This window comes from Siniperca chuatsi, linkage group LG2, assembly GCF_020085105.1.
Source record: "Siniperca chuatsi isolate FFG_IHB_CAS linkage group LG2, ASM2008510v1, whole genome shotgun sequence".
Lineage (NCBI taxonomy): Eukaryota > Metazoa > Chordata > Actinopteri > Centrarchiformes > Sinipercidae > Siniperca > Siniperca chuatsi.
The window spans coordinates 29,213,289-29,501,646 of NC_058043.1; the positions used below are offsets into that span (position 1 = coordinate 29,213,289).

At 40.8% G+C, this 288,358-nt stretch overlaps 6 protein-coding genes, 3 long non-coding RNA genes and 1 pseudogene across 41 annotated transcripts in view; 5 read left to right on the forward strand and 5 right to left on the reverse strand.

Annotated features, from left to right (window-relative positions):
- Window positions 1-26,286: 26,286 nt before the first annotated feature.
- phactr3b (phosphatase and actin regulator 3b) lies at window positions 26,287-115,603 on the forward strand. Of its 7 annotated transcripts, none has more exons than XM_044182235.1 (13): window positions 26,298-26,554; window positions 55,944-56,102; window positions 56,271-56,345; window positions 56,481-56,621; window positions 59,142-59,372; window positions 59,452-59,659; window positions 62,232-62,422; window positions 68,559-68,712; window positions 110,400-110,455; window positions 112,123-112,184; window positions 112,391-112,531; window positions 114,619-114,695; window positions 115,070-115,603. In XM_044182235.1, exons 1-13 carry the CDS (start codon window positions 26,446-26,448, stop codon window positions 115,083-115,085), a joined length of 1,620 nt encoding a protein of 539 aa, XP_044038170.1. In that variant the 5' UTR covers window positions 26,298-26,445; the 3' UTR covers window positions 115,086-115,603. The 7 variants fall into 7 exon arrangements, with proteins under 7 accessions (XP_044038219.1, XP_044038210.1, XP_044038179.1 ...); XM_044182268.1 differs by lacking the exon at window positions 26,298-26,554 and adding an exon at window positions 39,936-40,223; XM_044182259.1 differs by lacking the exon at window positions 26,298-26,554 and adding an exon at window positions 52,163-52,407.
- Window positions 115,604-119,836: 4,233 nt separating this feature from the next.
- On the forward strand, window positions 119,837-126,756 carry LOC122869467. The gene is made up of 3 exons (XR_006376326.1): window positions 119,837-123,557; window positions 125,650-125,687; window positions 125,826-126,756. It is a non-coding gene; the product is annotated as an uncharacterized LOC122869467 (long non-coding RNA).
- LOC122869402 lies at window positions 124,168-126,311 on the reverse strand. The gene is made up of 2 exons (XM_044182377.1): window positions 125,949-126,311; window positions 124,168-125,370 (listed from the first exon to the last, which is right to left on the reverse strand). The coding sequence occupies exons 1-2, from the start codon at window positions 126,309-126,311 to the stop codon at window positions 124,990-124,992; spliced, it is 744 nt and encodes a 247-aa protein (XP_044038312.1). The 3' UTR covers window positions 124,168-124,989.
- An 848-nt stretch (window positions 126,757-127,604) lies between the features above and the next one.
- LOC122869409 (solute carrier family 41 member 1-like) lies at window positions 127,605-161,481 on the forward strand. Of its 13 annotated transcripts, none has more exons than XM_044182472.1 (8): window positions 127,605-129,293; window positions 130,198-130,275; window positions 130,442-130,555; window positions 131,198-131,332; window positions 131,520-131,650; window positions 132,206-132,299; window positions 157,669-157,817; window positions 157,947-161,481. In XM_044182472.1, exons 4-8 carry the CDS (start codon window positions 131,287-131,289, stop codon window positions 158,229-158,231), a joined length of 705 nt encoding a protein of 234 aa, XP_044038407.1. In that variant the 5' UTR covers window positions 127,605-129,293; window positions 130,198-130,275; window positions 130,442-130,555; window positions 131,198-131,286; the 3' UTR covers window positions 158,232-161,481. The 13 variants fall into 13 exon arrangements, 11 of the variants coding, with proteins under 11 accessions (XP_044038407.1, XP_044038361.1, XP_044038388.1 ...); XM_044182426.1 differs by having other exon boundaries at window positions 127,605-129,124; window positions 129,244-129,293; window positions 130,442-131,332; XM_044182443.1 differs by having other exon boundaries at window positions 128,695-128,753; window positions 129,012-129,124; window positions 129,244-129,293; window positions 130,198-131,332.
- On the reverse strand, window positions 132,986-139,509 carry LOC122869473. The gene is made up of 2 exons (XR_006376328.1): window positions 139,387-139,509; window positions 132,986-134,170 (listed from the first exon to the last, which is right to left on the reverse strand). It is a non-coding gene; the product is annotated as an uncharacterized LOC122869473 (long non-coding RNA).
- Window positions 146,949-156,804, reverse strand: LOC122869459. Of its 3 annotated transcripts, XR_006376325.1 has the most exons (4): window positions 156,499-156,804; window positions 152,577-152,769; window positions 152,327-152,380; window positions 146,949-147,865 (listed from the first exon to the last, which is right to left on the reverse strand). It is a non-coding gene; the product is annotated as an uncharacterized LOC122869459 (long non-coding RNA). The 3 variants fall into 3 exon arrangements; XR_006376323.1 differs by lacking the exon at window positions 152,577-152,769; XR_006376324.1 differs by having other exon boundaries at window positions 152,327-152,769.
- Window positions 161,482-161,819: 338 nt separating the features above from the next.
- Window positions 161,820-207,991, reverse strand: LOC122869361 (carbohydrate sulfotransferase 11-like). 9 transcript variants are annotated; one of them, XM_044182297.1, is made up of 5 exons: window positions 206,423-206,975; window positions 178,024-178,034; window positions 177,857-177,936; window positions 175,979-176,054; window positions 161,820-163,293 (listed from the first exon to the last, which is right to left on the reverse strand). In XM_044182297.1, the coding sequence occupies exons 1-5, from the start codon at window positions 206,514-206,516 to the stop codon at window positions 162,448-162,450; spliced, it is 1,107 nt and encodes a 368-aa protein (XP_044038232.1). In that variant the 5' UTR covers window positions 206,517-206,975; the 3' UTR covers window positions 161,820-162,447. The 9 variants fall into 9 exon arrangements, with proteins under 9 accessions (XP_044038232.1, XP_044038266.1, XP_044038284.1 ...); XM_044182331.1 differs by lacking the exon at window positions 178,024-178,034 and having other exon boundaries at window positions 206,423-206,972; XM_044182349.1 differs by lacking the exon at window positions 175,979-176,054 and having other exon boundaries at window positions 206,423-206,969.
- Window positions 207,992-213,924: 5,933 nt separating this feature from the next.
- LOC122865217 lies at window positions 213,925-224,060 on the forward strand (annotated as a pseudogene).
- Window positions 224,061-239,140: 15,080 nt separating this feature from the next.
- On the reverse strand, window positions 239,141-264,217 carry txnrd3 (thioredoxin reductase 3). Of its 3 annotated transcripts, XR_006380124.1 has the most exons (17): window positions 263,817-264,217; window positions 261,860-261,920; window positions 257,018-257,127; window positions 255,004-255,111; window positions 254,694-254,766; window positions 253,043-253,162; window positions 252,758-252,900; window positions 252,187-252,302; window positions 251,234-251,459; window positions 249,894-249,986; window positions 246,058-246,134; window positions 244,895-245,051; window positions 244,404-244,511; window positions 243,708-243,803; window positions 243,460-243,594; window positions 241,849-241,935; window positions 240,162-240,368 (listed from the first exon to the last, which is right to left on the reverse strand). XR_006380124.1 is itself a non-coding variant. In XM_044216616.1 (16 exons), the coding sequence occupies exons 1-16, from the start codon at window positions 264,187-264,189 to the stop codon at window positions 240,306-240,308; spliced, it is 1,689 nt and encodes a 562-aa protein (XP_044072551.1). In that variant the 5' UTR covers window positions 264,190-264,217; the 3' UTR covers window positions 239,141-240,305. The 3 variants fall into 3 exon arrangements, 2 of the variants coding, with proteins under 2 accessions (XP_044072551.1, XP_044072540.1); XM_044216616.1 differs by lacking the exon at window positions 241,849-241,935 and having other exon boundaries at window positions 239,141-240,368; window positions 264,187-264,217; XM_044216605.1 differs by lacking the exon at window positions 241,849-241,935 and having other exon boundaries at window positions 239,141-240,368.
- A 5,668-nt stretch (window positions 264,218-269,885) lies between these two features.
- bin2b (bridging integrator 2b) overlaps window positions 269,886-288,358 on the forward strand; it is a 37,707-nt gene continuing 19,234 nt past the window's right edge. For 2 of the 3 annotated variants that reach the window (XM_044216632.1, XM_044216654.1), the window contains exons 1-11: window positions 270,046-270,446; window positions 272,292-272,372; window positions 273,612-273,666; window positions 274,098-274,192; window positions 279,100-279,195; window positions 279,329-279,436; window positions 279,527-279,612; window positions 279,951-280,026; window positions 280,199-280,281; window positions 280,511-281,168; window positions 282,962-283,054. In XM_044216632.1, the coding sequence (XP_044072567.1) occupies window positions 270,354-270,446; window positions 272,292-272,372; window positions 273,612-273,666; window positions 274,098-274,192; window positions 279,100-279,195; window positions 279,329-279,436; window positions 279,527-279,612; window positions 279,951-280,026; window positions 280,199-280,281; window positions 280,511-281,168; window positions 282,962-283,054 (1,524 nt within the window). In that variant the 5' untranslated portion in view covers window positions 270,046-270,353. The other variant, XM_044216643.1, reaches the window with a different exon arrangement.

Genomic DNA, 288,358 nt, shown 5'->3' on the forward strand with positions numbered 1-288,358 from the left:
AGGTTGTTGGCCAATAAAAAAACATCTCTGAGAAAACAGTCTGGAGGTTTTCTTTTACCTTTGCTGTCAGCGGTGGTGCCGATGTTTGGAGAGCTGCTTTGGAGGGCTTATTAGAAGATAAATCTGAGTCAGTCATTAGCTTCTGCTCCCAACACCAGGGAAATGATGAGACATACAGCCGAAAATTATATGGATGTAAAAATGAGGGATGTGTTAAATGAAAATGGTTTGAATGCCCATGAACAAAATTTAAAATACAACACTCTGCTGCATAGATACCTAGCTTTGCTCAAACAAGATGAGAAAGAAGACCGTAGTATCACTTTGACACTAGCCAAAGAATCTGGGGAGCAAGAAGATCAGCGAGAAGACAAACAAGTAACGCTGGATGAAAATGCTAGCAAGGTGCTGCAAAACCTGCATTATGAAAAAATTAACCAAGAGCAGATGGGCTCCTTCTGGAGAGTTTGTCCATAAGAGAGAGATTGGAAAAGGCTCACACCTGCTAGACCTGTTTAAAAATCTCTCTGTCATGCATAAAAAATCCAGAGAACCCATGGGATGGATGGGGTTTCTAAATACTTTTTGGGAGCTTAACATCCCCTTAGCCTTGATGAGTAACCCCCGTGCATGTGAGCAATATCATAAACTTTAAAAGGGAGGACTGCGTTGGGACGATGACGATGAAAGGTCACTCCTAGTGTTGAAAAAGGGGGAAAAACAGATACCCTTAGCAACTCATTGGGACGATGAGATGGAAACATAACCCCCGCCGTTAAGATCAGGAAAACGAAAAAAACATACCTTTTATCCTTTGCTTTATTTGACTAAAAAATGAATCAAACAAATTTAACCGTCTCCAGATCCATCTTTCTTTATAAGTTGTAACAATCTTTAAACATTTGTAAAGAAACACAAATCACAAATTTTGATACCATAGCATCATTTTTCATCACATCATCCTGATACAAAGACAGCACATTTTCAAAAGACATACCGCAGGCTCTGTGGTATAAATAATAAACACAATGCTGGCCACACACTGTAGACAGAACGTGTTGAAGCTGATGGTTGTGGTATAAAATAGATTCACAATGGTTTTCTAAAAATTGCAAGATGCTTTTAGGATAATAAGACGGTGTAGTCCCTCATTCGTCCAGGAGTGTTCTATCGTAGAAAAGGTTTCAGTCGTAGTCATCTGGACACTGTTTTCAGAATCAAGACGTTTCGGCTCCCATCCGGAAGTCATTCTCAATTGATGGGTAATGTGAAAAATCCGGGGAGAATCTGAAAGAATAAAAAAAGCTGTCTTTTTTGCCTTTGAGAGTGAGGGCCAACCAGTGCTCTCCTGTTTCGTATGCAGAGTGTGTGTTGATGATAAAAAAGGCTGGAAGTATAAAGGATTGATGCAGTAAAGGTAACTGATCCGCAGTCCGCACTCCGCAAAAGGCATCTCTTAGTAAATGACGTAGTAATCTGTCCAATTGATGATTGTTCATATTGTCTCAGTAATAGTCCACCTGTCATTTGGAATTGATCTCCAAAATAGACTTGTAACAAGCATAAATGATGAGAGAGTTAGTATGGGACAAAGATTCTCTGAATTTCATTTCCAATCTTAAACTTCTGTTGGAAATGCAAGACAATGCGTCAGCATCTTCACAGGTGAGATTAAAAAAGAACAAAGAGTAGCCCCGCTGAAATTCCTCGTGGTCGATGCTTAGAGGTAAATCTTTCAGGTGTCTCCTTGTAGTGGTAAACATATTGTAAAACTCTCTGATGGATAACCCCTGATTAAATTGAGGTTGGAAAGCTTTGGCGGGCACCTGTCTCCTGTCCTGACACAGAGCCATGTATTCAACGTTGTTGTGAATAAAATTGAAGGGTGACAGATCTCTTTTTCCTGTGAAGGCTTCGTGGTTCACCATGGTTATCACTAGATTATTAGGCATCGTTCCCAGGATGAGATTTTCCCGGCTACATAACCCTCTGTTTTGACCATTATTTGGTATGTTAACGTATCGTCGGAATAGTTGAGGAGGGTCTCTATCATCGCTCTGTAAGGGTGAGTTGCACTGGATTGTGAAATCAACCTATCCCCCAGAATAACGTCGCATTGGTTAAAAATTGAATTCAGAGGATAATTGATGAGACCCACTGCTGCGTCAGTGGCTAGGTTTGATCCGTCGGCGTTGGTAATTTTCACACGAAGATGAACAACTATTTAATTGCATCAGACAATGGACTTGTCTCTGTACTTGTCTTGTTAGATCTTAGTGCTGCGTTCAACACCATTGACCATCACATCCTATTAGAGAGACTGGAACATATCATTAAAGGAACCTCACTAAGCTGGTTTAAATCCTATCTATCAAATCGATCTCAGTTTGTACATGTTAACAGTGAGTCCTCTGTGCATGCCAAAGTTAGTCATGGAGTTCCACAAGGATCTGTGCTTGGACCGATTCTATTCACCTTATATATGCTTCCTCTAGGCAGTATTATTAGGAAACATTCCATAAACTTTCATTGCTATGCAGATGATACCCAATTATATCTATCGATAAACTTCAAGCTTGCCTTAAGGACATAAAGACCTGGATGACTTGCAACTTTCTGATATTAAACTCTAACAAAACTGAAGTTATTGTACTTGGCCCTAAACACCTCTGAGACACAGTATCTAAAGATATAGTTACTCTAGATGGCATTGCCCTGGCCTCCAGCAGCACCGTAAGGAACCTCTGAGTTATCTTTGATCAGGATTTATCCTTTAACTCCCACATGAAACAAACTGCAAGGACTGCCTTCTTTCACCTACGTAATATTGCAAAAATCAGGCACATCCTGTCTAAAAATTATGCCGAAAAATTTGTGCAGGCATTTGTTACTTCTAGGCTGGACTACTGCAATTCCTTATTATCCGGCTGCCCGAATAAGTCCCGTAAGACTCTCCAGTTGATCCAGAATGCTGCTGCATGTGTACTGACAAAAACTAGGAAAAGAGATCATATCTCTCCAATATTAGCTTCTCTGCACTGGCTCCCTGTAAAATCCAGAATAGAATTTAAAATCCTTCTCCTCACCTACAAAGCTCTTAATGGTCTGGCACCATCATATCTTAAAGATCTCATATTACCTTATTATCCGACTAGAACACTGCGCTCCCAGGATGCAGGGTTACTTGTGGTTCCTAGAGTCTCCAAAAGTAGAATGGGAGCCAGAGCCTTCAGTTATCAAGCTCCCCTCCTGTGGAATCAGATCCCTGTTTGGGTTCAGGAGGCAGACACCATTTCCACATTTAAGAGTAGGCTTAAGACTTTCCTCCTTGATAAAGCTTATAGTTAGGGCTGGCTTGGGTGAGTCCTGAACCACCCCTTAGTTATGCTGCTATAGGCCTAGACTGCCGGGAGACTTCCCATGATGCACCTCTTTCCTCTCTCCTTCTCTCCCTCTCCATCTGTATGCATTTTTATTCCATTACTGCATGTTACTAACTCAACATCTTCTCTCTCCCGTAGTTTTGTGTTTTCTCATTTCTCTCCTCTCTCCTTCTGTCACTTTCAGCCGGTATTTCTGCTTCCAGAGCTGCAGAGACTGGATCTGTGGTTGTGAGCCATTCCCCGCCCTCCTTCACACTCTCTCTCTCTCTCTCTCTCTCTCTCTCTCTCTCTCAAAGCCTTTCTCTCAAAACCTAACATTGCAGCGGTGGATGGCCGCCCACCATTGAGTCTGGTTCTGTCCGAGGTTTCTGCCCTCTTAAAGGAAGTTTTGCCTTGCCACTGTCGCCAAATGCTTGCTCATGGTGGGATTTGTTGGGTCTCTGTAATTAATATTATAAAGAGTACGGTCTGGACCTGCTCTATAGGAAAAGTGCAATAAGATAACTTCTGTTATGAATTGGCGCTATATAAATAAAATTTAATTGAATCAAAGTATCATTCAGATCCAGATGTATTTTCCCCCATCTCCGGGGATAAATAATTCGATAGGACCTTCATCAGTAATGGCTGACAAAGGCAGGACTTCTCTGTAGAGCTACAGTTGTGTCATGGGTGCTGAAAATAAATCCAACTTGCCCATAGTGCATTCAGCCGATTTGTGATGTAAAAGAGACATATTTGTTTTCTTAAATATGTCTCCGGAGCTCGCAACAGTGTGCTTTCCTTTGGACTTACTTCTTCCTTCTGATTTTTGACCTACACTCTTTTACTCACTGCTCAGGAAATCTCTTCCTCAGTCTTCTGGCTAAAACCATCATACCACCGGATCCTTCTTGAGCCCCGTTGTCCGATTGACCCCCTATTCTACTAACCGCGTGGCTTATCACCTCTGAGACAATGTTTTTTTTGTGTGGCTGTTTTAAGATGAGGCTTAGCAATGGCAAATCCTTTTTCCACCAAAGGCAATACAAAATGAAATATTTTAGAAAAAATCTAACCAATTCCTCTCCTGTACATAACAGGTGCCCTGTAAAAACCAGGGAGAGCGCCCCCTACTTGATTTTCATAATAACTCACAAAACGGTGAGGATCGAGCCTCTGATGCATAATTTTTTTTGTCACAGAGGATTTTTTTGGAAGGTCTAAAAGAATTTACAGGGTTATTTTGATCCGTCTTTATCTCAATCTGAATGTTTTCGATGTGTCGCTTGACCACCGGTAGGTAGCAGGGTGGATTAAAATACTGTGTGGCGATGTCCCCATATATCCCTTGTATAGCGATCGTTCTCAAGAGGAGAGCGTAAGCGTCACCAACCAGTTGATGTTGTACCACATCACTATAACAATACATGTGATAAAATCCTCCCTTTATATCAGCTGGTTAGGTAGCCAACTTTTGATTGAAAACAAGCCATTTTCCCGGCTTAACCCTCAACATATAAACCACAAGGGGATGAACTCGTAGATGATATTGACCTCCTGCCTGAAAATCAAATCTCTTTTGAATGGCGCTAATGTGGTAGTTTAAACCGGTCTGTCTGCCTGTACCTGCCTGTACCTGCCTGCATACCACTTCACCCAATAAATACTGTAGTCATCTGGCTACCTCATCCTCATACCGCTTCCTGATGTTCTGCATTTGGGTCCACATACTTCTACACATCATACGACAGCTAAACCCTATTTTTCTAAGAAAGGCTTTCAGCTCTGTCTTGAGCTGGTCCAGGTTGTGATAATAACCTCCCCTAAACCTCTTTGGGTTTCTTCCTCCATTCAAAATAGGGTTCCACGTTAGAAATTTTATACCAGGTGTGGGGGTATGAAATCTCTGTCAGAGCTACCTCCCACGGGCCTTCTAAATCAATATGCTACACTAAATCAACGTGGTAGCTGGAGCTTGTGTTATTTTTAAATACGTTGAGACTCCCATTGGAGGGTAGGACAACGTAGAATAACATAGAGATTTGGTCCATGTTGTAAGGAATCAGATTTGATGTACCTGTTGTTTTTATAAATTTTTCAGATCGCTTGCCTTGACCCAGCTCTTGAATTTCTCAGGGCAGTTTTTCCAACGCTCCATCATTTATTTTTTACCCCTGACAACACGCTCGTCCAGAATTTCTTCCACTTGAAACGCTTTGTCTTTCCCACCTTGACATTTTACAACTCTGCTTCGTAAAACGTGCCTTGGATAGGTTCTCAATCATAATCTTTCAGTTTGTACACAGGGGGTTGGCGAGGTATGCGTTCGGTTACTGTAAACAATTCATTGGTATAACTCTGTTGATATTTTTTTTAACACTCCTCAGTTTGGTATTCTCACCAAATCGCCCTTCTTAAAATTCATCTTTAATTTGTTTTTGTTGCATATGGGAAATGTACTGTACAGGTTTTCAAACACTCAAGAGACTTTTTCTGATGTCACCTGCATAGGTGTCATTTTTATACTTTTATGATAACTGTTATTGTAGCTGTTAAGCAATTCCTGTAAGACGTCCATGTAGCTACGGCTGTTTTGTAACCTCCACATTTGCATTTTCAGGGTACAGTTAAATCTTTCAATAACAGATGCTTTCAGTTTGCTGGCTGCTGCAAAAGGATTAATTCCTCGTTTCTTCATCAACCCCTCAGAGCTCTTGTCTTTGCTCGCGTCTGTTGGTAACTTTTCAGGGTTCTGGCTTTCTTTTAAAAAAGTGTCATCGATGACCGTTAATAAATAATTGTACCCATCATTGTGTCCAGCCTGCATATCACAAAGGTCTGTGTGGAAATGATTTAGAGGTCATGGTACAAACACTCTATTTCAGACAAAATGTATCCTGGCCGGTTTATGCAGGGTATATGAGTCCTGTTCCAATAAAAAATCTTTGACTCGTTCTACTTTTTTCCCATTTCGTCTGCACGGCTCCACTCCCCCAAAACTACCGAGATGTGATGAATTATAAACCCTATTTTCATGACATGTTTCTCAGCCATGTTTCTAGCAGACCTCTCTAGGGTGACACAAGCTTCTTTAAATGGTTTTATTGAGTCTAAACACACAGCATTTCTCAAAGTACTCAAGATTAACTTAACTTCCATATGGTAAATATCATCGAGCAATGTTCTCAATTCAAGTTTTCTGCAATAATTAACCTCTTTTTTTAATCACTCGATTCCCTTCCAAAAGTCTGCAACATAGTTCATCAGCTCAGTCTTTTTCTCATCTTGTCCGATCAGCGCGTCGTACATCTTCTCCATTTTCTCTCTGATGCGTCTTGTCATTTTGAGGTTATGAAGAAAGGCCTCGGAAGCACCGTAGACCCTGTCTGCAGACATGTGGATATGGCATGCCTAAAGCACCCGTTGAATGGCTCTGATAAAACAATCCGTCCAAAGCTATTTCGTTAACTGATCATAGTGCCGTTAGAAGAAATGATCTGGCATTTCACACAGACATTCGTGTTGTAGCTGACTCGGGTGATCAATTTGACAACCGTAACAGATTTCAGATCTGTATGCAATCAGAACCTTGCTCAACAGGCGAACCACCACGGATCTCACCATGTTCAGAGAGCAGCCCGTCAGGTTCGTCCTCTTTCTTGGGAGAGGGGGGTGGTGAGGCGCTTGGAGCTGAGGATGGTGTAGGAGGAGGTAGAATCCAGTCAGGGATCCCTGGTGGTGAAGGTGGGGGTGTCGTATCGAGGGTAGGGCTCCCGATGTGCAGTGGTGCTGCTGCTTCAGGAACCGTATCAAGCTCCTGCGGCACTGCTGCAGGGTTGTCCTCTGGGATCACATCCATGTTCCTCCACAGGATAGGCTCACAGCAAGGTGGTGGAGAAGGGATCGTTGCATTCCCACCTCCTCTCGGAGCCTGCACCAGCAGCTAGTTTCATGATGCATAGCAAAACAGGTTGGTCGTATCCTAAGAGGGGTAACAAAAGTTTCCCCTCAGGGATCAATAAAGTATTTCTGATTCTGATTCTGAAGAAGGATCTCTGGTGTGGAGATCTTGGCCTCTGATGGTGCTTCTGCAGGGGTCATGATGGTATCCGGGCTCCTGGGTTGCAGGATACAAGGGAGAGACATAGCTTTTCTCAGAGTCGGAGGCGATTCTGTGCTTTCTGGTTGTGGTAGAAGAGGAAGAGACATGCTTTTTCTCAGAGTGTGTGTGTGAGCCTGAAATTGCTGGGGTGCCCGTTTTAAGCGGAATGAATTGAAGCGTGTTGGGGGGAGGCTTCTGGATCCGACTCAAATACAACACCTGTTTCTTAGGTGCGACCCCTGCTGTTGCATTTTGATAACTTGTCACAGGTGTCTGGCTGATCATCTTCAACTGATTCATCTTGTTTGATGTTTCAGACCAGAAATTTTCTGCTTTTATTTATTTATTTGTTTCATGCAAGCTCCTCCTAACCTCCACATACGTACAATTTATTCACATCTCACTCTGCACCAGACAGACAACAGAGAAGGACGTGTCTTTTTTCCTGAGAGATTAGAATTCACAGATGGTAAGTTTGTAAATTGACTGGTTATTTTTTACAGTTGCTTTATTTTTTTAGTTTTAGGTTATTTAAGAAATATAATTACTAATTAATTATATTTACTAATTATTAATTAATTTAATTACATTTTAATTTACTTACATTATTGTGTGTGCGTGGGAAGGAAGGGGATGTGGGGTTATGATATAGCCTAATCCAGTTAGGGAAGAGTCTGAGGTAGTGTACATGGGAGGCAGTTTTCGCCTAGGGCTCCAAAAATGCTAGGGCTGGCCCTGCCACTTAGCATACAGTTGACACACTGCTAACAGTGCTCCAGTATGGTAACTTGGACAGGGTTCCCAAGGGTCCTTAAAATACTTGTGAATTTGGGGGGGGGGGGTCAAGGCCTTGACATAAATAGACATCGGTCATTGAAAGTGCTTGAATATATATATTTTGTGCAAGAATAGAAATTCAAGTTCTTTTGATTTTGTTTTTACTTAAAGTAACATCACACAGCACAATTGAGTGTTCACACATTCAAGCCTCTCTCGCTTTTTAATTGTTGTCTGTGAGCTTCTGTAAAGCCTGCTCTCATTATAAAAATTCTCAGTGTTGTAACAGTAGTTAACCTTAAGCTCAAACTATGCCATGTTGAGTTCTTGAATTTGAGGGAATTGGGCTTGGAAAGTCCTTGAATTTGATGTTTAAGAAGGTGTGGGGACCTTGCTTGGAAGGGACTCACAGTCAGAGTCAAGTTGCACAGGCGTTGTTCACAATAACAATGCTTTACACAGACAAGATGACAGACACACAGCCTGACATTTGTCAGCGTGTTCGTTTATTTTCAAAAGAAAAGTCTGGAGAAAAGCTATTCCTTAATTTGGCAATTATTAAAACATTGGAGGATCGAAACATACCTTGTAAAAGGATCTTTTCTATTCAGAAAACCACAGGCAGCATGCTGTTAATCTGTAGTCATCATCCTAAAAAAGAATGCTCTTTGTAACATTACACAGGGTTTTATAATAGAAATGTGCAACTATCTGGTTTCGTTGCCCACAATTGATACTTTTCCTCTCATGGCCATCACAATACATACTGTCCTCAGTACATGATGTTCTTTCTGATATCCCCTGTTTCTTTGTATAAATGTAAACTGTCAACTTTTCCCTGCAGTCAGCAAGTCTGCAAGACAACACTTTGAATTGTTAAGCCTCATGCCCTGCGTGTTTAACATGGTATTTATATAATAGGCAAGCAATCTTCGTTTAAGTTTTTTATTCTCACAAATCCCTCCTTTTGCACCTTTTAAGGTGTAAACTTAATTAAAATGGTGCAACTACACACTACAACCCCCTTCCCCGTCTACCTGTACCCCCTGTAGCTCTTGTGTTAGTGCGCATGCGCCAGCCCGCATGCTGCCTGTTGCTGTAGCTCCGTCTCGTCGTCTTACTTTTTCCAACTTTTAACTTTACTTTTTTCTTCCAAACTTTTGTAACTTGTGTGTAAGTGTAATTTAAACTACGCTCTTTGCGAAAATGAGGGTAGAAAGTGTTTTTGTACTTTTTTTCGCCGTGGAATTTCTTCTTCTGCTACTCGGTCGGGGCACCGCTGCAGATCAGCTGTTTGGCCGCATTGTTTACACCAGGAACAGCTGATCGCGCTGAAGCCGGGCAGCATGGCGCCCAGGACAACCGATGTCCCCGCTGAGATCTGGAGGAGGACACACCGAGGATGCAGAGGTGGAACGAAGCGGCGAGGGGAAGAGAGGGGTGCAGACAAAAGAGACTTAAGAATAAGAGATTTAAGCCGTGTCTGCCTTCTCTCGTAATGGGCAACGTGGAGATCACTGGCGAATAAAATGGACGAGCTAACGGCGTTAGCCCGAGTCAGACGGAGTTCCGTGAGTGTAGCTTGATGTGCTTCTCAGAGACATGGCTACACCAGGATATCCCGGATCATAACGTTTCCATCGACGGCTTTCAGACTGTTCGGGCCGACAGGGATCACACCGAGCGGTAAGCGGAAAGGCGGCGGGCTTGCTGTTCTAGTTAACAACAGATGGTGTAACCCTGGTCACATTACCATCAAGCAGAGTATCTGTACCCGGACATTGAACTGTTAGCTGTGGGACTCCGGCCATATTATCTGCCACGTGAATTTTCACATGCCATTGTTGTGGCTGTTTACATCCCCCCCTCTGCTAACCCGGCATCGGCGTGCAACGCCATTCACACCGCCATAGCACATCTACAGACTCAACACCCGAGTGCACTCATATTAATCTCGGGTGACTTCAACCATGTCAGTGTTTCAACAACACTGACTAATTTCACCCAGTATGTGAGCTGTCCTACTAGGGAGGAGAGGACACTGGACCTGCTGTATGCCAACGTTAAGGACGCATACAGCTCTTCCCCCCTCCCCCCTCTGGGTAGGTCATACCACAACCTGGTTCATCTTAAACCCTGCTATGTGCCTCTGGTTAAAAGGCAGCCTGTGACCACAAGGACAGTGAGGAGATGGTCAGGGGAGGCCTATGAGACACTGCAGGAATGTTTCGAAGTGACAAATTGGGATGCACTCTGTGAGCCTCATGGAGAGGACATTGACGGGCTCACTGAGTGCATCACTGGCTACATTAACTTCTGTGTGGACTGCAATGTCCCAACTAAGACGGTCCATTGTTACCCAAATAACAAACCGTGGGTAACAAAAGACATCAAGGACATTCTAAATGCCAAGAGGAGGGCCTTTACTGATGGTAATAGGGAGGAGGTGAGGGCAATCCAGGCCGACCTGAAGGTGAAAATCAGGGAGGCCAAAGAGAAGTACAGGAGGAAGCTGGAGCGGAAACTCCAGCAGAACAATATGAGGGAGGTCTGGAGCGGCATGAAGACCATCACTGGCTTCAGACCGACTGGCAGCAGAGGAGTTGAAGGCAGCTTGGACAGGGCCAACGAACTGAATCTGTTCTTTAACAGATTCGACACACCGGCTCCTGGTCATCCCCCCTCTAACTCAGCTGCTATCGGCCCTCAAGCTCCTCTGAGTACTCTGCCCCCTCCCCATCAGGCTAACGGCCCTCTCCAGACCGACGACTCCCCCTCCCCACCTGTAACTTCTGCTGTGTGCCTGACTGCTGACCAGGTGAGAGGACAGCTGATGAGGCTCCACTCGAACAAGGCTGCAGGCCCCGATGGCGTTAGCCCCGGGTGCTAAAAGCCTGTGCCCCCAGCTTTGTGGAGTCCTTCAACACGTCTTTAACCTGAGCCTGAGTCTTCAAAGGGTCCCCATTCTGTGGAAGACATCTTGCCTCGTTCCTGTGCCGAAGACGCCACGCCCCAGTGGCTCCAAGGACTACAGACCGGTGGCACTGACCTCCCACATAATGAAGACCCTGGAGAGACTAGTGCTGGAACAGCTGCGGCCCATGGTCAGACCCCTCCTGGATCCCCTTCAGTTCGCCTACCAGCCCCGACTGGGAGTTGAGGACGCCATCATCTACCTGCTTAACCGCATCCACACCCACCTGGACAGGCCGGCAAGCACGGTGAGGATCATGTTTTTGACTTCTCCAGTGCTTTTAACACCATCCGGCCTGCCCTGCTGGGAGAGAAGCTGGCAGCGATGCAGGTGGACGCCCCCTTGTGTCCTGGATTGTGGACTACCTGACTGGCAGACCACAGCATGTGCGGCTGCAGCACTGTGTGTCAGACAGCGTGGTCAGCAACACTGGGGCCCCTCAGGGGACTGTCCTCTCTCCCTTCCTCTTCACCATCTACACCACAGACTTCAGCTACCACACAGAGTCCTGCCACCTTCAGAAGTTTTCTGATGACTCTGCTGTGGTGGGATGTATCAGCGGTGGTGATGAGTCTGAGTACAGGGCTGTGGTGGGTAACTTTGTTTCATGGTGCGAGCAGAACCATCTGCAGCTCAATGCGACAAAGTCAAAGGAGCTGAGTGTGGATCTACGGAGGGCCAAGGCACCAGTGACCCCGGTTTCCATCCAGGGGGTCAGTGTGGACATTGTGGAGGACTACAAGTACCTGGGAGTACACTTGGATAATAAACTGGACTGGACCAAGAACACTCAGGCTGTTTACAGGAAGGGCCAGAGCCGCCTCTATTTTCTGAGGAGGCTGAGGTCCTTCAACATCTGCCGGACAATGCTGAAGATGTTCTATGAGTCTGTGGTGGCCAGTGCTATCCTGTATGCTGTTGCATGCTGGGGCAGCAGGTTAAAGGTAGCGGACGCAAACAGACTGAACAAACTGATCCGTAAGGCCAGTAACATTGTGGGGTGGAGCTGGACTCTCTGGCGGTGGTGTCAGAGAGGAGGATGCTGGCCAAACTACACGCCATCTTGGACAGTGTCTCCCACCCGCTCCATGACGTGCTGGCTAAACAAAGGAGCACCTTCAGCGGAAGACTCATCCCACCAAAGAGCACCACAGAGCGCCACAGGAAGTCATTCCTGCCTGTGGCCATCAAACTATTTAACTCCTCCCTCTAAGGATTAGTCTGTTTGACCCTAGGTCACTAAACTGGACATTGAGCATTACATCTTAATAATAATTGTGCAATATTCTGTTTACTACTCAAGTGCAATATTAGTTTTCCCTTGTTAGTTTTTCTTATTACTGTTACGGATATACCTCAATTACTCTCGACAGTACATGCACCTCCGCTTTTACTATTATTTATTACATAATTAGTGACATTGTATTTATACTGTACTCACCATCTACCAGTAACCCACTTGGTACTCGACACTTAGTTTATCTTATACTTATACCAACATGTTACTTAATTTATTTCTGACCTGTTTATAGTGTATAATATCGTTTTCTCCTGTGTGCACTGACGTAAAGAAGAGCTACTGGAACAAAGAGTTTCCCTACGGGGATCAATAAAGTATTTCTGATTCTGATTCTGATTCTTCCTCATCTGACTCCAAATCTTTACCTAACAGGGGCATTTGATAAGGCGGAGGGTCTTTCTCTTTGGTAAGGGCAGTGGTAATGAGACGGTTGATCAATGCATGTAAGCAGGGGATGCAGCAACAGCCACAGCACACTAAAATGGCTGCAAAACAAGCAATGGAAACAGTTAGGGACATGAATAGTGCCTTATATTTACCAAAATAATGATCTGCCCAATTACTAAATGGATCGTTGATGCCTGAATTTTCAGCCAACTCTTCAGACAGGGAAGTAAGGCTAGCTAGAGCCTTGGTAATGCTTCCATCAGGAGCAGTGTTGTTGGGAATGAATGTGCAGCAGAAATCCCCAAACATTTTGCAAACCCCACCCTTCTCTGCCAAAAACATATCTAAAGCCATCCTATTCTGCCAGGCCATAAGAGAAGTCGGTCAGAATTGTTCCGCTGTTTCTTTGACAGCATCTCTGGTGTAATTGACAAACCTCTGTTGGTTGTAGTAAATGTAATTTATCCAATCCACATTTTTGTTTATAGTAACATAGAAGAACAAGGACTCAAATCCTGCAGCAATTTGGTTTCTGTTTCCGGATCTTTCACGGTAATTATTAGGGGGTTGCAGTTCATTTTTGCACAGCCACCCAGTTGACTGGCTTTTATTATGGACAATCTATTTTTTAAATCATTGCGCTTGTCTACCCCCTGCATTTAATATCCATAGTCTTTTTCCGCAGTAGTCCATAATGCCTGACTCCAGAGGGAACACCTACATCCACTCTGAGAGTTTTGATACACCAAGCATAAGTATTTGTCTGACCAATGCCACGCAGCATGGTTACCTCCACAGTTGATAATGCTTTAGGCGTCTACTTTTAGTGATGCTGTCACTCCCTCAGTGAATGTAATATTTACTGCTCCCTCAACCCACTGATGTTCTGTCTTATCTAGAACAACATTGAACAACATCTCTTGACTCGATGTACTTGATCAGACAAGGGTGTGGCCCTTGTTGTGTGTACCAGGGATTCAGTGGTGGTTTCATTCATTACTTAATTTCTTAACTGCTGCATTTCCCACCATAACAAGGCTATCGCTATTAAAAGTGAAACACAAATCAGAAAACATATTATTCCTCTTAGGCCACAGAGGCCTGGTTGGCGAAAAGGGTGACACGGTTGACCCCTAGGGTCGGCCATGAAAGTTAGGGCTTCTCAACTCTTTGGGTTATGTTCACTGTTTTATCTTTTAGAGCCCTTACTCATGTTCAGCCAATTCAGTTCTAACTTCTGCTAATGTGCGTGAGGGTGGTGGGGCTGGTACACAATGTGTCAGGTGGTGCCAAATAGCTCCAGCTTTTCTTTTTACCTGGACTGCGTGGGAGGTACACTCAACCACTTCATAAGGTCCTGTCCACCTGGGATCAGTCCACTTTCTCTTACGAACTTTCACTCGTACCCAATCCCCTACCTGTACTGCTGGAGTCTTGGAGATGGTTGCTTCGGGTTCGGCCAGCTGTACCTGTTTACACAAAACTCGGGTCAAGTTAGTCAATGCAGTCATGTATTTGTCATAGTCAATCTGCCAGACATCCAGAGGGGGCATATGACCTCCCTCCCTGGGTGGCCCTGGCATTGGCCTATCTGTCAGCAACTCATGGGGTGTCAAGTGTGTCTTGGCCACTGGGGAGGTTCTCATGGACATAAGTGCCAAAGGCAACGCATCCACCCAACTGAGCTTTGTGCCAAAAGAGATTATAGCAATTTTTCTTTTCAGAGTCTGGTTGGCTCTTTCCACCAAACCTTGTGACGCAGGATGATACACTGCTCCAAATCTTGAAATCAAAAAGTTTGGCTGGAGCCACTATTCTTCCATCATGCTGTGGAGAAGATGAATGCACTTGATCCCAAAAATGCCACTACTCCATGATCAGTGTTCACTTTCAATTCATGGCACATCACTATGTGACTTGTTTTTGTGATCGCTTTTGCCAATGCTGCCAAGTACCTTGTACATCCTGCTTGCCCTGTTTCCATATTATCCAGTTTGGAGCTGTGCTGTACATTAGCACTCTTCTTTCTCCCTCCTTTTCTGGAAAACCGCAGCATTAACTACTCCACCTTTTTCAGAAACATCAAGATGGAAGGGTTTTGTGTAGTCAAGTGATGTCAGAGCAGCAGCTTGTGCCAGTGCTTGTTTCGTGAGGGTGAAAGCATCTTCAGCTGGTTGGGTCCATGACAAGTGGCCAGTGAGGTTGCGATTTTCCACCTGTCTTGCCACATACGCTGGAACATGGTTACGGCTATACCCTGTCAGGCCTAAAAAGGCTAGCATTTGTTGGACTGTGGCTGGTTTTCCATGTGACAGGATGGATGACTTCTGTGAGGCGGTGAGGGTGTGTCTTTCATGAGAGATCTCACGGCCTAGAAACACAACCAAACGCCTGCAAATTTGCACTTTATCTCTTAACTGACTTTGTACCCTTGTTCCACAAGCAAAGTGAGCAAGGAGTGTGAAGCAGTCAGGCAGGCTTCAGCTGTAGGCACAGTCAAGAGAATGTCGTCTACGTACTGTATGACTACTACATCTTGGGGTAGAGCCAAGGGTGCGAGGTGTTGTTTTAGTACAGCGTTGAACAGTCCAGGGCTGTCCCGATATCCTTGTGGTAGTCTGGTGTAAGTATATGTCTGGTCCTTATACGTGAAAGCAAAATATTGTCTTGACTCTTGGTCCAAAGGTAAGCAGAAAAATGCATTGGCCAAGTCCACCACTGTGAAGTACTGGTGCTGTGGACCAATGTTTTGGAGGGCCAAGTATGGGTCAGGAACAGGGAGGGTCTCAGGTACTGTGGCAGCATTTACTGGGAGGAAATCTTGCACCATCCTCCAGCCTTTTCAGTAGACCTGTGAATCCCAAGCTGAGGTTGTCATCTGGGCCGGAAATGGCAGTCGGGGCCTCCTCCTTATGGCCCTCCCCTTCCTCCTCTGGGGTGAATATGGCCTTGTTGTTGTTGCAGAGCTTGGGAACCCCCTCCTCCTCTAGGGCAGTCTCTGGCCCAATGTCCGAGTTGTCCGCATAGGTAGCAGCGCCGGGGTCCTCCCATGTGTCCTCTCCCTCTTCCCCTGGGCCCCCTCCACTGTGGGCCTGGCTGGGGATGTCCTGGTTGGGGATATGGAGGACTGGGGTAGTACTGTGGTTGATCTGCAGGGGGCGCTGGTCCAGCAGACGGCAACTGAGCTTTACAGTTTTTTCTGAATGCTTAAACCCTAACCCCGATTCTTATAGCACAACTTCTAAAACTATTAATACTTATAGCAAAACCACTCACTGAGTTTACAAAAACGATAAGCACAAACACTGCTTTGCACACAGTTTGCAATTTTGTAACACACACTTTGCAAAACTGTAGGTACAATCCACTGCACAGCGCTCTTTTTGCGGAACTGTAAGCACAACTCACTGCTTTACACTCAATTTCCAAATGATTAACACACTCCTAGCAAAACTATACACATGTATGGCTATTATTTACACTATTTTGCCAACTGTCTGGCACACTGTCACATGTGAAAACTGTTTTAGATAATTAGTTCACTTTGCAATCAGCCTAAGCAATATAAATATGCCACAGGTAAGCCGTCCATGTGGAGTACCATGGAGGGAGCAGGAAGAGTGAGAAGAGTGTGAATTAGAGGAGGCCGAGGAAGAGGACGCGGAGGTGAAGAAGTAGGATGAAGAGGAGGAGGAAGAGGAGGAGGAAGAGGATGTGGAGGTGAAGAAGTAGGAGGAAGAGGAGGAAGAAGAGGACGCAGAGGTGAAGAAGTAGGAGGAAGAGGAGGAGGAAGGTGAAGAAGCGAGAGGGAGGGGACGACAAGGACAAGGAGGTGAAGTTAGAGGAAGAGGACAAGGAAGAGCAAGAGGAGGACGAGGAGAGGGAAGAGGAAGGGTAAGAAGAGTAAGAAATAGAATTACTGATGACATCACAGCTACAATAGTAGACCATGTAATCAACCATGGAATGACCCTGAGGGAAGCTGGCCAACGGGTTCAGCCTAACTTGAGCCGCTATACTGTAGCAAACATCATAAGGACATTTCGAAATGAAAATCGGTTAGTACAGTCACTTTGCACTAAGTTTTGTAGCACTGCCATACTCATAATGCGAAACACAACAATACCATACATGTAAAAATATGGAATACTGAAATTGTTACTTTACAGAATTGCAAGACGTCCAGATGCTGGGGGGCAGAGGAAGAATGTTCACTGCAGAACAAGAGACCCATATAGTCAATATGGTGATTGCAGATAATTCCATAAGGCTACGAGAAATTCAGCAGCGCATAATTGAGGATGACACCACCTTCCAAAACATACACAATGTGAGCATTTCTGTATTAAGTCGTGTACTTGCCCGCAACAGAATCCGAATGAAACAAATCTACAGAGTCCCTTTTGAAAGAAACAGTGAACGTGTAAAACAACTGCGATATGACTATGTGCAGGTAAGCTATAGTGTCATTGGTACTGAATCTGGAAGTGCATACTGTAGTACTGTGCATGAGCCTGCTGTGCTGCATTTGTTTTGTATTTTCCAGAGAGTGATGGAGCTAGAGGCAGATGCCATGGGTCATGAGCAGCTTTTTGTGGATGAGGCAGGTTTTAACCTCACTAAAACAAGGAGACGTGGCAGGAACATTATTGGACACCGTGCCATAATCAATGTCCCAGGACAACGTGGTGGTAACATAACTTTGTGTGCAGCTATTAGTCAAAATGGTGTTGTTCACCATCATGCAACCCCAGGCCCATATAACACTGCACACATTATTACATTCCTGGACATCTTACATGACACATGACTCACTAATGTTCAGAGACCAGAGCAGACCAGATATGTCATCATATGGGACAATGTTAGTTTCCATAGGGCTGCTTTGGTCCGCAACTGGTTTACAGATCACCCGCTCTTCACTGTACTCAACCTCCCCCCATACTCTCTATTCTTGAATCCAATTGAAGAGTTCTTCTCTGCCTGGCACTGGAATGTCTATGACCGTCATCCCCATCAACGCATAGTCCTTTTACAAGCAATGGAGGAGGCATGTGGGGATATTGACCAGGCATCATGTCAGGCCTGGATACGGCGTTCCAGAAGATATTTTCCCCGGTGTCTTGGACTAGAGGACATTGCATGTGATGTAGACAAAATTTTGTGGCCGGACCCAGAGAGACGACACGAAAAAAACACTTGTTGTTTTGTTTTGATATGTGTAAATAAACACCAGTACTTGAAGTTTGGATCCCTGTAACTATGACAAAAGTATGACCTCAAACTGACATAGCTTGTGCACAGAGAAAGCAAAAGCCAGATGTGTTTTTTATTCATACCATCAGTGTGTAGTTGGCGCATTGTGTGCTTATTAATGTGATGGCTTGTGTTAACTGTTTGATACGAAAATACCATTTTTACGAAGGTTTGAAGAGTTAAGCAAGGTTTATTAGCTTTTGCAAAAGAGCTAAAATGTTTTGCTGATTTGGTGAAGGGTTTTCTTATTTATGTGTAGAGTTTTGCAAAAATAGCCAATAGTAACAAAAAATGTGCTCAAGTCATTAGAAAAAACTGTAATGGCCTCAGTTACAGCCTTGGTCACTTGCTGTTGCCAATTCCCATCTGCAACAATAGGTGGCCACCATCTGCTTGGTTTTACTTTTGTTCCTGTTAACCTCATCCTCTTTTTCTGCCACTTGGCGGCGTAATAGCCTCTTAGAGAGAGCCTTCAGTTCCTTCTCCTCTTGGACTTTGCAGGCCAGATACTGGCGGTTGTGGTGCTCCAGGTTCTCCACCCATAGTTTGTAAGTCATTTTCTGGAGTCCTACCACACTCACCAAGGCTTTCTGCACCTCTTCCAGCAGCCCCTTCACACACTGCATTTTCCACAGAGCCTGTATAGCATCGCTGGAATCATGTCTGGCTCCCGTATGTTGTCGCACAGTTTGGCTGCTCTCTTCAATTATTCCAGCATTGCTTCTCCAGGGTTCATCTTGATATCTCCTACCCCGTCTATGCTTCTCTCAGTTGGATATTCTTGTCTTAAGGCATCCCACAGTAGGTTCCTGAAGGTGTTGAATGGCCTGTGATCAGAATCCGCAGATCATATTCCTGCCATCTTAAGTAACTTCTTTGCAACCTGTACCCCCTCTGCTCTTCCCAGGAGGGCTCTCATATCCCCAGCACAAAGAGTTTCTCCCATTGTGAGGCTTTCCAATGTTGCAATCCAGTCTTCTCTATGTACGAAAGGGACATAAGCTGGTGCGCCGTAACCGGCCACGCGTAGGAGCATCTGGGTGTAGTTGACCTTGTTTTTTCTGTCTCATAAATCATAGGTGTGTCCATGAGATTTTGGAAGACATCTAGGCTCCTGTGGCATCTCTGTGGGAGTCAAGTGTCCTTCAAATTGGCGTGTAAGCACTCCCGCCACTCTCTGGATTGGAGTCTCCACCCATCCATCAGGATCATGACCCATGGTCCAGAGGAGTTGATTATTCATCTCCCTTCTCTCCTTGTCATGTTCGTCCTTGCTATCAGAGTCCTGCCCCCCCCCCAGTCCTTTTCTCTCCATTGACCCTCCCTTTTTCATCCCTCCATCCCACTGTTTTTCATAGGTCACCTGTGGTTCATCCACCAAGGGAGGGGGGTTCGGTGTCCCTTAGCGGGTGGAGGCTTAACTTCCTTTTTCTGAACCCTGAGTTTTTATTGATGTTCCTCTGGAGGCAGCATGTGATGGTGTGGCTGAAGCGGGCACAGTTAGGTTTGCTCCAGGAGGCTCAGACTTAGAGCTATTGCTCTGATTTAAAGAGAGACCAGCTACAGCTGATGTCAGATCATCCACTCGGTTCATGGAGTGCTCCATGAGCCTAGTCAGTGTTCCTATGGCTCCTGCCGCTTCTTTGTGAAAGGCTTTGGCCATTTCATCGTCTGGTGCTTCGATGTCCAGCTGTCCTCCTTTTACAAGCACCACAGGGGCCTGCACTGGTGGATTGGAGGGTTTCTCAGAGCTGTGAGGTGTATGGTATGGGGGAGGGTCCATTTCCGGTAGGGAGGGGTATAGTTGGCTGGGCGGATCCCCTTTCTCTGGAGGTGCTGATGGGGAAACTGGCAACCCAGTTGCTGTTGCTGAGGCTGTTTCTAACCCCTCCTTTTTTTGCCTTCCCCTGGCTCTTGCCTGCTGCTATCATTATTGCGCAAATGGCTGTGGTGGTCACATCTCTGTCTCTAGCTTTTTTTCAGTCTCCTACATGCCAATCCCCATTTATGGCTTCCTGCTGTCTCCCAATCACAAAGGGCTTCTCTATGACTTGCAGCTGCGGCAGTCACCATGCACATGATCACTTGAGGGGTGGGCAGCTCAGCTTCCTGGTTGCTGGTGAGGAGACCTTATCTCTCCCATTTCTCCCACAACTTTTCCACTGCTTCCTTGTCTTTTTTACCTAGTTTTTCCTCTAGCTTTTATATCACGTGCTTTTAACTGGCCCAAACTCATAGGCGGATCTCCCTTTATGTTTGTACACATACAGCTTCAGGTGTCCTTTTAATATTTTTCAAATAGATCATACAACCCAAACCAATGTAGCTTAATATTAAAACCATAAGCCGCACAATCTACAACTTTCCTGGCGTGGCATGTCTCCCCAGTCACTCATGTCCATGAGAACAACCCAACATTACACTGCTCAATTTCACAAATCCACCAACATTGCGATTCTCAGCACTGCATTTTAAAACACACAGCAATTTTCAATACACGCAACTAGATTTTCTATTAAGATTCACACTATTTCACCATAAAGTCACTTTAAATTTCAAAATGTCTTATTTTGTCTTATTATTACTATTCTGTTTAGTTTTATTTGCTTTTATAGTGATACCACTTCATTCCCAATAGTAATTGTTCACTTTATTCCCAAAACATTCTTTAATTTATTTTTTTAGTGCACCTTTAAGTTTTTTTTTAATTTTTTTTAACCCAGTTGTTTCACATTCATTCCCCTTTTTATGTCTACATTAATGACACATGCACTCAATAATAGTATAATTATACACACAAATCCCCAGATAAGTCATTAATGTCTCTCACTCACTCCTAGGGAGTCTAATCCTAATTTTTTGGTACTTTGTGATAAAACTCACGGGACTCCAACCCTCAGGGACTCTAACCCTGTTTTCTTAAGGACTCTAACCCTATTTTTTGGTACTTTGTGAGTATAACTCATGGGACTCTAACCCTTAGGGACTCTAACCCTATTTTGGCCTTAGCTTTTGATTCTCCAATTCACCAGTCACTTATTGTTTGTTCAATGTAGTTATTTATATTATAAAATTTAGACTGTAATTTCCTTACCTCCTCCTCACTCACTTTTAATTTGGTATTAGTCAATGCACAGAATTTGATTGTTAACAACAGGTTTCTGCTTACCTTTTCTTTTAAGGGCGATGGTGGAGTCCAGAAACACAGAGCCGCTCCTGCCGGAAAAAACCTCAGCAGTGGACGGTGTCGAATTTTCTCCTTTTCTTCCTCAGCAAATCATGTCGGAGTCTCCAAATTTGTCAGCACATTCGTTTATTTGCAAAACAAAAGTCTGGAGAGAAGCTATTCCTTAATTTGGCATTTATTAAAGCATTGGAGGATCAAAAGCATCTTGTACAAGGATCTTTTCTATTCAGAAAACCACAGTCAGCAAGCTGTTAATCTGTAGTCATCATCCAAAAAAGAATGCTATTCTTAACATTACACAGAGTTGCACTTGGTGCACAGGCTGGTCCCATCCTCTTGGCACACGATTCCACCCTTCATGTGGAGACAGTGCCCTAGTGGAGGAATCCTACACTCCCTCTGTTTGTAAGTTGCTAAAGTCTCTGCTTCGTTCCCCACAACTGATACTTTTCCTCCAATGGCATTATAATACATACTGTCCTCAGTACATGATGTTCTTTCTGATATCCCTGTTTCTTTGTATAAATGTAAGCCTGTTTGCAACAGCTAATCAACTTTTCCCTGCATTCAGCAAGTCTGCAGGACAACACTTTGAATTGTTAAGCCTCATGCCCTGCGTGTGTGTGTGTGTATATACAAAAGTTTCAACATGGTATTAATATAATAGGCAAGCAACTGTTTTCAAAGTTTTTGATTCTCACACATATTGGCTTATAAACATATAGGCTATAAGCGTTAAAAGCGGAAGAGGCTCCCTGGAGTCCACTGTCAAAGTAAAGTTTCACTTTTTCAATAATAGCATTTACATTCACTTCAGTAACTGACTAATCCTATCCTGTATAAATGATGATTAGATGTTTAACTTTCCCAGCTGTGGTTATCGCCTCTCTTCAGCTGTAAACAAGTTCTATCATTTTTGATTGTAGGCCTGCATGCTTTAATCAATAAATGTAGACGATTCAGTCCAGTGGGAAAAAGTAATTAAGAAAGTCCCTATTTTCTACCAATTCCAAGCGTACATTACAGTTTTTTACGATTGCTTAAGCACAATTTTGAAAACAGGGCCCGGTTTGTCAAAAAACTACACACAATTAACACAACCCTACACCAAAGTAGCACAACACTTCAGATCATTTGCAAAATGGAACACTTTTTTCAAAACTATACACAACTTTATAAAAACAAAATTTTGTTACCATACGGAACACACGCATTTCATGACTTTAATCTTTTTGAACCAGTTACACACTGCTGTTGCTAACCTAAAACACTTTTAGCAAGTCTAATTCTCAGTGATTAGAGTACTGTAAATGAAGTACACAGAGAAAGTGCAACTATACAATAGTTCACCAAACACTACACAAGACCAATGCTGCAGACTGAGGAAAATATCATTGATTTCTCTCCCTATACCCAAATCAGTCCACATGGAGAATCACAACAAAACATGTCCCAGTTGTCATGCTACTACAGTAGTGTGCATAACACTGTTAGCTCAGCAAACAACAGACAAACGTAAAATACTGTATCCAGTACAGGTTGCAATTACAGTAAATAACAACAACAACAACAAATATAAAAAATCTTCAGAAAAAACTGACAATATTGTACGGAAAATACTACAGTAAACATACTATACATTGTCTCTTCGCCTAGCTGGATCTGGCCAGAGAATTTCATCAACATCACAAGCAATATCCTCATTAGCAAGACAACGCGGGAAGAACCATCTTGAATATCAAATCCATCCTTGCACAGCTGCGGCGTCGACTTGGTCACAGGTGTCCTCCATGGCCTGAATGAGGGGTACCTGAGCCTGGGGCTGGATATTGTAAACCTTCCACCGCCATGCAGAGAAAAACTCTTCGATAGGTTTTAGAGAGTATGGTGGAAGGTATAGTACTGTCAACTGTGGATGGTGTTGAAACCAGTTCTGGACCAAAGTAGAGCGGTGGAATGACGCATTGTCCCAGATGATAGTGTATTGTATCTGGTGCATTTCATTACCTGCTGTCACGATGTGGTGCAATCGGTCTAAGAATGCGAGAATGTGAGGTGTGTTGTAAGGGCCCATTTTGGCATGACGGAGGAGAACCCCATGCTGTGAAATGGCAGCACAAAGGGTGATGTTACCCCCACGTTGCCCTGGGACATTGATTATAGCCCTGTGGCCAATGATTTTTCTGCCTCTCCTTCTTGCTTTTGTGAGGTTGAACCCTGCCTCATCAATATATATGAATTCATGCAGGATTTCCTCAGCATCCATCTGCTCTCTGAAATACAGTGAAAGATAACATTGTATAGTTCAGGATAGGTTTAGTATATTACAGTCAATGTAAAAAAGTAATGTGTGGAGTATGCAACATCACAGTGCTAAAGTGAACAATACAAACCTCCACATACTCATGCTGCAGCAGTTTAACCCTCTCTGAATTCCGCTCAAAAGGCACTCGATAAAGTTGTTTCATTGAACCTGATGTCTTTTCAGGATGCGTGCCAGTGTTGACTGAGAGACCTGATGGACATTATTGAAAATGGCATGGTCATCGATAATGTTTGCTTGTAGTTCTCTGAGCCTGATAGCATTATTGGCCAAAACCATGTTTATTATCTCTCTCTCTTGTTCTTGCGTGAATATCGGCCCCCTTCCTCCTTGTCGTTCCCGACCCTCAATCCTATGTAGAGAATAATACATGTAACTTACTGTACAATGTCACAGGAAGGGGTATCACAAGTGCTGATATGGTGCATACAATAAGCGGGTGATTACTGTAACTGTAGACAGATCTTCTTTTACCTGTTTTTCTGTCAAAGTCCTTATGACAGATGCCACTGTATATCTGCTAAGATTTGGCTGAACTCTCAGTCCAGCCTCCCCCAGCGTCAATCCGTGGTTCACAACATGGTCCACTAGTGTTGCACGAATGTCATTTGATAAGTTTGGTCCTCTTCTTCTTTGTGCACGTTCTCCTCCTGCTTCAGGTCTTGCTTGGCCTCTGCCTCTTCCTCTACCTCCTTCTCCTCCTCTGTGTACTCCTTCTCTCACCCTCACTCTTCTTCGGACTCCTTCCATTTTGGTTGAAGGCAGGTGAACCTACCTGCTGCATTTTTATAGTGCTTAAACCTGATTGGCGTGTCTACAATTTAGCAATCACATGTTTGTGCACTTGATGGCTGTGTTTACATTTTTTTCCACTTGCTAACAAGCATTGTTCAATACTGAAACCACATTTTCAAAACTCTTCACACAGTCTGCATTACCAGCATGAATGTTGGCCAAACAGTTAATCTCACCTACAAAACTCACTCAGACCAACATAACACTGGCAACACTTCTCATTCAGAAAACACACATTTCATTCACAACACACAGACCTAAAAAACACTAACAACAGGGAGCATTACATGATTGATGAACTTTTCTTTTTTAAAGTTTCAGTGATTTTCCACATAAATACTGTAACACAATTTCACTTTATTGAAAGCATCTGTAACACGAATGAATCAGAAATTAATCAAAATTTTATTTTTTATATGAATATAGTACTTGAAAATTATAACCAAAAGGTGAAAAAAGAGGGGAAAAACTCCAGGGCTGCAATGATAATAAAAAAAGAATAAATATAATACATTCTACACATTACTGTAACAACATGTGTAGTTGTTCATTATAGTAAATTACAGTGATGGTTCTAGTCTGCTCTCTCTGTTCTCATCAACATCACATCTGATGTTGTCTCCGGCATCTCGGAAAGTTCCTCCTGGGATGTCTGATCCATCCCTGGCAGCCTTCAGGAGAAATGTCTTCATTGCCTCCAGTATTTTAGTATACTTTCAGTATTTTAGAATAATTACTGCATAAATGCTTGGAATTTGCCATCATTCTGTTTTGAATGTGCTTGTAATCATTTTGAATGCAGTGTGTTAGCATTAGAAAAATGTGCTGAAAATACACAGTATTTTGCATGTTGTGGCGTATGAATGTGAATTCCTGAATTTTGAAAAGTGTGGTCACTGAATGCATTTTGTCTGAAAGCAATGAAAAATGGTTCACAGTTTGGTCTGCATTGACTTCTGTTTCGCTGACTGTGTGAAGAGTTTTGAAAATGTGGTTTCAGTATTGAACAATGCTTGTTAGCAACTGGAAAAAACTGTAACAGATTGGCTCATAGGTTTGTCGCATAGGTTGTCAGTGCTTTGGAATTTCAAGGAAGTGACATCATGATATACTTCTGTGTCTGATGTATACAAATGTGTTTAGTGTTTTGCAAATCACTGTGTGTAATGTTTTGCAAATAGTGTGAAGCTGACAATGTGCTTACAGTTGTGCAAATCTAGCCTTGTGTTTTGCTCCTTGAGTGTAAGGTTTTGCTAATTGTGGGAAAAGTTTAATTCTAGTGTGTAAGCAATGTAAAAAAACTGTAATCCACGCTGCCTTCAGGGGCTGTAGGACATATTGCATTTTGCCTCACATGTGAGCCATCAAAGCGCGAAATTGCGATCCTTGCTTACACCCAGAAACATGAGCCTTACATTTCAGTAAACAGCAGATTCCTTTAGGCCTATGTGTAGATATTTTAGATGTAAGCCATTGTTGGGTCCAGCTTTCTGTACACAGAGTACTTTTAATTTTAGTTTTTGATTTAGCTATTTCTCCTAATACTGTAATCAATACAGTGCAGTGAGTCATTGTCCAGGTATTAGCCTATGTTTGTCACCCTCGGTAGCATCACTGTGATTGCAATTGGTCTAATAAGTTGGTGGGATGTGTCAATAACAACTAAACATTATTCAAAAGTAGGTTTGTGTTACACAGACGTTATGAATCCTCCTTTGCAATACCGGGGCATTTTTTTTAAACCAAAAGAAAACGTCAAGTCGAATTTAGATGTTTAAAGTAGGGGTTTACGAGCAGCACTTGAAAGAGGCGTGATGCTGCGCGCGTTATGGATTTCTCCAGCACTGCTGCTTAACGGGGATCAGGAGCTGCAGCTGCAGCAGTCCAACCACATTAAATCTGCTTCACCACTTGATGCCGGTGACCTTGGCAGACGGTGATTACGCATTTCAGTCCTGCATTGTGCTTTTCTGTTCACCATGGCATCATCGGACGGGCTGGATGAGGGTTGCGTGTTGCAGCGGGGGAGATCTCAGAGTGACCCGAGCAGCATCACCGAGGTTCGCTTGGGTGAAGCGCACAGATCAGGTAAGAGGAGAGGGGGGGGGTTAAACGCATGTTGGACATCTGTCATCTGCTCATTAGTGTGTACTTTTGGCAGGTGGTTGGATAGGAAACACATCACGATGTCGGGGCTCGCCTGCAGCCGATTACATCCGCGGTGAATTTGTATGCAACAAACGTAGGTTGTGTTGTAAACGTGCGTCATTTAGGCTACTATTCCCTACATGTAGGCTACTCACTGCTGTGCTGTGCTGTAGGCCTTATATGTGAAACTGCTCTAATAATAATGTCATTCACAATGACATAATGATTCAGGAAAATTTGTGTCATGCAACATATGAGATATTGTCCAACTGGTGTCATACCAGTCTATGTTGAGTCTTTTTCAACGGTCTATTCACTTTATGTCAATAATAGCAAGCATCTGCCCATATTATAGTGGCAATTATTATCATTTCAGTTTGAGCCACTTGGTTGCCTATTTAGTTTGTCTATTGTTTCCATTTGTTAACATTTCACTGTGCATACATCTCAAATAGAATGGTTACTCACAAATCCACACAGAGTCAGAAGTATATTATGATGACTTTGGCTCTTACACATATGTATGATCACTGGCAGTGGCCACTCACTGCCCGGTTTATCTCTCCATATCATCAAGCTGTGATTGACTGCCCTAAACAAACATAATTTTTGTAGATTACTTGCAGATGATTAGTGCAATGAAAATCAGAATGTCCTCTTTGTATTTTTATGATCCATTTTTTGTATTTGTGAAATAATGTTTTTTGCAGCATGGGAAGATAGAATGTACAACTTTCCATCACACATGGACTGCAGTATGTTGAGCTGAAGCTGATGAGAGTGCTGGTTGTGTATTTGGCTGTTTCCATGGTGATCCAAATGGCAGAAGGCAGCACTTAGCTCTCCAGCTGTGAGCCGACATGGTGTATGTCTGCTCCACTTACTGGTCGTTTTTTTCAATACACTCAGTGATGTACAGCAGCCACCCATTCAAAGTAAAATGCCACTTCAACTGTGAATTGTGTTTATTTGTGAGATGGAATTCACATTTCCACTGGGAATGGCTGGGCAGGCATTCACTGTTGCTCAACAGTGACCAGGCAGCAGTTGTAAAATATAATGTTTTGAAAGGTATCGAACAGTGGTTCGATATGAAAACATAATAAATCACTAATTTCAACTTGCAGGGCCTTGACGTTGCTGTTTGCCAGCCGTCATCGCCCACGTACTGTAGATTCTGGTTTCACGACAGAGTCGCAGCAGAAAAAATTATGAGTTGAATAGAGAAGTTGATACTGTACAGCTGTTGTATCTGTACAAATAAGGGGCTCAGTTACTGAATCATAGTCTGACGTGTGTGGGGGTTGCAGTATAATATATGAGACAGGATTCATGGCTTCATAATATTGCACAGAAACGGCACTACACTTTCATTTTCAAAGTGTGTGATGTTACAGTCTGTTTGAACATCAGACCATTTCACAGGGCCAGCTATCTTTAGATATGAGGGCCACAGCAATACTGCTGAAATGATCTTCAAGTTCTCTTGCCAACAGCAGATATTGTTGTGTGCCCTTGGTTTCAAATCCAGTGCTTGTCACGTTGTTGTGGTTGTTATGGTTACGTAACAGCATTGGTGTATGTGCAACTCTGAGACAACACTGGCAGAATTGTCCTGTGATATAGCGTTCATTACAGTTTTAAACTTCAAATCATATTCACCCAGATCCCCCTAAAACGCCATAGCAAATTTCATCCAAAGCTGATGTTTCCTGTGCAGCTTCATGCAGACAGGGCTTGGGCAATGCAGCAGTGAAAACCCGCCTGCCCTCCCCCACCCCTCCATCCCCTCTGCTTGGTGCTAACCCTTTCGTAGCCCTGGCACCCCCACTGCGGCTTTGATCCTGGCAGTTGAAGAACCATCTCCATTAAAGGGGAGAAAAGAGGGAGTGACAGATCTCTGATGGTGGCATTATCATGGCACCCAGCTGGGCAGTGTCACAGTGAATCAACTGCACTGACTTCTTCTTTCTATCATGATGCTTTGATAATGATATAGGAAGAAAATTAAGTATTTTCTCTACAGCATGTGGCTACAACCAAAACATAAAAATCACTTTTCACTTGTGCTGAGACTGAGTACTCACTTGCTTTCAAATCACATTCTCATGCTGCTCATGTTGATACCATGTAAAGCACACAGAGCACTGAGGACTCTGATTTAACCTGAATACATGTTTTGCAGAACTTATCACCTGACAGCCTGGTTGACAATGCTTTGCTCTATAAGCTAGAGACAGCAGACAGAGAACAAAAAACTGTGCTGTGGATTAAATTTATTTATATGAACTTACGTAGATAGTTTCATTTGGAGCTGGTGATAAGCAGCCACCTTCTTCAGCACATACAGGTTACTTCACTAGCTGTGTTAGAGATGATGCAGAACAGTACGTGCAGCCAAAACATTGTAGCCCAAAGGCTGAACTCATGCTGCATTCAAATTTGGATTTGAAGCAAACCGGATATTCACTAATTTCATCAGGGGCAGGTGCACTTAACGTGCCTGCAAATAGAAATTGGCAGAGTGACTCCAAATTTTCTACTTTTACAGTCTGCTGGCAATACAAGTGTGATTTTGAAAAATGAAGCCGAATGGGTGCATCCACATTAGTTGTTTCATCAAGTAATGACTATATAATATAATAACCATACAAGATATACCCAATTAATGGGTTTGGCTTTCGGTTAACTCATAATTGTAATCAATATCGAAAGTTTAATATGCCATTTTCAGCAAAGTATAATCTTGGATCTGCTTTGAATTTAACTTAAAACTGCAGTAATCAATACAACAAAGAATAAAATCACTACAATGTGTAATGTGAAAGGGGTAGCTCGTAGTGATGAACTCGGAGACAAAAATCATCCAACTCTGTGGTTCCCCTCAGCTCCCCTCAGTGTTTTAGCACCTTTTAGCTTATTATTTTGGTTTTATGGCCCACAACTTCACAGTTTTTATTGAGCCTCGCCACTCATTAGCATTGTTTCCAACCACAGCAAGCACCTGTTTTCAGTGAAAAAGCTCTGATGAACCCACTATGCTACCTGCCCAGCAACAAACAGCAGACAAAGTTAGCAACTAGCTGATGAACATATGTGGAGCATTTAGTTGCTAAAGCGCCAGATACTTTTCTCAGTGGTTGAGACCAAAATAGGAATAAAAGGAGAGTGAATGTTGGACTTAAATTTGCCAGGGAGACAGAAACATGACTCCAAGTCAATGCTAATATTGGTCTGTGTCTGCTGGATGTGTAAATAAGCAGCTGTTTGCTAACAAACAGTGGGGTGGGGTAGCTATGACAGCATTCTCATGTTTTCTTGGTACTTTGTAACCATTTATTTAAGGCCACTTTAAGCATGCTCTGTGAAACACTCAATTTCAGATTTGTGGGCAGATTATTCCTCTGCACTGCTGCACTGTAGAGGAAAGTGTTTTTGCCCATTAGGCTCTTAAATCGAAAAAGATATGAAGTCTGTCAAGCTACCTCTTGTAAAATAGCTATGATTGTCTTTTAGTGGTGAGAATTAATTAATTAAGTACTATGGTACCATATTTTTAACAATTTTGTAAGTGAGCAGCCTCTTAATATAAATGGTTCTTTTTTTCCCCACCATCAACCAGTTAAGATTTTTAAAATGTGCAGGATCAAGATGTGTATGTGGATAGACTTTTAATGTAATCCTTTTCTGTTTATTTTGAGCCTTTTGTAGTTTGTTTTTGAGATGTTGTGATAATCCGGTGTACCAGGAGATGGTAGCATAATCAAAATGACTTTGAACAAGAGCTCCAGCTAGTGTGAAGAATTGAGCTGTCCAGAAAGACAGCTTTTCTGGCTAAAAACTTGAGTTATCATGGTGAGGGCTTTTAAATCCATATTTTTACCTGATCAAAAACTGTCTAAAATACAACCTAGATAATTTATTTCTTTAGCAGTTACATGGGACTTTCCAACTCTGACCTTAAAACCTGGTGACCTTGCTAATTTATTATGATAACATTGTACTCTCCAAGTTAATTGCTAAGATCTGAGAATGTGGCGACATCACTAGAAGTCCAACGGGGTAAGATTAGCTATAAAACAGACAGGTTGCAAGCAAACCTTCAAGTATGTTGAGCTTATTTGGAAGAGAAAACAAAAGGTGAATGGTAAAATTATTACCCAAATTTTCTGGTTCAACTTTGGCCTACCGTACTTACAATGGTTGTGTGCGTGCTCAGTTTTCTTGTTCAGTTTTACATCCAAATAAAGTGGCATAGATAAACTGGTGGCCTGTTGGCTGTTTTACAACTTATATAATCGTCTGACTGCTCTTGTTTTTTGCCCTGTCAGACTTTGTGTCACGGACTAACAGGCAGGAGACACCGAGATGGAAGTGAATGTCTTTATTCAGACGACAGCCAGAAGTGGAGAGTGTGGAGATAGGTAGAGTGGATCTGGGGAAGTCACCGGAGGGAAGCCACAGGAGACTTGAGAGACAAAGGAGGAATGGAGAAGCCACGGAGGACTGGAGAACACATGGGGAACTGGAGAGACACTGTAATAGTCTGGTGCATGGAGTCCTAAACACAAACGAGGTCAGACACTGAGTGTGGAGAGTGGAGTGATTTTATCCTGGGTGTGATTGGGGCTGATTGAGGGCAGGAGTGTAATTAGGAGCAGGTGTGGGTGATTACGGGCTGGTGAGGACATGACAGGCTGTGACAGTACCCCCCCCTCCACGGCCAGCTCCCGAGGGCCGAAACCCCCCTCCCACGACGCGGTGGCCTGCCCCCAGGGAGCACACCGATCTGGGGAGTCGGCCGGAGTCCGGGCACGTCGGGTGGACGATCAGGGGCTTGGAGACGGCTGGAGACCGGAGCGGACTCTGGCGGACGACCAGGGGAGCCGGAGCGGAGCCTGGCGACTCTGGCTGACGGACTTCCAGGCTGGAAGCCGGGGCGAAGGCTGGGACCCTCTGGAAACGGACGGCGGTGGCGGGGCCTCGGAACCGGAGGCAGGCGGGCGGCGGCGGCGGGGCCTCGGAACCGGAGGCAGGCGGGCAAACGGGTTGGAGATGGGCTGACGACCACATGTTTGGCGGGCCAAGCTCCTGGCCGAACAGCACCAAGAACTGGTGTGGAGGACCGCCTCTTCCCATGCCGCCAGGGATCCGAAGGCCACCCGAGACCGCGCAGTCTGAAACTGAGACGGGTGTAGGAGGAAAACCGGGTAGCATTTGGCTAGAAACTCCTCGCAGTCACCCACAGAGCCCGAGAAGATCCTAGGCTGTACCAACTCGCCAGCTGCTAGAGGAGGTGAAGGGAGGCTGAGGAGGTAACGCTTGGCCAGACCACTCAGGTGGAGGAAAGGGTCGTCGGCTGGCTACCATCTTCGCGGTTTTAGGTCCGACCTTCTGTCACGGACTAACAGGCAGGAGACACTGAGATGGAAGTGAATGTCTTTATTCAGACGACAGCCAGAAGTGGAGAGTGTGGAGATAGGTAGAGTGGATCTGGGGAAGTCACCGGAGGGAAGCCACTGGAGACTGGAGAGACAAAGGAGGAATGGAGAAGCCATGGGGGACTGGAGAGACACTGGAATAGTCTGGTGCATGGAGTCCTAAACACAAACGAGGTCAGACACTGAGTGTGGAGAGTGGAGTGGTTTTATCCTGGGTGTGATTGGGGCTGATTGAGGGCAGGAGTGTAATTAGAAGCAGGTGTGGGTGATTACGGGCTGGTGAGGACATGACAGGCTGTGACACTTTGTTGTAGCGATGTCACCATGTTCCAGATGTCAACAATTAATTTGGTGAGTACGGTGTTATCATAATCAATAGTAATGATGGCCAAAACAACAAAACCAAGACTAATTAGTTGTAATTAACTAGAATTTCCCTTTAAATGAAATGAAATATTTAAAATGAATAGCACACAAAATAGATTTGTTTTTAGTGCCCTAATGAGTATATTTATCAAAGGTACTTTGACAAGTGGCATGTAGGCTTCTACAGTACAGTTGTGAAGCTGACTGACATCCTGATGATGTTGGAGTGTTGTGGCCGTAGTTCAGGCCATAGCTTGAACACAGCATCAAACTGTGGGTATCTTTTTTTTTTTATATTAATAACATTAACATTAATAGAAATGATTGAGGTGCCCTGTCAGTCCCTGGTGCCTCTCTAGCCTGCAGGAGTCTCTTCTCTTGTTCCCCTCATCTCCCTATTTGAGCTGCTGCTGTTGTACTAATCTGACATGCTGCTCTAACATGAAAGGCTTTCTCCCTGGACTCCTCCGCTGTCCTCCAACCACCACCACCACTGCCCCACCCCCACCTCTCAGCTACTGATAGGCCTCAGTTTAGTCACTCATTCAGTCAGAGGAGGTAGAGGGGGCCTGATGAGGTGGATTCCTTATATTTGAATCAGGGTGCCTAATCTTTTATTAATCAGGAAGCCTATATATAAGCCAGTTTGCCTCATTCCATATTCTGAGCTGTGATTGAACGGAGAGAATAGTGTACCTGGCAGCTCATGGAACATGTGCTAAATCTCTTCACTGCCACATGAGTCATTTCGCAACAACTGTAGTTAGTTAGATGGGATGAAAAGTGTGCATACTTGGTAACAGAAAAACAATAAAACAATGCCACTTCCATTGTACACAGTTGTCTCTATGGAAAAGTCAGCTGTAAAGCATTTGGTTATGTGCCATGTCACAAAGTTTAGTAAATCAATGGCATATACTGGGAGCTAACTGAAAATGTTTTCTAGTGTTCTCTACAGCCTATTTTTAATACTCATATTTCCCAGGTCTATGAGCCAATGGGAAGAGAGTAGGATCCCCAGGCATCAAGTGCGTGCTAACCAGGTATAATGTTCACAATCTTAGTTAAGCGTGTTAGCAAGTACATGGTAATCCATCCAATAGCAGACATTTCACTAAAAACCAAAAATATGAACCTCATGGTGGCGCTAGAGGAAAAGTCAGGGGATCATCAAAGTCAGTAGACTTCATCTTTGGGGGAAGAAGAGTGTCTTTACAAAATTTCATTGCAATCCATCCATCCATGGATCCAAAATATGCTGTAAGTGAAATTAAAATCCTATCTGTAAGAAAGCCACACAGAAATTTTTGGTAAAATATAACTTTCTCATCAGTATGAAGACTTTTGTAACTAACAAGCATTTTAACATTAGCGAAGTGTGAAAAAACATAGGATCCAACTTAATGCTATCATTAAACGTCAGCTAATGTGCTGTTAAAGATTAGCTTGTTATATATGGTTAGGGTCGCCAACCGTCCCGTAAAATACGGAATCGTCCCGTAAGACCCTCTTGATTTATAAAACATCTAAAATAAGTGAGTTAACTACATGAGTGCCTTTTTACATCAACAGGAAACAAAACTGTAGGATTTATGAATGAATGTTTGGTGAGTGAACAGAAAACACTGCTCTTACCATTTACAATCACCGCTAATTAATGTTCTCTCTCATCCCACACTGCATCATTATGTCGGTTTCTCATAAGCCGGTATAGTACCCTACACTCGGTATAGTACCCTTGAAACCTGTACCTAACCCATAACTTATATAACCCGTAGAAGTGATTAATGCACTTCTGGATAGACCTAAACTGCATTTCTTTGCTTTGTACTTGTACATGTGTAATGACAATAAAGTTGAATCTAATCATCTAATCTAATCTAGATACATGTACCTAAACCCTAGATCTGTTTTGTGTTTCCACCACAGACAGTAGTAGTTGTTACCGGGGCTTCAGGTTTAACCCCATTCACTTTTCCAGCAGTTGGGAAACAACAGACAAGACTTTTCTTGGTCTTCAGAAGCTGCAGCATTTATTAACTGATACAGTGTAACCTATACTGTACATTTACTGCCAGATTGACAACTTATTGCTAACCTTTTCCTCTGCTCTGCTCACATTCACTGTCACTTTTCTGCCAAGTAAGCTCGCTCTCTCTCACTCGCTCAACCACACACTCACTATGCACACACATGTTTCGTGTTCTTTCTTTTCAGTATGTTTATTACAACAAAGAGACAAGCTTTGTTTGAGAAAAGGCTGCAGTCAGCAAGACAAAAGACTGCTGAAAAAACAGGCGAGTTTGGGAAAATCCTACATCAGAGTGCAGACGATGAGACGACTCTGGTTGCTCCGATTCTCTCTGACCAATCATTGGTCTACAGTGTTTTAACTCCACCTTTCTAGTATCGGCTCAGCTCGCTTGGAACCTCAACAGAGGGGGTAACGAAAAAATGGGACGGAATAGAGTGGTTCTATTGGTACCATCCACAACTTTTGCCAATGGAAATGTGAAAATAATCATATAATGTGTAACAAACTGAAGTGAACTGGACTGGACTGCTTGGTGGAAACACAGCTATACAGACCCTCCTGGAGTTCAGGTTTAACTGCTTCTCCACCAGGCTAACATTACCTGCACTTTACCTATGTCATTCAGGTTGGATTTATTTAGGTATTTTAGAATAGTATTTCTTTTGCACCTAACACACTAAAAAAGAAAGTATATTTAGCTAGTTTTTTTTTTTTACCTGAAAAACAGCATTATGTTAAAGCTACTTAAATTCTTGAGTGGAAAAACTGTGAAGATCAGATCTGGTTCAAGGACAGCTAATGGTAGTGGCGTGGGTAGTGGCGAGAATTGTTGAAAGGCATCTTAAACACCTGCGTAGTAGGAATGTGCTAGAAAAATGCTGCAAAGTGGGGTCAAGAGCAGTTGAAAGTGAATCAGTAGGTGAAACTGCCACAAGAGGGCTCTACTTGGCAGCTGGATAGATGTTGCTTAAATGAGCTCAGTTGTCACTGTCACACGGAGTTCAGCACTGCAGTCACCAGACCTCTCACAAAGAAAAGGAACAAATGGTTTGTGCAAGGTCATATGCAGCATGACCTTGCAAATGGACAGTGGAAATGGACAGACACTTTTACTCAGCACTATACTGCAAGGTTTAAAATGAGTTTGAATTAGATTTAGGTGGGGTATGCAATCCTAATCCACACGTGTTTTTTTCAAATTCAGCGAATATCTCCTCAGCTGCTAGCTGTCTGTTTTGTGTGTGTGCTGAAAAAAAATCAGTTTTTTGTCCACGGACTTGGCACTGTAAATAGGAAACAAACAAAGTGGCTCGGACCGAGCCACACAACACTATTCCAGCCATTCCAGCCATGATTTGTGTGTCAGGTAACGTTAAATTACTTGCCCATGGACATTCAGCTTACTTTCTAGTTTGCCAAGATATGCTGTTGTTGTGATGTTTGCTATAGTAGCAGGAGAGGTGTGAGTATTGCTGTCTGGCTGTTAGCTTTGCAGCAGCAACTGTAGGGACAGTTTGCTAACCCTCAACCTTAACGTTAGTTTCAAGTACTTGCTGTGTCGTTGTTCGCTCTATATCGTGGTATTTGTCATGGTAGATTTCTCCAGAATCGCATACCCCACCTTTAAGAGTGAGATGCGCTTTAAATGAATATTCACTTAATTCCAAATCAACCTTCAGACTGTGAGACATGGATGAACACGGTGCAGGCATCATTAGAAGAAGGTTTGAAATCTTTTGAAATTCAATCAGAGGAGGTTAAAATAGAAAACTCCACATCGAAAACCAAACTTTGCTTAACTTCATGCCCCTCTGTGGGTATTTTTAGCACGGATAGCAACGCCTCAGAGTTTTTTTTGGATCGCGTTTCTATTTCAAGGCAAGGCAGTTTTATTTATAAAGCACATTTCATACACAAACGTAGATTCAAGGTTCTGTACAGAGAAGTTAAAAACAACACAATTCAGAAGTTAAAACAACATAATTCAAAAGTTAAAACACCATAATTCAGAAGTTAACAAAACACAATTCAAAGTTAATTATAATAACAGTTTAAAGTTTAGAAATATTTAGGTAAAAGCTGCTTTTCTTTGTTGAGATTTTGCAGTGGACACTACTAGCAGTCCATTTCCCAACGATCTAAGAGGTCTTGCAGGTTTATATTCCTTAAACATATCAGTTATATATTTAGGGCCAGCTCCATGTAATGATTTATAAACAAGTAATAAGACTTTAAAATCAATTATGTGGCTTACCAGTGTAGTGATTTAAGAACCGGTCTGATGTGCGCTGTCCTTTTGGTTTCGGTAAGAACTCTTGCAACTCTTGAATTTTGGATAAGTTGCAGGTGCCTGATGGCCTTTTTAGGAAGACCTATCAGAAGTCCATTGTAGTAATCAATTTTGCTGGATATAAGCATGAAGCCATTTTTCCAGATCTTGCTTTGTCATGAGGTCCCTGACCCTGGCTATGTTTTTAAGGTGATAAACTGCCGATTTTGTTATTGCTTTTACATGACTGTTAAAACTTAGGTCGATGTCAATTAAAGCACAAAGGTACTTAACCTGCTCTTTTGTGTTTAGTGCCTTGTCATTTAGGTGAGCTGCAACCCTGACCCTCTAATCTTTGTTTCCGAATAAAATTTCCTCTGGTTTGTCTTTGTTTAATTGTAAGAAGTTTTGATCCATCCAGGCATTTAATTGCTCAGTGCATTTAGATACTGACTCAGTGGGACCATTGTCATTTGTTGAGAGAGCTAAGTAAATTTGGGTGTCATCAGCATAACTGTGATAAGCAAGGTTTTTGTTCTCAAGGATGTGGCCAATTGGGAGCATGTACAGGTTGAAAAGAAGAGGACCAAGAATTGATCCTTGAGGGACACCACAGGTTAAAGGCATGTATTTTGATTTATGGTTCCCAGTGGTGACAAAATAATTCTGGCCCTCCAAGTATGATTTTAGCCATTTTAAAATTGTTTCAGAAAAACCAACCCAGTGTTCCAATCTATGTAGAAGTATGCTTTGATCAATGGTATCAAAAGCCACACTGAGGTCTAAAGCACTAAAATTGATGTCTTGCCTAAATCAGTGTTAAAACGAATGTCATTTGAAACCTTTAAAAGAGCAGTCTCTGTGCTGTGATTGGCACGAAAGCCTGATTGAAATTCATCAAAATAGTCATTTAAGGTTGAAAATTGCCTATAATAAGTAAGTTTGAGATGGGTCGGAAGTTGCTGTGGGTATTAGTATCTAGGTTGCTTTTTTTAATAAGGGCTTTACAACTGCGGTTTTCATGGCTAAAGTGAAGTGATGCATTCACTATGTTAAGAACATCGGTTTCTATGGAGCTAAAACAGTTTTTAAAAAGTTAGTGGGCAAACTGTCAAGACAAGTGGATGAATTAAGGTGCTGCACTATTTCTGATAAGGTGTCTCTGTTGATGGGGCTGAACTCTGACATCAGGACTGGTTTCCTTGTGGTTGTAGTTGGTACGGTTTTGCTCAGGCTTCAGCTGATCGAAGTCTGATACTATCAATTTTATTTTTGAAAAAGGATGCAAATTCTTCACACTTGTCTGCTGAGAGAAATAAAGAAGCTATTTTTGGAGTGTGATTTGTCACTTTACTGTAGCAAATAGAGTGCCTGCATTATTTTTATTTTTGTTAATGATATTGGAGAAAAAGGACTGTCTTGCTTTGCAGATTGTATTGTTGTAGGAGTGGAGCATGCCTTTGTAAATATCATGGTGTATTTGAGGTTTGGTTTTATGCCATTTGTGTTCAGCTTTTCTGCACTCTTGTTTCATTAGCTTTACATTTGGATCATATCTCCAGGGTGCTTTCTCTTTAGAAGTGATTTTCTTATATTTTACCGCTGCAATGTTGTTTATAATATGCACTATATTGGAATTGAAATTATTTAGCAGAACATCAACAGAGTTGAATGTTTCACTTGAGGTTGTAGATATTGCTTGTCTGAAAAGAGCAGCAGTATGTACCAGCACTTAAGTACCTCTTTTTTTACAGCCATTGTAGAGATTTGAGGATTGGACACAAATCAAAAAATACACAGAAGTGATTTGATAGAGCTAAGTTCTTGACTAGTGAGACCTTTAGGGATGATCAAGTCCAGAGCATGTCCTTGAGAGTGGGTGGGCTCCTTCACATGGTGACACAGGCCAAAAGTATCAAGCAGTGCTTTAAGTTCATTTGCTAAACTGTTTTTTGGGTTATCCACATGGATGTTGAAGTCGCCAGCTATTAATAAAAAATCAAAGTCTGTGTAAATTGCTGATAAGAGTTCGCTCAACTCCTCAATAAAAGAACGTGCTTTGGGGGTCTATAAATAATTACAAGTAAAATGCAAGGTGGACATTTAATGATAGCGCGGAGGTATTCAAATGATATAAAATCACCAAATGACGCTTGCATTGGTATGAGTCTTTAATTAGGGTTGCTATCCCCCCACCTCTTCTGTTCTCCCTGGTGGTGTTAATAAAATCATATTATTTTCGGAGGGTCTGATTCAATAAGAATGCTTGCACTACTGGCTTTGTCCAGCCAGGTTTTGGTTAAAAGCATAAAATCAAAATTATGTGCAGAATTAATATAATTTACTGAAAAAGATTTGTTTGTGATGGATCTAATGTTGAGAAGACCTAGTTTTGCTGTACATGTAGTGGGCGTGACAGGTATGGCTTGGTATGTGACATAATGCAAATTGGAGAAGTTAACAGCTTTGTTTGAATAACCTTTAGTGAGTCTATTGCTAATTACGATAGGTATAGGCCTAGTTGAAGTTTTTGGTCCTTCATTGCCCTTTGGTTCTCTGAGTCTATTTGTTGCACTGAGGGAGTTGTTTGCGCGTGGCTGTAAGAGATTGGCAGCGCCTAGCCACAGGGGGGCCTGGTGAGCGTGACTGTGGGGGTCGTGGCAGGGTCGGTGTAGCAAAGTAGTCGCTCAGCTGGTGAACAGATGTGGCCAGTGATATGTGGTAGTTGTAAGTCAGGACCTGTGAGTGTGAAAAACTGTATAAAACAAGTTGTTGGTTAAAATACGTCCACCCAGGGGGCCAGGGTGGATGCCATCATCTCTATAAAAAGGACAATTCCAAAAAAGATTAAAATTGTCGATTAAAAAAACATGTTGTGCATTGCACAGGTGGTGAAAGCCAGGTGTGGAGGGCAAGAATCCTGCTGAATCGACCAATGTCTCCTTTGAAAGGAGAAATGGGGCTGAAGATAATAATCTTTCTACCACACTTAAGAGTCAAGAAGCTTGAAAAGGATTTCAGACCCAAGTGTGGTCAGACTGGAGATTGGTGATTAGTTTTGAGGTGATGGAGCTGAGGACAAGTGGACAGCAGTGGGGGCAGGGTCGGACGAGCGAGCAGAGGGCAAAGAAGGGGTTCAAGGTTCTGGAGTAAACAGTGGCTTGGAATGACGAGTAGTGGGGTGAGACAATTGTCCTGGTTCAGCTAAACACTCCGGGGTGCCGGAGTGAGAGACAAGCAGAGAGACTGACGTGTTGGAGTGGGGGGTGAAGGAAGACGTTGGTTGGTGGAGTTTTAAGGACTGGTGTTGCCAGTTAGTGGGGGAAAGTCATGGAGATCGAGGATGTTATATCTATTGCTCAGTTGGATTTCATGTGATAAGGGAGCACAGGAGAGACATCTTCCATTCTGCTTAAGGCCGGCAGCAGCAGAGGAAGGAGCTCCAGCTCCTCAATTCTCTGGACAAGATGGATGCAGCTCACACAGTCAGATGGTGAGGTAAGTGAAGCCATTGTCTTTGCAGGAGTAGAAGACGCAGGGGCTCCAACCTGGAGCCGACAGTGTTGTTCTGGTTTTATCAGCTGTAGTAGAAGTGATCCACAGAAAGGGCAGTAAGCAGCAAAACTTACCGACACGGGTCCAATTAGTAGTCCCCAATGAGTTGGTTAGCTAAAAACGCTAAAAACAAGGCTATCCATGCCGGGAAACAAACTTAACTTAAAATCCAAGTGCTTGATGAATAAAACCCTGTCACTTACTAAAACGTATAGAAAAAAACTATCAGGAACTAAAAGCGGTGCGCAGGATATGGCTTTAAAACAGGATAAAATCGAGATAAAGAGTCAATCCACGAGAGCCTAGTCTAGCACAGTGTAGTATTTCCACCTGTACATCAAAGTGTAACATCTGAAAGCAGTGATCAAGGACTTAGCATGGACAGCATGGTGATGATTAATGAGGAGCATTGCAGAAGTGATGTGATTCTAATCTAATACTATAAATGAAAATGTGACTTTGCTGAGATGGTAATAGGTTGTTCCATCAATGAGTTTTACCCTTGAGTCTTTGGTGAAGCATTGATTCTTTTATATTTGCCAGCCAAGACACAGTGGCTAATTCAAAAGCACCAAATTTTTTTTGTGCCAACTCATCTCTCATGCCATTATGCACTATGCAGAGATGTCCCTGGGTCCCACTGACTACAGGGCCCTGGGGAGCAGCACAGAGGCAGGACAAAACATGACAGCACCATCCACCAATGTAATGAAAGGACATAAACACCACTATGTAGGGGACTGCATACTGTAGATACAGGGCTGAAGCAATAATTTTAGAACTACTGAGATCACGAGTCCAAATTCTCCCAACAGAACCCCACTTGAGTCAGTGTTGGTTGGGGTTGAAAATGAAACAAATCTGGAGATGTGGAGTTAGAAAGAAGTGAGCTTACCAGACCTCTGTAGCCTGCTCCTCATCCCTTCTTGAGACTAGTGGTATGAGGCTACATTAGCCGCTACTAGCATAGCACCGACTGAACTGTCGAGTTGCATTGTGGGTAATATAGACTTAAATTGATCATCATGAGTCAGACAGTGTTGTAGGAGTGCAATGCTCAATCTGTGGAGTACTCTTAACTGTTCAATTTTATTTTCTTGCCTTTTCTACACTGCTTGTAATCCTGGTCCTATTTAAATTTATTTATTTTTTTGCCTAAAACAGTTTATGATATTTAGTCTAAAAATATCAGAATCAGAACCCAACATATGTAATGTTTAGGCTGTGATGCACAAGAATATTATGTTGGCACACCTTGGCGATCTGGGTTTTGTGGTGAACAGGGCAAAGAGAACAGGACATCGCCTTTCTGGGGCTGACATTGAATTCACACTAACTCTACACGGCCCGCCTGTCAGCCGGAGAGAGTGGACACATTCAGGTCCACTCTGGCAAATTTGTCATAGGGAAACAGGTCATGTACAGTCTGAGTCTCAGGCTGTTGGGACTGATGGCATCAGCGCTGTTGGTGATGAGGCTGGGTAGGCTGTGCATGAGAGAATTCCAGCATTGGGTGGCTTCTCTCAGACTGGACCTTATACACACTACAGACCGTGCAGGGTTATGGTGTCTGTGCCATGCGCTCTTGCGCTTCGCCCTTGGAAACAGCTGTCTTTTCTGATAGTAGGTGTGTGTATGGGCATGATATCGACCAGGAAAGTAGTGACAACAGCCACCAGCCTATTGGGCTGGAGGCTTTGAGGGCAGAGTGGGGTTTGGAGCACACATCTCCATCACGCCCATATAAACTATTTGGAGCTATTAGCAGTGTTTCTAACACTAAAACATTTTCTGCCGTTTCTCCGGGGGCATCATTTCATGTGCTGGTGAGGACGGACAATACGATAAATATGGCCTATATCAGCCACCAGAGAGGTCTGCGCTCCCAACAATTGCACACTCTGGCACACAAACTGATATTGTGGAGCGATGCTCATCTCTTCTGTGTGAGAGTGACGCACGTTCCCGGAATTCAGAATTCACATGCAGACCTCTTATCCAGGGGGAATCCACTTTATGCAGAATGGAAACTGCACCCGGCTGTAGTGGATCAGATTTGGACATGGTTTGGCTGCGCAGCGGTGGACCTGTTTGCATCTGTGGAAAACTGACCACTGTGTTTCTGCCTGCACGACCAGAGCACACTGCTGGGAGAGGATGCATTCATGCGGGAGTGGCCTCACGTTCTGCTATATGTGTTTCTCCCACTGGCTTGCGGGAGAATCGTCTGTCCCTGATTTTATTCGCTCCTTACTTCCCATCCATGCCCATGGCCCCTGCCGTTGTGCAGGGACCTCCTGTCTCACGCGCTCCGGCAGATATTTCACCCCCACCCAGTGCGGCTCGCCCTGTGGCCCTGGCCTGTGAGTGGTTTAATTTGAGACATGCTGCTATCACAGAGGGTCGTTAATACCATTCAGAATGCCAGAGCATCATCCACCAGGTCTCTTTATGACGGTAAGTAAGTTAATTGTAAGTGGAAGGTATTTGAGGAATGGTGTGCTAGGGCACAGGAAATTCCCTTTCAGTGTTCAGTCTTTTCTGCTGGACCTAATTGATAAAAAAAGGCATTTTCTACTGTAAAGGTTTACAGGTTTAAAGGATTTTTTTACTTTGTAGCTCATTTACCCTTGAATATTTAATGTGAAATACTCAAGATTTGAAGCCAAGTATACAAGGGCTTAAAAGAGAAGCATTGAAAAACAGAAATAAAGGAATGGTTATGATTTTGAGTTTGAAACTGACATCCTGAGAAACCGTGGAAATTTCCAAGTAGCCAGCCAGCTGCTACGATGGTGCCTCAAAATTAATTGATGTGATACATTTTGTTAGCTTTGGAGTGATTTGGCCATCTGCATGAAACAAGTGAATTGTCTGATATCAAAGGATGTAATTAACATAAAAGGAATAATGTAGTAATGTGCTAATTCTGTTTCAAGGCGGTTTTCCCTTTCAGAGAACAGAGAAAAAAATTAATAAAGATAGATAGTCTTTGTCTCCAGACTTGATTGAATGGCAGCACAAACAGAAATGGTGAACTGTACTACCCCCTACCCCGCTACACACAAACAAACAAACACGCACACACAGTCTCCCCTCCCCCATCAACTAAACAATCTGGGCTGTCTAAACAACAAGGATGTCACACATACAGTAGGACTTAAATTGCTACTCTGGTATATTCAAGTTCTCAACAATACAGACAAAATGAAAAAGAGAGTGGTGGTGAAGTCATGGCGAAAGAGATAAATGGCTTGTGGCTTTACTTTACTACTTTGCATGTTATCCACAGCCAACTTACTGTTTTCTCTCACAACAGAGCTTTGCTGTTATGCTCTATTGTGCTCTCTATGTCCATGATTTGTACTTTGATCAACACTGCCTTTATGGTAGTAACAGTGCATGCTCCTGAGGGGGATGTGCACATGCCATAATATGCTTTATTTTAAGAAAGAAAAACTGTGTGTATCAGAGGCAGAGATCTACCCAGCAACTGGGCTAGGCATGTTGGGGGGAACTACTTGACTGACTTAAGCTGTCAGCCATTTACACATAATGTATCTTTTATGAATGTTTCATGTGCTGACCTAATTCCTTTCAGAGCCAAGTAAAAGCAATATGTTGCACATGAGAACACACCAGAGCATCCAGCTGATCCTTCTGACATCCTGATCCCACAAAAAGGGGATAGCAAGGTCCAGACAAATGGAAACAGAGCTGTGATGCCACTTGGATGCCCTGGAAAGGCAAGAATAGAGGCTCTAGACCACCACAGCTGAATTATTTTCAGTAATTTGTTTTTACAAAATCTACACTGCATCCCACAGAGATAGGAAATAGAAACAGCGTAGTGAGAGCTTTATCACAAAAAGATACTTTCTCTCTGTGGCAGATGTAATTAAAGCAAACGCTAAAGCCCAGAGTAGTCAGAGTGATCAGTCTTCACTCTGACAGACTTGAATCTCTCCGCAGTGTAAAAGAAGGAAGAGGAGGAGGGGTGGGGGCAGCAGCTGCAAAAATCTGTCTGCTGAAACTGGTTGCTGGATTTAAATCCCTAAAAAGTATAAATGAAAGCTACTAATCAGCACTGAACTGCTGTTCTGATGTGACTCGAGCTAAATCAAAAAAATACAATTGCAATTATAAAGTATGGCTGTCTAGATGGAGCAAAAAATTCCTCCAAAACACAGACAGGGCCAGTTATCGCTTATGAATAGATTGGTTATTCTCTAGTTTCTTTCTAACTTGCCTCACTTGTAATTACTAGAGCTATCCCCTGCTTTGTTTTATGAGCTAAGTGTGTTACTGTTGTCGATAAATCAATTAGTCAATCGAAAGAAAATAAGAGACTCTCCTCATAAAATGATACCATTTGTTCAATAATACTGTACAATCTATGTTTACGTTTACCTGATAAGGACCTCTGGCCGCCATGTGAATTATGACTCTATATGGTGAGGAACCAAGGCGGTAGCAAGTAGCAAAACCTCGCAGGGAGGATGCTGGGGTGGCGGATAGGTCAACAAAGCATTAGGGCTAATTATAGCATGCTAACACCCTAAACTAAGATGGTGAACATAGCAAACATTATACCAGCTTAACATCAGCATTTTCATTGAGAGCATGTTAGCATTTAGCTCAAAGCACCACTGTGCCTAAGTACAGCCTCAAAGAACCACTAGCATGACTGTATACTTTTAGTCTTCTTTTTAACCAAAACCTTGTTCTTTTCCATAACATAAGTAACTTTTTAACCAAAACCTTCTTCTTTTCCAAAACATTAGTAACTTTTGCGGCTCTGGTTCGAGCCCGCAGCCCTTTGTTGCATGTCCATCCCCTCTCTATTTCTCTCTCTCTGTGTCCCTCCCTCACAGATTTCCTGTCTCTCTTGAGCTGTTCCTATCAAATAAAGGCATAAAAAAACCAAAAATAACCCCCTTTAAAAAAAACCCAATTTTTTTTATGATTGTAAACTGAATATGTTTGGTTTTGTACCGTTGGTCAGACAAAACAAGCAATCTGAAGATGTCACCATGGGCTCTGGGAAATTGTGATGGGCATTTTTCACGATTTTCTGACATTCCATAAACTAAAAGATACATTGATTAATCCCAGAAAATTGACAAAAGTACCCTCCTGCTAAGCCCAGGCAGCACCAAGTCTGACCTGAAAAACCTGGCCTCCTTCCAACCTTGAAACATCCCCAACAGAGGAATTCCAGAGACTATTTTGTTTGCAGCTCACACACTCTATGCAATCAAAGCTGTGTCTTCCCCACTGCTACAGTTCCCTTATCTGTCACTGTGATACTGCATTGGCTTGTAGGCTACACAGGCTGTGGCTGTACCTGATGAATGATTCAGCAGATTAAAAGGGGAACAGTAGTGGAGTGGAGCAGCAGGGTTTTATGAAGGTACAATTTATGTTTTTAAACTGGCAGCACCGTCACAATGCAATGCCTGTTTAGGAGTTAAATGTCAAAACACATCATGAAAACGCAGTCAGTCTCCCACTTACTGCCTGTGGAGTAGCCTTACACAACATCCTGGACTATAGTCTGTGGATCCCAGCTTTAATGTTCATTTTAATGTAACCAGTTACACATTGGGCTGTTGTGTCTTGGGGCAATGTCTTTTTGGCATTTTGTTTATTGATATAACACAACAGACATTCAACTTATTCATACCTACTGTCTTTGATGATGTAATATTTGCTGCATATGACATATGGGTTTTTAGAGTGCCACCCTAGAGTTCAAGAGAAAAAGACCATCACAAAGCAGAAACATGCAGCGCAAGATCTCAGATTGTTTGTGTGGTCCTGTCACATTCAGATTTTATTATATTGCTCAAGGTCTAGAGGTGACTCAATCATTATATAATTCTAATATTAGGTAATAATACCTTTTACATACTACCTCAGTAAACACTTATAGGTTTATTATGGATTATTGATGTCTGTAGTTCAGACATCATTATCCAGCTATCTACGGTTCAACTTTACTCCCAGGACAGCTGGTAAAAAACAAAAAGACAATGAAAGCAATAACATCATACCAACATGGAAAATTAATCTGACATCACAGACAGTAAAGCAACATGGATTACATCACAACATGATGTGGCGGCAAAAGGTAAACAAACAGGGATGACAAGCAAATAAGTGAATGAACAATTTAAAAACCTGGACACAACATGATGAAACAGAAGACATATCTTGCAAGCAAGCTGAAGTACATAGAACAAACACAATCATTGTGTGTATGTGTGTGTGTTTACTTGACAAGGGAACATAAAGAGAAGAAGGTGATGTTTTGTACTTTTATACTCACATATTCCTGATCTTTAAATATTACTTTATGCTTACATGGTTTTTCTTTCAAAAAGAAAGTTGGTTGGCATAAACATAATAATGTGTGTGCCAGCTGATATTTCAAATTTTAGATGCTCAGTATTTCAGAACGTTATAATTACAAGGAGTGCTTTCTTTGGTTTGTGATAGATTTTACATAAGCAGTATTACATTTGCACTATCTCTCCGTTCTTATATTTAATGCATAGGACTGCAATTTAAACCACTATTGCAGAACTACTGAGTTATAATATGTCTAATATTAATGAATCATCTTTTGTCAGCTCTGAACATTATGTTAGGCTATCAATAACTGTCCTCTGATTCATTTACTTTGTGGCTAATCTAAGAAACACAGAGGTTCACTCAACCATCACTGGAATGCGACTGCTTTGTGACTGAGGTTTGTCATCAATAATAAAGTGCTTCGGTGCAAATAGTTCCACAAATGGACCCTCCACAGCTGCAGGTTTGAGGTTTTATACTGCTGATGTAGAGCATGTTTCTCCATTTTCCGTCATCTCCCTTGTGACCGCACAACACTTAACCCCCCCATTTTTCAAGTATATCTTAACACAAAACTCACAAGCCCATATGTACAATACAGTAATAGATTCTAATGTTCAGCTGACGCTAATATATAATAAGATGGTTATACCCACTGCCAGGGTCCGAAATTAAGACCCGCCAAACGCCAAGTGTAGGTAGATTTTCTGTTTGGTGAGTAAATCTCAGAAGGCTATCCGCCACACTGGCGGGTAAATGTTTCTAACAAAATAGTCATGTAATAACAAACTATGCTGAGAGTCTCTACCGCGTTTTGGTGTCATTTATGGGCGCACTGCTTCTGTCCTCTGCTGTCTGTTTCGGAGTTTGACACACACGCACACTACAATGTGTTTTACGCGTGTAAACTGTGCAACGAGTGTCTCGAGCGCTCCTAGTTTTGCAGCACTGTTTATCATACAGGGCATCAGATACACCGCTAAACTATCACTTCCCGACGGTTTGCTGCTGCAACCCGGTATCATGCCAAAGTGGGTAATACACCTAGCCGGTCCACCATGACCAACTTAAGGCATAAATTAACTCTAAAATAACTAAAATAAACTATTCTCCTCCTGGACACCACCTCTCACGCTGTTCAAGCCAGGGGACAGGGAACACGAGGAATAGGATTCAATCGAAGACAGCAGAGGCAGAGCTGGAGCAGGACACATGAACCAAGATGAACTGACAAGGAACAATGGAATCACAGAGACTAAATACACAAGTGCTGGAAGACAATTATACACATGTGAAACTAATCAGGGCGGGGATCAAAACTGCAATCAAAACTGGCGGGAAAAACAAACAGGCAGTTAATCTACACAACACATCAAAGCATGGACTATGTGACTCTAAGACAGTTTCTTTCTATGGGTCATAAGTACACTTAACTCCAATAAGCCCTGAATGCCCTGTTTCTTCCTGTATTGTTGAGTGGTGTAAGGAACAGTTTCACTGGATGTCTGCATCTGAGTTGATGGTGGCATAGCTGAAGGTAATGGGATGTTGAAGAACATCATCTGTGAGGTTCCAGCTGCAGCCATGACCTGTGAGGGTCCAGGCACTGTATGACGCTGCACAGACTGTAAAATGAAGGAGTGAGAGACAGGTGGTGCCGGTGCAATGACAGGAAGTGCTTGACATGGTGGTGGAGCCTGGGAGATGGCCTGAGGCCCCTTGAGCTTCGCCTCCCCAGCAGTGTTTGGTGGCAGGATGAAAAGGTGAGATTCAGCCAAATTGCCAGAATACAGAGTGAGTTGGTCCTTTCTGCATAGCCGCAGGAAGCTTCTCAGGTCCTGCCATGGGTGCGCCTGAAGCTGGGATACCCTGATTCAGAATGTGTTGTTCCTGTGACTTGCAACGCCTGCTGAAACTGGGAAAACATAAAATAACCAATATTAATAAACATCTTTTTAAACAATAATACACGAGGGTGTGATCAATTGCTATTTGATCATGACTATGATGCAGCAGCATGACACAGCTGTGATCAAATAGCAATTAATCACACCCTCTTGTGTATTATTGCTTAATTAAATGTTTATGCTTGTAAATACGTGCCACCATTGTGAAGCGTGACCCTCCATCACAGAATGATTTTGTTTGTTTTTGTTTAAATTACTGTTGTGTGTCTTATGCAATGTATGTTTTGGAACCCAGGAAGATAAGCTGGTCGTCAAGGGGATCCTTTAATAAACTTAACAAATAAAGCTGGAGACAGTATTTCAGCCAGTTTCAGTTATTTAAACATTTTTTTAGACATTCAAGACCATGTGTTTGCTTAATTTAAAATACCTTTTGGTGCTCTCCACACCTGGTGCCCCAATCTTCTTAGTGAAAAAGCACACTAGTAGTAGCAGTGGGTGTTCGTTCTGTGTCGAAGGTGGGGACAGTGACGTCCTGAAACTCCTCAAGTTCAGCATAACCTTCATCTACTTCTATACCAACATCAGTGGTCTCTGACTCTTCAGTGGCCAACTTGTAGTCCTGCAGAACCTCAGAACTGGTTGGCTGGTAAAGGTATTCCACTCCAATAAGCTCATCTTTAAAATATAAAAACATTGACAAACAATTAGATAATATACCAGGACATTATATAATAACGCAGTGGTAAAATGGTATTTATAAAAACAACAAATATAATAGTTATCTACAAGTGTATTTGCTTGGCCCAACATAAGGGATGATCTTCTTGCCTAGAACCTCCTCTGCGAGTATTGACAGCATAACTGAGAAGATGATTGTAGGAATGTGGCTGCTCCTCATCAGTTATTGCTGCCACAGCCTGGTCCTCATTCCACCTTGCAAGTCCATCCAAAAGATACACCTGGAAGAAGGTGTCACTTAATTCAGGAATGAAAAAAAAATGTAAAAAATTGTCTGAGACCATACAAATATGAGCTATAAATACATGAACAGCTGTTCTTACACTTAATTCAATCTCACAATTATTAATTTTATTTATAATTAAATCTAATCATATTTTAATATTTTAATTAAGTCACTTAACTATTGAGATGAGAAAAAGGATTCACATATTTACCTGGGATGAATCAGTTCAGATGCAGGTGAAATGAGTCAGGCAATGTGCAACTTCTGGCACAGGTAGGTTGGCAGACGGTGCCAGTGCATCAGCCACTGGTGCTTGGGGACAGGAGGCATGGCAGGTGCAGGTTCAAATGTCACAGGCAGGATCAGGCTTGATGTCAAAGCACTGGCAATTCCCTTGCAATTTGTCAGGTACTGGACTGTCATATAATAGTATTATATAGAGTACGGTCTAGTCCTGCTCTATAGGAAAAGTGTAATGAGATAACTTCTGTTATGAATTGGCGCTATATAAATAAATAAATAAATTGAATTGGGTAGGGGGAGAAAGCTGGGTGGGGGCAGCGTGCTGCAGCATACTGCTATTCCTTCATGGCAATGGCAATTCTGCCAGAAGGAAAGAGCTCAATATACTCCCTGAAACACCCCTTGTTATGGGCATGGTCTTGGGAGTCTTTGCTGCCTCCTGTGGGGTCCCTCTTCATAGCTGCCACCAGGTAAGCAGCATACCCCAGGACATTTTCAGCCACCCACCTGAATGTCTGCCCGCGAAACACACCAAACTGGATTCCAGCAGGTGTTTCCCCATTTGTTGGATCTCTATGGTGCTTAATTAAAGCTTGTCCATCACCCCCTCTGGGGACATGGGTCGCATCCACAGCTTTCTTTGTTGGCCTCCTTCACCTTTGTTGCTTCAATTGTGTCTGTGAGGTTTAGACTGCCAGCAGCCCGTCTCCTGAAGCGAGGTTCCATCTAGATTAAAAAATGAAGATATAAAGGAAACAGAGAAACAGACAAAACAATTGGTAACACATTACTTAAGGCAGCTGTGTATATTATATTACTACCAGTTATATTCAGTCATGAACACCTTGTAATGTTGATTTTATATTATTCTCTGTCTCTGTATATAATTTTTGTACAGAACATTTGTTTTTGAATAGCATAAAGGGAACTACAATCAAAATCTTGTTATACATCCCTGTGTTGTAAATAAATAAAAAAATGATAAATAAATCTATTTTGTATCTTGTAAGTATATTTTAAGCTCAAAATCTCGGATAACATCCCAGAATCATCCTATTGTCATAGTTTGGAGGTTTTGTCCTGTTTCCTGTTTTATTTTGTAATGTTCTTCTCGCGTGTCTTGTGGTTTTATGCCCTGTCTTTGTTTGCTTTCCCTCCAGTTTAGATTGTTGGCCCCGCCTTGATTAATTGCACCTGTGTCTCGTTGTCTCCCCTACCTAAGTATATTTATGTTGTTTCCTTTGTTCAGTGTCAGTTCATTGTCATGATCATTTGCATCAGCAGTGGTATGTGGTCTGCATGTCAGGTGTCCCAGCCTTGTTTCCTATGCTTCTTTTGAGTCTCTTGGATTTATTTCCGCATTTGCTTGGACCTCGCCTGGACTTTTGTATTTCGTTTATTGCCTGTTCCTTGTCTTATTTGTTTGCTTGTCTTGGACTGCCTTCCCAATTTGGACTTCTGCCTGCCTGACTATCCATGTAAGCCTTTCCCATAATAAATTAATGAATTGCATCTGCTCTGCCTCTTGTCTGCATTTGGGTCCTGTTCCTTGTGTTCCCTGCTCCCTTGCGTGACATCCACTACGACACCTAGAGTCAAAAGTAGAGCATTATAAGGGAGTGATATGTGCTATCACAAGTATTATACCATTAAACACAGCGTATGTCCCACCTGGGACAAAGAGGATTTTTCAAGAAAGTAGGGGGTAGTGGATGAGGGGAAGGGGACCTGGACTGGAGCAGTCGCCCCACCATCTTTTACAACGTTATTTTAGTCCAATAGTGGAAGAAATACTCAGAACTTAAGTAAAAGTTGCACTACCACACTGTAGAAATACTCTGTTACAAATTTTTACTTAAATAAAACTAACAAAAGTGAAAGTACTTATTATGCAGAATTGTCTACTTCAGAATAATGTACATTATATTATTGGATTATAATTAGTGATGCATTAATGTGTAAGCATCACTTTAGTTTTGCAACTGGTAAAGGTAGAGCTAATTCTAACTACTTGTATGATATGATATTCTGCTGGGAAGGTTAATCTATAAAAATACATAATTTATTTTTTGATTAGATTTTGTATTAATCTGAATCTGCAGAGTAACTAGTAACTAAAGCTAAATGTACAAGTACCTCTAAATTGTACTAAAGTACAGTACTTGAGTAAATGTACTTATTACTTTACACCACTGTTTTAGTCTTTAGTTTAGTTATTTATTCATTCATTTACAATAAATATGTAACAGCATGATGAGCTAAATTAAAATGAAATATAGTAGTATAGTTACACTGCAGAACTATGTTTTGCAGTGGGGGGATGAGTGCGTGCCAGTATATTTGACCTCCTCCTGCCGTCCAGAGGGGCGGGGTTCACATGGCACAACAACACTAGCAGCTAACCGCAGATGTAACCCAGTCACTCACACTTTGTTTCCGCTCACTCGGACCGCTCCCATCCCCGTTACACTAGCATTTTACACATTTTTTAACGAGGTACTGCTACTTAGAGTATTTCCATTCGTCAGTTTATTTCCTAAAACACACCGCGGTCATCAGTCTCCAGTCAGTTTGAGCCCGTCGGCTCTTTTGGGAACATATGATGTGAATACCTAGAGCTGGAGGAAGACTGGATAGCTGCGTATTCTATGACGTGAGTGATATTCGGAAGCATTTATATTTCGCTCAATACTACACTGATTTAGAGTCAATTTTAGGCGAAGCATCCCATATATTTACCCTAAACATAATATTGTCAAAGTAATGTGCCTATTGGGACTTGTAGTGTTTGACTTTATCACCATATGGTAGTAATATTTCCACCCATGATATCACTATAATATTCCCACAAGCGAGTTTGTAGTGAAGAGTACTTGAATAATATTTCTTCTTAGTGTGGATATCACTGTGATAAACCTATAATATTCCCTTGGGGACTTTTATCATGGATATTGTATAATTTCCTTAAAACATGACTTTTTCCTAGGGATTTAAACTTGTTTTTATGTTATTCCAAAAACACTCAGGAGCAATAAACTCATGTCAACAAGTTATAGGAAATGAGTGAGTGATGGGGATATTGTGACATTTCAAGTGCTCTTCTGCAGGCTCATTATCTGCAGTAGCAGACCTTTGCTTTAGGCTACAGTACACTGTACAGTATCTGACTTTGTCGATTCATTTTCTTTTTCCTGCTTGAAAAGATGATTATTTTCCCTGCAGTTGCAGAAAATACATGTTAATGTTCACTCAACCCTAACACCTAACCATGTGAATTATTTCAACATAACTTGCAAATTAAAAATACAATTTATTTAACATTATGCATCATTACATACTGTGCAGTGATTGGCTGCAGCTTTCAGATTTGGGAACAGCCTTCTCATCTACCCAGCAACTCCCTATTCCTCATGCCCTGGTGATTTTCTACCTCCAATGGCCTTTTCTGCAGCATCCAGCATGGTAACCATGGCAACGGCAGCCTGACCCTGGGTCTGCTGCTACAGTTACTACAGGCTTGACCTGAATTCCTCACCGCATCTAAGGCAGGCACACATAACTTGGGCGACTGACCTGCTTGTCGGCGTTAGCGATCAAGCAGCTTTGGGTGTCAGTGAAAGCCAAGGTGCCAATACGCTGTTCATGGATCAATAAACTCAGTTATGATTGGCCTTGTTAGCGGAGTCTGTATGTTTGTAATGTTATCTCTTGTGCATCAGTCACAGGTCTTTTCAATTGCATTTGTAAATGCAGTGTTAATGATTGGTGAAAATCAGCTGCAGCCTCTGTAGACAGATGAAACAGTTGGAACAGAGTCTCTAGCTTGCTAGCTTCTGTGTCGAGTTTTTCAAGCAGAATTGCCAAAAATGCTCTGGTTTTACCTTCTCCAGTGTGAAGATTGGCTTTTGTTTGTCTTATGTGCTAGTAAATTGTCTTTGGGTTTTAGGCTATGGGTTGGACAAAAAAGGACATTTGAAAACGTCAGTTTGGTCTTTAAGTATAACAGGCATTTTTCACTATTCAATATATTTTATAGACTAAATGCTTAATCGATTAATCGTGAAAATAATTGTCAAATTAATTGATAATTAAAATAATTGTTAGTTGCAGCCCTAATGAAAAGCCTACTTGTGAACATTTTGATGTTGAACAGTTGCTGACACTTGTACTGTATCTGTGTTGGAAGTCTATGTAAATACAATATAGCACCTACTTGAATGTTTAGATGACTGGCTCAGATCCCTGGCTGCTACCTGCATCACTTTGTAGAATTGGATAATATTTTTCTGATACCAGTTAGATTTTGACTTTGTTTTTAATGTCACATTGTCAATATGTTGCACTTTTGCTTGGGTTGCTGTTCAGTTGGCCACCTACCACATGCCGGCACCATCACCATCATCACATCTCTGCCAAACCCATCCTCACCTGTAGTATATCTCAGTATAAATCACAACACACTTCCTTTTGTCTTCTTATTATGTGGGTCAGTAACAAGTGTATCTAATTTGTTTCATAAGGGATATAAATGAGCAGATGTTGTGGATTTAGACACTGCTGACAGAAACTAAAAGTGTTCATGGAGCGATCCCTGCACAGCCCACGGCTCAGCTGTAGGCTCCCTGAGGTGTCAGCTTGTTGTCGGAGCCAGACTGTGTAGGAGTGCCTATTTCTGTCGTATCTCCAAGGAACTCTCTCTCTCTCTCTCTCTCTCTCTCTCTCTCTCGCTCTCTGTGCCACTGGATGCAGAAGCCAGCTCAGTCGGCCTCCGTGGTTCTTTTGCCTGTCTGTCCATTTTGATTTTGACCCACCCTTACAGCTTAACCTGCAGACTTAGGAGTGGTTTGAGAAGTCAGAGTACCAGTTAAGAGGAATAGCCATTTATTGACAGTCTTTGTCTGGAGAAAAATCAAACCTTCTGCATAGGATCAGTTGAGTAATTGTCAAGTCATTTTTCAAGCAACAATGCCAAACATTCTCTGGTCCCAGCTTCTCAAATGTGAAGATTTTTTTGTTGTGAATATGTTTGAGTTTTAGACAAAACAAGCAATTTGAATATGTCACCCTCAGCTCTGGGAAACTGTGATGGGCAATTTGTCATTATTGCCTGACAATTTGTGTGGGAGATGCATCTCTAATTACACCTGATGTAATTTATTGTTGAAGCTTTCAGTCACATAGACCTTAGTCACTGCATGAAACATACTGTACCAACAAAGGTCTTTAATTAATGATTATTATTATTTTATTTATCAATTAATCTGGTGGTTATTATTTTGATTAACTGATTAATGCATCAATGACAGAAAGAAGATTCCCCGAATCCAAGCTGGCATCTTCATATTGCTTTTTTTGTCTGACCAGTAATCTAAAACCCAACCAGTTTACAATGTTATGAAAGAGGGAAAAGCAGGGAACCTGCTAGAATCAGAGACTGTTTAGCAGTCCTTTTATAAAGGAATTTAACAACTGTAACAAATTTTCGACTGCACATTATCTTTATATATTATACACATATTATCAAGCATTATGTGAAAAAGCTAAAACCTTAACTACAAGACACCTTCCCCACAAAAATAGGCCTTCCAAAACACTGGAATAAACTCTCAGTACCCAAAAATATTGACAAATACAGGACAAAAGACAGCAAAATAAACAATAGGGACATGGAGACGATGCTCTGAAAAATACCTGTATGGTACTGTATGATGTACTTCACCAAGATAAGTACGCAGCCTAAAATAGTGTCAAATCAGTGGGGACTGCAGGCTGCAGATGTCTGCACTGACCTTAGAAAAGGCAGTTGCTGAAGCAGATTTTATTTCTTCTCTGTCTGTCAACAAGTCTTTTAAAAGTGTTCTATTCTCTGTGTGTTTGGGGCCAGGAAGGTCTGGCTGTCCTGAAACTATGTGAGTCACACACAAACAATGCAATTCTGTCTTCTCCCCACTGCTCGCTTCTCCTCAGAAATTTGTCCGGAATCAATATGGCATTTACAGCCAGTGACCCACGTTTGCTACTCTCACATGATAGTGGGGTATCAGTAGTTCAGCCAATTGTGTTAGAAGTGATTTAAGAAATTACGTTACCATGTCAGAGCACTGATGGATGTTGCTAACGCCTCTGTTCAGGATTGATTTTGTTGCCTGCAGCCTATGTTAAGGCAGCTCTGTTTTTTTTGTGTTGTAGATGTGATGGACCAGCAGAGGGCGCTGCATTCGGGTTGTTTGGTCTCAGGGGTTCGTACGCCTCCCGTCCGCCGCAACAGCAAGCTGGCCAGCCTAGGACGCATCTTCAAGCCTTGGAAATGGAGGAAAAAGAAAAATGAGAAGCTGAAGCCCTCAGCAAGTGAGTGTGACGTAAGACTCCTGCTTCTTTCAGATGCAGTAAACGCAGGCTGGTTTGGGAATCACTCAGGGAATAGGAACATGCAGGCTATATTTTCAAATAGACCAGGCTGCTTCACATGTTTTGCATGCAATCAGTGGATCAGTTTCATAAATGTGTGTTGTTTAGTGGTGGAGATGAAGGCAGCTGTACGACAGAAGAGAGATGACCTCGTCAGGAGGAACCCCAGGGAGACTGAGACAGGTGCAAATGAGAGATGAACACACACACAGACACACAGACACTGATCAGCCTGGAGTCATGTGTCTGAGTTCACTTGTTCAGCCCAACTGCTATGCAGACTCATTCCTGTCCTCTTCCACTGTGCACTGTATGCAGAGTCAGATCTTGCTTGTGGGGGAAACAGTGAAGATCCAGACACTCCAACTCACTTTGATGGTGAGGACAGAGATGAGGAGCCTGTGGCACCCCTGGCCAGCTCCAGTGAAGACCTGGGCAGCGATTTAGAAGCCTCAACAGGTACAGTACTGTGGTCTAAGACAAAACATTAATAAAATATAGAAGTACACCAAGCACAGCACTTACACATGCTGACAGTACAAAGAAGTAGAAAATGGTCATTTTTAAACTTAAAGCTGCTCTAAATTAATATTTATATATAAACAATGGATCAAATTACTCTGTGTAATGTGAAAGGTGGAAAGGCTCAAAGTGACTAACCTCAAGAGAATTATCATGTGACTCTGCAGTTCTTCTCAGCTCTATGGAGAATTTTAGCATATTTCATCTTATTGTTTTGGTTTTATGGCCCACAACTGAACTGTTTTGGTTCATTCTCAGAGCTCTCATCAATCTTGTTTCCAGCAAGGGTCCGTTCAACACTACTTGCAGCTTTAATTATTATTAGAGCCCGAGCATAAAAGTGCAAGGAACCTGTTGTTTTTCTAGAGATAATTATTATTATTGTTATTCTGCCCCTTTGAATGCATTTTTGGGAAAAAATTGCTTTGATCTTCATGAGATTTGGGTGGATCATTGCTCTCATAAAGATTAATTTCACTTTCTTTTGAGAGAGTTTTCCCAACAGGAAGTCAGCCATTTTGGATTTCCTGTGTCAATTTTAATTTTTCAAACACATGTTTGAGGCCTTTAGGATGCAGATAAAGTATTGAAACTTTGTGCCCAGACTTGAACTGGTAAATACTTCAATTTGAGTTCACTTTTGGGCTTGGAGCCATACCCTAAACCCAACAGGAAGTCAGCCATTTTGAATTTAACATGCCATTTTTCGCCATTTACAGGCTCCGTACTTTAACAAACTCCTCCTAGAGAATTTATCCGATCAATTTCAACAAGGTTTTTAGGTTTCCTCTAACGGCGCTGCTGTGGCAATGCGGAAAAGTTTGGCAATTTTTTGTGATTTTTTTTTTTTTTTTTTTTTTTTTTTTTTTAAATTTATGTTGAACTGCTCCTAGAGATTTAATCCGATCAAATTTGGGCAGTGTAATCTAAAGACCATTCTGATGCTAAATTGCGAAGCTTTTTATGTTTTCTCAAGCAATGTTGCCGTGGCGATGGGGCAAATTCTGGGTTCCAAAATTAGTAGCAGTACTACCTGGTTCCAAAATTAGTAACAGTGCTACCTGGTTCCAAAATTAGTAGCAGTGCTACCTGGTTCCAAAATTAGTAGCAGTGCTACCTGGTTGCACACTTAGTAACAGTGCCACCTTGTTCCAGAATTAGTAACAGTGCTACCTCGTTCCAAAATTAATAACTGTGCTACCTCAGCTCCACATAGTCAGATCTTTTTTAAATTTTACATGTTTGATAAGAGTCCCAGCCTGGAGATATTTACATGACAATATTCAGACAGTCATAGCACCACCTACTGGCAACAGGAAATTACAGGCCCTATAGTTAAAAATTACTCATTGTAGGTACCAGATCCAACTCAAAGTTGATGATGCTTAATATTGAAGATTGTGAGTTTTCATCAAAAGCCATTGACATGATGGTTCATTATTCCCCATGAAATAGGAAGTTTTTGTAACTTGAGTGTACATTGTCCGATCTGCCCAACTGCGGCTGGAGGCAAGGGTCCGTTCAACACTGCTTGCAGCTTTAATTATTTTTGTTATTATTAATGCTGGATCTAGACCGATAAATGGGCCAGACTTTTATATGCGCTGATATTAGCTCATTGCAGATATATCGTTTCTGTGTATATGTCAGCTGATAATTAACAAGAAATTTCAGTAGAAAAAATTAGGTTTGATGTCATTTAGAAACAATGTAACCAATATATAGTTTGTTCAACAGAGAGCACTGACAAGTTGATTTTTACACTGTAAATGTCCGACTCAGTATGTATCTTGATCACAATTTTAAAAAAGCAAACAAAAAAAATCAAAGGGATCCATATCAAGATTGTTGATGTTATGTGCTTACGTAATAATATATGATCTCTATCTATAATTGACTAATTAACTATAACATCCTCTCACATTTAGTGTGGGGTGAATAGTGAGTGAATAAATAATTTTGGACGCAGCCTTGTCAGTAAACTGTAAACTCTTCTTCTGTCTAGTGGTGGCAGAGGTAATGAAGAGGTTTAGACATTGTTGTTAAGTCCAGATTTCTCTTTTTTGTGTAGAATACCTGTCTGTGACCATATCTAGTGCTAGTTTTGTTATTTGTACCATTTTATTTATCCTGTTTTTTGTATGTACACACACACACCCCCCCCCCAAGGAAACAAACAAAGGAACACATTTTTTAAAAAGGAAAATGCTAAAAAAATAAGTAAAATAAAAATCTGAAGGAAAGCAACAATGTATTTAAATAAAAAATATTAGTAATGAAATGGGTATTTCTGATGGATTAAAATGGCTAAATTTACTTGAAAATCTTTCCTGATGCAGCTATAATGGTGGCAGCTTCAGTTTGAAACATCATGTCTCTGTTTGGCCACTTGGTGGTGGCAGAGACTTCTGAAATATACCAAACCTTTGCATTACCATTGCTGATGTGTCATTTCAGTACAAGATTTGACTGAAGATTCAAAGACAGTGGGAGATCCCAGTCAGAGTGAAGATGGAGGAGACGAAAGCGCCTCAATAAGCGACCCCAGTGACGAGCAGTCGATGGGGAAGTTGGAGGCTGTTGAAGCTAAACAGGAGCTGACAACAGCCCAGCCTCAGAGAGGAGCCAGCACCTCTCCTCTGCCCAACCTGCCAGTCAAACTGCTCACCAGACTGGGCAGTCTAGACAGTGAGTTTAACAGGAGATCCGTGATGTAAAGCTCCACTGGTTCGCAGCAGTGTCTCACTTTGATGATTTTCCTTTCCAGGTGGTCCTCCAGTGCCAGTTAAGAAATCCCCAGCCACCTTACCTAGGAACTTCACACTTCCCAAAGACCCTCATGGCTCCCTGTTAAGAGGCAGGATCTCCACACCTACTGGGTCCCCACATCTCGGGGCACTACATTCACAGCTGCCCCCTAGCTGCATCATTGAGGAACTAAACAATGCCTTGGCCACCAAACATAGACAGGACAGGTCAGATTGGTGCAAGATATACAGCATTTCTAATACTTGCACTTGAAATATTAAATTGCCTGTGTTTGTATAGTTTCTATTTTGTAGGTGTTATCACATGATTTATATGATACTTTTGCAGACATTTTAATTTTTTTTTTACAAAATGAAAAACAAATCCATTAAATGAATGGTATTAGCACCATTAGACTATTAAAAAAGGTCCTGTTCACAGAATATAATCCAATGACCCACATTTGTGCATATCACACACAGTCTTATTTACAGATGTCCAAACTATGGACAAAAATATGGATAATATAGATCAAAAACAAAATATCCTCCTCAAACACACGTGCAGCACACGTTTGTAAATAAGACTGCTGATGAGGGCTGCAAATACCAATTATTTTCATTATTGATAAATCTGTCTTGTCTGTTTTTTCTATGAATCGATTTAATTGTCCTATAAAATGTCAAATAATAGTAAAGAATGCCTGTCACAAGTTCTAAGAGCCCAAAATGACATTTTCGGATGGCTTGTTTTGTACAACTAACTAAAACCCAAAGAAATTCAGTTTAAAATGATAAAACACTGAAAAGCAACAAATCTTCACATTTGAGAGGCATGAACTCATGAATATTTAGCATTTTTGCAGCGACTAATCAATTAATTTATTAATTGTTTCAATCTGATCAATTCTACCTTTATATTTATTTATTTTTGTCCAAGACAGTGTATAGTTTTAGTTTGTGAATTTTCAAAATATATAAGTTTGAAACATCTATTTTCCATCATGAAAAATTCTAAATAGAATCCAAGTAATTCACATTTGTTCAATCCCACCTTAAATTTGCATTGGATATGCATATGTTAAAGGAGCACCTTTAAAATCAAAATCAAGGTTAGTGCTATTAATGCCATTGTTCTCTGGCCTATAACAATAATATGTTGTCCCTTTTGTCAACATTGTAATCCTACAGGTTGTATTCACTTGTATTTGCAACATGATTATGTATTGGCAATGTGTATTGGTTGAATCAAGTTTACTAAAACAAAAAAACAATTGTAATACGACTGTTCATGCAGAAGTTGTATTGCTGTTGAGGACCAAAGAGAAGTCTAGTGTTAAGGGAGTTGGACCATGACCTGTATTTATCAAACTTAAACTACCCAAGACTTATACTTAAGAATGTGCTAAAGAGCCAGCTTAAAAAAAAAAAAAAAAACACACTTATCACTCCACTTTAGTACTTACAGCAAAGTATAAGAGTAACCTTAAAGAGCAACTCTGAAGTGATCACATGATTAGAGATACTCAGAGCAGGAATAGCTCTGAGTCCTTGTGCCTGATAATAGTATCAGGCACAAGGACTAACTGACATCCGTCTTTTTAAAACAGTCTTAAAAGTTCATTTTATTTGTGTGAAATCCTTCCAATAATTCCATTCAACATCATTAAAAACTATTTTTATAATAAATAAATTAAGATTAATAAATGAGATGAAATAATAGGAAATTGGCTGAAATTGAAACCAAAAAAAAAAAAAAAAACCCAAACTGGAGCAATAAAGAAATCCTGCTGTTCTGCTGAAATTCTGTCCACAATAAACTGGACTTGTTGGACTTAAATCACTGTTATTTTGGGGGACAGTTATCTTTTCAACAAGTTGTATGTTCCATGATTATAATGGATGATGTGCAATGGTTTGCCTCTGCAGAACACATTACAATCATGAAACGCAACTTTGAGGGTATTATCGTGCTCATACCATGGCCACTTGCCAACAAAATGCTGTATGTACGGAGGCCGACAAGGGCAAACACACTGTAACTAAAGAACACATGCAAATAGACAAAACACAAGCAAATTATATGTGGTTGTGTTGTGTGTTTTTGCAACGTGTTTCTGTATTTTGCAGCTTGTTTTCTAAATGCTGTGCATGTGTTGTCAAATTCATGAAGATGTTTTTTAAATTTGCTTGTGTTTTGTCTGTTTGCATGTGTTTTCTTAAGTTGCAGTGCGTTTGCCCTTGTCGGCCACTGTACATATGTAATCAAATTCAAATAAGAGTTGTTAATTTACAACTAATACAACTAATTTTGATCACGCTTTTCTGTTCTAAACATCATAAAATACAGTTCCTGAGCCTCAGAATTTCTGTTTGGCGACATCAAGGTAATTCACAATTTACTAATTTATGTTATTGAACACTAGGTCCTCTTTTGAGTCCTCTCTTCTGACTATTAGTTAAATTGGACATCCAAATTCACACAATATCAAACACATTTGAAATTAAATTTGCATGGTTCTCACTGAGAAGATTTTTATCCAATTTTTTGCTTGTTTTTGGTGGTGGTAACACCAATAACCCTAGATCAAAGCTCTTAAGCTAGGCCTAACTATTGCTGTCTTTACCTACATTTAATACTGGTGTATTAATTTAGAACTGCAAACAAACAGGTACATCATAGTATACTGTCTGGTTACTTAAAGTTAATCCATACCTTCAGACCAGTCAGTACTGAGTTTTCTCAGTGGCCATGGTATAATAAAGTTGTAATCGACAGGCTTGTCTTGTGTGATCTCAGTTTCCATATGAAGGAGGCACACTCATCTCTGAAACGCCGGCTGGATGGCCGTCTGTCTCACACATCCAGCACAGAGAGGGAGCCTGCCAGGGAGTTGGAGAGCAAGAAAGAGTCTGATGAGAACAAAGAGAACTGGCGTCTGGACGAATACTTGAGTGACCAGGACAACTGGAATGAGTCTCTGATCTCTGGTAGGTCTGCCTCTTAATGTACAAACTCAACAAAATCTGGGCACCCTGTCAGTGGATAATGCAGGAGCATAATCTCTGCTGATATGTTTACAGTGAGAGCATGACAGGGAGTTTTACAGCGATGACGATTAGCAGACTTACTGGTGTTTCAGCGGCCTGTCAACATCTGTTCTGGTGGCCTAATTCTTGGCCATTCATGTGGGTCATTGGTGCACGCCGCCTGTGGTTAACATGTTTGTGACTGTCTGAAAAAAAATATTAAAAAGGGTAGACTGTGAAGTTATGATGGATGTGACAGACATGAACGTCACCAGCACGAGGTAATCCAAATATGTGATGACTGCAGAGGCAGTAATGCAAAAGTATAGTGGAGGAGATGGCAGAGGAGAAAAGAGTAGATATTAGTAAATATTTTTTAGTTTTGCTATGCTAACAAGGCTAATTTAACTCCTTTTAGTGACCTTCTAGCTTAGGCTGAAAACATCTCATCAGTTGCTAGCAAGGCCTTTATCACAAATCACCTGATGTGATTGTAAACAAAACTGGCTTTTAACACCAAAGTTTGACATTTAAAGAAAATTCCACATATTGAGAGTTTGTGTGCTAAAATGCAGTAGTGCATGTTGCGTACAGACTGACGGGAGGCACCAAGATGGAGAAAACAAGGTTTACTGCACGAAACAGCAGTGAGGCAAAATAGCAGGCAAATGAATAGACACACTGGAGTGTGGATACCGTCCTTGATGGGCTGTAGTTGCGGATCTGGAGCTGGAGAATCTCACACCAGCGTACTGGTGTAGCAGATCTGAGAAACGGGGAGTATTGAAAACAAGGATAGCGTTTTAGTAATTCTGGAGTTCAACGACATCTAGTTTGTCTGGAGTTTTAATCCACGTATCAACGAGACCAGACACTGACTGATGTGAGTGTGGAGTCTTTATACTGCTGGGGAGGTGATGAGTTTCAGGTGTGGGATTGAGACCAGCTGTGTAATTAGAACTCAGGTGAAGGCGTGCGTCGTGACTGGGTGAGAGTGGAGCCTGGCGTATCCGTGACAGTGCACCAGTAAGGTGGAGAAAAATTAAGGTTTCAAAACTTCCAAAAAGCTTTGCAAGTGTGTTATGAGATTAAAAAAATGCATTTAAAATGTTTGTTAAGCCTTAAGAATACACACAATGCATTTTGAGATACAGTAGATGTTGAATGTAAACTACCACACAAAAAACTACACAGTGTCCCTTAATCTTGTATGTATAAACATATATTTAATTTATAACTTTATTTAAAAAATGTAATAAACTTTATATCCGAAAAAAGAAGAACATACAATAAGCCATATACAGTGCCTATTAATAACAATCAACCCCTTGGACTTCTTCATGTTTAATGATGACAGGTTTTATAGATTTTCAGTTGCACTTAATGTTAATTATGCTTTTTTGACACTGATTAACAGTATATAATGTCAAAGTTAAAACAAATCTCTACAAATTTACCTAAATTAATTGCACATATAACACAAAATTGTCAATTGCATAAGTATTCACTCCCTCGACTATGACACCCAAATTATCACTGGTGCAGCCAATTATTCGTAGTTGCATAGTTAGTTAAATAGAGATCACCTGTGTGTAATCAAGTACTAGTATACTGATTTGAGGTTAAATACAATTGTATCTAAATCTAACAGCAGATTAGTCCGTTTTGTGGTAAAAAAAACCTGCATCATGAAGATTAAGGAACATCCCAACCTATCCTTGAAAGGTACCAATTTGGGAAGGATGCAAGGACATTTCCAAAGCAACAAATATCCCTCATAGTGTAGTTAGTTCAATCATAATAAAATGGAAAAAATATGCAGCCGTAAATCTGCAAAATCAGGTTTTTTCCCCCCAATCTGTATTCCCATTAAAATGTTTCTTGAAACGATCTCGTCGTATGCCCGATTTCTGAACCCAAATGCAGAACACATGGAACAGGGCGGGGTATAGTTGGAACAGTTTTTATTGTGCAGATAGTTATAGGTGTACAAAGAATCCGGTGTGGTTCGTGGTCGCCCCGAGGACTCGACCGTACCGGGTCGAGGGAGAGACTGGCGACATTCCAGACGGAGACAAGGTGAGCTGGCTCTGGACTGGCGAGCGTAGTGGGAAGGGCTGGGCCGGCCAGGCGGTGGACCCGTGGAGCCTGGAGTTCGATCCTGGTAGACGGCAGGCTCTGGAGGCGAAGTTGGCCGGATGGCGAAGGTGATGTGGCAGTTGGCGTGGTAACAGATATCCAGAAAACCCAAGGACAGACTGAGGCTGCGATCACCGGCAGAGCGCGAGTCTGTGGCAGAGACAAAAACGGAGTTACCACCAAGGCAAAAACATGAATAAATCTACACTTATCTTAAGTGGAGTTGGGGCCGTTACGAGGTGTGCGTACACATGTACGGAGACGATCTGGCACTGGTAGTGTGGAAGAGCCCGGTAGTTAAGCGGTGGAGACTGATGATGATGGAAATCAGGTGTGCCGGTGATCAGCAGCAGACAGGAGATTGGGCAGACAGGAGATCAGGAAGCCAGACCAGAACACGGACACACACACACACACACACACACACACACACACACACATGTGCACACACAACAATGGACAGGGGACAGCCAGGAGGCACAACGAAGGGCAAATACACTAGAGTACACGAGGATTAGGGGGCATAGTGGCTAACTATGACATTTCAATGTATTTTAACATAGAGGCACAGCACTCTCCTGGAATATGTAATGATTTTATAGGTTTATGTTATGACCACCCATTTCAATTATTTCATCTTTGTTTCTAAATATATAAATTAATCATGTTTTGTCCGTCAGTTTGGTATGGCAGACTAAATACTATAATTCCCATGAGCCTCTGCCACTATGTAGAAGAAGCCAGTCATCAGTTTCGTCATTGAATTTGTGAAAACAACACGGTCCAATAGTTACTAAATTCATCCAAAATTGACCCAGAATCCAAAAGAAAACTGATTTAAGCTGCTTCCACCTGCCATTATCGGCTCATGTAACAGAATTTTAAGCTTGGTGATTGGATGTTTCTGGCCAGAATGCACTGTGGGAGTCCAAGTTAACTTTTCCCAAGACAAATGTATGTACACAAGCTTGTATCTTTGACTTTTTATCAAAGAACCAGATATTTTCTCACGCAGTTGTTAATCTTTTGTACTGATGATTCCACCAGCAGAGTTTCATGCCAAACCAAGCCATAGAAGTGCTCAAACTGTGAGTCCCATAACACTGTTTCTGGGAAAAAATGGATGGGTTTTTTTCTTCCGGAACCAACCTTCCACTTGGCAACTCTATAAATGAGCGGCAGGGTTCTGAGATGGGAGACACAACTGTTGCAGATTGGCACACAAGAAAGCCACTGACATCTGAAAACATATGTGCCATTAAGGCTAGTGTCTGCCAGAAGGATAAATATAGGAATAAATGGTAAATGGACTGCTTTCCTAGTTTACCGACCACTCAGAGTGCTTTACAACACATGCCAACAATCACCCATTCACACACACATTCATATACTGATGGCAGAGGCTGCCATGCAAGGTGCCAACCTGCTCATCAGGAGCAGTTAGGGGTTCAGTGTCTTGCTCAAGGACACTTCATACAACGATTTCTTCATCTAAGCCATCAACCTGTCTCTTAGACTCCATCCCAACTAGGCTGCTTACAGAAGTTTTACCCTTAGCTCTTCTTTGCTTGATATGATCAATCTGTCTTCATTTATAGGCTATGTACCACAGTATTTTAAAATAACTGTAATTAAACCTCTTCTTAAAAAGCCCACTCTTGATCCAGGTGTTTATGCCAACTAGAGACCTATATCTAACCTTCCCTTTCTCTCTAAGATCCTTGAGAAAGCAGTTGCCAATCAGTTGTGTGACTTTCTACACAACAATAGTTTATTTGAGGATTTTCAGTCAGGATTTAGAGTGCATCATAGCACAAAGACAGCACTGGTGAAAATTACAAATGACCTTCTAATTGCATCAGACAATGGACTTGTCTCTGTACTTGTCTTGTTAGATCTTAGTGCTGCGTTCGACACCACTGACCATCACATCCTATTACAGCGACTGGAATTGCCATTAAAGGAACCACACTAAGCTGGTTTAAATCCTATCTATCAGATCGATTACAGTTTGTACACGTAAATGATGAATCCTCCAAGCATGCCAAAGTTAGTTCCGCAAGGTTCTGTGCCTGGACCAATTCTGTTCACCTCATAAATGCTTCCTTTAGGCAGTATTATTAGGAAACACATAACTTTCATTGTAATGCGGATGAAACCCAATTATATTTATTGATCAAGCTAGAAACTAATCAGTTAGCTAAACTTCAAGCAAGCAAGAACATAAAAACCTGGATGACCTGCAATTTTCTGATGTTAAACTCAAAACTGAAGTTATTGTACTTGGCCCCAAATACCTCCGAGACACATTATCTAAAGATATAGTTGCTCTAGATGGCATTGCCCTGGCCTCCAACACCACCGCAAGGAACCTCAGCGTTATCTTTGATCAGGATTTATCCCACATGAAACAAACTTCAAGTACTGCCTTCTTTCAACTACGTAACATTGCTAAAATCAGGCACATCCTTTCTCAGAATTATGCTGAAAAACTAGTCCATGCATTTGTTACTTCTAGGTTGGATTATTGCAATTTCTTATTATCAGGCTGCCCAAGTCCCTTAAGACTCTCCAGTTGATCCAGAATGATGTGACATGTGTACTGACACGAAATAGGAAAAGAGATCATATTTCTCAATATTAGCTTCTCTGCACTGGCTCCCTGTAAAATCCAGAATAGAATTTAAAATCCTTCTCCTCACCTACAAAGCTCTTAATGGTCAGGCACCATTGTATCTTAAATAGGTCATAGTACCTTATTTTCCCATTAGAACACTATGCTCCTAGAATGCAGGGTTACTTGTGGTTCCTAGAGTCTCCAAAATTAGAATGGGAGCCAGAGTCTTCAGCTATCCAGCTTCTCTCTTCTCTCTCTCGCCAGTTTGGGTTCGGGAGGCACACGTCTCCACATTTAAGAATAAGCTTAAGACTTTCCTCTTTGATAAAGCTTATAGTTAGGGCTGGCTCAGGTGAGTCCTGAACCACCCCTTAGTCATGCTGTTCTAGGCCTAGACTGCCGGGAGACTTCCCATGATGTACCTCTCTCCTCCTCTCCCTCTCCATCTGTCTGCATTCTTATCCCATTAATGCATGTTACTAACTCGACATCTTCTCTCCCCTCGTAGCTCTCCTCTCTCCTTCTGTTGGTTTCAGCAGGTACTTCGGCCTCCGGAGCTGTAGAGTCAGGATCTATGATTGCTGACCACCTACTACCCCCATGTTCCTGCGCGACAACCACTACTACAATTATTATTATTAGTCTTTACTGTTATTATCATTATTATTCCTATCATTATTATTACTATTATTATTTTATTAATATTAATATTACCACTACCATTACATTGTGCTACTGTATGCTCTCTTACCTCCTGCTCCCTCTCTCTCTCTCTCAACCCAACCGGCAGCGGCAGATGGCCGCCCACCCTGAGTCTGGTTCTGCTCGAGGTTTCTGCCTCTTAATTGGCAGTTTTTCCTTGCCACTGTTGCCAAGTGCTTGCTCATGGTGGGAATTGTTGGGTCTCTGTAAATAATATTATAAAGAGTACGATCTAGACCTGCTCTATAGGTCAAATGAAATTAGATAACTTCTGTTATGAATTGGTGCTATATATAAATAAAATTCAATTGAACTTTGACACTCTCTCTGGAGGAGCTGTGGATTGAACCAGGAACCTTCCGATTACTAGACGACCATTGGTGGACATTTTTATACTGATAAATGACATTAATACACAACTGATGTGATGTTGTAAACTACAAATATAACACTAAGTGCATACTTTAACATCTTGAAATAGGTATGTAGACATGTATTTAATTAATAAGGTGTTAAGTCTGAGAAAGCCCAAAAGAACTCTGTGTGGTGATTAGCGTCAGTTCAGCAGGTTTAGCTGGTAAACTATGTTTGGCAGCTGAAAAACCATTATTGACCTTAATTTGTGCTGAACAACAACAGGGACCCTCCCACGCAGGATGAGGAAGGAGCTGCTGGCTGTGAAGCTTCGGAACCGGCCCAGCAAGCAGGAGCTGGAGGACCGCAACATCTTCCCCGTCCGCAGCGACCAGGAGCGGCAGGAAATCCGGCAGCAAATAGAGATGAAGCTGGCCAAGTGAGTCGCTCTGTGTGGACACAGATCAGCCCCCCACCCCCACCCCCCCACCCCATGTATGTCTGTTTCATCACTCAACATCACAGTTGTGTACACTTTGGCTGTTTGTCGGTTTCCCTTCCACCATCCCCTAACAAATGCTCGGTCCTTGTCCATGTCACAATGGATTTCACTGTAGATGGTCACTGCAAAGCTGCAAGAAGTTTGGAATCTTAACTTATAAATATATTTTTATGTGCACTTTACTGATCATTTTATACAGATTTTAGCAGCAAAGACAGTTTTTTGACAGACAACCATCCAGCTAGTGCTTCTGTTTCATTTCTGGTTAAAGCATGGGTTTCAGTGTGTTCACAGTTTTTGGTTTTGGTCTTTGTACAGTCACAATGGTACTAAATCTGGCTCACTGTGAGGAAGGGCTGAATTTGGTAGGGCTGTACCCGAATCGGGATTATCAGAGTCGGCACTTCAAGCCGTTAGTTCTTCAGTACACCTCAACAATTATAAGAAATATATTATTTAGTTATATATTATTAGTTATGGTACAGTTCAACGCACCTTTAGAGCAGCCCCCCACTCTAAACTGTACTATAACAGCATACATGAGTCATGTTTTACCTGCAACACTCGCTTTTTAATGCCTCTGTTCTTCATCTGTGATGTGAAAACATCACTTTTCGACACAGTCAAAGAAATAAAAAGTGTGCGTCCTGGTCATAGTTCAGTAATAAAATTCTAGCACTCCACGGAACCACTCTACTACAAGCTGGCAGCTGAACTTTTATTTAATTTAATTTTTTTTACAGCTTGGGGGCAGCGCAACAAGCCTCAAACACATGTTTGAGGCTTGCTGCCTATTTAAGCATGCAGCAGACAGGAAGCAACATTAGCATTTAGAGTCTTGTTTCTGCTGACCCAATTTAAGTCCTTATATCTGCCTTTTTAGCTGCTAAATGCTCCACTATGTTTACCAGCTAGCCTCTAACTTTGTCTGTCAGCCCCTGGTGCTGAGCATGTAGTGTACAGTTAGTTTATTATATTTTTTTAACTGAAAAATGCTGACTGCTGCGGCTGGAAACAGGCGTTGATAAGAGTGGTTTGTGAGAGTGAACTTAAATATTAAAGCTGTAGCCATAAAACCAAAACAATGAGCTGAAAGATGCTAAAATGAGCTGAGGTGAACTGCAGAGTTGGTGATAATTATCTGTGGGTTTAGCAACCTCTTTCACATTACACATAGTCATTTGATCCATTGTTAATATAAAAATATTGATTAGAGAGCTTTAAAGTAGTCCTTTATACTTTTAGAAGTTCATTTGATTTTCCTTTCTCCCCTTTAAAACTCCCATCTACACAGAACGTATATCACTTTGACACCATAATATCATGCATATTGTTCATTTACATCATACAGATTTATGTTGTTGTCTCATGCACATGCATGAGGACACACATACATTTGCATGTGGATGACGCAATGCACATTCATGCCAATGGTGTCACACTATTCCACTGATCTATAGGTGGAGGTAATGTGCCAAGATATGCTGCAATGTGCCAACAAAGACAGGAAATAAGAAGACTGCAAGCTAGTAAACATGGATGTAAACAAAGCAGGTTTCAAACTTTTAAGAAAAATCAGCTTTGCTAATGTTTTATGAGGAAGGAAATGGATTCAACACGTTTGTTAGACCTCAAGGATACACACAGCGCGTTTTGGTGAGAAACACAGAATGTAACCATAACTTTTGTTTGTTTACAAGTAAACTGCAGGGCACCTTCAATCGTACTTTTATGAAGTTGTTCAGTTTTAGTTGAGACTTGAAGAGGTGTTGATTCAGGCTGTATTCTGTGGTGCCATTGAAATGTATTGCATTATATTGATGCAGATTAAATATTAGCACACCTGTTAATCACAGTACAGTGCATTGCAGTAAGCAGTCAAAGTTATGGTAAGTCATGTGAGGATAAGAAAACGGGAACAAAGCATCTGTTGGTCAATGCTTAGTATGTTCATATTTTATTGTGGCCCTTTGAGGGACTCACATGCACTAGCATGCACGCACAGCCGAACTGGCTACCAAAACAAAGAACAGAGAAGCTCGGATGACAACCTACTTGAAGGGAGTGAGTCATTCTCTGCTCAGGACACCAGTACTCCACTATATCTTTACATAGCAAATAGTTGTTTGCTGCTATATTAATGTTTAAAATCTTGTATACAGAACATTTAAACCCTCCATGCATGACATGTAGCTTTCAGTCTCTACTAATTAATGGTAAAGTGCAGAAAATGAATGAATCAGTTTGGCGTAAATAGTCACAACAATTATTATTATTATTATTTTTAATTGTTGTTCCTCTCCTTTCCTTGTATGTAGACTTTCTTGGTCAAGCGGTCGGATTTTCTGATAGGCAGAGGAGGAATGCAACACAGAACATAATCGTATTTGTTGTGTTGTGTAAAAGGCCATAGGCTTTTATTATGGTGACTTTAATAGGATTAACAGTCAAATAGGCTTATGCAGTGCTCAGAGTAGGAAGAGGAGGGTTCACTCTCTCTGAAAAAGCAGTCACAACACCAAATGTATTTTTGGACATATAGTAACTATATACTAAAGCAATATTGCTGCCTTCTGATGTATGTCGAGTGTGGTTGCCTGACTGTAAAACAGCAGCTATCTTGAAAGCTAATGACCATTTGACTTTCTGGACTCAGAGTTGAAGCTGCTTTTGTTTACACTATTCCCTATGTAAACTATTGTATTATTACTACTATTGTAACACATTTTTGTTGTTTTTCATACCTTTGTTTAAAAAGGCAGATGTGATAATAGCCTATAAGCTAAATTTTTTAAACTTTATTCAGGTAAGTCCCATTGAGTTTGAGATCTAATTTTCAAGAGAGACCCGAGTACATAAGTGTATCAATAAAAAATAAAACAAACAATTTAAAATGAGAACGAAATAGTAAATACAGATATAATAATACAATGATCAGTCAAAATAAATTGAAATTAAAAACAGTCACAGCTAAAATCAGTCAGGGTTTTGACTAAATTTCTGAATTGACCCATTGGAACCAGAGTATCAAGCAAATTCTTAGCTCCACTGGGAAGCCAAATCAACAGTCCTTATCCCGGGCAATGACCTCCTCTTTCCATCGCAAGATCTTGAAAGAGGCTGTGCTCAGACCTTTTTTGCTTTTTACTTGTGGAAAGTCTGTTTTTATCTCTGGTCCTATTACAACACTGGGAGCAGGACGCTTTAGCAGACTCTTCAGCCTTGGCTCCAGTCTGCTTGCAGTGCTCACAAAATTGGTTTTATTGACAATTTTAATCTGTTTTGGGATCGTTTCTCCCTTTTCAGGACTGATGGAGTCCACCCCAACATGCTGGGTAGCCGAATGTTTGCAGCCAACTTGCTGCACGCCATACAGTCATCTCCACGTGACTGACTGTTTACTGTCCACGCACACACACCCCGATACCCCGTTTCCTCTACAATGCCACCTCAGAGTGCCGTTTCCCATGAGAACTCCCCCTACTGGCTCTACCTTCTTCAGCTGTTAGTCTCCCCATTCAGACTATTGTGACAGACAGGTTATCCCACCCAAATGGCTGTTTCAAAGCTGCAAACATAAACAATCTCTCTCTTACATAAAACAATGTGTCCCTGTTTCCTCATCACCTGCCACCATGTGTAATCTGGCTCTTCTAAATGTCAAGTCTCTCTCAAATAAGTCTTTCATTTTGAATGATTTTGTCTCTTTTAAACTTCTATTACCTGTTTCGTACTCCCATACAATAAACCCTTCCACAGCTAGCAATTTCTCTGACGCTTATATAGCCCCTTCCCTATCCTGCTACATTGAGACCCGCTCCACCTGCCTGAGCACAGAGGAGTTCATCACCTGGCTCAACTCAATCTGTTTAGACATCTTGGACTCTGTTGCCCCACTCGAATTCAGAAAACCTAAAACTAAAACTCAAATTATCAGATTATTTCCAGAAATTCCCACTCTCCCAAAGAACTATTTGACACAATCAACACAGTCCTTAACCCTGCTGCAACTGCCTGCTCTGTGCCAACCAGCCACGTGTAAACTTCTTCACGAGTAAAATTGACAACATCTGATCTGCAATTTCACCTCCTCCCTACAACCCCTCCGTCCTCCTTCCTTGCTCCACTGTCCTAAGTAAGTTTGAGCCTGTGTCTCTTGCTCATATTAACAGTAATATAATAACAATAATTGACAGTCTCACACACGAAGCTGACTACTTTCCCCCTGGACATTGTTCCTACGTGCCTTTTGAAGGAAGTGTTTTGACACTGTTTAGTCTAGCTAACGGTTCTGTTCCCTCTTGTTTTAAACATGAGGTAGTACATCCCATCATTAAAAAGCCTAACTTTGATGCAACTGTTCTAAACAATTTCTGGCCTATTTCCAAGTTGCTATTTTTTATTTTTTTTTATTTATTTATTTTTTTTATTGAAGGAGTAAAACAACATACATTAATACAATCAAAGATACATTTGACTTCCTTCTATTTCAAATATAACAACAACACCCCCTCCCCACCTACCCAAACCTATCCCTTGCCTAGACAGCTTAGCTACAACAAAACAGCATAATGTCTGACATCTTTTCAAGGCATGGACCCATGCATACCACTACATAGTGATGATAATATTATTACAATAATAGTATTGCAGTGTGAATAGATAAAAGAAAAAATAATGATAATAATATTAATAATTGTTTTAGCCATTCTGTGAGACAAATTACACTGAGGACAAAACATCAAATACAGCATCACAAAAAAAAAAGGTAAAGAGAAAGATACATATATGGAGAGTAAAAAATTAACAACTGGGTAATTCTTTCAAATTTTTAAAGTATGACAAAATGGGTTCCCATTTTGAGTAAAACATGTCCACCGATCCCCTTAATGTAAATTTAATCTTCTCTAATTTTAAAAAGGACATAACATCTTCTAGCCAATCTGTCACAGAAGGAGAGGTAGGGGATTTCGAACATAACAAAATTCTTATAAATAAAGCCAATAAAGAGGTGTAGGCAATAATGTCCCTCTGGGATGCAGTTAAAGAAATTATCATAGTGTCACTGGGGGTTCCAAAAATACCTATTGAAGGACAAGGCTGCAATATCACCCCAAGGGCATCACTAATAGTTTTAAACACCAATGCCCAGTAATTATTTAGAGAGGAGCAAGACCAAAACGAATGCGTCAGACTGGCTGGGGAAAAAGAGCACTTATCACAGGCTGCATCTACTCCAGGATATATTCCAGCTAACCATGCCTCGCTCAGGTGAACCCTGTGCAGCACTTTGAATTGTATGAGCCCTAACCTAACTTAAGATGATGATGAGTGGACCTTTTTAAGCGCCTCCCTCCAGAAAGTTTCAGATAGCTCAATGCCCAGTTCATCTTCCCATCTGGATTTAATTTTATCCAGATTGTACTCTTTCAAAGACATGAGCTGGGAGTATAAAAGTGAAATCAATCCTTTATTATAAAAATTGAGAGTAAGATTATCTAAAGGTGAGGTAGGAGGAAGGTCAGGGAAGGATGGGAATTTATTTTTAACAAAATTGCGAATCTGAATATATCTAAAAAAGTGGTTTTGTGGGAGATCATACAATCTGCAGAGGTTCTCAAAACTGTTGAATAAACCTTCAGTATATAGATCTTTGATGCATTTCAACCCGGAAACTACCCATTGTCTAAATGATGAGTCCAGTGTGGAGGGAGGGAATAAATGATTTTTGTAAATAGGACCCAAAACCGATGCAGATGTAAATTTATAGTGACAACGAAAATGATTAAAGATCTTCAGAGTAGAAAGTACAACAGGATTGGATGTGAATCGAGAAGCTTTCAAAGGCAAGGAAGAATACACTAAAGCTGGAAGAGAAGAAGAGTGACATGTATGTGCATCAATTAAACACCAATTTGTTTCTGAGCATTGAAGCCAAAATAATATCTTCTGAATATTTGATGCCCAGTAATAATTAGTAAAACTTGGGAGACCTAAACCACCAACATCACGGGTCCTTTGAAGAACGTGTTTGTTAACCCTGGGGATCTTATTTTCCCAAATGAAAGAGGATATGGATTGGTTGATTAAATGGAAAAAAGATTTTGGCAAAAAAACTGGTAGGGACTGAAACAAATAAAGGAACTTGTCATTTTCACTGAATGTATTCTTCCAGCTAAAGTAAGGGGAAGACTATGCCATCTTTCCAACTCTGCCTTTACTTCTTTTAACTGAGCTTTATAATTGGCTTCAAACAAAGAAGAAAAGGAGCGTGTCATATGAATTCCAAGGTATTTAAACCCATCAAGAGAAAAACGGAAGGGTAATGATTCTTGTTGAATTTGTAAGGCAAAATTATTAATGGGGAAACATTCACTTTTTTGGAAATTTTATTTGTATCCAGAAAAGTTACCAAACCGACTTAATAATGATATAATTAGAGGACAACTAGATATGGGGTCACTGATGTAAAGCAAAAGATCATCGGTGTATAAAGACACACGATGTTCAATACCCCCTCGCTTAATTCCCCTGAACGCTGTTGATGTTTTCAGAGCTATTGAAAGAGGCTCAATCACAATGGCAAAAAGGAGTGGGGACAGTGGGCATCCCTGACGAGTCCCACGTGTTAATGGAAAAAGTCTGATCGGGAATAATTGGTCGAATGGAAGCTGAAGGGGACTTATATATTAATTTAAACCAAGACATAAAAATATTACCAAAACCAAACTTTTTTAAGACTGCAAACAAATATGGCCATTCAATTCGATCAAACGCCTTCTCCGCATCCAAGGAAATAACTACCTCTGGGTGCGGAGAAGGATCAGAAAGATACATTATGTTAGCAAGTCTACGAATATTAGAAAAGGATTGGCGACCTTTAATAAATCCCGTTTGATCGTCTGAAATTATTGAGGGAAGGGCACGTTCTAAACGAAATGCTAACACTTTAGCTAATATTTTAATGTCTGTATTTAAAAGAGATATGGGGCGATATGATTCACACTGGGTAGGATCTTTATATTTTTTAAGGAGGAGTGAAATGGATGCTTGCGAAAAAGTTGGAGGCAAAGAGCCTGCCTCCAACGATTCCTTAAAAACATGCAGAAGAATTGGCGCAAGTTTCTCCCTAAATTTCTTATAAAAATCTATAGGATACCCATCAAGACCCGGAGACTTCCCACTCTTCATTGCCATAATGGCCCTACTAATTTCTTCGATCTCGAGGTCATGCTCTAAATCTACCACCTTATCTGATTCCAGGGTGGGAATATCTAAATTATCTAAGAAATTTTCCATATCTGTTGAATCTGAAGGGAATTCGGAAGTATATAATGAGGAGTAAAAGGTTTTAAAAGTTTTGTTTATTTCTTCTAGGTTGCTAGTTAAAGTTTGATTAGAGTCCTTTATCTGGGAAATAAGACGGGAAGCAGCCTGACGTTTCAGCTGGTGAGCCAAGAGCCGACTTGATTTGTCTCCATACTCATATTAAAGACCACGTGTCCTCACTATTAATTGCTCTGCATGAGTAGTGGATAAAAAATTAAACTTTGTCTGCAAGTCCACTCTTTTTTTACGCAATTCGGCTGTCTAAATCTAAAATGGATTGCGAGAGTGCTTGCAGTTCCTTCTTACGTTCTTTATTAGCATACAATGTATAAGATAATATTTGGCCCCTCAAGTAAGCTTTCAAAGTCTCCCAAAGTAAGGAGTAAGACACTGTATCCGTTTTATTGAATTCCAGAAACGTGTCTATATTAGTTGAAACAAAGTTACAGAATTTATCATTAGATAGTAGTAATGAATTAAATGACCAGAGTGGGCGTTCTCTGATGTTCAAAGGGAAATGCAGGTCCAGCACCACAGGTGCATGATTGGAAACAACTATAGCTGAGTAGTCAACTTTCTTAACCATTGATATAAACAAGTTGTCAATAAAAAAAATAGTCTAGTCTAGAAAAGGAGTGATGGACATGGGAATAAAAGGAGAATTGCCTTGTCATTGGGTTTAAGGGTCTGATCCTTCCAGCCTTTCAGGGATGCCCACCACTCTCATATTAGACCTCCGTGAGTGATTCTCGAGATCGTCCAGCTTTTCCTTCAGGAACACGTTCTCTTTCCGTAGCGCATCCATTGAAACCTCGACATTCACCAGCCTGTCACTGTAATCATTTAGCCCGTCTTCAACCTCGCAAAGTCGTTTGTCATGAGCTTCGTAATATGATTTAACTTGTTCCAATGTCGCATTCACAGGTGACAGTGCGCCAGCCAGCTCTGTTAAAAGTCAAAAGTGTGTGAACTACTTGCGTCATGTCAGAAAGGAGCGCTGACCGGAGTTTTTCGAGATCTTCAGGTAAAGCCATTAGGCCCTCAGGCGGTGGTGCCATTTCGTCGGTCTTGCTCGAAGAGGCTTCGCCGTCTCTGTCGGCAGTTTTATTCTGAATTTGCTTTCTACTCGCCATTTTTGTTCCTCCTACAATTCACGTAATATCAGATGCCAGATAATAGACTGTATTGGACTTATATCGAAAGAATAATGACCAAATTAACAAAAGAAGTCGGGAGCTACACTCGTGTGCGCCTACTCACGCCATGCTTAACCCGGAAGTCCCCAAGTTGCTATTTTTATCTAGGTAATGGAAACCAAGAATGTGGAGAAATTTAAGTTTGGCTTCAAGGCACGTCACAGCATGGAGTCAGCTCTACTTAAAGTCTCCAAAGATCTACAAATGTCTCTTGACTCTGGTAAATGTGCCATGCTTATTCTCCTGGACCTTAGTTCCGCCTTTGACACTGTTGACCGTTCTATTCTGCTGGACTGTCTCAAACGCCAGGTCCGGGGTAGTGCCCTCCAGTGGTTCACCTCCTACCTAGCAGACAAATCTCTTTCTGTCAAAACTGGTAACCTCTTCTCCTCGTCTGCTCCCATCACCTGTGGAGTACCTCAAGGGTCCATTTTAGGCTCAATCTTCCATAAATACAACATCTCCTACCATTGCTATGCAGACGACACTCAGCTATACCTCCCATTAGAACTTGGTGAAAACAACAACACAGTTAGGTCCCTCGACTGCCTCCAGGATGTGAAATACGCCCCAGTACATCTCTGAGCTCCTCTGCCCCCTTTCCAACCCCAGATCTCTCAGATCCTCAGACTAGCTGCTGCTGGCTGTCCTGCGTTCGAGGGTAAGGGGTAAGGGCGATCATGAATTTACAGTAGCCACCCCAAAGCTTTGGAACAGTTTACCTTTTTCAATTAAGTGTTCCCCCTCTATAGACACTTTTAAGACTAAAGTTAAGACCCGCTTGTTTTTTCAGGCCTTAGAGTGCCCTTAATGGTTTTAAGCCTCACTTTTACCCCTGTGTTTTAAAATTCTCCTTTACCTATTTATTTGAGTATGGGATAGTAGTTTTATACTTGATACCATGTTATGTGATTTTATTCTATCTATGTTACTATTGTACAGCACTTTGGTCAGCTTCGGTTGTTTTTAAATGTGCTTTATAAATAAACTTGATTTAATTCTTAATTTCTTAATTAGTGCATCAATATGTAGCTTAAAGGTGAATTTTTCATCAGAAAATCCAGATGCCTAAATATTTATAATGTGGGACTCTTTCACTGTACCATTTAGAGTGCAGATTTAGAGGGTACTGTAACCAATGTCTTTGGCTTTGTAGAACAGCATACATTTTGATTTATCAGCATTTAATACAAGTTTGAGGTCTATAAGTGCATCTTGCAAAGCATTGAAAGAAAGCTGCAGGTTTTTAGTAGCTGATTTTAAAGAGTCAGCAACAATATCAGATATTGGCATCTGCGTAAAGGTGAACATTACAGAGACAAGACTATGTCATTTATATAAATAGTGAACAGGACTGGTCCTGAGGTTGAACCTTGTAGGACACCTTTTGTTATTAGTAAAAACTCTGATTTAACATTACTCACTTTTACACTGTTGTCTGTCAGCCAGGTAATTTTTGAACCATCTACAGGCATTAGGATCAATTCCAATACTTACTACTTACTTACTAGACAAAGTGTTTGTTAAAAGCTGTACACATTTCTTTTTTTATTCTCACAGTAAGACATTTCTGGAATTGATATGAGTGGGCAGAGAGGAAACATTGTTGTTTTTAGTGGAGTTTATTACTTTCCAGAATTTAGATGGATTTGACCTGGAGATGGAAGTTAAGTAATAGTTAGACTTAGCTTTTCTTATTGAGGAGATGCATTTATTTCTTAGCTGTCTTAAGGCAAGCCAATGGGAAGGGTCCCCAGAATGTCTAGCTAGGGACCACGCTTTGTTACGTAACTGGAACAGATTTGATAGTTCCAAGGTGAACCAGGGGCTGGACCTATCTTTTTTTCTTAACTTCTTGAATGGCGCATGTTTATTAACTACCGAGTTGACATTTGTGAAATGATCTAATGCTAATTCGACATCTGGGATTTTTTTTGTATGAGAAAGGTTGCTATGTTGGAGATCATATAAAAGGCGTGTTCATTAAAATTTCTAAAGTTTCTCTTTACAGCAATCCGAGTATTGGATTTGGGCAATCGAGTTTCTCTGATACATACTATTGGACAATGATCACTTACATCTAACGGAAGTACATCACTGGAAGAATACTTATGGGGATGATTTGTTAATATGATATTAAGGTTGATTTAGTAGGGTCCCCTAAAATTTGGGCGATCAGTTGAGATGAACTTAGACTCTCTGAGTCTGCGGACATCCAATTTAAGTAAAATGTCCCATAACAGTCACTTCTGAGGTCATGAAAGGGGTTAGATTCTCAAAAATGTTAGTGATCGCCTCTAAGGAGGTCTGAGGTGGGCAATATATACCAACAATTGTAAAAAAAATTTAAAAAATATTCTATAAAAAAATCTATATTCAATATCAATAGCTCATATTGTTTTGGGATAGACACACTTACTAACTGGGATGCTTTAACGTTATTTCTGACATAGATTGCTACACCTCCACCCTTAATAAGCCTATCACATCTGAATAAATTGTAGTTCTTTAAATTAATATCATCATCTCCAATTGACTTTTTAACCAAGTTTCTGAAAGGACTAAAATGTCAGGATTGTTGTTAAAAATACAAATATGAATCTAATACATCTTTTTCATAATGCGAATGTTGAAATGCATCAGCTCAAGTCCCTCTCTTCTTAAAATCTACAAGTGAGTTCAGGGAAGGGGATGGGGTCTTTGTTAGAGCAAGTTTAGAATTTGTAAATACATTTATGGGGGTGAGATTACTGATACAGAAACCAGATGGTCTGTGAATATTTGTATGAGTGCTGTGATGCACAGACAGAGGAAATAATAAGTTCACACTTCACTGTGTGCCAAATGCTGTTGAGTGCTTTTTTTGTGGGGGGGCTTATTATTACTACAGATAATGCCCAAAAAGCTTAAAGACAAAACTATGCTATAGTTAAATAATTACCTATTTTTTATATTTTATTAAATATGATTTAATATGAATCCTAAGCTTACCGTAGATAAGAAACCATTTCTTTGGAAGGTCTGGGTAAAGAGGGGCATCCTTGTCTTGATGGACCTCTATGAGGGAGATAATGTGAAGTCATTCACTTGGGTCACAGTTTCACCTACCAACATCAGTTTTGGCGGTATCTTCAAATTAGGCATCTTTTAATTCACACATTTGGCTCAATTTCTTCAAAACCCCTGGACTCAAACATACCCTCTTGTATTCTGGGTTTATTTGGAAGGGGACATGAGGTTTCAAAATACTACTCCATGCTTCTGAATCACTGAGATAAAGTCATCTAATGGGAGCGAAACAGATTTATCATTTTCATCATGTCATTTTCTGAGGAGGCATAGAGAAAAATTATAGGGAATGTAAAGAGAATTAAAACAAGACTGGTCCAGTTTAAGATTAAAAATAAAACTTACTGGACTCATTTAAAGTTAGAGATTGGGCTTGTTCAGAGTGGTATGGCCGTAAGCATTAAATTGATCAGTAGAGAAGTCAGCCTGACTGGCTGACTCTAATGGGAAATTCCTGGACACAAACAAGCTTTTTCCTGGTAAGAAAGTGCTGTCTAAATAATGTAGCACCACAAGCCAGGCAATGAAGCTTTTGAAAAACTGGCACTTGGGACCTACACAGAGAGATTGTGAAGATAGTTGCAAAGACCCTAAAAGACACAGCCCTGGGACACAGTCCTTCCACCCCCACCTCTACTAGGAGCTTTAGAGCATCCCAGACCTCCTCCTTCCTATCGCTCATTGCCCTCCCTGTAGGTGTTTTCATATTTGTCTCACTATACAGATTCATTTTGATTGTTTTTAATGTGTTCATTTCATATAAGCTGCTGGAATATTCAGGGTCTCCACTCCTCAACCTTTGAGCTGAAGAGTGTGTAGCAGAATCGTGCTACCATGAGTTCCCTTGGCTCTGAGACAACGCTAGTAGGTAAGGTGCTTTATTGTTTTCTTCTACACACAAGTTTTCACACAGCATCAGCAGTTCCTCCTATATCTAAAAAAAAAAATAAAAAATCTTTGTGGTGCATTGTGCCTCCCTCTCCCTCCACCCCCCTCCCCTAAACCCCTTCCCTCTCTCTCTCTCTCTCTTGCTCTCAAAAACTAACATGGCAGCGGCAGATGGCCGCCCACCATTGAGTCTGGTTCTGTCCAAGGTTTCTGCCTCTTAAAGGAAGTTTTTCCTTGCCACTGTCGCCAAATGTTTGCTCGTGGTGGGATTTGTTTGGTCTCTGTAATTAATATTATAAAGAGTACGGTCTAGACCTGTTCTATAGGAAAAGTGCAATGAGATAACTTCTGTTATGAATTGGCGCTATATAAATAAAATTGAATTCAATTGAATATCTCTGTGCTATTTATATATTCCCCCAAGTAGATTCTCCTTGTTTTAAAGAAGACATTTTTGAGACTCTCCATGCAGAAATAGTCTGAACCTTATGTCATCGACCAACAGGGCAACAACTATGTATTTGGTCACTCTCCCCTGTTTACCACACCAACCATCACCCATCAGAACAACCTTGACTCTGAAGTATATCAAAGTGGCAGGGAGGTAGTGCATCTCTGTCGGGCCTTAGGCCTGTACATAGTTAACGGAAGGTTCAAAGGGGACTCTTCAGGAAGATTCACATACTCCTCATTTCTTGGTGTAACATCCCGTTAATCCTGTCCATTGTGTTTCCTGTTTTATTTTGAAAGACCTCTCCTCTCCTGTCAGTTCCTGATCTCATGTCTCTCCTGCCCCTAATCACCCACACCTGCGCCCTATTACCTGCCCCTGGGTTCTCCCTCAGCCAACCCTTTATATATATTTCCTGTGTTCACTGCTCTTTGCCAGTCTTTGTTCTACCCCGTGTGTTAATCGCTCTCCAGCAATTCTTAGTGCTTGTATCTTTGGTTTTTGGACTTTACCTCATTTCTTGGATTATTGGGTTTTTCCTGCTCCCTGTCTGATTTGTTTGTTTGTCTTGGACTGACTTCCTGTGTTTGACTGCCTGGCTTTTCAGTAAAGATTGCCTTTTGTACTCTGTGTCCTGTGCTTGTCCCTGTTCTAACCTGAGTCATTACACTTGGGTCTAGTGTAGTAGATTATGCAATCACTGACATGGACCCCTCCACTATCAGTGCATTCATTGTCAGACAGCAGTCCCCCCTTTAACTCCACAACCAAATAAATGTGTTCTTTAAACTATCAGGTCAAATGAGTGACACAAAAAGGGAACCAAGTAAGTTGTACTTTATCAATATGTCCCTACCAGAGATGGTGTAAACAAGGCCATTTCTGCTATCAATATGATATTTCATAAGGAACCTATTAAAGCTGTCCTCATAAAACCAAATCAGAAGCCTGTTAAAAGGAAAAATGCAGACAAGTGGTTTGATAAAGAATGCAAGACCATCATTAAAGACATGAGAAAAATAGCAAATGAAAAACATTGCCAACCAAACAACCCAGGTCCAATGAAATTTTAAACAAATAAAAATTTACAAATAGGAACAAAAAACAAAATTATACCCACATAAAACTTGAAGATATTGAGAACGCCATTAATCATAATCAATTCTGGGATATGTGTAACAACAAACAAATTAATTAAAATCAATGTATTATAAAAGGAAAACTCCAAACATTAGATGAAGCAATTAAAGACAACCAAAAAACCCTTGATTGGAAGAATTGACCACACAGACAAAATGTCTCTGGCTAAGAAATGCTTTTGGTCCAGACAGTATTAAAAATTAAATGCGCAAATGCAGCACCCCAGAGATGCAGGGTGTAGTGTTGAAGTTGTTCAATATCGTATTACAGTCAGGATGTTTTTTTGACATCTGGTGCAAAGGGCTCCTTTACCCCATTTGGATGAGTGGGGACAAATCAGATCCTAGTAACTACCGTTGTTTACCATCTGTGTAAGCAGTTGTCTGGGTAAAATATTCTGTAGTATTATAAATAAATAATACTAGATTTCCTTGACAAACATCTCAAGTAAAAATCTAATTGGCTTCCTCCCAAGATGTGCTGTTGACATTGGAGACAAGCAAACGGAATTCTTCACCGAGAGAAGAGGTGTTTGTCAGTGTTGCAATTTAAGTCCGACTTTATTTAATGTACATATAAATGGCCTTGCTGTTAATTTGGATCAATGTGCGGTTCCTGGCCTCTCCCTCCTAGACAGAGAGGTGAAGTCTCTGTTTTATGCTGATGAACTTGTTCTACTGTCGCCTGTCGACTGAACAAGGACTACAGCAACAGCTGGACATAGTAGAAAAGTACTGTCAGAACTGGGCCCTGGCAGTAAATATGATGATTTTTCAAAAACGCCCCAGATGCCAGGAGAACAAATACCAGTTAACCATAAATAATCATATCATTGAACATAGTATGAGTTATACCTACCTTGGTATAACCTTAACAGCATCAGGGAGTTTCAACATGGCAGTAAATGAACTAAAAGAAAAAGCTTGAAGAGATCTAAATGCAATTAAGAGAAAATTTTATAATTTCCAAATTCAAATTCAATGCTTAAAATATTTGATAGTGTCATCCAACCCATTGCACTGTATGATAGTATGGGGTCCACTCAGTCCTCATAGCTCTACCCGTTGGGACAAACTTTACATGCAGAATTCTGCAGATATATTTTTCATGTACAAAGGCATGTTGAGTAGAATTACAGTAGGCAGATAACCACTGATAATTAACATTCAAAAGAGAGCGCTCACATTTTTTAATCACCTTAAATTCAGCCCCCTAGACACCCTCCATTCCAAAGCCATCCAAACCCAAAAGCTGAGCCCAGAAAAGGGTCCCCTATGTGAGTTGGTGCTAAGGCCAACTGCCCCCTTTTAGACACACACGGACTATTCTCACAACAACACTGCTTTCCAGACACCATTCAGAGTGAACCAAATGATAACGCAATGTAAAGAAACCTATTTGGAACATTGGAAAGAAGAAACTAAAAGCCAAAGTAGATTAGAATGCTATCTGGCCCTAAAAAGAGAATATCTCTCTACTGTCAGAAATAGAAAGCAGAGACAGATCCTAACCGTATAGGCTCAGTGACCACAAATTGGCAATCAAAAAAGAAAGACACAAAAATCAAAAGAAAACAGAATATGTGGTCACTGTTCGACAGTAAAAAAAATTTAGTAATACTTGGACTTTTTACTGAATGTTTTCCGGAATGTTTTGCAAAGAAACAGAAAGTTGCTATAACGTCATTGTGCATGGTCAAATCTGCTCCAAACTTCACATGTTTTATAAGAGTCTAGCCCTGAAGACATCTACATGCCAATATTCAGTCATAGTCATAGCGCCACCTACTGACAACAGGAAATTAAACGTTTTACACTTTGACGTACTCCTGCTAGCAGACTGTGAGTTTCCATCAAACTCTGTGGCGATGGCGACGTATTATTCGCCATGAAATAGGAAGTTGTTATAATTTCAGTGTACATTGTCAAATTTGCTCCAATTTTCACAAGTTTAGTCTATATGTTGCAGTAAAACAGGAAGTGATGTCATACCTCCACATAGGATGTCCAACTAACACAAAACTTGGGCCTGTACTTTACCATGCAAAATTCTGCACCAATCTGCAGCTAGGAGGTGGTGCTACAAATGCGAAAAGTTTATATCTCATAATCGGCTGCATGGATTCGTATGAAATTCGGTTGCAGGATCTAGGGTCATGACTCAGTTGATGCATAAAATTAGTTTATGATTGATTAAAGTGGTCGTGACAACAAATGTAAATTTCTAGACATTTCACACTCCAAACTTCAAAAAATCAATGCGTGTGTTCCCTGTATTGAGTGAAATTTTGCACATAATAAAGGAACTGCTTCCTATAGGTTGCAGTAAAACAGGAAGTGATGTCATATCTCCACATAGGTCTATCGAATTAACACGAAACTTAGCTCAGTAGTTTCTTAGGCCCCACCAAGGCTCTGTGTAAAATTTGGTGCCAATCGGCCACTAGGTGGCGCTTTTGTTGCAAAATCATGAAATATGAGAACCTCCTTTTTCTAACTCCTCCTAGGCGGTGAGTCTGATCTGCATGAAACCTTGCATATAGAATCTATGGACTCTCATGACAATTTACATTTTTTAACAACTTATGAAAGTTGTTCAAAAATGTAAATTGGCAGGTGGAATGCAAATTCCACCCACTACTCAGGCATATATAATGATGCTCATTGACCCCAAGGTGACGCTGTAATAATCAAGTTTACGTTTTCGTAATTATCTCAAAAACGGCTTGGCCTATAGTCATTCATCATTTTAATCTCTCAAGTCATCTGCATCTGGTCTTCGGCTCTAAAAATGTCAAATTTTGCACCGACCCAGACAGTGAAAAGGCTCTAAAAACCCAGTTTAAAAAACTGTACACTACCTGCCCAGCACCAGACAGCACACAGGGGCTAGCTGGTGATATCGGAGCATTTAGCAGCTGAAGCCTAAAAGAAACTTTCCATTTGCTGCTCACATTATGGTTGGGTAGTTTAGTCAAGATTTGTTTGTTTGTGGGGGAAGTCACTCTCAAAGGTCAAATAAATAGAGCAGGACTCTAACCTGTGTTTTCATCTAATCTGTCTTTTTGGAGGAACATCGGGTGCATTCAGTTCCTTGTAAAATGTTTGCTTCAGGATGTTGTCTTCCCTCAAGTTAAAGAGGAATCCACAAAATGCTCAGAAAAGAGATGGATAAAATGGCTGTAATATCCTCCCTTGTGCCATTGTTTTTCTTAACGTAAAGAAACATCTAAATATTGCAATATAAAATGTGTGTTTTCTGTTTAAAAAGTACAAATGTAAACAGCAAATAGCCTTCTCACCTATCTTTTACTTGAGTGGTTAATATGTCCAGTCTGATCTTGAGCACACAGCTGATAGGTACGTGGTTTGTTTACATGACAACCAACGTGCATATTTAACGGATTCAGTGTGGACAGAGAGTTACTTGATGTGAGGCGATAGTCAGACGCTCGCATTCATTTAGGACAGTGTTAAATAATTTCAATTGTCCCTGAACATTTAGCCTAATCAATAATTTCCAATGTTCAAAAGACACCATAATCATATTCTGAGTTATTCAATAATGAATTCACAATCAGAATATCAATAAATACAGATGCAAATAATGAATAAATAATAAATAGGCATTCTGCCAGTAGAAATGATTCCTGTGCCTCTGAGCAGTACACAGTACACAGTATAAATACAGAATGCAGGTTGTTATTCGTGTGCAGGTGACAGCCTACAGAGAGAAAACACTGCTGCTCTGGCAGTGATAACTGTGTGCCTTTATTAGTATAAGCACAGTGCATATGAGCAGACACAAACTCCATCTAAAGTCTCTACAGCTGGTAAAGCTGACTGAGAGCTGTACAATAATGTAATGTACAATGTAATGTCTGCTCTAAAAGTAAAATGAGAGCGCTCTTCGTCATTACACAGGGTTTTATAATAGAAATGTGCAGTTATCTGACTGGTTGTAAAAAGAAGGTGGGTAGCCGTGGTTTAGACTTGGCTTTCCCTTGTTGGTGCACAGGCTGGTCCCTGCCTCTTGGCACACGATTCCACCCATCTTGAGGTGACAGTGCCCTAGGGGAGGAATCCTACACTTCCTCTATTTGTAAGTTGCTAAAGTCTCTGCTTCGTTCCCCACAACTGATACTTCTCATCTTATGGCCATTATAATACATACTACTTATAATACTTCTTGCTGATATCCCTGTTTCTTTGTATAAATGTAAGCCTGTTTGCAACAGCTAATCAACTTTTCCCTGCATTCAGCAAGGCTGCAGGACAACACTTTGAATTGTTAAGCCTCATGGCCTGTGTGTGTGTGTGTACAAAAGTTTCAACATGGTATTAATATAATAGGCAAGCAATCTCCGTTTAAATTATTGTTATCGGCCAGCACCGCAAAAAACTATGACGTAAAAAACTTCAGCCAATTCTTAGCTGAGTTGGTGTCATTGTTGCATGCTAACTAACTTACAGGAGCACTTCACCCCCAAAATTATTTGTAGCTATGTCAATTACTCACCCTGTGTTGCCTTGAATCCTGAAAAAAAAATCCCTGCATGCCAGTGCCTCCGTGAATGTAGAATGAATCCAAAACACACTATCCAGACTTGTTATAGTTGATGGCACTCCCATTTTTAAACTAGCAAAATCATAGATGTAGTGCTGCTGGAGCGCACTTGAACAATGCTGTTTTTCTAGTGAGGAAATAGAATATTCGCAATTCACATAATCCAGGTGAAATTCATATACATTTTTTGCTTGAAAGATCCAATCATCACTAAAGCGTATGTCATGCAAGAGAGACAATAAAAACAAATGGAATGGTAAAAGTTGTCATATTGACATTTAAGGTGTGTTGATTGATTCATGTAGCTGCCGGTAGCCTTTGAGCGGCGGTCTATAGCTAGCTAACTTTAACTAGTAAAGATGAAAAGGCAGCAAAACATCCTTTCCATCATCATTCACTCTTCTGATGGTTTCTTTATTTGTGATGCATTTGCAAAGAAACCTATTGAAGAAGCATAATTAAACTCGGCCAGCTTGTGCTACATCCACAATGCCTGCAGGAAATGAAAGCTAGCTTAGCTACGTTTTCATAGGCTAGCCTGACCTCTGCATTTTTTTCCTTCAAAGATACTATGCAAATCTGCCAATATACATGATTGTGGTGTAAATGAGATGTCAATATTAGTGTGGATCAATGCTTACTTTGTTATGACAAACCAGAGATCTTTAATTTTATTGCAGAAGGAAGCCTGCATTTTGGGAGCGCAGTGTGCTAGTCAGGTAATAAGGTATTATGAGCTCTTTAAGATACGATGGTGCCTGAACATTAAGAGCTTTGTAGGTGAGAAAGATTTTAAATTCTATTCTGGATTACAGTGAGCCGGCGCAGAGAAGCTAACATTGGAGAAATATGATCTCTTTTCCTAGTTCTTGTCAGTACACGTGCCGCAGCATTCTTGATCAACTGGAGAGTCTTAAGGGACTTATTCCAAACTAGAAGTAACAAATGCATGGACTAGCATCATTTTTAGACAGGATGTGCCTGATTTTTGCAATGTTACGTAGGTGAAAGAAGGCAGTCCTTGAAGTTTGTTTCAAGTGGGAGTTAAATCCTGATCAAAGATAACTCCAAGGTTCCTTTATTAGATTAGATTCAGCTTTATTGTCAGTACACAGTGCTGGTTAAGGACAGAGGTCAGAGCAGCAGGTCTGTTGTGAGCTTTTCCCTGCTGGTCATACAGTTCACTCAATGTGTTTCTTCTTATTGACAACAAACCCCATGAAAAGACCAAAACCAACAATCAATTGATCCTACTGTCAAGTAGTGTGTGTGTGTGTGTGTGTGTGTGTGTGTGTGTGTGTGTGTGTGTGTGTGTCCAAATCCTGATATATCTTATTCTTCTGTACCATAGAGCTCTGCTGTTGTCCAAAAACTATTAAAAACACATCAATGAGCCACACCTGGGTGACATGTTCCTTCATTACCATGAACACACACACTGTAGTTTATTTTGACTCAATCCCACATAAACCGTGCTGTAAATACTCACTAGAGCACCAAATGTATATTAATCTGCTGCTGAAAATAGTCTCTAACAAATGTGCTAAAAACCACAATGCCCAGCTGTTTTAGGAAATTAGAGCCTGTTCGAAAAAATGAAATGAAACTGGCTGGAAAAGCTGAAAAGTGTTGAGAGACAGACTAACACATTGTTGGTTTTGGTCTTTTCGTGAGATTTGTTGACAATAAGAAAAAACATAGAATAACACCAGCCTTATCCTTCAAAGAGTAGCACCCAACAATCGATGATGAGTTATAGTTGCTAATTGGCCTGATATGATGACAGAAAAATTTGTAAATGAGAGGAACTCTGACAGTGTGGGAAAGCAGAAGTGACAGAGAATCGGAACAGTTGAGCTGGGAGTGGGATGAAATATCAGAAATTCATTCATAGGCATACAGGCAAAATTATCTTCCTTATAGGCCTTTTTTACAGCAGATATAAGAAAGTGTAAGAAAAGCACAGGTGTAACTAATAACATTAACAATGGTTCTGTTCTATTTAAGTCTCCCATCAAGTCATGACAATTTGACAGTGAGCCAGCATGCACACTACCAGAACCCTGAAACTGAAGCAGCTACATAGAATTCAGCCATCATTGATTTTATTATTTACACCCTGCTAGTGAATGTCTCCTGTGACTACTGGGGTCACAGTTTTTACTTGAAAAGGTTTTTTTATATGAATACATTTTTTATTCACTATTCACTGCTAAATTATACAAGACAGTAGTAAACCATCCAATATCCGGTTCAAGCTATTTCAGGTGTCTGGTAGCTTCTTCTCAGGAAACGTCCCATGACACAATGTTTTATGTTATTAGTAGAAAAAGAAGAATTAGATACTTCACAGCATTCACAGTGCATTCACAGTGATAGCCACCATGGGTGAACCAAAAGGAGAGCCACCAACATAAACTCAAACTTCATTATCAGAAAATCCAAGTAGGAGACTTCACACTGGGGGAGATAGTTTGTGTGAAGGAAATTATTGTGAGCTGGTCAACTCTGATGATGAAAAAGGTTTCAGGAGACTCGGGATGTCTTGCACAGCAATGTTTAATGAGGCTTGGCCGAGGAGACAATGATATCAGCAGTACAAGGTGAAACTCTGCAGTGCCAAACCAAGTGTGAAGGTCTCTCATCCTGGTCCACAATATTTACAAGCCCTATGGAGTCTAATGTGTTCTCCCTACAAGGTTGTGATTCTTTAGTCTACAAATGTGTACTCTTTCTATTGGATGGTGAACTGTAAATCTTACCTAAAGTCACATTTGAACTAACAGGTCAAATGTGGTGCATTCTACAGGGAAATCAGTCAGTATCTCTTTCTACGCCTAAAACAAGGAATCAGTGACCTTGGGATTGCCTAGGTAATGGCCCCATCTGCCTGCCAAGCTGTCCTCCTGCCCAGACACAAGGAGACAGCTAGGGAGGCAGTGAAGTGAACTACTGCTTGGGAACATGGAGGTCAACTCCATTTCTAGGGTTGCAAGTGACCCCTACTTGACTTCTGTAATTTCACCTGTTACCCACATCTCTTCACATGCCTACCTAAGGCAAATTAAATTCCTTCACAGTTTGATAATTTCTGGTGGTCTCTGTGCAGTGCAACAAAACTGTTTTTATGTGAAACAGACCCAGCTTGAATCAAGCATTATAAAGTGAGGTTACACAACAGAAAGGCACATAGACACAGCAGATTTTTCATATTTACAAAAAGGTTTTTCTAGGTTTTGCTTTCACTTGATGGAAATGTTTCTAGCTCACAGAGGAATGGAGTTAAATAAGTACACCATTCTGTGAAACAGTGTCCCATGCTAACAGTAAAAACTTTTGTGTGAATGTCACCATGGGGCCATGTCCTGTGCCAGACACTGTGTTTGCAGCCTGGCCCTCTCAGGTGCTGCAGTGCTCAGCTCTGAATGGGACTGATGACAGGACTGGCTGGTCAACAAGAGTCGTTGACATGAACTGAGTCAGAGCTGTGGATAGCTGAGGCGTGCCACTGTTTGGGGTGACGGCACCATGTGCTCGTCTGCCAGCATCTCTGTCCTGCTGACCACATGGTCTGCCGAGGACATGACGAGTCCCTCCTGGCAGCTCGCACAGCAACAACAACAAGCTGAAGGGACCCTCATCCTGTACCAGTGATTGTGTGCACACTGAATGAATCATAATGAATCGGTCTCATTGAATGAGTCGTGCTGAATGGAACAGAGCAGTATTTGTGGAGGTGGCTAGCACGCTGCGTCCTGTCTGAAGCACCAGTGGCAGTGTTTGAGTGGTGCGAAGGCCCTTGGGCAGCACAACTGTTTGTACAACATCATAAACAGAAAATTTTGCTGCTCACAATAGTCTTTGTCTCATTAGAAATAAATCAGCTTCTTATTTCGAGATTACTGAATTCTGACCTGTTTCTCCTAAACCCAGTTTGAGAATAACAGTAGAAACACAAGAAAAGCAGCAGTTGTTTTTGCTGTGCTCATAGGCTTCTCAGAGTTTTCTTCTTAACCTTATGGAGCAATAAATAGACAATTAAGAGAAAAAAGCTTGCATGATTCAGATCTCAATATTGTCTAACTTTGGTAAATGGCTTGATGGCAGAGAAACACATGAGAAAATGTGTATATAAATGAAATGTGAAAGAAAAGTAAAATCTTTATTAGAAATTAATTACAAACTGAAAAATGTTACACCCCAAAAAATAAATCATTATATGAACGTAATTTCATCACGCCACCTATATTCCATCTAAACAAATCAAGGAAAATCTCAAACCAACATTACTGTTCTTCCAAGCTTTCTTTTTAACATACTGCATGTAACTCAAAATTCTTTTCAATGCGTGAAACATAAACTCATTTGTTTTGGCAGTCCTGTAATAAAGATTCTAATAAAGGTTCTAATATTCAGTTTTTGATGCTACTGTTTTAGAGAGGTGCTGATCTAACTGTATGGACATTTTGGAGGATGTAGTTTGTGGTGCTGTTGATTGGAGTTATACAGAGAGGTGTTAATATTTGGTCAACCCTCTGATATAAATTGTGTTGGACAAAATATTGAAACACCTCTCTAAAACAGTAGCAACAAAAACAACACTATAGCCTTTATAAAGGTAAAATTTGAAAATGTCCATTGTGAAAATATTATGTACTGGGTTAAAAGTGTGACTGCTCCTTCCACACAAATGCGTAGGATAGAAATCTTACACTTGATTATCAAATAGCACTTTGGGATATCTTTACAACTTTTCCCTGCTGTTTCAAAACTTTACACTTGCAGTGTGTATTGGAAACTGCTAAGCTCAGTGGCTGTGTTCGGTTGGGTAAAATACAACAGAGGGCCCATGAACAAAGAATACAATGCAGCAAGAGACTGGAAGCAAGACAGTTAAAACACAAGTTAGCACATTATTAACAGGTGTTCTAGAAAATTGCACATTCACAAATGGCCCGTTACACATGTAAAGAAGAAATACAGTTATAAATAAAATGGTAAAAAGTAAAATCAAAGTGTTTGGACATCCCAATAAGCATTGTTATATTCACTGAGACTAGTGAAGGAAGAAGAGACAAAACACTATGAAAGAGCTACAGACTTCAGCTGCTGAGATTGACAGTGCATCAGTCAACCACATCAAGAGCTCTGCAGAAAACTGGCCTGTGGGAGTGTGGCTACACAGGTACCATCACGGCTAATGTTTCGGGGTTTCCGGTGTAGCCAGCGGATATCCGGAAAACAGATATCTAGGCCAAGACTTCCTCTTCAGTCTGATTAGCAACTTGAACCGCGAGAAAGACACATTTCGGCTAATATCTTTAAACAGATGTTGGCATACGAATGTGGATTAATTGTTTAAAATAGATAATAAAAAGCCAAATCGTCGTCAGACGATAGCCGATGGGTTTTGAGATTGCATTTTGGCCAATGCGTTCCGCCTCTTTTGCTCTCCCCATGGACTGTTTACCTGCATGCAACCAAAGCCCACTCAAACGTGATAGGTCAATACTACTCGAACTACAAACGGAAACCAGAACGCTTCCGATGCCAAAATCTTGGTCCTACAGATTCTGCATTCATATGGAGATATATGTTAATAGAGATTACCATCACCTAAGAAGAACTATGTCAAACGTGGCCTTCTCTGGAAAATGTGGTTTTCCAGAGAAGAACTGAGTGATATCCAAGATGTTAGACATGGTTTTGAAATCATAAGTCAGTATTCAAAGCTGTGTGTGTTGCAAACATAATACTTCCTGAAGAACACCATGTACTGTCAAATATGGCGGTTGAAGCATCATGATGTGGATACACTTTTGGTTCAGCGGGGCTATGACATTGTTAAAAGTGAAGAAGAATGGAGCAAAATCTAGGAAGCCACTGCAAGAGAAGTCTTTCAGCAAGACAATAATTCTGCAATCAAGACTTGAGTGCGCATACTCATCTTATACGGATGGCCTTATTCTGAGGAGAGAAAAAGACAGCAGTTAGAAGAAAAAAAACCTCCACCACCTTGTTAGCACACTGTGAGTTTTCATGTACCTCATTCTTGAGTCTTGCACATGGTTATGGAATGGCAGGCAATACAGTAACCTTGACATTGGGCCAGGAAGGCTAAAAACCAGATGGTTCAATATTTTGACCCTTGTTTCAAGATATGTATGAGATTTCCCCCAAAATTAGACCAGAAATGACACAGCCATGTGTCACAGTGTGCCGAGTATACTGGTTTTCATTCTGACCAAAAGATTTCACTGATACACCCTCATTACCTCAGCTTCAGACAGAGCAAAAATAACATTAAGACTCGTCTCATTTTTGCCAGAAAACATCTTGATGATCCCCAAGACTTTTGGGAAAATACTCTGTGGACTGACGAGACAAAAGTTGAACTTTTTGGAAGGTGTGTGTCCCATTACATCTGGCATAAAAGTAACACCGCATTTCAGAAAAAGAACATCATACCAACAGTAAAATATGGTGGTGGTAGTGTGATGGTCTGGGGCTGTTTTGCTGCTTCAGGACCTGGAAGACTTGCTGTGATAAATGGAACCATGAATTCTGCTGTGAAAAACTCCTGAAGGAGAATGTCCGGCCATCTATTCGTAACCTCAAGCTGAAGTGAACTTGGGTTCTGCAGCAGGACAATGATCCAAAACACACCAGCAAGAATGGCTGAAGAAGAACAAAATGAAGACTTTGGAGAGGCCTAGTCCAAGTCCTGACCTGAATCCTATTGAGATGCTGTGGCATGACCTTAAATAGGCAGTTCATGCTTGAAAACCCTCCAATGTGGCTGAATTACAACAATTCTGCAAAGATGAGTGGGCCAAAATTCCTCCACAGCGCTGTAAAAGACTCATTGCAAGTTATTGCAAACGCTTGATTGCAGTCGTTGCTGCTAAGGGTGGCCCAACCAGTTATTAGGTTTAGGGGGCAATCATTTTTTCACACAGGGCCATGTAGGTTTGGATTTTGTTTTCCCTTAATAATAACAGCCTTCATTTAAAAACTGCATTTTGTGTTTACTTGTGTTATCTTTGACTAATATTTACATTTGTTTGATGATCTGAAACATTTAAGTGTAACAAACATACAAAAAAATAAGAAATCAGGAAGGGGGAAAACACTTTTGCACACCGCTGTGTATATATATACATCCATAGCCAGTCTTGTTGATTATTTGATGGTGGTTTTCCATAACCTCATCGCATCTCGAGGATCACTGCTACTGAAGTGTATATCAGCTCATTGGTTTCGGTGATGGTTGTGGTAGGGATCACACTCAATGTTGCATTCACATCTTCTAGGAGACTTTCTGAAGTCTAAATAAAGATCCAAAATGTTCATCAGGATTCGGGTTGATCATGCTACAATAAGAATAAAAACAGATTTTAAAATACCTTTAAAATAGCCCCTAATGGTAAATATAATTCTCAAGAAACATCATTGTGCAGTGCTCTTTTCATTTGTGCTGTGATGCAACACATCCACTAATATATATTGAAGAGCACATGCATTGATTTATAGTACTTTAGCGCGGCACTCTGCAGCAGAATGCAGAGCAGTGGGCTAGCCCGGGATAGCAGAAGGGAACCCTCTGTTTCTAAATTTAGCTCTCATTGTTGAAATGCTGCAGCAGCAGCAGCAGCCATAATCAATGGCCTATCTACGTCACAGCCCAGCTTGCCTTCTCTCCGCCCCGGTCCCTGCTGATGGAGAGATTGCGTTTTCTCTCCTCCGCTCCCCTCTGATTAAACTTCCCCACCACCCTGCAGGGCTTTTCTGGAGAGCTGGACACAGTTAACTGCAATGTCCTCTGTCACATGCTTTTATGCAGGCATCCTCAGCTGAGGGCACGAGCTGAGGAAAGCATGTGAACCATTGTTTTTAGATGCGCATAAAAGTTAAAATATTATCAACTTTTCAGCATAAGACCGCTTGTCACCTCTTCACACTTGGCCCAGGCACTTGGCCCAGGCAGCCAATCTCATCAAGCAAGAGACGGGTTTTAGTACGTTAGTACCACTTTCTTCCTGTTTTGATGCCGATAGATGTGATAGGATGAGAGGTTGATGATGATGATGATGATGATGATAATAATAATAATAATAATAATAATAATAATAATAAAACATTATTTATAGAGCACTTATCAAAACAAAGTACAAAGTGCTTCACAACAAGAGAAATAAAATACCACAGTGAATGGCGAAATATTAAGAAATAAAATACACAAAAGCAATAAAATAAACAATAAAACAAACAGCCAGTTCAGGTAAAATCAGGATATGCTTTCAGATAAAAATGTGTTTTGAGAAGAGACTTAAACGAAGACACAAACTCAGACAACCTAATTTCTTCAGGCAAGTTGTTCCAGAGCCTCGGGGCCCTGATAGCAAAAGCTCTAACCCCGTTAGTTTTCATCCTGGACTCAGGAACAGACAGGAGACCCCTGCCCGAAGATCTCAAACTACGTGAAGGTTCATAAGGGATTACAAGGTCTAAAATATAGTCTGGAGCCAGGCCATGAAGAGCCTTAAAAGTAATCAATAAGATCTTAAAAGCAATCCTAAAACAAACAGGGAGCCAATGTAAAGAGGCTAAAACAGGTGATGTGGTCGTACTTCTTGGTCCTGCTTAACAGCCTAGCAGCTGAGTTTTGTACAATCTGCAGTCGTTTCAAAGTTTTTTGATTAAGACAAGTGAACAGGCTGTTACAATAATCAAGGCGTGAGGAGATAAAAGCATGTACAACAGTTTCTGCATCACTAAGATTCAGAATAAATCGGATTTTTGCAATGTTTCTGAGGTGATAAAAACATGATTGGACAAGCTTAGTGACATGTTGCTCAAAACATAAATTGCTATCAAACAGGATACCAAGATTTCTTGCAACAGGCTTGATATGTTGTGACAGGTTACCAGTAGATGGCAGTATTTGTTTAGTGATGTGTTGGGGCCCAATAACAACTTTGTTTTAGTTGAGCTGAAGAAAATTTATCGACATCCAATTTTTTATGTCAGACAGGCAGTCCTGCAGAGAACTCAGCGTACTAAGGTCAGAGTGCTTGACAGGGAGGTACAACTGTGTGTCATCCACATAATAGTGATGTGTCATGCACAAAAGATGCAGCTCTGAGAGACGATGCTTTGTAGTGAATCAGAAGTTTTTTTTCCTTTCGCTGCTTACTTCAGTGCTCAGCCTGAGCTCTGCTCAAGGCAGAACTTTATTTTGATTGCTCAGCAATGGCAGCGCGGCCAATCAGATTATTGGACAGATAAGATGAGAACCAGTCTAGTGCAGTGCCAGATATGGCCACCCAGTGCCTCAGTCTATCTAAAAGAATGCCATGATCAATTGTGTCAAAGGCAGCACTTAAGTCCAACAGCACAAGAATTGAACACATGCCTTCATCTGCATTTATTAAAAGGTCATTGGTGACTGTGAGAAGGGCTTTCTCAGTGCTGTGGTGTTGACGAAAGCCAGATTGGAACTTTTCAAAGGTATTGTTTTCCACAGCAGCAAGAAGCTGCTTAGATACAAGTTTTTCAGGAATCTTCGAAATAAAAGGCAATTTGGAGATTGGGCGATAGTTATCCAGGAGGGTGGGATCAAGCCCAGGTTTTTTTAGGACTGGCTGGACACAAGTTGTTTTAAAGTAATCCGGGACGCAGCCAGTAGACAGCGAGCTGTTAAAAATATTTTGTAAAAGGGGTGCAATACAATCCATAACTTCTAATACACACCTAGTTGGGATTTTGTCCAGAGGGCTGGAGGAAACTCTCATAAGAGACATGATGTCTGTTAGTTCAGGCAGCGTAACAGCAGAAAAATTGCTCAAAGAATCCCTGTGCGGGTGATCCACATCTAAAAAGGCAGGGTTGGGGGTGATATCAGATCTTATTAAATCCACCTTTCCAGCAAAGTGCAAAAGAAACTTTTCACAATCAGCAGGGGCACAAGGAGAGGCAGGGTTAACTAACTGATCCATAGTCTTAAAAATGAATCTGAGGTTGTGCTGATGGGCAGAAATAAGTGCAGAGAAATGACGTGTTCTTGCATCCTTCACCATCCTATTATAAAGGCGTAATAACTCTTTCATGGCCACAAAGTGGACCTGGTGACCTGATTTCTTCCATCTTCGTTCTGCTCTTCTGCATTTCTTTTTACAGCTTCGAATACTGTCATTTAACCATGGCTGTTTTCTAGACTTTGAGTTTGGTCTATTTTTCAGAGGAGCTATGAGATCTAAGGTTGAAGAACACAGATAGTTAAAATAATCAACCAAATCGCTGGTGTTGGAGGAATCGGGAAACACACTGCCAGGAGAATTGAACAGTGTACAGAATTTTGAGGCACTATGCTCATTAAGGACACGTGTGTATTTAGAGCTAGGATAAGACAGTACTAGCAGCCTCTAATTCACAGTTAAAAACAACGCATAGGTGATCAGATACAAACATGTCCCTGATTTCCACAGATTCCACGGTTTTCAGGCCCAGACTAAAGACTAGGTCTAAGGTGTGGCCACGGGAATGAGTTTGGCCAGACACATGTTGTTGAAAGTTAAAAGAGTGAAAAATCAGCAGCAAGGGCATTAGAGGACTCATCAACATGAATATTAAAATCACCACAAAGAAGAATTCTATCATAATTTAACGCAAGACTGGATAAAAACTCAGGGAGTTCCAACAAGAAGGAGCCAGCTGGTTTAGGGGGGAGGAGGGGGCCACCAAGGGCCACCAGGAGGGGGCCACCAAGTTTAAACATGAGCACTTCAAAGGAGAAAAAAATCATCGCAAGCTATGAGGTTACACTTTAAATGCTTCCTATAGACAGTAACAAGGCCCCCACCACGACCACAATCCCTAGGGTGGATTATAATAATTATCATATTGTGCCCTTCTGATTATCATAATCAGAAGGGCACAATTCAGCCAGCTGACTGTGATCACCAGGACGTAACCAGGATTCAGTTAAAAACATAAAATCTAAATCAGTAGAAGAGATAAAATCATTTAAAATAAACGTTTTGTTAGAGAGGGATCTTACATTGAGAATCTTAAAAAGTCTGCTGCTTCAGATTTGAGGTTGAGAGTGGAGGTAAGGTTCTGGCCCGGATATTTATTAAGTTATTATTATTGCTGTGTCGGCTGTGTCTGTTTCGCATTAAGGACCTATCCGAAATTACCACAGGAATTTTAAAAGTAGCACTAGAGGGATCCGGGCTCCAGATAGCAGCACTATGATCAGTCCACAAGGGGGAGGTAGTGACAGCAGAGGGTGCGTGGCTGTTTTTGGTGGGCAGAGAAGAGGAAGAAGAAGAGCGAGGGGAAACAGGTGATGTAAACAGTCAACTACGTGAGGAGGACAGCACAGCGTGCTGCAGGTTAGCCGCCAGCATGTGACTACCTGACTTGTTTGGGTGAAGACCATCTCATGCAAACAAGGAAGAACGATCCCAGAATAAGTTAAAGTTGAATAAAACCAACGTCATGGGTGCTGCAGACAGACTGGAGCCAGGTGTGAAGGCTGAGGATCCTGCTAAAACGGTCAATTCCACGACCCAGTGTAGGAATTGGACCCGAAATGAAAGCATGCTTTCCGGTGCTGTTGAGCAGGTCAAAGAGGCGGATGAAATCTGCTTTCGTCAGCTCCGATTGCTGACGGGCGGTGTCATTGGTGCCAACATGGACTATGATTTTCGTGATAGTCGTCGGCAGTGCAGCCAGAAGTCCGGGGAGCTTTTCGAGGATGTCGGGGGTCGTAGCTCCGGGAAAGCAGCGTGTGACCGCATTAACGAAGTGGATATTCCTCACTATGGAATCTCCAACAATCAGCGTAGTTGAGGGGATGAGAGGAGGCAGAGTCGGTGATCGTGGGGACTGCCAAGTTCCATCAGCTGTCCCTGGGATAGTTGTGGCTGGGGACTGCTGCGGCGAAGGGGGCGGCTTCCTCCTTAGCAGAGGTGTTCTCTGCTGTCTCAGGATGAATGAGATCTCCAGAGCTTCTCCTGAGCTTCTCCTTCGCCTCTTTCAGTAACTTGCGGCGAGAGGAGGAGGAAGACTTGACCGCTGGAAAAAGGGAGCGTCCCTCCAGTGGAGGAAAGTCCTGCGTATCCAGGATGTCAAACCTGTTGAGCCAGCGGGAGGTCCTGATGTGAAGGTGGAGGAGGCAGGCACTTTGCACCATGTCTGTCTTTACAGGCTACAATCCAGTGCTCCAGTTGGCATGGAGTCGAACTCACCGGAGCCTTCTCACCACCTCCGCCGACGAGTGACTGTGCATCCACTGGGGCTCGCCACGGAGTGGAAATGTCCATTGCTTTGGACTTTGCACCCATGAGGAGCCATGGATCTTCAGGCTTAGCTGAAACGGTTTCATGCTCCAGGCCGCCAGTGTTGATGGAGCCGAGCCAAGGAAGAGTGGGATCATTGTCCAGTGCTGGATTGGAGCAGTCAGGGGAGTGAGATGGGATGGTTGCATTCCGGCTTGCACAGCCTGAGGGGCTGAGGACTGCAAGGTGTTTTGCCTGGGCCGAGGCGACAGTGGAGAACTCCAGGATGTGCTTGTCTTTTTCTCTGAGCTCGGCTTCCAGACAGGCGATACTTTTCTTCAGCTTTGAGACGGCGCTATTTAATTACGATGACCTTATATAATTCAAGGTCATCCCATTTTTCAAATACTAATTGGCGAATGCATGCATGGAGTTTCTTGAGCAGCCAGGTAAATCTCTCTGGTGAGTATAATGCCGTTTACTATTCCGATAAATAGGCTAGCTAGCTAGCTAGTTAGCTGTTGGACTGTGAGAGAGATCACCCGGTTGCACACGCAGCCCTGTTTCACAGGCACATTAGCTGTTTTGCCCGACTCTCTTTGCCAAGGCGTTTTTGTAGCGGCTGCGCCTATAGTGGTGCGTTTCAGTGTGATCGCCCCTTAAAGCACACTTGATGCTAACTGCATCCACTTTCAGACATGTTACGTAAATGTGATGGCCACTAAAGGCTTTATACAACTTTAAAATTATATTTCTATGAACGGTATTCAACAATTGTATCATGCAAGCCAAAATTCTAGGGGGGGGCACAATTAGAGCGGGGGAAATTGGGGGTCCTTCCCCCCCAAAAAAAGAAAATAATGATGCAATTTTCTGCAATTTGACATCACTAAATCAGTTTTTGTAGCTCAGTAATATTCCACTTTATATTATATTAGATTATATTAGGCAAATGCTGTGTATTTATTTAGAGATTTTCATGTCAATTATTTGTGCTGTTATGGTTATTGAAAGTGACATTCACTTATTCAACCACTTCTTCACTAGCTTCTACACTGCTGCCACTTTTCTTGAAAAAGAGTTAAATCTTGTCTGCTTCACCCAAAAAATTTAAGGGGCATAAATTCACATAAAGACTATATCCACAATGCAAATTAATTTAGAGACCATAGATAATAAAGTCACAGATGAAAGAAACCTGCCAACACAGATGCTCCATTGCCAATAAATGCTCAGACTGAGCAGTAGTAACCTATTTTCTAACTACTCAGTCTCATCATCACTAAGTACATATAACCTGTAACCTCACGTGAAGTTACACACACTCATATAACTAGAGAGAGAGGGTGAAGCAATAATATCCAAGTGAAGGATTTCCATGCCTATTAACATCTGTCTGCAAGACTCCGAAAGGAATCCATAACTCCAAATTCTCTTCCTAATTGCATTTCATTTTCACACGTTTGAAAAAGGGATTGATGCTCCACTAACCACTTCAGCAACACACCGTTAAGTTGTAGCCTACATCTCCTCCAGCACTGATGCGTAACAGAGTGCTGTGTGCGCGCGTACCTGCTGTTGCGAACCTATTTCATCCTGTGACTTTTGGAAGAAACCAATACGATTGGGAAAGGGGATGTGTGATGTTTTTGAGGTATGATCTATGATGTAATTAGAATGTGTTTGACTCCTAATATAAAATGTCCATAACTACATATTATAAAAAATAATAGTAATAAAATAAAATATAAAATATAAAAAAAATCCAGATATCACAAATCTGGTGGGCCACATCACCCACCAGATTTTGGCCACTGGTATTCAACACAATAGCAGTCTCCAGGCAACTAAGGCTGTCAGATGGCAGCTACCTGCTCTTCCTTACATGTTTACCCTTACTGGGATCACCAGTTTCATAATCCCTGTCACCCGAGATTAAATATTAATGCATGCTCTGCTCTGGTTTTCCTCCCAGTTTTTTTCCCCTCCTGTGGGCAAGAAAACTAATTTAGACAAATGATCACTTTCACAAAATCCAGAAATGTCTGAGTGCTCAGCTTTCACAATAGTGAAAAGCACAGTCATGTCTGATACAGCAAAGATCTGGCCTACTTTACTTAATTAAAGAGGATACACAGTGTAATTGTTTGAGAAACCAGGCCCAGCAGTACCAGCTGTTTCAGACCAGCAGCAAAACATCAAAATTCAATGCCAAGCCAAGTCGATCTGATTAATTCTCTAGGAGGAGTTTGTTAAAGTATGGGCTGCTTAGTTGAAGGCTAATTTCCTGTTGCCAGTGGGTGGCGCAATGACTAATATTCAATATTTGCCTGTAAATTATCTTCACGCTCTTACCAAACATGAGGTTTGGGGCAGATTTGACCATGTACACTCAGGTTACAGCAACTTCCTGTGGCATGGCAAAACATCGACATTAGAAGCTATGCCACGGACACGCTATTCAACGAAAACTCACAAGCTTCACAATATAGCATCATCAATGTCTTAAGGCTTTTCTGCCAAAATGTGAAGTAGATCTGGTCATCCTGCTAGGAAGAGTACTTCTAAGTATAAAACATGTCATTTCCTGTTGCCAGTAGGTGGCGCTATGACTGAGTGAATTTTGGCATCTAGATGTCTTCAGGGCGGGACTGTTATCAAACATGTGAAGTTTGGGGCAGACGTGACCATGCACACTCAAGTTACAACTACTTCCTTTTTCATGGTGAAACATCAAAATTCGCCACCTCATAATGGCCACACTGGAAACTCAAGCTTAGAGCAACTTTTCATCGTGAAGGTCTTTAGATTACTCTGCAAAAATTTGAAGTTGATCTGATAAATTCTCTAGGAGGACTTTGTTAGTTCGAAGTATGGAGCCTATAAATCGCAAAAAATGACCACTAAATTCAAAATGTCCAACTTCCTGTTAGGTTTAGGGTATGGGTCCAAGGCATGTAGATGTCCTCAGGCCAGGACACTTATAAAATATGTGAAGTTTGGGGCAGATTTAACCAAATACAGTCAAGTTACAACAGCTTCCTGTGTCATGGTAAGACATCACAATTCGACGCCCCGCCACGGACTCAAGTTCGATGAAAACTCTATATACTATACTGTTTATAGCTTTTCATTGCAAAGGTCTTTAGATTTCTCTGCGAAAACTTTAAGACAATCCACTTCAGGGTGGAACCCTAAATATGTCATTATAATGTGAAAAATATCCTATTATAACAAAATGAAAAATCTTCACTTTAAAGGTAGTCTGTGTAACTTTTGCTGAATGGTGGCCACAATGGCCACAAGTGGTAACTACGGCATAATGGTAAAATCTACAACATAGTGTAGATTAGTGTAGCTCAAATAGAGCGTCATAAAGACAACATTAGCCACCGTAGACTACTAAGTAAGGCTGTAGCAGCAAAAGTGTATTGAATTAAACAAGGGTATTTGTGTTTTATTGCTTATGAATTTCATTTTTCATTTGTCCGAAGAATTATTGTTATTTCTTCTTTAAAATGTACATAATCTCACTTTTCGTTCAAAAATGTTTACAAAGGAAAATAAAGGAGAGATTAATTTATTTAATTTTCAAAAGCAAATCCCCATCAAAATATTTCTAGTTGATTATTTAATTGGGGTTAAGTTTGTCACATTGATTATTATTATTCTTAGAATTTGTTTGTATTTATTATTAGTATTATTTCATTTTTTTAAATTTATTTTTATTTTATTTTAGCTAACAGTGCACAAGTATTATATGTAAAACTTCAAACACACACAAAACAGCAGCATAAACAAGGTAAACAAAAAAATAAACTGCAGCTGTAACATTGCCTGAAGGAGGTTCTTCTTTTAAAAGTGCAGCAGCAATTGAAAGCATTTCTTTCTTTGCCTATAGGACATCACTATGTCTACATCTGCAAGTCTGGACTCCTACTATTTCTTACCTTTCCTGTAGCTATCTTAGTTTGATAGATGTCAAACTGGTTTGACAATGACTGAACAGCTCCCCCCTGCAGATAATCTGCAGCCGGCTAAATGTCAATCAGTGTGTTTGTGAGTAAGTCACAAGCTATTTATTTTATCATTTAAATGTTTTATAATTTGTGTGTGTGTGTGCAAAGTCTATTTTGCAGCTACGCCAATGATTATCACAGTTGGGTGCTGTTCTTGGTTACAAATTTTAATTTTTAGTCACTTTTTCTCATTTTTTAATATAACATATTAATATTGCTGAATGTTAGTGTGTTGAAAACCCTCTGAACCCCCCACCTCCACCCATTGCTTTAGGTGTGAACATGTCTGTAGTCAGCTGAGGTTTAAAATAATGATGACAGTGTGTAGTTTTTGTCTCTGTGGTTTAACACGAGGAACGTTTCTCTCGTGATTTGTCTCTCCGGTTTCTATTTGTGCCTTTATAGAGAGCAGCATCACAGCCGGGCATCAATCCAATTACAGGACTGGAGTTGGCAGATATTGTGAAGCAGTTGGAGAGACATAAGCACCGGATGACATAGCCTGCACATATATGGCATGAAATCCTAAAATTACATGTCACCACTATAGACCGTCCCTGTCCCACGTGCAGTAATTAACATTAGGCAAAGGCTTTTTTCTAGGGATCTAGCTGTGAGTACCCTCTAATTGAAATGTCAAAAGTCTCAAACTTTAGCACCGTCTCACGAAACACTGGTTGTTTTTCTCTCCTTTTTAACCTCATGCCTTATTAGGGTTAGATCACCAGTGATCAGAGATGTGACCAGAGACATATGTGTCTATTTTTGTTTGCTTGTTATCCACTGCTACATTTTTCAGGCTATAAATAAACAGATACAGTAGGGTGTACATTTGTTCTCCCAGTCTGGCCATTGTCCATCTCCAGCATTGATTCTGGCTTCCCACTTGACTGTAAGAGTGTTCATTATGTAAACAGAATCAGAAATTGATTTTTAAATAGATAAATTACATCTGCTATGTTGGCTCTATTATTTTAGGACATCAATGTTTGTTAAGTCATTTCAGGACAGTTAGTGTACTTTGACAGGATAAGAAAATCAACTCAGATTTCTTTCAACTGATGAGCAGTTGGCACTGCCATCAGTGTATGAATGTGTGTGAATGGGGTGAATGTGATATGTAGTTAAAGCACTTTGAGTAGTCAGAAAGACTAGAAAGGCGCTATATACAGTAAGTACAGTCCATTTGCCATTTAATTTTTTAGCCATGCTAGTGGCTCTAGGGATGGCAATGTTGGTCTGTTGGTCCGTGCATCCGTCCGTCCATCTGTCGGTCAGTCAGTCCGCCACTTTGGTCTAGACTTAAATATCTCTATCTGTTGGATGGATTGCAATTACATTTTGTACAGATATTCATGTTCCCCTTAATTCAATTCAATTTTATTTATATAGCGCCAGTTCATAACAGAAGTTATCTCATTGCACTTTTCCTATAGAGCAGGTCTAGACCGTACTCTAATATTATTTACAGAGACCCAGCAAATCCCACCATGAGCAAGCATTTGGCGACAGTAGCAAGAAAAAACTTCCTTTGAGAGGCAGAAACCTTGGACAGAACCAAACAAGACTGCCGTGTCTGTTAGGTTTTGAGAGAGAAAGAGAGAGAGAGAGAGAGAGAGAGAGAGAGAGAGAGAGGTTTTGGGGCGGGGGGTCACAATGCAAATACCACCTAGAATTATTTTTAGAGAATAGTAGAATTGTAATTGTAGTGTTAATATTAATAAATTAATAATAATAGTAATGACAGCTATAGGAAAAATAATGTCAGTATTAGTAACAGAGCCAATAACAACAACTGTAGTAGCAGTTGTCGAGCAGGAGCACGGGGTAGCAGGTGGCCCACAACCACAGATCCAGACTCTGCAGCTCCGGAGGCGGAAATACCTGCGACAGAAGGAAAAAGGAGAGAAACAAGAAAGCACAAAACTACAGGAGAGAGAAGATGTCGAGTTAGTAACATGCAGTAATGGGATAAAAATGCATACAGATGGAGAAGGAGAGGAGGAGAGAGGAAAGAGGTGCATCATGGGAAGTCTCCCAGCAGTCTAGGCCTATAGCAGCATAACTAAAGGATGGTTCAGGACTCACCCAAGCCAACCCTAACTATAAGCTTTATCAAAGAGGAAAGTCTTAAGCCTACTCTTAAATGTGGAGATGTTGTCTGCCTCCTGAACCCACATTGGGATGTGATTCCACAGGAGAGGAGTTTGATAACTGCAGGGTCTGGCTCCCATTCTACTTTTGGAGACTCTAGGAGCCACAAGTAACTCTGCATTATGGGAGCGCATTGTTCTAGTTGGATAATAAGGTATTATGAGATCTTTAAGATACGATGGTGCCTGACCTGTAAGAGCTTTGTAGGTGAGGAGACGGATTTTAAATTCTATTCTGGATTTTACATCCTTTAGGATAGATTTAATCACTTTTGATGATCCTCTAGTGCCATCAGTCAAAATTTCATTTTGGTTTATGACCAAATGCCTGAAAAACAAATGACATTCCCATTAGCCTCAACTGTACTTTTTGTTTTGTGCTAATTTAGCAAATGTTAGCATGCTAAAATTCTAAACATTATACTTGCTTAACATCAGCATGTCATTGTCATTGTGAGCAACGGTACCATTTACCTCAAAGCACCGCTGTGCTTAAGTACAGTAGACTCTTACTCTTATTTTTTATTGGTAGACTTAAATTGAAAACTCATAATGGATATGTGCTTTAGCATACAGAACCACCTGAAGTTTGTTCAGTATGAAAGTTTATGGCTTATGTAAAGCAACCTATAGTGTTTTGAGGCTAGACCATGTTATTTGAAGTTGCCTCCTCCACAGTGTGCTCCCAGTGGGTTGTTCAAGAGCCAGACATGATCTGTGGACCTATGCTAAAGGGCAAAGCATCTGAGACAAACAACTGGCTAGATAAAGAATTGATTCTTGGTTTCATGTCTGAGTCTTTGAATGTGTCCCATTCATCTATCATCAATAGCACAGTGAGCCTTTGAACAATGTGAGTTTTAAAAGGTAGTGGGCTCTTGAATGATTTACTGAGTTTTTTCATAATTTGAAATTTAGTAATGGGTGCAGTAATATATATCCAAGCAGCATTTTCCTTATAGCCACAGTCTTTCATATTCATGTGACCTACGTCTTAACAGTGGGAGACATCCAGGTCAACACTTAAACAAGTCGTGAACCACAAGCAACTTACATAAACGGCAAGTTTCTGGTAGGCTAATATTAAAGAGGGTTCCTTTAATTATTCCTGGCAACTCCCCCCCAACTGCCCACCTGCACCCCATGTCCCCCAGGCTGTCCTGGGATCATTCAGACTCCGCATCTGACTGTGGCACTCCTGTTCTCAGACTCACTGAGGGGAAGGAGCGAGGGATTAGGACACATCTCAGTGGACAGTAGCAGGCAGCCACCCGGCCCGTGGTGCCTGACTCATCCCATTCTCCTCGACTTTTTGTGGGCTGACATTCCCATCAGCCCCTGCTCTTACAGGCAGCTCATTGTTTTGACATGCTGGTGAGTTCTCTAACAAACGAGGAACTTTTACCTCTGACCAAGCAGAGTGGGTGAGTACTGGTGAAGCGCAAATCGCTGCAGGAGGCTGTGACTAAAGGCCCAATAGGATTGTTAGGCAAAATAGAAACAGGCTGACTAACTCTAGCTTTTATTGTATATGGTTTTTGTGTTAAATCCATAGCACCTACATTTTCTAATGTAAAATACATCTGATGCATCTTTTTGGGTTAAAGAGTGTGGCTGCAGCGGATTTGATTCACTTTGTGAACTGAGGTAAATGCTATTGACCTGAAATGTTTTCCGCTGAAGACCACACATCCTACTATGCCTCTGCTACATTTAGCACATCGACTCTCCTCAGCTTCCAATATTGCCATGTCTGTGGTCCTGTTTTGCAATCCCTTAGTGGTCCCAGTTAGAACTGAAGCTGTCACAGGACAGAAAGCTTATTTTAGATCTGCACTCTTCGGATGTCAATTGGATGTCAGAACTCAGTCACTTGCAATGCTGCGCCCAAATAATTTTCCACATTCACATACTACATAATTTTCACTCACATATGTGATAATACATAGAAAATAGTCCCAAAAAATGCTCAAGTGCATCTGTGTTTAAAAGACTATACTTAATTATCAAGCCTATGCAAAATCATTGTAAAGCATAGATGACTAGATGGCAAAATCTCCGTCACATGTATTCTAACTAGACTTGGGAAAAGCAACTGCAGGGGACAGTAAGTACTTCAGGGATCATTTTGACAATTTAAAGATGATGCCAGCTTGCCCTACTGTGAACCCAGACTTAAAAAACTGTCTGGCAACCTCAATAATTTGGAGGCTGGGGAGTTTTCCTTCTCCAAAAACGACACTGTGTACCCAGTAAATGTAATGCCCCTTTCTCGGTCAGCACTTTAAGCTCTTGTGCTGATCAGAACAATATCTGATCTAATTTTCTGCACGCCCAGTCTGCTGTACATTGTCCCTGCTGCTGATGTGAATCATAGTTTCATCTCCCAACAGTTAGAGTGGGAATACATTGTGGTCTGACCCTTTTCTGGTTGATTATGAAAGTGGATTTTATTATGAGCTTGCACCTTTTTCTCAAGTGAGTCGTGACTGATTATCTTTATTGAACCCCTGTTTATTCAGGGAAGGGTTGTTCTGTGCACTTATATTGTGTTCAGCAACACTTTGCATCACATTAGTGCATGTAAATGTGGTTACATCTGGGGGCTGTCCAGTAAAGCTACTTTTTTTCCTTTTGGCAATTGGACAGCATATGATCAATTCTGATCTACAAAGGCAAACAGCAGTAGTTGAGAAAGAGAGTAGGAAGTTTTCAGGCTGGCTGGCAAACAGATAGAATGCCTAATGCCTTCATTTTATGCCTTTTTTCAAGCTGATTATTTTACCCCAAAATCATTGTAATAGAACCTACATAATATCTAAAAACTATTGATACTGCACTCTGCCTTTGGATAATCTTGAGTGAATGCAGAGAAACTGAAGTATCTACCAACAAAATGTGTTCCTTGGCTTTCTTGTCCATTTTAACTAGTTTGTTTAAGAAAATAAACTTTATTTAAATTATTTACAGTCCAGACCTGAATGAAATGAGGAATTAAATATATCTCTCTTTTGCTAATTACACTACAGAGACAAAAGCTATGATGACAGCTACTGAGATCTGCTAAGCTAGTTAGCATTAGCAGCAGTTTAGCTGGGGTCTTCATGATGATTGAATTTACAATAGCTACTGTCTCATTAAGTTATGTAGAATAAATAACTGTATTAGCAAGATGTTATAAAAGCTAAATTATAGAGTGGTAGACAGCGGTTCGACCCCGGCTTCCCCCAGCCCACATGTCGAAGTGTCCTTGGGCAAGACACTGAACCCCAAATTGCTCCCGAGGGCTGTGCCTTCGGTGTGTGAGTGTGTATGAGTTATTAGTTACCTTGGACTGATGAGCACTTACTATGCCATCAGTGTATGAATGTGCATGAATGGGGTGAATGTGATATATAGTTCAAGTGCTTTGAGTAGAGTTGATCGATAAATAATTAATCATTTACTATGACTTAAGTCAAAAATGCCAAACACTTGCTGGTTGGAGGTTCTCAAATGTGAGGATTCTCTACTTTTCTCTGTATTATAGCTTTGCAAATAAAATATCTTTGGGTTTGGTACTGTTAGACAGACAAAGTAAGCAATTTGAAGACATCAACTTGTGTTCTGGGATATTCTGATGGGCATTTTTCACTTTTTTTCTGATAAATCAGAAAAGATAAAATAACTGACAGACATATAATGAAAATAATCAGTTGCAGTCATACTCTGTACACAGCAGCCATGAAATGTTTAGGCTACCTGTCCTGCTGATGCTCCACTCATTATCATCTGTTGTTCAATGATGCAGATATTGTATTTTCTTTATGTTTGTTTTCTCATTAAACATCTTCAATTTACTACAACATACTACTATATCACATACACATACATACTATACTATGCATTTGCGTTATACAGATTGATAGAAGGAAAAACATTGAGTTTAGGTGGGCTTACCTTTACTACAAGCCTGGTTATATGTTTTTCAGATAAAGCTGTCCTACTACTGTATTGAAGCAGCATGGCTCCCTGCTGCAGCATGTTAGTGTGTGCGCGCGCGCGTGCGCGGGGAATCTCCTCCTCAGTCCCACCCCTTCCTATTAATATTCTGCATGTGGTAAAAAGGAGGCAGGATGTGCTGCACCACTCAGTCCACTCAGAGCATAGCTCAAAGCGCTCAGCATCCTCCACACCGTCGCCGCTCCCCTGCTTCTGGTACATTAAAAACAAAGGCAAAGTCTTTCTTCTTCACCGAACTGGCTCTGACGCGTGATATTAATCGCGCAGCCTGACTTTCTTCCCGATGTGGAGCCTTAAATGTTATAATAGGCCTACCAAAATAAGCCGCTTTTTGGACTCGAGGTGGGACGCGGTGTTTGCTTTTTGGATGTGCGGAGATTGGCGCTCTGGACACCGGCTCAAGCATCCAAAGTGCTAGTAGTAGTGAAAAGACTGACAAGATTTTGTGCCAAGGGGGTTGAAGAAAGAAACCCCAGCAGTGTAGGAGTAAAGATGGTCCAGAACGTAATTCTGGTGTTTTTCCGCAGGAGACTGAGCCAGAGGCCGGCAGTGGAGGAGCTGGAGAGTCGGAACATTTTAAAGCGTAAGTAGGCTAGTTCAATTCAGTTTATTTATTTATACAGCGCCAATTCATAACAGAAGTTATCTCATTGCACTTTTCCTATAGAGCAGGTCTAGACCGTACTCTATATAATATTATTTACAGAGACCCAACAAATCCCACCATGAGCAAACCATCGATAGAGCTTTATATCGCCAAATCAAAGAATTATTATGATTAGGCCTATATCTGATGACCATCACGATTTCGATAAATCCCATTATTGGACGTTCTGTATTCTGTAAATGATCAACTATTATAATAATTAGTTTGTTTATAGTTTGAGTAATTTTTCAAGCAAAAACTCCAAATATTCTGTTTCCAACTTCTCAAATGTGAAGATTCCTTGTTTTTTTCTGTATTATATCATTGTAAATGGAATATCTTTGGGTTTTGGACTGTTGTTCAGACATAACAAGTTTATTGGAGACATTACTTTTGGCTTTGGGAAATTGTGATGGACTTTTGTTTGTGTGTTTAGATTAATCAGCTCTACTTTTTTGTTACATATTTGCAGAAGAATATTCAAATATAGACATCATGGACAAATTACACCCCTAACTACAAATCCTCAAAATCTATAATATAGATTATAATAATAATATTCCTACTATTTTTATACAGACTCTCAGTCATACTAAGTAGTTAGTTGACTGTAGTCCTTGTTGTATGTTCTTGTATCTTCCCCATGGGGATTTTAACTCATATATAATTTAATATTATTTAAGCTCCTTGTTGAAGCAATGACACTGTTATATTCAGAGGAATAGCTTTACTTCCATACGGAGAAGGTGTCAGATTGTAGCACTTCAAACTGTGAAACTAGTCTGTGAAACTAGTTATGCTGTCCTGACAATACAGAACACATTTGTCCCACATTTGTAGTGAACTGTGTCTTCCAGTTGAGACAGGCCACCTGTGAGCTCTGAGCAGCTGTCTGTTTCATCACTGACCCCGTCTCTCCCTGCATAGGAACATGTGTTCAAGCTAAACACAGCCCTTTGCAATCAGGACACTAACCCTGAACCACAACATATTTATTGACCCAATCTCACAACCACAAACAAAGCCTTTTGTAAAAACGAAAATGACTGAATCATGTGTTCCTATTGCACTGCGTTCACCCAAAGAGTGAAATGTACTCAGACTGTGACAGGTGCCAGCCTCATTTTAATGCCCAATAGCTCCAAATTTTGGGGGGAATGAAAAAAGTGATTAAAAATAAAGGAAGTGACTTTTAGTGATCTTTCTGCAATATCTAATGAAGATAAATCCTATTAGTGCTGTAATCTTCCCGGATCTCACTCTCTAACTCACATTCAGCAGTTATCCAGAGTTGAAGTCAGTCCATGAGTCCTGTCCTCAGCACAGCTGCAGACTTGCTTACTTAGGAGTATTGATTATGAGGAGGACCAGACATATTGGCTCTGTTAATCACAGACTTCATCAACTGTACAGTTCCATGAAATAAACAGTGACAGTGTATTTACTTGACATTTGCTACAATCTGAGCATCTCCAAATAGCCTAAATATTTCTGATTAAAGTGATTCCCATTTGATCTTCATCATAAGGGAAATATAGTCAAAGTAACTAAATGATTTTGACTTGCTTTTTGGTTAGAATATTTGTCTTTCTTTGTGTCAACAGAAAGAAATGATCTGACAGAACAGGAGGAGAGGAGGGAAATCAAACAGCGGCTGAACAGAAAGGTAAGCGGCTGCAGTGATCAGTTTCCTAAAATTTAATCCATTTAATCCCACATGTTGGCGACACACCAGGCCTCACAGGGACTGTCAAAACAGAACCTTAATACCCAACCTGCTGTTGTTTTTAATATTTAGTTTCTATCACCAATCTCTTTGGTGATTGAATGCATTGATAAGCTGTTGAGCTGACCGTTATCTTTATTATCCAGCTGAATCAGCGGCCGACAGTGGACGAGCTGCGGGACAGAAAGATCCTCATTCGTTTCAGTGACTATGTGGAAGTGGCCAAAGCTCAGGACTACGACAGGCGAGCTGACAAGCCTTGGACCAGACTGTCAGCTGCTGACAAGGTAGCTAAAAAAAAACGTCTTTCTGGTGTTTTTAGGACAGATCAGCAACACTGACCTTTTAAAATGCTATGGCAACGGCGGCGCATGTAGATGCAGCAGCTGCTAGCTCCTTCAAGCTCCTTCAAAATTCACTACATTTTTGTTTTCATCTGTTTGGGGTTTTTTCGCCTTTATTCCTGAAACATCATTGAATGATGTCTGATTGGATTTGATTCAAAGGGCTAAGCCAAAATTGTTCAAATCGACTGGATCAGAAGATTTTGACTATGGCAACGGCTGTGTGTGACCTTCAAATTCCACTAGCTACATTCTTGTTTTTCATTTGTTTGTTTTTTTTTCATTTTTTGACTTTATTGCTGAAACACACAATACCTATGACAGTAATACATCATTGTTGTTATCGGAAAAGGAAGCCAGGGTTTGGATTAAAGAGCAGCGGACCTTGAGTCAGATCAACCAGACCAGGCAGGCACCACGGCAGCTGCTGTGATCACCCAGAAGGAGAGGAAAGAAAGCCGGGATAGGAGCCATGCTGGCGCAGCTTGGACTTAAGGCTGCTCCTGGCTAATGTCCGGTATAGACGAAATGGGACTTAGGCTGGCCAAGCAACGGGAATCAGATAATGTTGTGGCTACATCTTTACAGAGACTTGCTTCATCAACATCCTGGATCAAGCACTCAACAGGCAGACAGTTTTCCGAGCTGACAGAGTGCAAGACTCCGACAAGATGAAAGGAGGAGTCTGTGTTTACATCGATGATGGTTGGTGCTCAAATGCAGGCAAAGTGGATGGACACTGTCTTACAAATGTAGAACTTTTTATGTGAAGATGGAAACCATATAGGCATTACTATCTCTATCTGCTGTTTACATTCCATCAGACACTGCAGAATTATTTTCTGGGTGTATACATGTAGGCTATGTGTATACATATATAAATAACTGTATATATTGTTTTATTTTATTTTATTTATTTTATGTTACCCTATTTTAATATGAATTAATTATCTCTTATGTTGTGTGTGTAGCATAAAGGGACTACAAACTTTAATTTCATTATACAACCGTGTTGTAAAGTGATAAATAAATTGCCTTGTACCTTATATTTGAAAATAATGCAAGAATTTGATTCAGTGGCCATGTTCTGGCATCTTTTGTGAAATAGACCTGTGTCTGCTTCTCTCCAGGGTTTTTGCAGGTCTTGAAAGGTCTTGAGTATCGAATTCAGTTTCCTCAAAAAAGGCCTTGGAAAGTATTAAAGTCATAAATGAAATTTACAAGTCTAAAATGTTTTGTATCCAATTGCATGCTGTAAGAAGTTATACACTTAAGAACTAAAAGTGGGACTGTTGAGACAGTGGCTTGTGCTGCAGGAAACTGTTCAATCCTTCTTTGTTTCCATCAGCACACATCAGACCTGCAGCAAACGCTGTCACTACTGCAGCTTACTGTAGCTAGGAAGCTCATCATCTCATAATGGGCAAGTGAAGTTTTTAGTTTTTAGCTTTAGTAGATTAATTTGCAGTATATGAATTATGATTGATGAGAAGTTTTTGTATTGGTTTATGGTTATGCCACTTATCTAGGTACAGGTCACATTAATTGAATTGATTATATCACTAGGAATTATTGTTATATACTGAGAAGTACTGAAAAAATGTGTTATGATAAATTTATTCTAGGCCATATTATCTCCTGGTTTTTACTTTGGTTGAAATTATCATTATCAACAGGTATTAAATTGCATTCTATGTGGTATTAAAAAGGTTTTAAAACATCTTAAATTTAACTTGATGAAACCTGCAGAAACCCTGTTTCTCACAATTAATATTTCTAATCAAACCTGGTTGCCACATACTTTGATTGTGGGTTTGAAAATAGGTTAATACTCGCAGTACTTGAAATCATCATCATCACCACCGCCTTTTCTTTGACATAAAACCCAGTGACTCTTACATAATCAGCACCTAAACAACAGATGTTTCTCCATTTTCATAACATCCTCATTTGAGCTTCACCTGAGTGACTGCATCAATATATGAAGAGACAAACCTGGGTTTACGCCTGATGTTGCTTTTGTTCCGCAGGCAGCGATACGGAAGGAGCTGAACGACTTCAAAAGTAATGAGATGGAAGTTCATTCTTCAAGCAAGCATCTGACAAGGTCAGTTTCAACACGTATTATCCTTTTTTGCTCTTTTTGTCTGCTTTATTGTTAGTGGATGATATCTAAGAGGGGTCAGTGTGACGTTGTGCCAAGACAAAGGTGCATTATCCAACAGTTGCACATCTGCAACAGCTGCAACTAGGCCCCTTGAGATGAGAAAGTTGCACCACCTCTCCACTATAATGAATTTCTGCATATATTTAGCTTTTGTTTTTCCTATGTCAAGACTGTAGCTAAAAAAAAACCTGAATTAGTTAGGTTGTGCTTACGCAAGGAGAGGCCATTGGCTGCTTGGGCTAATAATAGGACTTTTGATTGATGATTGAATATTTTTGCCCACGCTCACACTTTCCCTGTTTTCGCCCTTGCAGGTTCCACCGGCCTTAGCAAGGTTTCTTCTGTGAAGAGTTGCTGATATCTGGTTCTGTCAGAAGATCTTGCACGGAGTCTTCCAGTGTCCTGCCCCACAGTCAGTGGATGCCCTGGTATTGGGTACCAGCGAAACTTGGAGGCTACGTAGACGTGGAGCTGCCAGTAGACGTGGACGCATGCCGCAAGCTCCACTTCTGCTCAGAGGAACATGACCTTAACCCTCACTTCACCTTGTCAGAGGAGCAGGAAGAATCAAGGTCATATATTTGCCATAGACAAGCAGACTTTTTTGTAAACACTCTTTTGAATGACGTCCTTTTTGATGCCACAAGGAGGAAACGTGCATTTGACTGAGTCGACCAATCCCAGTCCAGTATCAGTAGTCCCCAAGCTCTGTCTGAGTCTCACTGTTTCAGTTGATGATGTGTTTCATATCAACAGTATAAACAGAAACCTTGTCTGTGTAAAAGACAAAAATACCTTTGTAAGCACTATTTATTGTATGCACAATACAGGTTTTCAATTTGTAACAAGCTTTGTTTGTCTTGTGTATAGCGTGATTTTGGTGTGTTTTTCAAATCATATAACAGAAATGTGTGATATTTAAAAATATGATTTTCTCACAAAAGGTCAGAATTAGGGTGATAATTGCTGACTATCAAATGGGTTGTAATTCCTTCAGATTTTTATTTCATCACTTTTGTGCTTCAGTAAGCAGATAATAAAAATGTAGTGAAGTTTACCTGGTTGAATCAGATCAAGCAGCAATTAGTTTACAAATACAGACAGTGACCTGTTTCTTCATGCTGTGTATTATTCTCTGACAAATGAGGACAGGCATCATTTGTAGGGCATTAAGAAGGTTAGTTAGGTTAAATTCCCCTCACAAGTTCACCTGACTGCATTTGTTCAATTTGGAGCGAGTTGTTGTTCTAATAACGGTGCTGCTAAATCACACTGGCAGAGGAACAAGAATTAGAGAATTAGAGATTGTGTCTTACTGCAATGTGGCATCACACTTATTATTCCCAGACAAACATTAAAATGATAGGTACTGTAGGTGCACGTGAGGTCATTGAAAAGTCTCTCTGAGAAGGTAGATATTAAAATGTGAAAAAAAACAGACGTAACCCTGGTATGGTAACATCTCTGTTCAGAGTGGCACTGCAGTTTTTAATCTTTTCTTACATTAACATGCATGTTATGTGAGTCACATTCTCCATCCTCGCACTAGTGGAGGAACATATGGCAGCGCCCTTTTAAAATTGTACTGTACTTGCTGTCTGGAGTAATGAAACGAGTGGCTACTGACCTAGGTGCGGCGGCTGATAGTGGGTAGTCCGGTCCAGAACAGCCCGGAAACCTGTGGAGGTGTGTGTGAGGAACAAGGCATGCTCTCATGAGCGTGAGGGGGATGTCCTGACTTCCGGGTGTCCCTCAGATGGATGAAGGCCAAGGGTAAACACACACACAGAACATAAGTTTAGTAGTTTTTTGCCAACTGTAAGCGTGATTTTCTGGTTCAAAAATAGGCTTTGGATTATAAATCATGTCACACTTTAGTCCATTCTTTTTTTTCCCCCCCATACATTCCTAAAAAACATTTTTGCCAGTAATTTAGCTGCACTGCACAAGAATACACAACATCAGTTACTCATCAACACCAAAACAAAATGTTGCTTCTACAAATATATATTCATGAGGAAATCAGTCATTTGCTTGAGAAAAACAATGAACAATTACAAGTGACAGTTTTTTTTATTCCAAAAACACACAGACCATAATGGTGTAACTCATAATCACTGGGATGCATCAAGTTTTACATTTCAATCCCAGCCAGCCCCCAGAGCAAACATCACTATTGAGCATAATGTTGACTCCTAATATAGTTACCAGCAACAAGCACAAGATGAACATCCATACAAACAAGCACCGTGTAAGAGCGATGAAACCCAGGCAGCCCCTTAGAACTGAAAGAATGCGCGTTTCTGGTACTGTAGAAGGTTTAGGAGAAACAATGATATTTCATTCTGCCGCTCAGCAGGGACAGGAGGTTATGGCCCAACTGGAACTGGAGATGGTTGCAATCCAGCAGAGGCAGGACGTGGCCGCTGCAATCCAGCAGGGGCAGGAGTGTGCTGCAGCTCAGGCAACTGCTGCAGCCCAGAGAGTTCAGGAGGCAAGGCTGCTGCAGGACAACAGGGAGCTCAGGAGGTCGCTGCCGCTGTGCAGGAACTGGAGACCGCCGCTGTGGCGCAGGAACTGGTGTCAGCTAGGCTGCCGACTGGGGACCAGGAAGAACAGATGATGGCTCTGAGGCGCTGGGCAGCTGAGTCTCATTACGGTTATCTTCCCACATCTTCTGACTCCTCTATATACTGCAGCAACGTGTCCATATTCCTGACAGCAGAAACAGAAACTGTGTGTGTGTGTGTCTTCTTGACACACACACACACCTTCAACATTCCAAAATGACTCGGCCTCTACTGTCAGTGGCACGCCGCTTACTAGTCCCTTCCTTACTTCTGATGTAAGCAGGAAGCAAGTCATACTGATATGATCTCCAAATGCACAAATCTTCAGGGCTTTATCTCTGACGTGATACACAATCATAGCCATCCCACTTCTTGTTATCCTGACTGATCTTACATCTCCAAGCTTTCTTCCTACAAACTTTCTGACCTCATGTGGATCCTTGAAAATCCCATTGTTTGACTGGAATCAATTGAATTACTCTTCTTCCTTTTCTTTTTATTTTCAAATAGTCTTGAGTCCTCATTTGCAATTTCGCACTCCGATTCCTCCTCTGACTCAAAAATCGCAAAATCCAAACTCCACAGACGGAAAAGGGACACAAAGACTCTAGAACTCACAGATACAAGAACCCAGGGTGCTTGACAGAGATACAACAACAAACTGACAATTGAACAAAGGAAGGACACAGACTAAATACACTTAGGTTAGGGAGACAACGAGACACAGGTGAAAACAATAAAAAACAGGAAGCAAAACTAAAAGACACTTGAGGGAAGAAGGCTATTTCAAAATAAAACGTGAAATAACAGAACACAAACCAAAAACCATGACACACAGTAGTTTTTTTTAATAAGAGATGATGCTGTCGCTTTAAGGGTCCATTAATGTAAGAGTCACGCACTGTCTTTTAGTTTAGTAGTCAATTAAGAAAAGCTCAACAAAAGGACTGATATTTACAATGTGCATTTATAAGGTTTCAAATAGGTGAAAACAAAACATTCAACCTACAGTACATGGATCTCAAATAGTGGAAGGTTTAGAAAAAAACAACGGTGGGTTGAGTACATTTGCTCAAGTACTGTACTTTACAGATTTGAGGTACTTGTACTTCCCACTTTTTCTTTACTACATTTCAGAGGTAAATACTGTACTTTTTACTCCACTACATTTATTAGACAACTATTGTTACTAGTACTTTGCATTACATAACCAAGGAGTTTCCATACTAAACATATTATCATCTTATAAAATAGGATGCATTGTTATAGATTAAACTGCCCAACAAAATATAAAGTAGCTAAAATAAGCTCTACCTTGACCACCTACAATATTAAAATTATTTTTACATGTGTATGCATCATTAATAATAATCTCATAATATAATAACTTGAGTATTTTTACATTGTTGCATGACCAGTTTTACTTAAGTATAGGACACTGAATACTTTTTCCACCAATGGAAACAAAAAGCAAATACACCTCAACATTTACTGTATTTTAAATGGAACATGTAGGGTCTTAGATTTGAGCAACAGTGCCATCTAGTGTCACATCACGGCATCATCTGTCTACTTCAAATTACACACAGTGTTTAGTTCTGGTGGTTGATGAGTACATAGTGTGGCTGCAGACTAGAACTTCAGTAACCAGTGTGCATGCACATTTTAACAAATCATGCGACAAAATTCTCCAAACCCTAAACTGTGTTTTTAACCACATACATTGTAATTATAGTCACATTCACACTTTTTGAAATTTAAATCTATTATTCTATCTATCTATTTTGTTTTTGTTTCTCAAGAGATCATAATTGAACTACTTTATGGGCTTGTGTTATAGTTATTACTATTACTAGGCAGACACCATCTCCACATTTAAGAATAAGCTTAAGACTTTCCTCTTTGATAAAGCTTATAGTTTTGGGTAACTTGGATGAGTCCTGAACCATCCCTTAGTTATGCTGCTATAGGCCTTTCCTCTCTCCTCCTCACCCTCTCCATCTGTATGCATTTTTATCCTATTACTGCATGTTACTAACTCGACATCTTCTCTCTCCTGTAGTTCTGTGCTTTCTCGTTTCTCTCCTCTCCTGTCGCTTTCAGCAGGTATTTCTACCTCCGGAGCTGCAGAGACCGGATCTGTGGTTGTGAGCCACTTGCTGCCCCCGTGGTCCTCGACAACTGCTACTACAGTTGTTGTTGTTGTTGGCTCTGTTACTATTACTGTCATTATTTTTCCTATAACTGTCATTCCTATTATTATTATTATTATTATTATTACCACTACCATTACATTACTATTTTAAAATTCTAGGTGGTATTTGACTACTAATAATAAATGGTAGGTTGATTATGTGTGTTATAAGTTACACAATTATAATTCAATTAAATTCTATTTATATAGTGCCAATTCATAACAGAAGTGATCTCATTGCACTTTTCTTTTCCTATAGAGCAGGTCTAGACCGTACTCTTTATAAATATATTATTTACAGAGACCCAACAAATCCCACCATGAGCAAGCACTTGGCATCAGTGGCAAGAAAAAACTTCCTTTAAGAGGCAGAAACCTTGGGCAGAACCAGACTCAAAGGTGGGCGGCCATCTGCCGCTGCCAGTTGGGTTGAGAAAGAGTAACTTTAGATTCACTATCATATCAGCATATAGCTGTATAGTATTACTAAAGTAACTTTCTATAGTGCATCTGAAAAAAAACATAGAAATACTATTGAAAACACTATAGTAATACTATAAAAATAATATAGTATAACTATAGTAATTTCCTGAAAAAACATAGAAATACTACAGGAAATACTAAAGGAATTATATACAGTGGTGTGAAAAAGTGTTCGCCCCCTTCCTGATTTTGGGACTAGCACAAGTGATTTGTGCACTTGTGTATTCCCAAACGGGGCCAAGTGTGTCCCAACCCGCAATGCCTCTGTCTAGCTAACTGCATTCCTTTAAAAGCAAAAGTGTAGCTACATGCTGTCATGTAGGCTAATTCAAACCTTGATTCATTGACCCCAAAAGATTATGCTTAACATTTACATTAAGTGATGGGTGATCCAGTTATTTCCTCTAAAAGTGGAGTTTTAAAGTCCATAGTTTTACATATCATAGCATCTTTTGTATTGTAAATTACCTAAATAATCTGTTGTTTTTCATGTTTATTCATTTTATAGGTATTTTCTTAAGGCTGTTAATTTTGTTTGTTAGTTACATTATAAACACTGGTGCTTTTATTTTGAAAGAGTAATGCTGACAGGAGAAAAAGATGCATGGTAAAAACGGCAGGTATGTCGTCCAAAAAAAAGAAGGTTGTCTTACTTTTTGTTTGTTTAGCACCTGGCTGATAAGTAGAGCTGGGTATCGCCACTGATTTCCCTAATCAATTAGATTTTGATTCACAAGGTCCCGATTCGATTCAATATCGATTCGTTTAGGGACATTTCAGTAACAATACCAATTTTGCTTGGATATGAAAGAGATTCTCAGAGAACTAATGCTGTAAATTGTACAAGGAACCCTCTAACCATTATTTAAAATATTAATGTTTACATTAAGAATTTACCCTTTAAATCACCTATAACAGAGCTGATATTTCTCGAATCACAAAACCTCTTGTTATGAATTTTAGCGTCATTCATGCTTTAATACTGCGTGGTTATGTATCAACACTGTTTGTGAGCTTCCATCTCCTTACCTTTGGCGCATCTATGTGCTGTTTTTAGCTCAGAGAAAGAGTTCATCAAGCTGGCAGCACAACACGTGAAAGCAGCCAAATCTGTAAAGTTTCCCCAAGTATTCAAGTATTGCACCCTTGGTTCTTTCTGCACTTCGCGGCCCGAGAAAGCTTCTCCTGGAGAGGAGCAACTAATACTGGTTACTGGGGTCCCGCTGCAGCTTGGGGAAAACCGGCTACATCCCAGCCTCATACATCGAAAAATAAGTTATGGGTAAACACCACTTTCTGACCTGGGTGTTTTTTTCCTTCTCTTTTTAGCTACTTAGCTAATGTCAATCTGCTTGTTCCTTGTCTCCACGCAGTATTTTTTTCTCTCACCACACAAGTGTTTCACTCCAGCGCCCTGCCAGCGCGTCTCTGCCAGAAAAAAAACGCTATAGCCTATGGACACAAAGATCGATCTCTGATTTTATGAATCGATATCAGATAATTCAAATAATGATCGATTTGAATTAGAAAATCGATTTTTTTAAAAACCAGCCCTACTGATAAGGGCACATGGTTTGTCAATATTTAGTGTCTTATTGTGATTGATAGTGGGTGACTTTATATCATCCTTTTGTAGTTTTGCTTAGTTGGAGGATGAGTGTGTAGGCTAGCAAGGATGCTGTGTTGGATGTATCTAATTCCAGTCATGTTAACAAGCAATTAGCATTCCTTGGCTTTGTAACATGTGGTCTGAAGAAATGCTGTACTACTGAAGTGTGCATTGCAGTATCTACAGTAGGGGAGAATGGGTAAGACAAGCCAGTGGGTAAAATGAGCCACCCCCTGTATCTAGGTAACCATAAACAAAAGTAATCATGTGACCAGAAATTGAGGAAGTATAGTTCACATTACTCAATCCATCTTGGACTCAAGCACATGGAGAGAGTGGTAAGCAAAACAGAGCAAAAAAATGTTTTTGTCATGCCAAGTGAATTCATCATGTTACTCATGTTAAGTCATCAGTCTTGTATCTTAATTAAAATAGATCAATTTTGGACTTTATTACATATTAATTTAAGTCAGCGTAAACTACTAAATAAGGTATATTATTTACGATTATAAATAATCGTGGATCTGAGACACTGTGTAAAACTGTTTTGTCAAAATGGAGTTTGTGGGGTAAAACATACCAGTGAAGTTGAGTCAATGGCTCAGTTTACCCCCAAAAGTTTAAATAGGCTACATATGTACAGAGTAACCTGTGGATTTAAGTATTATTTTCTATATTATACAGATAAGATTAAGATGGCAAGGTAGTACAAAAGAGAGACAAATAGAGGCTCAGCTTCCTTGGATGATCCAAAGAGAGCAGCAAGGCAAGTGTCAGAGGGGAGGTTCAATCGGTCTGTGGCAAAGGACCACAAGATAGACAGAATGACACCTAAGAGGTATATCGACAAAACAAGTAGCCTAAAGGAGAAGTTCCCAGAACAGGTTATGCCCGACTAGCAAAAGCTCATAAGATTTTTGATAATAACATGGAGTTTGAACTTGCCAACCACATCAAGAAACTTGCAGACCAGTTTCATGGACTAACTCCCTAAAATGCAGAGAACTTGCATTTGAGTTAGCAAGCAAGAATGGCATCCCATGCTCCTTTTACCCCTACCTTGGGGCAAGTTGTGCCAACTTGTTTTAATTTCCATGGGTACACAACAAAGTGAAGTGTTTTTTGAGCTGTAAACTAAATTATATGACTGGACTGTGATGAAACACATCAATGCTGGTGTTAATATTGACATTCTTAACAAATTTATGAAAATCTGTATTTCATGGGTTGAAAATGGCTCAACACGTTATCTACTGTTAGTCATCCTGAACCTTGCAAGGCCAATGCTGATAGAGAGTCGACCGTTTGGTACTAATTTATGTCATGACATTTATGTGTGACATTTATGACTGTTAATGCCCTCTAATCAGAGGGCACCTCCCCCTGCCTTTGAGTGGGAGTCTGTGAAACAACATTTTCAAAAATATGCAGATCGTGATGCATCATTCACAGGAGTTTATGCTAGTTTTTGCTAACCCTCTACTTAGTATTTTTCAATTTTGCCACAGTGGTTCGGACTTTTGCTTTTGACGGCTGTAGAAGCACCACCGGACTGAATTCTTTCCCTTCATAATGATCCCATGATAAACAGCAGGGCTATGGCTACAGACTGACACTCCCCCACACACACTCACCAGAGAGACTTTCAGCCTCTCTGAGCCACTAACGTTAGCTCAGCTACAACACAGGTACCACACAGAAACTTTTACAAAAGGTCCATGAATGTGCTTCTGACTGTCAAAGCTCCAGTGTGTTTCCAGTGTGGACACAGAGAGCCTGACAGCAGCTGCTCATGGCCGGTTAGCTGTCTGTCGCTCTCTCTGGTCGGTGTCTCCTTACCTCCCCCAAGGACACATGAGGCCACGCCCCCAAAAGTGTTTGTCCTTCAGTCTTTTGCTGCATTTCTTAAATGTGCTTAGGAGGGAGGGAGCTAGCAGAATTTGGGGGTAAAGTTACACTTTAAAGATGCATGTATGACTTTCACTGACTATTTCTGTTATGTTTTATGTTGATTGTGATTTAAAAAGTGAGTAATTATTTCATTTAGGTTAAATATGCTTACCTGCAGCACCCCATCAGAGCTTGTTATTTTGTCAAGATAAACAGTGGTATTTCATGATTGTATAAATAGTAATGTTAATTCATTTTCAATCTCAGTTTTACAATACACAATCTCAAAGTTGTAATTGAATATTATTAGACTTTTATAGGGTTATAGTGATATATTTCATCAGGATATTTTTGGAGCTATTATCAATAAAGCTTTGTGAACAATCAGTTGGAGAGTGAGACCATAAAATAGAAAATGGGTTGGAGAAAAAAGATATTGAATCGGGACAGCTGTATTTGCTGATCTGAGTACTCAGGAGTTGGACTGGCACAAATCCTGCAGCTAGTATTTGATGCAACTCAACTTCTATGACTTTATGGCAGATAAATTATAAATACAATCCATTTCTGGTGGGATTTATGTTTCTGTTTGTAGCAATTTCATAGATAAGTAGTGTGGAAACATGCTAACACTGTTACAGAACAGACAGGCAGGGAACACCGAGATGGAACCAGAATGTTCTTTATTTGATTACTACCAGATAGTGTAGGTATGGAGAGAGGGAAGAAGCTCTGGAGAAACATCTTATGCTGAGTAGCATAAGACGTACAGGGAACCGGCGTCGGGACAGCAGGAACATGCGACGGGACTCCTGGACCGGGAACAGACATCAGGACAGCTGGACAGGGGACTGACATCGGGACAGCTGGACAGGGGACTGACATTGGGACAGCAGGAAAGAGAGCCAGCATCGGGACAGCAGGACAGAAAGCCGGCGACGGGGCTGCAGGACAAGGAGCTGGCGACAGGAGCGGAGGCAGAGGAGCGGGCTGGACCAGTGGGTCCAGGAATCCGGAACCTGCCATTCTGGCCGAGAAGGAGGGCACGGCTGCTGCTGTGACCCAGTTGATGATTCAGCGGCTTGTAGCGACCCAGCAGTCAGTCCTGCGGCATGCTGTGATCCAGCCGGGAAAGGAGGCGACTGCGATCCAGCAGGGAGTCCAGGGAACTGCTGCAATCCAGCCGGGAAAGGAGGTGACTGCGATCCAGCAGGGAGTCCGGGAGTGAGGAGCTGCTGCGGTCCGGCGGAGAGTCTGGCAGGGGGTGCTGGCTGCTGCAATGACGGCTGCGATCCAGCAGAGAGTGATGGCTGTTGCTGCGATCCAGCAGGGAGTGATGGCGGGACTTGGGACAACCGCGGTGCCAGAACTGGAGATGACCGCGGCGCAGGTGAGCAGCTGGCCGGCGGAACTCCAGTGCAAGCAAGTTGTGGATTGGTAGACAGAAGACTGGCCAGTAGAGATGCAGGCAGAAGACTGGCTGACGAGTCACTGACTGGCGTGCCAAACTCCTTCCGGAGGAGTGTTACTAGACTGTGAAAAGATCGGGGAATGTCTCCAAGTCGTGACCATCTGTCTCCTGCCCAGCGAAGCGCCAGTCCTTCGAACAGGTAGATTAAGAGGGCCACCTTGGATAGCTCGTCGGTGGGGATTCATTTCTACGATCAGGGAACACAGTGACAAAAATTTATCACAGTCCTCTGCCGAGCCCGAGACGGGCATGAGTTGTGCAATAATGTGGGAGTAAACCTGTGGTGACAGAGTGATTGAAGAAGTGCCAGAAGTTATGGTTGGCATGGCTGGTGGTGGATGGGTGGAGAGGTAACATCGGAAACCCTCCAATGGGTCCTGGAATAGGTCAGCAGGGCTCTGTGAAAATACAATTACAACCCTGCAGTTAACATTCGTGAATGCGATGATTATGACATGTCGAGCAGGAAGAGGAGGAAAATGAAGAAGTGGTTAAGAGGAAAAAGGCCAAACGCAAGTTTGATGACTATGTTCTTGGTATGCTTCTATGAGAATTGTTGAATCTGTCTTGAGTGTAAGTCTATTCACTGAATATGTACAGGGCCTCAAGTTTCAGGTCACTTTTTTAAACTGGTAATTAATGCATGTTATAAAAGATGTTAATTTGTACAATTACAGAATCTGACGTTTGGACGAGGAAGAGGAGAACATGACAGGTAACAGTTTCCCAAGCTGTTAACATTTCACACATAAGTAGTTCTTATAGAACTGCAACATTATAACAGTTACAAGGTTAGTGCTCATTATTTTAATGACTGATGCTTCCATTTATTTTATATACTGCATCTGTCTAGGGGCCATTGTCAAGGTGCCCTCCTGTCCCATTCCACCAACAAAAGTCCATCCAGATGGGGTCTGGATAGGGCTGGGACGATTTATCGATCTATCGATTATGGAAATACATTGATACATCATACCAGTCCCAGCTCCGCGGCTGCAGCAGCCTCCTTCAGTCCCAGCTCCGCGGCCGCAGCAGTCTCCTCCAGTCCCAGCTGGATCGCAGCAGCCTCTGGTTTCCAGTCCAGAGGCCCAGACGCCGGTTTCCAGTCCAGCAGTCCTGTCGCCGGTTTCCAGTCTAGAAGTCCCGTCGCCTGTTTCCAGCCCTGAAGTCTCGTCGCCTGTTTCCAGTCCTGAAGTCCCGTTGCTGGCTCCCAGTCCCGTTGCTGGCTCCCAGTCCTGCAGTCCTGTCGCCAGCTCTCCGTCCTGCTGTCCCGTCGCCGGCCCCTTGTCCGGTCGACCACAAGCATTCCACCAGGCCTCCAGATGGGGTTGAACTTCATCACAAGACACCTCACCTGTCCAGTCCCCGGGCCGTCCGCCCGAGGTCCCCAGCTCCGCGCCAGGCCAGTTCCCGGGTCGTCCGCCGGAGGTCCTCAGCTCCACCCTGGTTCGGCTTCATGGTCATCAGCCCGAGACTCCCCGATCCACACCGATCCAAGCTCCTGGTTGTCCATCCATACGCCAGGCTCCATACTGAACTCACCTCAGCATGTGTCCGACCTCGTTCAGGACACATACTGAGTACTAAGTTTAGGACTCTCCATGCCACTCGGCATAACACTTCGTTTCTCCTGTCTCCAGCGTTTCTCCTGTTTCCCTCCAGCAATCTCCCTACCTGCCTCCAGTGATCTCCCTGCTTGCCTCCAGTGATCTCCCTCCTACAGACTTCCCTCTTTTCACACCCAATATATCTAGCTGTCATTCAATAAAGAACTTTCTGGTCCATCTCGGTGTCCCCTGCCTGTCTGTACTGTAACACCACACACGCAAAAATCCAAAACAGGAGATGTGTTTTTTGGTTGACTTTAAAAACATAGTGCTGACGAAGAAAGTCAACAGTGCATACACATACGGGAAGAGAGAAATAGAAAGAGGCAGGCGGGACAAGCCGGTGTGTGTGTGTGTGCATGTGTGTGTGAGGGGAAAAGAGAACTGAAGGGAAAAGCAAAGTGAATAGATTAAAGTAGTTTGTGAGTGAACTCTAAAATAAGGTGGAGAATTAATTAGAATTAAAATGGTAACATAAGAAATAACCTACTAGAAATATGGTAATATATTAATTTATTCTTTCAAATATTATATTTTCAATTGACATACATTTTTTGTTGCAGAATAATGCTCTGCAGTACATACTTTGTTTCTTGATGGTGTAGTCCCTCATTCATCCAGGAGCGTTCCATTGTAGAAAAGGTTTCAGTCGTAGTCATCTGGACAATGTTTTCAGAATCAAGACATTTCGGCTCCCATCCGGAAGTCATTCTCAATTGTGAAAATGGTCTGAGAAATTTAAGCTACTCTGTGTTGCTTAGGCCCTACCCTCAGGGAGGAGTCTTCCTGAGTGTCTGCTGTTTACCCTGCCTAGTTTCACCTGAAACTGACCTTCTTTTGTTTCCATGATGGCCCAATAATCAGGCCTATTGTTTTCTGGCTGCACCTCCCTCATCACTGTTAAGTACCTGATTAGCATAAGATTGGCTTGACCATGGTGTTAATACACTGTGGTAAATGGTTGGCAAGTTGAATCTCAGACCACCAGTTCTCAGACCATTTTCACAATTGAGAATGACTTCCGGATGGGAGCCGAAACGTCTTGATTCTGAAAAGTGTCCAGATGACTACGAATGAAACCTTTTCTACGATACTTTGTTTCTTGTTACATTTGTTTGTTTTTAAAAAAGATTGCCCCAAGAATCAGGATCAGGCTGACTGACTAGACGGGTTGTTGACGCCAAGTCGGGAAGGGGCTGGCTTGAACACAGAACTGGAGACGACAGAGCATTCTTCACATCAGTTACGTAAGAGCACCCACAGTGACACAAAAGAGCATGTGAACACACAATACAAAGACAACTGCCTGCATGAGACACAGCCACACACGCAGACATTGATAAGTGAGGATATCTCTTACCTTGAGCACACACAAGCCACTGATGACAAAGCCCAAGCAGAGATACACACCGAATATACACATGATGCATACAAACACATGCCTGAACACACAATCAATGTTGCTGGAAAAGATATTGCTTTTCTTGTGGATTCTGGTGCAACTGATTCTGTCATCAGAGAGTCAGAGTTTGCAGTACTTCCAAAAATGAGCAGCAGATTTGTGAGGACAGTAGGAGTTTCAGGAACACCCCTGGTGGAAAGGTATACCACACCATTGTCATGCAGTGAAGAAATTGAGAAACACTTTAAACATTCATTCTTGTTATCTAAATGATGCCCAATCAATATTATCGGAAGATATGATGATAAGATTAGGAAATATCCTGATTTCCACTCCCGAAGGCATCATTGTAGCTAGAATTTCTGACACTGCATCACAATATGTGAAACACAGTAGCAGGGAGCTGATGTACTCTTATCAATGGAAGCTGCCTCACTCAGCTGCTGCCTCTGTAAATAACACTCTGATCACCGAGGTCAAAGCTCTCTTTCCAGACAACTATACACGAATAGACATCAAGGAACCACAAGAGTTACACTGCACATCCCATGTACATCTTGGGGTTGATAAACATTTTGAGGACACATGGTTCAGGCAAGACAAAGAGAGAAACACACTAAAGCTGACCTGGTTGTACTGGAATGATGAAAAAATGCACTGTCTCAGTAGCTTTCAATGATCCACTTTGTAAAGCTTTGTTTCAGGATTCAGGTGTGGATTTTCACAACCAACTTCAAGTATACCGAAAAGATTTTCAGCTATAACAACAGGGGTAAGGGAGTTTTTAATGGCCAGTTTGGTAACATCAGATGATGAAATAAGTCATGACAAAAACATGTTTGTGAAAGACGTCTCAGAAAGATTTAAATCAGGTACTATCCTTCTTGTGGGCACAACACAAGTATGATGTAGGATTAAACAAAGATGCTGAGCCTGTAGTAATCACACCAAAATCTTCAGAATCAATATCCTTTGAAAAAGGAAGCTGTTGACGGTATTAAACCGGTGTTTGATTCTCTTTTGAAATCAGGAGTGATTATTCCATGTGCAAGATCTCCAGTCCGGACACCTATTTTCCCCGTACGAAAACTCCGGGATGCCGGAGAGCCACAACATTGGAGATTCGTGCAGGACTTGCAGGCGGTAAATGCAGCAGTACATGCACGAACATCCAATGTTCCAATACCACACACAATACTCTCACAAGTGCCACCTGGGAGTAAATGGTCTTCAGTTGCTGACCTGGCTAATGCTTTTCTCAGCATCCCAGTGGATCCTGACAGCCAGGATCGGTTTGCGTTCTCTTTTGAAGGTAAGAGTTTTACATTCACCAGACTCGTCCAAGGGTATTCGGAGAGTGCTAGAGAGATGCTAAACATAATTGTTTGACGTCAATGACATGCGACACTTCAGGGACACTCTTCTCCCCGGGTTGAGAAGCCTGACCCTGAAGACTGAATAATTAACTGATGCCCTTTTCCCTCTGTACCCATTCAGAGCAGATTATACTGATGTATGTTTTTGCTGCTGTGAGTCCGTCTGCAGACGCTTAAAGTAAACCTACAGAAAGACAAGTGATTGCCTTGAGTGTTTCTTTATTCCGAAGAAACTGCCACTACATGAGACAAGTTTTTATATTTATTTTGGGTAAATTAATTGTTATATTAATCTAATAATAAAAAATAATGTTTAGAATAATCGATAAATCATTAAAACCTCTCTCTCTCAAAACCTAACACGGCATGGCCGCCCACCATTGAGTCTTGTGCTGCACAAGGTTTCTGCCTCTGAAAAGGAAGTTTTTCCTTGCCACTGTCACCAAGTGCTTGCTCATGGTTGGATTTGTTGGGTCTCTGGAAATAATATTATAAAGAGTACGGTCTAGACCTGCTCTATAGGAAAAGTACAATGAGATAACTTCTGTTATGAATTGGTGCTATATAAATAAAATTGAACTGAATTTAATTTAATTAAACGAGTTGTTAGATTAATTGACAAATCGAGGAAATAATCGTTAGATTAATTGATAAAAAAATATTCGTTAGGTGCAGCCTAACAATAGGTCCTACTGCTGGATCTATCAAAAGGTTCAGTGGTAGTAAGGATCCATCACTTAAATCTATTTATTCGTTATGTACATAATTTATTCTTGCATAATCATAACATGAAGATGGTTACAATATCAATGTTAATCATTTACATGTGCTCATTTTCAGACTTTGGACATTCAAATCTAGCCAGGTCTCACCAGGTGGAGGGTGCTGGTTCCGGGGACAGAGACAGGTCCACAGGCAGTGAGTAATCATCACATTAAACCAGTCACCTCGAATCTCAAATAATTTATTCGATCACGTTGGGTGTGAATCCAGTTCAATCTCAGACCATATTTCTTCTGTATGTCTTCTGTATTTCCCTTAACCTGAATTTAGCTGTAAATTAACTCAATGTTTTGTTTTTCAGACTCTGGACATTCAAATGTAAACAGACTTAGCCAGTTGAGGGGTGCTGGGTCCAGTCATAGTCCAGCCACAGTGACCAGTCAAGGCACAGCGACCAGTTAAGGCACAGTGATGGGTATGGGTCCTGTTATAGTTAGCCACTATGCCCCCTGATCCTCTTTTGTATCTGTCCTCCTGTGTTTCTTGGCTGTCCCCTGTCTGTTGTTGTCTATGTAAGTGTGTGTCTGTGTTCGGGCTGGCTCCCCGATCTCCCAGCTGCGGTTGATTACCGGCACACCTGTTCTCCATCATCATCCATTACAACAGTTTATCTACTGGGCTCATCCACACTTCCAGCGCCAGATCGTCTTCATACCCATGTATGCACTACGCGAAACGGCCTCCGCAAGTAAGGAAAACTGTTTATGTGCTTAATACTTACCTTGATGGTAACATTATCTGTCTCTGTCACAGATCTTCGCCTCGCCGGTAATCTCCGTTCCCGGATCCCCGCAACTTCCACTCCACGCCAGCGGTCACGCTGCTCCTGCTCCCCGACTCCCAGACCCATCGCCTGCTTAGCCCAACCTGCCGCCTCACCAGCCTGCCCAGAACCAGTCCCCGTCGCCTCCGCTCAAAGAGCCGCTACTCGGTCTCCATCCTGGTCCCGTCTAGTGCACGGAACCTGCACGAACAACGCCGATCTCCCTGTGCTAAACAATAAAACTGTTCGAGCCCTTATCTGCTCTGTCTGTGTGTTCTGCGTTTGGGTCCCCAGTTCGGCCTTCCGACATGTCCAGGCACAGCAACGGGTACTGACACAGCAAGCAGTTCAGACACAGCGTCTGGTCCCAACACAGTGACCACATGGGACACGGCAAGCAGTCCAGGCACAGCAACCAATCCAAGGGCCGTAAGTATTCATCAGAACACTTACGCAGTTCACAGTGGCAAGAGCAGTGCGCCGCTGCAGAACTAACAACACTGCTGTTTACAGTAACAGACTGCAAAAAATTGTGTTCTATGTAAGATCTACTTTCTGTTTCTGTACATTGATCAAGCATTCAACAAACTAATATTTGACAAATTTTGTCTTTCAGATTCTGAAAGTGTTCAAAGGCCAATCTCAAGATGCTCTGGGAGGTCTTTTTCCCAGCAGAGTGACAGGTCCTCTGAATCCAGTCGTGCAGGGTCTCAGAGGGAAACAGATTTAAGATTTCCAATGCCCACAGTAAATAAGTGCTGAAGTGTTGGGGCCAGTATAAAAAAGCACCCAAAATTAATTGAACAGGGCATATAGCACTAGCAGGTTTAAGTTTGTACAACTGTTTAAATATAACAATAGCATAATTTTCCTATTGGCTTCTTGCCAGCAGTTTAAACTGTCATGGTGACTTATACATACATACATACATACTTCCTTCCTCCGTTTCTTATCTTTTGCATTTCCAGAAGTCAGTATCTCCATTAACTCCATAGAAAGCAACTTGCTAAGACATGCTTCTCACTTCAGAGGCATAATTCATCATTGCAAAAAGGGAAATTAAAGAAAAGGAGTAATATCCCAAAAGTTATTGTTGCTGAGTGTGCTTATAAAAAGTACTCACTTTAGGAGAGTAAGTTCCAGCATTATATCATTTGGTGTACTATATTCATCAAATTCCTTGTTTTTGCAATTATGGATTATGCCGCTGAAGCAAGAAGTATGTTGATGCCAATTCTTTTTGATGGATATAAGAAGTCATACACATGTCATTTTGAATTGGTGTAATTTCTCTATCTTCAGCTCTTCACCAACCAGCTGATGGCAAAATTCAATATGAAGGGGAAGAAGAAGAAACTGCCTCTGGAGACAACTACAACTTACAAAGCAATAAAAGGTACACAGCATTTTTCCCATTTAATTTAAGTCTAACACCAACTCACAACTCATGTGCACTACCTCGTCTGTAATTGGCGTTGAAAAGACGTCTGAAATGATGTTGTAAAAACTTCGATTTTTGAACCCTGTAAGGATGTCACATGGACGTCCATAGTAAATGTTTGAAAAAAGATGTTTTAAGAAAGACGTCGCAAAAACTTTCTGGCTCCTCAGTGGACATCTTTTGGACTGTCGACAAAGACGTTAAATTGACATCTTTTGGACATGTTTGCTCAGTGGGCGCAGGTGCTGCAACAGAATGTAGCGACTTCTTTAATCTGGTAGCAGCAATTTAGGAACGCTAATAGAGTTTCTTTCTTTAAGAGTTAAGCCGTCTCTTTATCTCTATTATGCACCACGTGGCTGGGTGCGTAAAATCCATGTTTTCCTCTTTTCAAACCTTTATCGTGTTAGACCCCAGAAATGGAACAAGTTCCTTTAGCAGACTTCTTTGATTCAAAGTTATCAGCATTTTCCAACATGTTCTGTGCACCTTCGGTTCCTCTGCAGTTCGGTTGACGTCAGCAATAACAGAGGTAACATGATTGCCATTTATGACATTTAATTAACTTAAGTGCATAATATCCTGTTATTCATGTCTGGTATCATTCAGTAACTGAAAGTGGCACGCTCTAAATATGGAAGTTCAATTGGTAACAAATACTTTAATAATTCTTTAGGAAAGTAATAAAGACAGAATAGATCTTGGTCACACCGATGACATCACCCCCCCTTTACAGAAGACTTTAAAACAAGAGGAAACTTCTTGTTCAGGTACCTAGTGTCTTGTCCTCTGTCCTTTCCTGCGTGTGTCGCTTCTGGCTCTGCAGTCCAAGCTTCTCTTCAGACAACAGTTGATTCTCAGAGAATCAACTGAATCCCAAGCCGCACAGAACGTGTTAAAGGCTGACATCCAGCATTTTCACATGACAAAGTTAGAAAAGTCATAACTGTCCAACTCTGAAAGCCGCTACAGCACACCCAGCAGAGTCGGTGTGCGTGATGTTATCCGCCTGCTGAGAGAAACGACTCAAGCCGAGTCGCACTGTGGGACTGACAATGGCTGAAGAAGCTCCACAAGAGGATTCACTGGTCAAACTGTGCATGGGACCAAGCACATACAAACATCCGAACTGCCCACACAGAAAAATCAACTTCCCTTCCAGTGCAACTTGTCCTCTGGCTATCTGAACCACAAGGTGAAAACATTACTTTTCCTGTGTTATATTTGGGTTGAGGCTAGATAAATTACTAAAAGGTAATTTAGCATGATGTCACGAAGAATCTTCCTTCAGTTCAGCTTGTAAGCATATGAAAACACAAGTTGCTTGATGTTACGTGTTGTTTGATGTTACAGTGTTAGATTCCTGCTGTTGTTGTTGGTCATAATGTTTTAGACTTAGTCTTAATTCCCTTTTGTAACTTGAAGGACGAAAACAGTCCTAAAGTGCACATGCCTAAACAGCATTAATCACACAGTAGCCTACAAGGCTTTATAATTAAACCTGTTTCTGACGAGACTCTCAGTTACAAGGGGAAAAAAATCTGACATCTGGAAACAGTGTCCACCCACTTTGCTTGCACTTGAGCACCAAGCATCATTGATGTAAACACAGAGTCCTCCTCCTTTCATCTCGCCAGAGTCTTGTGCTCTGTCAGCTCGGAACACTGTCCGCCAGGAGCAGCCTTAAGTACAAGTTGGGCCAGCATGGCTCCTATTCCGGCTGTCTTTCCTCTCCTCCTGGGCGATCACAGCAGCTGCCGTGGTGCCTGCCTGGTCCTGTTGATCTGGCTCAAGTTCCGCTGCTCTTTAATCCAAACCCCAGCTTCCTTTTCAGATGACAATGATGATGCATTACTGTCATAGGTAATAGGTGTTTCAGCAGTAAAGCCGAGAATGTAGCTAGCGGAGTTTGAAGGAGCTACAGTCTGCATCTGCACGCGCAGCTGTTATATAGCCACTATAGTCAAAATCTTCTGATTCAGTCGATTTGAGCAATTTTGGCTTAGCCTTTTAAATCAAATCCAATCAGACATTTAATGATGTTTCAGCAATAAAGCTGGGGGAAAAACTGATTAAAACAAATGTTGCAAATTTTGAAGTAGCTACCAGGCGCTGCATCTACATGTGCAGCTGTCGCCATAGCAGATTATTGCTGTCAAGTGGACCTGTGTGTGTGCATGCGGGTCTTAATATGTGTGTCAGTCAATTCATCCAAACTCCAAGGGCTGATCTGGCTGGTAAATTGGTTTGCTTGCCGTTTGCAGGTTACTTTGTTGGCTAGTATTGCTGGGTGGCCAAATACATGCAATGTGGCTGGGTTATAGCTGGCTGGCTAACATTATTGCTAGCAAAATACTATCTGAGTGGATTAGTACCATAGATCACCAGGTAATGTGATCCTCGGTACTAATTTACGTATTAAGAGAAACAGTTTTGCTTTTAGCCAACAATAAATGATGTAACTGTACAAAGCAAAGGTGTATAACGATTGCTTTCTACTAGCAAAGAACTATGCAAGGCAGGGGCGGCTAACTGTAACCTAAACTAAGCTGGGTTTGGCTGTGTGGTGTGGGTCTGGCGTTGCTTGCTTTGTGGTGTTAGCTGATGGGATGTTTTGCAAATGGCAAGCTAGTTAGTACCATTAAGCCAATGGTCTAAATAAAATATAGAAACATTACAGATAGTAAGGATATTCTAAATATGTATCTTAGATTATTGCTCTGCATCAAAGTGAAGAGCTAGTGTTAGCAGTGTTAGCTAGCACCTGTTGGCTAGAGTGAACACAGAGAAAGAAAGTGAGCAGAATCGTGAATTGCGTCACTTCCATTAGTTGTTTTGAAAAATATATATATATATATATTTTTTTTTTTTAAAGAATTACATAAAAGTAGATGTTCCTGTGTCTGTGCACTGTGTTTTAGAGCAGCAGGTAGATTGTTGATTCAGAATTACTTTAACATTGTTGTTGCTGTAACTAACAGGTGCTAACTGGCTAAATCTGGTAGCAGTTGTGGCGCTTGCTTGCTTAAGAGGTCATGGAAAGTGCCATTATGAAATAAAAACTTTTTGGAAAAGGGCATTTTGAAATTAAGTTTTCTATTATATATAATGAGTTGGGTTTTAATTTCTTGACAGATTTTACACTTTTGTTTCATTTATATATTCTACACAATTTATTCATATAACTATTTATGTTGTTACTTTTTTTTTTTTTTTTTAATATTGAACACTTGCCTGATGAAAAATGAGGGGCACAGCTGGACAGAAGGCAAGGAACTTGAATCAAAAGGAAATTTCCACTTCCTTTTTTGTTATGTCTAATTCAGCAATTACTTACAGCAGCTGTAGCTACTACCGGATTTGGACAGAAGTCAATACAAGCATTATATAAAAAGCTGTTAGGTCACCACAGTCAGACAGTGTGCACTAGTGAGGCATCCCTGAGTTCAGATTCTGCCTGGAAACTTTAATGCATATCATCCCTCGCACCCTGTTTTTCTAGCTGCTGTTCTTTACTGTCAGTTTCCCAAAATACTCCCACTGAGTGATTTGACTCCTTAATTAGGCAGAGGGTCTTGACTATGTGCTGATGTGCTGCGGTAAACATATTGTCTCATTTCTGGTCACCGGTGTTTGTGTTTTACTAGTAGCATATATTTGCTGCTCTAGCTCATCACAGTTAATTTTGTCTATCTGCTATACATTTAAACGTACACTAGTTCTACTCAAGCACTCATAGCTCTCTCCTTCTTTTAACGACTCTCACTAATCCCACAGTTTACACACTATTCATTTTTGCTAGCTACCGTTCTTTAGCTTAGCAGCTAGAAAGGCTTCTCTCCCTCCCTTTCACTCTCCTGCTCGGTGTGTCAAATGTTTAGCTACTCCTCTGCTTCCTTTAGTGATAATGGTACATGTAGTAAATGTAGTTTTATTTGTAGCACTGGAAGCGAGGCTTAGTGAATTGGAAACGCGGTTCCGCACCATGGGAACTTAATCATTAGCTGCTGTAGTTAGCCAGCCCCAAGTAGCTGGTGTGGACCGACCAGAGGTAGTTCCTGTTAGCCGGGAAACCAGGGAGGCTGGGTGACTGTCCGAACGAAGCATAGCCCTAAGCAGGCAACGTTGAACCCTATTTGTACTAAGTAGATAAACGTAAATACAGTAAGATTGTTAATCATGTTGGTGGTTACGCCTCCCGATTATGCTAATCGGAGGTCACTAAAGTTAATGTGGAGTAGGTGTGTTCATATGCAAAGACAATGTCAGACTCCATAATTTTCTATGGGCCCCGGCCAAACCTGACCAGTGATGACATGTTTAGCTACATGTCTTCATTCTGCCGCCAGCTGTCAAGGTGGTGTCCAGCAAACGATGTGAGCTTTGTAGATAATTGGCGGACTTTCTGGGGAAGTCTGATTAGGAGAGACGGCTTTCATCCCACTTTGGATGGAGCAGCTCTCATATCTAGAAATCTGACTGATTTTATTAGTGGACCTAAACCATGACAACCCAGAGTTGAGACCAGTAGGCAGAGCTGCAGTTCTACACGCTTCTCTGCGCTTCCAGAGCAGTTACCAGAGCAGTGACGGTGTCTGCCCCCCAACAACATAAATTAATAAATATTAAAGTTAACAGAAGAGGAGTTGTACATAAAAACCTAAACAAAAACGCTGAAATAGCACAACAAAATAGGAGAATTAAATGTGGACTCACTAAACATCAGAGAGAACGACACTCAATTCTATCGCCCTTCTAAAAAAGAAGATAATAAAACAAAGAAGGTTAGCTCCATGGTATAACCCCGATTTATAACACAGGAACCTTAGAAATAGCTATAAAACCTGATATATATTTTGACTGCTTTGCTCCTATCGACCTTCTTCAACTAACTTCGACGATTAATTCATCTAAGCCATCAACCTGTCTCTTAGACCCCATTCCAACTAGGCTGCTTAAAGACGTTTTACCCTTAGTTAGCTCTTTGTTGCTTGATATGATCAATCTGTCTTTATTAACAGGCTATGTACTGTACCACAGTCCTTTAAAGTCGCTGTAATTAAACCGCTTCTTAAAAAGCCCTCTCTTGATCCAGGGGTTTTAGCCAACCATAGACCTATATCTAACCTTCCCTTTCTCTCTAAGATCCTTTAGAAAGCAGTCACCAATCAGTTGTGTGACTTTCTAAATAACAATAGTTTATTTGAGGATGTTTAGACAGGATTTAGAGTGCATCATAGCACAGAGACAGCACTGGTGAAAATTACAAATGACCTTTTAATTGCATCAGACAATGGACTTGTCTCTGTACTTGTCTTGTTAGATCTTAGTACTGTGTTCGACAACATTGACCATCACATCCTATTACAGAGACTGGAACATGTAATTGGCATTACAGGAACCGCACTAAGCTGGTTTAAATCCTATCTATCAGATCGATCTCAGTTTGTACATGTTACGGTGAGTCCTCTGTGCACGCCAAAGTTAGTCACGGAGTTCTACGAGGTTCTGTGCTTAGACCGATTCTATTCACCTTTTTATATATGCTTCCTCTAGGCAATATTATTAGGAAACACTCCACAAACTTTCATTGTTACTTGGATGATACCCAATTATATCTATCGATCAAGCCAGATGAAACTAACCAGTTAGCTAAACTTCAAGCATGCCTTAAGGACATAAAGACCTGGATGACCTGCAATTTTATGATGTTAAACTCTGACAAAACTGAAGTTATTGTACTTGGCCCCAAACACCTCTGAGACACATTATCTAAAGATATAGTTGCTCTAGATGGCATTGCCCTGGCCTCCAGCACCACCGTACAGAACCTCAGTTATTTTTAATTCCCACATGAAACACTTCACAGACTGCCTTCTTTATTTATGCGACATTGCAAAAATCAGGCATATCCTGTTTCAAAGTGATGCTGAAAAACTAGTCCATGCATTTGTTACTTCTAGGTTGGACTATTGCAGTTCCTTATTATCAGGCTGCCCGAATAAGTCCCTTAAGACTCTCCAGTCGATCCAGAATGCTGCGGCACGCGTACTGACAAGAAGTAGGAAAAGAGATCATATTTCTCCAATATTAGCTTCTCTGCACTGGCTCTCTGTAAAATCCAGAATAGAATTTAAAATCCTTCTCCTCACCTACAAAGCTCTTAACGGTAAGGCACCATCGTATCTTAAAGATCTCATAATACCGTATTACCCGACTAGAACACTGCGCTCCCAGGATGCAGAGTTACTTGTGGTTCCTAGAGTCTCCAAAAGTAGACTGCTGGGAGATTTCCCATGACGCACCTCTTTCCTCTCTCCTCCTCTCCCTCTCCACCTGCTCCTCCTGTTATTGGCTCTGTTACTAATACTGTCATTATTATTCCTATAGCTGTCATTCCTATTATTATTATTATTATTATTATTATTATTATTAACTTATTAATATTAATGTTACCCCTACAATTATATTGTTACTATTTGATTAAGTCTAGGTGGTATTTAAGTGTAAAAACACCATAAACCTCCAGGTATCACTCAATCTTTAGCAGCTGTTGCGCCACAATTCAAATTACAGCCAGAAGTCAGAAGGGGGAGCTGTAGAGCACCCGTTCCAAGCCATGTCTCAAGGACGCTGAGTCACTGTCCTTGTCTGTTTTTTCTGTGTATGAGGACATGGTCTTACTACATATTCTGTACAGGCTTATGTTCCTCCCATAGGTTACATTATATAGTGTGAACAAAGTATTAAGGAGAGGATAAAAACTAGAATAAAGTGTCAGAACTTGTTTTATTTCTCTGTTATTTGTCTTTCTTTTACACCTAATTAGCAGTTTAGGTGTACATTTAGGCTATTGATTTTCATCTCTGTTCCAAATCTTGGAAAAATTGTATGTAATATGGAATAGAAAATGACATAAGAAAAAAAGAAAGACAAAATGAGTGCCATAATTAACTCTGACAGACTGAAAAAGTCCAGGGGATGACAGTTAGTGGCAGCCTGTGCATTTCCTCCAATCAAGGAGGATAAACTGTGTACTTACCAGTCAGCAGTAGCACCACCACGTGTTGTTGATAGGTACAGCACCTGCTGCTGCTCAGAGTGCGTCACCCACTTATAGTGAGGACATTGAAGAGCAGGGAAAGGAGAAGCCTTCAAGAGGTGGAGAGCACAACTGCAGTATCCTCTAAACTGATATGAAAAGAAACCAAGAGGAAGAGGAAAACTGAAGAAAGAAGAGTCCTGATATAGTCTGGTCACCTTGCTTATACAGTGACGTCTGCAGCATTCCCCACACACACACACACACACACACAGTCCTCCATTTTGTCCCTCCCTCCACCCAAGAGCGCCCCCACGACTCATCTGTCTGTCTGGAATCAGAGGAAAGCCTTGGCAGCAAACGGCAGTTTCTGAGCTTTTTCAGACATTCAGTCACACTGTCCATCAGTGTCCCTTCACACAGCTAGCAGCCTGGACAGACATCCCGGCGTTACCCTGAAAAAAATGAGGAAGGGGCTCCAGAATGGTCAAGCTCACACAGGTCATCAGCACAGTGGTGAGGAGAAAGAAAAGGAGGTGTGGAAGGAGAATGAGCAGCAGCACAGGAGGGCTGAGAAGAAGCTGCTGGCCTTCTGGATGTCCTTGTCCCACAGGACCTGGACCTTCTTCAGGCCCCGCGAGAGACGGGGCTTCCAGCGCTCCGCTTCGGCCGCCTGGCTGCTGAAGAGTGAGGCATGAGGAGAGAAAGTGTGTATGGCTGTAGTAAGTGCGTGTGTGTGTGTATGTATGTGTGTGTGTGTGTGTGTGTGGAGGTCAGAAGAGGCCTCACATGTGTGGAGTGACACCCTGGTGAAGGGAAAAACAAGCTTGTTGAATCCCTCTTCACTGTCACAGTTTTTTTGCAAAACTACTTAAAGGAAAGCTGTTTTCAGCAAAGAACCATCACCTGTGACTTTTGAAAGAGCCTGGAGTGGGGTGAAGACAACTTGGGAACAAAAAAAGTCAAAAAATGAAATCTTCTCTGCTTGGTTAATGATTCTTCAGTCAAAATGGATCATTATATCCTTCTCAAATCAGCTTGACTTATTCAACAAAAAATTTTGTGGTGCAGAAGAGCTGCCCCTCCCTACCAACATTTCCAGGCAGGGATGGGTTAACAGGGATCAGCCATGGTGGTGACCCATCTGGTTTTGGAGCTGCATTTCCAGGAGAAGAAACTAAGGCTGCTTGTGCAAACTGACCTGTGCGGCCCACGGGTTCCTGCCAAAGAGCTTGTGGATCATTGCATTCCAAGTACTGCTGCCGTACCTGGTGTCTGGCCTGGACATGGTGGTGGCTGGAATAGTCACGGATATAGTGCAAGTATGGGAAAAGTGCTCCAAAGTGTGTCTGTGCGTGTGAGATTACATGATTGTACTGATATTGTTTTGACAGTCTTTTGTTGTTTATGCCCTAACATTAGATGCTAGACAGGTATATTTGATTCTAAACACCTACTATGAATATTACAGGTGAAGTTTGGTCATGTTTTATGACTTCATGATCACCACTGTTTTCCACTGGTTTATTGTTTCATGTATCCTTGATGTACAGTAGTGGTGAGTTGCTAGAAGGCTAGCGAAGAATGAATGGGATGCTCATGCTATTTACAAACAGGAAAGAATTTCTATCTAATGAGCTTTCCTTGGCAGAATAGCAAATTTAAGGAACAATTAGGCAATCTTTTAAGCAATTTTTGGCTAAAAACTATGATTGAAAAGATATGAAAAGAATTACATATCTGATAATATCTGGCCTTTTCATATATAAAGAAGACATGACTGATATCTGTTCAGACAAACAACAGAACATACAGGACACAGCGAGGCAGACAGCAGTATCAGAAACCAAGTCAGATAGAACAGAGCCACCTAATAGTCATGCTGCTGGTGAGGTTAAACAGGGAGAGAACTGACACCCTGAATTATGCAGCAGATCAGTTAGCCACTAGTTGAAGCATAAAGAGCTGACAGATCAGGTTTCATCGGCGATGCATGGAAATATATCCACTTATCAAATCAAGCAACACTCACTGAAACATAAGCCATAAGCCATTTTGAGCATGTTTTAAGTTATAATAGGCACTTACTACATATAATAGCATAAATAGTAAGTGTCTCAAAGCCCTTGTTTTTCTCAGTAAAATTAAGTATTCATGAATAAGCAACAATCAAAGTTAGTTTAGTTTAGTTTATACGTAGTTCTGTGCTTTCTCGTCTCTCTCCTCTCTCCCTAACACGACAGTGGCGGATGGCCGCCCACCATTGACTATGGGTCTGTCCAAGGTTTCTGCCTCTTAAAGTTTTTTCTTGCCACTGTCGCCAGGTATTTGCTCATGGTGGGATTTGTTGGGTCTCCGTAAATAATATTATAAAGAGTACGGTTTAGACCTGCTCTATAGGAAAAGTTCAATGAGATAACTTCTGTTATGAATTGGCGCTATATAAATAAAATTGAATTGAATTGAAATTTAATTACAGCTACTTTAAAAGACTGTGGTAGAGTACATAGCCTGTTAATAAAGACAGATTGATCATATCCAGTAAAGAAGTGCTAACTAAGGGTAAATCTTCTTTAAGCAGCCTAGTTGGAATGGGGTCTAAGAGACAGGTTGTTGATTTTTTCGCTAATATTTTATCATTAAAGAAGCTCATGGAGTCGCTACAGAAGGCTATAGGAATACATGGCTCAATAGAGTGAGAGAGAGAGAGATTCTCTGTCAGCCTGACTACAGTGCTGAAAAGAAACCTGGGGTTGTTTTTATTTTCCTCTATTAATGATGTAGTAGTAGGCTGCTCTGGTATTATGGAGGGCTTTCCTGTATGTTTTAAGACTATCTTGCCAGATTAAACGAGATTCTTCCAGGTTGTTGGAACGCCATTTCCTTTCAAGTTTTCGCGATGTTTGCTTTAATTTGCGGGTGTCGGGATTATACCATGGAGCTAACCTTCTTTGTTTTATTATCTTCTTTTTTAGAGGGGCGATAGAATTGAGTGTTTGCAGTGAGCCTGCAGCACTATCAACAAGATGGTCAATTTGGGAGTGGCTGAAATTAGCATAGGAGTACACTGTTATTTTGAGCACCGAATTAAATGCAGATGGGACCACTTCCTTATATTTAGCTACAGCACTATCAGACAGACATCTAGAGTAGGAGTTTTTAAATAATGGTGTTAAGAGTGTGGTTAAAACAGTGAGTGGGTTTATGTACACTCTGACAAAAGACAATCAAATCTAATAATGAGATAAACGCAGTACTAAGGCTATCATTTCCAACGTCCACATGAATATTGAAATCACCTACAATAATTACTTTGTCTATTTTAAGGACTAAACTTGATAAAAACTCTGAGAATTCCGATAAAAATTCAGAATAAGGACCAGGACACCATAACAAATACAATTGGCTGTTGTGTTTTCCAGGTCGGGTATGAAAAACTAAGAACGAGGCTTTCGAATGAGTTATAATTTAGTTTAGGTTTAGGGTTGCCTTGAGGAATTTGAGTATTAATATGACTGGGCAGAGTGGATTCATTTAGGCTAACATATTCATGACCCAGCCAGGTTTCAGCAAGACAAAATAAGTCAATATGATACTCTAATATTAAATCGAGATCTGATGTTTAAGAGTCCACATTTAATTCCCCTATTTTGTTGTGCTATTTCAGCATTGTTGTTTAGGTTTTTATGTATAACTCCTCTTCTGTTAACTTTTGATTTTATTAATTTAAGTGGTTGGGGGGCAGACACTGTCACTAAGGAGTTTTGGGTGGGTAACTGCTCTGGAAGCGCAGAGAAGCGTTTAGGACTGCAACTCTGCCTCCTGGTCTCAACTCTGAGTTGTCATGCTTTTGACATGGTTTCAAACCACATGTATCTCAGCCAATTATACACACAAGATAACAGTTGTAGATGGTTTCCAAATGGTAGTTATGATAAGATATTGGCGCATAAAATCAAAAAATTGGGCATATTCTTCCATTGGCTGCTAAAACATTCTTTTTATTGGGTAACTACAAGTTGTACATGCAGCAGTGTACACATATTCTGTGTTTTTAGACATTTCACCAATACCCTGTGAGTTCCTACATCAGTAGTATTTGTCAATATTTGTTGGAAATGACCTTACATGTTCTAAAATAGGTGTAATAAAGACCTTAAGTCTTACAGGGACAGAAATGGAGAAAAGTAAAGGAAAAGGTGTGTGATCTCACATTTTACCTTCAATTTAATTCAATTTTATTTAGAGCCAGTTCATAACAGAAGTTATCTCACTGCACTTTTCATGTAGAACAAGTCTAGACCGTACTCTTTATAATATTATTTACAGGGACCCAACAATTCCCACCATGAGCAAGCACTTCGCGACAGTGGCAAGAAAAAACTTTTAAGAGGTAGAAACCTCGAGCAGAACCAGACTTTACACAGTAGCACAATGCAAATTCCACCTAGAATTTTAAAATAATAATAATGTAATGGTAGTGGTAATATTAATAAAAAATAATAGGAATAATAATGATAATAATAGTAATAAGACTAATAAAAATAATTGTAGTAGCGGTTGTCGAGCAGGAACAGAAGGTGAGAAACGAGAAAGCACACAACTACAGGAGAGAAAAGATGTCGAGTTAGTAACATGCATTAATGGGATAAGAATGCATACAGATGGAGAGGAGGAGAGAGGTGCATCATGGGAAGTCATCTCCTGGCAGTCTAGGCCTATAGCAGCGTAACTAAGGAAAGTACGGGGGGACATTTGAGTCCATTCACAGCCGATCCTCACATACTCACCCAGTCACTCTTACTTTTCCTTCCTATTTGTTATAAGAATAGCGCGGCTCCTTTAACAGGGCAGTGTGGGTGTGCGAAAGAGAGAGAGACAGTGACTGCACTCAGAGCAGACAGTTGTGTTGGCGATCGGAGCAGAGGCAAAGGTTAGCAGTGAAGCTGTCTAGTGGCAGTAAATGTACAGTGTAGGTTACAGTTTGCCCATGATTACACGCTGCAGCTCCTCAATACCCAAGACATTCCCGTGTCTTGCTTCCCAGCAGCTGGGTAAAAGTGAAGGTGGTTAGCCCAAAGTCTTCCCTGTGCTTCCCGACCACAGTCTGAAAGCTGCAGCAGGAACGGTTAACACTATGCTTAAGTTATCTCATTAGGCAGATTGTTGGAGAAAAACCTTCAGCTGGGCCAGATGTCTTCAGGTCCCCTCACACACTGTTTAATTCTTCTTCAAGAAAACACTTGAGTCAAATAGAGGCCAATGCAATGTAGATTTTACTGTAATATCAAAACAAAGTACATGTAAAACCGAGTTGGTTCATGAAGCAACTGAACAGGCTTAGTTGTGCATTCACTTATATTTTCAAAACATGCTAAAAACATATTACTTGTGATCAAAGAGTGAGTTAATTCATGCACTAGGAACAAAGGGAAGGGGAAGGTCACTCTGCTCTGTGTGCTATAAAATGCATATACAATTAAGAGTGCCATTGCATGGGAGAGGCAGAGAGTTTCTCCATACTAGGTGCAATACAGGCAGGCCGGTGCTTTCTCTTAGCAACACAACCTGAATCATTATTGAACTTGACTGTCTGTCTATTGATGTACATATATGATATATGATTATAAAAAATATTTTAACTAGTCATAGTGGTAAACTACTCTTATTAGCTTTTTACTCACGAAACTTTTATTGCACTTTCAGTAACGAGATTTTACTCGCCAAAACACACTTTATTTCCATATAGCCATATTACAAATAACATAAATGTCCCAAAACCATTGAAATATAGTAAACACAATGAATATTGATCAATGTTCATATATGACTAAAGCACTCCATGCTATACAGACAGATAAATGCACAATACAAAGGTAAATACAGGCAATACAAAAACAGCAAAGGTAAGACACAGTTTGTGGATGAAAATGTACAAACGTAAGTTTGTTTTTGTTTTGTGTTTTGGTCGTACAGTTATATGATCTACACCTTTTATAATGTCTAGAGTCTCAGTGTTAATTTGAGGGGCTGTTTGTGTCGATAGCGTGAAATGAAAGATAATAATAGCGCTGTTTTCAGTCAAACAGGCAGAGAATGCTTTTTGCTACACACAGTCAGTTGCTTACTGTGTGACTTGTGTTTCATTTAGGTACAAATGGTTAGCATCAACTTTTAGCCAAGTTCCTTCCTTTTATGTGGGTATGCAGCATGAATATGTTGCTTCATGTTTATCATGCCGTTATATGGCGCTTGTTGTGAGATGCATGCTCAGATTTAAGTGGTTAAGATAGTTACTGTTTTGGGCTTTTAATTTGAAAAACCAGGTCCATCCCTAGTTTCCTGTTAACGTACAGTGACTATTGGGAACATTTATTTTGAAAAGCCTCAGCATGAGCTTCCTGTTAAGATACAGTTACTCTATGGGGCTTTTATTTTGAAAAAACAAGTCTATCCCTAGTTTCCTGTTAACATACAGTGACCGTTGGGGGCTTTTATTTTGACAATCAGAAATTACATTTTGTGTGTGTGTGTTTCTGTGTGTGAGATTTGAATTATGAATTAGGATTTTTTGTTTCTGTCCAGTTTGAATGAAGTGTGTTTTACAATTTTCTGTGAAGTAAAATTACTGTTTTTCTCAATGGAGTCTGGTGGACCATTTGTTTTGGTCTGAGATGCTGGTGCTCTAGGGCAACATTTAGTGGCAGTGAATGTCGCTTACAGCAGTGGTTCCCAACCTTTTTTGTCAGACATACCCCCACAGCCCTAGCAGATGGGAGTACCCCTTAGAAGTAGAAGTACCCCTTTGATGGATGGGATGGCTTTATATATTGTTTAATGGTATTTTTCAATAGTTTTGGCCAAGTTTGCAATTGCACTACTGCCATTTGGAGTGACAGAAACTGGTTGTTTCAACCATTTACAGTATTTTTATTCTTTTTAATAGACTTTCTGCAGTCTTAATCAACTTGCAATTGATTCAGGTTGGTAGAAAACCGAGGCATGTGTTGTATAGACTACCATAGTTGGTAAGTTATTGTGACAATAACTATAAAGATCACCATCACACAAATTTGTAATCTTACTCCTGTAATGTTTTCCTGGGGCCATAGCGGGCGACGTTGAATCCTATTTAAAACTGCTGGCTAAGGATAAACGTAAATACAGTAAGTACCTGACCAGTGATGACATGTTTAGCCGCATGTCTTCATTCCGCCGCTGGCTGTCAAGGTGGTGACCAGCAAACGCTGTGGGCTTTGTAGATAATTGGCGGACTTTTTGGGGAAGACCTGGTTTGATTAGGAGAGACGGCATTCATCCCACTTTGGATGGAGCAGCTCTCATATCCAGAAATCTGGCCGAGTTTATTAGTGGACCAAAACCATGACAACCAAGAGTTCAGACCAGGAGGCAGAGTTGCAGTCCTACACACTTCTCTGCGCTTCCAGAGCAGTTACCCACCCAAAACTCCTTAGTGACGGTGTCTGCTCCCCGACCACTTAAATTAATAAAATCTAAAGTTAACAGAAGAGGACTTATGAATAAAAACCTAAACAAAAATGCTGAAATAGCACAATAAAATAGGAGAATTAAATGTGGACTCTTAAACATCAGATCTCTGTCATATAAAGCTGTACTAGTGAACGATTTAATATCATCGTATCATATTGACTTATTTTGTCTTACTTAAACCTGGCTGGGCCATGAAGAATTTGTGAGCCTAAATGAATCCACTCCACCCAGTCATATTAATACTCATAATTCCTCGAGGCACCAGGCAAGGAGGTGGAGTTGCAGCCATCTTCAAATCAAGCCTATTAATCAACACTGAACCTAAACTGTCACAGTCTGTCATGTGCTCTCCAGCCACTCCCCTTCACTCTGCACTCCCTCACCTGAGTACTAATGCCAAGCACCTGTCACCTCGTACACACCTGCAATCAATTAGCACTCCACTCACCTATAAAACCCAGCTCCTCACCACAGTCAGTGTCCGGTCTCATTAGGATTTAGACAGAACGCCTTTCTCCTGTATCCACTACGTCACGGACTTACCTATTCGTATCCGGTACGTCTACCCCGGCTCCTGTCTTCTCCAGTCTCCCGTGTGTGTCACTCCAGCTCCTGGTTCTGTGTGTCTCCAGTCTCCTGAGTGTGTTGCTCCTGTTCCCGGTCTCGTGTTTCTTCACTCTCCTGTGTGCATCAGCATTACCCCAGAGCTCCGCTACCTCCAGTAAAGGGACGGTATCAGTACCTCGATCCCGACTCCTGTCTACTCCAGTCTTCCGTGTGTGTCTCCCGTGTGTGTCGCTCCGGTTCCCTGCCCCGTGTGTACCTGCTCTCCTGTGTTCAGCTACAAGACTCCAGAGCTCCTCGATCTCCAGTGAAATCAGGACAGTATCATTCCCTCCATTATCCACTCCTACTCCTCGTGTTGCAATAAACAATCTTTGTATCTTCCCTGTGTCTCCGGTTTGTTCTGTCCGTAACATAAACAAAATTATAACACATTTGAAAGCCTTGTTCTTAGTCTTTCACACCCAACCTGGAAAACATGACAGCCAATTCTATTTGTTATAGTGTAACGCGCTCCTGGTCCTTATTCTGAATTTTAGTTGTTAAAACAGATGAAGTAATTAATGTAGGTGATTTTAATATTCATATGGTCATTGATAATTACAGCCTTAGCACTGTGTTTATCTCATTATTAGATTCGATTGGCTTTTGTCAGAGTGTACATGAAGCCACACACTGTTTTAACCACACCCTCGACATTGTTCTGGTATATGGCACTGAAATTGAACATTTAATAGTCCTTCCACAGAATCCTTCTTTATCGGACAAATTAATCTCTCTCTCACTCTATTGAGCCAAGTATTTCTATAGCTTTCTGTAGCAACGACTTCATGAGCTTCTTTAATGATGAAATATTAGAGAAAAAAATCAACAACCTGTCTCTTAGACCCCATTCCAACTAACCAACTAACTAACTATTGAACCTTTTATTCCTACAGCCCTCAGTAGTAACGACTTCATGAGTTTCTTTAATAATAAAATTTTAACTAAAACATTAATCAAGTCCTGCCTTCAACCGGTACCGACTTATCTTCAAACACAGGAACCTTAGAAACAACTGTAAAACCTGATATGTATTTTGACTGCTTTGCTCCTATCGACCTTCTTCAACTAACTTTTTAGACTAGACGATTAATTCATCTAAGCAATCAACCTGTCTCTTAGACCCCATTCCAACTAGGCTGCGTAAAGACGTTTTACCCTTAGTTAGCACCTCTTTACTGGATGTGATCAATCTGTCTTTATTAACAGGCTATGTACCACAATCCTTTAAAGTAGCTCTAATTAAACCGCTTCTTAAAAAGCCCTCTCTTGATCCAGGGGTTTTAGCCAACTATAGACCTATTTCTAACCTTCCCTTTCTCTCTAAGATCCTTGTGAAAGCAGTCGCCAATCAGTTGCGTGACTTTCTAAATAATAATATTCAGGATTTTCAGTCAGGATTTAGAGTGCATCATATCATATAGACAGCACTGGTGAAAATTACAAATGACCTTTTAATTGCATCAGACAATGGATTTGTCTCTGTACTTGTCTTGTTAGATCTTAGTGCTGCGTTTGACACCATTGACCATCACATCCTATTACAGACACTGGAACATGTAATTGGCATTAAAGGAGCCAAACTAAGCTGGTTTAAGTCCCATCTATCAGATCGATTTCAGTTTGTACATGTTAACGGTGAGTCCTCCGTGCACGCCAAAGTTAATCACGGATTTCCACAAGGTTCTGTGCTTGGACCAATTCTATTCACCTTATATATGCTTCCTATAGGCATTATTAGGAAACACTCCATAAACTTTCATTGTTATGCGGATAATACCCAATTATATCTATCGATCAAGCCAGATGAAACTAACCAGTTAGCTAAACTTCAAGCATGCCTTAAGGACATAAAGACCTGGATGACCTGCAATTTTATGAACTCAGACAAAACTGAAGGTATTGTACTTGGCCCCAAACATCTCCGAGACACATTATCTAAAGATATAGTTACTCTAGATGGCATTGCCCTGGCCTCCAGCACCACCGTAAGGAACCTCTGAGTTATCTTTGATCAGAATTTATCCTTTAACTCCCACATGAAACAAACTTCAGGGATTGCCTTTTTTCACCTATGTAACATTGCAAAAATCAGGCACATCCTGTTTCAAAATAATGGCGAAAAATTAGTGCATGCATTTGTTACTTCTAGGTTGGACTATTCCAATTCCTTATTATCAGACTGCCCGAATAAGTCCCTTAAGACACTCCAGTTGATCCAGAATGCTGCGGCACGTGTACTGACAAGAAGTAGGAAAAGAGATCATATATCTCAAATATTAGCTTCTCTGCAATGGCTCCCTGTAAACTCCAGAATAGAATTTAAAATCCTCCTCACCTACAAAGCTCTTAATGGTCAGGCACCATCGTATCTTAAAGATCTCATAATACCTTATTACCCGACTAAAACACTGCACTTCCAGGATGCAGGGTTACTTGTGGTTCCTAGAGTCTCCAAAAGGAGAATGGGAGCCAGAGCCTTCAGTTATCAAGCTCCTCTCCTGTGGAATCAGGTCCCAGTTTGGGTTCGGGAGGCAGACACCATCTCCACATTTAAGAATAGGCTTAAAACTTTCTTCTTTGATAAAGGGTGAGCCCTGAACCATCCCTTAGTTATGCTGCTATAGGCCTAGAGTGCCGGGAGACTTCCCATGATGCACCTCTTTCGTCTCTCCTTTCCTCTCCCTCTCCACCTGTATGCATTTTTATCCCATTATTGCATGTTACTAACTCGACATCTTCTCCCTCCTGTAGTTCTGTGCTTTCTCGTTTCTCTCCTCTCTCCTTCTGTCGCTTTCATCAGGTATTTCTGCCTCTGGAGCTGCAGAGTCTGGATCTGTTGTTGTGGGCCACTTGCTGCCCCCATGTTCCTGCTTGACAACTGCTACTACAGTTGTTGTTATTGGCTCTGTTACTACTACTGACATTTTTCCTATAGCTGTCATTCCTATTATTATTATTAATTTATTAATATTAATTAATAAATTAAAAAAAGAAACATTTTAGGTTGTATTGGCATTGTGCCTCCCTCTCTCCCCACCCCCCCACCCTCCCACCCCTCCCCCAAAACCTCTCTCTCTCCATCTCTTTCTCTACAAACCTCTCTCTCTCTCTCTCTCTCTCAAAACCTAACACGGCAGCGGCAGATGGCCACCCACCATTGAATCTGGTTCTGTGGTTTCTGCCTCTTAAAGGAAGTTTTTTCTTGCCACTGTCACCAAATGTTTGCTCATGGTGGGATTTGTTGGGTCTCCGTAAATAATATTATAAAGAGTACGGTCTAGACCTGCTCTATAGCAAAAGTGCAATGAGATAACTTCTGTTATGAATTAGCGTTATATAAATAAAATTTAATTGAATTAAAGATAAATGCATGGACAAGTTTTTCCAAATCCTGCTGATACATAACTCCTTTAATCCTGGATACATTCTTAAAGTGGTAGGAGGCGGACTTTGTAATTGTCTTAAAGTGGCTGTTGAAATTCAGGTCTGAGTCCATGACTAGACCAAGATTTCAAGAATACAGCAATGAGTTCCAATAATACTATAATAATAATAATAAGACTGAAATTCTGCCACTGTCTGTATTTACGTGGATTATTGAAGACTTTAACAAAGAACAGTCTCAGTGCTGTGGTGTGGTCGAAAATCTGCCTGGAAGACATCAAAACAGCTGATTAATGCCAAGAAGTTGTTCAGCTGTCATAAAACAGCGTTTCTATGATTTTACTTAAAAATGGGAGATTTGATATAGGTCTATAATTGTTCATTAGTGACATGTCTAGATTGTTGTTAAGAATGGCTTGATGAGTGCAGTTTTCAGGGCCTGTGGAAAGACACCTGATAGAAGAGACATGTTGACAGTTTGTAGAAGATCTAAGGGCATGCTATTATAAACATTTTTGAAAAAGCCTGTTGGCAGAATATCAAGTCAGCAGGAGGAGGATTTCAGATGTTGTATAATGTCCTCCAAGTTTTTATGGTTAATAGGATCAAATTGTCATGCTATTTGAACTGATTTTAATTGGACACAGGGACAACAAATATCCTGTACTTGATATGTTCTAATTTTCTGAATTTTGACAGTGAAGAAGGAGGCAAATTCATTGCAGGTCCTGGTAGATAGAAGTTCAGAGGCTACTGACATAGGAGGGTATGTAAGCCTGTCAACAGTAGCAAACAAGGCACGTGCATTATTATTGTTTTTGGCAATAATCAGAGAAGAATAGTCAGAGGAAAAAGGACCGCCTTGCATTTCTCAGGTCTAAATTATAAATGCGAAGTCTCTCTTTATAGATTTCATAAAGAACCTGGAGATTTGTTTTTTGCCACCTGCGTTCAGCTTTACGATGGAAGTGGAAGAGAAAGCCTGAATAAATATTTCACTGGTATTTTCAGTGAAATACCGTTTTGTGATTACTTCTGTTTGAACATTGGTGTTCATGAAGCTAGCACTCTTAAAGAAAACACAGGAATGATCACAGAAAGCAACATTAGTCACCACAACCCTGGAAATGTTTGGTCCCCTGGAGATGATAAAGTCCAGAGTGTGCCCCTTGTTGTGTGTGGGCTCCGTCACATGCTGAGTCAGTCCATAGTTATCAATGACTACACAGTCAAAGCCAATACAGATTATAGACAGCAGTTCAGTAAAGTCATCGAAAACATTTGCACAGTATTTAGGTGGCCTGTAGATATTTAGAAATATAGCTCAAGAAGAGGAATTCTCCTCTCCTCTTCTGACTGGTGGTAGAGGGCCACTGATAAACACCTCAGCATTCATAGCGCTGACTGTGTTCAACAGGTCAATTCCAGTTCTTACCCTGTTGTGTGAAGATGAGAGGTTATCCTGGTCATCAGACAGCGATCCAGGGTCCTGCAACAACGGAGCAAATTTGTTCTGCAGTTGCACACATGGTTGTTGGGGAGGTTTATTGCTAACTCTCCCTTTTGCAGATGTCCACGGCTGTGTCCTACTAATAGGGGTTAAAGAGGTGCTCTGCCTGGATGATAATGCAGGCCAGCCAGTCGCATCACAAATCTCAGAGCGCTGGGCTCTGCCTGTTACTCACCCTGTTACTCGTCACATCTTACTGCTAATTAGCTTTAGCTAAGTATCCAGTCACTGCAGTACAGGCTTGTGCTGTTGGTAGGCCGCACTCACGTAGCACTGAGGAGGTCATAAAAGTGCTGAAGCTATGGCAATAGCTTACTTTATCTGAATAATTTACAGTCCAAGTATCCAGGAGCTGCTGCTCATAATTCCTAGTAGAAAAAACAAGAATATCAGCAAAAGAATGCAAGCAGAGGCGAGAGCAAGAGGCAAAGTGTCTGCACTGTAAGAAAGCAGGTAGTAAAGACTTTAATAGTAAATGTAGTTGAAGTAGTAGTAAAGACTAGTATTATTAATAGTAGTGGTAGTAATAGTACGGCCTAGTAGTAGAAAAGATTGTAGTAGTAGTAATAAAGATAGTAGAACTAGCAGTGAAGACTGTGGTATTATCATTATTATTAGTAGTAGTAGGGCCTAGTAGTAGTAAAGTAGTAGTAGTAGTAGTAGTAGTAGTAATAACGGTAGCAGTACTTGTAAAGGTAGCAGTAAAGACTGTAGATGTGTAATTTATGTGGATAAAGTTAAAATTAGCTTATTATCTATTATCTTAGCATTATTATCAATTAAAAAGCCTCATGTCAACTGATGTCATTCAGAAGCCCAGTAGCTTATCCCATTATTTATAAATTCTGGTGTCTCCACACCCTCAGATTTGAGCTATTAATCAATCGTGAGGTATTAAAGGGCTGCTGGAGTTGAACAGTCTCCTCCCTGTCAAAAGGAACCTCAAAGAGGCGTATAGGGCCAGATCTTCACTGACTGAAGTTTGTTGCACACAAAGTGAAATAATAAGTAGAAAGGAATAACAATGATCTTTACTTAAACCACAAACCTGATCAGAATGTCAACTATGAATTTACTGGCTCCTGTTTGCACAGCATCTCTGCCAGCCTCAGTGCTACTAAAGACTCTGGCATGTATTGCCTTCCCAGTACAGGAAGTGCATTTGCATTCCAATTCAGCACTCTCCCCTTTTGCCCTGTTAACCAGAAACCAGTGGTGGAAGAAGTATTCAGATCCTTTACTTAATAGTAGAAATACCATAGTCAATGCTCCCTTACAAGTAAAGACCCTGAATTCTAAATTTTACTTCAGAAGTAATATCAGCAAATGTACTTAAAGTATGAAAAGTAAAAGTCTTCATTATATTATTATAGTATATTCTGTTATTCAGTTTTTAATCACTAATGAATACATGTAAGATCATTTTAATGGTGTAGTTCGTCAATGTGAAGCCAATTTTAAATACTTTATTTACTACTGGGTAGATTATAGTACTGCATCATATCATATAAGTGTATCATATGTTACCTACAGCTGTCAGATAAATACATATAAAGTAGCATAAAATGGAAATACTCAAGTAAAGTACAAGTACCTCAAATTTACAGTACTTGAGTAAATGTACTTAAGGTTAAATTCCACCACTGCCAGAAACACTCCTGTTTTGTCTAAATGATCCATGTGCCCTAAAGCTCTGCAAGCCGAGAGGTTTTGTTCTGGTCCTAATGAAATTAGTCTGCGGGGAGAGCAGTGTTACAATGAATATGTCACAACATCCAGATTGCCTTTTCCAAGCCTTCAGAGAAAAAAGTCCCCTGGGACCCTGTGATTAGGAATTAGCTGCTAAATAGATTTCAAGCAAAATTACGGTTTGGACAGTAAATCATTTTCCGACAGTGTTTACTCTCATATTCTACAGTGACTGCAATGGTTAAACAACTGATAATGATGATGCAGTTTGCAGGTGATCGTACACGCTGTAAATGCTAAAAAAACAAAAACAAAAAACATGACAAAAAAATCCCCGCTGCCACATTCAGTCCAATCTTGAAATGCACTTGTATTTTTATTTTTGTCTTATTCCTAGTTTTATGAAATGTTTATTACGGAATCGATCGGTGCTACACTTTTCCATGGCCATCCAGGCCAGCAGGATGTCCACCTACTGTAGCTCCACTACTGGGGTGTTCCTGGAGCCCCTCCATTTAAATTGAGCGGGAACTGTCCTAGGCCCTGTGCTACCCTCTGCTCCTCAGCTCAGATACAGAAAAACATACATGATTTAAACATACATGATTTAAAGGTGCAGTGTACGGATGTAGTCCTTCATCAGAAATTCTGAATCAAGAAATAATTACAAGTCAAACACATGACAGTATTATTAAAGCCTCATTACTCACTATTTTTTAATTTATCAATCCAATGACTACGAAATGCAGCGACTTTTCAAGCAGGCTTTAGCTATTGTCCATTGAAAATAGTTGGCAACAGTGTCTGCAACTCTACTGAGATTTTTAATCTGTTTGAGCGAATTATTTTAATTTTGCGGTACACTTACTGTTTACAGCCAGCAGCAAACTAGCTCCAAAAACACAACTGTATGCCTGCCCAGCACCAAATGACAGACAGATAAAGTTAGCAGCTAGCAAGCATACAGTGAAGCATTTAGCAGCTGAAAGGGACAGCTCACCCCAAAATCAAAAATACATTTTTTTCCTCTTACTTGTAGTACTATTTATCCATCTAGTTGTTTTGGTTTGAATTGTCGAGTTTTGGAGATATTGGCTGTAGAGATGTCTGCCTTCTCTCGAATATAATAGAATTAGATGGCACTCAGCTTGTGGTGCTCAAAGTGCCAAAAAAATTTTTTTTTTTTTTAAAAACATGAAAAAAACTCTTAACAGCAAAAACAGCAATTGTCTCTTCAGAAATCATGACATACACATGAATGCAGCAGTAATATTAATCCAAAAACATCATATATAATAGTAAAACACTGACAGGGACCATTTTACTGCATAATGAGTACTTTTACTTGTAGTGAAGTATTTTCACAATGTAGTATTAGTAATTTTACTTAAGTAAAGGAGCTGAATACTTCTTCCACCAAAGCCACTCTGGCAAAGGCTTCAGGCCCCGCTACCATTCATCTGACTACCGCCATACAGTTTTATTTTCGTTAATGAGAAGGTAGTTATGTTAGCTAATGTGCACTGAATATTTCAGTTATTCAAAGTTAGTAAAACAGTGTATACTGTAGTCCAGTTTCTCGATTTCTTTTTCTTTCTTTTATATGCAAAAAACAATGTCAGACTCCGTAGTTTTCTCTTTGAATAAAGTCCTCGGGGGCACCACTCTTCTTAAAGAAGAGAAATGATAGCCAATTAATTGATTGAATCTCAAAATAAACTATCAATTTGGAACTCAGATTAATAATTAAATTAATAACTATAACCACTGATAGCTATTAGGTTGAAGGATTTGGAGTTCAACATAGAAGAAGTTGGCAAATTACTCACTCTTGTGCAACATTAAAGAAGCCAGCATGATTATACACAAGCATTTATTATTATTAAGATAATAAAGCAAAAACACACAATATTAAGACTAACTCTAAATACACTAGACTACAGAACAAAGTGTGTATGTGTGCGCATGTCTGGGTGCGCGCCAAAAGGAATGTGTATATGTTTCTTTGTTCAACCTCCATATGTCTCGCGTGCACGAGCATGAACCCACATGGTCAGAAACAAAGGAACTTGTGAAGCAGGAGTTTAAAGTTATTCTCCGCCGGGTGTGGTTGTCTTTAAGGGCCAAACTAGAGGTGTATGTGAATGATCTATTTAAGATAACAGTGCCAAGATAAAAAGGAGTTAGTTAGCATGCAAAGACTCTATGTGGAGCATAACATAAACTAACATCATCTTAGCGGTGGCTGAGAACTACGGTTAAAATAATAACCTCACATTAACTATGGAAAAGATGACAACAATAAAATCTCAATGAAAACACATCATCGTCACATGTACAAAAGTTAAACGTTCCTTTGGTTAGCTATATACACTGTTACTCTATACTATGCCCAGTTGTTATGTTACCTGTCCGTGGGACGTAAAGAGAGGTGGCTTTGGTGCTGCTGTTAGCTGGCGGTCAGTCTGTTGTAGACGAGCCAAGCTGGGTAGAATTGTGATTCCACCGTGGAAGCGTCTTTCGCTGTGCAGTGTCCGCTTGTAGTTTCTGCTCCAAGCAGATTACATGGCAGGGCCAGCAGACTAGCCAGGAAGGAAGAGACGGTGTAGTCCCTCATTCGTCCAGGAGTGTTCTATCGTAGAAAAGGTTTCAGTCGTAGTCACCTGGACACTGTTTTCAGAATCAAGACGCTTCGGCTCCCATCCGGAAGTCATTCTCAATTGTGAAAAATGTCTATTTCTAGTTCCCGTCCCATTTTTTCACAATTGAGAATGACTTCCGGATGGGAGCTGAAACGTCTTGATTCTGAAAACAGTGTCCAGATGACTACGACTGAAACCTTTTCTACCAGGAAGGAAGAGTTCAGTTGGGTGTCTGCTGGTGAGCAAGCCACACTGAGAAGGAGACAGCCATTGCTGTCTACTGCAGTGAAGGATTCCAGGAAAAAGAGACAGAACAAATCATTGCTGACCTTGTTATTGACCTGGTGACATCCGGGTCATAGGTCAGACTGGCCAATGCTGCGTTCAATGGCTCTCAGGATTGTGGGACAAAAGAGAGTGCAGTCTCCTAACAAAAGTTTAGTTATCAATCAGTTGAGTCCCAACACGATGCTCTACCCTGCCTAAAGGGCATTTACACTAGGCGGTGTAAAATCACCCAGATAACGGCCTTTGCTCCCTGCAGTTGAGAAGAAGGTACCGCATTGAGAAGCTCAGGAAGAGCTTCTACCCTCAGGCCACTAGGATTCTAAAGGAGGACACTCTCCCCCCACTACTATTCAAGAATATTTTTTACTGACGTATTACTGAAAGTTACTTAACATAGTTATTTATTACTTATTTCTATTCTTTATTCTTATTCTATTTTACATTCATTTTTTATTGCACAATTGTAGGAGGTTGCAGACATATATTTCACTATGATTCTATACTGTATGATTATAAATGACAAATGAACTAACAGAAACCTCTAATGGTTCTAAGAAAGACAAGAAAATATTTCTAGAAGTTAACTGAAACTTGACACATGAAAATCAGTATACACAGCTTGTTACTACTCATTCTGCGTTTCTCCAGATGTGAACTCCAAATCAGCAAGAGTCTTGGCCATTGTTGTAGTCCCAGGTCACCTTCTCTTCCTGTACACCATCCACCTCCTGCAGGGAGGCCATACTGCCATGAGGCCCACCTTCATCATCTGCTACCTGTCTGCAGCTCTGCTTCAGGTCAGATAAACTGATAAAAGCTTTGTTGCTTATACTGCCAGAAAAAAACTGAAGACTAAATTAAAAATTGAGTCTTTGTTTTACACCAGTCTGAGATTTGAAACTTCTCCAACTATTGTCATTATCCAGGTGGTGATTTTGCTTTATGTGGCCAGCCTGATGGTGCGATGGCTGTGGCGAAGAGGACTGGACAACTTTTCCATCCCCTACCTGACAGCTCTGGGTGACCTGTTGGGGACTAGCTTCTTGGCTCTGAGCTTCAGACTAATTCTGATGCTCAAACCCCTTGGACACCTGCTCACTGTGTCTCTCATGCTCTCTCAACATCTGTGCTCAAGTTTGCCTTGCTTAACCTCACACAGCAAAACAAATTTTAGAGGCGACGCAAACGCGATGAACTGGAGTTTCTGGTGAGTTCAGTCAGAGGCTGAGCTGAACACAAACACACAGACATGGTCGGTGCTTCTGTTGCTAGCTAGCTTACAGCTAACGTACAGTTGGTACACTGGCTGGTTGGGGCGAATAAACACAGACCATCCAACGGTCAAATCTGCAGAATGATGTTTCACTTTCTGTTGGAACACACCTTTACAGTGTGCCACAATTTCAGCTGGTCAAAAAATTGGAGTAGGCAATTTCTGGTTTGCTGTTTTGTCTCCAATTTGATTGCTAGTAGGATTATTGGTTACTAGGGAAGTAGGGAAGCACTGGGAAAATGGTAAGTAGGGACACCACAGTTATGCCAAAGTAGTTACAGATACAGTTTTGGTTACATAGTTAGTTTTATGATAAACCTTTATGAAATTCCGCTTGTATGTTAGTCTCTACCTAGCTATCTTGATAGGTAGCTAGCTAGATGTCTAGCTAGATAGTTGCCAGATAAGCAGTAGCTAACTAAGCTAGCTGGCTAACTTGTAATTCAGCTGGTTCCTTAAAACATTTAAGGGCACTTTTTTAAACTCTGCAGCACAAGTGCTTGTAAAAATGGCAGTGTAAAACCCTGAGTTGAATGTAATATTATATAGCTGATTTACGAATTACCACTAACCACCTAATAGCATGCTTTTAAAATTAGACGTAGCACACTGCCCAACAAAATCATATCTTGTGTTGTTTTAATATAGAGGCATAATTTAAGTTCTTTAAAAAAAGAAACTACAGTTGTGGTCAAAAGTTTTGAGAATGACACAAAATTGGTTTTCACAAAGTTTGCTGCTTCATTGTTTTTAGATATTTTTGTCAGATGTTAATATGGTATACTGAAGTATAATTACAAGCATTTCATAAGTGTCAAAGGCTTTTATTGACAATTACATTAGAGTCAATATTTGCAGTGACCCTTCTTTTTCAAGACCTCTGCAATTCGCCCTGGCATGCTGTCAATTAACTTCTGGGCCACATCCTGACTGATGGAAGCCCATTCTTGCATAATCAATATTTGGAGTTTGTCAGAATTTGTGGGTTTTCCTTTGTCCACTTGCCTCTTGAGGATTGACCACAAGTTCACAACGGGATTAAGGTCTGGGGAGTTTCCTGGCCATGGACCTAAAATTTTGATGTTTTGTTCCCTGAGCCACTTAGTTATCACTTTTGCCTTATGGCAAAGTGCTCCATCATGCTGGAAAAGGCATTGTTCATCACCAAACTGTTCTTGGATGGTTGGGAGAAGTTGCACTCGGAGGATGTTTTGGTACCAATCTTTATTCATGGCTGTGTTCTTAGGCAAAATTGTGAGTGAGCTCACTCCCCTGGCTGAGAAGCAACCCCACTCATGAATGGTCTCAGGATGCTTTACTGTTGGCATGACAGGACAGATGGTAGCACTCACCTTGTCTTCTACGGACAAGATTTTTACCGGATGCCCCAAACAGTCAGAAAAGGGGATTCATCAGAGAAAATGACTTTACCCCAGTCCTCAGCAGTCCAATCCCTGTACCTTTTGCAGAATATCAGTCTGTTCCTGATGTTTTTCCTGGAGAGAAGTGACTTCTTTGCTGCCCTTCTTGACACCAGGCCATCCTCCAAAATTCTTCACCTCACTGTCCGTGCAGATACACTCACACCTGCCTGCTGCCATTCCTGAGCAAGCTCTGCACTGGTGGTGCCCTGATCCCACAGCTGAATCAACTTTAAGAGACGGTCCTGGCGCTTGCTGGACTTTCTTGGGCGCCATGAAGCCTTCTTCACAACAATTGAACCTTTCTCCTTGAAGTTCTTGATGATCCGATAAATGGTTGATTGAGGTGCAATCTTACTAGCAGCAATATCCTTGCCTGTGAAGCCCGTTTTGTGCAAAGCAATGATCGCGGCCCACGTTTCCTTGCAGGTAACCATGGTTAACAGAGGAAGAACAATGATTTCAAGCACCACCCTCCTTTTAAAGCTTCCAGTCTGTTATTCTAACTCAATCAGCATGACAGAGTGATCTCCAGCCTTGTCCTCGTCAACACTGTCACCCGTGTTAACAAGAGAATCACTGACATGATGTCAGCTGGTCCTTTTGTGGCAGGGCTGAAATGCAGTGGAAATTTTTTTTTTTGGGATTAAGTTTTCATTAAGTTTCTATTTTCATGGCAAAGAGGGACTTTGCAATTAATTGCAATTCATCTGATCACTCTTCATAACATTCTGGAGTATATGCAAATTGCCATCATAAAAACAGAAGCAGCACACTTTGTGAAAACCAATACTTGTGACATTCTCAAAACTTTTGACCACAACTGTATGTATTAATGATTATAATGCCTTGGTTGGGTAGGTGAAATAATCAAGTTAGCCAACTAGCTTACTTAGGCACTGTTTATCTGGCAGAGAATTACAGAGGAAATGGGTAGAAGTGAGTGAGAGAGGTTATTATTGTGTGCGTACATAAATAATAGTGAACACGCATATGAATTCATTGAGCACAGAATAGATTTTCTGTTTGTACAATTAAATTTTTTTTGTGTGATAATTTCTCCACAAAATATGTGTATGTGCTGAAAAAAAAGTTTTCTGTGCTCAAAATATCCCCTCTTGCCCAGGATTGAGGCACAAATATAACACCATAAATAAGGGGTTGCAACAACAAAAATGGAAACATCCTGGCTCAAAATAGAAAGAATAAGGTGAGGAAAGCGTGGACTTATTTTGCATTTTGGTCTCCATGTTTGCCAGCTCACTGTGGTCAGAAGTTGTACACTGTTCCCTGGAGTTACACTATACCAACAATACCAACACCACCCAGCTTGGCTCTGTAGAAACAACATCCATCTAAAATGGATTCAAGTGGAAATACTGTAGAACCACTGTATTGTTAACTGTTGACACATCTGTACACCTATTGTCAGCTCTTACTGTAAATGTTCAATGGCAAATGATTGTATTAAGGCAATAGTCATATACAATTGAGGTAAATGTATATTAACATAAATCAGATGCTGCACCGTCTGGATGAATGTTAGATTTTATCGTGTTTAGTTTATGTAGATTTGTGCCTTTAAACCGTGATAAGCCTTCAGTTCTCTGATGCGTTCCTATGAACTTTAGAGTTTGTTGTTGTCAAATTTCTACTGGATATTTTATTTTTTGTGCAGCACAGTGCCACTGAATATAGCCTGATGTACTTAACTGTCTCTGTGTTAGTATGTGTTCCAGGTATTGACAATACAGATGTTTCTTTGTGCTGTTTTTGTGAACAAATGATTTAGTATGGATCTCTGAATGGGGCCTTTTCAATTGTTTGATATGCACTTTTAGAAAGAACCTTGTCTATACTGATCTGAAAATAGCATCCAAAGATGGTAATTTTCACAGTGAAGATTGACTTTACTTTAAGGTGCTCTCACATTTGTAAAAACCAATAGATGACATCTATGCAACCATGATTTGTCATTGGAAAAAAAGACTGACATGTAAGTCATGATTGTTGTACTCTGAAGGATATCTGTATAGCAGTGTGTCAAACATCAGGATTGTTGCCTTCAAACATTATTAACTCCAATATTCAAACCAATAAACAAATTCTTGCTGAGATGCATTTATTTGAAAATTATGAGAGAAACTACAGCCTATATCTATTTTGGTTTGTCTGACTTTGTAGAGTCAGAAATAACACAATAAATAAAGACAATATTATAATTACACAAAAATATTTTCCTACAGTACAAAAACAAAAAATCACAGTTACAAAAGTTGTCATTGGCTGCTTAGGTGAAAATAAGGCCTACGATCAAAGGCACATAAGTTTGGAGACATTCACTGTCTAAGATTTTAACTTCAACTATGCTATGCAGATTACATTTGTTGTGCAAATTACACTTTTGAAACAGCAGACAAGAACCGTAATCAAACCAAAAGTTGAATGGCATTTCACACATTCAAAGGCAGTGACCGACATCCACTGGATCGCTGTTTGCAGTAAAATATAATTTGTCTTCTTTAGGCAACAACTTTCATCTTGTGATGACATGTCCTCTCCTACTTGTATCTTTACTTTGCAGCTCTAAACAGGATACATTTTCAACAGTATTTGCAGTGTCCGTATTAAAGGCCCACTCAGAGAGAAAAATCTCAAAAACAAACTATACTTTTACAAGAGTCCACGCTCCACAAGTTCAAGTCGAGTCCGTGGATAAGTAACGTCTCAGCCTCATTTAAACTTGAGGTAGGCTGGTATGGAGTAGTTGAAGAGCAGGAAGTCCATGCGATAGAGGTTGTACAGCTTCTTCTGGTAGAAGGGACTGATGTTGTGGAAGAACTGGGCAGCCATGTCTGCTGTAGTCCTGGTGCTCTTGGATGAGGTGGGGAAGCTGACCTGGTCTTCCACACCAGCCAGCTGCAGCACGTAGCGGGAGTCCTGCTCCAGCGTCTCATATTTACCCACCACATCGTAGTGGATGAGGCAGGGGTGGCACAGTGAGTGCACCCGCTCCCAGTGCTCATTGAAGGGCTCTTCTCGCTGGGTGGCCGGGTCCACGAGGTAATACACAAACTCCTCAAAGGAGACGTCATTTCCCCTCTCAAGAGCTTCCGGCTGTGGGTCCGGTCTGTGGCGGCGCACTATCTTTGTGCCGTATCGTTTATGAAAAGCTGTGTTGTAGCTCCGTGTGAATTTGTTGCGGTACGCAGACACCAGCCGCTCGAATGGCTCGCGTACGAAGACGAACTTCAGGTAGGAGCGCAGGCGCTGGTTAATCTGGGAGGTGGAATACTCCGATAAAGTGCGGAGGTTTCCTGGGACGTGGGCCTCGTTGGCAGGGATCGCCAGAGGGTCTCGGAGGGACCCAGCAACGCCTGTCAGAACCATGAGCACCCGCTTCCAGTTGGTGCAGGCCACTTTGGGCACATAGCAGTACAGCAAGCCATGCTGGTCATCCACAATGACGTGCTTCAGGTCCTCAGGTATGAGGACTCTGCGTTTGCGGGTGTAGGAACGGCAGGCTTCTTCTAACACCTCCCGTCGGCCCTGATGGATGGCCTGTACTGCTGCCTCAACCTATAGGGAAAAGGAGAATTAAACAGAAGAACTATCCTTCAATAATAAAATCTGAAGCTATTACTAGTCTACTTTTAAAGCAACAGTTTAAGCAACTTGGGTCTCATTTTCATAGTTCTGGCCATTACTCATAAGGTTAAGTATATTAATAATAGGTTCATTGTGCTCTCCAAGTCAATTGCTGAGATCTGGAAACGCAGCAAGAAAGAGGGAGTCAGTTTGGGCAAAAAACACCAGCAGTCAGCAGCGATCAGACAGGTTAAACAAATCCCTAGGTTAGCCACTTATTTGTAAGACAAAAACAATGACAAAATGGAAAAATGATTACCTGAACCGCTTGTAAACATCCATTACAGTTTACAGACCGACTTCCTGCTTCATTTTGACCTAACGCACTAGCATGCACACCGTTTTTGAGTGGGTGCACTTTCCTTTTTACCTCCAAAAGAAAGTGTTGAATTTAGAGCTGAAACAATTAATTAATTAGGTGACAGAAAATTAATCTATAACTATTTTTATTACTACATTTTAATTTTCATGCAAAAATGCTAAACATTTGCTAAATCCAGCATCTCAAATGTGAAGGTTTGCTTCTTTGTTTTATATCATTGTAAATTAAATTTCTTTGGGTTTTGGACTGTTGGTCTGACAAAGAAAGACATTTGACGACATCACCTTGAGCTCAAGGAAATTTGGATGTTTAATTTTTATGTTTAATAATCGATTAATCTTTTGGTCTAATTGACAAAAATAATTGTTCATATTTCAATTCAATTTATTTATATAGCGCCAATTCATAACAGAAGTTATCTCATTGCATTTTTCCTATTGAGCAGGTCTAGACCGTACTCTACTACCATACGGTACTTTATAATATTAATTACAGAGACCCAACAAATCCCACCATGAGCAAGCATTTGGCATAATACTAGCCCTTGAATTACTGCACACAGTCAGCACTGAATTTATTGGATTAGACAACACTTAGTTTGATGTTTTTACTGTTTTTAATAAAGTGATTTATATACTCTGGCTAAACTGCTGTTTGATCAGCTGACTGCTCATGTTTCTTGGCCCGTATGATTTTATTGTAGTGATGTTGCAGTGTTACCAGATCTCAGCAATTAGCTTTGTGAGTACAATATTATAACTGATAGAAACGATGACCAAAACCATGAAAATAAGACAGAAGTTGTAATAAACTGGAACTGTTACTTTAATCACCTCAAAATCCAGATTATTTACAGTGTGAGACTTACAACCATGCAAAACAATGAAATAATAATTCAAACAATAATAATTCAATTTTATTTATATAGCGCCAATTCATAACAGAAGTTATCTCATTGCATTTTTCCTATAGAGCAGGTCTAGACTGTACTCTTTATAATATTATTTACAGAGACCCAACAAATTCCACCATGAGCAAGTATTTGGCGACAGTGGCAAGAAAATACTTCCTTTAAGAGGCAGAAACCTTGGATACACAAGAATATATACAACAATAAAACTGTTACAAATGTGTGTGAACCTGATGTGGTATTCAGTTTGTTCAGAGCCAAAGACAAGTGCAAAACTTCACCCAGAGTAATGATTTCAGGCTTGTACACTGGGAGTTGTAGTCTGACATGGACATAACCAAAACCCTTCTTAAAAGTTCTCCACCAATTTAGCATTGCACCAGAGATAACTCTTTTTATTCCATGCACTGACATTTCGGTCGAAGTTTCGGATGTGTTACACTTGTAGAGACTGATGTAGCCTGGAGCCGCCTCAAGCAGAGATGAGGAATGGGCAACAGAGGTCTTGTAAGCTCTCTTCTTTCTAACTCCCTCATTTTCAAACTTTGACTCACTTGAGGCAATTTATCAGACTTCACACAGTTCCCTCTGGAGCCACAAAAGGCTTTATACAAATGTTTCACATATGCAGTAGTACTCCCCAAGACCTATACAGACTTTGATCTGTAAAATTAGTGGAATTCCCTATTAAGCATTTGTGACAGGAGAAAAGCTCATGTAATTTTTATGTCACTTTTAAGTCAGCCCTAGGCCATACTGAGAAAAACAAACCAGAATGTATGACATAAAAGTTAGCCAAGTGAAGCAGATACCCTGCACATTCTGCATATAGCCAAGACCTACTAAGTTCTCTGAAGGTGTTAATCATGGTCCATCCTTTGCCATCTGCATACTGCCTTAATAAAATCATGCGTCAGCCAGTTCAGCTTGGCCTCCTTGTGGCACAAACGCCTTATTTACTTATTTCATCTACTCAGCCTGTTTCACCACTGCAGCGGTCAGAGCCCAGAGTCTCTCAGTTTGACTCAGTGCCTGACACTATGTGTGGCTCTCTGTGTTTACTGGCAGACATTGGAACATCAAGGATACACCGGACTGGCAAAGAACTGTGGAGCCAACACTGACCCTTCTCTCAGCAGAAGTTTGTGTACTATATGTATACAACACTGTCTTTCCACATTGGACTTGAATCCCTTCATGTGAGCCATATGCATGATTTAGTACCGTTTTCTGAGGATATTTAAATAACCACCAGGATACACCACAAGACAAACATGCAAAAGAGAATACCAAAGTCTTTTTAAGTGTGTTGGGTGCATATACACACACGTCAAATGTTGCAAAAAGCTGCACTTATATTTAAGCCAAGATACACTAGGTAACCAAATTCATACATCCTGCTTTTCACCAAACAAAAGGCAACATAATCTATGCAAGATCCTTCGAAAGCAATGTAAAGACTGTGAAAAGAAAGAAAACTCAGGAAGACTGTTGTATGTTTTATCTCTTGTTTCAGAAATGTTTAAAGCTGCACTAATAAATATTTTTCTATTAAAATAATCAAATGACTACATGTAATGTGTAAGGAGTTTTTGTAGTGACAAAACCACAGGGAATTTTCACCTGGCTCTGCAATTAACCTCAGCTCTACAGCACGTTTTAGCGTCTTTCAGCTCATTGTTTTGGTTTATTCTCACCATTCTCAACATTGTTTTCAGCTGCAGCATCTGCTCAGCAGCACCAAACGACACACAGACAGACAAAGTTAGCAACTAGCTAGGGAACATAGTGGAGCAAGAGTTGGAGATTACAACCAAGCTGGAGAATGACCATTGGAATTAATTTCATCAGGTGGCCAGAAACATGACTCCAAATGAATGCTAATGGTGCTTCCTGTTGACCGGATGTGTAAACAGAGTTGTTTACAGCTTGTTCCGCTGCCCCAAAGTAGCCCAAAGAAAATAATTTAATGCAGCTTTAAATTCAATATCAGTGAGATTTGAATCTGAATGGAGTAGTACTGAAAGATTTTATATCTATGTGCAGTCTTCTTACTGTAGGTCAGATGGTTTGGGCTGAAAGACTAACAAAATATGTTGTATTTATTTGGGGTATTCAGACACATTATCTGGGGATCTTTAAGAACACATGCATGAGCAAAGGAACACAAAAGCATTCACATACTGTATTTACATATGTTAAATAAATCAAGCTTGCATTAATCCAATTCGCTGCCTGTTTCCATCCTGGACAGCTTAGCAGTTTCCTCCCATTGGGGAAGCGTTTAAGTGGAAAGGAACAAAGAAAATATCACAAACAATTTAAAGTAAATGATGTCTGCTGGAGCTGCTTTGTTTTCTGGTATGTACACCTTCCTTCTCCTCACAGGGAAATTTAACTGGAAACAGAGCCGCTTTTACAGCACTGTGTCTCCAAGAACAGCTCTAACATTCACATGGATTTATAGAGAGTTTATTGGAGAAAATCCCCTTTAAATTTCAACTAGAATTACCACCCCGCGGTTGTACGCCCCCGCCAGCCAGTCAAGTTGCAGTTTACATCCATGTCTGTCCAGACTCATATTATATAGTATGTAGTGAGTACTTGCAAGAAATTATTAGGGCCTGAGTGCCGACAGGTGGCTGAGGTTCCTTACGATGGTGCTGGAGGCCAGGGCAATGCCATCTAGAGTAACTATATCTTTAGATAATGTGTCTCTGAGGTGTTTGGGGCCAAGTACAACTTCAGTTTTGAGTTTAGAAAATTGCAGGTCATCCAGGCTTTTTAAGAAGAGGTTTAATTACAGCAATTTTAAAAGACTGTGGGACATAGCTTGTTAATAAAGACAAGTTGATCATATCCAGTAAAGAAGTGCTAAGGGTAAAACTTATTTAAGCAGCCTAGTTGGAATGGGGTCTAAGTGTCATGCACTAACAGGCAGAGGACACCGAGATGGAAGGGAATGTCTTTATTGATGATGACAGCCAGCAGTGGAGAGTGTGGAGATAGGTAGAGTGAATCTGGGGAAGTTACCGGAGGGAAGCCACAGGAGACCGGAGAGACCAAGGAGGAATGGAGAAGCCACTGAGGACTGGCGATGACACGGAGGACTGGAGAAGACACGGAGGACTGGAGAAGACACGGAGGACTGGAGAGACACAGGAACGGTATGGTGCATGGAGTCCTATCCACAAACGAGGTTGGACCCTGAGTGTGGAGAGTGGAGTGATTTTATCCTGGGTGTGATTGGGGCTGATTAAGGGCAGGAGTGTAATTAGGCGCAGGTGTGGGTGATTATGGGCTGGTGAGGACATGACAGGCTGTGACAGTACCCCCCCCCTCCACGGCCAGCTCCCGAGGGCCGAAACCCCCCCTCTCCCCCCGACGCGGTGGCCCGTAACCCAGGGAGCACGCTGACCGGAGTCCGGTCTCGCCGGGTGGACGACCCAGAGCTTGGGCCCCCGGGAAGACCGTCGCGGACTCTGGCGGACGACCAGGGGCTTGGAGACGGCTGGAGACCGGAGAGGAGACTGGAGAGGAGACCTCCGGGCTGGAAGCCGGAGAGGAGACTGGCTGACTGCGGACCTCCGGGCTGGAAACCGGAGAGGAGATTGGAGAGGAGACCTCCGGGCTGTAAGCCAGAGAGGAGACTGGCTGACTGCGGACCTCCGGGCTGGAAACCGGAGCGGAGACTGGCTGGCTGCTGACCTCCGGGCTGGAAACCGGAGCGGAGACTGGCTGGCTGCTGACCTCCGGGCTGACTGGCTGGCTGCTGACCTCCGGGCTGGAAACCGGAGCGGAGACTGGCTGGCTGCTGACCTCCGGGCTGGAAACCGGAGCGGAGCCTGGGGATTCAGGCGACTGGCGGACCTCCGGGCTGGGAGCCGGAGCGGAGCCTGGGGATTCAGGCGACTGGCGGACCTCCGGGCTGGGAGCCGGAGAGCGGAGCCTGGGGATTCAGGCGACTGGCGGACCTCCGGGCTGGAAGCCGGAGCGGAGCCTGGGGATTCAGGCGACTGGCGGACCTCCGGGCTGGGAGCCGGAGCGGAGCCTGGGGATTCAGGCGACTGGCGGACCTCCGGGCTGGGAGCCGGAGCGGAGCCTGGGGATTCAGGCGACTGGCGGACCTCTGGGCTGGGAGCCGGAGCGGAGCCTGGGACCCTCTGGAGACAGACGGCGAAGGCTGGAACCCTCTGGAGGCAGGCGGCGCGGCTGAGCCTCGGAACTGGAGGCAGGCGGCGGCGGCGGCTGGGCCTCGGAACTGGAGGCAGGCGGCGGCGGCGGCTGGGCCTCGGAACTGGAGGCAGGCGGCGGCGGCGGCTGGGCCTCGGAACTGGAGGCAGGCGGCGGCGGCTGGGTCTCGGAACTGGAGGCAGGCGGCGGCGGCGGCGGCTGGGTCTCGGAACTGGATGCAGGCGGCGGCTGGGTCTCGGAACTGGAGGCAGGCGGCGGCTGGGTCTCGGAACTGGAGGCAGGCGGCGGCTGGGCCTCGGAACTGGAGGCAGGCGGCGGCGGCGGCTGGGTCTCAGAACTGGAGGCAGGCGAGCAAACGGGTTAGAGATGGGCTGACGACCACATATTTGGCGGGCCAAACTCCTGGCCGAACCGCGCCAAGAACTGGCCCAGAGAGTGGAGGACCGCCTCTTCCCGTGCCGCCAGGGATCCCGCCCAGCACAACGCCGGGCCGGCCAGCCGGAGCACAATGAAGGCCACCCGAGATCGCTCAGTCGGAAACTGAGACGGGTACAAAAGGAAAACCAGGCCGCACCTCGCCAGAAACTCCTTGCAGTCACCCACAGAGCCCGAGAAGATCCCAGGCTGTACCAACTCGGCAGCTGCTAGAGGAGGTGAAGGGAGGCTGAGGAGGTAACGTTCGGCCAGACCACTCAGGTGGAGGAAAGGGTCATTGGAAATGCTGGCTTAGCGGTTTCGGTCCAACCTTCTGTCACGCACTAACAGGCAGAGGACACCGAGATGGAAGGGAATGTCTTTATTGATGATGACAGCCAGCAGTGGAGAGTGTGGAGATAGGTAGAGTGAATCTGGGGAAGTTACCGGAGGGAAGCCACAGGAGACCGGAGAGACCAAGGAGGAATAGTGAAGCCACTGAGGACTGGCGATGACACGGAGGACTGGAGAAGACACGGGGAACTGGAGAGACACAGGAACGGTATGGTGCATGGAGTCCTATCCACAAACGAGGTTGGACCCTGAGTGTGGAGAGTGGAGTGATTTTATCCTGGGTGTGATTGGGGCTTATTAAGGGCAGGAGTGTAATTAGGAGCAGGTGTGGGTGATTATGGGCTGGTGAGGACATGACAGGCTGTGACACTAAGAGACATGTTGATGGCATGTAAGATGCCAAGACCAAAAACAAAGTCTATTAGTGACATGACCTATTTTAACGTCCTAGATGTTAATCTGATCAACTTCAAACTTAGTCAGCATACATAAAACAGGTTGCAGATGAAAAGTTATCAAAAGCTTGAGTTTTTGTCGAACTGTTGAACGCTGTTAAGGGGCGGCGAATTCAATGTTTTGCCATGAAACAGGAAGTGGTTGTACTTTACTGTACATGGTCCCATCTGAACAAAACTTCACATGTATGTAAAGAGTCCTGTCTTGAACACATCTATATGACAATATTTAGTTATTGTCACAGTGCCACCTACTTGGAACAGGAAGGAAGTCAGCCTTCTGTGACAAACATCATCCGTTTTACATCGAATTTACATGGTGTGGTCTACACATGATATCCAGCAAGCGTTATTAGTGTATGTTCTGTAGCACCACCTAGTGGACACAGAAAGTATTAGAAATTAGTAGTAGTAAAATATTTAAACAGGAACTTGCTGTAAATTCAGTTTACAGCATCCAATTTGCCACTAATTTCACATGTTTGATAAACGTCCCACCCTGATCACATCTACAGGCCAATAATGACATACAGTCATAGCACCACCTAGTGGCAACAGGAAGTAAGCCTTCCATGACAAAGATGATCCAATTTGCATTGGAGGGCTCGATCATCGCTGCTTGCAGCTTTAATTATTATAATTATTCTGTTCTTCAAACGCATTTTTGAGGGGCTTAAGATGCTCGAAAACTCCTTACATTTTGCACACACATCACAACTGGTGAAAATCGCAAAGTTCTGCAGTGATTGAGCTTGTGCGTGGCTAGGGGGGTCTATAGCGCCCCCAAAGGCATGCCATGGCTGGGATAAAGTTGCTTTGATCTTTATGAGATTTGGGGGGATCATTGCTCTCATCATAAAGTACATATTTCAGTTTCTTTTGAGAGAGTTTGCCCAACAGGAATTCATCCATTTTGGATTTCCTGCATCAATCAAAATTTTTTAAACACATATTTGAGGCCTTTAGGATGCTCAAAAAGTCACCAAACTTTGCACCCCGACTTGAACTGATAAATACTTTAATTTGATGTAAGTTTTGGGCTTGGGGGTGGCACGTCGGCTCTATGGCGCCCCCTAACAACTTTTAGCCTTCAAAATGGCTAGGGTTAGCTGAAAACTCACACAACTTGGAACACGCGTCAGAAGGGGTGTATTTTGTTTTCTGGTATAGTCTGGGGATTGGGTGTGGCAAAATCCCCGATAGCGCCCCCTACAAAATTTCAACAAAGCAGCCCCTGCGGTACGTTTCACCTAGATGTACAAAATTTGGTAGGCAGATGTATCATCTCTATGCTTAAAAAAGCATCTTGGAGCCATACCCTGAACTCAACAAGAAGTCAGATATTTTGAATTTAACGTGCCATTTACAGGCTCCATACTTTAACGAACTCCTAGAGAATTACTCAGATTGACTTCAAATTTGGGCAGTGTAATCTAAAGACTGTTGCAATGCTAAGTTGCAAAGCTAACGAGGTTCCCTCAAACAGCCTTACCGTGGTGATGCGGCAAATTTCGTCTTCCAAAATTAGTAACAGTGCTACTGGGTTTCAAAATTAGTGACTGTGCTACCACATCATCACAAGTCCCGGGCTGATGACATTTAAAGGCTAATTAGTTATATTGTGTGATCTACACTTGATACACGGCAACACTGTGTATGATTAGTACATGTTCTCCACCTTCAAGTGATATTTAACTCCCTCATGCAGTGCCCGTTGGTTATGAAGATTCAGAGCAGTGTCAGACGGCCTCCGGCCACAAGAGGCTCCCCACTCCCCCCCAGGAGTGTGTAGAGGCAAGAGCCCATTCAACGCTGCTTGCTGCTTTAATTACTATTATTATTTTTTACTAATATTAATACCACTACCATTACTATTATTTTAAATCTCTATTTGGAATTTGCAGTGTGCTACTGTACGTTCTCTTTCCTCCTGCTCTCTCTGATCGCTCTCTCTCTCCCACTCTCTCTCAACCCAACCAGTCGAGGCAGATGGCCACCCACCCAGAGCCTAGGTTTCTGCCTGTTAAAAGGGAGTTTTTCCTTGCCACTGTTACAAAGTGCTTGCTCATGGTGGGAATTGTTGGGTCTCTGTAAATAATATTATAAAGAGTACGGTCTAGACCTGCTCTATATGAAAAGTGCAATGAGATAACTTCTGTTGTAGAAAAGGTTTCAGTTGTAGTCATCTGGACAATGTTTTCAAATTCAAGACGTTGCGGCTCCCATCCGGAAGTCATTCTCAATTGTGAAAATGGTTCGAGAACTCTAAGCTACTCTAAGAAATTTAAGCTACTCTGTGTTGCTTAAGCCCTGCCCTCAGGGAGAAATCTTCCTGAGTGCTGTTTACCCTGCCTAGTTTCACCTGAAACTGACCTAATTGTTTCCATGATGGCCCAGTAATCAGGCCTATTGTTTTCTGGCTGCACCTCCCTCATCACTGTTAAGTACCTGATTAGCATATGATTGGCTTGACCAAGGTGTTAAAACACTGTGGTAAATGTTGGGCAGATTGAATCTCAGACCATTTCTGTTCAAAGAGGGGTTTTCTTTTTTCACAAAAATGGCTTCTTTGACTCCTCTTTCAAACCAACTCTTCTCAAAACTCATAAATTCTGTTATGAATTGGTGCTATATAAATAAAATTGAATTGAATGTTAAAGATGCTACAAATAAATACATTTACTGGTTGCATAATATATGTTATTGTAATTAAAAGGGTTCATCAAAGTCAGTGGGTTTCATCCTCTGGGGACCATGAATGCCTGTACAAAATGTAATGGAAATCCATCCAAACAGCTGTTGAGATTTTCCAGTCCAGACCAATGTGGTGGACCGACCGACTAATTGACATTGCCATCCCTAGCAAAAAAAGCAAAAAGAGATTCAGTACTAGCATCCTTCCCATAGCCACACAAACTTACACTGTATGCTGCTGTAATACTGAGGTCATTTGGTAATCCATTCCTTATGCAGCATTTATAACGCTACTGTAAGAGATTCTTAAGTCATGCTGGCAGTCAAAAACTGACCTCCAGCGATTTTTGCCGAATGCAGACAAGTTTGCATCCCTGAATATGACTGGATCGTTTCATTTCAAATATTAAAAGACTTTTGGTTTACATGAGTGATTGTGTAAATGAAACACCAGATTATGTTGAAAATCAAGCATTTTTCAAGGAGTATATTCGAATTCAAGCAGATTCCTAACCTTGAAAACATAACCTTTAAAATTAAGCATTTTCAAAACTTTCAAGACTTTATACGAACCCTGCTTATGTGCCCACAGTAGACAAACAACTTCTCATGTTATTGTTTTTTATGATACTGCTCCATACTGTATGTTTGGAAAATGGAAAAAAAAGTCAAATGACTCCGTAATCAAAATTTCTCTCTTGCTGTTATCAAAGGCTGCTCTAAAGTTACTGAGCTCTTACTTGTCTGCAGTGTGACAATACCCGTACAAACCCATGAATCCTCCTAGTGTCAATGGAGTAATTCAACAAAGACTGTTGACCTTTTTTCCTGCAGGATAAAACAACATCAAAGCAGTACTAAACATAAAAAATATCACAGTGATCAAGACATCACAAAGATCAGGGGTTATTTGTCTATCAGCCATTTAGTTATTTAAAGCAGGAGATACTTTCCTTAAGGTTCAACTGAGATAGGTTTATAAGGGCAAAACATGGATTTAATTGTATTGGATGAAAAAAAAATACCTCTGCTTCCTCCTACTCAGGTTCATTCATTGAGGCTGAGCATATCCCACACACAGTGACCTAGACAGACATTTTAAAGACCAGTGGCTCAATTAAGAGTCTACAGCCATGCTAGCGGCTCTGTGAGACTGTACTTACACAAAGCAGTGCTTTGAGCTAAATGCTCACATCAGCATGCTAACATGCTCACAATGTTATTGTATCTTAGTATTATTGTATTGTTAGTATTATTGTATTGTAGTAAGTATAAAAGCAAGTTTACCATCTTAGTTTAGCATGTTAGCATGCTAACATTTGCTAATTAGCACTGAACACAAAATACATCTGAGGCTAATGGGAATGTCACCTGTTGACCTGATGATGGCGCTAGATGAAGTCAGGGGATCAAAGTTTTTACAATTCATCCTCTGGGGACCATGAATATGTGTACCAAATTTCCCAGCAATAAAAAACAAAAATGCAAACCTGCTAGTTGTACAAAATTTGGTGCCAATCCATCAAGCAGATGTTGAGACATTTCACTTAGTAAGTCAAAACTTTGACCTGATGGTGGAATTAGTGGAAAGGTCTGAGGATCTTGAATATCTGTAGAAAATTTCATGGTAATCTATCAAATAGTTGTCAAGATATTTCACTCTAAACCACAAATGTCAGCCTCATGGTGGTGCTAGAGGAAAGGATCACTTAAGTCAGTAGGATTCATATTCAATATTTCAGTCTGGACCAAAGCAGATTAACACTGCCATCCATAGAGCCATGATGCTAGCATCGCTCAAAAACACCCCACCATTTGATTTGTACTGTTGTGCTGTCCACTGCCCTCAATAGCAATATACACTTACATTGTTAAAAATACACATATAATGTAAATTAGGCTATTAATACAGGTCATATTCAACCCAATATCATTTTTACATTCATACAAAAATTTGTTATTTTGGGGCGCCCCAGTACCTCACCTGGTAGAGTGTGCACCCTACGTACTGAGTCCTTACGGCCTGTGGCCTTTTGTTGCATGTCATCCCCTCTCTTTCTCTCTCTCACCCATATTTCCTGTCTTTCTTCAGCTGTTCCTATCAAATAAAGGCAAAACAAAAACTTTAACAAAAGTCTCAGAGTTCAAGTGTGTCTGAACTGGCTGTTGTCCGCTACTTTAATACCAGCTTTGTACAGTTCTTCCTTAGCAACTCTTTCTCTCTCTGCCTCTGTCCCCTTTCTTTAGAGAGCACCGTCACTGTAAATGCTGTGCAAAACCAGAAGCTACATTGAAGCCACATGTTCGCTTACCACACTCAACAGTTAGGTAATTACATGGTTAAACAACTATGATCTGTAAGAAATCTGATGCAATGTGCTGAAACAAGAAAATAGTTTTCATAGCATGGAGCTTGTATACTGCACTTTTATGTTCTTACTGAAAATTTCTCCAAACCTTAAAAAGGTCCAGTTCACCCAAATTACACCTAGTTGTACCTAACCACGGCAGTTTTTTTTCCAGGATAAGTTTTTTCAGCTTTTTCAGCTGAGGTTTTGAGATATCCCATCTCTGAAACCTCTGCTTAAACTTCTCCACCTCAATAAAATGGATTATAATGGAATTTTGGGTAATGGGTAATGCAATATATTCAAAAATTTGAAAAACACAACTGCAATGTGTTTTTTCAGAAACAATGTCCCGACTACTAAGGATAATCCACAGACCTCACCATGAACAGCTTTTGTTGGTCCCTATGAAAGCTGTTCACAGACAATGATGTCATCACTTGTTAAACAGGAGGATGGCGGGCTTTCTCACTATATGAATAACCAGAATAACAGCAGCAGCAATGATACATTTAATAATGTATTTATTTGGTCCAGAGGGGCACTTCAGCCTTCAACAACTATGGCCATTGTGTTCTGGACATGCTCACATTCACAATTTGTGTCTCCAACCAACTTGAGCTGCATTTCGCGTTTTTTAAGATACTTTTTGGGGCTTTTTGCCTTTATTCAATAGGTACAGCTGAAGAGAGACAGGAAATGTGGGAGAGAGAGGGGATGACATGCAGCAAAGGGCCACGGGCTGGATTCTAACCTGCGCTGCTGCAGAATTGTACATTGGGCGCTCGCTCTACCAGGTGAGCTACTGGGGTGCCCCGAGCTGCATTTGTAATGCAGGAGAAAACCACAGCACACAGGGACATGGGGAGAACATGCAAACTCATCACAGAAAAGACCAGGGGCCTCGTTTATAACCACTGCGTACGGTATCAGTCATAGTCGGCTCTGCAGCTGCCAGTGGTGCTTCCATCAACTGCTGGGTCATCACCACATTCCCAATCCTAAACAGTGCAGAGGAGAAGTGCCATATGATGCCCACACAGTTTTGAAACGCATCATACTTTAGCGCTGCTGAAATGCCAAGGATGATGCCAGGATGTGCCAGGTCAGGTCGCAGGCTTCTGAAAAGACTTGTATTTCCACAATATTCACCCTGAATATTTTGATTTACTTTCCAAAGACCTACATTTAATCATCAATTAAGCCTATAAAAATCAGAGACTGCATCAAATAACTTTATATAACTGGAGAACAGTGCATTGGGATATTTTAACAAAATCTTTTAATACTGCTGTGCATATTTCACCAATTGCAATTTCAATTTGTTTTCAGTTTTTTTAGCTATATGGCTTCAATGAACACATGTCACTCACAGATAAATAGTCTTCTTGTTTATACAATAAACAAAAATTATCTGTGAGTGCGGTGTTTTGTTTGTTTTGATCCGTGCTACTACCATGCACCCAATAGTGTTTAAGATTTGGAGCTGTGCGTGCTGCTATTTTTCATTATCTTCAGTGAACACATGGCCATACTGCCAGGGGCAAAAGGCCCACCTCATCCTACACCTCTCCACCAACTGCACTCATGTATCAGCTATGAAAATGAGAGAAAGAGCTGCATTTTGAAGTTAAATACAATGTTTATTTTTTGCCAAATGTTGAGTGTGTGGTCTCATCAGGCAAGTACATATTGATAAATGCTTTACAAATATCAAGCAGTGAGCTCCGGTGTGTTCTTGCCCACACGGTTCATACTCTACGTGTAAATACGACCACGTTAAATTTCAGGAAATGTCATATTTGTTGAACTGACTGCATTGACAGCTGCTGCAGACATCAGCCTCAAACACTGCTGTTGTCCCCCCAATGGAACAATATGTATATCAATAGTCATGTAGGTTTTGTATTTGCGTGCAGAAGTGTATGCGCACAGTTTTATAAATCTAATAATGTACACCATTTCTGTCTTTTGTAAGCATAAAAAACTTTTGGTATGGATCCTACACACAGTTTTATAAATGAGGCCCCAGGACGAGATTTAAAGCCAGAACCTTCCTCCTGTAAAGTGAAGATACTCTCATCAGGGTGAACTCCTCAGAAACAGCATTTAGATAATAATAGGACGAATAACTAGTTATGCTAGTGATAGCAAATAGTTGTGTAATTATTCATCAGATGAAAGTAGAGAAATTGTTTCAATTTGTTCCAAATTTCCTTAGTTATTAGCCTTGAAGCCACATGAGTCTTGTGATTTGATCACACTGTGGGCATGTTTTACCTCCAACAGACAGTGGGATGTTATGGACTTTAATTACTTATGTAATTTTTAAACATTCAAACCCATCTAACAAGTCATATGATGCAGACACAGTATCCATCAGGTAAGCTGGGAAACAATGACAATGCAGAAAAACCATTAGAAAATCTTAAAAACTCCTACTTATCATTAAACATTTGGCCAAGCTTGCTTGTGGTTAACGCTGTCTGCGTTAGTCAGTTCTTGTTTGGGCCTTTCCACACACTGTCCTTACATACCAGGCATCAGTGCCAGCAACACACAAGGAATCAGGATATAAATTGTCCATCCACCAGTACCTTTGCTAAGAGTGCTTGTCTGAATTCATCAGTCAGAGCTCAAATTGAGTTTGCATGCTAAAATATGTATATATTTTGCCAAATGAGTAAGCCTGAATAAATACTTACTTGTTTAATTTGTGCAGAAAGAGTTCAGACCTTAATAAGGAGTGATACTACAGACTGTTTGCAGTAAAGTTAGGGGATCGTGGTTAGAGAGGACTGACCTGGTCACCATCATAAAGCATCTGTAGAGGACTCCTCCTCGACTTCTGCCCACTGCTTCTTTCACCGACTGGCTCCGAGGCTGAGGAAACGCAACACATCGGTCATGAAAGATATGTTAAGTTAAAGCAACAATTAGACTAGTGCATTATGAAACAATAGCACTTACTGTATATTCAACTTAATGCGATCCACAAAGAAGAAAAAAACGGATAAAAGAATTGAAGAGAAGTTAGAAGACAAACAATAAAAGGTTGACAAATACTAATAATTTGTGGTATATCCACAAGCACAAACTGGCTCCATTGATCATCACACAAAATATTGAAAATACAGCTTTTGGATTTAAAAGAAAATGAAAGAAAAGACTTTAGACTACAATTGTTCTTAACAAGTCTTCTTACAGTGATACCAAAAATCTATCTTTTGAGTATCAAACACCCCCTGCAGGTTTGTATGATGGCTGTAAAAATCACCTATTAATACTAAACTTGACAGGGTTGTATATGAAGACTTGAGTTCTTCATTTTGCCATTTTTTAGCAAAAATATGATTGGAACATAATGAACACTGACAGTGGAGAAGGTGGTTGTTTTTTCCACCATAAATGCAGGCCATGATTGGAATCCATGAGACATGAATCCAAACTAACCACAGCCTCTTTCTTTGTGAAGGAGAAAACTGTTTTATCCACCGTTCAAGTCAATAGGCCGCAAAGATAGATATTGTGTGGTGTACCACTTCAACATTGGAAAAGAGTAGATGTAAAACAGTAGAAACATAGAGAGCAAACTGCAGTAACACCAAGAATAAAAAATGTTGCGAGGGAACAATAATGTGAGTTTTATTGGTTTGTTATTGCCAAAGTTTTATCTGTTCCACTGCTCTTGTAATGGTAGATAAAAAGGCTTTGGCAGTCCAGAACATACAACTTTCTATATTTAAAAAGGTTACTTTTGTCAGACTCTGTGGGTTGAAGAGAAGCAGAAAGAGAAGCCAAAGGACCTAGATAAGGTCTGGGTATGTTGAGAAGCATTACTGGGTACAAGCTTGAGCTATTGATTACAGGGATGAGCTTCACAGGGTTAGAGCCACAGTACACTAAAGTTTTTTTCACAACCTGAACCTAGAATTTAATTTGGGCAATTGCATTGGAAACTTCACTCCAATTTAAACCTACTAAATTAGGTTCACCTTAAAAGTAGTTTGAAACAAAATGTGACGATTCTCAGAAATGTTGATATCTACCAAGTTTTTAAATTGCTTTCCATGTAAAGCAGGTTTGTAACTGACTACTACAAAAAAAAATCACTGTCACACAACGGAACAGAACAGAAAATAAAACGGTGAGACGGTGTAGTCCCTCATTCATGCAGGAGTGTTCTATCGTAGAAAAGGTTTCAGTCGTAGTCATCTGTCTTCACCTCGCTGTCTTCAAATGTGTGGTTTGTAGCTTTTCGTTGCAAATGCACGGCGCTCTGCAATCCTTAGTGTGTCGTCTGTGTTGATAAAGTCTTTTGTGAAGTGGCTGTTTAGTCTCACCTATGTACTGTTCTTTGCAGTTTACCTCACTGCATTGAATTAAGTAAACTACATTTGTGGTAGTCTGCCACCGTTGCCTCTTCAGCCCTGTGTTCTCTGTTGTTTCCCCTTCCTGGTGTTTCCTGTGTGTCCCCTACTTGTCTGTAGGTGTGTGTGTGTGTATGTGTGTATGTCACCGGCTCCATGAATCCTCACCTGCTGCTGATCACCGGCACACCTGTCCTCTATCTACTCATCAGTCTCCACAGCTTATATGCCAGACTCTTCCACTACACTGACGCCAGATCGTCCTTGTACGACCACTACGTCAAGGCTCTGCTAAGAAATACGCAGCTAAGTACTTTGCAAGTATATTTTGTTTCCTCGTGTTTTTGATCCTGTCTTCTGCTCTGCCCAAAGGATTATCCTGTGCTAGTGATCAGCTCCTGTTGTTCTCTGGATTCCTGTCTGCCTGCCTCTTCAGCCATCTCCACCTTGCCTGTTCTCCACTGCTACACCCCGGTCCAATATCCATGCTTGTTATAATAAAGTGTGAAGCAAGTGACTAAGCTACCTTGTGGTTCTGCATTTTTGTGGGTTCGAAGATCGTACATACGACAACATTGCTCTGTTTTTGTGTGGGCATCTTGTCCTTAGGGTGAACAAGTTTCTGTCTTAAAGTGTTGCCTGGTTTAAAGAAAACAGGATCATCGTGCTGTCTAAAGATCCTTTGTAGTTTTTCAGACAGTCCAGATGCATAAGGAATGGAGACACCGTTCCTTCTTGGTTCTTTTCCCCTTTTGTCCTGTTTTTTTTGACTCTTAACTTTGTTGATAGCCCAAGTAGGGTAACCACAGGCTGAGAGTGCACTCTGGACATGCCTTTCCTCTTTCTTCTTACCCTCTGAGCCGGTCGGCACTTCTTGGGCTCTATGTTGTAATGTCCGGATTACACCCAGCTTGTGCTGTAATGGATGGTGTGAGTCAAAGAACAAGTATTCTCTCGGCAAGAACGCAATTAAGCATATTTCCCAAGATGTTGAACTGCAGAGGTCTCCCACCTCAGACCTGTGTTGGTTGAGGCGTCACAACACGTGACCAGATGACGTGGAGAAAAACCATCCCGACTCCCTGCCCATCGTTCTTGGGGGATTTTAACAGAGCAAACCTCAGCCACGAACTGCCAAAATGCAGACAGCACATTAAGTGTCCCACCAGGGATACTCTGGACCATTGTTATACTGTATTAAAAGATCCAGTATGTAACATTTAGGAGGAGCTACTGGCAGAAATGGAATATTGTATAATTATTGCCTGAAAAAATAAGAATTGTTGTTTTCATTACCTTAGAATGAGCCGTTTTTATCTACAGAGGGAGCAGGTCCCCTCCACGGAGGCTGCCATGTTGCACTACCATGTTTCTACAGTTGCCCAGAATGGACAAACAATCACTAACTCAGCTGATTCCCTTCTACGCATTCAATTGCCAAATCTCATACAAGGCGCCTTATTTAAGCTGCTTTAGGCCTTTTCGTGTGTTTCGTGGCCACAATAGTTTCTCCTACACGCTTGGAAGAGCGTTATTTAAATGGTTGCAAACTGCAATTTCACTGCTAGATGCCACCTAGCCACAATCCTACATATTGGACATTTAAAGGACGCCTATCGCTCTGTCCACCATGCAGCTTTGGGACTCTGATCACTGTCTAGTTCATCTTCTCCCAACATACAGGCAGAAACTAAAATCTGCTAAGCCTGTGGTCAGGACTGTGAGGAGATGGACCAACGAGACAAAGCTGGAATTACAGGCCTGCTTTGACTGCACTGATTGGAGTGTTTTTGAGGCTCCTGTCACAGACCTGGATGAACTCTCTGACACTGTGACAACTTACATCAGTTTTTGTGAGGATGTGTGTGCCGACTAAAACCTGCACATACAACAACAATAAACCCTGATTTACAGCTAAATTCACGTAGCTTTGTCAGACCAAGGAGGAGGCCTAGTGAAGTGGGGACAGAATCCTGTATAACCAGGCCAGAAACACGCTGACAAAGGAGATCAGGGTAGCCAAGAGGAGATACACTGAGAAGTTGAAAAACAGCCAACGACCCTGTGTCAGTGTGGAGAGGCCTGAAGGAAATAACCAGCTACAGGAAACCATCCCCCCCACACTGGAGAATCACCAACTGGCTGACGACCTGAATGTGTTTTACTGTAGATTTGACATGCCCACATTCACACCCCTCACCACCCCGACATCAAACAACCACCTCACCCCTCCTCACTGACCCCCTGCACTCAGGATCTGTGAAGAAGATGTCTGTCAGCTCTTTCAGAGACAGAAGATAAGGAAGGTACCAGGACCAGACGGTGTGTCACCCTCCAGCCTCAAAGTCTTTGCTGATCAGCTGGCCCCCATCTTCACACAGATCTTCAACAGATCTTTGGAGCTGGGTGAAGTCCCCACCTGCTTCAAATGCTCCACAATCATCCCCAAAAAAACGCTCAATCACAGGATTAAATAACTACAGGCCTGTCGCCCTGACATTTGTAGGCATGAAGTCCTTTGAAAGACTAGTGTTGACCTACCTGAAGGACATCACAGGACCCCTGCTGGACAGTGACGAGTCATACATATGGGAGGCTGAACAGCTGCCCCTCTGGTGCGGTCAGAACAACCTGGAGCTGAACACTCTCAAAACTGTGGAGATGACTTCAGGAGAAGCCCCCAAACACTGCCTCGCATCCCCATATCCAACAACCCGATGTCTGTTGTGGAAGCCTTCAGGTTTCTGGGATCCACAATCTCCCAGGACCTAAAGTGGGCGTCCAACATCGACACCATCATCAAAAAAGCCCAGCAGAGGATGTACTTCCTGCGCCAGCTCAGGAAGTTCAACCTGCCTCAGGAGCTACTGATGCAGTTCTACTCTGCAATAATCCAGTCTGTTCTCTGCACATCCATCATTGTCTGGTTTGGATTGGCCAACAAACAGAACAGGAACAGACTACAATGGACAGTCAGGACTGCAGAAAAGATCATCGGTGCTGACCTGCCCTCCATTCAGGACTTATACACATCCAGAGTCAGGAAACAGGCAGGAAACATCACAGCAAATCCATCACATCACACACAAGAACAGTTTCCAGCCACAGGCCATCACTCTTAACACCAGTCACATAGTGCATTAACCCTGTGACACAAACTGTACCTGTAAATTTATCTCATTGTTTATGTAAATATTATCACTTTTAAATCTACACAATGTGCATAATGTACAGTGGTGTGAAAAAGTGTTTGCCCCCTTCCTGATTTCTTATTTTTGTGCATGTTTGTCACACTTAAATGTTTCAGATCATCAAACAAATTTAAATATTAGTCAAAGATAACACAAGTAAACACGACGGTGTAGTCCCTCATTCGTCCAGGAGTGTTCCATCGTAGAAAAGGTTTCAGTCGTAGTCATCTGGATACTGTTTTCAGAATCAAGACCTTTCGGCTCCCATCCGGAAGTCATTCTCAATTGTGAACATGGTCTGAGAACTCAGAAATTTAAGCTACTCTGTGTTGCTTAAGCCCTGCCCTCAGGGAGGAGTCTTCCTGAGTGTCTGCTGTTTACCCTGCCTAGTTTCACCTGAAACTGACCTTCTTTTGTTTCCATGATGGCCCAGTAATCAGGCCTATTGTTTTCTGGCTGCACCTCCCTCATCACTGTTAAGTACCTGATTAGCTGATTGATTGGCTTGACCAAGGTGTTAATACAATGTTGGAAACGGTTGGCAAGTTGAATCTCAGACCACCATTTCTGTTTAAAGAGGGGTTTTCTTTTTTCGCAAAAATGGCTTCTTTGACTCTTCTTTCAAACCAACTCTTCTCTCTACTTAGAATCTTCACCTCACTGTCAATTGAATAAACTACATGTAGTTTATTCAATTCAACGCAGTGAGGAAAACTGCAAAGAATGGTACATAGTTGAGACTAAACAGCCACTTCACAAAAGACTTTATCAGCACAGACGACACGCTAACTCAGGATTGCAGAGCACCGTGCATTTGCATCTAAAAGCTACAAACCACACATTTGAAGACAGTGAGGTGAAGATACATGGCCCTGTGTGAAATAGTGATTGCAGTCAAGCGTTTACGATAACTTGCAATGAGTCTTTTACAGCGCTGTGGAGGAATTTTGGCCCACTCATCTTTGCAGAATTGTTGTAATTCTGCCACATTGGAGAGTTTTCGAGCATGAACTGCCTTTTTAAGGTCATCCCACAGCATCTCAATAGGATTCAGGTCAGGACTTTGACTAGGCCACTCCAAAGTCTTCACTTCTTCTTCAGCCATTCAGAGGTGGACTTGCTGGTGTGTTTTGGATCATTTGTCCTGCTGTAGAACCCATGTTCGCTTCAGCTTGAGGTCACGAACAGATGGCCAGACATTCTCCTTCAGGAGTTTTTGGTAGACAGCAGAATTCATGGTTCCATTTATCACAGCAAGTCTTCCATGTCCTGAAGCAGCAAAACAGCCCCAGACCATCACACTACCACCACCATATTTTACTGTTGGTATGATGTTCTTTTTCTGAAATGCGGTGTTACTTTTACGCCAGATGTAATAGGACACACACCTTCCAAAAAGTTCAACTTTTGTCTCGTCAGTCCACAGAGTATTTTCCCAAAAGTCTTGGGGATCATCAAGATGTTTTCTGGCAAAAATGAGATGTGCCTTGATGTTCTTTTTGCTCAGCAGTGGTTTTCGTCTTGGAACTCTGCCATGCAGGCCATTTTTGCCCAGTCTCTTTCTTACGGGGGACTCATGAACACTGACCTTAACTGAGGCCTGCAGTTCTTTGGATGTTGTTGTGTGGTCTTTTGTGACCTCTTACATGAGTCGTTGCTGCACTCTTGGGGTACCACTGTTCCAAGTTTTCGCCATTTGTGGACAATGGCTCTCACTGCTGGTTTTCTGGAGTCCCAAAGCTATAGAAATGGCTTTATAACCTTTTCCAGACTGACAGATCTCAATTACTTTCTTTCTCATTTGATCCTGAATTTCTTTGGATGATGTCTAGCTTTTGAAGATCTTTTGGCCTACTTCACTTTGCCAGGCAGGCCCTATTTAAGTGATTTCTTGATTGAGAATAGGTATAGCAGTAACTAGGCCTGGGTGTGGCTAGAGAAATTTAACTCAGGTGTGATAAACCACAGTTATGTTTTAATAGGAGGGGCAATCACTTTTTCACACAGGACCATGTAGATTTAGATTTTGTTTTTCCTTAATAATAACAAGCTTCATTTAAAAACTGCATTTTGTGTTTACTTGTGTTATCTTTGACTAATATTTAAATTAGTTTGATGATCTGAAACATTTAAGTGTGACAAACATGCAAAAAAATAAGAAATCAGGAAGGGGGCAAACACTTTTTCACACCACTGTATATACTGCCATATCCACCTATCTCAGGTATATAAAGCAACCTGTTAAATGAATCATATTTATTTCAGCACCATTTGCACTGTACACTAATGGTAAATGGTCTGTACTTATATAGCGCCTTTCTAGTCCTTTTTACAACTACTCGCTAGTGCTTCAACTACATATCACATTCACCCCATTTGGTGCTGCCCAAGCACACTTCGACATGTGGGCACACTAATTGTCACTAATTGTCTTACTGTTTAACAATGTTACTCTTGTTTTGTATAGTTTTAAATATATATATATATATACATATCTTTGCACATAGTAGCTAAATGTTTGTTTAATTTGTTGAGCTTGTTGTCTTTGTTTTTAGCTGTATTTATATCTATTTCTATAAATGTACATTGAGAGCAATGAAAAACCGGATTCCTTGAATGTGTTCACATACCTGGCCACTAAAGCTGATTCTAATTCTGATTCTGTAAAGGCCTGGTCACACCAGACCCCCCCCCCCAAAAAAAAACCTCTCTCTCTCTCAAAACCTAACACGCCCGCCCACCATTGTTTCTGGTTCTGTCCAAGGTTTCTGCCCTCTTAAAGGAAGTTTTTCCTTGCCACTGTCGCCAAATGCTTGCTCATGGTGGGATTTGTTGGGTCTCTGTAATTAATATTATAAAGAGTACGGTCTAGACCTGCTCTATAGGAAAAGTGCAATGAGATAACTTCTGTTATGAACTGGAGCTATATAAATAAAATTGAATTGAATTGAATAGTAGGTGCTGCTATAGCTGGCAAGCTAACTGCTAACATGCTAGCCAGCCGGACTAATGCAAGTCAGGCATTTTGTTCACCATTGTACAACATTTTGTTTGATAAAGTTATTGAAAAGGGAAAATAAATCTCTCCAAGCTAGCAAGCTTGCTAGCTGTCAGTTAGCAAATGAAATGTTTCGCCACCTTTAAGAGTCTTAATTTTATTTTAAAGAACATTTGAGATTATTATTTGAGATTTTAGAAAAAGTTGTCTCCACTCAACTAATTGGAGATGCCTCCTCTCGTGCTTCTCTATTGGGTCCCCCAAGGATCTATTTTGGGTCCCCTCCTGTTTACCATATACATGCTACTCCTGGGCCAAATCATGTGTAGTCATGACATTGATTAGCACTGCTACGTGGATGACACCCAATTGTATGTCCCAATAAAGCCTGGTACCACGGATGCATCTTTTATTATGTCCTGCCTCGGCAAGATTAAAAATTGGATGTCCACCTGTGGCCCTAGTACTAGCACCATTAATAATTTCTCCTCTAGTCTGGGTGCCTTGTCTAATAATGTTTGAAAAGAGGCCCACAATCTAGGTGTTATTGTCCTTTGATGCTCAGGTGACTAAAGTGGTGCAGTCCTGCGATGCTCAAATGAGACAGCTAACCAAGATCAGGTCAATCCTTTCCGCTGCAGACTTAGAAAATATATGTTTATATTGTAAAGCATTTTGTAACTTTGTTTTTGAAAAGGTGCTATATAAAAAAAGTTATTACTTCATTAGCTTAGCTCGGTCACTAACGGGACACTAAGTTCACACAATTAATTAAAAAAACGTATTTGTACCATCCACTCCTGTCTCATAACTGTCTACAAACCATTGCTCTATTGATGAGCAGTTTTTACGCCAACAGAGGAGGTTAAATAAAAGTGAATGGTGCAATTAATTCCAATGGAAATTCTGCCGTTTTAAATGCTGGTGTGACCAGGCCTTAATGTTAATCTTTCAGTGTGCAGTTAACGGGCTAAAACGGGCAGAAGCACTCGTATGGTTCCTAAAGGTGAAGGGTGTGAAGTGTATTAGTTTGACAGAGCAAGACTCAAAGAGTCCACTTAGGGTTACTGCTCACTGAAGGGTTTATGTCAGAGACAAGTTCATTTTGATTATAATGAATTCTGGTGAACATAATTAATAAAATATTTTAAGGATGGTAAGATATTCATATTCATTATGATAATGAGGAAACATTTGACAGCATGCCCAATAGCTACTCAAGTGATTGTTTGTAGAAAGTTTTATTGCAATTAAAGATAATTCTTGTGACAAATCCATAATCCTCTCACTTAGTGGACTCACATCTGCCAAGATGCCAAGTTATGTCTTATTACTGGAATGAACAGAGTCAGAGATGCTGCTGGAGGTTTTGTCCTGTGCCTTAAGCTAACAAAGTAAGGTGTACATTCTGCTACAGTACACTGATTTATTTAACTGTTTTCTAAACACGTTACCACTTCCTTATGGAAATTACCAGTGACTCAGGAACACATTTTCAACATGCCCACTCCCAAAGCCATCCTTTTTTTACCCTTCAAATGAAACACCAGTCAGCAGAGCTAACGTCTGAAATAATTTAGGAACTAACAAATACCTGGCAGACTGAGTATTTTAGCAACAAGCTGAGATAGCACATTGACTCGGCTGAAAGAGTGCATTGTGTGCTATCACTCCCCTGCTAATGTGACATTACTTAGCAAGCAAGGAAATGAACAATCCACATTAAGTCATGAGGTGTTTAACAAAGAGCCAGATGAGAATATCAGGGAATTAACTGATTGAACTGTTAAAGGTGAACAGCTGGATATCAGACGAAGCAGAGAATGGGATACTGTGCATTGTGTCGAAGTTGGAGAAAAAAAGGTAGGCCTATATTTTTGCCACTTAAAGAAATTACAGTGTCTCCAAAAGTGAAAAAGGCTACAAAGACGCACACAACTTCTAAAGTTATGGACTCAATTCATATGCTATTCTAACACTGTCTTAGCTGTTAGCTCAAATTCCTCCCATTGAGGAGATTCACTAACCCCACCTTAGGCCTATTCAAAGGAAGAAGTAGTGTTGGTTTAACCCTGTCTAGACCCAAAACTCTGCAGCATTCCTCCTGGCTCATACAGAACTGAGGGCTTAGGAAATGCAAAATATAGAAAGGCCTATGTGTGTACCTCCTGTCCAGGCCATAAACGGAGTTCTGTGTTTAGGTCCCACTGGCAAAACTCGGGCCCCCTCCTTGGCCTCTCCTGCAGCTGCAGAGCAGCTTTACTGAGAGACACACTGTACAAGGGAAAGCCTGATCCTTTTAGGCCACAAATGTGAGTGAGTGAGTGAGTGAGTGAGAGCGAGAGATATGAGTCTTTCCTGATCTGGTTTAGAGATACAGTGATACAAGGCTCTGATGTGCACTTGTGGTTTGACACATTACTGAAATGTTAGTTGGTTAATTTTGGTATCCAGCTGCATGTTCCAGCACACCTGCTTTTAAATAGTCAGCAAGTGCAAAAATTTCAAACCAACAAGGTGATGATAACAAAAACAAGAAAATCAAATGTTGTGCACAGACATATGCAGCTGTTGGATAACCAGATGTTACAAGCTGTCTCCTCTGCTCCTGGATCCTCTCTAATGTTTAAATCATTAACTGAAGAGTTGATTGCCTGCCACACCAGCAGCCCTTGTCCCATGCCTCCTGCTGAAGGACACAAAAACTTGATTTTGCATATTTATATTTCTGCAGATTAATAAATAGTTGTGGAACTAAATGTGTGTATAGTGACTGTTCCTGTATCTGAAAACAAGTATATACTGCTATATATGTAAAAAGACAAGTAACACTTATGCTTGTGTTACCATATTCTAATATTACAACGCTCTGAGGAAGTAGTGGCTCTCAATTTCACCATTATACACCGGTAAGCTCAGTATTAAAAAAAAGTTGAGAGTGCATAGCTTAAAATAAGAAAAGGTCCTTATGCTCAATTGCAGGTGATGTCTTTAATAAGTTAAAACAATAGAGTTATGCAGCTGTGTGATGGGTGAAACCTAGTGGGTGTAATTTGCCTAACCGTCCTGGGTCTTTAGACTGCAGAAGAAAAGTGCACACAACAATGGGCTGAAGGAACTTTGTAGTTCCTTGAAAAGTAGTTCCTGGGATTTGAAGTTCCTGGTACTTTTGGTGGAAAAGCAGATAAAGAGAGAGTCTAAAGCCATGCTAGCAGCTCTGTGAGGATGTATTCAGGCACAGCGTTGCTTTGAGCTAAATGCGAACGTCAGCACGCTAAAGTGCTCACAATGACGATGTTAACATGCTTAAGTTTACCATGTTGACCTCCTTAGTTCATGCTGCATTCACACACTGTCAGCAGAGTGAGAAGAACAGGAAAAACTCCACTTACTCCAATTTGGCATTGTTCTAGCAAGACAGTGTAGGAAACAACCTCTCCACACGGACTGGGGTGAATGTTTTGAGAAGGCCAAAAGGGAGGAACTGTTTATGGCCTTTGCGAAATTCCTCTGGGATTTCAATAAACGTTCTTTCTTAGCTTTCTCTGGATTTGTAAGCTGACTTAACGCTCCCCAATAGTAAAAGTGTCGCTCTGACACCTCCCAGACCAGGTACTGAGAATCTCTGGTTCTCCTAGAGTTATGTGTCTTGTCATGACAACAAGATTAACAGCTGGGAACAGTCATGACCTGGCTACGAACAACAAGGAAAATCTTAACATACCAAATAATCAACGGATTAATGGTAAATGGACTGTACTTATTTAGTGCCTTTCTAGTCCTTCTGACCACTCAAAGCGCTTCAACTACATATCACATTCACCCCATTCACACACTGATGGCAGGTGCCAACTGCTCATCAGTTGAAAAAAACTAATCATTCACACACACTCAGGAGCAATTTGGGGTTCAGTGCCCAAGGACACTTCGACATGTGGGCTGGGGGAAGCTGAGATCGAATCGCTTCTCTGCCTCCAACAAACGCCTACACCTGGTGGTGAATAAAACCATTAGATCTCTTTTGTCCATTTTTCACTATCTATCCCTAAGGAGTCCCTAACTGCTCACCGACACTCCTCTTAGTTTTTGTCTTTTCTCCAGAATTTCCTTCCTCCTGCCTTTTTTTCCTCGCCTAAGTTGCATATATCTTAACCTGAAAGCAAGCCTAATTTCTTTTTGTTAAGCTTTTTGTACTTCAGTCAATCTTTCTTTGATAGTAACTTTGAAAGTCGTGTCGACCAGCCAACTAAATTATTTTCAAGTATATCTAAACAAGTACAGAAAGGAAGTTTATCAGAGCTTCTATCCAACTCCAGCTACCAGTCTACGGATCAAGATATATCGTGTACAGCGCCTGCCAAGAATAATTCTTACGGCAGCATTTGCATCAAAGACTTGCATCCCACAACAGTGGCAACCGAGGACCACCAGAAAAACTGCTGTCTGACGCATGCTCTGCCACCGCCATGTTCCAGTGGGCTACACCTCGCTGGCAGGCCGTGAAATGAAACCGGAGCTGAAGCAACAGTCTGAGGTCCTTCCTGGGAGATTTCGTCTGAGACCAACCTGCAAAAGTAGGCAAAAATCCAATCTGCCGCTATGATACAGAGTTGATGTCGGACAGGGCTCTGAATTTAAAATTTAGGTCTTAGAGAAGTTTATTTAGTAATCTAGCTTTCATTCATTCCCTCTTACATCTGAAATCACATACTCCTTTTCACTATTTCAAAATGGCCGATTTCCTGTTGGGTTTAGGTCATGTCACTAAGAGACTTTGTCTTGGCATCTGCGGTGAAACCACAAGGAGGGGCTAAATTTTTGACTTCCTGTTGTCAGTAGGTGGCACTACGACTATGACTCAGTTTGTGGATGTAGATGTGTTCAAGCCTGGACTCTTATCCAGCATGTGAAATTTGGGGCAGCTGGGACAATGTAAAGTGAAGTTACAGCTTTCTGTGTCATGGCTAAGCATAAAAATTAGCCGTACCCCCATGCCAAGGCCATTTGCCGTAAACTCACAATCTTTACAATGAAGCAGATGTACTCAACCTGTTGGCTGGAGTTAATCAATGTGTAAAACATGCTGTTTCCTGTTGCCAGTAGGTGGCGCTGTGACAATAACTGAATATTGTCATATAGGTGTGTTCAGGGCGGGACCCTTATCAAACATATGAAGTTTGGTTGAGATTGGACCATGTACAGTCGTGTTACAAACCACTTCCTGTTTCATGGCGAAACATCGAAATTCGTCGCCCCATAGTGGCCACACCTTTCGACGAAAACTCACGCTTTGAGCAACTTTTCATTGTGAAGGTCTTCTATATATGTAGTCCAAGTTTGAAGTGTTTCAGATTAATGGTCTAGGACAAGTTTGTTAAAGTACAACCACTGTAAATCGCCAAAGATACGAAATTGCCGCCTGTTTGCACTCAAGCCCTAATAATTCCTTGCATTTCAACAGGGCCTTCACCCCATTATAATAGCTAATAGCTAGATAAACATCAGCACTGTTCAGTATCAGTCAATTGCTGAAGTAGCAGAAAATGCCATGGAAATACTAATAGTAGTAAAATAGTAAAATACCTCTAAATTGCACTAAAGTACAGTACTACTAAATGTACTTAGTTACATTCTGCTCTCTACTAAACCACATAGTCTCTGCTCTATGTCAAACATGTCATCTTTAGCAATATTTTGCTGTTAATGTAACGGTCACAAACACTAATTCATGGTTTGCTGCTGCCAAGTCAAGAGATAAACAGCACCTCTGCTATAAACGTTCAGGGGAAACGTTCAACATATCCAGTGAAAAAACAGGCTCCTGTGACTACAATATGGGGACGTTATTCATTTACTTTCCAGCATTGCATCTCACCAACTAGGTAACAACTTAGCATAAAATTAACACTCAACAGAGTCAAACTACCACCACACCGTCATCTGCTGAGCTACAGGATGATGAAGAGATGCTCTGATGCTTACCTTTCAATTTGCTACTGACTGACAATCTATAGCTGGCTAGCTACCTCGCTAACGCAGCAAAAAGTTGTGATAAGCATGAGTGATGTAATGGTTGTCAGGGACGGGAATATATTAGAGTTATATTGAAAGGGGAAAATGATGGGTTCATCGTTTATCAACTTTCCAGCAATGTATTTCACAAACTAGTTAGTACTTACTGTGAAGACACTGCTTTGACTGTACAAGGCACTCTACTACATGTGCTGCACAGTGCTGAGTATTGTAGCGATAGCGACGGCCCACATTTGCCAGCATGCACTGCCTAGTGCTGAAAGCAGTTTAGCAGTTAGCTGCCTTATGTTCCAAAATGCAAATGTTACTTGTTGTTAGTGTTTGTAATGTATCTGTTGGTAGTTGTCACTTTTGTGCTGGTTTATAGTTTGAACCACTAGTGAGGTGGCTGTTACATTTCCTGACACCAGTTTTATTTCACTATTATGATGTGAGTTCTTGAGAGCTGCTTCTTGTCTTTCATTTTACACTGCTTGCCACTGTAGTGACACCAATATACAGCAGGTAAAATAAGTATTGAACACGTCACCATTTTTCTCAGTAAATATATTTTTAAAAGGTGCTATTGAAATTAAATTTCACTAGATGTTGATAACAACTCATGAAATCCACACATGCAAAGAAATCAAACCATAGATGTCCATAAATTAAGTTATGTGTTATAATGTTAAATGACACAGGGAAAAAGTATTGAACACATGAAGAAAGGGAGGTGCAAAAAAGCATGGACAGCAAAGACAATAAGTAATTAGAAAGCAATCCTGCCCCTTGTCAGTGCAAATTAATATCAGCTGGTTTAGTCCCAACTGATGGCCTATAAAAAAGGTGTCACAGAAGAAACATCTCATGATGGGTAAAAGCAAAGAGCTCTCTCAAGACCTTCGCAACCTTATTGTTGCAAAACATGCTGATGGCATTGGTTACAGAAGGATTTCAAAACTTCTGAATGTTCCAGTGAGCACTGTTGGGGCCATAATCTGGAAGTGGAAAGAATACAATTTCACCATAAACCGGCCACGACCAGGTGCTCCTCGCAAGATTTCTGACAGAGGAGTCTAAAGAATTATCAGAAGAGTTGTTCAAGAGGCAAGGACCACTTGTGGACAGCTTCAGAAGGACCTGGAATAAGCAGGTACAATAAAGTACAAAAAGTAATGCACTCAACCGCCATGGCCTGTATGCACGCTCATCATGCAAGACTCCATTACTGAAGAAAAAGCACGTTGAAGCTTGTTTAAAGTTTGCTGCACAACATTTGGACAAGCCTGTGATATACTGGGAGAATATAGTCTGGTCAGATGAGACCAAAATTGAACTCTTTGGATGCCATAGTACACACCATGTTTGGAGGAGAAATGGCACTGCACATCACCCCCAAAACACCATACCAACAGTGAAGTTTGGAGGTGGAAACATCATGGTGTGGGGCTGTTTTTCAGCATACAGTACTGGCAAACTTCATATACAGTGGTGTGAAAAAGTGTTTGCCCCCTTCCTGATTTCTTATTTTTTTGCATGTTTCTGACACTTAAATGTTTCAGATCATCAAACACATTTAAATATTAGTCAAAGATAACACAAAATGCAGTTTTTAAATGAAGGTTGTTATTATTAAGGGAAAACAAAATCCAAACCTACATGGCCCTGTGTGAAAAAGTGATTGCCCCCTAAACCTAATAACTGGTTGGGCCACCCTTAGCAGCAACAACTGCAATCAAGCATTTGCGATAACTTGCAATGAGTTTTTTTTTAGAGCGCTGTGGAGGAATTTTGGCCCACTCATCTTTCCAGAATTGTTGTAATTCAGCCACACTGAGGTCACGAACAGATGGCCAGACATTCTCCATTTATCACAGCAAGTCTTCCAGGTCCTGAAGCAGCAAAACAGCCCCAGACCATCACACTACCACCACCATATTTTACTGTTGGTATGATGTTCTTTTTCTGAAATGCGGTGTTACTTTTACGCCAGATGTAATAGGACACACACCTTCCAAAAAGTTCAACTTTTGTCTCGTCAGTCCACAGAGTATTTTCCCAAAAGTCTTGGGGATCATCAAGATGTTTTCTGGCAAAAATGAGATGTGCCTTGATGTTCTTTTTGCTCAGCAGTGGTTTTCGTCTTGGAACTCTGCCATGCAGGCCATTTTTGCCCAGCCTCTTTCTTATGGTGGAGTCATGAACACTGACCTTAACTGAGCCAAGTGAGGCCTGCAGTTCTCTGGATATTGTTGTGGGGTCTTTTGTGACTTCTTGGATGAGTCGTCACTGCGCTCTTGGGGTAATTTTGGTCGGCTGGCCACTCCTGGGAAGGTTCACCACTGTTCCATGTTTTCGCCATTTGTGGATAATGGCTCTCACTGTGGTTCGCTGAAGTCCCAAAGCTTTAGAAATGGCTTTATAACCTTTTCCAGACTGATAGATCTCAATTACTTTCTTTCTCATTTGATCTTGAATTTCTTTGGATCTTGGCATGATGTCTAGCTTTTGAAGATCTATTGGTCTACTTCACTTTGTCAGGCAGGTCCTATTTAAGTGATTTCTTGATTGAGAACAGGTGTGGCAGTAATCAGGCGTGGGTGTGGCTAGAGAAATTCAACTCAGGTGTGATAAACCACAGTTATGTTTTAACAGGTGGGGGCAATCACTTTTTCACACAGGGCCATGTAGGTTTGGATTTTGTTTTCCCTTAATAATAACAACCTTCATTTAAAAACTGCATTTTGTGTTTACTTGTGTTATCTTTGACTAATATTTAAATGTGTTTGATGATCTGAAACATTTAAGTGTGACAAACATGCAAAAAAATAAGAAATCAGGAAGGGGGCAAACACTTTTTCACACCACAAATTTACATTTGTTGTAATAAGCCACTCCCATTTTGATCAATCATTACCCAATTTTATGCATCAACTGAGTCATGACTAGGGATGGGGCTCAAGACCCGGTTCTATAAGGCTCCGGTTCCAAATATCTCAAAACCTGAAAATCAGTAAGGTCCGAGCTTATCGATACTGCTATCGAGACTAATGGGTCCTATAACGTAATGTTATGTCGCGAGAGACAAGAGTCATGTCATTTAAATCAAATCACCGGTGCACAAACATACATTGATTGTCTAATAAAGTTTATGAATTCAATTGAATTGCCTGCCAAACACGTTAAACTAAACAAAGAAGAATTGAATTGCCTTACTCGTTTGCGTCATTTCTCATTTGGTCAATTGGCTGCTTGCTAAGATGGCTGAATGTGCAAAGCGGTCAAAGGCTTGGCTACATTTCAGTAAAGCAAATGATAAAGAGGAAGCCATTTATGTTCTAAATTAATTTCTTGTAAGGGGGGAACACAACGTCAATGCTAAAGTACCTCAACGTTGCGCATCAGTTAAAGCCAAAATGCAGTACTTACGACTGTCTTCGAGTCGGAACACCACCAACTTTAGCTGCGGGACAATCATCGTCCTCCAACCAAGGTATGCGAAGTGCACGCACCTCAACTTCCCCTAACTAGCAAGTCCCGTTTGTTGACAATAATAATCCAATTGATTATAATCCAAAAATATGCAATCTCTGTGAGTGACAATACAGACATTAACCAACACTTTAGTGTGAAAGCAAAATAGTTATTGAAACATAAACAAAACATAGTAATAAGTTTGTGTTTATTGCTGCTAATATATTATTTTACTATTCTCATAGTTATACGTTATGTTGAAGTGGCCCTGTGTATTCCTTTTCAAATAAATGACCAGCATCAGCAGTGTTTATTGAAGGCTAGGCAAATAACAGTCACAGATTCACAGTTAAGCAATACCAGTTCTTAAGAATTTATTGTCATCTTGTCTTTCCACCAACTTAATAGAAAAGTATCAATAGTGGTATCGATAAAGACTTGGATCATTATGAGTCTTGAAAATGGTATCAATATCAATGAAAATGAATGATCCCCATCCCTAGTCATGACCCTAGATTGTACAAACCAAATATTGTACGAATCCAAGCAGCCGATTAAGAGATTGCAACAATCGCACAAATAGGATAAGACTGGCTGCATATCTGAAACCAATTTAAATTGATTTAATGCTTTGATGCCTGAAACATGAGATGCATTCCATGTACATTCAATATACTCAACACCAAAACACCAGAGGCAACCTCATAAATCCCTTTTAGATGTTTCACCTTTCACTGATATAGCACTGATATAGTTTCTTTTTCTATGCATTTGTGGACCCATGATGTGTCCTGTGTTTGGTTGTGAAAGTCCTCAGAAATTAACCCTAGACACCTGCAAAATGCAATTAAGGACATGAACAGTATACGGCCAATATAATAGGATGTGAAGTAAAGTCCGCAGAAGACTTAAACAGTGGCTTAAAGTTTAAAGAGAAACTAACAGAAGTTGTTGCCACTAGCACTTTTGTTGAGCTTAGCATTAACAATAACCTCTTTATGTGTCGCCATGTTTTGTTATGGTTGCTTTGTGCAAAATCAGAGGTTCTCAAGGAAGAAATTTTGGTGTCAGTCAGGGATGATTTGGCCATAAATTGCCCCTTGGTGGATATACTTTTTAATCCTCCAGGTACATATAAAGTACGCAGTAAAGTATGGGAACAATGCTACAAATCATCTCGACAGTGCTGACCTTTGAAGGAACTGAAAGCCAGAGTCCAAAAGGGAGGAAGCTATCATATTAGCCGTTTCACAGCATCCAATTTTCTAAAACCTTGCTCTTGCCAGAATATAAACTGCTCCACAAAAGAGATGTGGCACAGTTTTCAGTCAGTCATCACAGGTTTCCATGAATTAACTGTTAACTTAAACCAGCACAAATGGACATATGACCTTTTAAGGTGATATGGGAAACATATTATCAAACAGATTCCTATTCACACATCCATAATTTACGAAGCAACATTAATAGTCATTTGGCGTCATGTTTCTGGCCACCTCGTGAATGTCTACACAGGAAGCGTTTCAGTCGTCCATCTCACTCACGTCTGACGGAGCAGATAGGCTTACGCTTCTATTTTAATAAATCCAGCCTACACAGGCTGCGTAACGGCTTGTGTTTTACTTGCACTAAGCCATACATGGGAAACAGAACCCAGAGCATATTTTTATGATTCAATTCTGTTTTTTCTTCCGTTTTACATGAGTACCTACAGTGACTGTGTGTTGGGCTTTGAGCACTGCCAAAACACAGGTGACCTACATCCTGTGTGGACACAGACGGAGGACTGAAGCTGCTGCTGCTGCTCTGCTAAAGTGCTGCTCACGCCACGTAGATAGTCAAATATGAGAACAGTAAATTGTGATCTCAAACATCAACAGTAAAAGTCAGTCTTTAGTAAGTGATGTGTAAAAGGACTATGGTTGTCAAAAGTATCGATACTTTTTCGATATCACGTGTTTAAAATGATATGATCTCTGTTAATTATACATTCAATAGTATCGAAAGTAGGCCTACTGAAGCTATAAAAAAAAACTATTTTAGCCACCTAAAAAAGGCCAACCTAAAAAATCAGTTTAAGTGTATGCTATATTTAGAATATTTTCGCCGCCTTTCTGACGGGAAGTCTATGCCCTATGTCACACATTACATACATCCAGAACAGACTGACCTCTCTCTTAAAAACCTCCTCACAGGATGGGCGATATAATTTTGCAGCTGGACCAGACTCTGTCTCTCCATCCACCCTGAAGCATTGTGCTTATCAGATGTTTCTGGTTTTCACTGACATCTTTAACACCTCACTGGAGACATGCCATGTGCCAGCCTGCTTCAAATCCTCCACCATCATCCCTGTCCCCAAAAAACCAAGTACCACAGGACTTAATGACTACAGACCCGTCGCCCTCACCTTTGTGGTAATTAAGTCTTTTGAGTGCTTTGTTTTGTCCCACCTCAAAGCCATCACAGACCCACTCCTGGACCCCCTGCAGTTCGCCTAGTCCATCCAGGGCACCACCCTCATTTGGCTCATTTCTGATGGGGATGAGTCTGCCTACAGGTGGGAGATTGACCATCTGGTGACCTGGTGCAGCCAGAACAATCTGGAGCTCAATGCTCTTAAGACAGGGGCGATGGTTGTGAGCCCAGCCCCTCCCGCTCCCATCACCCTGTGTGACCCCCCAGTTGACATTGTGGAGTCCTTCCACTTCCTGGGCGCCACTGTCACCAAGGACCTCAAGTGGGAGCTGAATATCAGCTCCCTCACCAAGAAAGCCCAGCAGAGGATGTACTTCCTGTGGCAGCTGAAGAAATTCAACCTGCCAAAGACAATAATGGTGCACTTCTACACCGCCATCATTGAGTCCATCCTCATCTCCTCCATCAACATCTGGTATGCTGCTGCCACTGCCAAGGACAGACTGCAGATTATTTGCTCTGCTGAAAAAGTGATTGGCTGCAATCTACCTTCCCTTGAGGATCTTTATGCCTCCAGGACCCTGAGGCGAACAGGAAAGATTGTGGCTGATCCCTCCCACCATGGAAACAAACAGTTTCAAACAGTTTGGTAATTAAATTGTTCCTCTGAGATCTGCGGTTCTTGAGGAAATCCAGACACAGGGTGGGAGAATAGAAGGCCGAACATGATCGCAGGGAAGGAGGACATACTATAATGACTGATGACTGACGAAAAGAATCAATAACAGACGCAGAAATCCCTTGATTACAATCTGAATGTTTTAAAATACAGTACTTCTTAGATCACTTTCTCCATTCATGCACACGCATCTGATATTTGCATCAGATTATCACTATGCCTTACAGTGTTGACAGTGCATAACACGAATGGGTTTAATTTAAGAGATGTGGATATAACAAGAGCAAACCTTATATAAATAGAATGGGACTAGCTAGCCTGCTGCACATTGTAAACTACTGAGATCAAACCAACAGACCATACTGTTAAACAACATAGACATCTGATATACTTCCGTTGCCATACAAAAAATATATTTTTATTGTCAAAAATATGTTTTAAATTCATGCAATCTATGTAAAAATATATATTCACTGTTGAAGAAAAAAAAATATTATGGCTAATGGGACTTTAATTTTTAGATCCTATGAAATTTTCAAAATATTTTTACAATTTAATTTCGCTGGGATATATCTAGTATCCTTATACAGGGTTCCTATAGCTTAAGGCAAGTTAGATTTAAGACTTTTTAAGACTGTTTTTAATGCCACTCGGAATGAAACGTAAGACCAATTTTACAATAACCAAAACTAAAGAAAAGGAAAAAAAATGAACCGATAAATGATTTAGGGTTAGGGACAATTTTGCCCAAATGTTTACTGTAACATTTAACTGGACTTTTTTGGTCCAGTTAAAAAGTTAGATGATCTACTTCAAATGTAGCAAAAAATGTAACACTTTCTAGAGTGGAACACATGGAAAACATATTATATTATCATGAAAGTATCTATTTGATTTACCTTGAAAAAAGCTTGTTCATTTGTCATTTTGGTCTCCTACTCCTAGAGGTGTAGTGCTATTTGTTTAAGTACCGAAATACCTATGACACGCACGCAGTTGTGGCTCGTTTCGAAGGTTACATTTATTAGTCAACTATAACTGACCACGCGATGAAATGTTAGACTGACTTTATGAATAGTTTCATCATGTTGAGAATATTACTTGGAAGTCAGCCAAACATCTAGCTAAGTAATATTAGGCGATACCATGGATGTAGTAGGTTGTAATTAGCGTGGCATTAAGCAATATAACTTATAAGCAAATAAACACAAGTAGTTCATTTACTTGCTTATGCCAAGCAAATTAAGCCGCATTCAAAACATTCATTCTGAGGAAAAGTTGCAGTGCATGCAGAGGTCAAGCTCGTCTAATAGGCTAGACTATGAAAATGTACCAAAGCAAGCTTTCATTTCCTGCAGGCACTGTGGGTGCAGCACAAATTGGCCAAGTTTAACAGGCTGGCTTTGTAATATTTCTTTGCAAATGCATCACAAATAAAGAAACCGTGAGAGTGAGTGATGAATGAAAGGATGTTTTGCTGCCTTTTCATCTTTACTAGTTAACGTTAGCTATAGACTGCTGCTCAAAGGCTACCAGCAACTTTTAAGGTGGAATGTTTTCTTGTCTTCTTTAAAAATGTAACATAAGCACTGCATACCCCCGCATTTACAGTATAACTGTTTATTTTTGTCATATAAACAGATTCTGTTTACTCATATGTCACAATGCAATGTTTCATTGAATGCACGTTTAATATACATCTAATAGGGTAGTTTCATTTATTTGACATGGTCTATGCGAAACCACGATTTAGCTTCCAATTGGACCGGCTATTTTTTCACTTTATTTCTATTATTTGGGGGTGGTGACTAATCCGCCATGTTGTCAGAGGTGCAAACAAATAGGTCATCGGTGTTGAGATTGCACTATCATTCAGGTTATCACTGAAATACTATTTTTGACAGTGCCAGTGCATAACCAATGGATTGTAAAACTCATTTATTTAATAGCAGTCAGATTAACGATTTTCTCAAAAGTGTCCCTTTTTAGGACAAAAAATCATAAGTGAAGAAAAATAGAGGTAACAGTTAGCTCAATAGTTTCGGGACAGTTAGCAATAAATGCAATTGAAATACACTTGGTGTAAAACAGGTGTAAGTATCTAACACGTTACAATGTAATATACTCACACCAATATTATTCTCAAATTCTAAATAACGCCATTTTGAGTAATCAATATAACATTCACACATAGCTTGAGCAAATAATGACATATTTCGAGATTTATAGAAGTAAATTCGATATGTACTAACCAGGAGTGTCTATGAGGTAAATGCAAATGTTTCTGAAGTCAACTGGTGGCCATTTGTGAGGACCATTTAACCAAACATCACTAGGCAAATTGTAGGGACTAGGGTTGCCACCATCCTGAAATGGAAATACGGAATGCCGGCGGTTAAACCTAAACTCCAGGAGGGCCAATATGAGAAACCGACCTAATGCTGATGCAGTGTGGGATGAGACAGGGCATTAATTAGTAGTGATTGTAAACAGTAAGAGCAGTGTTTTTTGCTTACTCACCCAAACTTCATTCATAAATCCTACAGTTTCGTTTCCTGTTTATGTACAAAGGCACAAACGTAGTGAACTCACTTATTTTATATGTTTTATTATTAATTATTATTAATCAAGAGGGAGCACAGAAATGTAATTGGACATGTTGACATATGTACCGCACAAAAGGGATAAATATTAACTCAGTATCATCTTCACAAGCTCAAAAGGCACCTCTTGACATGTTTGTTTGCACCTCCATCAATAAAGCGGATGATATCGTGCAGCATTGTGGGTAGAGTGTGATGTCACTGTGGGTAAAAGAATTGTAGCCCACTGCTTTTGTTCTACACAAAGACGTAATTTCAATGCCTTTAATGTTTCATATAAAATGTCATAACTATGGAACTATATAGGCTCTGTGCTACCAAGAAGAAGCTTCCAGGACATCGTATTGGGAGAAGTTCTGTACATTAATGTATAATAAGAAATTGCGCTTACTGGCGTGACATGCATGCGCAAGTACTTGGCAGAATGGCCTTAGGAATTCTGGTGACATTATACAATGCAGAACGATGTCTGTATTGTAAGGAAGATGTGGTGGATGAGTGGGTTACACGCAGGACGTTGCCTCGGAAAACAGAGTTTAAGTCCTGTGTGGGGCATGTTCTTATAGTGAATCCTATAGCCAATTTTTTGTTGTCTATCAGACATATATATGAGGTCTTTCAATAGCCATCTAACTGATGTTAGGCTATGATTAGATGTCTACTAAACTTTCACTTTTGAACCAAATTTAACCACATTTTAGACTAGACGGCTATATACCATTTAAACGTCTTTTAGACGAACGGAAAATTGTTCAGTAGGCAATTACACATTTTTAGATTAATGAATTCAGTGCCTTTTAAGACTTTGTGGGAACCCTGCTTATATGTAGGCTATATGTTTCTACACTCTGAAACAGATCTTAGCAGTAAATTCTCATTTTGTCCCTACAGTTGCTGCTGCGAAGCTAACATGTAGAGAGGATGAGACGTTTCCCAGAGCCAGCAAACAAGTTCTAGACAGCGATACTCACAACTCTCCTGCTACTATAGCAAACATCACAACAATAGCATATCTTGGCAAACTAGAAAGTAAGCTGAATGTCCGTGGGCTAGTCATTTAACGTTACCTGACACAAAAATCATGGCTAGGATAGTGTCGTGTGGCTTGGTCCGAGCCACTTTGTTTGTTTAGCATTTACAGAGCCAGGGCTATGTACAAACACCGGCTAGCGGACCGTGAGGAGATATTCAATGAATTTGACAAAAAGAGGTTTATTGGATTAGAATCGCATACCCCACCTTTAAAGGAACCGCACTAACCTGGTTTAAATCCTATCTATCAGATTGATCTTAGTTTGTACATGTTAACGGTGAATCCTCCGTGCACGCCAAAGTTAGTCACAGAGTCCCACAAGGTTCTGTGCTTGGACCGATTCTATTCACTTTATATACAGTGGTGTGAAAAAGTGTTTGCCCCCTTCCTGATTTCTTTTTTTTTTTTGCATGTTTGTCACACTTAAATGTTTCAGATCATCAAACTAATTTAAATATTAGTCAAAGATAACACAAAGTAAAAGTTTTTAAATGAAGGTTGTTATTATTAAGGGAAAACAAAATCCAAACCTACATGGCCCTGTGTGAAAAAGTGGTTGCCCCACCTGTTAAAACATAACTTAACTGTGATTTATCACACCTGAGTTCACTTTCTCTAGCCACACCCAGGCCTGATTACTGCCACACCTGTTCTCAATCAAGAAATCACTTAAATAGGACCTGCCTGACAAAGTGAAGTAGAACAAAAGATCTTCAAAAGCTAGACATGATGCCGCTATCCAAAGAAATTCAGGAACAAATGAGAAAGAAAGTAATTGAGATCTATGAGTCTAGATAGTGAAAGTCATTATCCACAAATGGCAAAAACATGGAACAGTGGTGGAGTGGCCGGCCGACCAAAATTACCCCAAGAGTGCAGCAACGACTCATCCAAGAGGTCACAAAAGACCCCACAACAACATCCAAAGAACTGCAGGCCTCACTTGCCTTTGTTAAGTTCAGTGTTCATGACTCCACCATAAGAAAGAGACTGGGCAAAAATGGCCTGCATCGCAGAGTTCCAAGACGAAAACCACTGCTGAGCAAAAAGAACATTAAGGCTCGTCTCATTTTTGCCAGAAAACATCTTGATGATCCCCAAGACTTTTGGGAAAATACTCTTTTTGGAAGGTGTGTGTCCCATTACATCTGGCGTAAAAGTAAAAAAAAAAGCATTTCAGAAAAAGAACATCATACCAACAGTAAAATATGGTGGTGGTAGTGTGATGGTCTGGGGCTGTTTTGCTGCTTCAGGACCTGGAAGACTTCCTGTGATAAATGGAACCATGAATTCTGTTGTCTACCAAAAACTCCTAAAGGAGAATGTCTGGCCATCTGTTCGTGATCCAAAACACACCAGCAAGTCCACCTCTGAATGGCTAAAGAAGAACAAAGTCCTGACCTTAATCCCATTGAGATGCTGTGGGATGACCTTAAAAAGGCAGTTCATGCTCGAAAACCCTCCAATGTGGCTGAATTACAACAATTCTGCAAAGATGAGTGGGCCAAAATTCCTCCACAGCGCTGTAAAAGACTCATTGCAAGTTATTGCAAACGCTTGATTGCAGTTGTTGCTGCTAAGGGTGGCCCAAAAACTTATTAGGTTTAGGGGGCAATCACTATTTCACACAGGGCCATGTAGGTTTGGATTTTGTTTTCCCTTAATAATAACAACCTTCATTTAAAAACCGCATTTTGTGTTTACTTGTGTTATCTTTTACTAATAATTAAATTAGTTTGATGATCTGAAACATTTAAGTGCGACAAACATGCAAAAAAAAAATCAGGAAGGGGGCAAACACTTTTTCACACCACTGTATGCTCCCTTTAGGCAATATTATTAGGAAACACTCCATAAACTTTCATTGTTACGTGGATGATACCCAGTTATATCTATCGATCAAGCCGGATGAAACTAACCAGTTAGCTAAACTTCAAGCATGCCTTAAGCACATAAAAACCTGGATGACCTGCAATTTTCTGATGCTAAACTCTGACAAAACTGATCCGTTACTGTACTTGGCCCCAAACACCTCCGAGACACATTATCTAAACACATAGTGGCTCTAGATGGCATTGCCCTGGCCTCCAGCACCACCGTAAGGAACCTCGGAGTTATCTTTGATCAGGATTTATCCTTTAACTCCCACATGAAACAAACTTCAAGGACTGCCTTCTTTCTCCTACTCAACATTGCAAAAATCAGGCACATCCTGTCTCAAAATGATGCCGAAAAACTAGTGCATGCATTTGTTACTTCTAGGCTGGATTATTGCAATTTCTTATGATCAGGCTGCCTGAATAAGTCCCTTAAGACTCTCCAGTTGATCCAGAATGCTACGGCACATGTACTGACAAGAAGTAGGAAAAGAGATCATATTTCTCCTATATTAGCTTCTCTGCACAGGCTCCCTGTAAAATCTAGAATAGAATTTAAAATCCTTCTCCTCACCTACAAAGCTCTTAATGGTCTGGCACCATCATATCTTAAAAAGCTCATAATACCTTATTACCCCAGTAGAACACTGTGTTCCCAGAATGCAGACTTACTTGTGGTTCCTAGAGTCTCCAAAAGTAGAACAGGAGCCAGAGCCTTCAGTTATCAAGCTCCTCTCCTGTGGAATCAGGTCCCAGTTTGGGTTTGGGAGGCAGACGCCATCTCCACATTTAAGAGTAGGCTTAAGACTTTCCTCTTTGATAAAGCTTATAATTAGGGCTGGCTTGAGTGAGTCCTGAACCATCCCTTAGCTATGCTGCTATAGGCCTAGACTGCTGGGAGACTTCCCATGATGCACCTCTCTCCTTCTGTATGCATTTTTATCCCATTACTGCATATTACTAACTCAACATCTTCTCTCTCCCATAGTTTTGTGCTTTCTCATCTCTCTCCTCTCTCCATCTGTCGCTATTAGCAGGTATTTCTACCTCAGGAGCTGCAGAGGCTGGATCTTTGGTTGTGGGCCACCTGCTGCCCTTGTGTTCCTGCTCGACAACTGCAACTACAGTTGTTGTTATTGGCTTTGTTACTATTATTGTCATTATTATTCTTGACTATCATTCCTATTATTAATACTTTATTAATAATAATATTACCACTACCATTACATAATTACTATTTTAAAAATCTATGTGAAATTTGCATTGTGCTTCTCTCTCTCGCTCGCTCAATCTCTCTCTCTCTCTCAACCACAGCAGCCCACCATTGAGTCTGGTTTTGCCCGAGGTTTCTGCCTGTTAAAAGGAAGTTTTTCCTTGCCACTGTCGCCAAGTGCTTGCTCGTGGTGGGATTTGTAGGATCTCTGTAATTAATATTATAAAGAGTACGGTCTAGACCTGCTCTATAGGAAAAGCGCAATGAGATAACTTCTGTTATGAATTGGCGCGATATAAATAAAATTTAATTTAATTGATTAGAGTAGCCTTGTTAACAGTGGAAAAGAGAATTTTTAAAGAATCTTTGTAATTAAGACTGAAGATATTTGTCTTTCGATGAAGGGAGTGGAAGAGGGTTCAAAATAAAAGAAAATATATATTAGTAGGTCCATCAGTATTTTGTATATTTCAGTTGATTGGCGCCACGTAAAGGTCACAGCGATAATTTTTTTGAGGACTACTTTTGCATTTGCTCGCAATATTTTGCATTCCCTCGCGTTACCTCGCAATACTTTTCTTCTTCCATTCCTTCAGAGCCATATGTCTATTTCCGATCAGCTGCTCCCAGCACAACGACCCAGTATATCAGCTCATTGAATTTTACTTTGAACTGGGAATTAAGTATGCTGATATAGTACTAATGCTCAATAGGCATGCATGGTTATGTAATTAGTGAAAGTAAAATTAAACAAATTCTTAGATCAAGAGGTCTCTTAAGAAGAAAGCAGTACGATAATCTGCAGGATGCTGTCAGTTTCAATCGTGAACAGTTACTGTACTCTCTACTGTACCCCAGAGGGATTTCACTGAGGTAAAGAGGACGTCTCCAGAGGTGGAATTACAGATGTGCATTTGAATCTACCTCATAAAGCTAATGTGCTGTATTTGTATGAGTCAAAAAAGCAGCAAACAAGAAGGTGACTGAAATGCTGCAAACATAGTCTGTGGTTCTGTTACAGAAAGAGCAGACAACATTGAACCACTTGCAGAGACACATCAGGAATGCAGACCAATGCAAGTTGGAAAGCACAAGTCTGCTGTTCTTTGCACAAAACAAAAGTAACCTTCAATGCTGAAAAAGGTTTTGGTAGTAGGCCTGTTGCTATAAGTGTGGAGCAATAATGAAGTTCCTTATACATTACAGTTCCAACCCAGAAGTTTGCTAATGTTCTATCTGCTAACTTCTTTGCAATGGACATCATTTAAGGTAAGGTATCCATAAACCATGCTAAATGCTTTAACTTGAGAATTCCCACACTACCTTCCTTTCCAAATAGGCATATGGCTCAGAAGGAATGGAAGAAGAAAAGTATTGTGAGGTAATGCAAAAGTATTGCGAGGGTATACAAAGGTAGTCCTCAAAAAATGTCTCGCCATGACCTTTAGGGGGCTCCCGCGCCGTACAGTTATAATGCTGATAAAGAAGAATTTATGCTCACCCGGCTTCAGACTGCTGTTAAAGTAGAGGATGACCATGATGAAACATCCCAGACACAAAGCGAAAACCATCCGAATGACTTTGGGTTTCCTCATCCTGAGTCTTTGGAAACGACCAAGAAGCCGAGCCAAATCCTGCCAGGTTTCATGCGAAAAATAAGCTGTTTTTGTTCTGACGGCGGTGTCTACTTTATCACCGATATGTGCATCGATCCGTCTTGCTGACCTTTGCTGCTCCTTATCTTCCTGTACATCATTGGTGTCCACTCTGGAAGAAGCAGCGGCGAAGAAGGAAAGGACAGAAACAAACGAGCCAGGCAACAGACTTCGCTGGTCTGCCGTATTTTACAATAACCGTAACATTACTGTATGCTGGCTCAGAGGAACTGGAACAGGCTGCATAACTGTCAGTGTATTCCAAGCGGTGTGTTTGTGTAAGGGGGAGGGGATATATGCTCGAACAGCGTCTTTCCAAACGTTTGGTTGACTCCTTAACCCCTTTCTCCCCAAATACGGTTTGCTGCGCCTCAACAAATTATAGTCGCGCTGTAGCCTACACCTTTTTAAAAAGAAAGTTCCGGTTGTACCTTTCAAAATACAACTCCATCCAGAGGCTTTAGGTGACAGAACCCTCCCACCTTGTCGGTCCAAATCATGCACTCTATGGTCCAAATGAATAAGGAGGAAAGTGTAATTATAGGTTCTCAACTGAAACTGGGCTTCATAAGAGAAATAAGAAAACCTCTTATGAATAACCAATGAACCCACTGTTTATTAAATTAAAGGCTCCAAAACCAAAAAAAGTAATTATATTTCAGTTAAAGGTGCAAATTTGTGGAACAGTTGTAAAGATGAACTGATGGATGTAAAAATAAAATAAAGACAGCAATAAAGATGATAGAAAATACAACTGAAGTACGTGAAAAAAACAAACTTATCAGAAAATGTGGCGGTAAGTTGCACTGGGGGAATGTAGGCCCATGACCTCAGCAATTCTAAAATCTTGGCTATGGCCCTGGATGCAATGGACACTGTATAAGAGGGTTAGTATTTGTCTTGAAAAAGTTTTCCTATAAAATGGGCCTCCATACCCAGTGTGAAGTTAAAGGGACAGTTTACCCCAAAATCAATAATACATATTTTTCCTCTTACCTGTTGTGCTACTTATCCATTTAGATTGGTTTGGTGGGAGACTGGGAGAACCCTAATCTTCTGATCCACTTTGGAACTTTACTCTTGCACAGTGTGTCGAGCATCAGTAAATATGGGATCTAATGTAGGCATCATGGGGAGTTTAGCCTCCATAGGAGAGAGCACATGACTGTGGCAAGACCTTCAAAGTTTGACTTTAATCCAACATGTGACACGATTGCTCCCATTCTGAACCTTCGGGTCCAGAGGGGGTGAACCAGACAGTATGTTGTAGCTCCATCCATCGCAGGACAGGAACTCAAGGTTAGCTTATTAGTGCAGAGAGGACTTCCTGCAGAGCTGCTTTTGTCCTCTGACCTTTTCCACATTCCTCACATGCATCTTCCCAGGCATCACGGATCAGGTCCCTGGGAGAAGTCAGGATGGGTTAGGTGCCACACAACTGATCAAACCCTAGGCTTGATGGCAAGATGGTGTGAAGCCTGTCGGTGTTTACTGTCTGAGAATGGAATGATGTGTAACTGTCCACGGGTTAGGGTTGGCCAGGAGTCAGCGAATATTCCCTCAGCGGCTGACTAATCAGAAAAGAGGTGTCAAGCAGATGGTCAAAGGTTACAGATGCATGCTTGCCACAGAAAGTTGCCAGTTCAGATCTGGTCTGATTTTCTCTCCCTCCACATGGCTCGATTACTGAAATGACCTACACAGCAGCCCAAGGTGTCACCGGTAAAATGTCACTGAATGAGATGAAAAGCTACCACAAAGAGATTTTTAAAAAACTACAAAGAGATGCAAAACAGCTACAAAGACACTGCAAAACAACCACAAAGAGACACAAAATGACTACAAAGACATGCAAAACAACCACAGAAAGATGCAAAACAACCTCAAAACGACCACAAAAAGACACAAAATAACTACAAAGACAAGAAAAACAACAGACACAAAATGACTACAAAGAGATGCAAAATGACATCATAGAGACAAAATTACTACAAAGAGATACAAAATGACCACAGAGATGTAAAACAACTACAAAGAGATGCAAAGCAACCACAAAGAGATGCAAAGCGACCACAAAGAGAAGCAAAATGACCACAAAGAGATGCAAAACAACCACAGTCACACAAAATGACTTCAAAGGAATACAAAATTACCTCAAAGACATGCAAAAAACCCACAAAAGTTTCAAAACAACCACAAAGAGACACAAAATGACCACAAAGAGAAGCAACACGACCACAAAGCGGAGAACGTTTACAACTGTCTATTTCCGTCTGGATATCTTGCTCCTATGTAGGAGGAGTGGGGGCATTTTATATGTCTGTGCCCAGGGTCCTACTGTCTTATGATCTGTCCATGCTCCAAAGCTTCTGTTAATGAGCTCTTATACAAGACATTACACTCCCAGCTACTTATCAGTAGAAGACTGGTGGAAAAGAGCATGGAGATCAATTGACATTATCCTGACAGATAAATGAGGATATAAAATCTCATGACACTCAACATTTACTTGGCTCATAAAGCTATCTGGAGCTTTTGGCTGATGCAGTAGTTTTAACTCAAAGGCAAAATATTCCTCCATTTGGGAATCATAGTTCCCAGCTTTCCAACAAGTAAAGAAAGTTGTGAAAACAGTGAAATTTTGGTCGGTCCAACACTTTAGTCCAGACTGAAATATCTCAATAACTATTGAATGAATTATTATGACATTTTGCACAGACATTCATGGTGCCCAGAGGATAAATCCTAATGACTTTGGAGATCCCCAGAGTTTTCCTCAAGTGCTTTCATCAGGTCACAATTTCTATGTGTCCAATGCTTTTGCTGTGTTCATACCATATCGGCAGAATGGGAATGATGGGAATAGTTTCTATAGTAATGACCCGGGAGAGTTCACACAGAACTCCAAGATGGTGCTTGTGCGCTATGTTGTTGTCGCGCTGTATTGCGTTAGCTATGTATTTCAATTCAATTCAATTTTATTTATATAGCGCCAATTCATAACAGAAGTTATCTCTTTGCACTTTTCCTATAGAGCAGGTCTAGACCGTACTCTTTATAATATTAATTACAGAGACCCAACAAATCTCACCATGAGCAAGCATTTGGCAACAGTGGCAAGATAAAACTTCCTTTAAGAGGCAGAAACCTCGGACAGAACCAGACTCAATGGTGGGCAGCCATCCGCCGCTGCTGTGTTAGGTGTTGAGAGAGAGAGAGAGAAGGAAGTTTTTCCTTGCCGCTGTCGCCAAATGCTTGCTCATGGTGGGATTTGTTGGGTCTCTGTAATTAATATTATAAAGAGTACGGTCTAGACCTGCTCTATAGGAAAAGCGCAGTAAGATAACTTCTGTTATGAATTGGTGCTAGATAAATAAAATTGAATTGAATTGAAATTGAATAGATAAGTAAGTCATTATTTTGAGAAAGTTTCTCATTATTTTGCAATACTAAGTCATTATTTTGCAATACTAAGTCATAATTTTGAGATACTAACTCATTATATCGAAAGTTTCTCATTATAATGACTTACAGGATCTTTTTTCATCACATTGGCAGAAATGGGCTTCCATAATTTTCACAGCTCAATCACTTTTATTAGTGATAATATCAAGTTTTATTTACCTTGAACGGCTGGTGATGGTGGTTTTGTAGCCATGTTGGCCCCCATTATGTTGACACTTTCACAATTCTTTCTGCCAAGTGGGAGATATCATAGCCACTGACAGTTCAGTGACAGATTCAGCTGTGTTATGGTAGTAGTGGCTAATGTAGCCTTGAGCAGCTAGCCTCAAGCAGAGATGAGGAACGGGCTACAGAGGTCTGGTAAGCTCACTTCTTTCTAACTCCATACCCCCAGATTTTTTTCATTTTCAAACTTGTAGTCTTCAGACCCAACCGACGCTGACTCAAGTGACATTACTTGAGGCAATTAATCAGACTTCACCCAGCTCCCTCTGTAGCCACAAAAGGCTCTATACAACTTTTTTCCACATATGCAGTGTTACTCTCCAAGACCTGGAAACAGACTTTGATGTGAAAAATCGGTTTAGTTGCCCTTTTAATATGTGCATAAAGTAAATGTAAGTAACAGTAAATACTGCAGACATCGGCACTGAGAACATCAGGGCACTGCAACAGTTTCCCAGCCCTTGGTTTTTCTGTGTCTCCTCTGTCCAGCAGTGTATGTACAGTGTATGTGTATGTGAAATGAGAATACAGTGACATAATGCAGACACAGCATTGTACCCTCTCTGTGTATCTGACACAGTCCAAGGCTCAACTCCCAGTTGGAGAGACACTCCACATATGCTTCAAGTTCTCCTCTCCTTCTATAAAACCTCCCCTGAAGATTCATTACAAACACATTTTCTGCAGCAGAGGAGGAGGAGGCACATACTGGTTTATAGGGAATATCATGTACAAAAAGAGCAGACTGCAGCAATGCTCAGAGAGATTCTAGAATAAATGATGGTGCCTTGTTTGCATGCAACATGTGTATGAATGAACAGAATAAACTGTAATTGAAATATTTAAACAAATTTTCAGAATCAGAATCAGAAATACTGTATTGATCCCCGAGGGGAAACTCTTTTGTTACAGCAGCTCACTATCACGTCAGTGCACACAGGAACAGCAAAAAATATAATACACTAAAATACAGGTCAGAAAATAAATTAAGTACCAAGTGGGTATAAGTATAAAATTAAAATAAGTGTAAAGTACACGTGGATTTACTGGTTGATGATAATAATACGATATAAAGTAATAGTGTATGAACTGTCAAGTTAAGCTTATTAAGATTATAATGAAACGGAGGATATTGCACAGCAGTAATAGAAGTATGAATAAATATCAATAAATAGGGAATTTTAAACTGAAAAGAGTATATTGCACAGCAGTATTAACACAGAATATTGCACAATTATGTCAAGTATTGCAGAGATGTTAATGATCAATGTCCAATTTAATGACTTAGGGTCTTATAGACTAACACTTAGAGGGAGGAGTTTAAGAGTTTGATGGCCACAGGCAGGAATGACTTCCTGTGGCGCTCTGTGGTGCATTTTGGGGGGATGAGTCTTCCGCTGAAGGTGCTCCTTTGTTTGACCAGCACATCATGGAGTGGGTGGGAGACACTGTTCAAGATGGCATGTAGTTTGGCCAGCATCCTCCTCTCTGACACCACCGCCAGAGAGTCCAGCGCCACCCCCACAATGTCACTGGCCTTACAGATCAGTTTGTTGAGTCTGTTAGCATCTGCTACCCTCAGCTTGCTGCCCCAGCATGCAACAGCATACATGATAGCACTGGCCACCACAGACTCATAAAACATCTTCAGCATTGTCCGGCAGATGTTGAAGGACCTCAGCCTCCTCAGAAAATAGAGGCGGCTCTGGCCCTTCCTGTAAAGAACTTGAGTGTTCTTAGCCCAGTAAAGAGCTTGAGTGTAAAGAGCTTGAGAGTTCTTAGCCCAGTCCAGTTTATTGTCCATGTGTACTCCCAGGTACTTGTAATCCTCTACACTGACCCCCTGGATGGAAACTGGGGTCACTGGTGCCTTGGCCCTTCGTAGGTCTACAACCAGCTCCTTAGACTTTGTCGCATTGAGCTGCAGATGGTTCTGCTCACACCATGAGACAAAGTTCCTCACCACAGCCCTGTACTCAGTCTCATCACCACCGCTGATACATCCCACCCATCCCATCCCAGAGTCATCAGAAATCTTCTGAAGGTGGCAGGACTCTGTGTGGTGGCTGAAGTCCGTGGTGTAGATGGTGAAGAGGAAGGGAGAGAGGACAGTCCCCTGAGGGGCCCCAGTGTTGCTGACCATGTTGCTGACCATGCTGTCCGACACACAGTGCCGCAGACGCACATGCTGTGGTCTGCCAGTCGGGTAATCAACAATCCAGGATACGAGGGGGGCATCCACCTGCATTTCTGCCAGCTTCTCACCCATCAGTGTGAAGAGGGCTGTTAGCCTGAGAGCCAGTAGAGGGGGGGGGAGCAGGACTCTTCCAGGAAGATGGAGGAGGGGGGAGCAGTGGACTCAGAGGGGCTTGAGGGCCAACAGCAGCTGAGTTAGAGGGGAGATGAGCAGGAGTCTGTTTGTCGAATCTGTTAAAGAACAGATTAAGTTCGTTTGCCCTGTCCAAGCTGCCTTCAACTCCTCTGCTGCCAGTCAGTTTGAAGTCAATGGTGCTCTTCATGCCGCTCCAGACCTCTCTCATGTTGTTCTGCTGGAGTTTCCGCTACAGCTTCCTCCTGTACTTCTCCTTGGCCTCCCTGATCTTCACCTTCAGGTCAGTCTGGATTGCCCTCACCTCCTCCCTATTACCATCATTTTTTGATGCAAAAAAAGTTGGTATGGTAACTCATTACAAGTATTCCTAAATTTTCTGTGGCTAGGTGCCTCATATTTTGAGGATGTAATGGACTAGGGCAAATTATGGTGTAAAGTATATCATGCTGTAATAAAATATACTGTTACTAGCCCTGAGAAAAGTGTCCTCTCAGTGCTTACAAGGCCAGAACAAGATGTAGATATTTGTGAGACTGGGCTGCCCTCTAAAGGCCAATGACTGTAAGCAACATTAGAGTGTACAAAAACTTAGAAGTTATGCAGATCAGGGCACAATCAAAGCATGTGAATCAGAGTAGCTAGAAATCATTTACATCTGTTACAAGTGAAATCTAAATTTGGATATATTTTGGATGATTTAGCTTTTGTTAAATGAACACAATGTACAGTCTTAAATTGCATAAGCCCATGTCTACTACAGGGAGAGGAGTCGTACATGTTCAAGGATTGCTTTCAGAATCAGAATCAGAAATACTTTATTGATCCCCGAGGGAAACTGTTTTGTTACCGCAGCTCACTATCGTGAGTCTCATTTAAAAGTGGATGGCCCAAATATTGGCCCAATGCCATAACACATAAGAGTTTGTAAGTCCTGGAGATCATACCCTTAGTTTCTGTCAATAAAAATAAAAATGTCTTAAATGATTACTGCCATCATTAATTATGTCATAAATGTGTGTACATATAGATTAAAAAAACAAAAATGTCACTTTCTCGCCTCATAACCAAGGTACATTACACAGAAGAATGCAGACATGTATCTAGTAGTTGAGGCTAACAGATGTTTGATGGAGCCAGTCATGTCATCCACATTTTATGATGGAAGTCCTTAGCATTATATGAAAACATTTCATCATCTAATCACTACTGTTTAATGTAATTATTTGTTTAAAGGTTTAATGGATCCCAGAACAGAACATTGGGCCACCCTGCCTTTCAAAGCTGCTAACATTAAAGTATTTCATTAGTCTGCGATTTTTTTGTTGTTCTGTAATTGCCTTAATTGCCTTGTAATTGTCCTATGATAAAAATCAGAGAGAGCCTCCCCTTCATACACTTTTCTGATTCTTATAGGAAATGACAGTACATTTCTGGGTAAAACCACTACTGATTGCATGACTCAAGTCAAGTCAAATATCTTTATTGTCATTGCATAAAACAACAAACAGCAAAGCATCTCCCTGTAAAATATAAAAGAAAAGTATAATAAAATAGAGAAATAGCGAGAGGTAGTTGCTAAGAATAAATAGATATTAAAAAACATTTATTTACACAATAAAATAGAATGCCAAACACACAAAGTTATCAATAATAAGTGCAAATTATTCGGCTGCAAAGTAGTGCATGTAGTGCAAACATGATTCAGAGTTCAAAGTTCTTGACAAGGGTTGTGACTCAGTTTCAGATAAAGACAGTTAATATCGTATTAATCAATAACCATGTTAAACAGCATGTCATTACATTTAAACTGAAATATTTGAAACCCCCAGACTGACTTGAACTAATTTTATTTAATATAGGTTAATTATTTCCAGCAAGCACAATATAAAGGAAGTTTCTAGTCATTATATGTCCACAGCAGTAATATATGGGAGCCAACTCGGGCTGGCCAGTGATGATAAGGAGTCTGTTGAAACTAGCAAGTCATAGTGAGACAGGGATGACTTTTGACTTCTCAGTGATTACACACTGTAGTGTCAGGCTTGAGTTTCCTTCTGGCAACTTCCAACTTTTCCAGAGCACTTTATCCTGAAATACATTACACACAATGCTGCTATCTGCAGCAGGAGTAAAAGGAAACTGCCTGGTCTTTCAAATGAGGGTTATATTAGTGTCAATTTAAAGTATAATTACAAAAGTCTTAGTTTTCTACAGACAGATTACACCATCTATACATGTGAGAACACCAACACCACACACACACATGATAATGAACATGAACATACAGTGATAATATCAAGTGGGATTTGTTGGGTCTCTGTAATTAATATTATAAAGAGTACGGTCTAGACCTGCTCTATAGGAAAAGTGCTATGAGATAACTTCTGTTATGAATTGGCGCTATATAAATAAAATAAAATTGAATCCACACACAATTTTGTCACAAATTCCTGCTAACAGCAAATGATTTTCTGTTGTTGATTTGGCTAATACACTTTTCTCCATTACAGTACATAAAGGCTCCCAATATTGGTTTGCATTTGCTTTTAAAGATATAATGTATACATTCACCATGTTAACAGTAGGTTAACTGCGGGTCTTCTGCATAATTACAAAGGTCTTAGTTTTCTACAGACAGATTTAAAGGAAAACCTGGAAGGTTTAACATTGCCAGGTGGAAGTGCACTTCTCCAGTATGTTGATATGTCTACCATCAGAGCAGGCCTGCAAGACAGACACACTAGCAAATAATGGTCACAAAACTAGTCTAAGCAAATTACAATGGGTTCAATAGCAGATGACCTTTCTGGGACATGTGATCATAGCAGAAGGCAAAACTCTCTCTCCCAAGCTTATAGCTGCCATTCAAGTTATTCCAAAACCACTAACTGAAAAGTAAGTTGTGATCTTTCTAGCAATGATGATATATGACTGATGACATTCTGTCATAATTGGATCCCAAATTATGCAAAGACAGAAGCTCCATTGTCCAGTATTATTCATGGTAAAGGACTGACTGCACACCAAAAGGTAACATGGACTGACCCACTGCTTTTGTTTACCTGAAAATAGCATTGCATTGACTAATGACCTTCACACCGACTGTTGATGACTTCAGTTTTGTTACAGGAACACTGAGGTAAACCATAGACTGTATTAAAACATGGATGTAGTCTCCATGATGTCACCCAGAGGTTTCTGAAGAGCGTTGGCTGCATTTTATTAGTAGTTCCACTTCCCGTCATTCACTTCCCTTCAGCCCTTGGTATTACGTAACAGCATACGTCACACAGAGGCCACTTGGAGAGCAGAGAAAAAGTGGGCTGGGGAGGAGCGGGGGATTTAAATGGAATGCACCCGCCTTTGTACACTTTCAGCCCAAACTATCATGGATCGACTGCCATTTGTAGACTTAGGGCTATACTGCTTTTTACAAATCATCAGAAATACTTGCAGACGCATTTCAATGAGGTGAAGGCATCTTCTGCGGATAATTGCAATATGTAGGCACTTAATAATTAGCTGCATCAGTTTCTGATTTAGACATTTCTGTTTGTGATCTGTATCATGATTATAATAACTATTATTGCTACAGGTTTATGATATCTTGCAAAACAGCAATATTTCCATGTGTTTACAGATAATGTTGGGAATAAAGAAATCACACAAGCTGAACAACAATCCAAGTAAATATTAACTGTGATTAGTTTTTCAGTAAAATATCAAGCTATCAATGAGATTTTCTTAAGAAACTATCTGCTAACTAGGCAACCAGAGTTTTATGTACATTACTGCCACTTAACCATGGATGTATTTTCTTGCACCAAATGCATAACTGCAATGCACTGTGGGTGATATAACGTTACACCTCTGAGTGACCATCGCTGTTGACTCTCTCCCTCAGCCCTCTGAGGGTCGATCTCACCAAGTTCTCTTCAGTTTTCAGACAAGTGGAACGACACCTATGATGGCGGCGGGGATTCCCCCGAGGGCAAGTAGCAGGGGGAAGTCAACAAGGGCATGTTGAAGGACTAATGAAACGCAGCTGTTGTGAAGCCCAAAGAGGGCGTCGCCGGCCGTTGCCATCTTGGCAGTGCGTCACTCAGCCCATCCATCCACTCCTGGATTACCAAAAATGGGCAAAGAGGTGGAGCGTGGGTGGAGATGAGGTGCCTGGTTGCTGGAACGCGCCCACCTAGCTTGAAGTTACCAAGCTAGCTAAGGATAAGAAACTAGACTATATGCTATTCTGTGTTGCTAGGCAGCTAACCCTGTAGTATGCGGTTGGCAGTCTACGGATGGTAACCAGTCGTGGTTCAAGTCAAGTCAAGTCAAGTCAAGTCTGCTTTATTGTCAATTCTTCCACACGTACATTACATACATACAGAGAATCGAAATTGCGTTACTCTCAGACCCCTGGTGCATACAGATAACACTAACAGTAGAGCCTAAAATCTAGATCAAATATAAAATATAAGCTAAAACTATACAATAAGGGAATACAAAAAAAGAGACATAATAAAAAATAAAATAAAATAAAAATAGGTTGACTAAAAGCAGCGCAAGGCACATGGCAGATAAAGTGCAAACCAGTGAACAGACAGTGCAGATAAAAAGATAGAAAAATAGCTTATTCAGTCTGATTAAGGTGACAAAGAGCTTATTTTAATTAAACTGACTGAGGTTGTAGAATGGCGTCAGTTCCATGGTGAATGAGGTAGTGAGCAGACCAATGCTACACAAAGTGACTGGTGCATGACATCGTATGTCAGTGGAAGGTCCTGGGGATGTGGGATCTGGGGGGGGTTCATAGTTCAGTGGTGCCTGGGGCAGAAGAGGGACAGGGGGGCAAGTTTGGGAGCGAGTTCAGCTTCCTGACAGCCTGATGGATGAAGCTGTCCTTCAGTCTGTTGGTCCTGGCCTGGAGACTCCGCAGTCTCCTCCCTGATGGCAGCAGACTGAAGAAGCTGTCTGACGGGTGTGTGGGATCACCTGCAATGCAGAGGGCTTTGCGAGTGAGACGTGTTCCATAAATGTCCTGGAGGGAGGGGAGAGAGACACCAATGATCTTCTCAGCTGCTCTCACTGTGCGTTGCAGAGTCTTCCGGCAGGACGCGTTGCAGGCGCCATACCACACAGTGATGCAGCTAGTCAGAATGCTCTCGATGGTGCCTCTGTAGAAGGTGTACATGATGGGGGGTGGGGCTGTGGCTCTTGAGGTAAGTTAACCTGAAATTATACAACAAAACTTGAAATAATTATTTATCTGTTATTGAGATTATACTACACAAAATTTAAAATGCCTCAACATTTTTTAAATATATAATTATGGTAATTTGCAACACTAGATTTTGTCGAGACCTACACTAAATTGGCCAGTGTTACTGTTAATTAGCATAACATTTACTTAATACATGTCTAATGAACAATTTGAAGCAAATCAATTAACCTGAATTTAGATTTTTACATAACTTTAGTTGCAAGTCATTTATTTGGATGTCACTTGATCATAACGTTACTAAGTTAACGTTAATAAGCCAATGTTAAGTGACCTTGTTGCATAACCATAATTATTATTGCCTGCTTTTTTCACCTATTAAGGAATTATACCAACAAGAAATTAAAAAATCTGCAGTTCGATTCTAAGCGTCGGTGCATAATGGCTTACAGAAAGATTGTAATTCCCCACACCGCGATTTCGATTTTGATTTGTGTACTGTTACCGACAGCGCTGTGCGAGATTTGACTGTTGAGAAAGAAAGCCACTTTTATATTTATTACAAGATGTTTATTTCTTTCAGTCCTTGTTGAGGTCATGGCCACCTGTGATGGCTTGCCTGCTACACACAGCATAAACTGTAAGTACCAGTCTTGGCTACTTGACTTTAGACAGCTGATTGTACATTGTCTGTCTTCAAAGGACAACAACAAAAAAAGTTTTTTGAAGACATAAGACATAAAGGCATCTATATTTTGAAGTTTTGCTCCCTTGTTCCATTTTCTGCTGCATATGTGACATAATAGTATTGTAAACATGAAAAACTGAGCCACCCTTTATATTTTTCATTATCTGGAGCATTTATTACACAAATTTATTTTCCTCACTGACACTGTTACAACCTGGGCGGCTGTGGCTTGGTGGTTGAGCGGGTCGGCGGTTTGATCCCGGCTTCCCCCAGCCCACATGTTGAAGTGTCCTTGGGCAAGACACTGTACCCCAAATCACTCCTGAGGGCCTTCGGTGTGTGAATGATTAGTTACTTTGATGAGCAGTTCTGCCATCAGTGTATGAATGTGTGTGAATGGGGTGAATGTGATATGTAGTGTGTGAAGCGCTTTGAGTAGTCAGAAAGACTTGAAAGGCGCTATACAAGTACAGTCCATTTACCATTACCTCCGCTCTTCCTCATTCCTACAATCCCACCCTTTATCCCCCCTGGACTCTGCAGCTGTCTGGGCATAGCTGTTACCTCTTGCACAGGCCCAGTCTGTTGGTTACTTTTACATTTATAGTTTTAAATATTGTCCACCTTTTTGTTTTGTCCTTTTATTTAAAAAAGACATGGTTCACATTTGAATAAATTACATTTATATTTGCACTCCTTTTGTCTTTACTACTTAGTGAAAATGTTAGATTTCACATTTTAATCTGACTTACTGTACCTGCACACTGAGTAGTTATGACTCCCCCTAGGAGGTATCATTATTTGCGATATTGCAAACTCTGAGAAGGTCTTCCTCAGGCAAATACACAGGTAATGTGAGGCTTATATAGTGATGCAAAATGAAACATAATCAGCTGATCGAATGCACCTGTGGCAAATAGGTGCATTCGATCAGTTGATTTTTCTTTTGCCTCACCATACAGCATAAGCCTCACAATACCTGTGCAATACCCACAAGACCTTCTCAGTTTAACAAATTAAAATCATGTCTTGCATTCATGAAAACATCAGTTTTAAAGGTTGCAAATTTACAAGTTGTTTTGTTTGACTTAAGTACACTTGAAATAAGTGAAAAGATGTGTAATAGTAATTATAATTATAGAACCTATGGATAATAACTCAGTGTAAAATCTTAATGTCTTGTGAAACAAGTGATGCCTTCAACCTCTTTACTGTGGAATACACATCACATTGGCCTAGGCGTTGTTGCCCATAAGCCATGACAAAAACAGGAAAAGACACAAAATGCCAATAAATACAAGTTATTTATTGTAGTAAAGGAAGAAAACTGAACTGTAACTTATATGAGGTGTGTTAGTGAAGTAGTAGCAGTAGTGTTCATGTGGATGATAAGATAATACAAAATAAAACATTTTGAAATTTAAATTTACATTATGGTGAAATAGTGTGAATCTTAATTGAAAATATAGTTGCGTGTGTTGAATATTGCTGTGTGTTTTAAAAAGCAATGTTGAGAATCGCAATGTTGGTGGATTTGTGAAATTGAGCAGTGTAATGTTGGGTTGTTCTCATGGACATGAGTGACTGGGAAGACGTGCCACGCCTCTTAGGTAGGTTACTTACGAAGATATTGTGTGTTAACATTTAGTGATGAGCCGGTTGCATCTCGGCCTCCTCCTGTTGTTTTGACATTAGAAGAATGTGTAGCTGCGTGTGAGAAGACACTAGCAGGATTAGGAAAGTTGTGGATTGTGCAGTTTATGGTTTTAATCTTAAACTACATTGGTTTGGGTTGTATGATCTATTTGAAAAATACTAAAAGGACACCTGAAGGTGTATGTGTACAAACATAATGGGAGATTAGCCTATGAGTTTGGGCCAGTTAAAAGCACATGTGATACAAAAGCTAGAGGGAAAAGTAGGTAAAAAAGACAAGGGACAGACAAAGAAATCAGTGGAAAAGTTGTGGGAGAAATGGGAGAGACAAGGTCTCCTCACCAGCAACCAGGAAGCTGAGCTGCCCAGCCTTCAAGTGATCATGTGCATGGTGACTGCAGCAGCTGCAAATCATTGAGAAGCCCTTTGTGATTGGGAGACAGCAGGAAGCCATAAATGAAGATTGGCATATAGGAGACTGGAAAAAGCTAGAGACAGAGATGTGACCACCACAGCCATTTGTGCAATAATGACAGCATCAGGCAAGAGCCAGGGGAAGGCAAAAAAAATAAAAATAAAATAGGAGGGGTCAGCAGCAGCCTCAGCAACAGCAACTGTGCTGCCAGTTTCCCCATCAGCACCTCCAGAGAAAGGGGATCCGCCCAGCCAACTATACCCCTCCCTACCGGAAATGGACCCTCGGACAACTCGGACATTGGGCCAGAGACTGCCCTAGAGGAGGAGGGGGTTCCCAAGCTCTGCAACAACAACAAGGCCAATTTCATCCCAGAGGAGGAAGGGGAGGGCCATAAGGAGGAGGCCCCCGGCTGCCATTTCCGGCCCAGATGCCAGCCTCAGCTTGGGATTCACAGGACTACTGAAGGGGCCTGGGGACTAACGCAGGCCAGTTCTTCGCACCTATGACAGAACCAATGGTGGCTTGTGATATCAATGGCAAGACTTACTTGTTAATGGCGGACACTGGAGCCACTTACTCCTGTATAAACCAGCCACAGTCCAACAAATGCTAGCTTTTTTAGGCCTGACAGGGTATAGGCGTAACCATGTTCCAGCGTATGTGGAGCTCACACAACCCCTGCAAGACATGATGGCGGAGGTGGGAAATCGCACCCTCACTGGCCACTTGTCATGGACCCAACCAGCTGAAGAGGCTTTCACCCTCACGAAACAAGCACTGGCACAAGCTGCCGCTCAGACATCACCTGACTACACAAAACCCTTCCATCTTGATGTTTCTGAAAAAGCTGGAGTAGTTAATGCTGTGCTTTTCCAGAAAAAGGAGGGAGAAAGAAGAGTGCTAATGTACCACAGCTTCAAACTGGATAATATGGAAACAGGACAAGCAGGATGTACAAGGTACTTGGCAGCATTGGCAAAAGCAATCACAAAAACAAGCCACATAGTAATGTGCCACGAATTGAAAGTGAACACTGATCATGGAGTAGTGGCATTTTTGGGATCAAGTGCATTCACCTTCTCCACAGCAAGAAAAACAAAAATTTCAGACATTCTGCTGCAACCACATGTCACATACCACACTGAAGGTGTGAACATGGCAAGTAGACTGGCGCAAAACTGTGCAGAGCGGATCTGGAAACAGAACCTCTTCAAAACCCAGAAGTGGTCCTGTTCACAGATGGATGCTGCTACAGGACAGACAGTGGAAATGTGGCCTCCTATGATGTAGTAAAACAGGATCCACACACAAAGACGCATCTCACAGTAGACCAAGGTCTCATACCACAACCAGCCTCAGCACAACTGGCTGAAATAGTGGCCTTAACAAGAGCCCTGGAGTTGTCTGAAGGAAAAAGAGTGAACATCTACACAGACTCAGCCTGTGGACATGGAGCTGTACATGTGGATGGACCGCAGTGGGTCAGAAGGAACTTCCTGACTACAGCCAACACTCCAGTAAAGCACCAAGCACAGCTAGAAAAACTGGTAAGAGCAGTACTACTACCTGCAGCTGTGGCTGTGATGAAATGCAAAGGACACCAGAAACTAGACACCAGCATAGCTGAAGGAAATGATGCTGCAGACTTAGCGGCCAAGAAGGCGGGAGGATACACACCAAGACAGATGTCTGTCACTGTTGAACAACTACCAGAACTAACAGAGAAAGACATCATTGACATGCAAGAACAAGCAGGAGTATATGAGCAAAGTGAATGGCATCGGAAAGGAGCAACAAAGAAGGAAGGCCTGTGGAGAGCTCATGATGGAACATGACAGCAATAGTGGAAAACTATGTGACAGGCTGCTACACTTGCAATGGACACAACCCTAAGCAGGCATACAAGTGCCCAAAGGGAAGGTTTCCAGTACCAGAAGCACCATTCCAAGACATCCCGATCGACTTTACCGATATGGGTGTGGAAAACAGAATAAAGGCTACCGTTACTTGCTGGTGATGGTGGACAGATTCACCAAGTGGGTAGAGGCAATACCATGCAAGAAAGAGTCAGCAGATGTAGTAGTAAAATGGTTGAAAAATGAGCTAATAACAAGATATGGGGTCCCACGTAGTGTACGCTCAGATACGACTCACATTTCAGTAACAAACAGCTGGGGGAGGTGGAAAAAGAACTGGGAATAACATAGATTTGGAGCAGTGTATCATCCTGTGTTGCAAAGTTTGGTGGAAAGAGCCAACCAGACTCTGAAAAGAAAGATCGTTAAAATCTGTTTTGGCACAAAGCTCAGTTGGGTGGATGCACTGCCTTTGGAGCTTATGTCCATGAGAACCTCCCCAGGGGCCAAGACACACTTGACACCCCATGAGTTGCTGACAGGTAGGCCAATGCCAGGGCCACCCAGGGAGGGAGTTCATATGCCCCCTCTGGATGTCTGGCAGATTGACTGTGATGAATACACGACTGCACTGACTAACTTGTCCCGAGTTTTGTGTAAACAGATACAGCTGGCTTAACCCAAAGCAACCATCACTGAGACTCCAGCAGTACAGGTAGGGGATTGGGTACGAGTGAAAGTTCACAAGAGAAAGTGGACTGATCCCAGGTGGACAGGACCTTATGAAGTGGCTGAGTGTACCTCCCACGCAGTCCAGGTAAAAAGAAAAACTGGAGCAATTTGGCACCACCTGACACATTGTGTACCAGCCCCACCACCCTCACGCACATTAGCGGAGGTTAGAACTGAATTGGCTGAACACAAGTAAGGGCTCTAAAAGATAAAACTAAGAACTTGACCCAAAGAGTTGAGAAGCCCTAACTGTCATGGCCGATCCTAGGGGTCGACCGTGGCACCCTTTTCACCACCTTTAGATATGCTGTTGGCAGAAAGGGGCAGAGTCTGCAAAATGTTTGGGGACTTCTGCTGTACATTCATTCCCAATAATACTGCCCCTGATGGAAGCATCACCAGGGCTCTAGCTGGCCTTACTTCCCTGTCTGAAGAGTTTGCTGAAAATTCAGGCATCAACGATCCGTTTAGTAATTGGGATCATTATTTTGGTAAATATAAGGCCCTATCCATGTCACAAATTATTTCCATTGCTTGTTTCGCAGCCATTTTAGTGTGCTGTGGCTGTTGCTGCATCCCCTGCTTACGTGCATTGATCAACCATCTCATTACCACTGCCCTTACCAAAGAGAAAGACCCTCCGCCTTACCAAATGCCCCTGTTAGGTGAAGCTTTGGAGTCAGATAAGGAAGAAGAGTTCCAGAGGGTACAGGTAGACGGGGAAGGGGGTTGTAGTGTGTAGTTGCACCATTTTGATTGAGTTTACACCTTAAAAGGTGTAAATGGAGGGATTTCTGAGAATTAATAATTTAAATGAAGGTTGCTTGCCTATTATATTAATACCATGTTGAAACTTTTGTACACACATACACACACACACACACAGGGCATGAGGCTTAACAATTCAAAGTGTTGTCCTGCAGACTTGCTGACTGCAGGGAAAAGTTGATTAGCTGTTGCAAACAGGCTTACATTTATACAAAGAAACAGGGATATCAAAAAGAACATCATGTACTGAGAACACTTTGTATTGTAATGACCATGAGAGGAAAAGTATCAGTTTTGGGGAATGAAGCAGACACTTTAGCAACTTACAAATGGAGGAAGTGTAGGATTCCTCCACTAGGGCGCTGTTTCCACACGAAGTGTGGAATCGTGTGGCAAGAGGCTGGGACCAGCCTGTGCACCACCGAAGGGAGAGCTAAGTCTAAACCACAGCTCCTCCCCACCTCTGTAGAAACCTATCAGATAGTTGTACATTCTCATTTAAAACTCTGTGTAATGTTAAGAATAGCATTCTTTTTTAGGATGATGACTACAGATTAACAGCTTGCTGACTGTGGTTTTCTGAATAGAATAGATCCTTGTACAAGATGCTTTTAATCCTCCACTGCTTTAATAAATGCCAAATTAAGGAATAGCTTCTCTCCAGACTTTTCTTTTGCAAATAAACGAATGCGCTGACAGATACTGCAATCAGCTCTCTGGCACCTCAAAAGACAACATGGGTAGACACAGTTACTAACAAAGCACACACACAAATAGACTAAGCAGGAGCCGTCCCACATCCTAATACTACTAATCTAACCTTAGGTAACTCAGGAACTTCCCCCAGCAGTCCAGCTACCTGTCTTCACCTCCGGCAGCACTAACTGGCATGTGAACGGCACCTGCCCCAAGCAACAAGTGCTCTGCTAGGCTCGACTTCAGCTCTCTCCCTTTCAACTCTTCGTAGTCCGTCCCTCTAGTCCTCATCAGGCACAGGTGCAGCCACTTATTCTAATCAGTGTCCGCAACAGCTCTCCTCCCTTACCACAGTTACAGTACCAAGCCAAGTATAGCATTAATGTTACGTTAACGTTACATTGCCCGTATGGTAAGTTTAACATTAACATTTCATAACGGGGTGGGCCTTTATTTTCCAACCTCAAATAGATGCCATTTGTTCAAAAGTATTCACGCTAAATTCTAACACATCTCTATTACGTTTTGACTTTGGTGCATGCCGGTTTAATAACTGTAGCTAACATACTCCAGTTAAGTTAGCATCGTTAGCACAGCTGGGCGTCTTGCTCGAAGGCTAACCCAAGGCTAATTCGTTAGCTAGCTAATTAGCTAACAAGCCATATATGGTGAGCGCAGCCACTGCTAATACCTGCTAATTATTGCTAACATATAAATAAAATACAAGAATTTCACTCACCGAAAAAACTGGAGCACAGACTTCTTGGACGGTCTGTTGGTACAATTAACGACACAGCAAGCCATATTATTCTTCAGATATTTTCATTTAAAAGTCTCCAAAAGGCACAAACATGGCCGAGAGGTCAAGTTTGGTGACTAGCTGAGCTTAGCTGAGGTGATGGCTAGCAGACAGCAGACTTTCAGCAGTGACAGCACCGGGATCCCCCACCTGTCACTCAAAGCGGCCACACCCTTAATTATGAAGAACTTAAAGCCTTAATATAATTTAAACGGGTGAGTTATAAAAAAATTAAACCTGTTGTCATGGAGGGAGAAATTAACTATAGAGACCAAAACCGTTTTTTGTACCAGGCTGAAAACATGTTTAGTTTTGCTGTAAAGGGCATTTTAACATGGGGGTCTATGGGGATTGACTCCCTTTTGGAGCTAGCCTTAAGTGAATTGCAGTTTTTGGCACTTCTGCGTTGGCTTCCTTTTTTAGCCCTGAAGGTTGTCGCTAGAAATAAACATAGACCAGTGACTTATTTTTCATCTTAGCTAGATGCAGTAGCAGCAGGTTGCCTAGATGTCTTAGAGCAGTAGCAGCAGCAGCAGAAAAGCTGTATTAGCGTCACACGATTTGGCAGAATATCAGGATTTAACTCTTTTGGTGCCACATGCTGTTTCTCTCATCCTGCTCCAACAAAAGACTGCTCATCTTTCAGCTGAAAGATGGCTGAGATACCACACTGTCCTGTGCTTGACATGCCAAATATCACTGTGAAAAGGTTTTAAATCCAGCTACTGTTTTCCAAACAGCTGAGTTTCAAAGTACTAAGGACTGACCACGGAGGCTGATTTCAGTCTTCAATAACATATTTGAATTCATTCATTTCCAGAAGAAACACCTAGAATCATGGACATCATTTGTACAGGCTGTTGGGCACTTATCTAAAGCAGCTGGGCAAAATGTTTCCATAACACACTGTCAAAATTCATGGAGGAACAAACATGTTCACTCACTGACATATTCACTGACGGACATATTATGGACCTATCAGAGGTCTATTTTCTTCTCATAGACCAATAGGCCTGAATGAGTGCAGTAGAAGGGACTCTGATTTTAAATTAAGTTTTAAGCAAGTGCTGCACCCTGCTTCTTCTGAATGTATTGTCATACTTGACCTACACCCATGGGGCAGTTCGATCCTTAAGGAAGGGTGTGGTAACTGGACCATGGAAGCAGAAAGGACTCCAAGTAACACCACTACGACATCATTATCCCGCACCAAACACAGTTTTGAGGACCAACAGGAGGACTCTGAGGACGGTCAAAGCAACAAGAGCTCAGACTAGCTCCATCCCAAGAAAGCGAACTCTACTGGTGGTTTACAAACCCACTGATCTGCTCCATCTTTAACAGAGAAGAGGGAATCCTACACACATCCTGCTAAGCTGAAAAAAAAAAAACTATTCAAGAGCTGGCTCAACTGTCAGTCTTCAACTCATCTGATGAAGATGTTAGGTGAATATATATTATCATATGAACGCATCATTCATTCCAGCAAGACAATTTTTGTGTTTTTCACAATGTATGTGCATCATTGATTGTAAAGGAGTGCACAGTGGAAGTTCTCTCTGTATGTCTGTGAACGTAACCATCAACCAACGCAGTCTAGGCCTATAGCAGCATAAATAAGGGATGGTTCAGGACTTACCCAAGCCAGCCCTAACTATAAGTTTTATCAAAGAGGAAAGTCTGGACTTCCGGCATGACGCGACCGGCAGCATAAGTTAGAGACTTCCAGATGGTCTTATTCCCCCGAAATAAATACTGATTATTCAGATAGGAAAAGTTGTCATCTGTAGCATGAGAGGGGGAAACACGAGAAAGACAAAAGGAAAATCGCAACAAAACTCGATGATAGGCGATAAATCACCGATTGAAAGTGGAGATACTGACGACGGTGCAAGCAAGCAAGCTGACCACGAGGGTATGGACGCTATCCAGGCTAACATTATTGCCGAGATAAAGGCGGTCCGTTTGGACTTGAAAAAAGAATTTATTGAAACAATGGGGCCACTAAAGAAGGAACTGGTGTTAGCCATAAGCTAAATGCTATCGTTACGGATTTAAAAGAAATAACTGACAGAGTCGAGGAGACGGAGCAGAGAGTGGCGGACATGGAGGAGCAGGGTGCAGAAAACAGTGAGTTGCTCTCCCACACTTTGGAGCTCCAAGACAAATTACATGCTCGGCTGACAGACTTGGAGTCACGTTCACGCAGAAACAACATACGCATCCATGGAATCCCAGAGGGGGCCGAAGGAGACAATGTACAGGAGTTCTTAGAGTCATTCATTAAAGCGGAGCTGTCCCTCCCCGATGTCACCCTCACTATACAACGCTGTCACTGATCTCTTGGAGCCAAACCACCGCAAGGAGCCAATCCGAGGTCTATGGTTGTCTATTTCCTGGAAAAGAGCTGGTGCTCCGCACCGCCTGGAAAAAGAATAGCATCCAGTGCGACGGAAAAAGAGTGTTCTTCGAGCAAGACTACCCAACTGAAATAGTTATGAAAAGAAAGGCTTACTCCACCATCAGAAAGGCGCTTAAAGAACAGGGGCTCCGCTTTCAGACTCTTCATCCAGCAAAACTTAGAGTGTTTCTTGACACCGGTGCAGTTATCTACAACAGCGCGTCAGAGGCGATGGACGAATTGAAGAAAAGGGGATTGATGCCGAATGGCGAGGCCGGGACCCCGGCGGAAGATCGTACCACACCCGCGACGAGACGGAGACAACCTTCCTGGGAAACGGCAGGTGGTACATCACGTCGTCACAGGGAGGCACGCATGAAACACATCCAGGAGAAACTAAAGGGATTTCGACGCAACGAAGGTGCCATGAGTAACTGAGTAACTTTTGAAAAGACCGCCCGGTAAGAGTGTAGCCTATCATATCTCCAACAGTTTCGTATTTCCAGGAGGTAATATGAGACCGGGCGAACTTTCCTATTTATGTTAGTTTGAGAAATTTAAATTGACCACATCTGGGAATTCATGCCTGTTTTCTATGTGGACGGTTCTGATTTCATGTAGTTAGAGATTTTGGTCCATGCTTAGAGGGGCCCCTTCCAGATGTAGGGCTTCCCCTCTAGTTTTGGAAGTAGAATTCATACTTCAGAGATGGAAGTCATTTATGTTAAGCGTTTGTGTTTATGTGTTAAGTTTCATTTTGTTTCACAGACAGAAGTTCAGTTGTTCAGGCCCTCTAGGGATGCTTAAACGTCTTGGTAAACATTTTTACTTTCATATTGACTGAAATGCCGCATCAAAAATACAGAATAATCACACTTAATGTAAATGGATTACATAATTCTATAAAAAGAAGTAAAGTAATTGTCAAAATGAAAAGGGAAAAACAAGATATAACTTTTTGGCAAGAAACGCATCTTTCGAATATTGAACATGAAAAGTTGAGGAAAATGGGTTTCAAAAATTCATATTACTCCTCCTTCGAAAGAGGAAGTGCAAGGGGGGTAGCTATACTAATTTCAAATAAGGTAAATTTCCAGTTCTCCTCACAAATTACTGACAAGGAAGGGCGATACTTAATGGTCAAAGGCTTTATCGACCACAAAGAAGTTATATTAATGAATGTCTATAGGCCACCGGGACATGATAAACAGTTGATTAAGAAAGTTTTTAATATGATCTCCACGGAAACATCAGGTGTATTGATTTGTGGGGGGGACTGGAACATCCAGCTACAGCCATCCCTGGACTCCTCAAATAGAACAAAAAATATAAGATCTGAAGCGCTATATGTTAAAAAAATGCTTAAAGAAATTGGAATGATAGACATATGGAGGGAACTGCATCCATATGACAAACAATTTACTTTTTTCTCCCACCCTCACTCCACATATTCATTATGCTATTCATTATGCTTTTATGCTAAATTTAGATAGACATAGGATAATAAATTGTAATATAGGGGTAAGAGACATTTCCGACCATGCAGGGGTATACGTAACATTACATTTAGACAACAAGCCTAAAGAGACTTTGTGGAGACTTAACACTAGCCTTCTGAATGATCCTCAGTGTCAAAAGTATATAAAGACAGAATTTAAAGATTATATGACCCATAATGACAACGGAGCAGTGTCTCCTAGCACATTATGGGATGCTGCAAAAGCTGTTATTAGAGGTAAACTCATAATGTGGTCGGCTCAGGAGAAAAAGGAAAAAGAGAGACAAATTAAAGACCTGATTGAAAAATTAAAATCACTAGAAAGTAAACATATGGAATATAATGATACCAGTATTCTAAATGACATAACAGAGACTAAACAAACCTTAAACAACCTATACGAAAAACAAGTAGAGAAGAAAGCTAAACTAATTAAACAAAATTTCTATGGCCCTAAGTCTAAAAAACTACTTGCATGGAGAATACGGAAACAACAGGCTGAGAGATTTATACATAAAGTGAGAGACCCTAGGACTAAGGAGATGTATCATAATTTGGAAGACATTCAAAATGCCTTTGAAACGTATTATACAAAATTATATGCTCAGCCTCGAACAACTGAGTCAGCTGTCATATCATCCTTTCTAACATCTTTGGACCTACCATCTATAGGGACAGAGCAAAACAAAATAATAACTCAGGAGATAACAGAGGATGAGATAAATAAGGCAATATCAAGATTAAAAACAAATAAAATGCCAGGTGCAGATGGGTACCCATCAGAATGGTACAAAGCCACCAGGGAAACAATAACACCAATGCTAAAGGATTGTTTTAACTATGTTCTGGGAGGTGGTGAGACTCCGGTGTCCTGGAGACAAGCAGTAATCTCAGTGATTCATAAAATGGGTAAAAACAAAACAGACTGCAGCTCCTATAGACCTATATCAGTTTTAAACATAGATTATAGACTATATGCGTCAATACTTGCAAAACGGCTGGAAAACATAATCCCAGATTTAATAGATACAGACCAGACAGGCTTTGTTAAAAATAGGCAAACCCAGGACAATGTGAGACGGGCTCTCCACCTCATTGACCATATGAGGAACAGTGATATGGAATCTGTAGTTATAAGTCTTGATGCCGAAAAGGCGTTCGACTCTGTTCGATGGGAATATCTATACTTGGTCCTTAGCCGTTTTGGTTTTAATGACCAGGTAATTAGAAGTTTAAATTCCCTATACTCCTCTCCTACGGCTAGAATTAAAATAAATGGGGATTTATCCAAAACAATATTTCTTGAAAGGGGATGCCGACAGGGATGCCCCCTCAGCCCCACTCTCTTCGCCCTCTTCATAGAGCCTTTGACACAAGCAATTAGAGAAGACAATGATATAACGGGGGTAGTAATAGGAGATACACAACATAAGATATGCGCATATGCGGATGACATACTTGTGACACTTACTAGCCCTAATGCAAGTTTGCCTAAATTATTATCTCTTCTTAAAGAATTTGGTTCGTATTCCGGCTATAAACTAAACCTGCACAAAACTCAAACGCTTACTTTCAACTACGAACCACAAGAAAATATTTGTAAGATCTCTCAATTTAAATGGAAAAGTGATACAATTAAATATTTAGGGGTACAAATACCTAAAGAGGTCTCTGCCATTTATGACCACAATTATATTCCAATAACAGCTGTTATTAAAGCAGACTTAAACCGTTGGTCATTATTACCAATGAATATGTACAACAGAATAGACGCTATAAAGATGAATATACTACCCAGGCTGCCTTTTCTTTTTCAATCCTTGCCTGTTGAAGTGCCTCCCAAGCAATTCAGTGATTGGAATAGAACTATCTCATCTTTTATTTGGGGAAAACAAAGACCAAGGATTAGATTTCAAACATTACAACTCCCCAAGGACAAAGGGGGTATGGCTCTACCGTGCTTGGAGGATTATTATAGAGCAGCACAGTTGCGTTCTCTGGTCTGTTGGTGTGACCCTGTGTGTGATGCAAAATGGAAGGACCTAGAGCAAAATCAAATAAGCATACCTCTTCATTCTATACTGGGGGACAAAACTCTCCTGAAAAAACATCTGAAAATATTAAGTAATTGGACGGTAGCCCCTCTTATCATCTGGTACAAACTATTTAAAAATAAGGAATTTGAAAGAAATATACGAATATTACGTTGGGTGAAATATGATACAGAATTTGCACCAGCTGGACTGGCCGGTAGATTTAAACACTGGACTAATTCAGGTATCACTTCGTACTGTATAGTATCCTCCACTGATGGTTTGGATACTTTTAAAGAACTCATGGATACCTACCACTAGGGAAGGAAGATTTTTTCAGATACCTTCAACTGAGACATCACTTTGATAAACATATTAAAACTACTGGAGAGAAGGGAAAAGACCTGATTAGAGTATTCATTGATGCATATAAGGGTAATATTACCAGAAAACTGATTTCCAGGTTATATTTATGTTTACAGTTAGATAGGGGACTTTCAACAATGTATGTAAAAAAGAGGTGGGAAAAAGAAGCTAATATAAAAATGAGCGAAGATGACTGGTCAAATATATGCAGGACATTATCTACCACCTCTAGCTCAGGTTTGTGGAGGGAATTCACCTGGAACAACATTTTAAGGTTCTTTATAACCCCTAATATAAAAATGGCACAGAGTAACAATCCTGAACATGGTCAGTGTTGGAGAATGTGTGGTAATATGTCTGCTGGTCAGTTCCATATCTTTTGGGAATGTCCTATTATTTCTTCGTATTGGATAGAGGTGGTGAAGGCAATTAGGTCAATAATTGGCTCAGAGCTCGAGTTTAATTTCAGTGTTATATATTTAGGAAATCTACCAACAGGGCTGAGAAAGTCAGGTAGATATTTGTTACAAATACTTTTAGCAGGTAGCAAGAAAGCAATAACCAGGAAATGGCTATGTAAAGATTCCCCGACAATTGCTGAATGGATAGAAATAATTAAGGAAATTTACGTTATGGAACGTTTAACTTTCTCTTTGAGACATGCCCAAAAGAAATGTGAAGCATATTGGGAAAAATGGATATCTTATCTGAATACAAATTGAGATGTATATGTCTTTATTTATGTATTTTTATTCATTTCTTTCCCTTTTCTTTTCCTCTTCTTATCTGTTTTATATGATGTTGAGCACTTATGTTAACCTATGATGATTTTGCCTGATGTCCCTTGGTCTGTCTGTCTGGTTTTCTTTTTTTTTTTTCTTGTCAAAAAAGAAAAAAATAAAGTTTAAAAAAAAAAAAAGAGTTAAGTTTTAAGCCTACTCTTAAATGTGGAGATGGTATCTGCCTCCCGAACCCAAACTGGGACCTAATTCCACATGAGAGGAGCTTGATAACTGAAGGCTCTGGCTCCCATTCTACTCTTGGAGACTCTAGGAACCACAAGTAAGCCTGCATTCTGGGAGCACAGTATGCTAGTTGGGTAATAAGGTATTATGAGCTCTTTAACATATGATGGTGCCTGACCATTAAGAGCTTTGTAGGAGAGGAGAAGGAATTTAGGATCTTTTCCTACTTCTTGTCAGTACATGTGTCGCAGCATTCTGGATCAACTGGAGACTCTTAAGAGACTTATTCGGGCAGCCTAATAATAAGGAATTGTAATAGTCCAACCTAGAAGTAACATATGCATGGACTAGTTTTTCGATATCATTTTGAGACAGGATGTGCCTGATTTTTGCAATGTTACGTAGGTGAAAGAAGGCAGTCCTTGAAATTTGTTTCATGCGGGAGTTAAAGGATAAATCCTGATCAAAGATAACTCAGAGGTTTCTTCATTTTATAATGAAAAATATTTCCCATTGACAGCGCCAGGGCTGTGCACAAACACAGATTTTCTTTCAGTGCACACACTGAATGGACAGCTAGTGGACAGTGAGGAGATATTCGCTGAATTTGACAAAAAATACTAGTATTGGATTAGAATCGCTTACCCCACCTTTAAGTCCATTTTGCTGATCAAACATATACTTTTACTTAAGTAAGGTTTTGAATGCAGGACTATTACTTGTAGTAAAGTATCGGAGTACTTATCCCACCACTGGTCATTTTAACAAACAACAGTGAACACAGTGACTCAAAGAACATTCAACAAAAAGAGCTTAACGTTTTATGGGATTAGATTTGTTTCATAATAATTTAACAAAATCTCCTGAGAATCAAACAAAAACATTTATTGAAAGTGAATGAAAATAATTTTTACCCCCCAAAAATGAGCCCAAAGACAAATCTTACAATAAAACTGTAAACACTTGATTACAAAATTCTCAATTTTTCCTTTCCCTGATCATGAATGATCTTTTGCTGTCCATTTTTTCAGTTTCATACCGCTTGCTGCTCATCCAGACCACTGAACTGAAAAATTCAGCAGTGAAACTGAAGAAGAGAGATCCTGATCAGTAAAAGAAAAGTGTAGCATTTTATAATCAAATGTCTTGTATAGTTTTAGTGTCGCTTTGAGTCTTAAGGGACTTATTTGGGCAGCCTGATAATAAGGAATTGCAATAATCTAGCCTAGAAGTAATAAATGCATGGACTAGTTTTATGGCATCATTTTGAGACAGGATGTGCCTGATTTTTGCAATGTTACATAGGTGAAAGAAGGCAGTCCTTGAAGTTTGTTTCATGTGGGAGTTAAAAATCCTGATCAAAGATAACTCAGAGGTTCCTTACGGTGGTGCTGGAGGCCAGGGCAATGCCATCTAGAGTAACTATATCTTTAGATAATGTGTCTCGGAGGTGTTTGGGGCCAAGTGCAATAACTTCAGTTTCATCTGAGTTTAACATCAGAAAATTGCAGGTCATCTAGGTTTTTATGTCCTTAAGGCATGCTTGAAGTTTAGCTAACTGATTAGTTTCATCTGGCTTGATCGATAGATATGATTGGGTATCATCTGCATAACAGTGAAAGTTTATGGAGTGTTTTCTAATAATATTGAGAAAGCATATATAAGGTGAATAGAATCGGTCCAAGCACAGAACCTTGTGGAACTCCGTGACTAACTTTGGCGTGCACGGAGGACTTACCATTAACATGTACAAACTGAGATCTATCTGATAGATAGGATTTAAACCAGCTTAGTGCGGTTCCTGTAATGCCAATTACATGTTCCAGTCTCTGTAATAGGATGCGATGGTCAATGTCGTTACTACTGAGGGCTATAGGAATACATGGTTCAATACAGCTATGACTCTCTGTCAGCCTGGGTACAGTGCTGAGAAAAAACCTGGGGTTCTTTTTATTTTCCTCTATTAATGATGAGTAGTGCTCATGGCCTTACAGAGGGCCTTCCTGTGTGTTTTAAGACTATCTTGCCAGACTAAACGAGATTTTTCCAGGTTGTTGGAACGCCATTTCCTTTCAAGTTTTTGTGATGTTTGCTTTAATTTGTGGGTTTGGGGGTTATACCATGGAGCTAACCATCTTTGTTTTATTATCTTCATTTTTAGAGGAGCGATAGAATCAAGTGTCGTTCGCAGTGAGCCTGCAGCACTATCAATAAGATGGTCAATTTGGGAGGGGCTGTGATTTGCATAGGAGTCCTCTGTTATATTGAGACATAGCATTGAATTAAATGCAATGTTTCCTTGAATCTAGCCACAGCACCATCAGAAAGACATCTAGAGTAGGAGTTTTTTCCTAATTGCGTGTAATCCAGTAATAGCAGTTCAAAAGTTATTAAATAATGATTGGAGTACGGAATGAAGACATGCGGCTAAACATGTCATCACATGTCTGACATTGTCTTTGCATATGTACACACCGACTCAACATTAGTGACACTTTAGTGACCTCCGACTGGCGAATCAGGAGTCGTTACCACCGACTTGAATAACAATCTTACTGTATTTACGTTTATGCTTAGCCAGCAGTTTGTCACTGGTGTCGCTAACTTCACGTTTCTCAAAATGGAGCTGCCAATAATCAGAGTTGGTTTCTCAGCGGGTGTGTTGCTGAGTGGGGAGAACTTGTTCAAAACGTGAACAGGTTGGTGGTGAACTGTAGGCCTCTGCTTAGGGCTATGCTTCCTTCGGACAGTCACTCAGCCTCTCTGGTTTGGAGATGGCTAACAGGAGCTACCTCCGGTCGGTCCGCACCGGCTACTGGGGGCTGACTAACTACAGCAGCTAATGATCCTATGGTGCGGAACTGCGTTTCCAATTCACTAAGCCTCACCTCCAATGCTACAAATAAACTACATTTATTACATGTACCATTATCACTGAAGGAGGCAGAGGAATAGCTAAACATTTGACACGCCGAGCAAGAGAGAGCAGGAGAGTGAGAGGGAGAGAGAGAAGCCATTGCTAGCTAGTAGAACGGTAGCTAGCAAAAATTAATAGCTTGTAAACTGTGGGATTAGTGAGAAAGTCGTTAAAAGAAGGACAGCGCTATGAGTGCTTGAGCAGAACTTAGTGTACGTTTAATTGTATAACAGATAGTTAGTCACTACAATGAAGAATCGAACAAAATTAACTGTGATGAGCTAGAGCAGCAAAAATACGCTACTAGTGAAACACAAACACCGGAAATGAAACAATACACTTACCGCAGCACGTCAGCACATCCAGCAATCATCACAGTGTACTCATTAAGCAGGTATGCGAGTCTGTCTTGGAACAATACCAGCAACGACAGGGCTTTAATTACCAGAATGCAGCTGCTGACTGTCTGTTAAGGAGTTACATTTATTCACTCCAAGGTGGTCTTATCACAGAAGGTCCGCTTGCAAGCGTAACAATAAACCTTAGAAAGACACTTTGAGCTCTTTATTACAGAAATTCCTGCCACAGTCCCTGTTCTAATTCCAATCTTAGCTGTTTCAAATGTTACATCCCTATTGAAGGGTGGTTACGTAAAAATATTTCGGTTTTGATCATTATTAGATTAATTTTGATCAAATATTTTCAAGCGGGAAAGAGAGAGGAAGAAAATGAAAGACAGAGAGCGAGAGAGCAGGAGGCAGGATAGCATACAGTAGCACAATGCAAATTCCACATAGAATTTTTAAATAATAATAATGTAATAGTAGTGGTGATATTAATATTAATAAAATAAAATGGTTTGCTAGCTTTCTGTTCAAACAAACAAAGTGGCTTGGACCAAGCCACACAACACTATTCCAGCCATGATTTGTGTGTCAGGTAACGTTAAATGACTTGCCCACGGACATTCAGCTTACTTTCTAGTTTGCCAAGATATGCTGTTGTTGTGATGTTAACTATAGTAGCAGGAGAGTTGTGAGTATCGTTGTCTGGAGCTGGTGTGCTGGCTCTGGGAAACCATCTCATCCTCTCTGGCTGTTAGCTTCGTAGTAGCAACTGTAGGGACAGCTTGCTAATCCAGAACCAAGCTAATGTTAGTTACATTACTTGCAGTGTTGATCTTCGCTGTATATCATAGTATTTCTCATGGTATTAACTTTCTCCAAAATCACATACCCCACCACCTTTAAGGCCATCATGGGACAGTGAGATCCCATACATTTTATTCTTTTTGGTTACACCAGAGTGGATTAAATTACTGTTCTGCACAATTGTTTTTTTTATTAAGGGGAGCCAATTACAAGGGAACTGTGGCATATAAATTTAAGTCACATGGACTCACACGTAGCTGTTTAATTGGGCAGTTTTAGAGAAATTAAATAAATTCAACTCATCTATCCAGGGTGAGGCAGGTTTACTGCACAGATATCTGTTTTTAAAAGACTAATATCGTCCTGGTCAGTTGGCAAACTGAGATACTGGTGGTCTAACACTCCGCTCATTCCTATTTCCTTTGGTTGTATGAGGATGTAACTAAACTTTACATAAAGTGAGTTCGCCAAGCATTACACAGGTAGCAGGAGCTCAGGTGACTTTCAGCTTTGAACCCCTCAGCACAGCCTTCTAAACATTTAAACAGGCCTCTGTTTTTGGTTGCTATTGGAATAAGAAACACCAGTGAATCAATTATCGCCTATCACTAATAGATTGTCCTCAATAAAATGGGTATCAGCCAAATAAAACTCATCAAAGCCTGAGTTGTCATGACAGCCTGTCCAGGTGACAGTGTTTTCAGAGCCGGTGAACCCAACAAAGGCTTCACACCAGCCCAGATGCTATTGATCAAGACCGCCACTTGTGGAGGCTGAATAGTCCCACAGAAACACCGACACCAAAAGGAAATTATGCTATTATTTCTTCACAGCTCTCTGATGTAGATGACATGAATGGGCTGGCCACTTCAACAGGATTTTGATCTACTGTACCTGTGTATGCACAGCACTCAAAATATCCAACCACCTCATCTCTTCTCTTCTTATTTAAACTGTGCTGCAACATGAGACGTGGGTGGCATGAGGGCCCCTGGGACAATGAACCCCACAATGTTTAATATGAAATAAATATGGAATTATGAAATAAACAATGTAAAATATTGAATGAACCAATAAACCATGAAATAATTTATGAAATGTTATTTCATCATTCTTATTGTAGTGAGAAAGGATTTCATTTTTATTTCATTATAGAAATGCCATTTTTCAATACCCTGTTTATATTTCATGGTGGCATTTTATTTTATGTCCCATTTTTCATTACGTTAGTGTTGTCACCAGCTAGCTCCTGTTGACTAGTGACCACAGACTGTCTTTTTGCTCTTCACAGAGTTGTCTTTCTCCAAACAACATCTTTAATCACAATGCTGCCGAGGTAACTCTGAATTACCCAGATAGCTACTGCCAAAAACACTGGCTCTGAAAAGTAATAAACCCATGCTTACATTCAAGCATAGTTAGTTAGCTGGCTAGCTTGGTAGCATGTTGGTAGCAACCTTATTACAGTATATAAAAGGAGAGGTTAGCAGCAGCAGCCACTAGATAGTTGATTCATTATTATTTTGACACTGGTGTTGCTCTAGCTGGTGGCATTTGCTGAGCCTGCTAAAGAGAGGCTGGATGTATTATTAAATTAAAAGTCACATTTTGAAATAAAATTTGATATAAAATAGTAAACGATTGTACTTGTATAGCGACTACTCAAATGCTTCACTTACATTCATACACTGATGGCAGGTGCCAACTGCTCATCAGCTGAAAGTGTTGTATTCATTTGAGATAATTTATTTCATAATGTCTTTATTACTATTGAACACTTTAGCATTTGGGCTCCATTCAGGAAAATACAGAGACCTATTCTGAATGTAAAGTCTAAAACTTTGTAATGTGAAAACATATTAAAAACTTTACCACTGTTAATACAATAAATCGTCATTTACATAAACTGTTGGTTCATTACCAGAGGCTAATGTTAGAAATGTCTTAGTTTTGTATTTTTACATTAGTTATCACCCATAAAGTTATTAATTAAATTACAGCCATTCACTTAGTGTAATAAAAACCCACTAAGCAACACAAGTTCTACACACTAGATAACCTTAATAGCTAAATGAAATATGTATGACTGACTGGACTATAACCTGCTTTTTCCCCCCTCTTAATTAATTCTTAAATAACAGGAATTCTCCTGATGTACTGTAGTGCTGGGAAACAAGGCCATATATTACACTGGTCCTCTCTTAATTTTCAAATTTAGGACTGACATTTAAACCAATAAGAAAATATTAGAAAGTAACCTCATCTGTCATTTTTATTAGCAGGTTGCTACGAACAAGTACTCTGTAGAAATGTTTTTAAAGACAAATTGGTTGAGGTTATGGCTTCAGGTTAATTGGAAAGTGAAAAAGTCTGGCAAAACTGAAGGTGAATTAATCCTTTATTAAATCTTGAGAAGGAAGTAATCTACAGTGGTTAGACACCGACAAGTCATTTATACAGATGATCAATGTCACTCACTGACAGCACATAATGCAGAGGCAAACAGCAAGACTGCAACAAACAAGCATTAAATTAATTGAGCAAAAACTTGTAAAAATGTTTTTGTTTTTTTAAACACAACATTCACTACAATTCAGGTTGTATTTTCCATTCAATTCTGAATCTCAATCTGATAGTGTTGTGATGCAGCGCATCAAGGTTTGCAAAGTGTGGATTTGCCGGCTCTTGACCTCTCTGCAGACTTGTTTAGATAAACACTTTGGTAGAGATAAAAGGAGTTATCTTTAAAGCAGAAAACCCAGGTGCCTCCACACAGCAAAGACAAATATTGACAAATATATATGTATACACCTCAATTTCATCTTAAAGACCTGGTAAGAGGAATGTGTGGAATGATGAAGGCTCAACAAAAGAGATGTGTTGACATTTAATCAATACACATACTCCATATTAAATAATACATTTCCATCACAAACTGAACCCGAGTTCAGAGCAAATCCTGGTTGTGTGCCAATTTAAATCTGTCTTACTAAAGTCAATATCTATCTGTGACTGGGGGTGGATGAAAAGTGTTTGAAGTTGGGAGTTGGACGAAGGATTAGGGCCACCGTCAAGTGCTTCTGCAGAGGGACATCGATCCTTGCCCACCGCAGTATTTCAGGTTACGGGCCAGGACGTCACAAACAGCCCAAACACACATACATACTCAGTAGTAGTAGTAGTGTGTGTTGGTGCTCCTCTGAGAAGGACACACTGGTGGAGCCCAGTAGAAATACCAGCAGTAACCCCACTGTTCAGCAGGCTAACCTCATATCAAACTACCTCAGCCAGAGCTAGAGACTCATACATACATACTCAGCTCTGGCTTCTTTAAGTCACCTCTTAGCTCCCAGCTAGCCTAAAGTAGCTTTCACTGATTCAGACGCTGGCCATGGTGTTGGGTTTATCCTGAGAAACAACAGCCCTGTAAACTGAGCGGCTGGAGATGAGGCTGAGCTTAAAGGGTGACTGGGAACTAAGATGAGAGGGGGATTGTTAGTAGAGTCTAATATGAGAGCAGCCCACTAAACGAGCAGGGTTTAACCTCAGCAGCCAGCCTGGGTGATGTCTCCGCCAGAGCTCTTGGTCACCTCCAAAGTGGTAAAGATCTAAAAGGATAAGGAGAAACACACCTCAGGCAGTGCAGCTTTATTATGCAGCAGGCTCTCCGCAAGTTTCAGGGACACACATTAACATTATTTAAGGCTGCCTGGAACTAAACAATTCAAAAATACAAAACTCATTGGTTTCTGAGTGAATAGTTCTATAAAATAACATTAAACTTGGACATGGGCATAACATGGTTAAATTAAAATGAAGTTATGTGACTGTTACAAAATGGAAATGCATGTAAAACATCAAATGAGGCAACTGAGCAGCTTAATGTGCTACAATTATCACCATACTACACTAATGAATGTGTAATGCTGAGATCTTTAATTAAGCTAATTAATGCACAGCATGTATCATGGTAGACAGAAAAACAGAAATTAAAATTAAAAAAACTAAACATTATTAAAAACGCCATAGACAAGGTTTCAGTTGTAGTCATCTGGACACTGTTTTCAGAATCAAGACGTTTCTGCTCCCATCCGGAAGTCATTCTCAATTGTGAAAATGGTCTGAGAACTCAGAAATTTAAGCTACTCTGTGTTGCTTAAGCCCTGCCCTCAGGGAGGAGTCTTCCTGAGTGTCTGCTGTTTTCCCTGCCTAGTTTCACCTGAAACTGACCTTTTGTTTCCATGATGGCCCAGTAATCAGGCCTATTGATTTCTGGCTGCACCTCCCTCATCACTGTTAAGTACCTGATTAGCATATGATTGGCTTGACCATGGTGTTAATACACTGTGGTAAATGGTTGGCAAGTTGAATCTCAGACCACCATTTTCTTCAAGAGGGGTTTTCTTTTTTCACAAAAATGGCTTCTTTGACTCCTCTTTCAAACCAACTCTTCTCTCTACTTAGAATCTTCACCTCACTGTCTTCAAATGTGTGGCTTGCTACAAACCACACATTTGAACCAACCACCATTTGACTACATCTGTTTGTATTCTTCCACTACAAACAGACATGTTAATACTTTGTAATGGCATGGCAGGTTGCTTGGGGTGACAGTTAGGTCAGCACCTAACAATACTTTCGTCAGGTTTGTGAGTCAAAATTCTTAAGTTAGTCACCTACACACCAGACAGAGCATAATACAGAGCATAATATAACTTCACGTTCATATCTTGAACCCTCAAGTACACCTTCCCAAAAGCAAAACATTTAGTATAGGTCAATAAACAATTAAACACCACAACAGATAATAATCCTAACTGAATTGAGATTTAACAGTTTACGTGCAGGCAAAAACAACTAGGACAACAGAAAGACAACAGAAATTAGTTCCTCCCAGGAATTCAAGTCTGTATATCCCAAATCCCCCAAAACAAAACAATATTCACTTCCAGTTCCACAATCAGTTCAATTCTGTTTACTTGTGAAACAATCTGTTCAGTTAAATTCACTTGCAAAAAAAAAAAAAAAAAAAAAAAGAAAGAAAAAAAAAAAAAAAGAAAATTTCTCACAGATTTTACTGGGAGTTACCTGTGAGTCATGTAAGTCCAGTCAAGTCCAGTCCAGTCCGTGTTTTCTGTCAAGTCAGTTGTGGTTTACAGCTGCAGCAGCATAGAACTCCGGGTCCGAAGAAAACACAGACAGGAAGATCTCCACAAGAGCGCAAACAAATTTATGTACGCGCGGACTATAAGCAAGAAAACAAAGACGGACGCCAAACTGCCTACTTACTGCTCAGAAAGGACGGTCTCACCACTTCCTCGTAGCATGGTGCCATCTTGGATTTCAGTGTCTTTGCCATTTAAAAGAAGGTAAATGAATGGACTAGTTTACGAGTGGGTGTGTGCCTGTGACAGCGATGGGTGTGTGATGATGGTAGTGGTAGCAGATTGCTATAACTTTAAGCTGTTGTCTGTAGCTGCCCTGTTTTATGTATTCTGATCAAATCTGTGTCTGGCACAGCGAGATCATTCACACAGAATTGGACTTAAAAACTATAAATACTTCAGCATGATTTTTTGTTTTCTGTTTTGTACGCCATGTTATATATGGGACCCAAGTGCAAATCTTTAAAATCAGCATCTGGGCATCTACAAACATACAGAGCTTTCTGTTTCAGTTCAACATGTTTGTTGTGCACCTTTTCTGTTAAATTTTTTTTTGTACATTCTGTACAACATTTTCTAATTTCCTGCTCGTTCTTACTGGTTAGTCAACAGACTACTATTGCAACATGCTGTAAAAAACAAAAAACAAAAACAGCAATGTTTTGTTATACTTTGAAATGTTTGATATGTTTTTGGGCTAGTTTCACTAAGATATTTTAGACTAGTCTGTAGTGTTAAGCCAGTCTTAATTTTGCTCTTAGATTAGTCTCATGTAAGTTAGCCAGTTTGTTTAAGCCTAAAAAGTGAGTGTGTTTACATGCGCACTAGTATCCTGGTTTTGAGCCTTATCCTGCTTTGGATCATATTTGGGATATGTTTGCATGGAACATGAGAAACCAGAGCTGTAGAGTCTGCATCTATGACTGCGGGCCACCTACTGCCCCCATGTTCCTGCTCAACACCCACTACTACATTACTATTATTAGTCTACTTATTATCATTATTATTACTATTTTTGTTTTATTAGTATTATTACCATTACCATTACATTATTATTATTTTTTTATTATTTGTATGCTCTCTTTCCTCCTGCTCTTTCTCTCTCAACCCAACTGGCAGCGGCAGATGGCCACCCACCCTGAGTCTGGTTCTGCTCGAGGTTTCTCCCACTTAAAGGAAGTTTTCCTTGCCATTGTTGCCAAGTGCTTGCTCTTGGTGGGAATTGTTGGGTCTCTGTAAATAATATTATAATAAGTGCTGCTCTATAGGAAAAGTGCAATGAGATAAATAAGCTTTGTGCAACTGATTAATTTAGATGTCTATCTGAAGTCTGACTATTAGTTTGATCTAAGCCATAGTCAAAGTCTATCTTTGTGAAACCGGCCCCAGAACTCAACTTGAGTCATCATTTGACTGTAAGCTAGAATTTGACAAAAGTGAAAAGTGAACCAAACCAGACTGCAGAACACTAAAGGATGGAAGGTAAAAACATTTAATCCAATACTGGCATTTAATGACAGAGTTGCTTTCTTACCTCTGCACAGGTTGGGTGGATGCCAATGGTGCCGTCTAACTGCTCCTTGGTGGCACCACATTTCATGGCTGCACCGAAGCCCTGTGTCACCTCTCCAGCATTTGGACCCAGATAGTGGAACCCTATGACTCGATCCTACAGTGTGACAACAACAAAACACGATTATTGATGTGACACAATAAGGGGTACAAGTTGCAGGTTGCTACAGGCTCAGAAATGAGACTGTGTAAAAGTAGTAATAATCTTACATTGTCCAGTTTATTGCAGATGATCTTGCCGTAGCATCTGTTGTTGTCTCTGCCGGGCACAGTGAACTCCAGAGGCCAGAACAGACTGTGGTACACCTGAACATAGAGACCAGAATATATAAGAACAACATCAGTTCAACATCAGTCCCATTAATTATACTTAGGCAGGCAGGTTTTTTTAATACTTATTATTTATGACACATCCAATAACAAATTTACCATGTCTGCAATTTGCTGTAAACATTAAAAATAAAGAGGAAGTTAAGTTGTTGTTTAACTATATCTGCAGTCAAAATCTGTCTGGGTGTATTGAGGAGCTCATATTACTGTAAAACTGTAATAATACACCATGTTCTTTAACTAACTGGTTTATAGGCATCACACACACACACACACACACACACACACACACACACCTCGGCTTGCATGAAAGCATAAAAGTTTACAAACATGCCCGATTGAGTCAGCTATATACAGAATTTAGAGACAAGTGAGAAGTTTGAAACTAAGCAGAAATACTTCACATATGTTTCTAGCCAAGGCTACTCATGTAAGAGTATTACATGTCTTCATTGATGACAGTGTAGAACTCTTGTCTTAGAGATACACTTTACTCCAGCCTATCACAAGGTTCACAGTCAGGTGAACCAGATAGCTAATAAATGATTCAGATGACTGAATGTGTGTGTTTGTTACCTCAATGTTGTCCTGCCCATAGAGTTCAGTGGCTCTCTCCTCTGACAGACCACAGGCGCCGTACTCCAGTGGGGTGAAGACAGTGGTGGGAACGTTGACATAGTCACACTGCATAAACATAGACAATTAATAACTGTTTGTTATATAAAGCTTCCTGCTGTCATGTCACACAATATAGTAGTATTCATAACAATATTGCCTATAAAATTAACATCACATCAGAAATTCATATAAAAAGTATTCACCCTCAACATTTTTAATGTTTTATTGTTTTGTAACTTTGAATCTCAGTGGATTAATTAAGGTTTTGACAATACACAACAGAAAGGCTCATTTCAAACTGAAAACTAATTCTACAATCTAAATGAAATACAAAATAAAAAAGGCACAAAAATGGCAAAATATTAAAAATTATTAAAAATCTAACATGCTAACAGGAAATCCTAGAATTTGCTGGTCTACAGTGTAAGCCTCTCTTAACGCCAGTGTACCTTGAGTTTTGAGCCCCTGTAGAGGCGTCGTGCCAGCAGCTTGCCAGCCTGGATGGCCACAGGTGTCAGCTCCCACTTGCCTTCCAGAATGTCTCCAATGGCGTAGATGTGGGGCACATTGGTCTGCTCTTCATCGTTCACTGGAATTTTTCCATTCCTGGAGGATGGTACAGAGAGGTCATTTCAATTTTAGGCCTTTTTTGTAGAGTAAAATTACATTTATTTTTGGAAAACCGTCTGAAAGGGCCAATTCAGATGAGTAATTTTTGCTCAATGTTAATATTTATTCCAACTTATTCTACATATCTTATCTTGTTTAACTGTAGATACCTATTTTTTCCAAAAGGAACAACACCACCTTTATAAATGCAGCAGAAGGCCATCTATCCATCACAAGGCAGAAATCAAATTAAGTGGGTCATGTTGGGCAGAATGGAGAAACAACTGTAGTAGTATTTATAAAAGCCAAGTTATAGTCTACAGTGTACAGCAGCAGAACAAGCAAACCTGCTGCTGCCTCTAGCTGTGTGATGGCTTCATCTGAATACTACTAAGGTCATAAGACTTGGTCATATGACTCACAGAGCGCTCCTTTAAGATGGCCTCATACTGTCTTAATCCGTGTTGGGTTAGAGTCATTCACAAAATAGTGGAAAGACAACATCCTCAAAAGTAAAGGCTACATTTTCTATGCTTGTAATCTTGGAATGAATAAACAATTGCAAAACATACGGCTTTATAAAATTGATTTAATTCTAGTTTTCTAACTTCAGCTTTAAAATTCTAAATAGGCAGAAAAAAGGGACAACAGGAAATGCGAACAACTGATGAGACATCAACCCAAATTGAGTCTAATCAAATAAGAGTCAATGCAACATAATGACAACGGCACAAAAATATCTTACATTTAGATCATTTATTTTACGGCATTAAAAAGCTGCTGATACATTGTACAGGGGCTTTCTCTTCTTGCTAACAAGACACCCCTCCTCTCTCCCTACCAAATCCCCCAATGCACTCACACACCACCATGCAGAGAGCCACGGGATGGCAAGAACTGCTGAATCACCATGACTCTACCACGAGTCTTAAAGGCACAGACCGCCCCATGTAATGGGATGGAAGTATGTAGAAAAAAAAACACAATGAGATAATAAACTTACCTGGGGTTGATTTTGACCCCTGTCTTGTCCAGGCCAATCTTGTCTGTGCATGCGTCTCGGCCCACTGCTATCAACACCTGAAGAAAAAAGAAATGGTTTGTTTAGTTTAAAGGAAGGTCATTCCCGCAGGATAGTTGCTGGTATTTTATTTACGCAAGAATGGCTAAAAGTAAGCTTGAGACAAAATGCAAGTAGTAAAAACTAGAGAAACGAAAAGGGTACTGCAACACATTAATGTCTTCATTGGTTTAAACTGATTATTTCAACCCTGTGTGACAGCTGAAACCTGATGGTTAGCTTTGATTTTTAATGTAAAGATTTAAAAGGTCCCATTATATCAGAATCTGAAATTTACTGATCAGATAGAAATATCACATCTACATTAGACTAGGTATGGCCAATAAAAATAGACATTGAACCAACAAAATTATGGAGGCCCAAAGTGTTCAATATTAAAATAATTAATCATAAATTCAGGTAACACTTTATAATAACCATAAATAAATGGTAAATAGATAGTTAATTAAACTTTAGTTAAGTTATTTTACTGTTAAACAAAGACATAATTAATAATGCTCTAATTTATGTTATTTTATCATTAGTTTGTGTAATATAAAATAATTAGTTTATAAATTATATATTGTATCAGCTGATAAGAGATGTTAATTACATTCTGATTACATTAGTAAACTATTAGCAGTTGCACACATTATAACATTTTATATACTTAAGTATTTGTTAATGATTACCAAATTATTTGCAAACCTTTATAGATGTTTTACAAACGATTTCTTAAACATTACATAGACAGATAGACCAGATATTTGTAACACTTTGTTAATGATTAATAATTAGTTAGAAACCATCTACAAACATTATTTGGATGTCCATTATAAAGTTACAAGTGATGTTTATAAAACTTTACAACTACGTAATAAATGGTTTATAAAGCATATATAAACATTTGAATGCTATAATAAAGTTGCAATTGATGTTTATAATAGAGCTCAACAGTGAGGTTCCCAAAGTGAAAATCTCATTGATTTTCTGAATTGAAGATTTTGATTATTAGCCATAACGTCGTAAACTATCCAAGGTAGACTTACCACGAGCTATGAGATTGTGAAACGATCGTATATGTGCCTGTAGAAGCCACAAGTCTGTATGATATCAACCTTGTTTTAAGAAAAACATGTATTATTTGTTATCTCATGGAGAACTATTGCACTACATTGGTGGAGCTAGTTGTTACATGGAAATGTTTACCACACCCGTGAACACAAACAGCTAGTCTCTAAAAAAAAACAAAAACAACTTTATTTACTCAACAGGTTTAGCTAGTGAGTTACTGCTACCTCTGAACTCTACGTTCATTTATGTTGTGTTTACCACAGAGCAACCATGATTTCCCTTTCTGACACGCTGCGTTTTTTAGAGCATCACTACAAAACTAGAATGACAAAGGTTAAATTCAAGAAGTAAAAGACAATAAAACAAAGAAGGTTAGCTCCATGGTATAACCCCCAAAAGCGCAAATTAAAGCAAACATCGCGAAAACTTTTGAAGAACCTTGTTTAGCCTGGCAAGATAGTCTTAAAACATATAGAAAAGCCCTCTGTAATGCCAGAGCAGCCTACTACTCATCATTAATAGAGGAAAATAAGAACCACCACAGGTTTCTTTTCAGCACTGTAGACAGGCTGACAGAGTCACAGCTCCATTGAGCCATGTATTCCTATATCCCTCAGTAGTAATGACTTAATGAGCTTCTTTAATGATACAATTTAATGATACAATTTTAACTATTAAGAAATTCATCAGGTCCTGCCCTCAACCAGTACTGATTTATCTTCAAACACAGGAACCTTAGAAACAACTGTAAAACCTGATATGTATTTTGACTGCTTTGCTCCTATCGACCTTCTTCAACTAACTTCAACAATTTCTTTATCTACGCCAACAACCTGTCTCTTACACCCCATCCCAACTAGGCTGCTTAAAGATGTTTTACCCTTAGTTAGCACTTTAATTGGCACTAAGCTGATTTGAATCTATCAGATCGATCTCAGTTTGTACATGTTAACGATGAATCCTACATGCATGCCAAAGTTAGTCGTGGAGTTCCGCAAGGTTCTATGCTTGGACCAATTCTATTCACCTTTTATATGCTTCCTTTAGGCAAAATTATTAGGAAACACTCCATAAACTTTCATTGGTGTGCAGATGATTTATTTATCAATGATTATATTTATTGATCGAGCCAGATGAAACTAAATCAATTTTCTGATATTAAACTCTCACAAAACTGAAGTTATTGCACTTGGCCCTAAACATCTCCGAGAGACATTATCTAAAGATATAGTTACTCTAGATGGCATTGCCCTGGCCTCCAGCACCATCGTAAGGAACCTCGGAGTTATTTTTGATCAGGATTTATCTTTCAACTCCCACATGAAACAAACTTCAAGGACTGCCTTCTTTCACCTACGCAACATTGCAAAAATCAGGCACATTCTGTTTTTAAAATGATGCTTACTAGTCCATGCATTTGTGATTTATAGGCTGGATTCTTGCAATTCTAGGCTGGATTATTGCAATTCCATATTATCAGGCTGCCTGAATAAGTCCCTTAAGACTCTCCAGTTGATCCAGAATGCTGCTGCACGTGTTCTGACAAGAACTAGGAAGAGAGATCATTCTCCAATATTAGCTTCTCTGCACTCGCTCCCTGTAAACTCCAGAATAGAATTCAAAATCCTTCTCCTCGCCTACAAAGCTCTTAATGGTTAGGCACCATCGTATCTTAACAAGCTTATAGTACTTTATTACTCCACTAGAACATTGCGTTCCCAGAATGTAGGGTTACTTGTGGTTCCTAGAGTCTCCAAAAGTAGAATGGGAGACAGAGCCTTCAGTTATCAAGCTCCTCTCCTGTGGAATCCGATCCCAGTTTGGTTTAGAGAGTGAGACACCATCTCCACATTTACGAGTAAGCTTAAGACTTTCCTCTTTGAAAAGGCTTATAGTTAGGGCTGGCTCAAGTGATCGGTGGTCACTCTAGCCAACAGGTGCTAGCTAAAAAGGCTAACACTGGCTCGTCACTTTAATGCTGAGTAATAATCTAAGCTCACAAGCTGGCCTAGCTAGTTTTTTGCTAGTATTTAGTATTAACAGCCTTTGTAAGCTAAAAGCGGTTTAGTTACTGTGTCTGTGTACTGCATTTATTTACAGCAGCAGACTCTATTTGGATGATTCCAAATAACGTTAGCATTGTTGTTGCTTTAGCTAACAGGATCTAACTGGCTAAATTTGGTAGCAGTTGTTGAGCTTGCTATCTTAAGAGAGGCAGCTGGTACGTGATTGGCTGAAAGGTGAGGTGGCGGTGACAACACCACTCATGAAAAATGATATGAAATTAAAAGTGACATTATGAAATAAAAAGTGACATGAAATGAAAGTGTTATTGAGAAAAATGCCATTATGAAAAAAAAGACTTGAAAAATGGCATTTTGAAATAAAGATGTCTATGATTAAATCAAAATGTTATCCACTAAAATTCTATTATAAATTAAATAACATTTCATAATCATGAGTTGAGTTTTAATAATTTCTTCAGTTATTTCACAAATTGTTGGTTCATTTATATGTTTTACACAAGTTATTCATGTCATTATTTATTTAATGATAATATTATTTAATAATGTCAATAATGAACACTTTGAAATTTCAAACAAAATTGGCCCAGAAAGAAACATCACAAATAACTTCCACAGTGTTCTACAACAGTAACACCAGTAAAAGTTTAGGGAAGGATGAACTGATAGACCAGTACATACAGTGTTGTACTCTGCCTCGATGATCTCATCAGCTTCTGTGGACTTGGCTGTCACCTTCAGCCTGCCAGGAGTGCCTGCTTTCAGCTCCTCCACCTGACACACACAAATGCAGGACAGTCAGAGGAAAAAAGTCTGTGCTTCTGTGAAGTGTCTAGCTGAGACATAAAACTTATGATGCAAGATGGTACGACAATAAATCTGGGGCTGTACAATTACACAGTTCAAAGTCTGCTGACTACCTGTTTCTACCAATGGATGATCCCTTAAAAAAGGTATTGTGTGGAGTTTTCAGAAAATCCTTCTTTATGACACCGATGGCCGTTAAGTGAACTGCAGTCAGTATCCTGTTGCTCACACGCCGTATGGCACAAGCGTGCATCGGCCAAAACAGTGAACATGGCCGAACCGGGACCGAACACAGTGAATACAGTACCAAGGTGATTTACAGCAGCTCCGACCAGGACTCTGACTCTGGAGACGATGAAGACACAGCGGGTTCAGACGGGGACAGGAGAGGCGTGAAGCAGTAGACAAGTGAGTGGGAGGTCGGGCATCAGTCAGCGCCGACCTCCAAAATGTCTGAGTGGGGGTTATGGAGGGGTCAGCCCCGGGGTGCCAGGAGCCAGCTCGCCTGGCTACGGTTCTAGTGCCAATTCCTATCAAGTTGTGTTTTGTACAGTACTCAGTGAGGCCCGGCCCCCAGAAACACCCAACCTAATACTTGATAAACAGTAAATTCGTCAAATTCAGTGCACCATATTGCTATTTTCCAATTTTCCATTCTCCTGTAGCTGTCAAGGGTGGGTGCCAGTCATTTGTTGACGTTAGAGGACCCCATTTCTAATCTAACGTTAGCTATTGTTGTGCACTGTTGTTGCTGTAGGGGAGCTGAAGAAAGGTATGGCACTAGGAAGCGTGCATAAACCTCACATCCTTTGGATTTTCTCGGAAAAACAGTCGCAAGTCCTTTACTTAGAAATCAGTCCGCAGGTTGTTATAGGCAACAGAGAAAGTTGGGGAAGGTCTCATTATGTTACAATCCGTTCACGCATCATCAATAAAAAGTGATTAATACATAACAAACTACACACAGTACCATTAAGTAAGTTGAAATTTTTAACACACAAAACAAAAAGCCCATTCCTTAAAATTGTCATTAAAAATTTGACTTGAAGCATATGCTGTAATTTTGACGTGTAATACCCATTTATTTGCACTGCAGCTAGCCATACTGAAACAAACAAATGCTTTACTTGAACAGATAGTATTTTAGTTGAGGTAGCACTTTCACTTACACACATACACATGCACACGCACACAGCAGTCTAGTTAACACTCACCTTTACAGGGACATATTTGCGGAGGAACTTGACACCGTGCTCCTCCATGTGCTTTCCAACACGGTCGGCCATGTCCTGGTCAAAGCCCCTCAGCAGGATGGACCGGACCATGATGGTGACATCGAGACCCAGACCTGCAAGGAAACCGCCACACTCCAGAGCCACATACGACGCCCCGATCACCAGGGTCTTTCCCGGACAGTAAGACAACGAGAAGAGGTCATCACTGGTGGACAAAGACAGATACAGAAGAGACTAAACAGAGCAGGGGGTAAAACATGAAGCTGCACTGCTCTTCAGCCAACAATAACTTCTCAAATGTCTATTTGCGATTGCAGCAAGCAGAGAATTTCTGGTTAAAAATAATAGTAAGACTGTTGATTTCAGATGCATTTTCCAAGCATAGCACATACTGCTGCTGCTTGAAAGCAAAATTTCAGTCTTAACCCTGTCCACACCTTCCTGCCATAACACTTCCACAGTGACACTCCTCTCTCCACACTAAAGGACCTATTCTGCAAATAATATATATTCCTAATTATACAAAATGCTATAAGGACACAATACAAAATATTGTCCAACAAGTGCCCAGGCTGGGGTTGTGTCTTATTTCACACAACAACCTGTGGTTTGACGCTTTGTGGGACTAAGTGAGCAGCATGAGACCATTTGTAGGTTGCCAAAACAGCAGCATAATCACCAAAGAGACCTGAGGATAATCTTAAACAACATTTAGACAGCTGGGAGATTAATGGATGCGTTGAGGCAAAGCCACCTGTGGAGGATACACGCGTCCAGATCATTAAAGGGTGTGTTTGTGTTTTCAGAGATCACACAGTATGGGGTGAGATACTTCTTCAGACATCTCTGGATGGAGCTTCCAGTAACACAGCATGTCATTAGATTGGGTTGGTAGTGTTAGAGCCACCATGTAACTGGCATTGTGCTCTCACCTGGTGATGCAGTACTCCTTGTCTCCAGGTATGCCCAGGTAGCGCGGCCTCTCGCCTGTAGCTAAGACAAAGTTAGCTGCCGTGTAAAATGTCTCTTTCCCTCGTTTGTTTGTTGCCTGTCAGAAAATACAAACAGAAGCTCTGAGATATTGTTGAAGCAGGCGCTACAAGGAACACAGAGCTACAATATGCTATTTTGACTGACTCGTCAAGCAGAGAATTTTTGTTAATGATGTGCAGGATGTTTTGAAACATCTTCTATTTGCTTTGGGTAGCTAGTGATGTTATCACAAGTATGAAAGCCAACAAAAACAATGCTGAAAGGTAGCCAAAAAGGGAGGCTAAATGTTTAGCAAAGCCCATTCAAGACAAACATCAAAAATATAGGTTGCCACAACAGGCTAGCCAACATTTCAAAGCAGACTCACACTTGACCAAGTGAGGAGGTGAGACCTTATTCTATGTAAAAATAAAAAGTTGCATTTGTAGTTATAGAAAATGCTGTTTGTCAAGTCTCCTAAAACTGGAACCAAACCAGCAATAAAGGTTTATATCACAAGTACTCATTTACCTTGATTTTGTGTGGTTCAATGAACTCTGCATAGGCATTGACATAGTTGACATTCTTGTCTCTCAGTGCCACCCTGTAGCCCCAGTTCAATGAGCCAATGTAGTTGTTCACCGCCATCTTCATCGTCTCCCAGTTGTGTTTCACTGAGTACAGACAGACAGACAGACACCCATTAGTGGAATGACAACAAGTGACTACTGACGAGGCTTGCCTCTGATTTACCGCAGCAAGCCGGTGCGATGTTCCCCCTTTGTGACCACCTGGGTCAGTGCTCTGAGCCCTCACCTGTCTCTTCAAACTCCCAGCCGAACTTGCGTGCATCCTGCATGGCTGTGCCCAGCAAGGCTGTCTGGTGCATCAGCTTCTTGGGAATGCAGCCCACGTTCACACAAGTTCCACCGAGACCTGATCACCGCAGCAGAACACATTAACAACACATGGAAATGGTCAGTTACCAACCAAATTAGATTCAAATAAATACTGCATCACATACAGTGGTGTGAAAAAGTGTTTGCCCTCTTCCTGATTTCTTATTTTTTTGCATGTTTGTCACACTTAAATGTTTCAGATGATCAAACTAATTTAAATATTAGTTAAAGATAACACAAAATGCAGTTTTTAAATGAAGGTTGTTATTATTATTATTATTATTCCAAACCTACACGGCCCTGTGTGAAATAGTGATTGCCCCCTAAACCTAATAACTGGTTGGGCCACCCTTAGCAGCAACAACTGCAATCAAGCGTTTGCGATAACTTGCAATGAGTCTTTTACAGCGTTGTGGAGGAATTTTGGCCCACTCATCTTTGCAGAATTGTTGCAATTCATCCACATTGGAGGGTTATCGAGCATGAACTGCCTTTTTAAGGTCATGCCACAGCATCTCAATAGGATTCAGGTCAGGACTTTGACTAGGCCACTCCAAAGTCTTCATTTTGTGCTTTTTCAGCCATTCAGAGGTGGATTTGCTGGTGTGTTTTGGATCATTGTTCTGCTGCAGAACTGTTTACTGTTGGTATGATGTTCTTTTTCTGAAATGGGGTCTTACTTTTACACCAGATGTAATGGGACACACACCTTCCAAAAAGTTCAACTTTTGTCTCGTCAGTCCACAGAGTATTTTCATCATCAAGATGTTTTCTGGCAAAAATGAGACGAGCGTTAATGTTCTTTTAGCTCAGCAGTGGTTTTCGTCTTGGAACTCTGCCATGCCTCGTCTCTTTCTTATGGTGGAGTCATGAACACTGACCTTAACTGAGGCGAGTGAGGCCTGCAGTTCTTTGGATGTTGTTGTGAGGTCTTTTGTGACCTCTTGGATGAGTCCTCGCTGCACTCTTGGGGTAATTTTGGTCGGCCGGCCACTCCTGGGAAGGTTCACCACTGTTCCATGTTTTCGCCATTTGTGGATAATGGCTTTCACTATGGTTTGCTTGAGTCCCAAAGGTTTAGAAATGGCTTTATAACCTTTTCCAGTCTGATAGATCTCAATTACTTTCTTTCTCATTTGATCCTGAATTTCTTTGGATCTCGGCATGATGTCTAGCTTTTGAAGATCTATTGGTCTACTTCACTTTGTCAGGCAGTTCCTATTTAAGTGATTTCTTGATTGAGAACAGGTGTGGCAGTAACCAGGCCTGGGTGTGGCTAGAGAAATTTAACTCAGGTGTGATAAACAACAGTTATGTTTTAATAGAAGGGGCAACCACTTTTTCACACAGGGCCATGTAGATTTTGATTTTTTTTTAAATAAAAACCTTCATTTAAAAACTGCATTTTGTGTTTACTTGTGTTATCTTTGACTAATATTTAAATTTGTTTGATGATCTGAAACATTTAAGTGTGACAAACATGCAAAAAAATAAGAAATCAGGAAGGGGGCAAACTCTTTCACACCACTGTATATCTAACTAGGTATCCTAAAGTGGAAGTATCTTACCCCAGGTGGTTCCCTTTGGTGTGGGCACAACATAGTCCAATACCATGACCTTCTTCCCCAATATAGCAGCTTCCTATTCAACAGAGCCAATGTTACTGCAACACTAGATAAATCCATAATTTACTAATACGTTTCTGCAGTCTGTATGCAAGCGGAAAAAGTTAATGGCTCAAACATAACTGTGGTTACAGATTACATTACAACATCAGCTTCAGTTTCTTAAGTGCCACCCACAAAATTGCTCAAAAGAGTAACATCCACTACAAAAAAGCGGGTAACACTGGGAATGTGTTGCACTTAATTTTGTCACCTTTGAGCAGGCCAGGCCTCCAGATCCTCCTCCGATGACGATCAGGTCGTAGTCATAAGCTTCATTTTCTCCGTTCAGTAGCTGCTTCAGGCTGCCGTCTTTATGAGCCTGACAGAAACATTAACACAATGTTGTATCAATACAGCATTTATGTTTGCAGAAAATGAAAGTTGATACTGAGAAAACATGTTAGGTACGCCCTAAAACTTGACCGGCACATTGCTGGTTTGGTATGATTTATTTAAATTAGGCACATAAAACAACAGTACATGGCACTAATGCAAACTTGAATCAATGGTCCATGTAAACAAAGGACCATGTATACCAAACAGCATGATAAACAATACAGACCAGTAAACACTTGCACATATAGGCCTTTTCCACTACAGGAACTTAACAACCAGTAACTTGGGGGTGTAGCCATTATCACAGGTTCTGCTTTTGTTTCCATCGTACTCCCCCTGCTCTGGGGGCAATTTCCTGAACGTAAATTTTGGCACTGCCCAGGATAAGGGTACTAAATCCAAGTTCCAGGTATTCTCAGGGAAGGAAGGAATTAAAATTGTTTTCCACTTAGTAGTGGGGCAGCATGACTAAATGCTGCATTGCTATATTTTCTATTGAAAAATAATAATAATAAAAAAAAATAGATTTTCTTCCCCGGCGTAGAAAAGGTTTCAGTTGTAGTCGTCTGGACACTTTTCAGAATCAAGACGTTTTGGCTCCCATCCAGAAGTCATTCTCAATTGAGAAACGAAACGTCTTGATTCTGAAAACAGTGTCCAGACGACTACGACTGAAACCTTTTCTACGATAGAACACTCCTGGACGAATGAGGGACTACACCGTCTTATTTTCTTCCCTGGTTTCTTCACTCTCTTCCTTGTTGGAGCAGAGAGACTGGGACCGGCAGCTGTGCATCTATTCCGAGGGATGGACTTGGCTCTGGAGAGCTGGTCAGCGGAGTGGAAGCTGGTCTAGTGCCGTTCTCGTACACACTCTTTTTGCTCCATTCTGTTGGCCTCCTTCCACAGGTAGGTTCTTGTGTTAATTTAACGATACTGACATTTAAATTCACCATATGTAAATGTAAAAGAAAGAAAAAAAAAAAAAAAAAAAAATATATCAATATTAGCGCCACTTTTCCACTGTCTGTCACACAACTAAACTGCACTTGGCACATTTGCTTTACCAAGCAGAGCATAAAAAGGACAATATTTGTGTCACCATATGGTGTCGCATTTTCAATTGCATATATCCGAAACGTTTTGGTTTGTAAAACAAAGCAGAACCGAGACCTTAAGGATTCTTACAGATTGAGGTCATGGGAAGCTCCAGATTATGGGTTGTTAAGTTCCCATAGTACAAAAGAGCTAATAGCTTGTAGTGGTTGAATTCAAATGTAAAAGTTACTGTAATGTCCCTGTCAACACCTACATCTACGCTACCTGCTGCTGTTTGATCACCTGATAGAGATTCAGTGTCATACCTGCCGCTTGCACTCCACTTAAGTAGGTTTGCCTGCCCCTGCAGCTACATACCAAGCTGTGCAATCTTCCTGCATCCAGACACCACAGATGGCATTAACACTGTTAGCCATTTTCTCATGTTTCCGGTATTTGCTCACAAGGAACATGCATGGCTCACTGGCATGATCTCTTGGCACACCTAGATGTTTTTGGTTTCACCCCTTTCCTACGTCTGCTGTGACAAAGGTCTATTGAGTAATCAGTTTTTCTGTGGTTGGGAGTGAAGAAGACACTGTGCACTTCATGTGTAATTTTTATGCAAAGAAAAAACTAGTGGGTTGAGCTTCAAATGTCATTTGAGTCAAAAAGGCTTGTTTGTACAGTTTCTGGCATCTGAACAAGCCACTTGACTGAGTAACATTTCACGGCAATCATGTGTTGAAGAGATATGCAACATTTACAGTTATGTATAACACAAGATTCTGAGCAACAAAGAACAAAATCCCTTCAAGACAGTCAATTAGGTACATACATTTGTTCCTCACCTGCATTGTTTTGTCACAGCCGCCAATATGCATCTTGTTGATGAAGACATTAGGAACAGTTTTCTGTCCAGTCATCTCGAGCAACATCTCCTGGTAGTTTGTTCCATCCTCTGGACAGAAGGGTTAATGCTGTTTAAGTGCAGGTTCATAGGGTTCTTGAATGCTAACCATTCCTTTAATACATATTCATATGGTAATATTAGTACTGCCTCTGAACAATGTGTTTGTTTTGAAGTACCACCTTACCGAGTAACTGATGATACACAAATGATATGCAAAAATAATAAATGGGGAAGCACGACATGACAAAATGTTTCTTCCACTGAATTCATCCTTTTCTGTATCAGCAAACCTCGAAGTCTCCATGTCTGTGCATAGCCACTTACTGCTATTGCGAACAGAGGCTACGCTCAAATAGTCTCCTATTTTTCAAAGGTTTGTATGTAGTCAGTTTAACCCACTAGTCAGAGTTTACAAGTAATACAAAGCAGCACTGTTGCTATGGTTACCTGCACTATAATATTCCCACTAATTTAGACGGAAGGTCAACCAAATCTTTGTTTGAGGTGTCCTGTTAAAGGATTTTAACAGACACTAGCCAATCATTTTTCCACAGCCATGGCATAATCTAGACTAGAATCTGTTGGCCACCAGTTGTCCCAGGAAACATTCTGATGCCAAAAGGTTGGTCAAAATCATACACTCTACTAACAGCGGAAATACTCGTTTCTGTCTTAGCAGCAAGATATGACTTTGTCTTACAAAATTTGAATGTTGTAAACTTGAAATTCAATTTCATATGCTGTCAAATTTCCTCTTGCAGGAAAACTTTGCATCACCAGTCATTTCCCACAATTGAAGTATTGTCAATCTAGCTGAAATTAGTGGCCAATGTGTAAGTGCTACATACTGATAAGCAATTTCCTTAGCTGAAGTTGTGTTGGCTATACATTCCGATCAATCATATTCTTAATGGTGATTAAAGGGAAACTTTGCTGATTTTCAACCAGCTTTGTATCATTACAATGTGGGTACTATGCAAATGAACAATGGTTAATTCACTCCATGTTGAGTACACCCAGAGCTCCCTGTTAATTTACTGGCTCTAAGACTATAGATTGTACTTCTGCATTTTTTGTATGCCTGCCTGCACAGACAGTTGAATAGAGAGAGGGGCAGCTCCTCACTGCTCCAAAATCAAAATATCCTGTCCAAAATCAACCGGCTAGAACAACCATTGGCAGAAGGCAATGTTCCTGTAGATATAGAAGAAAACTATTTTAATAGTGTAATGCTGGAATCAATTGGCGCTACTTATATGAGCCAGAATAAAGTGAAGAGGAATTACGGCGTATGGAAGAGGAAGAGGCCGCCACAGCCAAGAGTCAAGCACCGCCAACCGGTGAGGATAGAGGCACAGAGCTGCCCTGTACCAGGGACAACTGGTGGTGATACTGCGGTAAATGTGCACCACTGGAAACAGAAGTGGAGTCGCTGTGCATTACACCAAAGCAGAACAGAGGAGTGCTTTAGATATGGAAAAAAAAACAACCAAAGCCAGAGGGCCAAACAGACGTCTGAGCATAGAGTAAGTGCAATAGCAACAGTGCTCTGTTACTAGCACACGTTACAGTGTGAAAACATGCAAAAAATAAATAAATAAAAAAACATACATACACGTTTTTATGAGGCTTAGCTGCATTATTAGCTGTGTTATTGTGTGACTTTGGTGTTTTATAGATCCAAACTCACGTGTTAAAAACACCAAAGTCACACAATAACACTAACAAATTAACCGATCGAGGCAGTGGTAGACCAGCAACACCCATGTTCTGCGATGTAAAATTCCTCTTTTTGTCAAAAGCAGTCTGGTGGCTTTGAACAGAGCGATATAACGGCTGTTTCTGGTTAAAATCACTGGTGGGGCGAAACGGATGTCTGAGTAAGTACGCTGAGAATATGACAGAAATAACTTGGCAAGACAAAGCAGAGGTTGGAATTTATGGAGATATGGCACGAGGCCAAGATATCTTTAGTGAGTGACTCAGCACATTGTGTTTTACTGCAAAGGAAGACCACAGCACAGTCTGGGGTAATGCAACAACTCTACATCATGGAGGTCAATTTTCAAATGTGTTGGCAGAAAATTGTGTGGATTCAAACTCAACCATGAAAATGCATTTCATATTTACTTAATATCAAATTAAGCAATTAGTACAAGATGAGCTAAAGTAAAAAGTCAACAAACTAACAACACAGGTGAAAAAACTTCCATGAAATTGACTGCTGTTCCTCTGACATTATCCCACAACTGTGGCCCACCTGCTTTTCCATTATGCCTTCACATGTGTTATTAATGTACAGTATTTGTCAACAACAGCCAGAGTGCAGGGGGCCTCAGAGTCGATCAGGGACACGTCAGCCTCAGGGCTTTTACAGACGACCTGACAGTCACCACAGAGTCAGTGCCAGGAAGCAGATGGATCCTTCAGGGGCTGGAAAAACTCATCCAGTGGGCTTGGATGGGCTTCAAGCCAGCTAAGTCAAGATCACCTGTGCTAAAGAAGGGTCGATTCATGGACAGGTTCCGCTTCAGGATCGAAGGGTCACTAATCCCAACTGTCTCAGAAAAGCCAGTGAAGAGCCTGGGCAAGGTCTTCAACAGCAGCCTTAAGGACTCTGAACATCTGTTCAGTCAACCTCCCAGGAACTGGACAGCTGGCTGAGATCAGTCGACCGGTTGGGGCTCCAAGGAACGTTCAAGGCGTGGATATACCAGCATGGTATATTGCCAAGGATACTCTGGCCGCTACTTGTCTACGAAGTCCCCATCTCCACTGTAGAGACCTTAGAGGAAGGGTAAGCAGCTGTCTAGGAGATGGCTGGGGTTGCAGCAACATTGCCCTCTATGGGAAAAACAGGAAGCTCCAGTTGCCCTTAAAGTCTTTGGAAAAGGAGTTCAAGGTGACACGGACGAGAGAGGTGCTGATGTACTGGGACTTGAGTGACCCGAACGTGGTGCAGGCAGGAGTGGTGGTGAAGACCAGAAGGAAGTGGATTGCAGAGGACGCTTGCTGGAAGCCGAGTTACGACTCCGCCACAGAGCTCTGGTGGGAGTAGTAACCCGTGGGAGAGCAAGCTTGGGAATGTTCCCAACGCCACAGTAAAGGAAAAGTAAGGGGAAGGAGAAGCGAAGGCTGATTCAGGAGGAGGTGAGGGCTGCAGTGGAGGAAGGGAGGTCGAGCAGAGCTGCTGGTATGAGCCAGCAGGGGGCCTGGACAAGGTGCAGGTGCAAGCCATGGACCGGAGAGTCGCACTGCATCGCTTTCCTGATTTGGGCAGTGTACGATGTATTGCCTAGGCCAACAAACCTCTTCAGCTGGGGCAAAGTGAAGTCTCCAAACTGCCCACTGTGGTCAGCAAGAGGGTCTTTGGAGCACAAATCGAGCTCCTGTCCAGAAGCACTCAGCCAGGGCCAATACACTTGCCGCCAGGTCAGGTGCTGAAACCTATTGCAGAAGCTATCAGCAAGGGAATCAGCAGCTGCAGTTGAGCACGCACCACCATCCGAGCAATTGCTTTCGTAAAGGAAGGAGAGCATCCACAGGCAGGACATAGGAATGCAGCAGGGATCCTGGCGACCGCCCAGGACTGGCAGCTCTCGGTGGATCTGGAGAAACAGCTGAGATTCCCCTGTCATATTGTCAGTACCACTCTGAGGCCAGTTATCCTCCTGGTCTCAGAGAGCACCAAGAACATCATCATCATGGAGCTGACAGTGCTATGGGAGGACCGCATGGAGGAGGCTAACGAAAGGAAGAAGACCAAGTATGAACAGCTGGTCATCAACTGTCGAACGCAGGGCAGGAAGGCTAGATGCATGCCCATCGAGGTAGGCTGCAGAGGATTTGTGGGGCACTCACTCCACCAAGCCTTAAGTGCGCTGGGCATCATAGGACTAGCAAGGAGCAGAGCCATCAAGAACATCACCGAAGCAGCTGAAAAAGTCTCAAGGTGGTTCTGGATCCGGAGAGGAGGTCCATGGGGACAAGCAAGTGCCACCTGAACACAAGCCATGGCCTGATCAACCACAGCTGGGTCACCTGGGCGAGGGTGTCTGTCTGATGTTGCAAGATCTGAAAAACCCAGTGACCCCATGATACATCACTGATGATGTGTTCAGGTACATCAGAAGATGTATTTTAAGAATCTAACTTCTCCTATGAAAACATATTTTATACAACTGTGTTTTACTATATTGTCATTCATTATCTGTTTATACAGCAGACTACACTTTTGGGTTATAGTTGTTGACAAATACATTAACACTTATGAACACTTATATTGGCTTCTAACTACTTTATAGTCTGTTATCAAACATTTATTCAATGTTCATATAGGCCATTTTAGATGCTAAATATGTGGGGTCAAGTGTTACCAATGTACCAGACCGTCTTGAGTTGTTTAAAATGTACAGAATGGCAAAATGCAAGTCTGCAAAAATGCAAACTGAAGATGTTGCTAATTTCAGCAACATAAACTCAAGATCATTGTACCAAAGACGAAATCTCTTTGTACAACATTCAGTCCCACATGGACCCTACACCATTGTGTACTGCATTGAGTTTTGATATATAAAACATTGGACTGAACTTTAACTTGCTTTGATAATCCATAAGTTTAATGTTCTTGTTTTTTTTTTTTTTTTGCAAATCTAAGTGTTAGCCTGCTTCTCCAAGAAAACAGTATCTCCAACCTGCCATTGACTTTGCAACAAATTTCATGAGATTACCAAATGAGACATTGTACTACTGCAAACTGAACAAAACATCTCCATCTTACCTATTAGATCCAACTCCACCACATTACACTCGACTTTCAGCTCTCTGAACAAGTCTTTCACCTATAAAGACACAGATGTGAAAATTGATATATCAATGTCCTCCATCACATGGTACCTCTGATTCAAATACACAAGACACCAATATAACCCACATCACCCTTTCCTATTAGCCAAGATTCACTTAAAAATGCTTTATTCGCAGAATATTGAAATATGCTACATCCATAATTTAAAAAAGGCCCAGTGTGTAACATTTAGGAGGAGTATTTGGCAAAAATGGAATATTTATAAGTATGTTTTAATTAGTGTATAATCACATGAAAATAAGAATAGTTTGTTTTCATTACCTTAGAATAAGCAGTTTCTATCTACATAAGGAGCGGATCCCCTTCCATGGAGGTCACCATATTGCACCACTATGTTTCTACAGCAGCCCAGAACGGACAATACAAACACTGGCACTAGATAGGACCGTTTGCGTTTTGTGAACAGTATTCCAATGGTTGCAAACTGCGAATTCACCACTAGATGCCACTAAATCATACACACTGGACCTTTAAATTAGTCAAAAAACATGGGTTTGTGTCAATAAAATTATAATCCTTGTAAAAATGTAATAATGCCTGAAAATGTATAATAACTTGACTAATAATGTAATAAAATGTCCTGACTGATATTGCAATAACAATTTTACCAAGATTCTTGTTGAGGAGAAGTTACTGTAGCCTAAATGGCTGTTTCGATTAGACCGACTTGCCCTGTCATGTCGAGTTCAACATTCTGTTCTGTGGGCTATTTTAACGCAATAAACATATAAAACAAGTTTGGTTAAGTTTGGCTTCTTTACTCGACGTAGCATAGGAGACAATTCATTCAATAAGATTCACTGACTCAGATGAAAAAGAACATTTCATGGAGATTGAATCGACTGTTTTGCCTTCATCGCTCGCTTGTGTAACATTAGCCATCTTCTGCAGCTTTTGTCGTCTTCTGATGGTGTCTAATCTAAGATCCACTCTGGTCTAATGGACGATCCTTGCACAGAGACCAATCAGCATGTGTATGGGCGGGTTCATTTCCCATTGATAGGGATTTTAGTTTAATGCATCTTTGCCTGATAACAAGTAAATTTCAAATTCTACATAAAGCCTAGAGTTTACATTTCCAAACATGAAATCAGTGTCAAATGTTAGTGTTTTCAGTAAGCTAACATGACATTAACAATATTACAAATTTTGTATACTTGAACACTTTACTATTCCGAGAAAAAAAAGCATACATTTTTACATTATCAGTCAAAACTACTACATCATCAGTTCTGAAAAAAAGACCCATCTGGACGGTATTACATTATCGGTAAAAATGTTATTACATTTTCAGGAAATTATTACATTATTAGATGCTACAATCCTGTTAATTGTTAGCTAACCCCCTCTGTGTGTAACTTATGTTGGCGGAAGATAGAATTTTCCTACAAGAAACCCGTAACATAACCAACGTTGTAAGTGGGAAGTTCAAAGAAACAAGTGCTGCTTTGTAAACAGGATGTGTGCCGAATTGACATTGCGTCTTTTACTTGAGGTCTAATTAGGTGTTAAGTTAGCTATGTACTAGAAATTATGGAACTAACTTTTCTCATAAGTGCGATCACATTCAAATAACGTTAAGCGACTGACGTTTGTGACTGAACTTGTTTAGCCTATATCATCTCCACCAAATGTGGATATAACGCTAATTCTATTTAACGTTTTGACTTTAATTGTTTATGTGATTTGATTTTAACTCATAGCACTAAACTTTGCACCCAGCCACCAAAGAATCGATGTCGCTGGCTGCATTAACTTAACAAGGAAAGGCCAGCAATTAGACCAAGCCCGTGTACTTCGCGGTAGAAGATGGAAGTTTCTGACCGGCTTAAGGAAGGTCCCCCCTTCTTCGAAAAAATACATACATTACCTTTACACAATACGGACAGTAGCTTTTGCTGAAAACCACCACTTGATTGGAGTCAATAAGCTGCTGTATCCGAGATTTGAGTTCATTCTTCCCGGTGTCATTTTCGATGGGAGGCATTTTCAAGGTAACGTTAACGTTATTTCCGTCTGCCTGCGCAGGGCAAGCTTCGATAGACGGCTGACTAGAGAATGAGGGGAAAAACGCAGTTAAACCGCACCAACTCTCTCCTAGTAACGTTAAATGTCGCTATGTCTCTCGGTCCTTTCTCCAAGAGAAAATAAGGAAAACAAATGAATCGCGAGTTTTGACCTCGACTCCTCTCCCTCTGTTGTCAGCAGTTACTCTACTAGCCGCGCCAAACGTCTCTTACCATTTCTTGCCTTACTACTTTGGGTGCACGCGATCTGAGTCACCTTGTTCGCCGCATATTCCGTTGCTCACCATTGTCAACAGGAAGAACTCCGCCCACTCGGTCAATCTCGTGCTTCAAAACGCACCTACCTACAAAAACGTCACAGGGTTGCCTATTTACATGCCATAAAAGCACAAGAACTTCTAATTCCCCCGAAATATTCTTATTAAAATCAAAGACAATTTAATCAGACGCGTGTTTATATAAAAAAATAAACACGTGCGACGAAAACAGAGAAAGGGGACCTACAGGCGCCTCTGGAAGACAGCTAATCCTAAATAAATAAAGAAGTGAAGCGAAGACGAGCATAGATGTATTAACGTTTAATATTCATAGCAACAGAATGTAAAGTCGGTCAATGATAATGTGGTAGCTCTGAGTATTTCAGATTTCTATCTCTACGTTACCTCTGCTTGTCGGACTGTTGGTCCATAAGCAAACAGTCGGTTATCTATCGCCATCTGCCGGTGAAAGCAGTCTATAGCGTCTTCTTCTTCTTTAGTGTTTATTGGCGGTTGGCAAACCAGCTTAGAGGTGCATTACCGCCACCAACTGGACTGGAGTGTGGAACAAGCGCTTATGCAGGAAAATAAATAAATAAACATACTAAACAAACAAACAAACAAAAACAACAACTATAGATTTTTTTTAGCTAAATCAGTTTCTTTTAGAAACTTAATAATGTCACAGTATATCCTGCCTTGCCTTACAAGAGACAAGTTAATGAATGATCAAATTCATTAACCTGTCAGAATTTAGAGTGCATCATTGCACAGAGACAGCACTGGTGAAAATGACAAATTACCAATTAATTGCATCAGACAATGGGCTTGGCTCTGTATTTGTCTTGTTAGATCTTAGTGCTGCATTTGACACCATCACATCCTATTACAGAGACTGGAACATTTAATTGGCATTAAAGGAACTAAGCTGGGTATAAATCCTATCTATCAGATTAATCTCTGTTTGTACATGTTAACGGTGAGTCCTCTGTGCATGCCAAAGTTAGTCACGGAGTTCCACTAGGTTCTGTGCTTGGACTGATTCTATTCACCTTCTATATGCTTCCTTTAGGCAATATTATTGGGAAACACTCCATAAACTTTCACTGTAATGCAGATGATACCCAATTATATCTATCAATCAAGCCAAATTAAACTAATCAGTTCACTTCAAGCATGCCTTAAGGACATAAAGACCTGGATTTTCTGATGTTAAACTCAGACAAAATTGAAGTTATTGTACTTGGCCCCAAACATCTCCAAGACACATTATCTAAAGATATAGTTGCTCTAGATGGCATTGCCCTGGCCAAGAACACCATCGTAAGGAACCTCAGTTATCTTTGATCAGGATTTATTCTTTAACTCCTACATGAAACAAACTTCAAGGACTGCCTTCTTTCACCTACGCAACATTGCAAAAATCAGGCACATCCTGTCTCAAAATGATGCCGAAAACTAGTCCATGCATTTGTTACTTCTAGGTTGGGCTATTGTAATTCCTCATTATCAGGCTGCCCGAATAAGACTTAAGACATAAGACTATCCAATTGATCCAGAATGCTGCTGCACGTGTACTGACAAAAAGTAGGAAGAGAGATCACATTTCTCCAATATTAGTTTCTCTGCACTGGCTCCCTGTAAAATCCTTCTCCACACCTACAAGGCTCTTAATGGTCAGGCACCATTGTATCTTAAAGTGCTCGTAGTACCTTATTACCCTATTAGAACACTGTGCTCCCAGAATTCAATTCAATTTTATTTATATAGCGCCAATTCACAACAGAAGTTATCTCATTGCACTTTTCCTATAGAGCAGGTCTAGACCGTACTCTTTATAATATTAATTACAGAGACCCAACAAATCCCAACCCAACAAGAATGCAGGGTGACTTGTGGTTCCTAGAGTCTCCAAAAGTAGAATGGGAGCCAGAGCCTTCAGTTATCAAGCTCCTCTCATGTGGAATCAGGTCCCAGTTTGGGTTCAGGAAGCAGACACCATCTCCACATTTAAGAGTAGACTTAAGACTTTGCTCTTTGATAAAGCTTATAGTTAGGACTGGCTTGGGTAAGTCCTGAACCATCCCTTAGTTATGCTGCTATAGGCCTAGACTGCCGGGAGACTTCCCATGATGCAGCTCTCTCCTCTCTCCCTCTCCATCTGTATGCATTTTTATCCCATTACTGCATGTTACTAACTTGACATCTTCTCTCTCCCGTAGTAAGGAGGCTTCTGTCTGTTACGGACAGAACCACCGGAGGCAATGGTAAGGAGACTGAGAGAGTTTATTGCAACACAGAAGTAATACGGAGTGATATGATACTGTCCTTGATCTTACTACTGGCGGAATAGTGTGGGCACTGGGGCGACACACACAGAGGACTGGAGATACACAGGAGCTCAGGAGACTAGAGACAGACGGGAGCCAGGAGTCGGAGCGACACACTCAGGGGACTGGAGACAGACAGGAGCCGGGGTTCAGGGTTCCAAGTGGTAGCTATCCAAACGTGACGTCGTGGGGGAGTCCGTGGGGTATTCAAAGGTAGGTAGCGTAACTCTGTCCTTCCTATGAACGAGACCGGACCCTGACTGAGGTGAGGAGCTAGGTTATATAGGGAGTAGAGTGGCTGATTATGTGCAGGTGTGCGATGGGTGACAGGTGCTGGGAATTAATACTCAGGTGAGGAGGTGAGATGTGGCTGTGATGTGGTGGAGAGAACATGACAGACTGTGACACTGTCGCTTTCAGCAGGTATTTCCATCTCTGGAGCTGCAGAGACTGGATCTGTGGTTGTGGGCCACCTGCTGCCCCTGTGTTCCTGCTCCACAACTGCTACTACTGTTGTTGTTGACCTTGTTGCTATTATTGTCATTATTATTCCTATGACTATAATTCCTATTATTATTACTTTATTAATATTAATATTACCACTACCATTACATTACTGCTATTTTAAAATTCTATGTGGAATTTGCATTGTGCTTGCCTCTCCCCCACCCCCTTCTCTCTCTCTCTCTCTCTCTCTTTCTCAACCCGACACGGCAGCGGTGGATGCCCACCATTGAGTCTGGTTCTGCCCGAGGTTTCTGCCTGTTAAAAGGAAGTTTTTTCTTGCCAAAGTCACCAAGTGCTTGCTCATGGTGGGATTTGTTGGGTCTCTGTAAATAATATTATAAAGAGTACGGTCTAGACCTGCTCTGTAATAAAAGTGCGATGAATTTGATGAAATATGAATTGCCACTATGAAAATAAAATTGAATTGAATTGAAAGCAGCAGAAGCTGAGATATCCTGACTTTTAGTCCCAGCTCTGAAAACGCTGATCATTCCTACATTTCCCATAATGCAAGTTGATAGCATCTTTTGTTAGGGGACTCCCTAAAAACTTGGGCTGCGGTTGAATTGTCAAAAAATTATCTTTTCCTAAACACTTTTCCTTAACCTTGATGTAAAACGTCATGAGGTCAAGGAAAGATGTGAAGTAAATTCATTAGGACTTAGGAAAAGACAACCGCGGTACTAAGAAAATCTGACTGCATTTACACCTAGCTACGTGGGTCTGCCATGTTTTTTTTCAAACCAACTTTATTTATAACAAACTCAATGCTTTACAATTCAAGTAAGATTTCCTGTCTAAAACAGAATCAAACCTCCTAAGAAAGGATGTTTTCAATTTATACATAGGTTACATTTAAACATCAATTACTCATAGGAAGTAACAACAAAATAGAAATTGCTGAAAAGAAAAACAAAACAAACAGGATTGAAATGTTGAAATAATATAATAACATAAAAGGAATATAGAAGTAGAGAAAGTTGAGCCATTAAAATAATAATAATTAAATAAAAATAAGGAATTGAGCAAGGGGCTAGAGTGAATTATATTCAGACATAAGTATAAAGAGTTTGCTAGCATGGGCGCTTCTGACCTTTTTTATACATTTGATAAGTAGAGAACTTTTTTTAGTGCATTTCACAATGGGGGGGATTTAATTTGTTATTAAAGATTACTCCTAACTGGATAGATTTGAAAGAGAAGAAATCTATATTTATGGATTTGGAGCTCAGCCAATCATCCAAAGATTTCCATAAGTTTTGGATGTTGTGACAAGCATAAAATAGGTGCTCTGTTGTTTCTACATTTACGTGGTTCTGCCTGGTGAAACTACAATGGTGCGTTCCTGCCGCAAGGAATTGTGGGACGGTATTCTCTCCTCTCCTTTCCTTTCATAAATGATGGTCCAGTGTATCCTATGCTAAAGGAGATAAGAAAGGAAGCATTGAAGCACCTTTCCTTAGCATTTAGAGAATTCATATAGCTCTTATCATGGCTGCCACTAGGATACTTCCGGGTCACTCAGTTAGGAACCTTCCTAAGCAAAAAATACTACTTGACCGCAAATCGATTTCACTCGGATGGGTGTGGTTTTGCAGGATGTAGCAGTGCACGCTTCGCCGAGCTCCGTGAGTGCTGCCCCATCATACCATTTCAGGCCCTTGTAGCCTCTTGCACTCAAGCACTTACCAGGTGACGTCAACTAAATCTGTGAGATGAGGGTTCAGGGTTTAGGCTTTAGGGTGGAGATTGGTATTGGGGCCGTATCATGCTCTGAGTGCACTTCAGTGAGCAAGGTAGAGTATCTCTGACCTGGGAGATGATGAAAATAAATTGCACTTAGTTTTATTGTAGCCTACTTTACTTTTGGTTTGATGAAAATGACAAGTTGGACTGAGTGGCAAAGTAAGGGCTAGTTTTATTTCTAAAGTTTTGAAAATTAGGCAAACTAAACCGAATAATACACGCATGTAATATGAGATCAGATTATTTGATGCATGTCAAGTATGAAGGCATACAGAATATATTATTAATGTTTTCCTATAATTTGTATATTTGGTCTTACACCAATGTATGTACATGGAAATTGATAGCCTGCCTTGTAAGCCCATTTTGGCTGGGCATCTATTGATGCAAGATATTACATTGACATCAGAATACAGACATAGTTGGACATAGTTTAGTCCATCTAAATGTCAGTATATTTTAACACTATTTAGTTGTACATATTTTTAAGTATAACGTCATGATGATCAATTTGAGAATTTATCAACAGTCAGGTAAAAGTCATTTGAAAAATCTGCAGGGATGTCTAGTCACGGTTACAGCCGTGCCAGCAGTACAAGCTGCAAAAATGTAAGTGTATCTTCATAAATCAATGATCACAAAGGCATGAGGTCTCCTGTATCCTGGTTAATGTAGAGCTCTAGCCAGGAGTTTAGTACTGAGGTCATGAGTCCATATTGCTCCCAGTGCCACCCCATCTCCTTGAGAAAACTGTGACTGACCACCAAAACAATTCTGTATATTTCTTTGATCATTTAAAAGTTTTCACATTATATTTCACATTTATTCTTTTGCTCATTTAACTTCTCAGTCATTTCGTTTTGTGTCTTTTAATGGTCATTTTGCGTCTGTTTGTGGTTGTTTTGCATCTCTTTTTCTAGTCGTTTTGTGTCTTTTTGGCCGTTTTGCGTCTCTTTATGGTTGTTTTGTGTCTCTTTGTAGTCCTTTTGTGTCTCTCTGGTTATTTTGATTCTTTTTTCTAGTCATTTTGCATCTGTTTGTGGTTGTTTTCTTTGGAGTCGTTTTGTGTACAATCCTTTATTTCTGAGCTCAAAAAAACTGAGTTTTTGAGGCACATTGAAGGCAGCATCTCAGCCACTACCGCTAATCCCCTGGTTACGTCACGTCGCTGAATCAGGGTCGCATCATCAGAGAAACGCAATCTAAACACATAATTTTCAGGTGAGTGTTTTGGATGATTTCCAATTTTAGCGGATAGCAGATGGGAGTGGAGTGCAGTTTTGCAACGGTGTACACGCAGGAACAGTTCTCAAAAATTCTTTTAACAAGTTTGAACAAGAGCAGACTCCCGCTGATGATGATGATGATGTGAAGGACTTCTTTCTCAACCTTGTTTAACTCCGTGTGTGTGTGTGTGTGTCTTGACACTTGTATTGTTGCTCCACCTCCTTCGAATTGAAGTCGCAGTTCAGCCGCGCTGAGGCAGTTTCTCAAGAGGAAGCAAACGGGAGGCGCTTGGTGAGAAAACAGAAAATTGACGATGGCAGATAACAAGATGGGCCCAAACTTCCAGGCTGGAGCTGGATTCCTCGCCAAACGGGTTCAGAAGTCTTTGAATCGAGCTCAGGAGAAGGTGAGCCAGGGAAATCAACATTGTAAAGTTTTTTTATATTGAGTCTATTTAACTTCAAAACTGAACAGTAGGAGCACTGTCATCAGTCGGGTAAGCCATAAGACAGACTTATTCAAGCTTGTTTTGTCATCCAGCTTTATCCTGCGGTGGTAGCCTATAAACTCATTAGGAACCCTGCTGTAAGTTAATAGTTAACAGACTTTTTTCAGAATTACTCAAATAAGGGTTTCTTTGGAAACAGTATATGCTTCTTTACAACAAGGCTCCCAAACAGGGACAAGCACCTCCTTCAGAGTAATGTAGCTATTATTTACCTTAGTAGAAATTTGGCAAATGAGAGAATGTGTAAGTATACCTATATTGCTTATGAAATATCTTGCTCTGTAGCTACTGCCATTTCCCCTGATATCTAGTTCTGTACGAAGTTGTAACTCATAATGAAATGCTCCCAGGTGAGAGGATAAAATCATGTCAAGCCTATTTACTGGACCTCATCATAACAAAGTGTAAGAACCTGTGATACTAACCATATGAGAAAAGAAAAAGCTCTCTATGCAGACTGTTTTTAATCTAGTTTTAATCTTAGTCTATAGACTATAAACCACATGCTCTTGTCTACTGTGTGTTTTTGAACTGTTTACATTTGAATGATTGCCCCTTTATCTGTTACCCTGATGCATTAATAAAACAGTAGCTTGGACTTTCCCAGTCTGAGCATCATAGTGTTGTACAGTACTATACAGCTGTGTGCGGACACAAAAGCTGCCACTTCCTGACTGTGCACTTCCTCTCGCTTGCTGAGCCTTTCTCGCTCAGTTTATGTTTGACTTGTTTGATTTTGCTGCTCCACCTCAAAACAGCAGCTGCAGAAGTTGCAAGACCAAAGCCTATTTTGGGGATTCAGGATTTTTTTTATTTTTATTTTTTCATGGAAATTGGGAGGATAGACATGATAATGAGAGCCTTTGTTGTCCTTACAGATTTAAAGTTAAAGGTCACGCGATATGGCATTCAGGCTTTAAAACAGCTGCATGCAGTGGACTGTGAAGGACACTGTAATAGTTAGCCATGTGTGTCTAGTTTAGTAGAGGCAAAGTAGTATGTGGTACTGTATATGGCGCATTATTCTGTTATGATTTAATATTGTTATACTGCTAAATCAGCTGGGCCAATATATCCCATTATATATGTATTGTAATTATTGGCCGACATTTACACTAATACCGATATATCTGCATTAAGCTGATGAGGACCGATATATCAGCCAGGCCAGTTAAAGAGTACTCCACCAAATTAGCATTGCACTCCTATAACACTGTCTGGCTCACGATGAACAGTTGATACAAAAAGTATCCAACTTGATACAGCAGAACCAGAGGTATTGTCTTTTTTAGACCATGCATTCTTTTTCCTTGTGTAAACCTGGCATCTACATTACCCACAATGCAACTCGACCACCAACAGTTCAGTCAGAGATTCAGTGTTTTATGCTAGTAGTGTCTAACGTAGCCTTGAGCTACGGACTACAGAGGTCTGGTAAGCTCACTTCTTCACACCCCCAGATTTTTTTCATTTTCAAACTTTGTCTTCAGCCCCAACCAACGCTGACTCAAGTGACATCACTTGAGGACATTTATCAGATTTTGTGCAGCTCCCTCTGGAGCCACAAAAGGTTTCATACAACTTCTTCACATATGAGTAAAACTCCCCAACACCTGTAAACACACTTTGATGAGTAAAAGCGGCAAGTTCCCCTTTAACTAATCTAGCTCTAGTAATCATTAATGCTAGAAATCTTTGTCTATCTAATGTTGAAACTTACTCTGACTCTGTGTCCTCTCTCAGGTCCTTCAAAAACTGGGCAAAACCATGGAGACCAAGGATGAACAGTTTGAGCTGTGTTTCCAGAGCCTCAACAAACAACAGGTACAGCAACACGTAACCTTTTTTAACATGACAAGGTCGCTCTACATGGTAGTTCTTTGCTATTCACTGCAAGTCTGAGTCAAATAAAGGTCATGTCAAGTCTTTGCTTTAATCTGCTTTTATAGTTAAATAGCTAGCAAATTTTATCCCCCTTACCAATAATATCCAGTTAAATGGAGCATTGCTAAGTCCAAAAAAGGACAGTGTTTTGTTTTGGTTGTTGAGATACCAACCAACAAGTTCAGACAATCGGCTCAGCCTTGAAAACAGGAAATACTTGAAACAAGATGTAGCTTTTTCTTATTTTCTTATCCATTCTGCATAATTACTGCTTATGTCTCCTCTTGAGCTGTACACAAAAACATTACCCTCGATATTAACAGAAATGAGGTAGTGCTTATATTAAAAAAAACTATCCATTTTAAGGGTTACCCACATCCTCACAAACTAATAACTTGGCCCAGATTTAAAGCGAGACTATAACATTTGAAAGAGGAAATAAAACACTCTTCTTTTTACAAATGAAAAGTTTTTAATTTAAAAGCAATAAAATGTACCCTTCCTCAGTGGAATACACTCAGGGGTTTTGTTGCCATAGACTTGGTGTGGTATGACCAATGTCTTGTATGCTAATTTTAGCAAACTTTAGATGGATATTGCTTTTATAATGGCAATTACTGAATAAGTATGCTGACTTTATGGCTCTTTTCTACTTGTGTTACTGTTAAACTATGTTTTAGCATTCATCATTCCATAACTAATTTTTGGCCACAATTGCTGCTGTTTGGCAAAAGTTACATAGGTTCACTTTTATTTTGCTCAAAGCTCATTCAGTGTTAAATGCAACAACTCCAGTACATATTGGAGGGAAACTGACAAGGAGCAACAGGAAGGAAGTCTACATGCTGACAAGATGCAGACGTGCTGTTTTCACTTCACCACTACCATCACCACATCAAATGTTGTGATTGTTATTTAATTTAAACTCAACATTGTGGTCAGACGATTTTTATATATTTTAGTGGATTATATGGAGTTTATAACTTGATGCCAAAAAAGTTACACTGCCAACAATATCAGCCTGCAGTCCAACAGAAGCACACTGATTTCATCATTTTGAGGTTGTTAAGGAAATGATGACGCATAAATGGCTCAGATTGCCATAGAGATAATGTTACTGGGTGTCACTGAATTTAACTTCTTTGTATTTTCTGCTTTGTATTTTGCCTCTGCACACAGATCGATGGAAGCAGGTTGTTTAAAGATGTCAAAGCCTACCATACAGCAGTGAAAGGTAGGTTTTGAAAGCATATACAGTATATACAGACACACAGCACAGTGTTAACAGAACGCCACTTTTTGCCCAGGAGAGTTAGTGAATAATAGTTAAGTGATTTTCTTCTGTTGGATCCTGTGTGGACACTTGCAATTCTGCCTGCCATGTTGTACAAGAACAAATAAAATCATGTAGTGAAAACAGCAGATACAGCATTGCATATGTGATTCATGTGCAAGAAACCGTTGTGTTTCTAGTGTTGTCAGCTATTGCTGCAAACCAGTGTTGTTCTGACCTTCTCAGTGTGGGTGTTGCAACAGGGCCACAAACCCTAAAAACAATACCACCACAATGCACTATGCTGCTGATGCTAGATGATAAGTTGGTCCTTATGGAGTCATGATTAGATTTTAGATTTTTGTCCTACAATTTCCTGTTTTTTACCACAGCCGTGCATGAGACGTCCAAGCGGCTGTCCCAGACGTTGCAAGACATCTATGAATCAGACTGGAATGGAGTGGAGGACCTTGCTGTCATTACAGAGGTATGTTCATAATGTGTGTGTTTGTGAATGTTTGCTTGAACAGTAATCTGAGAGCTGGTCCACAAAGCCAGATAATTTTATAAAATCTGTTTAATTTCAACAGGTCGAGCTTATATTCAGGAACTTTGGTTTCATCAAGCAGGTTTAAAGAAGCTTGATCTAAGTTACCATGAAAATATATGCATCTAGACTAGAGTGGTTCCTTTTTTGACAACAGGCATATACATAGTTTTTTTTCACGCACATGTTTGACATATGGCCTTTTTATGAAGTTTGATGGCTAACATGTTAGCAAGCAGATACTTATTAACAGACCCAGCAGCAATCGAGCTGTGGTGATGGTGGGCCAAGGTGCAAGGGCCAAAAACTCCATCCCTAGCCGGACCCCGGTGTCTAGCTCCTTTTTACACAGCCTGTTCAAGGCGGGATTGTTGCGCTGTTATTCCACCTTGCCATTTTGTATAAAATGTACGAACACAGAATGGGGGGCGCATTGTTGTTAAGCTGGCAGCGTAGGTAGTAACAGAGCCAAATCGACGTCTGTGTAAAATGGTGGAGCCGGCAGGATGGGACACACTAAACGCTGATGCTGTTGTTACACTTCACGCCAGCATGCTATCTAAAATCACAAACTGGGGCTGCATTATGAAGTAGGGGCTAGCAGTAGGCTAGCCCATCCTTCAACTTAACTTGACCATTCCCTGTAAACTAGCATTAAGATTGGTCAGTCACATTAACAACGGTGCATGCTGTTGTGTTTTTAAATATAAAATAATAAAAAAAAAAAACATTGACAGCAGCGCAAACACACGGCATCCGTACACTTTCCAACATACTGCCAATCATAATGTGTTACGTCATCTGTATGAATGCAGGACCCTGAGAAGATCTGCCAGGCCTAGCACATCTGGTACCTACACTGGCGTAATGACGGGTCTTCTTTATGGCAGTATTGCATAAGTGATTTTGTGTTTTGAATAAGACACGTTAGAAGTAGAAATATTTGTTTCTTTTGAAATGAAAATATGAGTTTTAGCATGGCACCAAACAGACCAAATGCTGCATCAATACAGTAGCTGCATAGTGTGGTTCATTGCAATGACATAAAGTAAGTTTATATTTTTGTATGCAGTTTATATTATTAAACTGTTAAATAGACAATGATGTGTGTATCTTTTTTTTTTTTTATTAACATTTTTACCTGGTGGGCTTAAAGGAGATGCTAGCTAAAAAATAAAAATCTGTCTTGGGTGGATGTAAAGGAGTATAGCTAATTACTTCTCTGCATAATCAATTAATACTTGTCATGCTGTTAGTGCACCATGTATACAGTGGTGTTATACTTAAATGTTTCAGATCATCAAACAAATTTAAATATTAGTCAAAGATAACACAAGTAAACAGAAAATTCAGTCTGGTGCAGCCAGAAAACAATAGGGCTGATTACTGGGCCATCATGGAACAAAAGAAGGTCAGTTTCAGGTGAAACTAGGCAGGGTAAACAGCAGACACTCAGGAAGACTCCTCCCTGAGGGCAGGGCCTAAGCAACACAGAGTAGCTTACATTTCTGAGTTCCCAGACCATTTTCACAATTGAGAATGACTTCCAGATGGGAGCTGAAATGTCTTGATTCTGAAAACAGTGTCCAGATGACTACAACTGAAACCTTTTCTACAATTTGTGAAAAAAAACAACTTTATTTTAACTATAGAAGCACGTATTACCTTTTGACAGAAATACACTCATCAGTGTCGGAAAAGAGAGCGCAGGGATTGGATTAAGTGTAGCGTACCTTGAGACGATCACTGCAGACGATCACCCAGGGCATCTTCCGACCACCCAGTCAGTCCAGCCGGACCAAATGTCAAAATTCTTGTGCCAAGTTCTTGTTAACTTTTATAGAGTAGCAATAGAAAGCATCCTGACTAGAAAGATTATAAATTGGCATCGGATGTGCATGGCCCAGGAGAGGAGGGCTCTGCTGCGGGTGATTAAAACCATCCAGAACATCATTGGTACCCATCTACCAAGCATCAGTAATATTGGTGAGGTGCCTGCTCAGAGCCCAAAAGACAGTACCCAACCCAGCCACAGCCTGTTCACCCTGCTGCCATCTGGCAAGCTATACAGAAGTATCTGCTGCCATACCACCAGACTACAGAGCAGATTCTCTCCTCAGGTTGTGAGACTCAGCTCAATTCCACTTTGTCCTCCGCCCTCCACCTTAAATAAATGACGTGGAACTTTGTTATGCTGGTTTTGCACATTACCATATCTTTTGTATAATACATGTATATAAGTAAATGTATATATCTTTATTATAATCTTAAATATTTGTATATAGGTTCTGTGTGTGTAGTGTGAAGGGGGTTATAACTTTCATTTTGTTGTGCAGGTTACGGGCCATCAAACAAAAATAATTAGCTGAAAGATGCTAAAATGGTTTATAGAGCTGAGGGAAACCGCAAAGTTGGGTAATAATTATATATGGGTTCAACACTACGAGCAACCCCTTTTACATTACACATTGTCATTTGAGCATTGTTCATATGTAAATATAGATATGTGCAGCTTTAAATACAAATTAATCAATAACAATATACTGGAGACAGATGATTTTCATGTCTAGTGGGGATACTCATGAATAGTTGGTCTACAAATTTTTATCACTTATGTTTCTCAACAAAAAACTTTAATTGCATTAGTTTTAGCATTACTTAATAAATAGATTGCAGCAAGGATAAGTAAAACATGGAATAAAGGAGAACAACAGGTTTACAGTAAAACAAAATTAGACTAATGATAAAATATTAAAGTCCAACTGAAATTAAATAGGATTTTTTGTCTGCTACAGAATACATATCTGCTCTGTACATCACTTGTCCTGTGTTCTCCTTTGAGTAAAAAATCAGAAACCAAATGGGAGACATTTATATTTCATATTTTTGGTTTTATGATGGCGCCCCCTAGTTTTGCAGTAATTCAACACAATACCGTTTTGGTATCAGTCTACGTAGATGGAGACCATATTTATATACAGCCAATCAAATTTTTGCATAAAGCCGTAACATCAGCTTGCACTCAAACAGAGCAGACGGTCTCACTGAGCTAGACAGCGCCCTGCTACACACCACAAGAGCCACAGACTTGGAGCAGAGTCTGCGACTTTGGACTTCTTTCTTTTTTTAAATCACTTGAAAAGATTTTCAACCATAGCGACCATATTTATTTAAAATTAAATATGGTTGCTTGTTAGGAAAATCTGACGAACGACAACTTTTTTTTTTATATTTATGGTCGCTGTTCCACAATGCATTGATTTGTCACTCTCTGCACACAGCCTCACAAGTACTGTCAGTGCTGTAGTTTAATTTGCCATCCCGCAAATCCCCATGTTGGCCTGTACTGCCCCCTCCTCCCCCTCATTGGAGAAAAATCAATGTCATGTCAATCATGTTGTAGCTATGGTTTTATTGTAGGTACGAGCCAGATTTCATAGGTTTATAGTTTTATTTTTAGAGTGCACTATTCGTATGAATTTTGACATTGCTCTCAGAAATATGTACCCTTTTGTAATTAAACAATATGCTAATACAGTAGTTTATAGGTTGGTTGTTTCTAATTAAATTTAAATGCCTCTTTCATTTTAGAATGAAGGCAATATCCTAGCTGTTATTGGTGGTGATTTGCATTTAATTTGCTCCAAATAATATTGACCTACTATGATTTTACTTTTTTACAGATGATAAAAGAAGTTAATGGAGCACATGATTCTTCTTAGTTTTCCTTTTTTAATCCAACAATCACATATTCTGTCAATGTAAATTGTAATCATTACTGGATAATGTTTTCCAAGTTGTCAGCATCACCCTAATATAGTAACCACAAAAGCTAATATATATATGGAAGAGTATACTGGGCTATATTCAAATGATAATGTAAACTTGAAAATGTAATTTCACATTAGCATCATAATTTTCCACATATGTATGTTTTTATTTGAGTGAAATGCATTAATACAATTTTCATTTTGAACATACTTGTATGGGCGTTCCATGACTATATTTAAATGAAAATGGAAACGCTGTTTGACTTAATTTTCAAAGACCTAACCTGTTATATAGTGGAAAATATTCAAATGATTCACCAAAATCAGTGAATACAGTTCTAAAGTTGTTTTTGTACAGTAATCCAGTAGTCAGTGAGGCCCAGTTGCCTTCTCACCTTTCTACCATAAGCAGACTACGCACATGAGCAAATCAGCAGATGTTCAAGCAAGTGACGTCCCAACTGAAGACCCGCTGATGAGAGCGCTGACAGTTTACATCTTCATTTTCATGTTGACCCCAAAAGAGGGTGGTGATGTGTAAATGCAAAGACTGGTGGGGCTGTTTTGCTTATTGCATTTGAATATTGTCCACTGTACAGCAGGTTAAGTCTTTTGAAAATGAAATGTCAAATACAGTTTTCATTTTCAAATTGTTAGAAAATTTCCTTTGCATTTTGACTTAAATATTGCTTGCATAAATGAAAATACCTATCACCCTATCACCGCCGCATTTGAATATTGTCCACTGTACAACAGGTTACCAAAATAAAATGTCAAACAGCTTTTCCATTTTCATTTTTATATAGTCAGAACGTCCATACAAGTATGTGAAAATGAAAATTGGATTATTGCATTTTCATTTAAATTTTTACTCAAATAATGCGTGGAAAATTATAATGCTATTTTGGCATTACATTTTCATTTTCAAGTTTACATTATCATTTTAATATAGTCCAATATATGCTTTCATACATATCCTTCTTTGCTGAAATAATGTTTGTGGCTTGGTTAAAGTTGTCTAGCATTTAGAGAGACTTGTTACAATTGTATTGATGTGATACCAACTGTGTCTCTTAGAGTGAAGATTTGCTGTGGAACGACTACGAAGAAAAACTAAGTGACCAGATTGTCCGCACCATGGAGAACTATACAAGCCAGTTCCCTGAGGTCAAGGTAACCTGAAGCTTTTTAAAAACTGTACGCAAATACTTTAATGGCTTTTGGGCCTTTTTTACACACAGAGATCATCTAGCCTTTTACTGGTGGGTGACATGTTTACTTTAAGAAACTCTTGCCTGTGTATCAGGAACGAGTAGCTAAACGCGGTCGCAAGCTGGTGGACTACGATTCAGCACGACACCACCTGGAAGCGCTACAGATTGCCAAGAAAAAAGATGAAGTCAAAATAGCAAAGGTAGCATTAGTATTACAGTACACATAGCACAGAAATAAGTCGTTTTCAACTGTAAATAAAAAAAAAAACTACTTTCAAATCCTCTAACAGGCAGAGGAAGAGTTCAACAAGGCCCAGAATGTCTTTGAAGAAATAAATAATGAGCTGAGGGAGGAGCTGCCTGTTCTCTATCAGAGGTATGGCTGACCATCCACAGCAGCAAATTAAAACAGTCCTTGATAACACGTGGAACCTCCATAGTGGAGTTTTGGATCATGACAAAAAAAGTGTCTTCTTAGGTATTTAAGATTAACAAAACTAAGTAACTCAACCTGTGCATGATTAATCTGAACAAAAGGTGCAGTTGATTAACAAGACTTTTTTAAATATTATTCTTGACTGAAAGCCTGTAAAATTTACAGATGGAATTAGTCCAAGCAGAAGTTTTCCAGACTGTGCGTAGGACAATATAACTGAACTTGATGTCATGTGGATGAACTGAAAGACAAACTGAGAGCTGTCTTTGTCTCTGTAGCCGGATAGGTTGCTATGTGACGGTGTTTCAAAACATATCAAACCTGAGAGATGTCTTCTACAAGGAAATGAGCGTGGTGAGATATGACACAGATCCTTTTTCATCCCTTTCATACTAGTAATGTGAAGTTATTTAAGTGATTAAAAATACCATGAAACCTCTAACAACTGCATTTTTAAATGAGATTTAAGGTATGGTATTTGTGTTGCAAGTTAGTTTGTGTGCTTTTGTTTCACTTTGTGTTGCAGCTGAATCATGAGCTGTACAATGTGATGAAGAAACTGGAGACTCAACACTCAGGAAAAGCTTTCATCATCAAGGGTCTGAACAGGTGAGGCACTGTGTTGCATGTTTCCTCATCTGTGGTTACAGTGTTCTCAACAAGAATGTCTTGTCTAGTAAGTAAATAACACACATACCTAATGCTGCCTATCTGCCATTTCTGTATGGAGTGCTGGAGTACTAATAACTAAAAACAACTCTTTTCTCGCTATTCTGGTAGATTTATAAAATGCTATATGTAAATCCAAAAAGAACAAATGTACTTTTTCTTCAAATAGCACGTCAAACAAGTCAAAGAAGAGAAAGTCCCTGGTTATCTCCAATCCCATCCCTTGCAATACAGCTTTCCCAGCTGACCACATCTCCATCCATTCTTCCACTGAAAATGGAAATGATGGTGTGCCCTCACCCATTGCCCAACAAACTCAAAGCATCTCTGAAGAAACCAGCGTACCAGAAGAAAGTGGTGTCTCATCCAAAGATGTCAACTCATCAGACTCCGATCTCAGCTCCAGTGGCACCAACACACCTAAGAGGCAGTCCATATATGACAGTGAGAACAACGACAAGAGCACAGGGAATCCGGAGGAGGAGGCAGCGGTCGAGGCAGAAGCAGAACTTGCTACAAACCAGTCGGATGACTCTGGGGTGGGTGTACCAAAGTCAGAGGCTGCAGGTCAGGAAGTGTCCAATCCCTCAGATTCTGCAGATAGTGATACCCCACATAGTTCAAGGCAGGAGAATTTGAGTGATCCACCATCAGAGGAGGCCAAGCCCAAACCTGCACCGGTTCCCGCCCCTCGCGTCTCTTTCTGCTCCACAGATAGAGGCCCCCTCTTGCCCGCTGGGGAGCAGGAGACAGAGGAAGCATCAGTCAAGACAGCTGACTCAGGAGATGACTCCAGTTCCTACAATCCACCAGGCTTCCTATACAAGGTACAAAATGATGATTTGTGGAAGATTTTAACATTTTGGTGAAAATGTTTATTTTCTTTCTTTCTGTGGGTGAAATGAGAGGATCGATATCAATCTCATGTCTTAAAAGAATACTCCACCAATTTAGCTTTGCAGCCCTATATCAATGTCTGACTCACGATAGACAGTTTAAAACACAAAGGATCAAAATCGATGTAGCAGAACCAGAGAGATTGTCTTTTTTTATTCAATGCATTCTTCTTCCTTGTCAAAACCTGGCGCCTACATTACCAATAATGCAACTGGGCTGCAGACTGTTAAGTTGGAGATTTAGGTGTGTAACGCTAATAGTGGCTAATGTAGCCTCGAGCCGCTAGCTTCAAGCGGAGATGAGGAGGCTATATCTTCTAACTCCACACCCCTAGATATTTTTCATTTTCAAACTTGTAGTCTTCAGACCCAACCGACGCTGACTCAAGTGACATTACTTGAGGACATTTATTGGACTTTTGTAGCTCCTCAGGGAGCTGCACAAAGGTTTTATACAACTTTTTCACATGCAGTAGTACTTCCCAACATCTATAAACACATTTTGATGTGTAAAATCAGTGGAGTTCCCTTTTTAAGAACATAGTGTGAGCAAGAGGGTTGATGAGTTCAGCATTTCATTTGTCAGATGAAAAAGTTACCTAGTTTCACTTGTTTACATACTTCGACTAGCATAGGCTTTTGAAAACTACTGTATATGAAGACGGTGTAGTCCCTCATTCGTCCAGGAGTGTTCCATTGTAGAAAAGGTTTCAGTCGTAGTCATCTGGACACTGCACATATCATATATATTCTAATATATAAATAATATATAAAACACATATTATACATGTATAATAATAAACCTGCATACAAGTGTGTAATTCATATGAATGAATTCAGATTAAGGACTTCTCATACACAACCAGTGTAATGAAAAGAGTATTAGTTGTATTTTGTAGTGTTTGTGTCTACCTGCCCAGAGACTGCAGATGGAAAGTATTCAGTAGATAAATCTAGTACAAATCATCTGTACTTTTTGTATGAATTTTTTTTTTGTTTGTTTTGCACATGATCCCTGACAAATCTAATAAAAATAATAAAGATATATTTAATGAGACAAACTACACCAAAATCAAAATGTTACAGGTGGATGACACGAATTGGCAAGTGTCAGACCTTTAGAATAGATTTTACAATTAAGCCAAAATTGACTTATTGTAATTGTATTCCACTCATCTACACTCAAACACTTCATCTAATGTTTTCTGTACAGTTTTTAATGATCAAATAATTATTGGTCTATCTAATATATGTATCTGACTACTAATTAATACATTATTAACATGCAGATGTCAAATTTCCTTTTTGCTTTAAATATAAAGAAGAAAATTGAGATCAGATTGAAACATTGTTTCCTTTGTGGCTCTAAAATATCTGTCTCTGAGATTTCTGCCTCCACTCCACTACAAAGGAGGTGAATAAAATTTCCTTTGTGGTGAAGTAATCCCTTTAAAAACTGTTGCTAGTGTGTTCTTTGTGTATGTGCATTTATCCAGATTTAGGGATATTGTGCCTGGAAAGACTAGTTGCTGTCACCAATTTTAAATATAATTTTTCAAATCTGTGAGCACCACAAACAAAATACGTTTACCTCCAAATCTCAGATATCTCGACACCTGAAAATGTTTTTCAAAAATGTAGTTCCCCTCTTAAAGTTAACTATTAGTGTAAATTGTGATGCTCAGTATTAAGCTTGCATTAATGTGACCTGTGTTTTACACCAGGGGGTGGCGTTAGAGAGCCATGCAGCATCTGAAGACGGCCTGCTCCAGTTTGATCAGGGAGACATCATCCTGGTGCTTGCTGACACTCAAGAGGTTTGTGTGCCTTGTAAAGCATAATTTACTATCTAGTGGCACTTCAGAAATATAGAAGATTACACATTTTTTGTAAAGTCTGCTCCTTTTTTGTTTGGACTGTGGACCTTTTTCTGAACCTGAATATGTTGTTTAGACCAGTATGTTGTGGGGATTTGTTTTTTCTGTTGGAGCCATGTATGCATCCTGCTGGTGGTGTAATTTTCATCACATGTCTGTGTCTGTTCCTTTTCTTGTTGAGTGATAATTTATTTTTTTTCTGTGGGTAACTGGCCAAACAAATGTCAGCGTGAGATATTTCCACTGCAGATAGAATGGAGTGCAGGACATTCTTCAAATTTCTACATTAAAATATCTCTACTAAACATCAGGGGATGTATTCACAAAACATCCTAAAGCTTAAATAAAAATTAAATAAGGGGCTTGTTAGTCCTAACTTTAGGTCTCCTAAGTTTTTGGTCTAAGAGTACTTCACAAAGCATTTTAGTGCTTAAAGTAGTCTGAGGGAGGTAAGAGTCAGTAGCGAGGACTTCTAAGTCACTAAGACCTGCTCAAAGTCAGTCAAATGCTGCAGGTAATGACACTCATCTGTTCAAAAAATGAACAGTATATTTTAACAGAGGGTGAGTTAATAAGGACCTAATCAGCTTGCCAACAAATCGAAACAATCCAATAATCCAATCCAAGCAAGCCCTAACTATAAGCTTTATCAAAGAGGAAAGTCTTAAGCACACTCTTAAATGTGGAGATGGTGTCTGCCTCCCGAACCCAAATTGGGATGTGATTCCACAGGAGAGGAGCTTGATAACTGAAGGCTCTGGCTCCTGTTGTACTTTTTGGAGACTCTAGGAACCACAAGTAACCCTGCATTCTGGGAGCACAGTGTTCTAGTCGGGTAATACGGTATTATGAGCTCTTTAAGATAAGATTGTAGGTGAGCAGAAGGATTATAAATTCTATTCTGGATTTTACAGGGAGCCAGTGCAGAGATGCTAGTATTGGAGAAATATGATCTCTTTTCCTAGTTCTTGTCAGTACATGTGCTGCAGCATTTTGGATCAACCAGAGACTCTTAAAGGACTTATTCAGGCAGCCTGAAGGAATTGCAATAGTCCAACCAAGAAATAACAAATGCATGCACTAGTTTTTCAGCATCATTTTGAAACAGGATGTGCCTGATTTTTGCAATGTTGCGTAAATGAAAGAAGGCAGTCCTTGAAGTTTGTTTCATGTGGGAGTTAAAGGATAAATCTGAGGTTCCTTATGGTGGTGCTGGAGGCCAGGGAAATGCCATCTAGAGCAACTATGTGTTTAGATAATGTGCCTCGGAGGTGTTTGGGAAAATTGCAGGTCATCCAGGTTTTTATGTCCTTAAGGCATGCTTGAAGTTTCGCTAACTGGTTAGTTTCATCTGGCTTGATCGATAGATATAATTGGGTAAGTTTATGGAGTGTTTCCTAATAATATTGCCTAAAGGAAGCATATATAAGGTGAATAGAATCGGTCCAAGCACAGAACTTTGTGGAACTCCGTGACTAACTTTGGCGTGCACGGACGACTCACCGTTAACATGTACAAACTGAGATCGATCTGATAGATAGGATTTAAACCAGCTTAGTGCGGTTCCTGTAATGCCAATTACATGTTCCAGTCTCTGTAATAGGATGTGATGGCCAGTGGTGTCGAATGCAGCTCTAACATCTAACAAGACAAGTACAGAGCCAAGCCCATTGTCTGATGCAATTAACTGGTCATTTGTAATTCTCACCAGTGCTGTCTCTGTGCAATGATGCACTCTAAATCCTGACTGAAAATCCTCAAATAAACTATTGTTATTTAGAAAGCCACACAACTGATTGGTGACTGCTTTCTAAAGGATCTTAGAGAGAAAGGGAAGGTTAGATATAGGTCTATAGTTGGCTAAAACCCCTGGAACAAGAGTGGGCTTTTTAAGAAGGGGTTCAATTACAGCTATTTTAAAGGATTGTGTTACATAGCCTGTCAATAAAGACAGAACAAAGTGCTAACTAAGGGTAAAACATCTTTTTAAAAGCAGCCTAGTTGGAATGGGGTCTAAGAGACAGACAAAATACATATCAGGTTTTACAGTTGTTTCTAAGGTTCCTGTGTTTAAAGAAAAATCGGTACCAGTTGATGGCAGGATGTGATGAATTTTTTCTCTAATAGTTAAAATTTTATTATTAAAAAAACTCATGAAGTCGTTACTACTGAGGGCTATAGGAATACATGGTTCAGTAGAGCTATGACTCTCTGTCAGCCTGGCTACAGTGCTGAAAAGAAATCTGGGGTTGTTTTTATTTTCCTCTATTAATGATGAGTAGTAAGCTGCTGTGGCATTATGGAGGGCTTAACAATATGTCTCTCTATGTATCTTGCCAGACTAAAGATTATTCCAGATTGTTGGAACGCCATTTCCTTTCAGGTTTTCATGATGTTTGCTTTAATTTGCGGGTTTGGGGGTTATACTATGGAGTTAACCTTCTTTGTTTTATTATCTTCTTTTTTAGAGGGGTGATAAAATCGAATGTGGTAAAAACAGTGAGTGGCTTCATGTACATGCTGACAAAAGCCAATCGAATCTATTAATGAGATAAACACAGTACTAAGGCTATCATTTTCAACGGCCACATGAATATTGAAATCACCTACATTAATTCAGATAATAATTCAGAATAAGGACCAGGAGCGCGGTACACTATAACAAATAGAATTGGCTGTCATGTTTTCCAGGTTGGGTGTAAAAGACTAAGAACAAGGCTGTCGAATGAGTTATAATTTAGTTTAGGTTTAGGGTTGATTAATAGGCTTGATTCGAAGATGGCTGCAACTCCACCTCCTTGGCTGGTGCCTTGAGGAATATGAGCATTAATATGACTGGGCGGAGTGGATTCATTTAGGCTAACATCTTCTTCATGACCCAGCCAGGTTTCAGTAAGACAAAATAAGTCAATATGATACTCTGATATTAAATCGTTCACCAGAACAGCTTTAGATGACAGAGATCTGATGTTTAAGAGTCCACATTTAATTCTCCTATTTTGTTGTGCTATTTCAGCGTTTTTGTTTAGGTTTTTATGTGTAACTCTTCTGTTAACTTTTGGTTTTATTAATTTAAGTGGTTGGGAGGCAGACACAGTCACTAAGGAGTTTTGGGTGGGTAACTGCTCTGGATGCGCAGAGAAGTGTTTAGGACTGCAACTCTGCCTCCTCCTCATTACACATGTACAAGTACAAGCAGAAGTGCAATAAGCAAGTGCAGCATATAAAGTGTGCTCATAAATGCAGGATAGAGCAGTATTATGAAAATAAGTGGTACTATGGACATTATATACAGGCATTACTATAAACAGAAGTATACTGGGATGGATATGTACAATAATAATTGGACTGGGCAGAACAGTAGTGCAATGAATATAAATTAGTGCAATTTATGGAAATAGTTAACAGTGCAGTAGATGAGTTATTGCAGTATTCAGTACATAGTACTGGAGTGCAAATGATGCAGTATATGTATAAATAAATAATCCGGTAGTGCAAATGAACATGTGGTACATGTAGCAAAAACAATATAGCAGCATTTAAGTTAAGGTATATGAGGGGACAGTGGAATCATAGGGGGGCAGAGTTCAGTAGGAATACAGCTCTGGAAATAAAACCGTTTCTCAGTCTGCTGGTCCTTCTGCGAAGGCACCTGAGGTGCCTGCCGGAAGGCAGGGGAGAAAACAGTCTCTGGGCAGGGTGAGAGGAGTCCTTAAGAATGCTGTGGGCTCGACGCAGACCGTGTTTCCTCTGGATGTACTCAATGGCTGGAAGTGGAGTCCCTGTGATGCGCTGGGCAGTTTTCACCACCCGCTCCAGTGCCTTGCGCTCTGCAGTAGAGCAGTTCCCATACCAGTTCCCGACACAGTTGGTTAGGATGCTCTCTGCTGTGCAGCAATAGAAGTTCACCAGGGTAGCTGAGGACAGTTGGTTCTTCTTCAGTGTTCTCAGGAAGAAGAGGCGCTGGTGAGCCTTCTTGACCAGGCAGGAGGTGTTGGTGGTCCAGGAGAGGTTCTCCGAAATATGGGTCCCCAGGAACTTGAAGCTGGAGACACGCTCAACAGCCATCCCGTTAATGTGGATGGAGTCATGTGTGCCTCCTCTCGCCTTCCTGAAGTCCACGATGAGCTCCTTTTTGTCTTGGAGTTGTAGAGGAGCAAGTTATTGTCTGAGCACCATGTGGCCAGGTGCTGGACCTCCTCCCTGTAGGCAGTCTCATAGTTGTTGCTGACGAGACCAATCACCTTAGTATCGTCTGCAAACTTGATGATGCCGTTAGATCCATGCACAGGCCTGCAGTCGAGTGTGAAGAGGGAGTAGAGGAAAGGGCTCAGCACGCAGCCCTGTGGTACACCAGTGTTGAGTGTGATGGTGGTGGAGCAGTTGTGGCCTGACCTCACAAGTTGATTGGATTATTGCAAATGGGCAATAATCCAATTGCAAATGGAGTTGTTAATGCCCAGGTTTCCAAGTTTGGTGATTAACTTGGAATGGATGACAGTGTTGAATGCAGAGCTGAAGTCAACAAACAGCATTCGTGCACAAGTGTTCTTATTGTCCAACTGGAGAGACACAGCGATGTACACGCGCCGCCATCTTGGATTAAAATGTAAATACTTACCTAATGTATTCTAGTGTAAGGCTGATAGAAATGTCATTTTATGGTTAGTGTTGCAATATAGGGTCCCTGTATTTATGAAATGATGGGGAAAAAAGGGTTACCTAATGCTAGCTAGCCATATCCATTAGATATATTACCATAGATAACGTTACATGAAACACCACCGCACAAAGTAACCTAAATCTTTAGCTAATGTATGGCTTTGAGTGGTCGGAAGACTAGAAAGACATTATACAAGTACAGGCCATTTACAACTCAACCCTCTTCTCATATTGATTTTCTTTCCTGTGCTGCTTTTCAATGGAAGTTTCTGCCTCTCAAAAGGAAGTAGTGCTTCAAGTCTGAGTCTCACTCCACTTGACCACCTTGTGTAACCAACTGGCAACTGGAATGAAATGGGGGGTGTCATCTAGTGGCTGGATGTTATAAGTGCTATCAATAGCACCTTTAAATCTCGAGGAATCATTGAGGGCATGCCCCCATTTTCAATGATGTTGAGAGTACAAAACAGAATAAATACACACAACAGAACAGCATCAGAACACCGTTAAAAACAATTACATTCAAGTTTAGTATTTTGTAATCATGGTTTTAAATTGACCTATAGGTGTACAAATGTGTTG

Bases quoted from the DNA above. Each gene is read 5' to 3' on its own strand.
- phactr3b (XM_044182235.1), top strand. From the start codon at position 26,446: ATGGCATCATCGGACGGGCTGGATGAGGGTTGCGTGTTGCAGCGGGGG. The intron at 26,555-55,943 runs GTAAGAGGAGAG...TTTGTGTTGTAG, and splicing joins GGGTGAAGCGCACAGATCAG to ATGTGATGGACCAGCAGAGG. The intron at 56,103-56,270 runs GTGAGTGTGACG...TGTGTTGTTTAG, and splicing joins GAAGCTGAAGCCCTCAGCAA to TGGTGGAGATGAAGGCAGCT.
- LOC122869402 (XM_044182377.1), bottom strand. From the start codon at position 126,311: ATGAAGTTCAACCCCATCTGGAGGCCTGGTGGAATGCTTGTGGTCGAC. The intron at 125,371-125,948 runs GTATGATGTATC...GTATTTTCACAG, and splicing joins CAGCCGCGGAGCTGGGACTG to AGCCCTGCTGACCTATTCCA.
- LOC122869409 (XM_044182390.1), top strand. From the start codon at position 131,287: ATGGGACACGGCAAGCAGTCCAGGCACAGCAACCAATCCAAGGGCC. The intron at 131,651-132,205 runs GTAAATAAGTGC...CTCTATCTTCAG, and splicing joins TAAGATTTCCAATGCCCACA to CTCTTCACCAACCAGCTGAT. The intron at 157,818-157,946 runs GTCAGATAAACT...GTCATTATCCAG, and splicing joins TGTCTGCAGCTCTGCTTCAG to GTGGTGATTTTGCTTTATGT.
- LOC122869361 (XM_044182297.1), bottom strand. From the start codon at position 206,516: ATGAGGAAACCCAAAGTCATTCGGATGGTTTTCGCTTTGTGTCTGGGA. The intron at 176,055-177,856 runs GTCAGTCCTCTC...TGCACTGTTTAG, and splicing joins TGCTTTATGATGGTGACCAG to GATTGGGAATGTGGTGATGA. The intron at 163,294-175,978 runs GTACGCAGTGGT...TTTTCCCTATAG, and splicing joins AGCCGACTATGACTGATACC to GTTGAGGCAGCAGTACAGGC.
- txnrd3 (XM_044216605.1), bottom strand. From the start codon at position 263,933: ATGCCTCCCATCGAAAATGACACCGGGAAGAATGAACTCAAATCTCGG. The intron at 261,921-263,816 runs GTAATGTATGTA...GTGTCTTTATAG, and splicing joins ACTGTCCGTATTGTGTAAAG to GTGAAAGACTTGTTCAGAGA. The intron at 252,303-252,757 runs GTAAATGAGTAC...ATTTTCTGACAG, and splicing joins TTGAACCACACAAAATCAAG to GCAACAAACAAACGAGGGAA.